Source organism: Lepidochelys kempii, chromosome 1 (genome assembly GCF_965140265.1).
Source record: "Lepidochelys kempii isolate rLepKem1 chromosome 1, rLepKem1.hap2, whole genome shotgun sequence".
Lineage (NCBI taxonomy): Eukaryota > Metazoa > Chordata > Testudines > Cheloniidae > Lepidochelys > Lepidochelys kempii.
The window spans coordinates 191834395-192122752 of NC_133256.1; the positions used below are offsets into that span (position 1 = coordinate 191834395).

The 288358-nt window shown below is 41.8% G+C and overlaps 5 protein-coding genes across 13 annotated transcripts; 3 read left to right on the forward strand and 2 right to left on the reverse strand.

Moving 5' to 3' along the window:
* Nucleotides 1-5155: 5155 nt before the first annotated feature.
* C1H3orf85 (chromosome 1 C3orf85 homolog) lies at nucleotides 5156-20940 on the reverse strand. Its single transcript, XM_073328817.1, has 4 exons — nucleotides 20825-20940; nucleotides 10449-10585; nucleotides 9263-9348; nucleotides 5156-6273 (listed from the first exon to the last, which is right to left on the reverse strand). The coding sequence occupies exons 1-4, from the start codon at nucleotides 20892-20894 to the stop codon at nucleotides 6231-6233; spliced, it is 336 nt and encodes a 111-aa protein (XP_073184918.1). The 5' UTR covers nucleotides 20895-20940; the 3' UTR covers nucleotides 5156-6230.
* An 11155-nt stretch (nucleotides 20941-32095) lies between these two features.
* On the forward strand, nucleotides 32096-129047 carry MORC1 (MORC family CW-type zinc finger 1). Its single transcript, XM_073306177.1, has 28 exons — nucleotides 32096-32177; nucleotides 35435-35488; nucleotides 40797-40831; nucleotides 43376-43444; nucleotides 46695-46785; nucleotides 47875-47983; nucleotides 51011-51170; nucleotides 52111-52216; nucleotides 55130-55255; nucleotides 66050-66129; nucleotides 67454-67527; nucleotides 68750-68823; nucleotides 72064-72207; nucleotides 72835-72989; nucleotides 77634-77762; nucleotides 80324-80429; nucleotides 81502-81640; nucleotides 88577-88645; nucleotides 89004-89249; nucleotides 91458-91544; nucleotides 102511-102583; nucleotides 102953-103064; nucleotides 105365-105508; nucleotides 111662-111752; nucleotides 116986-117036; nucleotides 125029-125214; nucleotides 126768-126833; nucleotides 128550-129047. Exons 1-28 carry the CDS (start codon nucleotides 32107-32109, stop codon nucleotides 128718-128720), a joined length of 3018 nt encoding a protein of 1005 aa, XP_073162278.1. The 5' UTR covers nucleotides 32096-32106; the 3' UTR covers nucleotides 128721-129047.
* Nucleotides 129048-132061: 3014 nt separating this feature from the next.
* GUCA1C (guanylate cyclase activator 1C) lies at nucleotides 132062-177739 on the forward strand. The gene is made up of 4 exons (XM_073306162.1): nucleotides 132062-132253; nucleotides 168718-168867; nucleotides 172103-172190; nucleotides 177453-177739. Exons 1-4 carry the CDS (start codon nucleotides 132062-132064, stop codon nucleotides 177581-177583), a joined length of 561 nt encoding a protein of 186 aa, XP_073162263.1. The 3' UTR covers nucleotides 177584-177739.
* Nucleotides 177740-206447: 28708 nt separating this feature from the next.
* Nucleotides 206448-247686, forward strand: HJURP (Holliday junction recognition protein). 9 transcript variants are annotated; one of them, XM_073306197.1, is made up of 13 exons: nucleotides 206448-206554; nucleotides 207717-207783; nucleotides 209191-209255; nucleotides 210513-210540; nucleotides 220107-220162; nucleotides 223213-223270; nucleotides 226189-226250; nucleotides 229644-229754; nucleotides 231010-231091; nucleotides 232714-234209; nucleotides 234723-234800; nucleotides 243513-243600; nucleotides 245864-247686. In XM_073306197.1, exons 1-13 carry the CDS (start codon nucleotides 206480-206482, stop codon nucleotides 245989-245991), a joined length of 2394 nt encoding a protein of 797 aa, XP_073162298.1. In that variant the 5' UTR covers nucleotides 206448-206479; the 3' UTR covers nucleotides 245992-247686. The 9 variants fall into 9 exon arrangements, with proteins under 9 accessions (XP_073162298.1, XP_073162288.1, XP_073162345.1 ...); XM_073306187.1 differs by having other exon boundaries at nucleotides 232711-234209; nucleotides 245864-247685; XM_073306244.1 differs by having other exon boundaries at nucleotides 232711-234209; nucleotides 234737-234800; nucleotides 245864-245950.
* Nucleotides 247687-259623: 11937 nt separating this feature from the next.
* On the reverse strand, nucleotides 259624-275374 carry TRAT1 (T cell receptor associated transmembrane adaptor 1). Its single transcript, XM_073328831.1, has 6 exons — nucleotides 275258-275374; nucleotides 267042-267155; nucleotides 265340-265376; nucleotides 263931-263989; nucleotides 261843-261901; nucleotides 259624-260483 (listed from the first exon to the last, which is right to left on the reverse strand). Exons 2-6 carry the CDS (start codon nucleotides 267151-267153, stop codon nucleotides 260232-260234), a joined length of 519 nt encoding a protein of 172 aa, XP_073184932.1. The 5' UTR covers nucleotides 267154-267155; nucleotides 275258-275374; the 3' UTR covers nucleotides 259624-260231.
* Nucleotides 275375-288358: the final 12984 nt, after the last annotated feature.

Consider the following 288358-nt stretch of genomic DNA (forward strand, 5'->3'; position numbering starts at 1 on the left):
TTTTCAACACTGGTACAAAACAGACAACACAATTTGATAGTCATATCCCACTCCATCACAACCTGCATGATATTTGTGACCACCTCTGTTTCAGGACTGGTGTATAAATGTAAATAAAATATGCAGATTCCATGTCCCTAACTTCTCCTCCAACATGAAGTCAACCTGCAAGGCCTTAACTGCTACCACCCAGCATAGGGACAACAATGACTTCCATTTTCATGCACTTGTATTATCCAGGAAGTCAACAATTTTTGTTAAAGATTTTGGTCTAGTGGATAATTCCAAGAGAGTCCCAAGCCCTTCTGTGATAAATCATAATCTTCTCTGATATGCTGAAGAGAGAGCTGGGTTATCTCCTTTCATTAATCCTACTTATGGTACACAGCACACTGACTAATTCTGTTATCATTACTAGTGTAATAGGTAAGTACACTGCTGTGTGATTAAATTGCTCAGCTTTCCCATTACAAGCCTTGAGTCAAAGAGCATAGATTAATGCTATCACAACAGACAGAAGAAAGGCAGACCTTTACAGCATTACTATCCAAACCAATTTACTGGAAAACAGTGCTCTGTGTATGAGAGCTTTACACTGTTGTATGAAGGGAGAGTGATAACAGCCCTGCTTTGGAGGAGTTCAGCTGTGCAAGACTGCAGCCTGGCTGGACTTGAAGCAAACTCTGAGCTTTGCTTTAGCCTAGAAAGGTGGTGTGTATGTAAGCACCATAGGCCAAGCTTGTACATTCTATTAATGTATAATAAGAGGAGGGAAATTATTAAATTATTATTATTATTATTAATTAAATTAGTCAAAAAGGCAAACCTTGTTGAACAGAGACTTTTCCTGATGTTGTAACTTGGTCATTTTTTCCATACGTAGTATTTTCTCTTCCTATTTTTGTAGCTAAATATTGACATTAATCAATGTCATTAATGAACTACATAGCATAATGAAGATCAGTCATGGAGGCTGGATTTTTGCTTTGCAAGCCACATAGGCCATTGGTGTTCCAAAATCAAAAATGGGATTGGCTTGGATCTGGTTTCCATTTCACCCAAACCACAAATGTTTGGGTTGTCAAGGAATGGGGTGGGGGGAGTTCTTGTTTTAGCTCATCTCTAATATGTGCCCTATAATAAGAGGATATGCAATCGGGCAAGTTAATACAGTGGGGGGGGGAACTCTTAGCCTTGAGAATTCCCCGATACTTTCCTTGAGTGGTGTTGGTTGTTGGTAGTGTCTATCGCAGTGCTATCCCAGATGTGTCAGATATTCTACAAACATAGGAAGTCAGTCTATGCACTGAATGGCTTACATTTTAATATCTGTATCTTACCATTGCACAGTATGGTTTTTGTTTTGTTTTTATTGTGTCTTGATGATTAATACAAATCAGTTCTCATGCAGGTGAACACCGACACATATGGCAGCAAGCAGGTGTGTAAATGTGAACCTGTCCTAAATGCTAAGACTGAAAGGCGTGTAAGTCATGAATAACTTTTCCTGTTATACCTGACACTCAGTCGTTCCAGCTTTTGTCATCTGATGTGGCACATGCACTATCGGATTATTCTGTCTGGAAAGCAATGGCAGGCCTATTCATCCTCTAGATGATTTATAACAATCTAGGGGTACCATTTTGGTGCAGTCCAAAGGTAGTCTTTGCCTGGATGTTTCCAGTGGTTCGCCTATGTAACTAGTTGTTGTTAATTATTTGTATTATACTAGTCTGTAGAGGCCCCAATTGAAATTGAGGCCCCATCATGGTAGCTGCCATATTTATACATAGGAAGAAATTGTAACAACTGAATTGTAACAATATTTTCTCAAGACTTTCCTTGGGAAATTGTGTTTTTATCATAGAAATCTCAGTTATGTTAACAGCCAATCCAGTCATCATTGAGGACTTTCTGGAATATATTAATTACTGGATTAGGTTAAACCTACAGTCTAACAACCACTGAGGGACCCTCTCTCCAGGAGGCTGGCTTGTTGTGTGATGTACTAATGGAAGGAAATGGAAACAGATCAAAGCATACATACAATAGCTGCCTTCAAGGTTTTTTTTATATAAATAGTTGTGCTGACACAAGCTAATAACAATACTGTCACAAGATAATGTGACAGTAACATGCAGAATCCATTATTTTCATTGGACACATAATGACTTGTAGTGCTGCTAGACACTGAATGATCTCACACTGGCAAGATGATTAATTCATGTCTGTGCTACTCTGGCACTGCAAGGCTTTCTGTATTTAGACATAAGCATGCCTGTGCATGGTTTGGCCTGCTGCAGCCAGGGTGTCCAATTCTCAGGAATGATAGAACCAGCTCTTTAAAAGCCAATAAAGTCCTGATGCTGCAGGACTTGCAGTTGGTGGGCTCATAGGCCTGAGGAAGCCAGAACACTACACACTTCGCCCTGGGCCTCTGAATGTTTCAAAATCCATGTGGATTTTAAAACATTTGCTTTGTACATTTAATCTAATGGCCACTGTGAAGGAGGGAAGGGAGCTGCCACCTTGGTAAAGGTAGGAAACTGACCTTTACCCCTTTAAAAAGTTTCCCCCTTATTTCAACCTCTGTATATTTCCTCAGTCTAGTAACCAAGCAAAATAACCTTAGTCCCAACATCATACTCCACCACTACACTCCCCGAAACTGCAAGTCCTTTTTTTCCCCTTTTTACAATCTTGACAGGTATTCCTCTGCTTAAAGCACTATAAATGTTGCAAAACTGTAACATTTCAGAACATTGTGCAAAATAAAATGTAAGGGTAAAATTTCCTTTTGTGTGTCAGTTCCCCTGCATTAAATGTTTGTGAAAGAAAACTAGATGTTTATTGGTGGTCCTATCTAAAAACAAAACAAAGGGTTCATTGGTATTATGCAGTTATCTGCCTTCTGATGTGCAGCAAAGCAAAAAGTGGATCAGATAATATCCATGACAAAACACAGGAGTAGTATTCTGGCACATACACTCACTGACTCTTTAAGTCAACTCTCTTCTGGGCTGCACTAACTAGGAAATGTAACACACTTCAAAGACCAGATCAAAGACATTCATGGCATTAGTATTTAAAAGCAGCACAATGCATGCCTGAAACACAATGCATGCCTCAACTATGGCACAACCGTATTTCTATGGAAGGCTCATTCAAATCCTAATCCACCCAATTTCTAAATTGTAGAGATGGGACTAATTCATTATACATTTTTGTTCTAGACCAGCAAGTGGCAATTTCATTAATTTATATGACAATGGTTACCCATAGAAACCAGCGAATAGACTACCACTGTGCACCATCTCCTTTTTCCGATCACTGTTCAATCTCATCCTGTTCTCTCGGATTGTGTATCACACACATGTTTGGGTAATGTTTTATAAATTATATTCTAAGCTGTGTGACTCTTGCACTGTACAAAGCATTGCAACAGATCAGGCTTTGGTTGTTACTGTAATATTGACAGCAATAGCAAGCACAATTGTAGCCTTCCTTGTGCTAGATCCCACTAATTGGCTGTCCACAAAGTCAGTCATGACTTGGAGAGATCAGATCTCTGGTTTGAGAGGAAAGCTCACATGCTCACTCAACCCTTGCTGAGACTGTCGGAGTAGGGACTATTGGCAACTGGAGTGAGGTCGTCAATGAAATCTTGTCTGCAAGCCGGAAGTAAGTGGCTGAATAGGAAGTGTGACTCCAGGATGGGTTTCTTGTAGTTCATGTTAGGGAAGGAATCATTGATGTCCTTGGTTCTATAATGCTGGAATAAGGAGCACATTCAGACTCCTCCTCCAGCTAATTGCTTGACATAAAACCTAATCTTTGTGTGGATCTGTAAAGGAAATAGATTCAAAGCGAAAGTTCGAGTTAAGTAAATATTTTGCTATTATCTGAAAAATGGCTCGTCTAGCAGCACAGGGTCCTTCTAACACCATGGTGGGACATGGATTTAGCCTTGACCCAAAGGGAGAGTGACATCTATTGCATCCCCACACCACACCCCATTTTGCACCAGCCAGTTCTTCATGAGAGATCTCCCTATCCAAGCTACTCTCTATTTCACTGTATGTTGAAATAGAGATGTCTTCAATAATCTGAGGGAAGTAATTGCTGTAATTTGTTTTTCAAGATTCTAATTGTACATGAAAAATGCCAGTTTCTCTTCATGATGGATGACCATATTTCAAATGTAGATTACATCTTTTTATTTGAGCTACCAGCCTAGACACTTCCAATTTGTGATGAGATTGCTAAACTTATTTTTGTCTCTAATTTGAATGGTTCTGGCAATACCCTGACTGGTATATTTAACCAGCCACTACTAAATTGCTTTGAATACAGTTCACTCTTGCTGTCACTGTCATTGCAGTTAATAGCATGAGATATATTCTTTAGATGAGTATCTTGTCACAGACATTTTGGATCAAGATAGGGACACTAAATGGTATATGTAAAATAAATGCATCAAAATGAACCCTGCTATATGTAGTTCATGACCAGGTAGAAGCAAAAAGTCACGTTCAGCTATCAATTCCATTTGTGATTAAATTGAATTTATGCATGTCTGCCTTAGCATGGCATGGGAGAGACTTTTTTTTCAACATATACTCATAGTTGTGGCCACATAACACCTTCCAACCCTAGGTGACTATCGGAGCCTTAAATGCGAACTTCAGTTGTTGTTTTAATGGCTACCTTTGTTACTGAAGAAAGAATGGATGGTAGTGGGCTGAAATAGTTACCTCTACTGGCCCATCAAGTCAACAGTTCTAGGGGCTACTGCCTAGATCGGTGGCCAAGAGGAGGAGGCAAGAGAGAAAGCATACAATAACCAGATCACCTATGAGAGACTAATGAATGTAATCGTTCTTTGGTTTTTCTCTACTGGTGTTTATTTCTTGGCCTTTTCTTTAGAATGAATGAAATGTTGTACTGATGATTAATAGTGTGAATGAAGTCATGGTATTGTAAGTGATAAAAGAATCAGATGTGTGTTTTCAGTCCCAGTCTAATAAAAATCTGTCTAACTGAGAAGATCAAGAACTTCCAGTGGGAACCCAGTTGCAGTTTATAATTATTTTACATTAAAAAAAAATTACTCAGACAGTAATGCAATAGAAAACACAGAAATGTTAAAACGGTCTTTCAGCTTTAAAAGATTTACTATTTCCTTTAGAGTTTGCAGTCACTTCACTGTAGCTCTGGGTCCTTGTACCTATAAGAAAATCCCCAATACATATAATCTGCTTTATTAATCCAAGGAGGAAAACTAAATCATCACAGTAAAACCACCCTCCTTCACGTATGCTATTCTTCTTTTGGCCAAAAAGCCTGAGACAATACATGTCCTGATGGTCAAGTAGTTTTGGCTGATGGACTGAAGAGAGAATTTGAGACCTGTGACGGAAAATGCCTTGTCACTAGTCACATCCATGTTAAACAGGGTGCTGCAAATAAGTGTCTTCACTGATGACAATTGGTGTCCTGTAAGTAGAGAGCAGCTCGCTCAGGTTATCCGGACTTCAACCATTTTGCACTTTAGAGCTCAAGACCAATACTTTCAATGCTGAAAGCAGAGTTTTGGAGGTAGTGAAGTGGAAGCTGTATTCTAAATCACCTAATGTATTGGTCACAATATTAAACGTTCTTGCTTCCTATGGTGAAAACTAGAGCTGACATGATTTTCACTATCCTCAAACACACACCCAAAGGGGGGGGGGGAGTATTTCTTTTTAAAAATTTCCTTTGAAATTTGGGTTTAGCAAAAAAAATGGAACACCAAAATTTCAGTTTTCAGTAACTAAAATGTCAAAGTCTTTAGTTAAAGAAGTGAAAAACATCCAGTTTTCAGTTGCCAGAATGACAACATTTATTTAAATGGACTATTTTGTAGGAGTGGGAAGAGGGGGAATCCATTTAGTCAAAAAAGAAAAGAAAAAACAATTTTTAACCTGTCCTACTAAAACACTATGGATGGCTTGTCATCTTCACCATTTACGTTCAATTTAGCATGATTTAACATATTTTTTACTTGATGAATACAAACTATTGACTTTGTGGGGCTACTGTGTGTGTTTCAGCTTTAGATGTCCTAATAAGGTACAGAACAAAGTAAATGTGGCTGTGGCAAATAGCTAAAAGTGCAACTCCTGGATAAAGATCCTCCCATACAGTACATTGGCAGATACGTGAAACTGCTTAGGTTTAGTTGTGTTTTCTTATCTGCTGCTGGAGGTGAGCCCCAGATTCCTAATGTGGTCCCTAAAAAAGAAGAAATAAGTGATATTAGGAAGGCTCTGCTGAATTAATTCAAAGCTGTCTTTTCTTTAATATGGAACTGTGGGGAACACATTGATATTCTCGAGTTTCAAAATTTCAATATCTGTTCTCTCATGTGCATGCCTAAAAGCATCGGAGGTTAATTTGTGTAGCATTTGCAGTGTACTGGGCAATTAAACAGAGATGAAGGTAAATTCCTGCCCTACAGAGATCACAATTTAAAAGTAACATCCATTGAAGTCATTAGAAAGAGTTCAGTGAGAACATGCTTAAAAGAGTTTACAATCGAAAATATGGGTTCTGCCTGCGCATAACGTAGAACCATCAATGTATTGGTCTGTGCGTATAGAGTGGGTCTTTTGAGGTTCATAGGAATTGCCATGCCACTGGACTCATGTGGCATACCTAGTCCTGTAACTTGCTGAACATCAGCCAGTATCATAAGCTTCAAAGGCATGTGCAAGTAGTAGACACTTATGATTAGGGCCCTACCAAATTCATGGCCACGAAAAACTCATCACGGACCCTGAAATTTGGTCTTTCCCCAATTAAATCCGTGGGGTTTTTTTTGTGTGCTTTTACTCTATACTATACAGATTTCACAGGGCAGACCAACGTTTCTCAAATTGGGGGTCCTGACCCAATAGGGAGTTGCAGGGGCATCACAGAGTTATTTTATGAGGCATCATGGTATTGCCACCCTTACTTCTGCGCTGCCTTCAGAGCTGGGTGGCCACAGGGCGGTGTCTGTTCGCTGAGCTCCCAGTTCTGAAGGCAGAGCCCCGTCACCAGCTGCGCAGTTTAAGGGGGGGCAATACCATTCCATGCCACCCTTACTTCTGCGCTGCTGCCTTCAGAGCTGGGCAGCCAGAGAGTGGTGGCTGCTGACTAAGGGCCCAGCTCTGCAGGCAGCAGCGCAGAACTAAGGGTAGCAAGACCATACCGTGCCATCCTTTCCTCTGTGCTGCTGCTGGTGACAGCTCTGCCTTCAGAGCTCGGCTCCCGGTCAGGAGCCACCGTTCTCCAGCTGGCCAGCTGTGAAGGCAGCGTCACCGCCAGCAGCAGTGCAGAAGTAAGGGTAGTAGTACCGCAAACCCTACCTACAATAATGTTGCAACCCTCCTCCCCGCCCCCACACACGCTTCTTTTTGGGGTCAGGACCCCTACAATTATAACACCCTGAAATTTCAGATTTAAGTAGCTGAAATCATGAAATTTATGAATTTTAAAATCCTGTGACAGTGAAATTGACCAAAATGGACCCTGAATTTGGTAGGGCCCCACTTATGATTGGAACTAGTCGGGAACTTTCCATCTGAATGGTTTGCCAGCAGAAAAGGTCCTTTTCACACATTCAGTTTTCCAGGGGAAAACAGATTTTTCTTCCACATCAGGAAAATTGAAATGACTCTGCCCCACTTGTTCCTCTGGAAGACTCTGGTCAATTTTTCTTTCTGCCTGCAGGAAGGAAGTGAAATTGACAACAGCCTTTCTGCCAAGCAGCTGGGAAGCTTCAAAAATTCTGTTTTGTTTCTCCCTAAACAGAACTTTCTGGAAATCCCTTCTTGTGAAATGTTTTTTGACTTTTTGTTCCAATTTGTTCCAAAATAAATAAATTGTAAAAAAGGAAGGAATTTCCATTTTTCAGCCAGCTCTAGTTATGATTAGCCTGGCCCCAGAGTAGATTTCTTCCTAGTGATTTGAGCCCTGATATTGGAGGGTTTAAGCTTTTTATTAAAAATCAAAGTGTTTTTGTTTCTTGTAGCGCTTGTCCCTATTCAGGGTTTGGGGTCCAGTTGTGCTAGGCATGTTACAAACACACATGAAGATACATCAAAATAGTGGCAGAACTGGAAATAGAGCAATTGAATTCCCACCCACCCTCCATTTTTGATTTCCCACCACTATAACACACCTGCCCATGTAGTCTTTTATATTAAAAAGTCTAGAAGATAGGCCATACGACTAAATTGGAGACATGGATTCTATTCCCTCCTGTATCAGTGACCTTGAGCAAATCACTTCACTTCTCAGCCTCCACTTTCCTAAATGGGATTAATATTACCTCCTTTGTAAAGGTCTGTGACATCTACCCTTGAAAAGCAATCTGTACAGGTAAAGCATTTATTATTCTTGTAGTACTATACATGTCAAATGTCATTGTTATTTAGAGACTGTTCCTTACATTTACTGTAATCACTAAAAAACTGAAGTGTTCACCTTAACATTCTCCTCAAAATTTTCACATGACAATTTGAGACATGGACTTATTGCATGAAATTATCAATCTGTAAATACTTCCATGTCTATCTTTTTCTCCATTTCAATCAATCATGTTTTTATTCTACACTGAATACAACTGCACTACTTGCACCCGATGAAGTGAGCTGTAGCTCACGAAAGCTCATGCTCAAATAAATTTGTTAGTCTCTAAGGTACCACAAATACTCCTTTTCTTTTTGCGGATACAGACTAACATGGCTGTGAATATGAAATCGCACTACTGAAATTTATACAGGAAGAAACTGTTCCTTCCTCCCTCCTTTCATTTTCTACAATGGGCTGCTTTCTATCAGTATTGTCTGAATGGTGTGTGTCGGATCCAAAGTCAAAGGTCACTTCTGCGTGCTTTGTTTATTTTATTTCTCAAAATGTAAACAAAGCCCATAGAAAAAGCTCTATGCCTTTTAAAACTCTATTAGACTAACAATATCATTATAACTACCCAGCAGCATTGATTCATCATAGTTAAATTCAAAACAGCCAGTAAAATTAGTAAAGCCCCTTTCACTCCAATTTTCAAAAAAAGAGTTATTTTCTAATCACATCTCTTGCAATTAAAACACAGGGAAACTCAGCACAGGATAATATTATACCATTAGGATCCTTTTGTGAGTGCTATTATCTCCTCCATCAATTATTTATACACATCCTTTTGTTAAGGTAGGTACTATCTTTAGACAAAACTCACCGGGCAGTGGCAGGACCAAAAGCAAAAGATCCCAAGTCCATGTAGTATTGATTTGTGGTTCTCAAAGCCGTCCATAATTCACTAACCTGAAGTAGAACAAAATGGCTGGTGTTACTGAATTTGATACAACCTCAATAGACTACAGGTCTTTTGGTAGAACCATACCTAACCTGAGATGCGAGTCATGTTCAAATAGCTTTTGTAGCATGGCATAAGTTGCTCAGATAATTATATAGGAGGACTCAGATGGATCCTAGTTCTGAAATTTTAAATCATGCATTAAAAGTGTAATGAGCCACAGCCACGGGAAAGCTGTGTAACCAGAAGTGGATCCGATTATATAACTGTAGCATAGCTTGCTGTTTCAAGTTCACACACAATAAATCACATGCAATCCTGAAGCAAACTTCCTAGTTTCATACTAAATTAAGTTTTGCCTCCACCCTACCATAAATAAGAGTCCCCTGTAGGACCCCTGTATATACAGTCCCCTGGGAGGGCGGGGGGAAAGGGAAGATTGCGGTCAGTACTCAAGGCATGAGACGAGTAAGGCCTGGGTGATCACCTAGAAGTCAGGATGGAGAGGAAAGTCATAGATTTTAGCAATGTTGGCTCAGTGCTGATGAGATTTGATAACAGCTTGGCTCCTGGAGCAGAAGGAAAGAAAGTTTGAAGATCAACTGTATTACAAGCCTGGGTGATGGAGTACAGGAGAATTGTCAACAGAGATTGGAAGCCAGATCGAAAGGAAGGTGTGGATGGTGAATGTAAGCTTGCAGTAGCATTGTCTGTGCCATAGCTGTGGCTAGAAGCCATCTGTTTTCAAGGCTTTGAATCCAGCAAAGTTTACCAGAACAAGATTAGTGTGTAGTGAGGTGGCAGTGGTGGTGGGAAGTTTCACTTTACAAACCCTTTATTGCAAGACCAATTGTGCAAGATTATACTGGCCAGATCATTATCTAGCAACTTTACAATTCTTAGAGGCATGAATAAGGAAGCTATTGACTATAGTATAAGAGATTGTAACCATGAACTATTCAGCCTAGTACTTTTCCAGGAATGAGTTCAGTAACAATGGAATTTTGGTGTCCCTTTAAAAGCCAGTACCATATCTGCAAACAGGCAATCAGATGGCAACATATATACTTCCAGTCTCTTACATAGTGCAAAGTTATCAAACAAATACCTGTTCAGCCAGAGTGTAACCCCATGCATTCTGGCTGCTGCTTGGATCCCAATAATTCTGAGAATATCGTGTTTGTCTTTTAAGTTGTATAAACTCATTTGCTGCTTCTTCAGATACAAACGGCGCTCCCAATACACCTGAAATGGAAGTGTTGCAATGTCATAATGTTTGTCAGTTATTTTAGAACTTACACTTCACAGAGATTTGTAATCATGTGTCATTCCTTCACAGAACAATGTTAAACCTAAACCAAAGTATTAGAGCTCGTTCAAAAGGAATATTTGAATCCAAATTAAGCCACAAGTTTAGGATTTTGTAAAAACAAGATTTTACAAACCTACATCCTGTAGAAGGGTTTCTGCAAGTTTTCATTGAAATCCAAATAGGAGAAGTTATTTAAAAATGAATCACTCCACTTTATTGTGCGTGTAACACAAACAGTCCACCAGGGAAAATGAGAAAGGGGAATTGCTTAAACTGATCATTATCAATTCTGAGAGAAATACAAAACATAAAACATAGCTAGCAAAAAGTAATCTAGACTTTACTAACCCTTTTCTTTTCGGGGTGTGTGTGTGTGTGTGATTTTTGTGTTGATTTTCATAAAAAAATAGACAATAATAGTACAAAACCAGAAATGATTTAAAGTTTGTTTGTTTCCAAATACCACACATTTCACAGGCTAGCTAATAAATTACACAGTGTCACAACATGTCCAAGTTGCAAGACCAGATAATACAAAATACTCTTCTTCTCCCTCCATGCCCCTCCTTCCTTCCCTCTTCTGCCTTTTCATGTGTCTTCTACTATCCTTTCTCTTATTACTCTAATTATTAGTACTATAGCAAATACATGTGTTCTCTACTCTTGCCATCTAGGATGGGCAGGGGTCAGTCACAGGGGATGGCCCTGATCTCCATCGATGGTTCCATGGAAGCTACTTGGTGAATGGGCCTAGTTCATAGACAGAGAGGTGGTGTGTTTCTGGTCTTGCTCTCAGCTTGTTCTGGGGCGACTTTTCAGTCCCTCCTTGATGCAGGCCATCTTCTCTGTGAAATGAGAATGCCTCTCAACAAGAGGGGTTCTCAATTTGTCTCACTATTTCCACCTTAGGTCTGGTCTACACCTAAAAATTAGCTCAAGCTACCTTTTGCTCTGGGCTGTGAAAAAATTTTTACCCTGTGCAATGGAGTTAGGTCATCCTAACTGAAAGGTGATGGAGTCATCTGTGAACTAGAACCTGCTTAAACCCCATGTGTTGATGAATCATTCTTGTGGTAGGCTCCAACCAATCCACAAGCCAGGTGCCAGTCTAGTGTCTCTCAGGGCGGGTATATAAGCCTCACAGGAGAAAGAGCAGCTCAGTCTGGTCAGTGTCACTTCAAGGCTTCAAACTCTCCCCTGCCTGATAGTAGTAACAGACTCCACATGCTTTAGCCTGTTCCACCCTTGTTCTTACTCTGGTCTTGTTCCAGCCCCACTCTGTACTTCTGATTCTGGCTCTAAACCCTGGTTCCAACCATAGACCCAGCTGCCATGGCTCTGACCATCCCCATCAGTTTCTGACACTAACCCCCACTGTAGATGCAGAGAGGTCAATGAAAGAATTCTTCCACTGAACTAGCTCCCACCTATTGAAGAGATGTATTAACTACATAGACGGGAAAACCCTTTCCGTCGATGTGGGACGTGTCTATACTACAGTGGTATAGCTGCAGGGTTGTAGCTGTGCTGCTGTCGTGTAGACATACCCTTAGGTTTTCTCTTTCCCTCTGCCAGCTTAACTTCAGATCTTATGGCCTGTGTATACAAAAAAGTTGAGTTTAACTGAATGTGTTATTTTAAACCACTGTACTTAAACTGCTGCAAACTTGTCTGAACACTCTTGGTTTAAAAACTGAAATAAAAAAAAATCACTCAAACTGAAATAAGTGTGTCCATACACAGGATTGCCCCCATTTAGCTAAAGGGGTTTAAAATAACACCTTATATTAAACTGGTGCTGTTGGATCATATTAAAGAAGTTCTGTATTAAAATCACAAATGAGTTTGATTCCCCAGAGTTTAAATTCCAGGGTATTACTAATTAAGAGGTCTCTTGGTTTTTGGTACTGTTTCTCTCCCTCTCTGTGTGAAACTTGCAAGCTGCTAATTGTGTTAGTACATTCTAAGACAGAGTCTGTTCTCAAAGCAATTCACACAGAGAGAGACTCAAAGCAATACTCTAACAACAGAAACAGCACCCAGAGACTCCCCGCCCTTTTGTTGTATTAACAATTGTGATTAAAATAGAGATAGAGGATGTATGTGGATGGATGCTTGGTGTGGATAATAACTGAATGATCAGGGAGGTGCCAGCCTAAGAATCCAGTGTCCATCGGCTGAAGAAGGCATCAAGTGGAAATAACCAGAGGACCCCCTGGAGGGCAGGCTGGAATCCACCCAACAGCCTCAAGAATGGGAGAACCAAAGAACAAGATAACATCTTGGAGCCGTCAGGAATGTGCTATCTGCTGATTGATTCAGCAACAGCATGATGAAGCAATTCCCATAGACTGGCATAGGAAGAAATTCCTATAAAAATAGACTCTAAAAAGTGAGAACTTTGGGGTCTGATTCTGCAAACCAACTTCCAGGAGCATCAGATGAGCATCTGACAAGGCCCTGCTCCCTCCTCATGTCCACGCCACCTGGCCAGTGGCTTGGCATGAGCAACTCTAAGGCTGGTAACTATGATAACAACCTTGCAGAACGTGTGTGTGTGGGTGTGTATGTGTGTGTGTGTGTGTTTGTATGAATGAATGTGTGAATAAATATGAGATTGAATGGAATGTTGTAGCTATAACTAACTGCTTACTATGATTCTTTCTGTATTCACAATAAATGTGGTATTTTGCCTTTTTCCCTTTAATAAGATCCTGCTGGTTTTTATTTTATTGGTACAACAGTGCAACTTCTGCATGTACACAAGACTGTAGATTCAAGCAGAGTTCTGTACTCTTTGCACATTGCATCCAGTAATAGGAGTTCCGCAGGCCAAACTATGGAATCACTGACATCTATCCACCCCCATGGCTTCCACTGAGTTTGTACAGGGAGACTGATTTGAACTTAGTAAACCCATATGTTGATTATGCACAATAATGGATAGAATCCAGCTCACTCCTTCTCAGAAGTGTCAGTTCTGCTGGGTTAACCAGAGTGAAAACCTTCATTTGTCACTATCAAGACCTTGTACAGGGAACAGATTTGTGGAGTAAAACGGCTGCTTATATTTACAATGCTGCTGCTTTTCAGAGCCAAAAAGTACTTGAAAACTAGATCGGAAAATTGAAGAGAAAATGTCATTGTTCATACAGAGGCTAGCAAAATGGGGCCCAATCTGGCTGTGATCTTCAGCTATTGGAATATACATGTAAAATAGTAATAATACTAGAGCAAACAATTTTGCTTTGCCAGAAAGATGGACTAGATATCCTAACAGGTCTTCTCGCCAACGTTTGATATGCTTCTTATGCTTTGCTTGCTCAAACACTAGAAACAGGAAGCAGAAATTCAGTCATCTTCAAATAAAATTACTCTTCAGTTGACCCAACTGTGCAGATGAACTAATGCATAATTGTCTTCGTTTTAAGCATAAAATGCTGTTTCTTAGGTGACTACGAAATAGCTAATTATTCCTGGGTTTCTGAAAGCAAGAAAAATTCCACAGAGAAATATGTTCTGCCTCTGTGCATGCAAGTAACACTTGGCTGTTCCAGAGTTCAAGAAATTCAAACAAGGCTATTTTACCAAGAGTGTAATATTTCTTAGTCAGCTTACTATGAGCTTCTACCGAGGCATATATTTTCATTTTTATTTTTTTTTTATATTGAACATATTTTGCAAACGTCATTACTATTCTGTGGTGAGACGCTTGAACTTTGGTCAAAAATAAATGCCATAATGTCCATTGCCGCTAGCATAAGACTTAACCTTTTTCATTGAAAAAATATAGTTAGTTGGGATCACCGATGTTGCTTAAGTTTTGTTGCCGAAGAGTACTTTGGCCTTGTGACTGCTTGGTGAGTTACCCTAAAAAGCATAAACAGAGTAGCTGTAATTTTTTTCTTCAAAGAATGAGCACTAGTAGCTACTTTGTGGGGCAGCGAGGTTCTAGCTTGGCTCCGCTGGTGGCAAGTGCTATGTTTTAAAGGTATAAGCTTAATTTTTTAATGGATACATATTCTTCCTAGACTGCACCCTTGGCCAATGGGAAATGCCATTCCATGAGAAATGTATTCTTATTTCCTCATGCAGAATTAACCTGTGCAAGAATGAATGGGGCACTTCACTGAGAAATTATATACACAAAAGGAATTTTTTGACTGTCTGTAAACAGGCAACTGCACACAGTGCTGTTAGAGCAAAGAGAAAAGATGGTCTTTTGGCTCAGACACAGAACTGGGAGTCAGAAGATCTGGTTTCCGTACACATTCTGCCTCCTAACACCCTGTATGATCTTAAGACATGTTCCCTAACCTATGCCTCAATTTGTGCTTCTGTAAAATGGGTGTAATTCCTCTCTTCTTGTTGAACAGCTTGATTTAATGTTTATAAAAGAATTTAAGATCTTCAAATAATTTTTTATAGATGCACGGCTTACCTAAGAACTTTCTGCTGTATGCAATTCCGCATCTAGCAGCACCCTTGCACCAAAATTAGAAGAGCAGAATGTCGGAGCATCCAGCTGCAAGACTGGACATAGTTAGCCAGAGCAAGTGTGATGGATACGAGTCAATGAAATTGTTCACAAAGCATAATAGTATCCTTAGGGACACTGAATATTGAAAGTTCCAGTGAAACAAAGATAAGTCAGTGGTAAGAAGGTCAAACAATGTTAGATATGTACGTTTTTACTCTGTTACTGTTTCTTTTTTCCCTCTGGATGAAAATATTATGTAAGAATAATATAGAGTCATGGCCAGAAGGGGAAGATAAAAGGAACATCTTTGAGGAGTGAGCTGCTGTGAGGATTACAGCAGCTGTTAGTTACCAGGTGGAGTGTTTGATTCCCTGAATATATCGCTCACATTTTTGGAAGACTTCAGTAAATATTCTTACACCTAAAATGAATCTTTTTAAAGTCACCAAGTCATGCTTGGTGGCTTAGTTTTTATAATCACGGTCTGAGGCAGAGAGTTTCGTCTTCCCTGGAGATATAAACAATAGTTATCACTATTGTCCCAGTGTCTTCAGAGCATCTCATTGTGGATTAGTGAAAGCTGGCACAAGATTAAATTTGACCGTGAAGAAATGTGACATTCCCCAGGATACAATCTGGACTGCCGAAGAGCTGTGTCCCCTCAGTTCTCCAACATGGGGTGCCTTTTACATTGCTTCGCTGTGAGAGCTGCCACTCCTGGCCTTTGTCACACACAGCCTCTAACATGGAAATTACTCCCAGCTGAGTTACTTGAGTGCTTCTAGCCAGCCACTCCTGAATTGTATTCCAAAGTGATACCAACAAATTTCCAGTCTCAGACTTGTCTCCAGAAATATAAGTCCTTGTACAGCTCTTTCCTTCTGGACAACACAAGCTCATAGAAAGTCCATTAATAAAAAATGATATGCACAAATCCTGTTATCTCAAGAGGAGGTTCCCAAACACTTCACTCCAAACACACACAGGTTTAGATAAACCAAGTTTATCTAACAATAGAAAGATGGATTTTAAGTGATTACAAATAATGAGCCATAAAAATTAGAATTGGTTACAAAGAAATAAAAGGTAGAACACAAACTAATATCTAACTTAACAAGCTAAGTGAATTTAAAGCTAAAAGGTTTCTTTCACCACATATTTACAGCAGTCTCGCTGGATCTGTCAGCCAGGACCCCACCCCCAGTTCAGTGATGCTCCTTTTGTCTCTCAAATGTTGTTGATGCCATGAGTAGAGATGAGGGGAGAGAGAGGATTTGTGTCCTCTGTTCCTCATTTTTATTTCTTTTCCTCCACTTTGAGAATCATCTCCAGCTGGGGTTCAGGGATAGCCAATCTGTTCACACAGGAACCCCCAGCTATTCCTTTGCCAAGATATAAATGTCTGGTTAATACCATTCTTCCTGCCAAACAATGGCTCCTTACCTACGTGATAATCCATTTGATTCTGTTGACACCTTGCTAAGGCATCACTTTTCCTTTTGTCTCTGAGGAATTGGTTTGGGCTGCTTCCCCAGATTTGGAATATGCCTTAGTAACATCATAAAGTAGAATCGTATACTGTTACATACAATGTTGTCACACATATTTTACCAGGACAATATCGATCATGAATTATGAGTTTTCAAATGATACCTCACAAGGCATACTTTGTACAAAATGTATCATAGCATTGTAAAAGTGGTAAACACAATAGTACAGTCTGTCACAAGAGAATCTGATTGACTCTTGTCATCTCTGTTCAATCAGTGAATGTGTACTCAATCCAGCCTGGAAAGTCAAAATCTTGGCTGTGGAAAGGAAAATTAATTGGATTCAACTACTAGGATGCAATCAACTGGTACAGTGAGGCAGGTCAAATATGCAAAGAGGGTAAAATTAACTTGAGTGTAGCTCTTAGTTTAACTTGTGTTTAAACCCTTAACACAAGTCATGAGTGGGACTTTAAATCTGCTGCACAAGAATAGATTTCAGATAATGACTGCCAGTTAAGCACAAATCCCAGGAGTGCACACAGGAGAGTTCCTTTTGTTCAGCTGGTGGATCTCCAGGCTACCAGGATCCCAGTACAACTATAGTAATATAAGGAAAGACTTAAGAATAGGTGCTTAAAGTTCAACTCCTGAGCCTTGTTAACACCTATATAGATGGTGTGGTTTTTCTGAAGTGCCGAGCAATAGGAGCTGCTGTGTGCTTAACACTCATGGAAAAATCACCATCTATGTCTAATTATAGACCTGGGATCCAAACATTACCCACTCTTGAAAATCTTGACTATACAGGATGCAGCTCCCCAGATCTTAAGTCAGCACTAGTATTTCACTACTAATGGGAAAGCTTTGACAATTGGGACTACATCTATCCCTTGTGGAACTCCATTGAAGTGAAGGATTTATTTTGACCATTGATATTTACCCCATATGTTTTAATCTTTAAAACAATGTGGCGATGAGTACCAATGTTTCAGTAATTGGTTTCCATGCACATTAGCAAATAAAGCTACTTTTTCTTCCCTTATTTTCTGATTTTGCTCTTGTTTTTGCATGTCTGCCATTATTTCAAAACCCATCAGTAGTCATGTCCAGCAGTTGCTGTGGAGCCAATCCTTCTCTTTTTGTGTAGTATTTCTTTTAACCCTCAGCTCTGAATGTGCCTGGTCAGAATGTCAGATTCAAAAAGCAGACTTGTCTGTGATATCAGATATTCCAGCTAGCACTGCCTGGATTACAACAGCTGAACTCTCAACCTCTGACCCTTTGGTCCTGTTAACGTTGCTGATGCTGACGTGTTGAGTACTTTGAAAAGGTAAACTGAATGTTTAGGGATGTTCCCTAAAGTTAGAATTGAGACAAAACCATATCAGAATCTCAGCTTCAAATATTGCCACACACACAAAATGTACTGAAGATTCAAGAACGTGGACCAGAATTTTGCAACTTCAAACCCATTGTGATTTGAAATCGTTTCAGTTGTCCTAATCAGAATAATTAATTTCATACTATGTGCTAGATACATTCATGACAAACATGAGATGGGGTTTGATAATGCTCCCCAGAGTCAAGAGAAATCTGGATTTGATTCTTATCTGTAGTCATTGTCAATTCCTCTGAGAGTTTCTGAGGGCTTGGAGCAGTATCCTGAGCCCTTTGGAGAAATATAGAAATTGCTGCTTTGGTAAGAGTTTGTCTCAGCTACATACATTAACTATGAGCGATCATGTGAAACTTCATGGAGATCAAAACTTGCTGATTGGACATGACCCTTTTCAGGTACAGGAAGGCGGTTGCTAGAGGATGCATTTTAGGATTCCACAGACTGCCTGTGAGTTGCATATTACGCACCCTATGTTATACGTTGTGATTTGAGATCATTGATCAAGTGTCAAGATATACAACTAAGTTTTGATCTGACTTATTGTAAAATTGGTAACTTGTAAACATTTGCAATATATACCTCACAAAATATAAACATAGGCCAAAATGTTAGTCACTTATACCAATATTGAAGAATCCAAAATAACCAAAATAATTCACTTGGAGCTGTGGATACTCGACAGCTCTGAAATACTGGCCTTTCTTCTTAGGTGCCTAAACATGGGTAGAGGCACTCAAATTTTAGATGTTTGGCCCTACTTGTTTGCCATAGTTCTAACTATGACAGCCTCATTTACTTTTGTCCTATTCTTGATTTTTCCAGCATCAGGTCACACAATAACTCTGTGGTCGAACCAAGCCTAGACCCAAGGCTTCAATCACTATATAACACACTTCCCAAAAATGGGGGGCGGGGGGGTGCTGCTGGAAATCGTTTGAAAGGATGGTGAAGTGTAAGGTTCTAATCAGCAAACCCTGTGGGTCATGTTTTAATCCCCACTGCCTTGATTTTTACTGAAAGACCCTTCATAGCTAATGAATGGCTGAACTGAACATAACCAGTGATCAAAAGAGGCTGTAAGAGCCTACTAAAATTAGTTGTAAGGAAAGCCTGAAAAGAGCACAAATAAGGGGGTTGTGAAAGATGGAAAGGAAAATGAGAAAGGGAGAAACAGCATTTCTCAAAAATTAATATCACAATGCTTTATTGCTCAATAATCTTGAGCTAAACTGAAAGTAGGTTTTGTGGTGGGCTTTAATGTGTAGGTAAGTGTAGTGCAGGTAGAAGGAATAGCACCCATGAAAGGTCTAAAGCCCCCTACTTAACCAACATCTGTTGTAAAGTTTGATTAAGAGGAGTACTAAGTGCAGAGCAGACCAGATCAGTGGAATGGGTGAGGTCCTATCAAATCTTGGAAAGCAAGAACTCTAGGTGCCTCTCCCCACACCTCACATGCAGAGAGAGGCGCAACATTGCCAACATATCCAGTAGGGATGGGGCACATGCAGGATATTCCTCCTATTCCCCTCCCTATGGAGCACTGCTGCAGTAAGTCCATGCATCCAAGGGACTTTGTAGGAGGGACAAGGAGCTTGGCCAAAACAGCAGTGGGAGGACTTAAGAAATAGTCTCACTCTGTGACAGGTTTCCCCTTCACCACAGAATCAAATATTGTTTTAAATTATTGCTCCCCCTCTGTCAGGTGTTCAGCATGTCTCTCTAGGCCTTTCAAGAAGAAAATTTGGTCTCAGCACAGGTCTTGAACCCAGACCTGAGTTCTGATTAGAATCTGAGTTCTAATCTCAGCTCTGACACAGATTCCTGTGTGACCTTGGGGGGATGTCACATCTGCTTCTGTTTTCACCATCTGTGTAAGGTTATTTAGTTCATGAGTCATGAGATGGTTAATTAGTTCATGTTTCCTAAGTGTTACATTTTGGTTAAGCTGAGACAAGTCCCAGTGGCACAGTTTCTTTATTGTCATTAGATACAGTTGGTTACATTGGGCTCCTGGATCAACAACTTTCGAAAATACTTGGGTTGGCAGTTAATACATTCACATGCAGGGGAACATCTCTTTATGTAAGGGATTATCATAAATCTCTACTGTTATATCTGGTTACTGACTGTGGAACACACCAGTCTTAAAGCATGTATGATATTTATGGTACTAGCCTGGGTTTAGCTGAAAAGTGCATCATCTTAGCCATAGTGACACTTGACTGCAACTACAGTTCAACTTCTGACATTTTAAAAAATGATTAGCGACTTTAGGTGCCCAGTTTCAGATACCTTTCAAGGGTCTAACATTCAGAAAGTGGTGAATATCAGCCCTCTGAAAACTAGGCGCCCTAAGTTGTTTCAAAAATCGCAAGCTACTTATGTCAATTTGGACCAGGTATGCATATGAGCTATTTGTTTTCTCAATAACTAGTAAAAAAAAATAAGGTAAGAATAAAGTTTACAGAATTATTTTAAAAAATAATAAGCATTTAGCATTTCACAAACCACCCATTCATCCTCAGAAAACCTCCTCCAGCTATGTAAGCAGTATTATCCCTGTTTTAAAGATGGAAAAGCGGAGAGAGGCTAAATGATTTGCCTAAAGCCATAGACAGAGAGCACAGTCAGGATTCTGTCTCAGAGTTCCTGTTACCTACTCTTGTGCTCAACACCAGCCCATGCTCTTTCTGCTGTACCCTCCGGTCTTTTAGAACATAATGCCTGCAGTGCAACTTCTCCTTGCTAACTACTTCGTCTGAAATAAGACCATGACAGGATAACAGTACCAAGTGCTTACCTGTAAGCAGCAGAATGGACACAGCAACTTGCACCATTTTAAGACACATCAAGTGCAGTCTGGAAAGCATTCTTCTTGATTATGTATGATATTCATGCAGCTTTGTACTTTGCTATCTTTAGGTTTATAAATCATTCACCAGCTACGTGTAAGCAGTCGGTGCAGACAGAGGGCAGGGTACAGTGCTTAGATTTGTCTTACGTGCGTCTCTTCGTACCCTTTGGACTTTGTGAGCTGGGCTTCTAATATGTCCCAATAGTTATTTTTTACATGTACACATAAATGTAATTTGGTAACATGAAATAGCACATCAGGCTTTCTGTAAATGTAGAACATGGCAGGGGGCTGTGCTTCAGTCTCATATTTTCATAGATTTCAAGGCCAGAAGGAACCATTGTGACCATCCTGTCTGACTTCCTATATAACAGAGACCATAGAACTTCCCCAAAAGAAGTAAAGATCTTTTAGAAAAACATCCAGTCTTGATTAATTACCATCATAGTTTAAAATGTATGCTTTATTTCCAGTCTGAATTTGTTTAGCTTCAGCTTCCAACCATGGGATGGAGGTATACCTTTCTCTGCTAGACTGAAGAGCCCACGATTAAATATTTGGTCCCCAGGTAGGTACTTACAGACAGTAATCAAGTCACCCCTTAACATTCTCCTTGTTAAGCCAAAGAGATTAAGTTCCTTGAGTCCATCACAAGGTAGGTTTTCTAATCCTTTAATCACTCTCATTGCTCTTCTCTGAACCCTCTTCCCAATTATCAACATCCTTTATGAACTGTGGACATCGGAACTGGACACAGTATTCCAGCAGTAGCTGAACCAGTGCCAAAAACAGGTGAAATAACTCTGTTCCCCTCTTTATGAGTCCAAGGATAGCACTAACCCTTTTAGCCACAGTGGCACACTGAGCGCTCATGTTCAGCTGATTATCCACCACAACCCCCAAATCTTTTTCAGAGTCACTGCAGTCCAGGATACAGTCCTCCATCCTGTAAGTATAGCCTCCATTCTTTGTTCCTAGATGTAAACATTTTGCCATATTAAAATGCATATTGTTCGCTTACACGCAATTTAGCAAGCAGTCCAGATCTATATAGGTGTCAGTGAGCTGTCCTTTTCATTAGTTACTACTCCTGCAGTTTTTGTGTCATCTGCAAACTTTAATTAAGATGAGCTGTTATCAGCAGGAAAATAAAACTTTTGCAGTGATAAAATACTCACTGTTAATTAGCCTCTTTCAGTTGGTATGGCAACTTCCACCTTTTCATGTTCTCTGTATGAGTATATATATATTCTTACTATACGTTCCATTCTATGCATCCGATGAAGTGGGCTGGAGCCCACGAAAGTTTATGCTCAAATAAATTGGTTAGTCTCTTAGGTGCCACAAGTACTCCTGTTCTTTTTGTGGACACAGACTAACACAGCTGCTACTCTGAAACTTCTCTTTTCTAGGTCATTGATAAAAATGTTAATTAGCATTGGCTCACTTGGATAGGAACAGGTGGGGCTTGTATAAAACCAGGTAGCTGAGGGCAGAGAGGGCTGCAGTGAGGCAGTCTGCAGTCCCTCTCTCTGAGGCTAGGGAAAGAGAAGGGAGCTTGGCCCAGAAGGAAGGGCATGCCCAAAAGAGTATGGCAAAGGAGTCTGACAGAGGCAATGTAGGAACCAGACCAGCAAAAGAGCAGCAAGGTGTGGGACAGGAGTGGTAGATACGCTGGAGGGGAGGAATAGGATACAGAAGGACCTAGACAAATTGGAGGATTGGGCCAAAAGAAGTCTGATGAGGTTCAATAAGGATAAGTGCAGGGTCCTGCACTTAGGATGGAAGAATCCAATGCACCGCTACAGACTAGGGACCGAATGGCTAGGCAGCAGTTCTGCGGAAAAGGACCTAGGGGTGACAGTGGACGAGAAGCTGGCTATGAGTCAGCAGTGTGCCCTTGTTGCCAAGAAGGCCAATGGCATTTTGGGATGTATAAGTAGGGGCATAGCGAGCAGATCGAGGGATGTGATCGTTCCCCTCTATTCGACATTGGTGAGGCCTCATCTGGAGTACTGTGTCCAGTTTTGGGCCCCACACTACAAGAAGGATGTGGATAAATTGGAGAGAGTCCAGCGAAGGGCAACAAAAATGATTAGGGGTCTAGAACACATGGCTTATGAGGAGAGGCTGAGGGAGCTGGGATTGTTTAGTCTACAGAAGAGAAGAATGAGGGGGGATTTGATAGCTGCTTTCAACTACCTGAAAGGGGGTTCCAAAGAGGATGGCTCTAGACTGTTCTCAATGGTAGCAGATGACAGAATGAGGAGTAATGGTCTCAAGTTGCAGTGGGGGAGGTTTAGATTGGATATTAGGAAAAACTTTTTCACTAAGAGGGTGGTGAAACACTGGAATGCGTTACCTAGGGAGGTGGTGGAATCTCCTTCCTTAGAGGTTTTTAAGGTCAGGCTTGACAAAGCCCTGGCTGGGATGATTTAACTGGGAATTGGTCCTGCTTCGAGCAGGGGGTTGGACTAGATGATCTTCAGGGGTCCCTTCCAACCCTGATATTCCATGATTCTATGATTCTATGACAGTGCAAACCTTAGCCATTGGTTTAAGGGTCTGTGGGCTGGAGCCCAAAGAAGTGAACAGGCCTTGGTTCCCTGACCAGCCACTGGGGTGGCCTTCCTGGTTTTCCTTGTTAGTTACTCTCTGTGGAGCCTCTTTGGTCAGTGCTAAGAGGTCAATATCATCTGTGAAACTATGGTTAGTCACTGCCCTCCCACATAGCATGACTCCTTCCATTTGGATTGGTAACTGGTTAAAAGATACAAAACAAAGTGTAGATATAAATGGTCAGTTTTCAGAGTGGAGAGAGGTAAATAGTGGTGTCCCCCAGGGGTCTGTTCTAGGACCAGTCCTATTCAACATATTCATAAATGATTTGGAAAAAGGGATAAACAGTGAGGTGGCAAAATTTGCAAATGATACAAAATAACTAAAGATAGTTAAGACCCAGGCAGACTGTGAAGAGTTACAAAAGGATCTCTCAAAACTGGGTGACTGGGCAACAAAATGGCAGATGAAATTCAGTGTTGACAAATGCAAAGTAATGCACATTAGAAAGCATAATCCCAACTATACATATAAAATGATGGGGTCTAAATTAGCTGTTACCACTCAAGAAAGAGATCTTGGAGTCATTATTGATAGTTTTCTGAAAACATCCACTCAATGTGCAGCGGCAGTCAAAAAAGCGAACAGAATACTGGGAATAATTAAGAAAGGGATAGATAATAGGACAGAAAATATCATGTTGCCTCTATATAAATCCATGGTATGCCCACATCTTGAATACTGTGTGCAGATGTGGTCACCCCATCTCAAAAAAGATATATTAGAATTGGAAAAGATTCACAAAAGGGCAACAAAATTATTAGAGGTATGGAACGGCTTCTATATGAGGAGAGATTAATAAGACTGGGACTTTTCAGCTTGGAAAAGAGACGGCTAAGGGGAGATATGATTGAGATCTATAAAATCATGACTGGTATAGAGAAAGTAGATAAGGAAGTGTTGTTTACTACTTCTCATAACACAAGAACTAGGAGTCACCAAATGGAATTAATAGGTAGCAGGTTTAAAACAAATAAAAGGAAGTATTTCTTCACACAATGCACAGTCAACCTGTGGAACTCCTTGCCAAAGGATGTTGTGAAGGCTAAGACCATAATAGGGTTCAAAAAAGAACTAGATAAATACTGAGCTAGATGGATCCCTGGTCTGACCCAGTAGGGCCATTCTTATATTCTTATGTTCATTTCATCTCTCAGTGCTTTAGCCATTACTACTTCCAGTACAAAGTTGAGCAAATCTGGTGCTAGCATGCATCCTTGTCTCACTCCTACAGTCATCATCCTTTCGTCAACTTCCTGTATACTCTAACCACACTCATTGGCATACTGTATATGTTTTCTATTAGTTTAATCAGTTTCTTGAGGATGCCATACAATCTCAAAAGTTGCCACAACCTTTCTGCCCAATGCAACCAAAAAGTTGTTTGAAGTCTATAAAGTTGTTTTAGCAAGCTTGATTGTAGTCTGTGTACTTCTCCAAGATCGGTCTTATCACAAATAGCTGATCTATTGTATTTCGTCCTAGTCTAAATCTGGCCTGTTCTTCTGCAGCCACTGCTTCCAAATCCCTCTTCCTTCTCCTCTGCAATGTCTTGATGAATGCTCTTCGCAGCACATGCCATAAGGTGATTCCAGTGTAGTTCTTACACTTGCTCTTGTCTTCATTTCCCCCTCTCCCCTAAGATTAGTGCTATTATTGCTTTCCCCCATTTGCTAAGCCCTTGCTCTTGTTTGTAAATGTTGTTGAATAGCTCATGCATCACCTTTACCATGTGTTCCTCACTTGCTTGCAGCAGCTTTGTGGTTATGTTCTCACTTCCCAGCGCCTTTTTTCTTTTTCAAACTGTCTATAGAGATTCTTACTACTTCTAAGAATTCTGGCTCTCCCTTGTTTGTTCTGAAAAACTTCTCCAGGTTCTTTTCATCTACTTGTGTTCTGCATGTTGTACAGCTCTTCGAAACATTCATTCCATTGCTTATTCAGCCACTCTCATAATCCCATTTTTTACATGATTTCATATCTCTTCTATGTCCATGTCTTCTTTCATCAAAGAAGTGATGTTTTTCTTTGTGGCCTCTTTCTATTCTTTCCTACTACTTGGCTCTTTCAATTTGTCCATGTCATAGATCTTAGTTCCTGGCACTTTTTTCGGCTGTTCTCAGTTTCATCCTCATTGACTCCAGCAGTAATTTGTGACCCTATCCAATATCATCTGCAAATGATCTGCATGACAACGTACTTGATTTCCATCTGTGATTCACAAATATGAAGCCTATCGTAGTTTTAGTTTGCCCACCTCCCCCACACATTTCCTTGTACAGATTGGTTCAACACGAGGAATGACCAGCTTCTTTTGTCATATCCCCCACCCCTAACCATAACAGCCATGGCAAAACTGAACAAGCAGCTGAGCGTCAGCCTGACCCAAGCTAGCACACACTGGCTAGAAGTGCCCCCCCCTTCTAGTTGCCATCTTACTGAACAAATGCAATAGCAGAGCTAGAACAAATGCTACGAGACAGAGAACCATGTGCAAGATGGGCTCCAACCATCGAAGTCAGGTATTGATACTGTGTGGAGAACTTCCAGTTTTAAGGCAGGGGAAAAATAGAACAAATACCCTCAAATTGGGAATTTTGGGAAGGTGTTGGGAGTCTTCCAGAACTCAAGTTGACTGTAGCTTACTAACTCAGCAGCACTTGAGCTTCAACAGCCCCCTGATGGGCCATCTAGTATGAGCTTAAAGCACCACTTAACCCAAGCTAGAGATTCTTATGTGTGGGCAGGAGTCAGGCTGGGGCCAATACTCAAGTTCTATCTTGATCTAACACTGCAATGAAGACAAGCCCTTAGAAGCAACCCTCAGTGTGTCTAGAATGTTTAAATGCATACTGATGGCTTATCTGCTTTCAAAGATCTCCTATAGCACGTAACATGGGAGCTCATTATTCCTTATTTTTCTCAGGCGACAGTATAAATGGATGAGCATGTATGCTATGCCTAGGATCAAATTAAGAGCTACGATGATCGTTTATTGTGAATGATAGCTAACAGGACTAGCATTGGCTCCTGCTTGAAAAGCATGACACTTTTAAAGTGCATCACAGAAAGAAGCTATTTTCATACCATTAAGTGTTTATCATGGTGAGGTTGAACCATTTATGTGCATGGTTTCATTTTATAGCTTCTAGAACTGAGAATAGTGTCACATTTTAGGTTAGCCCACTTACTTTGAGTAGTCATAGTTTTTGATTTGCCCAGTCAGAACAGCATTTTCACCCCAACTTCTGGGCCTAAATGGAAAACTTAAAGAATTAAGATTAGAAAATGTATACTGTATCATAAGCAAAAACCACTCATAGTTGTAATGAGTGTAATGAGAGGGTGGAACCCAAATCAAGTAATTGTCTTGCTAAGGTTCTATAAACAACACTAACTGTAGAGTTGTCTCATCCTTTTTCTGCTATCTTCCTGGGAGAAATGGCAGTCTTAAAGGTGACCTGCAAAAGAAACTATTTTTGCCCTGTACTGAATTCTTATGATATATAACTATGGCTCAAAATTGTTGATCTCTTCCAAAAAAAAAATCTGCTTGTTTTTTCCCATTGGAAATATCAGACCTATTTCTGCATTACTTTGCAGTCACTTTCACCAATGCCAAGTGAATATAAATACTGCTTTGCTGGTTTAGTAGCTTTTTATAGTCACTCTGCCCTCATTTTTCTCCGGTATACATAATGACACACGGTGGCTTGCAATAGAGAATCAGACCACTCGCGTCTTGGCTTCATTATCTTTTGCTGGAAGACTGGAGCAGAGACATATGTTATAGGCTGCCACTGGATCCATAACTTTCCCAGCCTTCAGCTGAGGGACAAGAAAAGGACCGGTTGAATCTGTCTGTTTTTAAGTCATCTGCATGTTTAACCCAACTCTAACGTTTAAAACAATATCAAAATAAACTGTTTCATTCCCCCTCTAAGCCTGAAATTACAGATCAGCTCTGCTGCCCTCACAGGGCTTGCTAGATAGCCCAGCTCCTGCTTTCAATGCTTGAGTATACTCTGTGCCTGTGGGTGGGTGGGGAGGTGGGAGACAGCTACCAAAATCTGACCAACCCTATGTCCTTTCAACTTGGATATAATGTCCCTGTAGCAGGTTTTCTGCCACGCAGGAAAGGGAAATGTGGCATAGGCAGATCTTCACTTCTCCCACCATGTTCTAAGTTGCTCTGGTCAGGATCCATGAGTGCAACCCTCTGTGTTGGGGAAGAGATGGGCATATGGGCACACTATGTTCATAACTGAGGAGTTTCAGAGTAACAGCCGTGTTAGTCTGTATTGGCAAAAAGAAAAGGAGTACTTGTGGCACCTTAGAGACTAACCAATTTATTTGAGCATAAGCTTTCGTGAGCTACAGCTCACTTCATCGGATGCATAGTGTGGAAAGTGTAGAAGATCTTATTATATACACACAAAAAGCATGAAAAAATACCTCCTCCCACCCCACCCTCCTGCTGGTAATAGCTTATCTAAAGTGATCACTCTCCTTACAATGTGTATGATAATCAAGGTGGGCCATTTCCAGCACAAATCCAGGTTTTCTCACCACCGCCCCCTCTTCCCCACACACACACAAACTCACTCTCCTGCTGGTAATAGTTTATCCAAAGTGACCACTCTCATTAACATCATGATTATCATTGTGTATGATAATCAAGGTGGGCCATTTCCAGCACAAATCCAGGGTTTAACAAGAACATCTGGGGGGGGGGGTAGGAAAAAACAAGGGGAAATAGGCTACCTTGCATAATGACTAAGCCACTTCCAGTCTCTATTCAAGCCTAAGTTAATTGTATCCAGTTTGCAAATTAATTCCAATTCAGCAGTTTGGAGTCTGGATTTGAAGTTTTTTTGTTGTAAAATAGCGACTTTCATGTCTGTAATCACGTGACTAGAGAGATTGAAGTGTTCTCTGACTGGTTTATGAATGTTTGGGGGGGGGGGGTGAGAAAACCTGGATTTGTGCTGGAAATGGCCCACCTTGATTATCATACACATTGTAAGGAGAGCGATCACTTTAGATAAGCTATTACCAGCAGGAGAGTGGGGTGGGAGGAGGTATTTTTTCATGCTTTTTGTGTGTATATAATAAGATCTACACTTTCCACAGTATGCATCCGATAAAGTGAGCTGTAGCTCACGAAAGCTTATGCTCAAATAAATTGGTTAGTCTCTAAGGTGCCACAAGTACTCCTTTTCTTATAACTGAGGAGCTTAGTCTTCCTTCGGCAGTTAAGGGCTCTAGAGACATGCACTGAGGAGACAGCTGTTCTTTTAAGATCAGCTTAATTTTACACTCTGTCCATCTTCTACACTACAGCAGCCCACATTCATTGTTGAAAGGAGGGGACGCAGCACAAAGACTGCTGCAGTGTGGAAACCAGAGAGGCACATCAAGTTCAGTTCTTATTAGCATTTAAAACCAACTATAATTATTATAAATTAAACTAAAATGTAAAAAGAACAAACAGTGCTCATGAGGATGAACTACTAATTAAAGGGCACTACTCACTCATTTGTGGAACCAGGAAACACCAAGAAAATAGCGGGGGTAAAAATGCACCATGTAATGTTGTGTTGATTTGTTAGAGTAGCAACCAGAGGCCCCAATCTGGATGTGGGGGGCAGCACTGTGCAAATACAAATAAGTCACTCCCTACCCATCGGTGCTTACCATCAGGAAAATAAGCAATATATGGATGGTGCATAAAAGGAATAAATCAAATAACTATTTTATGTGAGTGCATTGGAAGGGTTGTTAAAGCTTGAATCTTTAAAGGGCCTGCTTGGGGTGGGCACTCCACACCCTAAATTTTAGCACTTTTAAGATGTTCCCATTTGGGCACTGAATATTTGAAACACCCCAAGTCGCTGAGCATGTTTGGAAAACATGACCCATAAGAATGAAAATGAATGTTTGATGCTAATCCATCTTCCAAATGAAAATTGATTTTATCTTTTGTTTTCATGTTCAGATTCTGCTGCTGTGAATTGAAGAGTTGGAGCGCCTCAACAGGAAAATCAATAGTCATTTGGCTCAGTCAGACTGTCCAGTTTGTACTGTAAACAGCCAGGTATATGCAATTCCAATAAATGCCCCACACTTATGACCTGTTTTTTTTATTTTCCCCTTTTTCAACAAACCCACATTTCCAATCACTGTTTAAGCATTCAAATAAATAGGATCCAATATCAAATTGTACAAGAAGAGAATAAAATAAAAATCCACATTGTGGGGCTCGCAGCATACTACAGCAATGTTAGAGTTACCCACCCTTTTTTAAAATTAGTTTTGAGAGCTTGATCTTGTGACGTGTTGTGTGCCCTCCTGCACAATTGAAGTGGGGTGCTGCTTTGCCACTGACTTAAAAGGGGCATGTTGACACCAATTGGGGATTCAGTGCCAACAGAGCACCCAGCACATTGCAGAATCTTGCCCTGAACTTGGAGATACCTGTAGATTCCACTTGGAATCTTCAAATTCCACTTTGAATCCCTTGTCTACACCAGGGAAACCTGTGAAAAAAATTTCCAACATTACTAACAATGGATTGATTGAAATGGTGTTAACTTTGAGAGCCTTAGCACTGGATGTGTTGTTGGGTGCTGGCAGAATTTTTTTCACATCTTGTCAAGTAGACTTGCTTCAGGCTGGACTAGAAATAGAATTTCAAGTGAGACAGGTTCTTGACATTAAGTACATTAATAATCCTTGGGGTTTTATATATATTATAGTAGCAATTTTCATCTTCAAAGCAATTTAAAAAACACTGAAGTCATTGGCAGCAGGAGCTTTGTGTTTTTTGCCAACAGTGCTCCACCCACTAAACCGCAGCTCAAAGTTCTTGCTATCCTGAGATGCTTATATCACCTCCATGCTTTGAGCTTCCTCTTCTGTGCCCACAGCGCTTTCCATTTTTATGAATCCTCTTCAAATGAGGTGAAGGGGTGGGGGTGTAACAGTCAGCTGCCCTTTATGTGTCTCTGTTTACTTCTGATCACAAGATTGTAAGATCCTTGGGGCAGCAACCTTAGATCCCAGGGATCGGCAACCTTTGGCATGCAGCCTGCCAGGGTAAGACCCTGGCAGGCTGGGCCAGTTTGTTTACCTGCTGCATCCGCAGGTTCAGCTAATCTTAGCTCCCACTGGCCGCGGTTTGCTACTCCAGGGCAATGGGGGCTGCGGGAAGCGGCATGGGCTGAGGGATATGCTGGCCGCCCTTCCCGCAGCCCCCATTGGCCTGGAGTGGTGAACCGCGGCCAATGGGAGCCACAGTCCGCTGAACCTGCGGATGCAGCAGGTAAACAAACCAGCCTGGCGTGCCAGGGGGCTTACCCTGGTGGGCCGTGTGCCGAAGATTGCCGATCTCTGTTATATCCTGTGCTCTGTGTATAGCTAAGCAGTGGGAGAGACTGGTGGTGGGCTGGAGAGCGAGGCCAGCCTGCACTTATCCCACAGCCGTGGCTCCTATCCCATGAAGCTGGGCCCATCTCCCCACTCTGGGCGTTGCAACCTGGTGCATGGGGTCACAGCACTTTTCAGGTGTGGTGTGGCTGCCCTTCCCTGGGCCAGATTTGAGTGAGTGGCATTGCAACATGGCATATGGGGTCACAGTGCCATATGACCCCTTGTGCCATGACAAAATGTGCAAAGTGGGGAGCTGGGCCCAGCCCCACAGGACAGGAGCTTCCCCTGTGGAGTAAGTGAAGGACAGGCTTGCTCTTCAGCCCTATGTGAAAATTTGTGCAATATGTCTCCTTTTGTCAATGCCATAATATACTTGAACAGCATTGCCAATTGCCATGATCAATGTTCCCTCTAATTTTTGACAGGCCGTGTGTGCAAAAAATTTCTTCTGTGCAAATTGTGCTTCTGTGCAAATTTTTGTGTGCACGGTGTTTTGCCGTGTGTGTGGGGTTTAGGATCTGTGTATGCACGCACATTTGCACAGCTTAGAGAGAACAGTGGCCAAAATAAGTCCCCATGGCACAAACAAATCACTTAGCCCATGTGGTCAATTCGGTGATTTGTTTTCAGTTGGTCACCATCATCACTTGGTACAAAGACACCCCACCTCCATGCTACTTTCTAGGTTTTATGCATGACTCCACTGCTATTGAAGTCACTGACTTCAACAGGAGTAGTCCCTTCATATGGGACGTATGGGACAGGTGGGACGTGCAGGGTTCTGGGTGGTTAGGGGGATGCAAGGGGCTGAGGCAGTGGGTCCTGTGGGGGTTCTGTAGGTGCCCATGGGAGGGAGTTTGCCTGGGTCACCCCCTGCCCCTTATTAGCTCCCCCGCTCTCCCTGAGCGTGTGAGTGGAGTTCAGCTCCGCCCTCTCTCTTTAGCAGGGGATTTCCCCTTTCCTATTGCAATTGGCCGGTCTCTGGCTTGCAGAACGCGGCTCGGCCCGGGCTCCTGCCCCAGGGGAGCAGAGCGCTCCGCTCCCTTCGCCCCCGCGCAGGCGCTGCCGCCGCCAGGGGCCGCCTCCCGCGCACCAAAGGCACCGCCCCGAGCGCCCGCTCCCAGCCCCGTGCGGCCGCTGGGGGGCGGCCTGTCCCACCCGCGCGGGCTCGGTCGGCGATGGCCGCGGGCGGGCGCTACGGGGCTCTGCGCAGGGCGGAGCTGAGGCTGGACTATCTCCACGCTAACTCGTGAGTGGCTCTTCGCGGCGAGTGTGCGGCTCCCGCTGTGCCTGCTGCCCGCCCCCGCCCTGGTCACCGCAGCGTGGGGCACGGCGGGTGGGAAGACCGCGGCGCTGGGGGCAGCAGCAGTGGCAGACGGCGCGAGCAGCTGGGTAGCGGGGTGGGTGCATGTGCCCTGGGCTTCCAGGCTCAGGCAGCGGAAAGGGGCCGTATCCCCGCCACCCCTCGGTGTGTGCTTGGGCTGCTGAGCCATACACACGCTTCCTTCCCAAATAAAGGGTCTATTCTCCTTAGCAGGATAATACTCAACCCGCCCCACTCCCCCTCCGGCCCAAGCCCCTTACCCGGTCCACCTCGCTTTCCAAGGGGACCTTTCCATCTGTTGTTGAAAAAAACAGTTCCTACCCAAGCGCTGGCAATTCCCTTTCAACAACATAGGGAAGGTCTTTTAAAATAGACCTCTACTGGCTCCACCAAGGTCTGTTAAGGACTGCTTTTAAAGCGCTAGCATCTGTTGATCTCAAAGAGCTTTAAAAGGGTAGGTATGTCATTTCTCAGGTAGGGAAACCGAGGCACGAGGGTTAAAGCGTATATTTTCAAAAGCATTTGCTACTTCTGGGTACTTAATTCTCTGCCCCGGGGTGCAGGTTTGTTCTTTTCCTGAAGCTTCCAGCATCAGTAGCTGAAGGCAAGGGGAGTTGCCAGCATCTAAGCAACCGCAAATAGCAAGCATTTAAGGTAATTTGGATTGAATGACTTGTCCAAGGGGCATACATCAATTTCATAGTTAAATTAGTAACAGAACTATACCCCTCTGACTCCCAGGGCTATGCTCAGTCCATTTGGCTGTAGCTTTCAGAGTTCAATAAAAGTTGGTTGTGAGGAGGAAAAGTTAGCTGGTCTTTCTGTACAAAAAGCTGAAGAAATCTGGAAAATGTTAAGAAGCCTGTGATGTGTTCCTGTCTGAGGTGCTTTCTTTTCCTGCGTATTTTGTCTCCCAGGACTGCACCACCACTGCAGCTCTAGTGGCAGTTGCAGCCATCGCCGCTGCCTGCAGGAGACGGAATCAGCACAGGTCACGAACTAGTGTAGACTGGCTGCTGTTGTCTTAACTATTGTCTTCTAATCTTGCTGAGACATAGGCAACAGTGTTACACACTGGCAGCTAGTCTTTTCTAGTACACTCTTGAATGGGTTAAGTAAGAGTGGCCTATTGGTGTCCCAGGCTGCATCTTCACTAGAAAATGCTACACACATTTTTCCCGCCTTTGTGCCAACAATGACATAAGCACTGTTGTACATAGTGCTCAGGTGGCTTAAAAAACTCTCTTTCTAAAAGGGCTTGGGCTCTGTCTAGTTGAGCACTTACGTTACTGCTTGCACTGGTGTGGCTGCACAGTTGCTGGAATATGTGTGCAAAGTAAAAGTAGTTTAGTTAGAACAAGAAGTAATTATTTTTATTACCACTTAAATAACCTTTTGGGTGGGAATTGAAGGGTGTTGTTCCTTACATGAAAGAGCAGAGTTTAAACCCTCTGTCAAGAGTTTCTGGTGTTGCTGTCATGTTTCATTTTTGTAGCTCAGAAGTTTGAGATGTACAAATAAACAATACTTGAATTTCAGATGCTCTTTTAAAGTTAGAATAATGCTCTGCCAAAAGTTCTTCATTGGGAGTATAGAATTTTGAGGACAAGCTTTAACCTAAAATGTCTCTCTTATACATATATTTCCCTATAATAAAACTTGAAAATACAGTGTTAAAATGAAAAGTCTGACAAGTTCCGTTACTAGAGCACCATGAACAGCACCATTAGTATTCTTGTAGGCAGCAGTGGGCATTATCAGCTGTTGGTGTGATTTACAGCACAGTTGTAATTGACACAGTTGAGCTAAATCCCTAATTCTGTGGAGAATGCCACCTGCCTTTGAGTCAGTTAATCAAAGGCGGTGGCATTCTGTTAATCTGGCTCCCATCCTCCAGCTTCTGTAGCTTAAATCACCTGCTGTTGCTGAATATGGGATGAATTGATCCTTATGTGCACGTTTTTATCCCCGGATGCACAATTGGCCAGATGTTTTGTTGGGGCAGGAGGGGTGGCAGACACACAGATTGGCCACAGCTGGAGATAGGACCATGAATGGGTCTAGTGCTCCTGAGCTGGTACAAGGAATCCTGTGTATTCGATGTCTGGGTGGTGGATCTTGATCACATGATCAGGGTCTGACTGATTGCTATCTATGGGTCACATTGGTAAGGACCTTGGAGGTTTTCACCTTCCTCTGCAGCAAGGGGAATAGATTGCTGTTGGGATCATCTAGACATATCTTATCTAATCAGTTCCTTGTCATTGTAGGGGTCTCTGGCGTAGGTAGCGCCCCAGTCTCTCCTGTTCTCTACTTATGGCACAGAACAGTTCAGATGCTTGAGGACTAAAGTGCTTAGTTTAACTAAAGTTATTGGGCTCAGTGTGGGATATATGGTGTAATTTAATGGTCTGTGATATACAGGAAGTCAGCCTAAATCAGTGTTTTCATCCTTTTTTTCATTGGTGGGTCCCTAAAAAATTTTGAATGGAGGTGCGGACTCCTTTGGGAATCTTAGATATAGTCTACACCCCACTCCCAGGGGTCTGCAGACCATAGGTTGAAATCCATTGGCCTAGATGATCTAGTGGTCTGTGCTGACCTTGAACTCTCTGAAAATATGAAATTGAATCCTAAGTCCTGGAGGAGATAGAATAGAAAATGGAGAGACACTGTTGTGAGACCAGAACTAGGCTCAAGAATATTGATGTCTATATAGTTTTAATAGGTCATAGCATCCCAGGGAGCTTGTATCGCTACTTGCCAGTGCCACAAAATTAAATTAGCTTTTTCTACCAACTTTAAAAAAAATCAATAGTGTACTTTTTTTTTTTTTCTGCTTATATCCTAACAGAAAACAAGCTCTTTTAACTGCTTCACCACTAGGGTAGTGAAAATGTTGTGATGTAACACACATAATTAGAGAATGCAATATACATAACAGGTTAAAGTGCAGAGTGACCAACACATTCTGCCTGCATATTCAGTTTTTAGAAATCTTTACCACTAACCTTCACAATAGTATGTGTGTATTTGAATCTCAACTTAAAATCTGCTTTCATACAATTTCATGTGTTTCAGGAACTGAACGTATTCCTTATGTAGATTCCATAATACACAGATGCTTGATTTGGTATTACCAGTTGCTTGTAGGTTTTAACCAACTTTTACCTTTATTTTAGCACCACTCATGACTTTCTCTTTGGAGCGATTGCTGAACTGATTGACAACGCCCGGTAAATATTATGCTTGTAGGACCCAAGTTCTATTATTTATGGGTTTAAATGTTTAGCAAGGCTGACTCTGCCAGTGAGAGGTGGGAAAATGTTTCCACATGTGGAAGTGATAAAGTCATTTTCAGGATTGCCTGACACCTTGTCTATGCTACAAATATTTTTCCAGTATGTCTATCTCAGAATAGCCTCCTAGTGTCAGTGCTGTATCGTAGACATGGCCTAAATTACATACAAGTGTACCATGGAACATGATCCCAGTGAAACAGTACTTGTCCTACTTCAGTTTTAATTGTTCTTCATTAATTGAAGTTGTGAAGCATTTTAAAGCACTGATCCTGAGAGGCCGGGTGCCCTCACTGGAATTTGAGGTCACTGAGCATTTTGTAAGGCTGGTCCCTCAAATATCAGGCCTACAGTATGTCTCACTAGCAAATCGTGGTAACTTTAATAATTGCATGTAATCATAAAAGGCCTGATTCTGAAAACTAAGTGTGATGCTTACTCTTCAGAGTAGCAAACGCTATGCTCAATGTTTGACAGCTTGGGTGCAAAGACTGCATATAAGGTGACAAAAACAAGTAAGTTCAGACTTAGGTGTGTTAAAGAGGATTTGACCGCAGGCCTGTTGTGTAGGCCTCACTGCATACATGTTCTCTCTCAAGTGGGTTAATGCTGGGGTGGTGTTACATATGCTGAGGCCAGGTCTATACTCAAAAGTTAAATTGACAGCTGTATCGCTCAGGGGTGTGACAAACCCACACCCCTGAATGATGTAGTTAAGCGGCTTACCCCCTTGAGTTGACCGTGCAAGGCTTGATGGAAGAAGCCTCCTGTTGACCTAGCTACCGCCCCTTTGGGGTGGTGGATTAACTAGACCGATGGGCGAGTCCCTTCCGTCACTGCAGTTAATGTCTACACCGAAGCATGACAGCACCACAATTGGAGCATGTCTAGTGTGGACAGCGGCACAGATGCGGCATTTCAGGCATTTCTGTACCCATTCATCTGCTTTCTTTGTACCGCTTCCCCTTTTTCTTTACTTCGTGCTCCCCCTTCTCATAATATAGAGTGTTTCCAATATGCCCTATCTCCTGGGGCACATCTGCCAGTTAATGTTGACTGACCTCAGGTCTTGGGAGTGGCTGTCCAACACACTCTGAGGAGATACTTGTGATTGGCTGTAGTTTTGCTCGCTGTAGGGACCCCAAAGTGTCAGCTGACTAAAACATTTTTATTGTGCACACATGCAGCTTCATTTTAAGAGTTTAGTTGTTTTAAATATGTCTAACTCTTTCAAAATACCCAAAATGATTATTCACACTGTGCATGACTCACTAACTGGGAAAGTATTTCATAATGCAAAGCTGGTTTTTGTAGTTTGTGCCAAAATACTCAAACATGGGGAAATTGAATTTTTAAACTTTTCTTTAATTTAGTAACTTTGATTTTAGCTGAAAATAAAATAGCTCCCAGGATAATGCTAGGTCTTCAGTGTGCTACTGGTTCAGTTCTGTTTAACTACTACCAGTTTTCAATGCACAGTTTTCCTATTATCTCCACGTGGCAAGAACTAGAATGTCAGACCCTGTTTCTGTTATGAATCATTTTTAAAATAGAAAAGATAGCTGCTTGGTTATACTCATTAGGCTAAATCAAGTAAGAATAACTCTTGAAGTACAAAGAAAAATCTTGGCTGGCAGAAAAATCTTGACATGTCCTTTCAAACTGTGCAATAGAATTTTGCTAGTTAAAATGAAAGTTTGGGAGATATATTTCTGATGAATGAATTTTGCCAGCTAGTCATTAGGTAAAGGCACATGACAAGCAAGGAATGACGCATCACAAAATATGCTTGGTTGATTGACATGACTAGTGCAGGTAAGTTTTAGTTCTTTATGATTCTCCATAGCATTTAATAAATGTTTCTAGTATTTTTAGTAATATGAAGCCTTAGGAACTCTATTAAATCCTTCCTAGTAAATAGAGTTGACCATTTTATTTTGCATGCGAGTTGAAGGATTAATCAAGTTCTCCTGTACTTGTAGAAAAACTAACTTTCCATGGATATTTTGCATTGCATCTAGTCTCTTGAAGATTATATGTGGGACAATTGCTAAGAACAGTGAAGTAATTAAAGCGGGATTGCACCTGAATATTGGGAAGAGTACAGAAAAGTTATTGGCCAATATTTGTCTGTTCCCTTTGCTGCTGCAGACTTCTGATCCCTGTAAAGTTGGTTTCTTACTGGCATAATTCTCCTATGTGACCCGGCAGTGAAATTTGAATCTTATCTCTGCCATCAGTGAGATGCTATCGAAAGATTTGTGACAAATTCAACTGTATCACTTCATTAGAGGATCAGATAAGAGGAGATAACTTTGACAGGAAATGGGTGTTTGATGCCAAACTGAAAAGGAGTACTTGTGGCACCTTAGAGACTAACCAATTTATTTGAGCATAAGCTTTCGTGAGCTACAGCTCACTTCATCGGATGCATACTGTGGAAACTGCAGAAGACATTATATACACAGAGACCATGAAACAATACCTCCTCTCACCCCATTCTCCTGCCACAAGTACTCCCTTTTCTTTTTGCGAATACAGACTAACATGGCTGTTACTCTGATGCCAAACTAACTCTCTCTAAAAATCCATTATTAGCCATTTTGGTCTGAAATGTGGAATTTCTTCCAGATCAGTACCTCTGAGGTGTTAATAGAAATAGGTGAGTAACTGACAAACTATCAACATTTAAGGCACTTAATCTTCAGATCATGCCTTCTTTTCTATGCTAGACGTTATGTCACCAAGAATCCCATTAGCTGGTGCTCTGAGTCTCTGACCTACCTTCATTGGAGTGTTTGGGTTTGAAACAAATCACGGATAGTAATATGAGAATCATGATTGTTGTATGTAAATATCAGGAACATTTAATTGCTTTTTCTTAACTGTCCCTGACTTGTTTAAGCTTCCTGACCTTCCCCATGCCTCACTAGCACTCTTGGCTTCCTTTCTTCTTGAAGAGCTTCCAGTCTATAACTTGCTGCTACTTAATCCTCTTATTGTCTCTTTTGGTATCAACCTCAGCTGCTGACGTGACAGCTTTCTCCAATATGTATGTGAACTAAATGGCTTGGGTAAAGGCCAAGGAACATCGTGTCTCCTGGAGGGTTGTAGTAAACAATACAAATATTGCATTAAGGCCTTGCTTCAGGCTTTTTTTTACTTTGAAAGACAACTGAATTCTATAAAGCTTGAGAAGGACATGTGAGCGTCGTTGCTCTTGGCCATTTTCATCTGCTGTGGGCCCTTCAGTATCCGTGTCACTTGCTACAAATGGATACAAATGGCTTTGAAATTAAAATTACATCTCTTTGTGGAATGATTTTGTCCCAGTCCTGTTGATGACTTATTCACAGTGAAATCCAAAACTTTTTGCTTAGGCTTGAGTTCAGGGATCTTTGTTTTCCTTGGAAGAGTCAGTAGCATTGCAGTCTTGCATGGTAACCTGGGACAGGGGAGACAGCTATCTCTCTTTATAGGAGAAATCTAACAACCTGCTCCTGGAACTTTGCAGGCAAGTAAGGGCATAATTCTGGATTCCTTATACTACTTCAGCTCTCATTGGGGGCAAAAGATGTATTGTTTCTTGACTTTAGCAAAGCTTTTGACACGGTCTCCCACAGTATTCTTGTCAGCAAGTTAAGGAAGTATGGGCTGGATGAATGCACTATAAGGTGGGTAGAAAGCTGGCTAGATTGTCGGGCTCAACGGGTAGTGATCAATGGCTCCATGTCTAGTTGGCAGCTGGTGTCAAGTGGAGTGCCCCAGGGGTCGGTCCTGGGGCCGGTTTTGTTCAATATCTTCATAAATGATCTGGAGGATGGTGTAGATTGCACTCTCAGCAAATTTGCGGATGATACTAAACTGGGAGGAGTGGTAGATATGCTGGAGGGGAGGGATAGGATACAGAAGGATCTAGACAAATTGGAGGATTGGGCCAAAAGAAATCTGATGAGGTTCAATAAGGATAAGTGCAGGGTCCTGCACTTAGGACGGAAGAACCCAATGCACAGCTACAGACTAGGGACCGAATGGCTAGGCAGCAGTTCTGCGGAAAAGGACCTAGGGGTGACAGTGGACGAGAAGCTGGCTATGAGTCAGCAGTGTGCCCTTGTTGCCAAGAAGGCCAATGGCATTTTGGGATGTATAAGTAGGGGCATAGCGAGCAGATCGAGGGATGTGATCGTTCCCCTCTATTCGACATTGGTGAGGCCTCATCTGGAGTACTGTGTCCAGTTTTGGGCCCCACACTACAAGAAGGATGTGGATAAATTGGAGAGAGTCCAGCGAAGGGCAACAAAAATGATTAGGGGTCTAGAACACATGACTTATGAGGAGAGGCTGAGGGAGCTGGGATTGTTTAGCCTGCAGAAGAGAAGAATGAGGGGGGATTTGATAGCTGCTTTCAACTATCTGAAAGGGGGTTCCAAAGAGGATGGCTCTAGCTTGTTCTCAATGGTAGCAGATGACAGAACGAGGAGTAATGGTCTCAAGTTGCAGTCGGGGAGGTTTAGATTGGATATTAGGAAAAACTTTTTCACTAAGAGGGTGGTGAAACACTGGAATGCGTTACCTAGGGAGGTGGTAGAATCTCCTTCCTTAGAGGTTTTTAAGGTCAGGCTTGACAAAGCCCTGGCTGGGATGATTTAACTGGGAATTGGTCCTGCTTTGAGCAGGGGGTTGGACTAGATGACCTTCTGGGGTCCCTTCCAACCCTGATATTCTATGATTCGGGTAGGCAAAGAATGCAGTATTGGGCTCTAAAGGGGGGAGTGACTTTTCTCCACTTTGAATCTAACTTTTATTTGCAGTTTCAAATGGATATAATTTTCTTGACTACCAGTTAATAATTTTAAGTCTACAAACACTGGCAGTAACAGTAACTCTACTAAGTTACCACACTGTATAGTATGAGATAAATATTGCTTTAAGTGTAATGGATTACTGTAACGTCTCAGATACTTCAGCAGTAACTGTTAGCAGAGGGTTTGTTACTGTCTTTCCAATGACTCGACGTATGGTGTTGGTACAGCCAAAGGGTGCTGCTATACACATGTAGAAAAGAGACCATCTTTCCCTGTAAGAACTTACAATCTAAAGACAAAATAGAAGAAGACTAGGGGATGGGGAAACATACAAGCATATGAGCCTGGTGAAGAATTGGTCCAGCTTTATTAGTCAAACGTATTCTCCTTTTTTTCCCCTCTGTGGTCAGAGGAAGGTAATTTTGTACTCTTGTTTTCAGAGATGCAGGAGCCACCAGACTGGACATATTTACTGGTAAGTGCCATAAACAAATTGTTAAAGGGGGTGATGCCAGTTGTCAGCAAGAGGCATATCAAGAGGGCATTGGTCTGCATCTGATTCCTTAGTTGCAGGTGTCTGTCTGCACGCTATCATGGTAGTTGAAAATTTGGCTTTGGAAATATCAGGTGATGGGGGTTTCCATTTTCCTTGGGCAATCATCCCACAAATAAATGGATGTTGCCTTTTAGGAGGCTTGTTTAACTGTCTTTAACTATTGCTTTCAATGGCTGGGGTACAGAATGTATAATGCTTCTGCATGCATAAGAGTATTGTTGCCGGCATCAATGAACAAAGGAATGCAAAAGTATTTCATCTTTCTTGTAAAATCAGGTTTTAGTATTTTCAGCAGGGCTGTTCAATGGAGATATAGAAGTAGCTAAAAAAAATTCACTGTTTCTCCTCTCTTTTTTTTCTCATTTTATTCTGGTGAAATGTCTATTTTGCAAAGCTGAACTCTCACTGACATTTATATTGTTTGGCCAGCTAATCCCACTGAAAACTGGAGTAGAGCTGGCCTAATCCCTTTGCCCCAAAGAGCTTCACGCTAGCCAGATTCCCACCATATAGCTTCCCGTATGGGATGCTGAGATGTCTCATGCTGGTTTCTACCTGTTTTTCAAGTTGCATCATTCTCTTTACATGCCTCTGAGACCTCCAGCTGAGATATTGAACAGACATCAAGACTTGCACAGGTCTCTTTCTTTAGTTAAGTCAGGTTGGAAAGTGGTGTCTTGACAAGTTGCTTTTTTGCAGAACTTAGAACACAAAGAATAAAATATATTAATACTTACCAACCACTGGGTTTAAATTACAGAAAATTAGAAGTATAGTAAAACAACAGTTTGTCATTTTATCATTTCTCTTCTTTACTGAAAAATGACTTGCGAGCTTTGGGTATCAGTTACGGGGATCGACGGGCAATCCAGACCAGTGAGGGGTTGTGTTACCACTTGTCCTGCAACCCTGTGCCTTACAATGCTTTGCTACTATAGCTCCTAGCTGAGATACTCACAACCAGCCTCCAAGTCTGCAGGTCACACCCTGAGTGTCCGTGTCATAGGCAGCCCTAATTCAGCAGTTTTGACGTCAGCAGTACCTCATGCTGGCTTCCACCAGCCTTGGTCACAGCCAGCAAGGTGACCCCAGCATACTCCCAGTCCTGATTTTTCCTGAAACCATGTACTCTATAATGTCCAGCCCTTTTCTGGATAGTTCAAAGAAATAAGGTTTTTTTGTTCCTCTAAAACACAAAAGCACATCACAGTTTATAAACTTAACTGCGATAAACACACCCTTCCATTTAAACACAGCACTGAGTTAGTTTATAGTAAAAATAAAACAAATTTCTTAACAGTAGGGCATGAGTTAAGTGATGCCAAGTAAAAGGAATAAAGTTAGAGGGTACGCGCAAATAAAAGTGAAAACATGCATTTAAATCTTAATCTAGCAAGGTACAACCTTTCTTCCAAGATGGCTTCTCACCTATATTCAGTTTCCAGAGACTTCAAGCTCCCCGCCCCCCTCTTTGGTGGAAGGACCCATCTTTCTCAGCTTGTAAGCACTCTATTCCCTTGTCTGTGCAGTGATGAATGCCAAAGATGGCTTCTGTCCTTGCTTAAGTTGAGTTAGTGTTTCAAGAGGCAGGAGCACCTCACACTGTGTTTTCCTTCCTGTGGGCTTCATTCCCTGTATGGAAGTGGGGCATCCATTATTTTGATCCCACAATACTTAATTTACATAGGATACAGGTAATAGCTGCCTTCTTTTCTGTCTGGGAGGGAACCTGCTTCTCCCTGTTTGGCCACAGACTTTAAAGCATAATATTATGAAGTGTCCATATTTCCCCATATAATAATACATTTCACCATGATATTACTTACTAGGGTGTCATTAGCTTTCAGAAAAGACCTCCCTTTATACATTTTTATAATACAATAATATTGTATACAGTCAGTTGATTCAATCGCTTATCAGTTTAGATTCAGACCCTTATGTCTTTATACACCAGTGAACATTTGAAATTATTTTTTCTGAGGGTTACCCCTCAAAAGTTTATTCAAGTTGTGAGGAAGGCAACATGGAGTCTGGTGGTGAAGGAAGCGCCATGCTCTTTCTTCCCCCACTTGTTATCTTAATAGATTTTTGTTTACCTAAACATAAAAATGGACCTTTGTCATCTTTGCCTGACAATCAGGCTAGTCAGAGAATAAAATATATATTCCTTTGCCTGGGGCAGATCTGATTACCAGTTCCCCCTGACATGCCATAAATGCACATTAGTCATAATTACAGCATATATCCATAACTCTTAATACACACCGCATGCATACAGCACACAAGAATATTAATGATCAGTCAGTTATTAGTTTTCATATGATACCTCACAAGACGTATATTGTACAAAGATTATTACAGTCGTGTGAAGGATGTGACTAGAGGGGTTGTTAGGTCACAATCCCCCTAACCAGCAAATTAGTTTCTACATTTATTACTAACAGGTTTTTCTCTTTTTTTCAGTGGATAATGACAAGCTGCCAGGGGGATTTATGTTGTGCTTTTTGGATGACGGATGCGGCATGACCCCTAGTAAGTTAATTGTAAAGATGCTTAACTGGTTGTTCAAGGGAATATTCTGCAAATAAATAAATTACTAAGTATATAGAGACATTATTTAAAATTTTATACGTGTGTGTGTGTGTATACATATATATATATACACAAACTTAGTTTACAAGTTTACTTACTTTTTTTAGTATTTTTGCTAGCAGAGTAAATTAGTCCTGGAGTTGTTGTTTTTTTTTAAGCTGTGCATAAAATGACTGTAAGTTTTCTTGGAGAAGAAAATAAAATATATTTTAAAAGTATCCATATATTTAAGTAAAATATATGGATTATTACAGAAATATAATTGCCCTGCTTTTAAAGCATAGCACCAACCACATATCAGAAAATGGTCAGAGATCCAGGCACAGTATTACCAGTTAATTCACTGATTGCAAACAAACAACCAAAGTGAAGCATTCATTTGTTGTTAGGATCTCTCCCATAAAAGTATGGAGTTTAACACTGATGTCCTAGCCAAATTTAAAACCATGTTATAATTACTTGTTGCCTCCCTGAACTTCCTCTCCAGCTTGCATTGGACGTAGTATTTTTCCCATTGTGCCCTAAACTGTTAAGTGTTGCTATTTTTTGTCAGACTGCTGTATTTACATGTTCGATGATGCATTCCTTGCTTATTACAGGAGTTCCTACATCTTTTTTTTTTTTTAATAAAAATAATAAAACAACCCTCTGGGATTGTTCAGAATAAAGGGTACAATGAAAATGTAACATCAGAATCATTCCCACATATCACCATATTTCCAGCCAACAAGTAGTGTACTTTGCTGTTCCCTAGGATGGTCACTTAATGAAGCCAGTTTCAAGGGGTTCACGAGCCCCCGCCCGGTTCCTCCTCCACTCCGGCTGGGCTGAAGCCCAGTGCACAGCCTGGTTGGGCCCTGCAGTTTTTTATAGCAAGTTGGTCTCAGAAGGGAAAAGGTTGAGAATCCCTGACTTAAGGCACACTTCAGTGTACATCACAGGCAGCAATCAAAATAAAAATAGGACTTGTTGCTCTGAACTTGTAAATAACGTTGTTCCCTTGGTGCAGTCAGTTGTCAAGTGCGAATATCACAGCTGGAAGAACAGAAATAATAAAGGAAGCAGCAGAGATGAGTGTGTACATGATTTATTTTACCTAATTATAAATCTTTATCTGAGTGGTGCCATTTTGCTTATAAGAAGAGGATCAGTAGATGTTCACCTCAGTATACAATGGATTTTTTTGTGTGTGGTCCCAAATAGACAATTTCCCTAGAACTCTAACAAAGGATCTTTATGATAGGCCTTACCTGGGTTTAAGGAGCGCTGGGTGTAATTCTGTATGTTTTGCCATCATATTTTTGCAAAAGTCATGGGGGCATTGTAATGCGATAGTACTATGCAACACTGTGCTGCTACCAGCTCAAGACTTTTCAGATAAAATAACACGGTACCATTGTAAAATAACATTATTCCAACATTGCCATTGGTGGAGTCCTTAGTAGTTTAAAACCTGGTTTCTAGTGTGTTGCTCCTGCTTCTTTTAAGAGTGAATTTATTTTCCTTTAAGTATCCAAACAGCCTTCTATTGACCAAGCTATTTTAGATCATTGATATTATGGCAGTTTCATGCTGCTCCCAAGTAGATAATGGAAAGTCTTGATCTTGCAGCTTAGGTTGATACATGCTGTAAAGAAAGTGTTCCCAGAATGACTATGTCCGATGTTCTTGGAAGTCATCCTTGTTAGTTAATTCTTTGAAAGGCATTTGGCATGCCAACTTTCACTGCAAATGGAGAGAGCTATTCAATATCTACTGCAGCTATCAACTGGTGGATTTCCTTCTTATGCAGAAAAAAACTATGCAGAAAGCATCTGCAAATGGGGAGGTAATATTTTGTGGCACAGGAATGTGGATCACAACCTAGCTACTCTTTCAGTAACTTGGCCAGAGATCTTATCATTTTGGGCAAGTCACATAACTTCTGGTGGTTCAGTTTCCTTATTAAAATGAGCACAGTGCTTACCTCACATGCTGAGGATCAACTCATGCTTGGTTTTTAAAATGCTTAGCTCATCCAATCAAATGAGCTACAAATACAAAATAATATTTAAGATTGTGATGGGGCAAGGCCAGATGGCTATAGAAAAGTAGTGGGAGACAGATATATTAGCTCCAGGCTAAACAAATCCCCGGTACCAGGATAAGTGAAATGGCAGCTGCTCCACATCAATTAAGACACCTGGTGCCAATTAAGAACTTTCCAGAAGGCAGGGAGAATGCTAGGTTGATTGGGACACCTGAAGCCAATCAGGGGCTGGCTGAAACTAGTTAAAAGCCTCCCAGTTAGTCAGGTGGGTGTGCCTGTCAGGAGCTGTGGGAGGAAGTTGCGCTGTTGGAGAGGCTGAATAGTACACACCATATCAGGCACAAGGAAGGAGGCCCTGAGGTAAGAGTGAAGTGGAGCTTGAGGAAGTGAGGGCTGCTGTGGGGGAAGTAGCCCAGGGAATTGCACATGTCATGTTTCTAAAAGGTCAGCTACCATAGCTGATACTATTAGGGTCCCTGGGCTGGAGCCTGGAGTAGAGGGTGGACCTGGGTTCCCCTCCACCACCACCACTTTTACCCCCTGATTAATCACTGAGACTGGGAGACAACAGAGACTGTGCAAGGAAGGATAACTTCTCCTCACCTCCCTCCCTGGCTTATGATGGAAATGGCTCAGTAGACTGTGATCCTTGTCTCTAGAGAGAGAAGGGTTACGTGGAGGGTCACGGTGAGTCTCTGAGGCTAGCGAAATCTGCCAGGAAACATGGGACCCATGGAGGCAATGACAGAGCTTTGTCACAATATTTATTATTTAATTGTGGCATGTACAATTCCAAGACCTACTGTCATTCTTGAGTTAAGAAGGGAAGGAGTATTAAGATTTGCTATACATGATCAGACCATTGGTCCACTGAATCTGGTATGCTACTTTTTTGTCAGCGGTGATATCCAATTACAGCATTTGTTTGGCTACCTCTGTACTGAGTCAGACAAGCATGGAAACAACTTGTGTCTGATTTATATCTTGCTCCACAGCTAATAACCCACATCATAAGGTCTCAACAAATCTTGTGCTTTAGCACAAAACAAGTGAATTCTCATTTTAAAATCTATGCAGGTTTTTTAAGTTTTCAAGTTCTGATGTTTTCTAATGAGTGTCCTATTTGCATATTTTAACAATAACAATAAAATTCTATTGTAGAGGAAGCTACTGATCTGATTTATTTTGGAAGGTCTTCTAAGCGGACATCTCTCTCAAGAATGATTGGACACTATGGCAATGGACTTAAATCGTAAGGGTATTTTCTAAATCCTAGTGTCTTGATTGTCTCTGCCTCAGTATTTTTTTTTAAGTATGATCCTTAACTCAAAAACTAAATGGAACAATGGACTATAATCCTAAACAAATCAACGTTCTATTTGGTCATCTAACACATCTCAATATTTAATTCAGTATTGTTCCTAGTAGTGCATACTGAAGCTCCTGATTGTTCTAGTTGTCCAGTTATTTCTAATGTATATTTCAAATGTGAATATATTCACCATATTTCCCTCTGCTTTCTCTTTTTCTATGAAGGGAGGGAGAGTTTTAGGAGGAATTCCAGCCATTTTTAGGCCAGATTCTTGCTAGTGCAAGGAGGCAAAAGTGGTACCTCCTGGTGCTAGCCTGGTCTTGCGTGTCCTAGGGAGGAATCCGTCTTCTGACGGAGGGCAGATGATAGACTGCCACCTCTTCGTTCCATTGGGCAAAGGCAGCAGTAGTTGTTGCTGAAGGATCCCCACCAAAATAAACTACCTGGGGGATATTCTGGATAAGCACTTCCACCTGCTACTCTGGCACTGAAGCCCAGTTTTGGTGTAGCTGGCTGACAGAAAGACGTTAGCAGAAAGCAGCTGGTGGAGACCTGCCACCACATCTAGGATTGCTTAAACCTTGGTATGAATTTTTCTCTCTCGGTACAGCTGCTTTGATGGAACATTAAGCAGTGCTGTGGATCCTTTAAAATATGTTGTTCGCTGGTCCATGGCTCTTCATAGCTGTGTGACTCTATGTATGTGTTTTGCAACCAACAGCCTAAAACCACAGTTTTCTGTTAGTTTTGTGCACACTTTCAACATGACATGTGGTTACCTCATTTTGGCTGAGGAGGGTTTGATGAGGAAAGGAGTCCCTTAAGGTTTAGGCTCTCCCTCTTCCCAAGAGCTGCTTTTTCCTTTGTTCCAAACTCCCTTTGCCAGGAGTAGAAATTTAATTTGAACATGCTAGAACAGGGCCATCAGGCCAATTAATGAAATGTTCTGTCTGTATTACTTAAAGTAAATTAACATCCTGACAACAAGCTATCTGAGAGTAATTGACATCTTCTGTATCTTTACTATAGTGGATCTATGCGAATAGGGAAAGACTTCATACTATTCACAAAGAAAGAAGATACAATGACATGTGTTATCTTCTCTCAAACATTCTGTGAGGCAGAAGGCCTTAATGAGGTGTGTATGTGTGTGTATATATATATTTTATTTTTTTTTTGCTTTGTTTGTAAATAGTTTCAAATAGACCCTAGGCAAGACTTTGAAGTGCTTAGGTCCCATTGAAATTCAATGGAATTGAGCCTCCTAAAGTGGGTGGTACTTTCTAAAGCATCTTCTGCAGTTGCTGCAAATGTTATATATTGTGCTGTAAAGCATTGCTTATTAAAAATAAATTTAACTTCTCATTTTTCATAAGAAATATTGTTTATGAAATACAGAGATGGCTGTTAATGTAGGGAAAAAGTTGTCCAAGTCTGCTTCGTTTTGGGTTTTTGTTTTAGTGTGGGTTTTTTTTTTGTTTTTTGGTTTGTTTTTTTTTTATAGAAAAGGTGAAGCAGAGCTTTATGCTCTGCTGACATCTGAAGGATAAGTATAGATCAAAACTGGTACAGTACTTCAATCTGTTGGTTTCACCTTAATCACAGTCAACAAATTATATTCTTTGGACCCTTCTGTGAGATCTTGTCAGATGGTGACCTGGTAGGGCCTAGGAGAATCTTCTCTCTTTAGCAACTCCTTTCTGTCTCTCAAAATGGACTAGGTGGGATTTGGAAGGATCCATGTGTAGCCTTCCTTCCTGGAGTGTGAGTGACCAACTGCTTGTACAGCAAAGCGACTTTAAAGGAAAAACTACTTATTAGAGTGACTAAGAAGGAGGTATGATGTTGCAGCCCAATCGTTCAGTCTTGGTTGGTTTGTGGGGCAAGGAACAAGGTGAAGCTCAGGAACATGAAGAGCCAGGGGTAGGACTGAAATGAGAATAAGAAAAAGGAGGGATCAGTCAAAGAAAAGAACGAGAAATGGAAAATGCAGCAAGAACTATCTACATGGTATCATAGTAGGACATCTGCTTGTAAAACAGCACCTGGAGACCATAAAGGCTACAGCTATGCTACAAGCTATGGGTGTGATTTCCCTGATAGCTTGTGCGTGTGTGCACGCATGCTAGCTTTGTGAGTATTCATGGCAGTGAAGCCATAATAGCATGGGTAGTGGCAGCCGGGGCATGGCTGAGTACAAACCTGCCCGAAACAGGGGAGTATGTACTCATCACGGCCTAGCTCTGGTGCTGCCACCCGTGCTGCCGCAGCTACACTGCTATTTATACTCACGCTAACTCTCCTCAACCTAGCACGAGTGTGTGTACGCGAACAGGGGAATCAGACCCCTGGCTTGTAGTGTAGACAAAGCCTAATGCCATGTATACACTTGGGGCACTTACTGGTGGTGTATACTATACCAGCAAAACACCACTCATGGGGACAAAGCTGTGTTTTCTACTGGTATAGTGAAACCATCACCATCTCATGAGAGAAACAGCCGTTGTTGGTAAAAGCGCAGCTTTGCCAGTATAAGTGCATCTATACTATGGGCTTCTTTTGGCATAATCATGACTCTCGGGAAGCACATCTCTTTGCACCCTCAATAACAAAGCTATGCTGGCAGAGGAGTGTAGTGTACACATGGCCCAAGAACTCATCTGAATGACCAAATACAGAACTGGGCACTTTCACTTGAACACTCAGTTTTAGAATTGAATAGAGATGGATGTGACACCAGAAAAAAGTGAGACACAGATGACAGAATTTATTGGCAAGGCAGTCATCCTAATAGTTTCTGCTCTGTTTTAAAAATGTAACCCATCTTCTCTTGACTTTCGTCATGACTGACAAATTACCCTTCTTGCCCTTAAGTTGGACTTCACCACAGAGCTTATGAGAATGGGGAAATAATAAATGGGCCACTCTTTTCCTGTCCTCACCCCCCCCCAAAAAAAACAAAATGGAAAAAACAGGTTTATACTTTATTAGAACTCTGCTCTCTTGCGCCCCAGGGAATTTTTGTGTCCCTAGCTAGCTGAGAATGGTTCCCTTTGTGTTTAAAATGAAACGTTCAACTGAAAATGTTTGAAGTTCAAAAATCTGCAAAAGGAGATTTTTAATATCCCCATGGGTCTGGCACAACTATCATGTAAACCCTCAACGGTCCCACTCTATATTGACACACACTCTGTACTGTATAGGAAGATGAAGAGCTACTGTAAATATGACCGTGGATAGCAGTGACAGGGATCCCTAGTGAGGTGGCTCTATATGTGTAATTTTGCCTTATTAGTATTTGTAATAGCAACTAGCTGCTAAGGTGATGAACACTAAACAAAACTTGAGGTAAAAGATATGTGAATGTTTGAGATTGTGGTGTATGCTAATCTTTGTACTTCAAGTATGGTATAGTTTCTAAATGGGCTATTCTTGACTAGAGGGAAATAATTGGATTTTCCACTGACTGTTTATTTAGTCAACTTTTTTTTTGGCCTTATAAGGCAACTTCATTGTTGCATGTGTTCTAGATCTATCTTTAGATATTTGGTAATGGAGCCTGAGTACGGTAATGGGGTACTGAGTCTGAGTACTCCACAGTCATTAACGTTCTTGTCCATTCCACACCCTGCAAGGTAGGGTACTATAATAGCTGCATCTGATGCACAGAGACTTGGTTTACTGCCCAAGGTCACACATGAAGTCTGTGGAAGAGAAGAGAATTGAACCCAGTTTTCCAGAATCTATGCTGTCCTTCATCTCCAGGTTCTATGACTGATTTCTATAAATTGTTTGCCTAGGCATTGATGTTTGCCTCTAAAATAATCCCTATTGCCAGGGCCTGCAAATATTTACTCTGCAGAAATTGTTGGCATATGATACATTGTGGGATTGTAAATCCCAGGTCTGGGAAATGAAGAATCAAGCCTAAATTTTCATCAGATTTCCTCTGTGGTTTTGTTTTTTTGTAGCAAAGATTGATTTAAATTAGTAGCTTTCTGTAGCTTAGCTGTGTAAACCTGTTTATCTTAAAAATAACTTTAGGATTATAATTTCTCCACAAAATAATTAAAAATAAAAGGACAGCAACAAATAAAAATTTCACCTTGGTCTTTGAATATTTAATATGTGATTTTTTGTTTGTTTTGTTTTGTTTTTTTAACAGATGATAGTCCCAATAACTTCATGGTCAAGAAGTACTAGAAAACCTGTCATGGGTGATCTTGAGAAATTCACTATACAGACGTCTATCATCTTTAAATACTCCCCTTTTAAGAGTGAAACTGAATTGCTGCAGCAGTTTGATGCGATCTATGGAAGAAGTGGTGAGCTTTACCAAACAATGCAATTTTAATGTAACCAATTATTTAAAATACAGTGGTACTGAAGTATCATTAGAGAAGCAATGTGTTTTTAACTCTTATGGAGAAGGTCAATTACTGAAATTCTTATTTGGTCAGACCTTTTTAATAAGAAGAAAATAAAAGGATTGGAGTATTTACCTTACACCCTGGCTGCTATTATAAAGAGAATAAAATGTCTGTTCTACGTGAATATCAAAATTGAAATGTTTATATGGGGGGAAAAAAAATCTAGTAAGCATTCTGAAATTCTCCATGCACTTTGGTCCAGACTACTTAGATTTCCTCTCCGCTAGTTCTTCTTATTTTACTGGCCTCTTCTCTGTCTTTTCACACAGTGTAATGCTTAAAGCAAGAGCCTTGTCCTCTGTATCACCTTCCATCTGGAAGAGCCTCTCTCTCCATTTCCTTTCATAGTTCCTAAGAACGTCTGTTTTCTCCTTCAGTCTTATCTCTGAATTCTCCCTCTCTCTTATATCACTCTGGCTGTATGACTCTTCAGGCCTTGTCTAGATGGAGAGTTAGTGTGTAGCTGGGGTGAAAGTCTATGGTGCACTGAAGGGTCATGTGGAGCCTGCCAGTATGCCTTAAAATTTCCTAGTGCGCTTTGACCTTCTGCAGTTTGAAACTTTTATATCCCAGCTTGCTGTGCGCTAACTGTATCTAGACAAGCCCTCAGTGTCCATAAACTCAGTTTGTATCAGGCACTATACAATAAGTTGTACATACATATTTCCATATTTGTTTTGAACAGGCCACAAAAATTGCAGCCCTAGTTTGGATACGGTATATATTATTTAGACAGGCTGGACTGACAAGATTAAAAAGTACAGAGGCACCTGAAAAGGATCTTTTAAAATATTCAAATAGTTGCCTTTAAAAATGTATATTTTTCTGTCCCCAGGCACTTTCATTGTTGTTTACAACTTAAAGCTTATGCTCAGTGGAGAGCCAGAGCTAGATATTAGAACTGACAGTGTGGATATTCTGATTGCTGGTCTTCTTGATAAGTGAGTGGCATAATTACATTACTGGAGCAAAGGTTTGGATGAATATCTGTAATCAATAGTACATGGTTACATACACCAGTAAAAGTATTTTATTGGGGAACTGTCAATTGATTAGGAACTGAAAAACAGCATGGATATGTTGTCATTCAGAAATGAGAGCAGGGTGTCAAGGAAAAGTAATGCAGAAATGCCTTTCTTTGACTGGCGGATGCAGGGGTTGGGGGGAGGTAACATAGGATCAAAAGGCAAATATGGCATAGTTGCCCAGTTGTGCAAATAAGCTTTTTCACTCTCTAATAAAACTGAGTAAACAATGCAGATGTGAATGTTTATATGTTGTACAATTTCTCTGCTCCCTGTGCTGTCTGTAACAAATGAACTGTATGTTCTGCTACCTCAGATGTCCCATTGTGATCAGTATTGAGGGATTGCCAGCCAATATTAGGGGCAAGTAAGAAAATGGGTGCAATTCTTTAAATGAGAGCTATAATGTACCCATTGGACTTAGATGACACTTGATTTAGTACATCATCTTTCCAAAGCATCCTGGGTAGTGGGCCCTCAGATAGGTGGCCACAGTTTATTTCTGAAGGGGACTCACTAACACAACAGGACTCTGTTACTCCTCACATCCCTTGTCATTTTAAGAAAGGGATGATAAAACTTTCTGGTTCCTCTCTTTCTTCCCTTCCCCATGCTCCCCCACCCCCTTCACTTTCCACCTGGCCTATGGCAATCCCTCCAAAGAGATTCTTAGAAAATACCAGTGTAAAAACTTCATAGGAATGGGATTCTGTTGTAAAGAAGCCTAAGCAAGTTAAAAGCCCACCTCTCATTGAATTTTCATTGGGTCCTGTGTGCCTAATTCCCTCTTGCTTCTTTGAAAATCCAAGGCTATAAGACTTGGGTTTCTGAATAACAGCTGTCCACAGATCTCAAAGCGAAGATTATGCAAACCACTGTAATAATTTCTAATACACTAGAGACAAAATTGATAATTCAGATAACTGTAACTTAGATATTTGATCTTAAAATGCAGCTAGTTAAATTCTGTCTACTTATGACACAATTTTCATCTTCTCTGAGGCTGCTTGCTGCAGCACATTTTAAATTAATTTAAAATTATTAATGCAATAATTCCAAGACTTGAGGTTTATTTTTTAATTTAGAGATCTAAGAAGAGTTCACAGAACTAAATCTTGACTATAAGGTAGTTATTCACAATTGAAATTAGACCTTTTCTGTACTTGTGTCTCAAGTACAATGGAAATTGTTCTGGGAGACATCCTATGTATTGTATACATGGGGAAGTAGTAGTAAAGATAATTGAGTGCACATTTTAATTAAAATGACCAATTTAATGTAATATGTATTTTTTAGAAGGGACAGTAAAGAGAAGGGACAATAGCAAGAAAATTAGATAAGAGAGGGAGAAATAGTAGGCTGAGGAAGAGAGAAAGGGGATCTGGAGGGAAAGGAAATATGTGGAAAACTAAACGGGTTAGGAACAGAGGTTGTGAAAAAAGAGTCTCAAGGAAAATGTTTGAGTTGGGGCCATTATCTGAGCACTTTCATAATGCTACTGTGGATAACCCTGAGTTCTGTACCAGTAACAAAATAGATGAATGATGGCTGCCTAAGCATGTTTGCTCAAGCACCCTATGCTGTGTGAAGGAAGCAGACAGAACTTGGTTGCAAGCAGTAGAGAGCATAGGGTGACCAGATGTCCTGATTTTGTAGGGACAGTCCCGATTTTTGGGTCTTTTTCTCACATAGGCACCTATTACCCCCCACCTCCTGTCCCGATTTTTGACACTTGCTATCTGGTCAACCTAAGAGAGCACAAAGTGCAGGGCTGATGAACCAACAGGATCTATGGCCTAGAGTAGAACTTTCTGTAAGTGGGGAAGGATAACCAAAAATATCAGTGGTACTTGTCACTGTTGAGAGGTGGAGGCTGTCTGGTCTGTGCAGGGCATGCTTATGGTCTTATCTTCTTTTGGCTGAAATATGGCATTGCCTCAATCACATTAGTACTTTAAACAAATAATATGTTTTGCTCTACTAGAGAAATCACCAGAACAAGTCATCCTTCCCTAGTCCCTGGGTTGCTTCACTAATGATGTCTTCCCCACCCCACACCCACTTGGGCCTTGCAACTTCCCCTCCTCTTTGGTAAGACAGGGAGCTTGTCTTCTGACTGGCCTCTTCCCAGAGCCTCCTGGATATAGAGCTCAAAGATATTGGCTGGAAAGTCTCTTGTTCATTCTATAGTTTAGGGTGGCTGGGGGCCTAGAGAGCCCACTAGGGTGAGAGTGCTCCAGAGTCTTCAGCCAGGAAAGGAAGGAGAGCTAAAGAGGCAATCAGGGTTGGAACGACAGGGCTATCCAGCAAGGCTCTCTGCTATCCAGCCCAGCTCATCAGATTGAACTCCAGTCTCTCACTTTCATATCTCTTCCTCATCTGTAAAGCACCATAGATGTTTGTGGCATAATACTGTGGGAAAACTAGATTCCCAGGGTTGAGTAAGTTAACTTCTTGCATGGTAATGTCTGCAGCCTGAAGCTGTGCGGCATTAAATCCCACTGTTAGTGAGATTTTCATACTATAGGTCAACAGCATCCCATTATAAAACTAATTTCTAGCCAAATCAAGAACTGTACTGTAGTTTTTAGTGCCATCAGCTGAAGCCCAGTGCACAAATTGCAGTTCATTTGCAAGGTTCTTACAAACTTACTCTGGAGAAAACCTTCCAAAATCTTTTAATACCTACAGAGAGCACTGCAGAAATCCAGCGCATTTTAGTTTAATGAGTCTGGGGGTGGGCATGTTGTCTTAGGTTATTACGCATCTAATTTTTCCGTGTAGTAGAGTTCACGCTTTGTGGTCTTGCTTACATATTGGATGTTTCAGCCTTCCAGAGCGATGGTCACTCAGAGCCTATACAGCTGTATTGTATTTTGACCCGCATATGAGGATATTCATTCAAGCTGAGAAAGTAGAAACTAAGTGCCTGCCTTACTGCTTTTACAGACCCAGGTGAGTAAGCTTTCATTGCTGTTACACTCTTAAATATTTTAATTTTCAAACCAGTGCACTTGAAAGCCTAAGTAGCCTTTTTGTCATGGTGGGAAATTGATTTTGATGGCAATGTGACTTATAATTTAAGCAAAGTTCAAATTGCATTGGCAGGCAGGTCTGCTAAAGTGTAACCATCTGTGACAAATGCTTGGCAGTTACCATGACCCAGGGCAAAGAACCTGCTACATAAGATAATCAACTAAAGAGGGATTTTTGTTTTCACTTGGATGCATCTAAGGTGCTTCTGTTCTTGTACGAAAGATGCAGTATAAGAGTATAGGTCACTTATGTGGCTTATTTTTAATGACCCCCTAATCCTGTTAGTTTATCGTTTGTATGGGGTTGCTCCTAAAGTAAATCTTACTGAGCCCAGGTAGTGCACTGATCATATTCCCATTGTAGTTAGGGACCCAACTCCTCCTGGAAGGGGAAAAATGGCTTTCATTGTGGGTATAGCTGTGTGGTTGGTTAGCTGGTGTGTAGTGTGCAACAGAGATACTAATATAAAAAACTAGCAGAAGCATAACAGTGTAGTTGGGGGCTTAGATATTGGAGTCCTGTTTAAAACAAGCTTGTATTTTAATATCTAACATGAGATTTTTTTTTTGTACCAGGTGCATAGGGTTTCCAAGCACTTTAAAGATTAGGATACACAAATCTTGGGGTTCTCTAGTATCCCGCGGTGTGATTTCTAAAGTGCCCTAATGTGTTGCACATTAATTGGTCCCTGGGGACTCTGTTGGTGATCTCTAAAGTAGTACTGTTTGAAACAGTACTGTATTAAAGGCTCATGAGGGAGCCTTTGGTGTGTACCCGCAGGGTCTATGTGGACCAATTAATGTGCAACATGTTAGTGTGCTTTAGAAATCCTACCCCCTAGAGTGTATTCCTCTACCGAAGCACTTCGACTTCATCCTGCAACTACCATGGTGGGCTGAGACGAGGAAAACCTATAGCTGAAAGCACAGCCCGATAGTTTCACCGAATTTAAACTAAGAGGCAAATGTTGTGAACAGGAAGACAGATTAGAGGCATATTTTAGAACTTGGAACTAAAATATGTAGGTTAATACTTGGTGCCCAATAGAATTTTTACAAAAGAGCTCAGTGTTGATCTAACTTTGTTCCTATTGAAGTATGAAATTTTCTTAAAAGAGAACAGAGTTTGGCCAACATGGAGTGATTTTTTTTTTTTTTAAATCCCACTCTACATATTGTTGTCAACTACCCTAGGATAATCAATTTATTTACTAATAAATTGATCACTTCAGTGGGAGTCGTCATGTATTCTATTTTGCATCACACACCTGGATTTTATGAAAGTTGCATCTGTTTTCAAACTTGCATATCACTTTTGGAACATATTGTATATCATGCTATGTAAATACATACATGTAACTTACATATAGCAATCCAAACTCGAGAGCACCACGTATCTCCTGGATAAGTTAAATGGACTTCTGACCACTGATCAAAAGGAAAATGCCAAATCAGTGACACTAGCTTCTACAATTTATACTTCTCAAATTACAGATCATAAACTCTTGGCCTTTCTCCATTGACTATAGCTGACTTAAAGATTCCTTAATGCCCTAGCTCTTCCTCAGTCGAAGATCACTCTAGCTTTACCCATCTCTGTTTTATCACCATGTTGGGCCTGCCATAGGGCTTTTCTGGAGCAGCTGACCTTTCTTAACCTTGTTGAGGGACTTGGATTTATGGCAATTGTTCTCGGTTCCAAAGCCACTAGCTCTTATCCAAATACTGAGAACAGCTCCTTCTAATTGTGAACTTTATTTTTTGCTTAATAGCTTAACAATAGAGGAGAGATGGAGCCTGCACTGCAGAGAGTGCAAGTCTAGGGTAGAAACAGTTCAGTCACACAATACAATCAAATGAATTACATCTCCAAATAGCTGGGAATGTGTTTGTAAAAAAAAAAAAATTAAACTGGGTTAGATACTGTATATGTTGGTGGATCACACAGTTTCATGGAAAAGCAGCAAATGGAAGGATTTGAATGAGGCACAATTGAAAGGGGAGAGTGCAATGGGCATCTTGTAAAAGTATTTGGTAAGTTAGAGAAGGATACCAAAGGGGTGCGAAGATGAGTCGCTTGGGATGAATGTAGACCAAAGTATTAATAGGGAATAGTAAGAAACAAGCTGGCATATAACGCAGTGGAATCATTCACTTTCTATCCTAAACAGTTATGTAGTGTTGCTGTGTGGTCTTTCATAATTGCCACATTACGTCTGAGAGGTGGCTGCCTGTTAAGTGGCGTGTCAAATAATCCTTTTGTGTAGTTTATCAGGTTAAATTGGAAAATACTCTGGGTTAAAAGTGAATATAGCATTGTAAAGTCACTAATCCATGGGCCTGGATGTAACTTGTAGCAGCAGATACCCCAGTGTAGATAAGCAAACTATTGTCCTATAACTTGCCCCCTCTCCCCCCTCACCCCCCAACATTAGTGCTCAAGGGGGAGAGACTGCTTGTCAGAATCCTGCTGGCATATCTCAGTGTATGCCACTTTCTGGCTGAAGCTTAGCATAACTTCAGTGTTCATGTTCTTGCAGTAGTGTAATAGCCCTCATTTCAAGCTAAGTGTTAAAATCAATTTTGCAGCACCAAAAATATCATTCCTTCTGAAAATAACTGCTGTGAATATCCCAATAATTGTAGAAGTGTGCTCTCTAGGTGAAATATTCACTCTTTCAATCACTTTTAGTGTCTGTTCTATTTTAATGTCCTATGTATTTTGCTCGTTCAATTTGCGTGACCCTCTTTGTCTGATCACTTTTGAATATTGAGCCTGTTATCCTGGTTCTCAGTTATTTTTAATGGAGTGTTTTGAGACTTTGTTCTATATTAAGTACAAAGTGTCAGTTTCCTTTAACATATTGTATCTGGTTTTGCTCACTTTTCCAGTGAAATGAGAATCCTATCATATTTTAACAATTTGTTCCAAACTGAGAACTTGATGCTAGAATGTAATGAGTTCTTCGGGATTCCTTATTATAAAGCCATCTTTCAACAAGGAGCCCCTCCCCAAAACTACAAAATTAGTCTCTGCCACCAGCTTCCCCTCTCCCTTCCCAAAATCATTTTTGCTTCCTCAGTTTATGACTGGTTTTAAGTAGAAGTCAAGGAAAGCTGCTTGGGTAATTCCAGAAAATGCTGGCTCTGTAGTCCATATATTGGTCCTATATCCTTTCTCAATAGTGGAGATGGAGAGGGAGCAAGCATATCACTCACATTGGCCAGCTTGGAGTGGTACAAATGGAGCCTTAGTCCAGTCTGGAAGCTATGGAGGCCTTGCCTTAGTCCTCTGCTGCTAATTCCTTGTTGCTTTATACTGAGTGCTCAACTTAGAGAGAACAAAAATAAAGTGCTACAGAAGTGCTATGGGTGGGAGAGACCAGAATGTAAGTGGTCCAGAAGTTTGGGCTCACCCCTCTCCTGAGGTAGACATCACTTCTTTTCAGGCTGCCTCATTGCCAGTCGGCTTTCCCCAAATGTGGACACCCAATGTGTGACTTTCCATTCTGATGAGGTTCCTTGGAAGGAGCTGTTGCTCCACTGTAGCTCAGAACTATGTTCTGACACCTTCTTGTGCTCTCCAGCATGACTCATTTCTTTCTACGGCATTTCATCTATCAACCAACAATCTGGGAGGACAGGCTTTGGTAAGGCCAGCTCTGTGACCTCACAAACTTGTGTGGGGAATAGCTGTGGCCACTTTTCATCTTTGTGTTTTCTGTATAAGGGTTTTTGTTTTCTGCCAATGAGAAGTGACTTCTGTAATTTTCTCGCTTTTGGGTGCGTTGTATGGGATCATACCCTATATAGTTCATTTTCCCCTCATGCATTTCTGCCTGGTAACTTCTGCTTCCTGCCAGTCATTATTAAAACCCACCCACACTTCCTGTGTTTTAAATTCCCTGATTCTTAGGGCTTTCATGGAGAGAATTGCTGGTGTTCTACAGTACAGTAATGAATCCTGTAGCTGGTGGGACACATGCATTTTTATGTCACGGGCTGACAGTTTACACATCTGATCCCTTGCTTTCATTTGATCCACAGAACTCTTGAAGGAAAGCCAGGTCAGACAAGGGCACAGGTTCGTCTGACAGTTAATCATTGGCTCATATTTTGTCTCCTTGACTTCCATGAGCTTATGAAAACTTCCACTTCAGTAACCATATTCCCTCCACACCCCCAGCCATGTAACCTCTTGGTTTGCTGATACTCCTGGCTATGCATTTATTTTTTCTGTACAAGATTGTTTCCATTTACCTCTCAGATATTCCTACAGTTTTCAGTGAACTTCATATTAACTAACCTTTCTTCTTCAGCCTGTGTCATGAAATCACAGATGACAATAAGGGGGTGCAAATTGTCAGTTTGCATCAAGACCTTTGAAACTGCTCCATCAAAACCACAACAGCTAAAATATCATGCTGAATTGAACACTGTGCATTCAAAACTTGGCTTTCAGAGCAACTAACAGTCTCTGTTAGAGGTCATACTGCCAGAAACATATCTGTATTCATTTATAACTTTGCCATGTGGGCACCCACAGGTTACTACATTAATACGGTAAGTTCACCACCCCTATTAATACTGGTTGGTACATTTGAGAGTAGTTCAGGATGTTCCTGTGTAGGAGAGTGAGAACTGACAAAACCAATTATGTAACAATATTTTCTGTTGCTCGTTCCTCAGTCCATTCAGATTTTCTGCTAATTTTTTTCATTAGGAAATAAGTTATGGGGACTAGTTATGTCCCTTGTGATTTTTTGCTTCCTCCTTGTGTCAGTAGATGGAGCTATACCATCTAATTTTCCCTTGTACAAGAGCTAAGAGGAAGAAGTATAACAGACATAAAGAAGAGCTCTGTGTAGCTCAAAAGCTTGTCTCTCTCACCAACAGAAGTTGGTCCAATAAAAGATATTACCTCGCCCACCTTGGCTCTTTAAATACAATACTTAATAATTTTCTCCCTTGGAACTGGAGGTTTAAGATGTTAGTAAGCTAAAATATAGGATGGACCATAAAGTTAATATTAATGTTAATGCATATATTTATACTGCAAGCTACTGGAAGCTGACTGTGCCTCTATTAGTTTTAAATGTCTTCAGTATGTAATATATCATTATGGTTTCTCATGATCATACCTGTGAAAGGATAGTTAACAGACTTTCTGGCTGGGCTGGCCATGGGCCTCTTCAAACAATAGTAAAAGGGCTACGTGTATTATTTTGAGGACGCTTCACCACAGATTGTGTACAAATGATGAGAAACATTGAACAATATATTATGTTAAGCTTACTAGTGCAACATTAAGTACCAAGTAACTTACAACATAATTTGCTTTTTTCCAGTCTGGAAACTTCTCATTGTTTTTCCAAGGCATTTCCGTAGAAATCTCAAGTCCTTTGGTCAGTCTATTAATTGGAAAAAACAATTGGTTTCTTTCTGTTTCTAACTTCGAAAACCTAGATACTGTGTTATTAGATGACTTCTCTCCCGAACACACTAGACTAGGTACCCTCTTGGTGTATCTCTCTCTGATACCACACTAAATACAAGATAAATGTTTGCAAGACTGTTTTATATTATTATTCTTAAATAGTACTTTTCATCCACAGATCTCAGATCCGTTCCAAATCACATGAATACTTAACTTCAAACTTGATATTAGGAAGAAGTGTTCAAATGAAACAACATTCAGTTTACTAATTTTCATTGTGTAGCTAGATTTTCATTTAAATGCTTACAGTTTAGATCAGGTTCTTCAAGGTAATTAGGAATTCATGAAATCCACCCTCCAGTTATTTTTTGTACTTCAATATAACAAATCCATTGGCAGTTACTGGTTTCCATATTCATAGGTAGCTTTACTTTGTTTTTTAAATAGCATAAATTGACAGACTAGAGAGTGCTGTTACATAAATATACTCTTCTGGTTATTTTCACAGAATCATTAGTTAAAGACAACCACGGGCTTGTCTACACTATGGGCACTCCAGTGGCATGGCTACAGTGGAGTGGCACCATAATGTAGACATTTTCTACAGTAACACAAAGGATTTTTCCATTGCTGTAATTTGTCCACCGCCCCGAACAACGATAGTTAGGTTGACAGAAGCATTCTTCCATTGACCTAGCTGTGCCTACACTGAGGGAGAGCGGTAGGTCAGCATAGCTACAACGTGGATTGTCACACCTCAAACCCCCCTAGCTATTCAACCTAAATTTTAAGTGTACACCAGACCTTAGTAATGAGACTAATTCTCTTTTCAGATGTTGGCAGCGTTGTTTGAGTGTATCCCAGCATGTTAAATCGTTTTTAATGTCTAAGAACCCTTTTCCATTTCAGTTTTATCTAGAAAAAAATGCTTCCTGTATTAGCAATTAGTAGTCTATCCAAATTTCAAACTAATGCTTGAGATCACAATACTGTATTGCTGCATTTTTTAAAAAAAATACAAAACAACTCTAGTTCCATCTCTTATATGCAAAGTTGTCACAATGACATCTCTTTTCACCTTAGTTCCCTCCATTGAGCAGTTTGGCTGCAATAAAAAGGACTGCAAGGCACTAAAATATTAATCTGCATCGTAAACATTTACAAACTTGTTTGTACACTTCTGGTTAAAGGCCATTCTTTAATTGAAATTAGAGTCATTAGAGTGATTTTCCTGAGGATAGTAAAAACACACATGTAAATAGGTGACAGTATAAAAAGTAATTGACTTTAAATATGCTGTTATAAAAGTTGTCCCCTGACTCTTTAAAATCTGATACTTTATATATACACAGTTGCATGTGGAATACTTTTCACTTGAAGTACAAATTCCTTTTATGGATGATGATAAGCAGATAATGTCAAATCCTGCTGGTTGGTTAGTACAGTTAACTTGAGTGATGCTATGTGCATGAGTAAGGTGAGCAGTTAATTGCTCCAGTGGCTTGAAATAGTTGTGTTGGTATGTGTTAAACTATGACATTTTGGAATTCACCCAGGCCAGTACAGGGTTGGGTCACCATCTGTTTTGTAACCCTAGGTATCTTGTGGTTACGCAGTGTTGGTCCAGAGCTCTCACACCAACAGGCTGGTAGCAGCCCACAAGCCTCGCCCTACTGCTGGGACCGGTGCCTTTCCCTGGACTCCCATAGAGAAAGTGTTAAGTTTGCTGCCTCTGAGAGACCATGAAACACTCCAGCCTGTCAGTTTTCTAGAAGCACACACTTTACTGACCTTATACAGCTCTGATTGTTTTTAGTGAAAGCAAAATGAGTTTATTAACAAAAGAACATGGATTAAGTGATACCAAGTAAAAGGGATAAAGGTAGCAAATAAAAGTGAAAGCACACATCTTAAAAACTAAACAATCTAGAAAGATACAGTCTCTGTTCCAGATGATTCCTCTCATCCACAGTCTCCATTCCAGATTTTGCTGGCCAGGAGCCATCACAGAGATCAAATTGCTTGCTTCCTTAGTCTCTTTCTGTTCCTTTTATCCGTGTAGCAGACCGCAGACTCACTGGTGTGTTGCCTCGGGAATTAGCTCAATTCCAGCTCTCGGAGCACTCTCTGCCGGCCTCCATCTCTCCTGCCTCAGGCCCCGTGTCCCTCCTGGACCCCAGTTCCATTTACCTGGGGTTCTGCCCTGCAGCAGTACCCCCACACTCTGTCTCTCCCCTCCCAGGAGACCCCCCTCACCCTATGCCTACCTTGCCTCAGTGGCTACTGCCAGTCATCATCTAGCCCCCTCTCATGGGGCAAACTGCAGTCTGTAATGGCCACTCATCATTGGCAAGGGGGATGGACCTGCAGCCTTTCCCAGCAGCCCCAGTACCTCCCCTGGCCTTTATAAGGCCTCAGTCTGGGGAGTTGTCAGGCTGGAGCTCCCCAGCTCCTCTTGCCCTTCCCTAGCACTGCTCTGCCCAAGGTACCCTGTGCTCCCAGGCAGCTAGGTCCTTCTCTCTCCAAAGCGAGAGAGAGACTGTTTGCCTTCTGGCCCGGCAGCTCTTTTATAGGGCCCAGCCTGGCCCTGATTGGCTGCCTCCCAGCCTTTTCTTATTGTCTCTCAGCCCCAGTCCTCTCCAAGGGCTGGCTTTTAACCCTTTCAGGGCCAGAGCAGGGTGACTGCCCCGCTGCAATCCCCAAAGGGATTTTCTTTGTCTTATAAGTTGGGAAGGACTCCTCTGGATTCAGTCTCCACTGTTTCACTGGGATGCAGGAGCCACATTAATTCTCTGTGTCTAGAGTTCAGGATCAGGACAACCCCTGCTGATGCAGCTTTAAATCTTTGTTTACTGCTAATATGTAAATTGAAGTAAACCCACATTCCTTTGTCTAGAACAAACCTTTAAAGGTTTATCACCTTTACAGAGGCTTAGCTGTCTGGTCTTAAATATGTTCTAGTAACATCATACAGTGGCAATTCATAACTTTACATATAATGTTATCATTGTAAAATGCATGTGTGTGTTATTAATAACTAGTGTGTTATTAGTTTTCATATAATACCTTACACATTACCTTTTGGATAAATACCATGTCAACAGAGTGTTGGGTGTGGTGAGTTATTTGGATCTGATGAGAGACAATGTATCCAAAGCCACTGTGCTTTAAGGGCTCTTAGGGTCAGAGGTGGCAGGTTTGTAGACATTTTGGTGGTGCCCAGAACCCGCCCCCCAAACTCCCTCCCAGAGCCTTAGGCAGGTGGGGGGTGGAGTTTGGGGGGTGGGAGGAGGTCTGGGGTGCCGGCCCTGAGCTGGGGCAGGGGATTGGGGGGCAGGAAGGGGGCAGGGTGCAGGCTCTGGGAGGGAGTTTGGGTGCAGAAGGGCTGAGAGGTTGGGCTCTGGGATGGAGTTGGGGTGCAGGAGGGGGCTCCGTGCTGGGGCAGCAGGTGGGAGAGCAGGTGCAGGCTCTGGGATGGAGTTTGAGTGCAGGCTGTGGGCTGGGGCAAGGGGTGGGGGGTGCAGGCTCTGGGAGGGAGTTTGTGGGCAGGAGAGAGTGTGTGGGAAGGGGTGGGGGGCAGGCTCTGGGACAGAGTTTGGGGGTGGGAAGGGGTGCGGAGGGAGGGGGTGCAGGGGTGGGGCCTGGGGATGAGGGGTGTGGGGTGGGGCTGGGACTGGGGATGAGAGGTTAATGATGCAGGAGGGGGCTCAGGGCTGGGGCAGAGGGTTAGGCTGCGGGGGATGAGGGCTCTGGGGCTGGGAATGAGGGGTTTGGGGTGTGGGAGGGGCTCAGGGCTAGGGCAGAGGGTTGCGGTGCGGGGGTGTGAGGGCTCTGACTGGGGGTGCGGGCTCTGGGGTGGGATGGGGCAGGGCTGGGGGTGAGTTTGGGGTGCAATCAGGCTTCCCCAGGGCTGGGGCCAGAGAGGAGGACTCCCCTCAGCCCTCTCCCTCCCAGCAGCAGTGAGCTCTTGGGGAGGGCCTCTCCCCCCCCCGTCCCCCAGCAGCACGCTCACCCCGCATCACAGTCACTGCATGTGCTCCTAGGGCCCCTCTCAGGCCCGGGAAGCCCCGTCACCTCCCCTGTGGTGGGTGCCGGGGGTGGGCTGCCATCACGTGTGTGCTTCCTCCCCTGCTGCTACTCCTCACTGTAGCCTCACTGGGGGTGAGGGATGGGGCTGCCCCTTGCCTAGCATGGGGCAGGAGAGGTGACTGCAGGTGAGGGGGCCCTGTGCTGGTGGAGGGTCCCACCGGAAAAGGGAAGGGTCTGAGGCAGAAGGGCAGGGTCAGGGTTAGCCTGCCCTGCCACTCGGGGATGGGGGGCACTAGGACCATGCAGCAGCAGTTGATGCCCAGAGCCAGCAGAGTGGAAGCACCCAGCGTGGAGCTGCAGGGGAGAGGCAGGGATGCTGGGGGGAGCCTGGGGAAGGTGCGCAGGGGCAGCAAATGGGGGCCGGGAGACCCTCTGGGGAGGTGTGGGGGGCAGCTGGTGGGGTCGGGGGAGAGACTGGACCCCAAACATTGGTGGAGCCGGGCCCCAGGGCCCTGAATATTGCTGGAGCCCGGGCACCATGCGGCCCATATAACTTGCCGCCCCTGCTTAGGGTATGTCTACGTTGCAATTAAAACCCTCAGCTGGCTCGTGCCAGCTGACTCAGGCTCAAGGAGCTGGAACTGCAGGGCTGTTTACTTGTGGTGCAGACTTCCAGGCTCAGTCTGCAGCCTGACCTGTGAGAAACTTCCACCTCACAGGGTCCCAGACCCCAGGCTCAGGCCTGAGCCCAGAAATCTACACTGCAATTAAACAGCCCCGCAGCCCAAGCCCTGCGAGCCCAAGTCAGCTGGCACAGGCCAGCCCCAGGTGTCTAACTGCAGTGTAGACACATCCCCTACAGTCACATAAAGACATCATAGGTATTCTGGATACAAACATTGTGATGCATGTATTCTGGATGCAAACATTTCCCTTTAGTGCCATGAATTTCAAAAGTACATCAATCAATCTTTGTTTCAAAAATAATATTACGGAGGTGAGATGAAGTTAAAGGTTCTAAATTGCTTCTGGGAGGTAGTCTATCTACAACTTCTTTAGCACTTATTAGCATATACAAAGTGGCAGTTTTGTGGCAGACCTTGTTGGCATTGGCCTCTGAGAAGGTAAATTAATCCGAAGGTAATGTGCGTTATAACATGTACTGCATAACATTTGTTTGCTCCTGTGACTGCTCTGGTGTGTGTTGAAAATGCAGGTCATAATGATTTTACCATTCTGTCGTAACAGAATGTACCCGTACATCACATCATCGTTTAAAGGCACTGCAATGGAAGAAATAAAGAAGGCAGAAGTGGATGTGAAGATTGGTTTGTAATATCCTGAACTAACCATTTTTAGTACTATAACTTTGCTTTTTATTTCAAAATTGTGGCTTAATTATGCTAGTAGTAAAACTCTTGTGAATAGAAATCAATAACACTTTTGTAGCACTTCATATTTTTATATGCTCACAAATATTAGCTAAACTCCCACAACTGCTCTGTTGTGGTTTAAAATATAAAATACAGAAAAAAGCATAGTCACAAATTTCTTTGCAAGGTAGGATGGGGAGTTTTAATGAAAGAAAGCAAGGAATCTAAAGAAAAGTAGTGATCCTCCTCCTAAATCCAAGGTCATACTGACATGGTGGGGGGACTCTATCTTGGGAAGCAGTGACTTTGAAAATGATTTTGGGAGTCATGAGGGATAATCAGCTGAATATGAGCTCCCAGTGCAACACTATGGCCAGAAGTGTTAATGAAGGCCTTGAACTCATAAAGAGGGGAATCTCAAGGGGGAGTACAGAGGTTATTTTACCTCTGTGTTTGGCACTGGTGTCACTGCTGTTGGAATACTGTGTCCAGTTCTGATGCCCACAATTCAAGAAGGATGTTGATAAATTGGAGAGGGTTCAGAGTGCAGCCATGAGAATGATTAAAGGATTAAATAATCTACGTTATAGTGATAAACTCAAGGAGCTCAATCTATTTTAGCGTAACAAAGAGAAGGTTAAAAAGTGAATGGATTACAGTCTATAAGTACCTAAAAGGGGAGCAAATATTTAATAATGGGCTCTTCTGTCTAGCAGGGAAAGATATAACACAAGCTGACAGCTGGAAATTGAAACTAGACAAATTCAGACTGGAAATAAGGCATACATTTTGATCAGTGAGTGTAATTAACCATCGGAACAGTTTACCAAAGGTCATGGTGAATTCTCCATCGCTGAGAATTTTTAAATCAAGACTGGATGATTTTTCTAGAAGATATGCTTTAGAAATTATTTTGGTGAGGTTCTCTGGTCTGTGTTCTTCAGGAGGTCAGTCTAGATGATCAGACTGGTCCCTTCTGGCCTTGGAATCTATGAATTGTCTGTAAATCTAATTTAGTGACTAAGTATGTTAGTACCTCAGGAGGTGCTCACGTGGTGCAGTCTCCGTCATTCACTAAGTGCCCTTTATTCCCAGAGATTTCAGTAAGGCAGAGGATGCTCAGCACCTCACAAATTCATAATCTGAGATTTAAAACATTTAACAGTACCAAGTTGTCATGGTGTTTACCCAGTAAACGTTTTCTTTTCCTGTAGAGCCAGTATTTTATGTCTCTAAGCTATACTTTAAGTAATTGCTTTGTTTTGCTTATGTTTTCTAGCTGAACAAGCTGTAGAAGAAGCTAAGTGCCAGTTAAAGCATTTAGAAGGATCTCTTCTGCATGAAGTCAGTAAGGTACTATAGCAATGATAGTATTTCTTATGCATATTCAGAAATATTGCTTGTTATCGCTCTGCAGTAGCCCATGTTTACTGGCCACAGGTGTCAGTGTGGAAAATGAACAGTAGTAGCTTTTTTGGAAAGGTACCTAATTTCTTCGGAATGTAATTTTTCAAAAAGATAGGCTAGAAACAACTGTAATGAAAGGCTTTTGAAATTTAGCTTACAAGTAATATTAAACACCAGGGAGGATACCCAGAACTACTTTTCTGTCAATTACGTATGTCCTATTATTGAGGAGTTTTACAATGATAAAGTGCCTAGTTGCACTGGTCTTGGATTCAGTTACATTTCCAAGTAAATATTTTAAGAAACTTCCGCCTATTGGTTGCTTTTAAATGTGATAATTATAATGTTTATGTATGGAGATATTGTATTCATAGAACTAATTCTATGTAATAATATTGCTCCCCCTCCACCCCCCCCTTCATTGGTCCTCCAGCCTTCTGTCCCCATGCATGCATGTAGACTTGAATTTTTCATGATTTGCCAGTGAAATGCTGAAGACAAGGCTTGGTGTCAGCAGAAGGGCATATGTCACTTGCAAAACGTGAAATTGTGGGAGATGGAAGGAGGAGCAAGTGTGGTGATTAATTCTCAAAATCTATTTTAAGGGTCCATCACCTATAGCGTAACTTCATCTTTCCATTCCAAAATATTGTAATGATTGTTTCTTTCTCTTATAGAGTGTCATTGAAATTGGTGTTTGTTCTTTTTTGACTGGCCAGAATCACCGATAGTTTTTCTCTTGTGTGTTACCCTGCCGTTGTAGATAATTGACTGCTCTAACTTACACTCCATGCCACTGGTGTTTGGGTGCAAAGTCAAACAGACCAGAAACATTGAAGTTTCATTCTGTGGCCTCAGATGTATATAAATGGAGGAATAGAGTTAATTAAAACCTACTGCCTTCTGCTCCACTCCTTGGGGTATTGTGCTGTGAGCAGCAGAGTGAATATTTAACACTGATTCTAATATATCCTGATTTAATCTCCAGTACACTAACTGTGTCTGGAAGCATCAGGGTTGTTAGCAGACTGTAGTGACAAGCTTTGAAGTAGGGTGGGCTCTAGAACATTCACTTTCTCAGAATGGGAAGCAGCTTGAAAAAAAAACATAGGGTATTAATCGATGCTAAAATAACTTGTTTTACTGCTCTTTCCCCTAAATGGAAAAGTCTGCTCAGCTTGCATTACAGGATGCTCTAGAAAACGCAAAAAGAAAGCGTGAGAAGCTGCGGGAGAAACAAAGGCAAGATGTGAGACTATTTAATCAGTGTTTCAGAAAAAGTGGTTGTGTACTGTATGTTGTAAATGGTGATTTGATCCAGAGTCTGATACTTAAATAGTGCTTTCTCAAGTTGCAACTGTTCATCATTTCAAGGTGCTTTTCAATTATTTTGGATGCTCCAATCCTTTCCCCTTTTCTGGAAATTTTTTTAATCCTTGTAATTTTTTGGTTAAAATCTTTTAGAATGAAATTCCTTTTATCTATTTAGACACTTGGGTTATGTTTTCTCCCATACATCAGATGAAACAAATATTGTTTAATATTTATAATATGGCTACAAAAATTTGGAAGAAGCTCAAATGTTGGCTCTCTCACGTTGAGACGTTGGAGAATAGGAATAGGAGCATGCTAGAGACCTATGGCCATTGATCCTGCATAAAAACAAGTATTTTTAGGAGTCTGCTTCTGTCAAACCCTGACAGTATTTTAGGGTGTGCTTGAGCCTATAACACCTATCTGTTGCCTAGATTAGAGTCAACTGCTTCCTTTTCTAGTTAATATCCACAAACAGCAGTTCAGATCAAATATCCGCTCTTCAGGGAAAAAGTGAGATTTGTAGTCCCTCGGTGTGGGTCCTTTTGGGCAGCCAGAGGGAAGCCCAGAGGCTAGATTATATTTTGTTTACCAGATCATCTTCACCATGGGTCCAAAGGGTGCCCAAAATTTTTCCATGAGGAAATTATTATTTTGTATCCTACAGGTTGACATTTTCAGTCTCCTCCTCAACAAGGCTACAGCATAGAATCTTCTTTAGAGCATGCAGTAGCTCTTGTCTCTATTTTTATGACTTGCAGATTGCAATTGAACAGAATGTAGGACATTTCCTCCACATACAGGCAAATTTGTCAGACCAGGAGTACAACAGAAGGAAACAGAGATTTACTTCAGTGTCCAAAGAAGCTGGAAATTATAGGCCTGTATTACCCAGGTTGAAAGATATAAAGTAATGTCCATCTTCAGGCTGATATTCATAAGGTCAGACATTCAAACAGTCAACTGAAGGCATTCCCCTCTTTACCGGATCTGAGAAACACATACTTGCACTTAACTGGGGTTTTGTCTGGTCTTGGAGTCACTTACATAAGCATGTTGCTGCATTATAACGCTAATTAACACAATGGATTGATATTAGGTGAAGTGGATATCTCACCCATTTCCCCATACCCTGACTGCTAGAAAGGAGGAAGTTTTCCTTCTTCATTGTCTTCCCTCCTGGCTTTTGGGAAATTATTTGCCCTCTCTATTCTTACCCAGCTACTATCAAAGATGCAGATCTTCCCCTTTTTACTCCTGCTTGAAGAGTATGATGTGATTACACCTACCTGTCTTTTGTTTTTTCCTTATTAGACTCTGTGCTTATTACCTAGCACGGGCAGAACAAATGAAGTGCTAATCAGATGCCCGGATTTTGCAAGAGCAACTTGTGGGCTGAGACTAATGAATATGAGATGGTAAAATCTTCTTGGGTGTGGCAATCCATACCAACTATCTAATGACCCATGGATATGTCCATATATAATCTATAAAGTGGTGAAATTGGGTTCAAACCTTGCTCAGAAGAGTAATCTCTGGCAGATGGATTGTCTGGTGTGTAGGGACAATAACAAACAGTGGGTAGATTCCTATTTCACTGGGTTTTCATCTTTGCTCCCCACAAAACCTTTCACAGTATAACTAGACAGTTTCACTCTGTGCACTCTGTCAACAGAAACTTTTAATGGAGTTTCAGGGGAGAGCAGCTATTGCAAAGAACACACTACTTCATTCAATGCAGCAGAAAATGTCTTTGGTTACTTTGCTTTTTTCCTGCAGGACAAGTAATTCTATCACATTTGCCTCTTTGCTTCATGGCTTTAAACCTCAGTTTGGTAATACCGCCTCTGAACACTGCATCACAATGATGTGATGCGCAGGGTTATTTTAAGACTTCCTGGGAATGACCCAAGAATTTTGGAATGGATAGCAGCTCTGAAACAAAACGTTTATAGGTTTGTAGGTTCCAAGACCACAAAGGACCATTGTGATCATCTAGTCTGACCTCTTCTATGACAGGCCATAGAACTTCTGCAAAATCATTTCCGTTTGAACTAGCGCATATCTTTCAGAAAAAACATCCAATCTTTAGCTATTGGGGAGTCCTGTGTAGAGTTGCCTCTTTAGATAATAGTGAACACATTCTTGCTTCTGTGATGCCTCACTTCAAGGAAGGCCACAACTGTCATTTACCGAAAGTAAAATCCTCACTTCCTGGAATCTGAAGGTCACCTGTAGTACATGGCCTTTGTGTAGTTCTTTAACTGGATAATGTTACATTTTCTAATGTTACTGGCAGATGCAGCATACAAGTAGTGATTACATGGTGGTGCTTACCTTGGAGTTCTCATACCAATTTTAATACTTTCCATTCCTCAGGCCTACCCCCACAGAATGTGGTTTATGTTAGTTGAAGCTCCTTGTTCATGATTAGTTTCTTTGACTGTGGTAGCTCCTTGCAGAAAGTTCTACAAAGCCAAAGGGCACTTTAACCCTCCATTCTCCAGTAATTGAATAGGAGGAAACATGAAGTGTATGGAATGATACAAGTCAACTCTGAGAACAAAACTGGCTAATTTTCTGTTGCTTACTAATGGATGATGGTTACAGTATGCCTAGTTTAAAAAAAAATCCATAAACCAGAAACTTTTTGAAATGAAAACAAGTGCCAATTTAGTAAGGCATTTTTCCCTCTACAAATGCAATGAAAGAATGTCTTTAGCTGTTCTCATGGTGATAAACATGAACATCTTCATAGCAATGGCTTTCAGTCTTAATTTGGAGGCTAACAGCTAACACTGTCTTCATTAATGTCAAGCTGCCAAAGTGCTACTTGGTTTGTGTTTGATTTTAAGCAGGAATTTTCTGTTTTCAAAAATGGGTGAATGTGATCTGCCTCTCATCCATTTCCAGTATACAGACGTCTGTCCCATCAGTTTGAAAAACCAAGAAGCATGTTAGCCTTTCAAAGTTTGGATGTTTTTGTGGTTGATATTACATTTTTATCAATTATATTTCTGGTGAAAGTGAACTGTCCAATCTCTGTATCTCCTAAACCAGATTAACAGTGGCTATTAAACTGGTAACAGTAAGTAAAATTAAATTAAATTAAAAACTTTAAAAGGAAATTTATAAAAGAAAACTGCTTGTTGATTTTACACTGCTCAGAGAATTGAGGAGGCCAAAGAAGCTCTATTTAATGTTTGGAATAAACATCGAGAACAGAAGTCATGATGGAATGTTCATCTATAACAATGGTCGCTTGGTCAGAATGTATGAGAAAGTGGGACCACATCTTAAACAGGGGTCTCGGTAAGCTTTGTTTGTTTGTTTGTTTGTTGATCAGGTTTAAAATTTTGTTTTAAAATGCAGGTATTTTGAATACTAGCAGGAGTCTAAAATCCATGATCCCACCTGAAAGAAGTTATTTCCTTTTCAAGCATATGCACAACATAGATTATTTATATATTTTTGAGAGTTATGTACATGTGTTAAGGGAAGAATAATGTAAAGAATAGAGCAGTTCTCAAAGTAATTTTTAGAGTAACTCACTATTGTTGAATTTCTTATTGCAACTTGGGAGTTCTTGAGTTCTCAGTTTCTCTGAGCTTTTACCTGCATGTAAGTATTTCTCTTTTTATATTCTTCAAATCCTGGTGTCTGTTCCTTTCCCTGTCCTGCCACTTCTGACATGTTCTCACATTTTAGAAAGTAATATTTTTGAGGTTTATTTCCTGTACTCATTTGAAATGAAGTAACTTAAATATAATTCTGCACATGACTTTGATCAGACAGGATACTAGTCTCAGTTTTCTATTAGAAAAATATTCCTTAATTTGAAATACCTGTTTCTAAAGTGAGTCAAGGGCAGCGCAAACTAAACAGATGAACTTGTTCTTTGAACTTGGACCAAAATGCTTTGAAGTGATGTTATTTCAGTTTCAGCGGTGGTGCAGTTGGAATGGTGGATATGCCCTTAGAAGCCCTGGAGCCAACACACAATAAACAGGCCTTTGTCAATGTTAAAGAATATAACCACTTGCTGACATCCATGGAGCATTATCTGATCCAGTACTGGAAGGACATTGGAATAAGTAAATCTTTATTGTTTAGCCTGGCTTATTTTATATAGCTATTAAAAAAAAATCTGTGTCAAACTGTTAATTCATCAAATGCATCAGATAAATCAGAAGTTGGATCTGATTGTAGCTTTTAAGAACAGCCACCTGAGGGAGTCAGTGTGTACCAGACACTGTACCAGTTGCAATTCCTAGAGGCATGCTGTGCGCAGAAAATAGAGGCAAAGAGATTACTCACTATTCAACTGTTGCTGCCTCTGGGAGCACACACAGGAGCAGAGGTTGCACGTAAAGTACTTAGATATGGAGTTGAGATGAAGGTGCTATAACCATGCATGCTGCCTTTTCAAATGCTAATCCTGGGATCTGGTGGTGAGCCTATGTTGGTCAACCAGTTGAGTTCAATTTGTGTAGAGCCAGGATGACAAAGTGTGGACCCAAATGGGTGTCCAGCTGTAAGAATCAAAAGTACAGCTGGAGGAATCCTAAAATGCAACCTGAATTTGCTCTTTCCCAGTAGCCACAGGATGAAGACAAAGGAAACCAGGTGCAAATTTTATTAGTAGTGAAATCAGGCAAGCATTTTGGTTCATCTAGTAAGGAATTGGAAGTACAACCAAATGTTACATCTATTCATTTTTTAGATAAATTGATTCTACATGTATTTACAAATTTGATGTGACCCTTGCTGTGTCCCAGTTCAAGCAATGTTGTTTTAACGAATGCTGTAATCTGCTTTTTGTATAATTTATTCATTAATTTCAGTGTGCACTAGAAAACTTCTATAGTGTGAAAAATGCACAGAGCTCCTGCATCACATCTTGGTTTTGAAAATAAACAGATAATTTTGGGTAGCTTTCTTGTCTTATAAATAAAAGATGCAATATCACTATTTGTTTAATTCAGATCCATAGTAGTACTTGGAATAATCGTGCTCTAGTTTGAATGAAATTATGGTCTTTTACAAAAATCTAAGCGTGATTTCGTCCCTTCACAAATAATGTGCATTTCTGTCTAATGCAGAGAAGTTTGGTAGCTCAAGATGTCCAGTTTCACCTGGCTACACTTATTTCCAAGCCCAGTTCCCCACCCCACACTGTCCCCATATGCAAAATTTAGGCTGTCACTGTGGGGTTTGTGCTTTTTTGTTTCTTTGTTGTAATATAAAAATTTAAAACAGAACAGTTGATGTGGACATGTTCTGTAAAATACTTCCTCCTGAAGTATTCAAGTACTTTTTGGCCAGTGTACGTATCTGTAAAAGCCCCTGCCTGTTGCAAGTATGTCAGTTAACCAATAGATGTGTACCGGTAGCATTGGGTCCCCAAATATCTGGTTCCTTTGGGACAAGTGTAGCCTCAGTGCAGCCTTGGACAAGTGTCCTTCTTTTATACATGATCGATCTGCCAGTATTGCTCTGTATGAAAGAAAGCACAAGAAACACTTAAATCTACACAGGCAGTTAATAGAGGGTCTTTTCTCTCTTCCTAGAAAAAAAGTGATGGAGTGCTTTTAAACTCTGGTGTATGAGCAACTGCTCCTGAAACCTTAAAAGGGATATTTATGTAGTTCCTTACTTACTTTTGAAGATGGCTAGTGAGAAGGAGAAGTTAGTTGAAGTGAACAATTATACACTTTCATGGATGGGAGCAGGGTTTCCTGTAGTGCTGCATATCCTTATGCACCATAAGCTATATTGATGCTCTGCTTCCAATTGGCTTTAATGTAGGAGCAGTTGTTTAGAAGTTAGTAAACTACCCGTTTTAACTTTAGAGCAACTTTGGCTTTTCAGACCCTGGCTCCAAATACGTGTCTCTGACGTATTCAACCAATCCACCTCAGGATGTCTGTGCATAGAGTCCTTTCTTTGAGTGCAGGTCTGAAAATCAGCCATCCAATTGGTCAGGATCACTATTATTTAATATTGGTGGATAGCACAGGGGTGCATGGCACTTGATGGAGAATACAGGCATATAAAAAGACATGTTATGGCAGCAGGATAAATGACATGGATCAGAGAAGGAGAAAAATCTTACAGAGAACAAGATAGAGGTGGCTTGTTTTGCAAACCACTAACGTGTTTTGGGGTTTTTTTAGTAAGCTGATATTAGAAAGTTAGCATTGGGACACATTTGGTGAATGCATATGGAGGGGATGGAAGTGATGGAATAGTGTTTGTTTCTATCAGTTGGGCTCTGTCAAATATAAGACAAAAGAGTCCCAGCCTCTGAAGGAATTTGAAGGAGGAGAGAGAGAGTGCAAAGCTCTCAGTACGAGATTTCTGAAGCTGCCCATGGAGATGTTTGAGGGAAAAGGAAACTAAGGGAGGCATGAATTGAAGCAGAATTGGAAGATCAGAAGGCCCAAGTGGGGCCTTATTTATAGCAGACTGACTTAAGGCAGAGGGGTGCAATCCATGACCTTTCCTTCATACTTTCTCCCACAACTTTCGCCAGCACTCAGCTGCACATGTTTTTATTGACTTTAACCATTCTTCCCGCTCCAAGCACTCTGCCTATGGAACCCAAGTGAAGTTTTGGCTTTGTCAACTTCCTAGAGCTAGAAATGTTTTGAAAGAAATACCAAGTAATTATTGCCCTGCTCTTGGATGCTGCCTTTACCATGAGAGACTGAAACTGATTAACTCTGTTGACTGTATTTATGTGCTTAAATGAGCAGGTGGCTTTGATCCAATATTTTTTGCTGTTTATAAGATAGATTCTTAAAGTTTAATCCTTTAGAGCCTAATTTTCAATTACACTCTTAGTTTTATTGAAATAAATGTGGGAATAAGGGGCACAACGTATGAACCTCAATGTAATAAGCAAGGTCCACAAAGAATAATGTATCTGACAGAATAAGTTTACCAAAATAACTGATCAAAATAAAAAAATTACAGCAATTCACACAGCTTTTCTGCCAGGTGTTTATGAGCAAAATAATTGTTCTTTCCAGTGAGTCTGTACGTAGAGTCATAGAGTTTAGGCCGGGACTACAATATCATCTAGTCTGATCTCCTGTGTGATATTCCTAGATAATCCTGTCAAGTGACCCCCACCCACATGCTGCAGAGGAAGGCAAAACCCTCCCATGGTTACTGCAAATCTGACCTGGGGGGAAATTCCTTCCCCCTCATATGGCGATCAGTTAGACCCTGAGCATGTGAGCAAGAACCAATTAGCCAAGTACCTGAAAGAGCCCTCTCAGAGCCTTGGCTCTCCCGATCCAATGTCCCATCTCCAGCCATGCCCATCTCTGACACCTCAGAGGAAGGAGAGAAAAAAACAAAAGAGAATACACTGCAGGGGGTACATCCCTTCCTGACTGCTGCCAGTGGCTGGCTGAAGCCCTGGAGTTTAAGCTTTTAGGAATATAAGACATAAAGCAGAAGTGAGCCCCACAGCTGCTGAACCCTGCCCTGCCCCCTACTATCACATCATGCTTGCATTAGTTCCCTCTTTTGATGATTATGATGGTGTGCCCCTAGTATATACTGTTGCCTTTCTGGGCTTGTGGTCTAGGTCTTGAATGAGAAAACAGTGATTGAACACTTCTGGATTCTGTTTCTAGTCTGCTACTGACTTCATGTGATCTGAAGTAAGTCACTGAAACTTGGGACAAAATTTTCCTTAAATTAATTTTCCTTAAATTAAGCTCCTAAATCTGTCTTTAGGCCTTCAAAGTAGAATTTACAGAAGTACCTAAGTGACTTATAAGCATAAATACCATTAACTTTAAATGGTGACACTGCCTGAAATTCATTTAAGCACTCTTCAATTGTACATGGAAGGCTTAAATACAGATTTAGGAGTCTAATAGTTTAGGCACCCATGTTTTAAAAAATCTTTGGCCTCTGTGCCTTCATTGTCCTATCTAAGTTGAGGATCGGAATATGTTCTGCCTCGGAGGTCTTGCAATAGTTTAACTAAAATATATTAGAAAATACTTCCCATGTGACTGGGAGCTTTTAGTGAAAGGGGAGTGCTTCACAAATATATGTTAATGTTGATTCTTTTTTGTCTTCAGGGGTTTTTTTTCTTTCTTTTTTTTTTTTTTTCAGCTTAAAAATGTGTGAGGACAGAGCTTCCTTTGTGGAGCAGATCACTGTTAAAAAGTTGAAGATTGAAAAGTACTGCTTATCATTGCAATGTATTGGATAACTACAAACATACCTAGCCTTTTTCTCAAATGTTTGTGAATTGGAATTTCACAGTAGTCTTTAGCTGATACTGGATTTGAGCTGATAGAATGTTATTTAAAGGTGACCCAGCGGTCTCTCTGTATTACTACCTCATTCTGTATAGGAACTGTAATATTTACATAGTGGCATGTATCTTCAAAGTACTTCACAAACATGGACTAATCGTCCCCACCCCTCATATAATGTAAGTAAATATTTGACTGATAGGGACACAGAAGGGGATGTGGCTTATTCCAAGGCCATGGGAGTGTCCATTTCCAAACCCACATGAACGCTTAGGATCCCATCTCTCAGTCCTGTTTCCAGGCCACATCTTGTACTACCTTCATACCTGCTTGCAACTTCTCTTAAAAGCTACTGGTCCCCCAGTATTAGCAAAGCACATTCTTTAACTAATTTTGTAGTTTACATTTAAACTCATTCTTCTGCCACTGAAAATTATATAAAAACTTCTTTAGGTCAGAAAGGAGTAACTTCATTCTGGAATGAGTTTGGATATCTAAGTGACAAATGGTTGGAGAAACCCTCAGATGCAATTCAGTATAAGAGAAGACGTGCAGTGGAAATTCCTGCCCTGGTTCAGTGTGGTAAGTTTTATATAATTGAATACATAAAAGGAGAAATAAGGAGAGGATTTAATAGGATAATAAAAAGGCCTTTAAATTGAAACACCTTAATCCCAGCTTTCCCCGGCATTTGACACTATACTGCTATGCTTTCATGTGCTTCTTTCTTCAGAAGATCCCCTTATAGCCCCTGTTTTTCATTTTCCATCTCTCCCTTAACAAAATTCATTCACATCTTTTTTTTATAACTGTGCATGTTCCACTTTCTGTATGTTTCATCGCATCCTATTTAAAGGCTGCCAGCAAACTACTGAATGGTTTGATATGCTGCAGAGTGAAAAGATTATTGGTAAAGGACTGCAGAAGTGGAGCACAGCTTTGGCTTTTAATTGATTAGTTAACCATTGTTTAAAATTAATTTGCCAAACTCCTTTTACAAATTGTCTTTACATAACATGTTTTTGTGTGAAGCTGTTTCAGTGTTTCCCAGCAATGCACCTGTCTCCAATGCAAGGTTGGGTTCTTTATTGCTCTGCATCAGGACAAGATCAAACCTCAACCTTGGCAGTTTTAATTTGATGTTTTTTCAGTTTGTTAATTTGTTCCTTGCTTTTTACCAACATTATCTTTGTAGAGAGACCTTGCTTTTTTAACTTTTGAATTATATTCTGAGCTTCCCACTTCCTATGGCAAAATTTGAGTTTACAGATGGCTTTCTATGCCTGTAGTATCCTAGTATGAAATTGATCTCACGTTTCAATTGATCACAGTATAATTAAATATTACAGTGCTTTGTTATCCTACTAAGTAGCTTTGAGCCCCTGTTCCTGCAGTCAGAAGTTTAATAAAAGGCCTTTTCATGAAAAAGCCCAGTAAGTAAATTCTCCCACATCAGTGTCACAGAAATAAAGTGTTCCCTACATTAAGTTGTCTGCTCCCAGAAAGGAAACTGCTAGTCATAACACTGTGAGCACAGAATATGACATTTAAATTGGCTCTTGAATTTATAGCGTATGAGAAAAATTTAAAATTTATTTCAGAAACACCAGTTAAAACTTTAATGTCAAGTAAAAAACATGGATGGAAAACATTGTTTTTAAATTACCCATTAGGGTACTTCTGTACATTTAAGATTCTGAAGCTATTCTAGTGTAACAAAAACTTGAACCAGTATGAAGTCCAGGATTTGCTGTTTAGTCCTGGCTCAGTGACAAAAAATCCCGCCCCCCCCACACAGAAGAACTTGTGATATACTTTGAATCATCAGGACTCACTAACACTTGCCATTGATCACTGGACAGCTGGAAAGTTCAACTTTCCAGTACTATGTACAGTATTCATTTCCAGCCGTGTCAGTGCATGCTGCTTGTTGGAAATCATATCAATCTTGTCTTCCTGTCCCATTTCAATACGGTTGTAATCCACCGTTTTGGGAGAAGCCCACTGCATTTCAAAGCAGTCTGGAGTTTATTACTTAGACACACAAAGCATTTAGCAAATTTGTCAGATCTGCTTGCTAAATTCATGTCAGAATAGAAGAGAGAGGCAAGGTAAGAGCGGGGATGGGGCGAGCAAGACAGCAGTAACTTATTTAACATATAATATTTCATGACTTGTCATTGTTAGATATAGTGTGACATCTTGAAAGCATTTGTACTGGTTAACTGATCCGTAAATATTTCAAAATGCTGATCCTGGTCTAGAAATCAGTGAAACTTTAGTTGCTCTAATATAGTTGGCACAATAACTACCACTATTCAGAAAATATACTCCTCACCTTTTCTTAGTACTTACTCCTAATAATAAGGCTTTCAAACCCAAATTAGATTAGGTCTTCTCCAACAGGTATTGCAGCACTTCATATTTTCCAAATGCCTACTGCAGTATGATGAGCTACCTTTTGGAAAGTGTTCAAAAACAAGTGTTCCCGGGGTAGAAATAACACCAAAATAAATGACAGTTTTGGACAGTGTTCACTAATGATCTAAAGTTACAGTAGTAAGCAGAGTATCTGCCAAACTGTATGTAAAATGTGAAATTATACATGGTGATTCCTTTGCTAACACGAGTCCAACTAACTGGGTTGCCCTCAGAGGGAGAGGAATTATAACTAATGCATCTTAGAAGCCTTTGAAAGTTATTTCAAGGCCTGTATCTTCTGTTTTAGTGGGGTTAGAAACATTGTGCCATAGAATGTGAGCTTGGTTCCCGACTTTCTAATAGAGGTTCGGGTTGGTAGATTCACCCATTTCTATCTTTGATGGGTCATGATGTTCAGAACTGTACACTGCCTGTCCTGAAACTTGGGGCAGCTGAACTTTGGAGGAATAGGGAAAGGCAACATTTGTGTTACATGTTGCCTTTTTTTTTTTTTTTTTTTGTGGCTGCCATTTGCTGGAATTTCTCTTAATCTGTCAAAATTCTGACAGCTTCAGAGAGCCTTTAGTAGACAGAGGGAAAATGAGACTGTCAAAGCTGCATGTTGACTCCCATTAATCACATTAGCACAATAAATGGGGGAGGGGGGAGGGTTTTTTTATACTTGCTGTGATGTAGTAATGTTCTTCTAACTACTTAATTAGATATCTGCCTTAAATGGCGGGTTCTGTCATCATCCACTGATATTGAAAACAAAGACCACCGTGGAATCTGGACCTGTGAAATGATCCCAGGCCCTCTGGAAAACAAGTAAGCTTTTGATTAGCAATACTATATCACTGATCAGCATATTAATAATGAATTACCATTTATTAGGCATCTCCCTTGAAGCCAGAGTAATAAAACAAATGCAAAAAGTAAAGCATACATGCTATAGAAATATTTGCAAAAGCAAATACCATGTGAAACTTTGTCATCAGTGTGGGGCACTGTGCGACGACCCCTGAAAGCCAGTGACAGTCAATGTAAGTAATGCAGTGTCTACACTGATGCTGCATCAGTCTAATTACATGCGGCACTTACATGGGTGGGAGCCAGATTTAAGTGAAGACGCATCTACAGCTGGTTTGATGCAAGGCAGCTTACGTCGACTTAACTGTGTAGTTCAGAGCAGGGGTTCTCAACCCTTTCCTTTGAGAACCCGCCCAACATGCTATAAAAACTCCATGACCCACCAGTGCCACAACACTGTTTTTCTGCACATAAAAGCCAGGGCCAGCATAAACGCAGATCAATTTCCCGGGGCCCCACGCCACAGGGTCCCCAAAAAACTAAGTTGCTCAGGCTTCGACTTCAGCCCTAGGTGGCAGGGCTTAGAACCCTGGGGCTTCAGCCCCACACAGCGGGGCTTCAGCTTTCTGCCATGGGCCCCAGCAAGTCTAAAACTGGCCCTGTTTGGCAGCCCCCCTGAATTCTGCCCCCAGGAGGCTCCGGACTCCTACTTGAGAACCACGGGTGTAGAGCAGGCCTTGGTGGCCCCTGTGCAATTAGCACATTGCACAGGCATATCTGACTGAGTCATAAGTAATTCTGGTGCACAAGAAGGAATAGAAACCAGTTTCTTCCTTTAATCGGTGTTTGCACCCCAGAACTAACGAGAGTCAAAAGGAGTAAAGCTAATCTTTTCACTGAAATTGACAGAAATGATGTGGCATATATTCAGAGAACAATTCTATTCTGTAAGATGATGCCTCTTTTAGTCACTTTGGAGGGCAGTACTGTATTTTGAACCACTGAAGAGAATTCAAGACAATACAAGATGACAGAGCACGTATTCCTTTTCACTCATTTTTCTCTTATATCGATTGAAACCATATTGTAGGTGTAATAGACCAGAACGTTTACCCTCCATACCTTTGGGCACTTTGAACAGACTATCACTGTCACCAAATGACAAAGAAAAACTCCTCATAGATTCAATTCAGCGACATCAAAGGAAGCTGGAAAACTTGCAGTCCCAGGTGAGCTGTTACCTGAAGCTTATACTGTTTTCCTCTGAACTGTCTGGGGTTTGTCTTAGGGAAAGTTCCATCTAACTCAATATGAATCTAAAAATTAAACATTCTTGGTGTGTTATGTTTTTTGTTTTTTGAAAGAATGAGGAGAAAAGCAGAATGTGTAAAAACTCTGATTCAGATAGAACATGTTCCATGGCAGTATTTTTCAGTGATAGTTGGAATTATTAATTAAGTGAAAACCATTTTGATTAACTTTGGTTTAGTAACTATCAAATTGTGAGTTGAATTTTGTTTTTTCTGAAATACATCACATGAAGTGAAATTAAATTCTATTAGTCGGTAAGCAAAGTGATATATAATCAGAGGTGAGAATTGCATAATTTGTTTTGCTTTATCATTTATTTTCTAATAGACATTAGGATGCTGCTGCAATCTTCATTACCAAGTTCTGTCTGGGAATTTAAATATCCACAGTCCGTAAACTCCAGAAATACTGGTACCTTTTGGTAGACTTAATATTTACTGGGTACTAAAAGGATAAATAGCTTGATTTCCAGATTAAAAAATAAGCCTCTCAAATTGGAGTGTATATAAACATTGTTGTCCTTTTTAGGGTGCTAGTAAATATTGGGGACTTGTTTGTTTCCTATAGGAGGCGAAATCAGTGGAGTATGGTCAAAATATTTTCATAGTGTGACTAGCTTGTTTTACACTACCTACATCAGTTGTTGAACAGAGCTGGTCACAATCAGCATGCAGACAAATCCTTCATTTGGGAATACAGCCAAACACCAATGCCTGGCTCCAAGGGAACAACTCATTTTGAGTTGGGTGTTTCTGAAGGCAGAAAGCAAACTCTTGATGTTAGCAATAACTTTTCCAAAACATAACCCTATTCAGACAACTAACAGCCATTTCTCAGCTTGCTCACCATATTTTTGAGCACCGAGTCTTATATCTTAGTCCTATACTCTAGAAATGAATCCTAAATGCCTCTGAAATTCATTTATTATCATCGCTGTAGTTTTTGTCCCTAGTTACTCATTCATAAGTTTGCCTAATTCTGCTGAAGTGATTCCATGCAGTGAGAACATACTCCACAATTAGATTTCAGAAATCTTCCACGATTACTTTTGATAACTTAGAACACCTGTAGTTAGGTCAGCCCAGTTTCCTTTTTCCCTGCTGTCTTCTACTCCAAAACTGAATTTTTCCACACCTTCTTCAAGAAAGATCCTATGTAAGATTACCTGTAATGATCAAAGATGAAGTAAAACTGTCTCATATATAGGCAATGTTGTTGCTTGCTTTGTAGTAGCAAAGGGACAGAACACCATTTAACACCTTGCTTGCCTCTGAAACCACTGCTGTATGCTAAGAGATTTCAATAATTTTTCCACAATAATTAGCTTTGATTGGTTACAATTTGCTCTTATTTTTAGTATCTTCTGCAAACCTAGAGAACTTGTTTCCAGGACAATTATCCAGTTAATTGATGGTATGCACAGGCTGCCATAGAAATGCTGAGGTTTAGCATTGGAATGTAACTAGTGTTGTTGCAGTAATACAAGTATTCGCTATACTATGGTAACGTTAATTACAGTAAAATGCTAAATGTCAGTGCTCTTACGGTGAACTACTGGTCTCTTGTATGTGGACAGACTTTCATCAGTTCTTAGAACTGACCCTGCAGAGGCTGGTGAGTAAAGGGGAGCTTGACTTGTGTCTTGCCAAATTGAAAAGCTTCCAGCTATGTGTTTTTTCTCCTCTTCTTCAGACAGCGTTTTTGATCCAGCACTGTATTGTACCTCCTGTTTTTCTTTCCTTATCTTTGATTGCTATCCCTTGTCAAATGCCTTTTGAAAATCTAAGTGTAAGTACATCCACTGAATTTGCCTTTATCTTGGTGGTAATACCTTCAAAGAACTCCAGCAGGTCAGTAAAACATTCTCTTCCCTACCTGAATGCATATTGGCTATCGCTCTAGCTGTGCATACATCCTGCACGTTTTACAAAAAGGTGCGTACATTTTATTGTGACAACTTAATGCTATCATTTTTCTTGAAAAAATTGTAAGTGCTGGTAAGGATCAGCATAAATATTGAGTCCCGTGGTTTTTTTTTCCTTTCTCTGAGCTGTTACGGGGGAGTAGCATCTTTGGGGACTCTCAGCAGGCAGACAGGAGCCAGCATTCATTGTGCATGTGCTGAACTTAAGGACCTTTCCAAACAAAATAAAGCATTTAGTCTTACACTTAGGTTTCAGGAAGGTGGACAAGAGAACTTGGCAAACCTTTAATGTTTCCAGAGTGTCATGGTAACTTTTGTACTGAAGGAAACAGAACGTTTTAACGACAAAATAGCTAATCTTTGCATGCTGTAGTGTTGTTGTCTTATGTGATACTAAATTTGTTTAGCATTGGAAATCAATTTTGAATCATTTTTAAAACTGTTGTTGCTTAACTAAACACACATGAATTTCAGGCCATACTCCTCCAGGTGACAAGTTTATGTAAGAAGGCATATCTACAGTCTATCAAGAAAGTTACAAAATATTTTGGTCAAAGTACATTTTGTGAAAATCACTGCTTTATAACCAATTAAAATGCCTCGCGGCTACAGTCATTATTTTTCAGTATTCTTAAGTTCCATGGGTTGGATATTATTGTTTAGCTACAGCAATGAGAATCCAGGATCAGTCCATTGATTTTAATGGAGTTGCTCCAGTTTTATGCCAGTGGTACTGAGGACAGAAATGTGGCCCTAGATACTTAAATGCAGAATATTAAATGAGATGTATAGCTGCCCCAAATTGCCCCGTATTGAAAGAAGAGGAAGGATTTGTCTATTCAGACTGCTGTTACGTTACATCTGTAATTGAAGCGTGTGCTGGTGAACCATTTGTATGCCAACATGTACTCTTTGTGCAATATTGCTGTCACAGTTTCAGAGTAACTGCACCTGTATTTTTCCTCTGTGGTCCCTTGCGGGCATAAGATTTATGGCTCCCAGCCAGCACTTCTCTTGGGTGGCGACTCACATCTCCCTTCCTGCTGACAAGGGATTTTAAGGCTGTACAGCCCCCTGCCATGCATTGTGATGTCCCCAGCAAGGAAGTCTGCCTCAAGGCCAGCATCTGTGTGTTGTTTTCTCTCCAAGCACAATGTTTTTACCTTTGACCCCACAGCTCTTCTAATAAAACTCATTTATTATGAGAGCAAAAAGCACCATACGCGCGCGCACACACACACAAAATTGGTTAAAGAAAGTTCCTACATATTTAGTTAACATACCAAAAATCACCCATCTTCACATGGGGTGTCTGGTAGGAAACATCCCTTCCAAACCTTCAGCAAGGGTGGGAGTACCCTTAGAACCAAAGGTCCTGTTCATCTACTGAGTCAAAAAGAAGGCCCTGAGTCAGGTTAGGCTCAGCCTTTTATACCCAAAGCCCTTTCTTTGTCTTTTGGTCTTTGGAAAATCCAGTTTGAATGAGTACATGCAACACACCCCAGGGAGTGGAACTTCTCGGGAGTTGTCTTCAGTCCCAGGATGAGTAACCCCCTGCCCTCTACACACATACTCACACTCATACTCTCTCCCTCCTGCTCCTCTTCCTTCTCCCTGGAGAAGCTGTGGTAACCATCCCCTAGGGAGTAGAACTGTCATACATGAAACCATTCATAAATTTCAAACAGTGATTCCCCAAAGACATTGCAGGGGATTGAAATATTTGTCACCAGTGCTTTACTAAATTTCTCAAGGTTGCATAGCATATTGTACAGTAATATATGTACTTAACTGTCTACTAGCTCTCAAAGAGGCACAAGATAACTTACTACCAAACTGTGGCTGCTGAATTCACCCCAGCTGCCAAACAGTGCTACATAATCTAAGCTTACATTCAAATATATTTCTGTGTTCAGTGGGGGCACAAAAGGACTTAAATATTAACCGAGTGGAAATCAGTCGTGCTCTGAGTGTGCAGTCAATCTGAAACAATTGCTCTGAGAGGTGTGAAATGCCTCTTTCATCTAAGTCAGGGGTTCCCAAACTTAGTTCGTGGCTTGTTCTGGGTAAGCCACTGGCAGGCCGCGAGATGCTTTGTTTGTGTGAGCATCTGCAGGTACAGTCACCCGCAGCTCCCAGTGGCCGTGGTTAGCTGTTCCCGGCCAATGGGAGCTGTGGGAAGCAGTAGCCCGGCCTGCGCCGCTTTCCGCAGCTCCCATTGGCCAGGAACGGCTAACCATGGCCACTGGGAGCTGCGAGTGGCCATACCTGCAGATGCTCAGGCAAACAAAGTATCTCGTGGCCCGCCAGGGGCTTACCCAGAACAATCCGCAAACCAAGTTTGTGAACCCCTGATCTAAGTGGTATGTACTAGGTCTAATTTGAGAATGGCAATATAAATGCCCCTTTCATCCACTAACTCTAATTTGAGGATGGCAATATAAACCTCCACATTCTTAACTAGCTACCTGCTGGTAACTTAAACAAAATAACTAAGGCAGTCAAATGATTAAAAAATTTAATCGTGCGATTCAAAAAAAATAATCGCAATTAATCGCACTGTTAATAATAGAATACCATTTATTTAAATATTTTGGGTGTTTTCTACATTTTCAAATATATTGATTTCAATTACAACACAGAATACAAAGTATACAGTTCTCACTTTATATTTATTTTTGTTTACAAGTATTTGCACTGTAAAAAAACAAAAGAAATAGTATTTTTCAATTCACCTAGTACAAGTACTGTAGTGCAGTCTCTTTATCATGAAAGTTGAACTTACAAATGTAGAATTATGTACAAAAAAACCTGCACTCAAAAATAAAACAATGTAAAATTTTAGAGCTTGCAAGTCCGTTCTGTTCTACTTCTTGTTCAGCCAATCGCTCAGGCAAACAAGTTTGTTTACATTTGCAGGAGATAATGCTGCCCGCTTCTTGTTTACAGTGTCACCTGAAAGTGAGAACAGGTGTTCTCATGGCACTGTTGTAGCCGGTGTCACAAGATATTTATATGCCACATGTGCTGAAGATTCATCTGTCCCTTCATGCTTCAACCACCATTCCTGACATGTGTCCATGCTGATGACAGGTTCTGCTCAATAACGATCCAAAGCAACGATAATGATCCAAAGTGCAGACCGACACATGTTCATTTTCATTATCTGAGTCTGATGACACCAGAAGAACGTTGATTTTCTTTTTTGGTGGTTCAGATTCTGTAGTTTCTGCATTGGAGTGTTGCTCTTTTAAGACTTCTGAAAGCATGCTCCACACCTTGTCCCTCTCAGATTTTGGAAGGTACTTCAGATTCTTAAACCTTGGGTCGAGTGCTGTAGCTATCTTTAGAAATCTCACATTGGTACCTTCTTTGCGTTTTGTCAAATCTGCAGTAAAAGTGTTCTTAAAATGAACAATGTGCTGGGTCATCATCCAAGGCTGCTATAACATGAAATATATGGCAGAATGCGGGTAAAACAGAGCAGGGGACATACAATTCTCCCCCAAGGAGTTCAGCCACAAATTAAATTAATGCATTATTTTTTTAATGAGCGTCATCAGCATGGAAACATGTCCTCTGGAATGGTGGCCGAAGCATGAAGGGGCATATGAATGTTTAGCATATCTGGCATGTCAATACCTTATATTGTTTTGTTTTTGAGTGAAGTTATGTAACAAAAAAAAAAATCTATATTTGTAAGTTGCGCTTTCACAACAAAGAGATTGCATTACAGTACTTGTTTGAGGTGAATTGAAAAATACCATTTCTTTTGTTTATCATTTTTATAGTGCAAATATTTGTAATAAAAATAATATACACTTTGATTTCAATTACAACACAGAATACAATATACAGGAAAATGTAGAAAAACATCAAAAATATTTAATAAGTTTTAGTTGGTATTCTGTCTAACAGTGCGATTAAAACTGTCGTTAATCACAATTAATTTTTGTAACCACAATTAATTTTTTGAGTTAATCACGTGATTTAACTGCGATTAATTGACTGCCATAAAAATAACAACCACCGGCAAATAGACTTATTGCACAATTCCCTGCTGCCTCACTCCTCATTTTTTTTATTTATCTGAATCTGCTGTGATGCTTATAGAATTTCCGCCAGAGTACGGTTAGTGAAGCGCCTGGCCACTGAAGTCAAGTCAGGCTTACTGTGGAGTACATAGCATTCTGAGCCTGTTTCTTGGTATTCTGTTGTATCTGATTAGAGAGGAAATTCACTGCATAACTGATCAGCCTGTGAAGAACAGGGGCTGCTTGGGGAACGGCTCTCCATTTTGCTCAAGAAACTTGAGGAGTCTACTTGGGTAGCCCCTGAAAATAGAAGTTATATTCTTTTTTGGTCCATTTGGCTAGCTAGCACAGAGGTGTTGGGGGTCTTTGAATTAGAATTCTGACCACTAGGTTCTGTGGTGGGAATTTCTAACCAATAAACCAGACCTTTATAAAGACTTGCTTTATTTCAGTGTGCTGTGGTGACTTGGTGTTGGGGAATGGAATTGGGAGTTAACCATGCTTAATCCCCCTCCCTTTTTTTCTAAATAAACACACCTCTTCAAAAGCCTCTGCTACCTTCCTGAAACATAACAGATAGCAGATTTCTATAAAACTCCTTAGCTAAAGATGCCCCAGAAGTCTTCATTCTACATAGAGCAGATGCCAGAAGGTGAGTTGACTTTCATAAGGTTGGGAGAGGAAGAAGTATTTAAAGAGGTTATTTATGACTTATTTCTGTGGTGAATGCTTCCCGCTACTACAGTAGTGGGAGTATTAAAGATATTAAACTCAAGCGTTCACAGTGAACATGTAAGCTGGTAAGAACAGTCCATTAGTGAGTCTTTACTGATTTTGTGACAGGCATAAGTTACTGTAAACGTCTGAATTTCATGTGTTTACATTTATTTTTATAGAAATCTCGTTTAATCCAACCACACACAGTTGCTCAGTGTGGAGACAGCAGTGGAACACTCTTAATAGATGTGAGTAACTAAACTCTTTGGATAACTGTTTTCCATTGTGAGCTAGCAGAGGCAGGAAAGGAATTAAAGATAGTCCACGCACACTAATTTACTTCAGACCAGTACATGTCAGAATTTTGTCCTTCAAATGAAGTGGTGTTTCATCTTGCAGAAGAAGTCTGCTAACACATGAAGAGTCTGATCCAAAGCCCATTTGAAGTTAATGGGAATTTTTCCATTGGCTTCTGTGGTTTCTGGATCAGGCTTTTAGTAAGGTCAAACTTTGTGGAAATTCAAGAGTTATGAGGTAAAATAGTTTGAGCGTTCTTGTTAAATGACCCAACCAAAAGAGAAGTGGTTACTTTGACATAACTGACAGTTTCCTTTCTTTAAGAAAAATGAAAATGTTCAGAAAACAGTGAGTCAAAGAAATGCTTTCCATAGAGAGCCAGCTCCGTCATCTTCATGTTTGGATAACTGTAGCAGAAAACAAGACGTGCAAAAAAGAGGTCCTAAAAGACGGGATATTTCAGAGCACAGGGCTACTTCCCAGAAGAAAGCAAGACCTCAAGAACGACACATACCTCCTGTTTCCCTATTGGAGAAGCATCACCAAGTTTCACTGGTTTAGTACCACTTTATTTCTTTGTTTCTGATCTCCTTCCTAAAGTAGTTTGCTTATTAGTTTGATTTATACTGCATATTTATCAACTTGGAAGGTGCAGTTCCAATAAGAAAAAATTTAAGAAAGGGCGAATACTATTTAAAAAAACATTCATGAACTTTCATTAAAATCTTTGCAGTTGCTTTGAGGATTGCAGCCCTTGTTAACTGGCTTTCCGTGATCAGTGAGGCGTAAGTTTAGTTTGCAAGAACGCATGGAAAGGAATGGTGGAATGACCACATGAAAGTACATTTGCCTATGTGTTTATAGACGACCTTAAAAGTTCTACGTACTGTTATTAAGCATTATTGCCAATTGTGTTGAGTGCCTAGGGAACCAACCCAGGATAGGGCCCCATTGTATTGGACATTGTACAAACACAAAAGTAGACAGTTCCTGCCCCAAAGATCTTACTTTGTAAACAATTAAGGATTAAGTAGAGAGACTGTCAAAGAGCAGGTATAATAACATCTAGCACTAGGGAATGTGAAATGGAACCCCAAAAAGTACTAAACCGTGCTTGCTTTAAATATGAGTTACAATAGAAACTCTTGAGGGCAGGGACTGTGCCTAATATGTTGAAGGAGAGCGTACATAAAATACTTAGATTTAGCAGAAGGATATCGTATGCTGTAACATGTAAGCATTTCTTGTCATCTCTCCGTTCATAGATGATGATGAAGTACGAGTATTTTGTATTTATTCATTGTACTAACATGTAAGTGATCTGAGCCTGGCAGTGAACTCAGGAATCTTGTTTCTTGGGTCTGGTTATAGCCTCTTACCTTGATGATATTATAAGTCTTGCCTTTGAGGAGAGATTACTAATTACCTTGTTCCCATAAAGTTCTATTAGTTGTTGTTTTTCTCGTTCTCAGTTGGGGCTGCCTCTATACCAAATTTCAGCTTGCTATCCCTTAGCACTTTTACACTTGATTTTTTTCAAAAATCACAAGAATTGTTTAAAATGGGACAGTCTTTTCTATTATTTTTGCTCAGACTAGAACTCCCCACAGACACACACACACACACAACCCCCTCCACCCCCCTTTGCACAGAGACTGACCCTGTAAAATCTCATTCCAAAAGGTGAATATTTGGGACAATTAAGTGACTGAAAATGAGGGATTAGAATGGAAAGGTTTATGCAGCTTTGAAAATAGTATAGTGGTAACACCTGTTACAGTTCAACTTGCCTGGTATTTCTTTGTAGCAACTGGAAGAAATAAAACATCTAAAAGCAGTAAGTAAGACTAATAATAACATCAGCAGTTAAACTGGATAGAATAAAAATGCACTTGTGCGATCAGCCCTCATACTTCAGGGCATAAACTGAACACTTGCAAAGGTCAGGAAAAAGTCACTTTCCCCACGTCCCCTCCCTCTATTCCAATCACACCGAATAGGGTAGTATTGCTCATTTGACCATTAGGGCCCAGTATTGTTTGCCTTCCTCTGGCAGAAATGACTGTTGAGGCTGGCATACACTTTTAGGTGGATTATTGGTTTAATGTGGTATGATCATTCTTGGTGCTAAATGTCTCCTGGTCATAAACGGAGTGTGAAAAGACAGCTGGCTCGTGTATACTGATTTGAATATTGTACACTGTAATTTTAATGCCAGGATTAAATTCAGGGGCAAATATTCAGAAGACTGATGACTGGCATACTTTTTGACAGGTGCAAATAGCACACAATGAATGGCAGGTGCAAATGTGTATTTCAACTTGCAGCTGGGTAGGTAAGGGTGCAAGTATCCAGATTTGCACACACAATTCAGTCACAAGTACAAATTTTACAAGTGGAAATGGCACCTGCAAAATGGACACTGCCCTCTTGAAAATTTGCCCCTAGAAACAGAACCAGATTTGAACTGTGGATAGTTCAGCCCCCTTGGTGCATCTCACGGAAATGTAGAAATAAAAAAAAATGCATGTTCTAGGTATTTTTACCTAAAAAGCAGAAGGCAAAAGCAGTAATGCCCAGTTATTAAATAATGCTAAGATTTCGGAAATGTGCAGGTTGCCATACTGTTAGAATAGATGTAACATCCTGGAGCATTATTTTACTCTTAATCCTGAGTGATGTGGTGTGCTTCAACATCTCTGCTATTGGCATGCTAAAACTAATTCTAAACTTGTTGATTCCAATTCTAATACCTTATTGCAGGTGCCTCATGAGAGCCAACAAATGTTTCTGGAGAAATCTGAAATTGCCAAAATTAAAAAAGAAGACAGTGACCTAGAAATCATCTGTGTAAGAAGCCTTTTTTACCTTTGTTTTTAACCCATAAGTACTGTGTAAAATAAGCTGTAGTCAATCCAGAGTGAAGTCTGAGTGCATTTATACCTCTATTTTTCCTATTAGAAAACCATTTTTAGAAATAGCTGCTAGCACCATTGTGCCAGCACTGAGGATGTGGAATAATTTTGTCTAATCAGATTTTAAAAGACTATCTTAACAAAACGTTTTACTGTCCACATTGCCTGATTAAAAAAAAAATGGATTTTTACGTGGCAGAAAGATGTAGCATGATAGAAGCCTAAATGACTTAAAGCCAGTAATACTCTCAGTTGATTGGCTTTGAGCTTTCTAAACCCCTGAGTAGAAATGCTACTTGCCTTAATTACTTGTGGATCATCTGCTCTAAAATGCTGCTTTGTCATGAAGCTTGAAAAGGTAAAAAGAAAAGGAGGACTTGTGGCACCTTAGAGACTAACCAATTTATTTGAGCATGAGCTTTCGTGAGCTACAGCTCACTTCATCGGATGCATACCGTGGAAACTGCAGCAGACTTTATATTCACGCAGAGAATATGAAACAATACCTCCTTGCTCAAATAAATTGGTTAGTCTCTAAGGTGCCACAAGTACTCCTTTTCTTTTTGCGAATACAGACTAACACGGCTGTTACTCTGAAACTTGAAAAGGTAGTGTTTCTAATGCAGTGAAAATCAGTCCATGAAACTGTAAACCTACTATGTCCATGCAATTAGCACATACTTAGTTAATTTTAGGAGCATAATTTATTCAGAATAGCACAGAAACTCTGCAAATAGCAGCCTTCATCAAGTCAAGGTGTTTTGTCCATAACAAAAAGACCATCAACAAGCTAGATAAAACTAGCATAGTTGTTAGATATTAATTTTAACAATAACTCTGGGAGTCTGGTGATAGCAAGATGCACATAGAGCAAAACTGCAAAGATAAAGTAAGGGAAAATCACTTCCTGAAAGCAGCACAAGTAACTATCTTAGAATCAAGGCAGTGAAACGTAAGAGGGAGCTAGGCCATAGAAAGGTATAGAGGGTAGTATCAAGTTACTAAATCAATCTGTGGCCGTGCTGTGGTCGAGTGAAGCCCCTTTAATATATGAGGAGTGTGACACAAGAAATTGACACTGGACTTAACGACACATGAAATGGATAAAGGGGAAAACCTGAAAATAAAGCAGAAGTTGTTGTGATGCAGCATGGACTAATTGCAGGCATACATTAAAACGTAGCTGTTGATATAAGAAAAATGTCCGGCTGAACTCCTGAAGTGAAAGCAAAATAATTTCCTTGAAGTCAAAAGAAACATCAGTGAAGGTTTGAGTACCAATAGCTCATAACTCCCTTCCAGATGGGGATGTTAACCCAGGAAATTGTTATAGATAACAATCCATTGTTGTGTGTGGCAATAGATAACAATCAAGCATCTGCTGGAAAAGTAATATTGAAAAAAAACACCAAATTTCCCATAAGAGTGCATCGGGAACAGCTTTTGTTTCAGAATGTGGAGGAAGTAACCAGGGGACAGCCATTTCAAACTTGATTCTGACCAACAGGGAAAAGTTGGTAGTGAGACTGAAGGTGGAAGGCAATTTGGGTCAAAGTGATCATGAAATGATAGATTTTATGATTCTAGGGAAAGGAAGGAGTGAGAGCAGCAGAATAAGGACAAAGGACTTCAGAAGACTTAGATAACTGGTAGGTAAGATCCCATGGGAAGAAAATCTAAGGCAAAAAGGAGTTCAGGAGAGCTGGCAGTTTCTCAAGGAGATCATATTAAAGGTGCACCTGCGAACTTGGTCCTGGCTCAGTGCAGGGGGCTGGATTTGATGACTTTGTGAGGTCCCTTCCAGCCCTACATTTCTGTGATCAAGTGTGATGACCAAGATTAATTATAATAGTTGTAAGTCCTAGGTACAGTGTGTATTTCCTTTATAGAAATGTCTAGCAACATGCAAATAGTGGTCTAATAGAGATGAGAAGTAGGAGTTGGGACACCTGGTTTGTGTTCCTACATGTGCCACTGACTCACTGATGCACACACTGTAAGTGACTTACCTGACATCAGTTTTCCCATCTCTAAAACAGGACCTATGCTACTGCCATACGAACAATAAAAATAAAAGTTGTGACTTGGGCAGAACTTGTTGAAGCCACTCTCATCAGGAGAATAGGCTTTCTCATTGTCCGGTACTTACTCTTTCAGAGTTGGTCATAAATGATATGTGAATCACATTGCTTGTGGTATTCTGGCACTTTTACTTACAGTATCGCCAAAAACTGAAAGTATGAACCTGGGGAAAAAACTACTCAAATGGACTGGGATTGTTTGGAGTGCAAGTATGGAATAGTTCTTTATCGCTCGCTCTACTAGATACTTTTCAAACCATTTCAGATCTTGTTGTTTCTAAAGTAACTCAAGTTTCACTTGCAAGTGAAGTACTGGCAGATCAGATGTCACCTGGACCACATAGCTGCTTATATCAAGTGTAACTATTTGGCTTCTGTTTTACTAATCTGCATTCTACCTTCCAAGCAGTTATTATAACATCATCAAACCAGGGCTTAGGTTGGGCCAGCTATCACTTCATTTCCTGCTCCAGCCCACCTACACATACTCATACTGTCAATGAGATAGCTAGAACAGGGAAAGTGTAAAGTATGATTGAGTAAGTAGTAGTACAGAATATAGATTGCCTTAAGATAAGGATGGAACTGCACTTGGAATCAAACAGTAAAGTGGGACATGACTGCTGAAATGACATAGTACACAGGTTAGGAACAAGGGCCCCGCACCAGCTGCTTTTACCATCCACAGATTGAGACAGATTTTATCACTACATTTCTAGCCCAAACTGGGGCAGTGTGGAGTTATGGGGGCTCTGAGATGCTATCCCATCCAGAAGTTAGTCTATGTCTGAGCTTCTGGGCATACAGCAGAGAGTGTGTATATGGCCATTCCTCTTCTCAGTTTTGAGGAGAGATGAACCAGTGAGTGCTAAGAGAGAATAGTTCCAGTATTTCCTCAATTGGAAGAACTATTACTGTGTCCAACCTTTGTGCAGGAAACAGAGAAAGTGGCAGTATGCCTTGTACTCCACAGTGGCACAAGTGTCATGTATAATCTAACCTACATCTGTTTTCAAACAGTGCTTAAATACTGTATTATGAGTTACCATAAAAATGCCTATAACATTCTTGACAAATGATACTGCTTTTTCCCTGCCAAGTGGCAGTGTGACTCTCCACTTCAAACAGTGCTTCACACTTAAGGTTTGCATCTCCCTTGGCATGGAGCACCCCCTTTACTCAGTCATTCTGCCGGTTCTTGGAAGGTTTTCCTTAGCTCACATATACCAGTTTTTATTTGTTTTAAGGAAACATCATGTTTGTCATTTATTACTTGCTCCAAGTATATTTGTGTGATCACACCTGGCAATCTAATCTCAGGCTGTTGGTGGTTAATTAAGTTAGACAAATACCTACTATCTGTAGATATATCATTGCTTTTCCGTTATGCTGTAGCTGCAAGAATTAAATTAGGAATTAATTGCCTTTTACTGCCTTGGCAGCTTTTGTTATATTAAACCAGACAGTTATTGGCCTGCTTTAGTTCATCTTAACCCCTCCCCTGCTTGCCATAAAATGGCTGTATGCAGATACTTGTGTCTTGCCATATAGACCCAGGTTGCCCTGGCAAAGCATATTCTCACTAAATATCTTGGCTCAGACTCTTAGCTAGTGTAACTGGGATAGTTCCTTGTAAGTCAATGAAGCTATGCCAGTTCACACTGACTGCGGATCTGGTCCTTGATTTGTCAAATGAAGTACATCAAAATGGCTCTGATATATGAATGTAGATGACTCTTACAAAGTACAGGTAAACATGTTCGTATCAGTGTCCTGGGTGACGTGGAATATCTGATGATCATGCTTCATACTATCTTCTATACCAAATGGGTATAGAACGGGTAGGTGTGATGGGCTGTACAGCCCCCACACTGAAGTGGAAGGGGTTAAGGAGCTACTCTGGGTCCAGGCAGCTCCGCCTTGCTAAACCTGCAGTGCATACACAGGCTGGAGGAGGAGCTGAAAAGGGGAGTGGCATAGCTTGCTTGCAGGCAGTCAGTGGAGGTGAGCAGACCAACACTCTGAAACTCTCCAAAAAGAGCCCTGCTGGGGCCCCTGACTGATGGCCTGTCCGACCTGCTGAGGGAAAAGGACTCTGGACCTCTGCAAGGCTGGAGACTTCTTTGACTTATTTTGTTTACAAGCTTTTGCGTTTCCCTCTTGAATGGGGAGGCCAGTAGGAAGTGATCTAGGAGGCCTGGCACTTCAGGCTATTGGGTTCAGCTGCCTGCCTTTGGGCCCTGGATTGGAACCTAGTGGAGAGGGGTGGGCCCAGCTTCCCTTACCCACGTCCTGATGGGGCTGGAGACTCAGGACTGGGAAAACTCCATATCTCAGAGTGTCCCAACTCCATATCTCAGAGAGTCCCAACTTCAGGCTTCACCTTTGGCCAGGTGAAGCCTGAAGCCCCTTGCTGGGCAGAAGAACTAGCTCTTTGTTGGAATCTTGACATACTTTGGAACAGATGGACACAACTTGTGGCCCAGCCAGAGGCCTAAGCCATAGCAGAGGACAGATCACCACAGGCTATCAACAGGGGGTGCCAAGACAGAAGAGCACCTGTCACACCCTCGCTGACCACTAGGCGGCACCTGTGGAGGGTAGATCCCTTCACAGTAGCCCGTTATCTTCACCACTTTTTTTCATGCCTGAGGCAATATCCCACTTCTAAGATATGGAGTATATTCTCCTGTAATAACTATCTTTGTAGATCACTTGTTTTGTAGACAAAAATGGTGCTGTCACCTTTGCTTGTGTCTTCATTTATCTGTTTGCCCTGGGCTAATTAGTCATTATTATGTATAACTCACCTAACAGAGGCGGTATAGTAAATGCTTCTCTAATACTGAATTTACAGTATAGTAAATGCTTCTCTAAACTTCTAATTATATTCATAAGATGTAATTCCTTGGCATTTTGCCATATTGCACATAACATCCTAGATACATGAGCCAGGACAGCAGTATTGATTTATGGTGAGGCAACTTTTTGTTCTTGCTACTTTCTTTTTAACATTCCTATATATTATTGACTTGCTTTAAGCATGCCTCAATGCTTTAGATTGGTGAGATATTAATTCTTGTCCAATAGACTACTTGGCTTCCCATCACTTGTATCTGCATCTAATGTCTCAATCTTGGTTTAATTTTTTTGACAACCTGATTTATTTGTAGCTGATGATCAATTTGCCTTTACTGCAGACTCTATTAATGTACTGTACACAGGCCCTTCAAAAAGTCAGCCTTGCTAGCTTCTGTGCAGATAAACCTAATGGTGCACCTGGATGGAGAAGAATCAGCCCTGGTCTACACTAGGACTTTAGGTCAAATTTAGCAGCGTTAAATCGATGTAAACCTGCACCTGTCCACACAGTGAAGCCCTTTATTTCGACTTAAAGGGCTCTTAAAATCGATTTCCTTACTCCACCCCGACAAGTGGATTAGCGCTTAAATCGGCCTTGCTGGGTCGAATTTGGGGTACTGTGGACACAATTTGACAGTATTGGCCTCCGGGAGCTATCCCAGAGTGCTCCATTGTGACTGCTCTGGACAGCACTCTCAACTCAGATGCACGATTGTTTACCGTCGCTCTGACGCAGGGAGGGCCGACTGATGACACGGCTTACAGGGTTGGCTTACAGGGAGCTAAAATCAACGAAGGGGGTGGCTTTACATCAAGGAGTATTTCAGGCAGGACTTCACGGAGGGTTCCAATAAGAAATGGTGCACCTAAGTTATTGTTCTTATTGGAACAAGGAGGTTAGTCTGGCCTCTGATTGATACATGGCTAGATTTACCTCGCTGCACCTTCTCTGTGAGTGACTGCAGTGTGACCTAGAGGAATGAGTCCCCTAGACGGGGGGAGAGGGGTTTGCAAATGAGTACAAAACAAATGTAGTCTATTTCTTGTTTTGATACACTCCATCTATCTTTTACATCTTTTGCTGGCAGCAGACGGTACAATAGGACTGCTAGCCATCCTCATCTCTTGCCTGCCCAGCAGAAGATGATGCAATAGGACTGCTAGCAATCTGTATCGCCTGCCTGCTCACCATAAGATGGTTCAATAGGACTGACTGCAGGACACCTATTAACTGGGCTCTGAGTCAGCAGAGGAGATTTTATGTTTGATTCTTTGCCGCTGATTTGACCGCATTACCTCAGGCAAGTCACTTAGCTGTCTTACAGATAGGGAAACAGAGACTCGAAAAGATTACTGCTTACCCAACTTGATCAAGTTGCTCCAAATTTAGTCCCTGCGCCCATGTCTGCCCAGGCGCTCCTGATCGACCTCACACAAGCGACCAGGAGCACCTCGGACATGACAATGACGGCTACCAGTCCTATTGCACCGTCTGCTGCCACAAGGCAATGGGTTGCTGCTGCTGTGTAGCAATGCAGTACCGCGTCTGCCAGCACCCAGGAGACATACGGTGACAGTGAGCTGAGCGGGCTTCATGCTTGCCGTGATATGGCGTCTGCACAGGTAACTCAGGAAAAAAGGCGCGAAACGATTGTCTGCCCTTGCTTTCACGGAGGGAGGGAGGGAACGGGGGCCTGACGATATGTACCCAGAACCACCCACGACAATGTTTTAGCCCCATCAGGCATTGGGATCTCAACCCAGAATTCCAATGGGCAGTGGAGACTGCGGGAACTGTGGGATAGCTACCCACAGTGCAACGTTCCGAAAGTCGACGCTTGCCTCGGTACTGTGGAAGCACTCCGCCGAGTTAATGCACTTAATGCACTTAGAGCATTTTCTGTGGGGACACACACACTCGAATATATAAAATCGACTTCTATAAATTCGACCTTATTCCGTAGTGTAGACATACCCTCAGTGTCTGTGTAAAAGCAGTTGTTATTCTGTATTTCAGACTCTACTGTTGTCAAAACAGTGCTCACTACTCTCACTATAAATGAAGCCCTGCCATCTGTTCCATTATAAATCTCTGTTTTTTAGCATTTGTAATGGCTGTAAAACCTCGCTCCAGGCTAAAACTTGGTTTATGACACTTAATGTCTAGGAATGATGTGAAATTATCCAGATGCTTTTTAATAGGTAATAAAACTTGGCAGCTCCAGCAGTAGTATGCTGTATATGACATATATTCTATTGAAAAAATGGCAGGACAGAATAAAGAACATCGTACGTTTATCCTAAGCAAGAAGTGGATCAAATGGAACCAACAGAAGTGAGGTGGAGATCTTGTATCTGGAATAGTTCCTGAGTAGGCCATTCAGGAGGGTTAGGTGAAATTGAAACAGGTGATTGAAAATTGTGATGGATTTGGAGAGGACTGATTTGGAGGTGCAAATATCAACAAAATGAAACCAGTTAGATACCTGGGAGGGGTGGCTTCTGATAAGAGTGTGAAAGGTTTCACACACTATGAGGAATGTAGGCAGTTTATATACTGTTTGTTAGAGATGTTAAAATTTGGAGCATCCCACTTTAAGTAATGGGGTATCTACGTGATGAAGTAGGGAATCTCTCCCCAGTGCTCTGGGCAGTTCTTCTTAGGATTGTCCTTAGGTTTTAGATGGCTCAGACTTGCTGCTCTGGGAAGCTTGCTCCCAAATGTGGGGATCAGCAGAAGTAATTGCTGAGGGACAATCTATTAGGATTGTCATTAGCTTTAACTGGTTAGTTCTGTCTTGGCTGAATATCTTTTTCATTATTGCCGGCTCTGAAAACATAGTAATATGCCAACTCGTTATTTATGGGATCTTTTTTTAGTATTCTTTCTCCCTTCAAACAGTGAACAAACTCTTGAACAAAAGAAACTATATCACAGATGTGGCAGCAGCCAAGGCACCTATTAACTGGGCTCTGAGTCAGCAGAGGAGATTTTATGTTTGATTCTTTGCCGCTGATTTGACCGCATTACCTCAGGCAAGTCACTTAGCTGTCTTACAGATAGGGAAACAGAGACTCGGAAAGATTACTGCTTACCCAGCTTCATGAAGTACTGTGACATCTCTGGATTCTAAATGCTATTGAAGTGCTAAGCAATATTGCCTAATTTTCATGTGGAAAGTGTGAGTTATACAGTGATGGTCTTCCTCACTCACTTTCCCACTAGGAAAGCTGAAATCCAAGTTAAACATAGGGCTTGTCTCCATGAACAGGGGTTAATCCAGTTAGTTGATGAGTGTTAGTTAACATGCTGTACACAAGCTGCAGTTAATAGTGGGCACGTGCTTTCTTTCAGTTCTCATTGTATGCACAGGGCAGGGGCTTGCTGCGTGTTAAGTGTGTGGCATTCTCAAAGGGTATTCCATGGTCCTTAGCTTTGCTTCTGAGCAGTGGGCGTCCTGGGATTTCTCTCGCTGTACATTGTGGGATGAGTAGAGGAAGCCAATGGAATTCTGGAACTTGGAGTCAAAGTTTTTTTTAAAAAAAATCCCATGATTCCACTCTCTCTGTCCAATGCTTCCTCTCCTTCTGGGTGGGCTAGCACCATTTTGAAATTGCTGTCAGCCAGCACGGACCCAACTGTCTTCCATGCTGCTGTGTGGACAACCGCGAACACACACAGCAATTTCTAGGCTGTATTTCAGGCATCTTTGCGTTTTGGACTGTGCCTGCCTCACCGCCAAGCACATAATGTGGCAGCAGCAGGGGAGGAAGGAAGACCAAGACGAGGTTGATCCCAAGCAACTGCTACGACAGGAGCTGCTCTTGGAGCAACTTCACACATTCCAGTGCTGTTCCTGGACTTAGAAAACCAGTGTGGATTGGCGGGAAAGGATCACTAGGCAGACCTGGGATGACCAGCAGTGGTGAGAGAATTTCAGGATGGTGAAGGTGGCTTTTTCTGAGATCTGTGCTGAGCTAGCAGCAGCATACCAACCTGCAGTGTCCCACACGCATGGACAAGCAGGTCGCAATTCCCACTGGGAAAGCGGGCCACTCTGCAATGCTACCTGTCCATAGTAAACCAGTTCCGTGTCAGGAGATCCACTGTTGGGGCCATTGTAATGCAGATGTGTGCTGCCATGCATGAGGCACGGTTCCACAGGCTTATAAAGCTCAGGAATATATTCTGAAAGAGTATTACACAATTCACGGTAAACGAGGGGTTACTGCACTCTAATGAATTCTGTCTTGTGTGCTCAGGCGTTTTCCCTCCAAACTAGTTTGAGTAACTTCAGTTAAACCCCCCAATATAGACAAACCCTTAATTAGCTGCTAATGCTTCTGTTTCTGGACACTAAGGCCTACAGTAATCTGTGAGGGATGTACTGTGCCTTGTCTTAGAGGATACTGGAGGTAGCTTAGTGCTGTTGCTAGGTGACTATGGGAAGAGATTGTGCCCCTTATTAACTAATTGTATTAATCACATTAATGCACTGTCCTAGAGACCCATTGTGTTAGGGACTGCACATGTACATACGCAGCCCCTGCCCTGAAGTGTTTACGGTCTAACTGGACAAGGCAGACGAAGGGTAGAAGAAGGAAATGTTATTCCTTTTTTCCATATGAGGAACTGAGGCACAAGTTAAATGACCAGGCAAAGATGCGTTAGATCAGGGTTCAATTCCCATCTCTGCCAGACATCCTGAATCCCGGCTGAGTACATTAACTACAGTCTTCCTTTTGCTTCCTCCTGCTAGAAGTTCTGCCTACAATGGCAAAATGAGTTGGCAGCTAATTTCCCTCCCTCTTTATTTTTAGCCTTTTATTTCTCTTTTCCAGGCAGCAGTGAGCTCTTCCTGTGCATCTCTACCACTACCTCTTCTCTAGGAGCCATTGGTGCACTAAGGCTTTTGTCCTCTGTTTTAAAATGGCAGTGCCTCCCTGTTGTCCCCACCCTGCCCTCTCATGGCAAAGCATCCTAGGGGACACCAGGCAGAAAACAAATACTGCTTTGTTTGTGAGACAGATTTCTCACAGCATTGAAGGGGAACTGTGCCAGATCTGTTCTCAGACAGTGGCCACTCATTTTCTACCAAGGTTAGAGTCCCAAGGGCTTAGTTTGCACATTCAAAGCAAATGGGGCATTGGATGAAACTGCGTAGTACTGAAAAGATCCCTCCTATCCCTGCAAGACATTTGGATTGGGAATGTCATGCTGAACAAAAATCTGAACAACAGATTACATGAAAGGCCACTAACCAGAAAATTATCACTTTATGGTGGGCTTCAAACTGGCAATCAGAATACTTTAGACTTTTCTCTCTTGTTTATAACATGAGAAAGCTAATCAGATCATATGATAGCATGCTGAAAATGAGTTATCTTTAGGCCACTACCGAGTTCCTTTCATAGTTGCTGCTATGAAACTTTCTTAAACCCGTGCCTAACAAAGCACAGAGATAGACCCCCCCTGTATTTAGTGGGACTGTTCATGAGTTTACTTTCCTGAATAAGGGCCAGAATAAGGCCATATTTAGAACATTTTTAAAATATCAAACTGCTTGCTAAGCAGCATAATCTTTTTCACCAGGTCTACAAAACACATGTTGTTTGTCCATATTTTCCCACTTTTTATTTACATCTGGTTAAAAACAATGGAGAGTTGATCTGTAAAACTGAACAAGTACAACATTAAGCTGAAAAGACAAATATCGAAGAAACATGTAAGGCCTAATTCTGCCAGTATGATTCTATTGACTTGGTGGGGTCACTTCTGACTTATGCCTGTGGAAGCAAGATCAAAATCAAACCCAAATTGAATTTAACCTGGAGTTAACCTACAATTAACATGTATTATATTGTGATTTAACTTTGCTATGTAGATCCATGGCTTTTTAGGAGAAGACCGTTCCTTAAGCTATAGAAAGATAATAAACTAAACTTTATGCATTTTAGGTAATGGATGAGGATGAGACTGAAGATTTGTCTAAGTGTGGGGAAAGTAAAGAAGTTCTTTGGTTGAACAAAGGTAAAATCAAAAAGTGCTTGTACTTTCAATCTAGACTATGTTTAGAGAGTTGCTGTGAGTATTTAAAACAACAATGTACATAGGACGGACTTGCAACTGACACTAGTCTCACTATCATATGACTATTGGGAAATTAGTTAATTGGAAGCAAAATCTTTGTATGCTTAGGCCAGGGAATTGAATATTCACTTGGAGGACAGATTTCCGTTTCAAGGGACGATTGTAAATGACTATCTTTAAAATGATAGCTTTCTTTTTCAACATAAGCTAGTGTTAAAGCATTCTTTAAAGAAATTACTTCAAAGTGGTTTCTAAAGTCAACACTTTTTTTTTTTCCCCTTCATCTAATGTGTTTTGCTAAATGTTTAGGTTCATTTGGAGGAAGACAGAAACAGTGCGACTTACAAAGGTATATTTGTTTTGATCGGAAGGATGCTACAAAAATAAAGGGAAATAATTTGCCTTCTTCAAAATGGGAAAGGTGAGAAAAGTCATATTACCAAAATGCCAAGTGTCTATTCCAAAATATTTTGTAATGGTGCTGTAGCTAATGATACCAAATGTATTGCAAACACTGAATATGCTCGAAACAGTGAGTTAGGAATACAGTAATGATCTTACTGGTTATAGTGGTAACTATCAGCTTCAATGTGCAGTTAAGAACGTTTTAGCGTTTTATGTCTTCCATTTATACTACGTTTGTAGTGGCTTTTGCAGTGTATATATATATAAAAAACATTTTTACTGATCTTACTTGTATCGTGGCTAAAAAGTGTTAATTTCAAAAGACTAACTTTCAGACTTAAGACCTAGTCCAGTCATCAGTGTAAATTGGCACAAACTTCATTGCAGTCAGTGCAGTTATGTAAATGTAAAATTAGACTGAAAATAAGGATTGCTCCTTAATACTGACTGTTCTTTAGCTCTTATTTAAAGTAAAGTGGTAATTCTGTTTAATTTTGAAAAGTTGCTAATGCATAATTGTATTTTACCTGCTCTTAACATTTTTGTTCTAAGTCTGAAATAAACCATATCCACATTATGCTGCTTCAAAATTCCCTTCATTTCCTAATAACTTGATTGATGATAATTCTAGTAATAAAAACTCTGGGCCAAATCCGGCACTCTTGTTGCACACACAGCTCCCATTCCTTTCAAGAGAAAGGCAGCGGCTTAAAAACACAGCACACTACAACCAAGTGGAAGGGGCTAATAAAATAACCTGCTGTGAGGTGTTCACTCTCTATATAAAAGCCAAGTTCTCTTCCAAGACTTCAGATTCCCTAATCAAGTTACATTATCTTCAGCAACCAGTGTCTTTTGTGTGAAATGAAACCCAATAATACCTTATGCAGCTATAGTAAGATACATAACTGTGATGCTACACGTAACTAGATTTTCACTCAAATATGCATACGTATAAAGGCATGACTCTGCAAGGAGTTGAGCACCTCCTATGAGGTGATCAGCAGTCTCTGCTCTCATTGACTTCCCCACTTGGCAAGAAGGGGCCCATAGTCAGGATGACCAAATGCAGAGGAGCTTTTGCCACAATCCTTAACTTCACTGGGTGAGTGGATGAAAGAGCTACAAAGTTTTTCTGTTCAAAACGTAAGTAACCTAACACAATTATGTAAGCTCATTGCAAAGTAGACAGAAATAAATCTGAGTAGCCTAAATACCGACTTTACCATCTCAACCTGCTATAGCATTATTTTAAACAGATAAATATTTTTCTACAATAACAAACTCAACCCTTTATTGCCTACATTGTATCTTTTACTGCTGGGTTAATTTCTATGCTTGATGCCATGTAGCAGAGTTGTGGGAATTTCCTGGTATATTTGTCCTAAAAATCTCAACTAGAAGAAGCACTCTGGGTGGCATATAAAGCGGACTCCGTTTTTAATGTCTTTTCTCAAATACAAGTAAAATATATGATGTTGATATAATCTACTCAGCCTATATTGTACTGAAAGCAATAAAATATCTTGATACATACAAATAAAGAAAAAAGGCCAAAATATGTTGTGTGTTAATTATTTAGCAAATTATTTAATCTGTTGCCCACTCTGCTGCTGCTGCGACACAAATTAAGCTATTCAGCTATTTTGTTGATACTTTTGAATCTGCAATGCCAGTTTAATAGTACTAGGGGCTAGTTAAATCCAGCTCTGTGCTTAATACTTGCTCTTTAGTGTAAAATTATGAGTTACCTTATTGATGCCCACATAGATATAAAAGGATCATCAATGCAGCACAACTTGATATTACTGAATTCTGGCTTGCAAAATTTCCTGTTCATTGAAGTTTTCTGTGTTAAATTGTGCATATCAGGTCCTCAGTGCTTTGCTGCAAGTATATTAAGGAGGCCCAATTAGCCAGTCATCCTTTTACTCCTGCTCCTACAACCTGTAGTGCAAGCTTTTTTCTGTTAAGCAGACACCTCCCCCCTGGATGAATGGCCTGGAGCAAGCCGTCCATCATTCCCTAAAATCAGAGGAATCAGTCGCGATTTGTAAGAGTCTGCACTTTAGGATTAGAGTAGTGTAGAATGCACATCATTTTCAAGCCTGCTGGGGCAGTTTCCTCAACATATTTTATGTTCTTCCTTAATCCTTTGGAAAATCAGGATTCCATGCTATCTCTTTTATTTGTAGCTTACTTCCTTGCTCCCTCTAGGAACTCAGTGGGGGTTGATAAATAAGATGATAGAAAGTATGTTTCTGACTTCTTTTGGTGTAATACTTTAAAATGATCTTTTGTCTACTTTATATCTAGTGCATTGGCTGAAGATCCAAAAGGATGTGCTGAAGGAAAAGTCCAAGTTCCAATGCAGGAGATGGGTGCTGTGGCACACATAGAAGAGTCTTCCCAGTGTATGTCTGCAAAGAAAACCATAGAAACATTAACCTCTCTTTTAAGGTGAGTGTTTCGCTGGCTGATGCCTTAACTTGAACAGTTTGAATACTTTCACTGCGTCAGAGCAATTGCAGCTATTGATCTGGCCTTCTCTGAGCAGTGCCATAATTTAAGTCTCTATTTCAAAGGCTCAGAAGGAAATCCAAATAGAATCTGAATGCTATGTAGACTGCCCAAAATATTACAAAAATTGGATCAGATCTTCAAAAGTGTATGCAATGCACTTCAGTGTGCCCATCTTACATAGATATTTGTTCTCAGATGCACGTACAGTATGGAAATCTGGGTGTACATAATAAGACTTTTGGATAAGTTAGGCTCAGTTTTGAATATCTGGTCCATTAACTTTATTTCACAATGCAGTTGGTAGAAAATTTAGAAAAATTAAGTTCAGTAAATGCTATGTACCATGCACTAGCAAAGCTTTTAACAAGAACATGAATTTACTCAGAATGAAATATATTCCTCTTTTAACCAGTTGAGTTCCTGGCTTTTGGTTCTTGTGTAACTATAATCCTAGTTTCCAGGATGTTAGCTCTTCCTGTCACACAGCCTCAGTGTAATGCCAGATTTAACAGAGTGAAATGAGGGTTGCACTTATCTGCCTTTGAAACAAGGCGTGAGAGGTAATCATTGTTGGCCATAGTCCCGTTGGCTGACTATGGACTATTTCACAAGCCACCAGGAAGTGAAAGACTGATTGTGTACCTTCTTGTGGATAGTGGGTTGGATCATATGTGAAGGTGTCAAGTGGGACCAGATAAGATGCCTGCTGCTGAAGAAATGGATCTTAGTGACTGGGGACGTTATTATGCCAATTGTCTACATAACACTTAGCAAAATGATAAAGTAGTGTATGTGAAAAAACTTCAGAGATTTGGATTAGCAAAACTATGAAATTATTTCTTTTTGCATCTATTCAATAACAGTTGCCAGCTGTATCTTTAAGGTTGTGAGTACACGTATTATATAACCCACTTTGAGAAAGTGAGGAATCTTTCCCAGCTAAGCAGAACAAACATTCAAAAACAGTTGAATGTGCTTTAACCATCTTCAGAGGAAAGATTGCTAATTGTTACTACTTTTGTTATTTGTGGAAGAAATATTTTGTAAAAGAAGAGAGGGGGTGTAAGCACACAGCTAAATCCCTTAAAATGTATTCCACCTAAATAAGAACAATGTTAAGTATGCATAAGCCAGTGGCTCTCAACCTTTCCAGATTACTGCGCCCCTTTCAGGAGTCTGATTTGTCTTGTGTAACCCAGGTTTCACCTCACTTCAAAACTATTTGCTTACAAAATCAGACATAAAAATACACCAGTGTCTCAGCACACTATTAGTGAGAAATTGCTTACTTTCTCAGTTTCTCTGTGTGAAACGTTAGTTTGTACTAACTTCGCTAGTACTTTTTATGTAGCCTGTTGTAAAACTAGGTAAATATCAAGATGAGTTGATGTACCCCCTGGAAGACCTCTCCGTACCCCCAGAGATACAAATGCCAGTAGTTCTCAACCAAGGGCACAAGGCAAACAGAAACATGACAAATTAAAGTTAGAATTTAGTGGACAAATAGTTGCTGCAGTAGAACTAGGTGAGATTTTAGCTTCGTACATTAAACCATCTAGTAAAGTTGTAGATCAGAAAAAAGAACAGAAGTACTTGTGGCACCTTAGAGACTAACAAATTTATTAGAGCATAAGCTTTCGTGGGCCACAGCCCACTTCATCGGATGCATAAAATCGAACATATAGTAGGAAGATAGATATACACACACACATACAGAGAAGGTTGAAATTGCCAAACAGTTAATTAAGAGGCTAATTAATTAAGATGAGCTATTATCAGCAAGAGAAAAAAACTTTTATAGTGATAATCAAGATGGCCCATTTAGACGGTTGACAAGAAGGTGTGAGGATACTTAACTTGGGGAAATAGATTCAAAAACAGATTGGCAGAGCCAGAAAAGTATCCGGGAAGTCACCTACTACAGGACAGGCCCAACAAAGAAAATAACAGAACGCCACTAGCTGTCACATTCAGCCCCCAACTAAAACCTGTCCAGCGCATCATCAAGGATCTACAACCTATCCTGAAAAATGATCTCTCACTCTCACAGATCTTGGGAGACAGACCAGTCCTCGCTTACAGACAGCCCCCCAACCTGAAGCAAATACTCTCCAGCAGCCACACACCACACAACAAAAACACTAACCCAGGAACCTATCCTTGCAACAAAGCCTGATGCCAACTCTGTCCACATATTTATTCAAGTGACACCATCATAGGACTTAATCACATTAGCCACGCCATCAGGGGCTTGTTCACCTGCACGTCTACCAATATGATATATGCCATCATGTGCCAGCAATGCCCCTCTGCCATGTGCATTCGCCAAACCGGACAGTCTCTATGCAAAAGAATAAATGGACACAAATCTGACATCGGGAATCATAACATTCAAAAACCGGTAGAAGAACACTTCAACCTCCCTGGCCACTCAGTAAAAGACTTAAGGTGGCAATTTTGCAACAGAAAAGCTTCAAAAACAGACTCCAACGAGAAACTGTTGAGTTTGAATTAATATGCAAACTAGATACCATTAACTTGGGTTTGAATAGAGACTGGGAGTGGCTGGGTCATTACACACATTGAATCTATTTCCCTAAGTTAAGTATCCTCACACCTTCTTGTCAACTGTCTAAATGGGCCACCTTGATTATCACAACAAAAGTTTTTTTTTGCTCCTGCTGATAATAGGTTTCAGAGTAACAGCCGTGTTAGTCTGTATTCGCAAAAAGAAAAGGAGGACTTGTGGCACCTTAGAGACTAACCAATTTATTAGAGCATAAGCTTTCGTGAGCTACAGCTCACTTCTTCAGATGCATATCGTGGAAACTGCAGCAGGCTTTATATATACACAGAGAATATGAAACAATACCTATTCCCACCCCACTGTCCTGCTGGTAATAGCTTATCTAAAGTGATTTCCAGCACAAATCCAGGTTTTCTCACCCTCCACCCCCCCACACAAATTCACTCTCCTGCTGGTGATAGCCCATCCAAAGTGCTCCAACCCCTCAGACAGAGACAAACACCTACAAGATCTCTGTCAAGCTTTCTTACAACTACAATACCCACCTGCAGAAGTAAAGAAACAGATTGATAGAGCCAGAAGAGTTCCCAGAAGTTACCTACTACAGGACAGGCCTAACAAAGAAAATAACAGAACGCCACTAGCCGTCACCTTCAGCCCCCAACTAAAACCCCTCCAACGCATTATTAAGGATCTACAACCTATCCTAAAGGATGACCCAACACTCTCACAAATCTTGGGAGACAGGCCAGTCCTTGCCTACAGACAGCCCCGCAACCTGAAGCAAATACTCACCAACAACCACATACCACACAACAGAACCACTAACCCAGGAACTTATCCTTGCAACAAAGCCCGTTGCCAATTGTGCCCACATATCTATTCAGGGGACACCATCACAGGGCCTAATAACATCAGCCACACTATCAGAGGCTCGTTCACCTGCACATCCACCAATGTGATATATGCCATCATGTGCCAGCAATGCCCCTCTGCCATGTACATTGGTCAAACTGGACAGTCTCTACGTAAAAGAATAAATGGACACAAATCAGATGTCAAGAATTATAACATTCATAAACCAGTCGGAGAACACTTCAATCTCTCTGGTCACGCGATCACAGACATGAAGGTCGCTATCTTAAAACAAAAAAACTTCAAATCCAGACTCCAGCGAGAAACTGCTGAATTGGAATTCATTTGCAAATTGGATACTATTAATTTAGGCTTAAATAGAGACTGGGAGTGGCTAAGTCATTATGCAAGGTAGCCTGTTTCCTCTTGTTTTTTCCTACCCCCCCCCCCCCAGATGTTCTGGTTTAACTTGGATTTTAACTTGAAGAGTGGTCAGTTTGGATGAGCTATTACCAGCAGGAGAGTGAGTTTGTGTGTGTATGGGGGTGGGGGGGATGTGAGAACCTGGATTTATGCAGGAAATAGCCCAGCTTAATTGTCATGCACATTGTGTAAAGAGTTATCACTTTGGATGGGCTATCACCAGCAGGAGAGTGAATTTGTGTGGGGGGGTGGAGGGTGAGAAAACCTGGATTTGTGCTGGAAATCACTTTAGATAAGCTATTACCAGCAGGACAGTGGGGTGGGAATAGGTATTGTTTCATATTCTCCGTGTATATATAAAGCCTGCTGCAGTTTCCACGATATGCATCTGAAGAAGTGAGCTGTAGCTCACGAAAGCTTATGCTCTAATAAATTGGTTAGTCTCTAAGGTGCCACAAGTCCTCCTTTTCTTTTTGCTGATAATAGCTCATCTTAATTAATTAGCCTCTTACAGTTTGTATGGCAACTTCCACCTTCTCTGTGTGTGTGTGTGTATGTATGTATGTAATATCTATATCTTCTTAGCGTATGTTCCATTCTATGCATCCGATGAAGTGGGCTTGAGCCCACGAAAGCTTATGCTCTAATAAATTTGTTAGTCTCTAAGGTGCCACAAGTACTCCTGTTCTTTTTGCGGATACAGGCTAACGCAGCTGCTACTCTGAAACTTGTAGATCAGAAGTAAATCAAAAGGATAAAACAGCCTTATAATTATCATATGGCTGAAATTGACCAGAAGTCCACTAAAATCACCCAGAGTACTAATTATTTCTTCAGGTGACAGCTCTGCCAATCATAAAAAATGCAATAAAGCCATCCTTTCAGCATAGTTCTGTAGGAAAGTGGTTGACTTAATGTGTTTGTATCAAAAGTAATTGTCTGGGTAGACTTCTGAAATGCTGTCAACATCAGATTTTATGGCCAGGTATTCTGCAGATAAAATGAAACTTGTAGGAAACCCATTTCCCTTCCTCATTTGTTGCATAGTAATTGACTGAGTAAAATGGGATCTTACAAGAGCTCACAATGGAGCTGGCATGAATGCTGGACTTCTGTCTTTGATCATGCATATAATTCAGTTGCTGGCGCTAACAGTAGAGAATTTAAAATGTAGGAAACAAATACTGCATAGGAAATATTGAACTATTCAAGAATCAAATGCTCCAAAACAAAGATTACTGGGCTTGTGGTTAAGCCATGTAAATAACACAGTTATCAAGTAACACTTTCACCCCCATCCATTCTCCCTGTTTCAGCTACCTCCTTTACCCCCATGTCTGTAAAGGGCAACCACTATCCATTCAGTCAGTGGACTGAATTGACTTTGGAGCCAAGTCACAAGTTCCACAAAGGTTACTGCTTAGTTTGGGCAAGTCACACTATCCCAAGGGCATAGAACACAGCTTCGCCACTTCCTTGGGATGAGTGAATTGGCTGGGAGGGATTTTATTCTGTGGCTTTCTAGATCAGGGCCTGGAGTCAGAACCTTAGTGCTGTTCTTGTCCTCTCCCACTTATTCACTGTGATTATTAAAGACACTTAACCTCTCTCTACCTCAGTCTGCCTCTCTGAAAAATAGGGATGACACCTCTTTAAAATCTTTGGGTATCCTTGGTTAAAAGGGTATCTCTTAGTGTAAAATACTATTCCAGCCCTTTGTCGACATAGTATGGAAGACCTGAATTGAGAACTGCACCAGAATTTCCAAAAATTATATCCAGGCCTCAGGTCCAGTTCCTTAATTTTAGAAACAGTGGATTCCACAATGGATTCTCTGTGGCTGCCAGAGAAATTAATATTGTTTATTATTGTATATAGCTAGTTGAAAAACAGGATATTATTTTTCCCAGCTCGGTGGTGGTCATAAAAACTGTATTTTAAATCAAAATTGCCAACTTTGCAAAATTTCCACTAGCCTTAATATACTGTGTTACACTTTCAAGCAGTCTTTGGATGTATAGTTTTAATCTTTCTCCACAAATAATATCTTTTGTACTGAGTGCGAAGCATTATAGTGCTATAAGCTTTGTGCTGGCATATCTAAAGCACAGTCTGGTTTGTTCCATACTGTCCAATCCAGGGTATCTGAGTAAGAGGGGCAAGTTTCTGTTAGGTGTCTTAATAAGAAGCATTCTAACTGGGTCCCCTAGTCTCCACAGTACAAGACTTGAGGTTAAAGAAATCTTGGATACTGACACATAGTACATTTTGTTGAAATTTTTTAGAGAAGTCCTGCTGTATTTTTTGCCAGACTGCAAATTGTCAAGAGAACAGCTTAATTGCATGTCTTCTGAGGATCTTGTATCTATGTTTAAGGTATGTGAACTTGTAGTTTAAGTCTGAGTGTGTTCTAATGGGTAATAGGGTGGTTACAGTTTAAAAAGTTCACACTTGTGTTCCACACCACAGTAGCTAAGAACACAGCCTTTCTGAATCCCAGGATGGGGAACATACCTGATTTCTTAAATACTACTTCATGGTAACAGGTTTCAGAGTAACAGCTGTGCTAGTCTGTCTTCGCAAAAAGAAAAGGAGTACTTGTGGCACCTTAGAGACTAACAAATTTATTTGAGCATGAGCTTTCGTGAGCTACAGTTCACTTCATCGGATGCATACCGTGGAAACTGCAGAAGACATTATATACACACAGAGACCATGAAACAATACCTCCTCCCACCCCACTGTCCTGCTGGTAATAGTTTATCTAAAGTGATCATCAAGTTGGGCCATTTCCAGCACAAATCCAGGTTTTCTCACCCTCCGCCCCCCCAATCTCACTCTCCTGCTGGTAATAGCCCATCCAAAGTGACCACTCTCTTCACAATGTGTATGATAATCAAGGTGGGCCATTTCCAGCATAAATCCAGGTTCTCTCACTCCCTCACCCCCCTCCAAAAACAACACACACAAACTTACTCTCCTGCTGGTAATAGCTTATCCAAAGTGACCACTCTCCCTACAATGTGCATGATGATCAAGGTGGACCATTTCCAGCACAATGTGCATGGTGATCAAGGTGGGCCATTTTCAGCACAAATCCAGGCTTTCTCACCCTCCCCCCCCCCCCGAAACACACACACACACACACACTCACTCACTCACTCTCCTGCTGGCAATAGTTCATCCAAACTGACATCCATAATCAAAAAGGCTGACAAAGGAGGTGCTGTTGTCATCATGAATAGGTCGGAATATGAACAAGAGGCTGCTCGGCAGCTCTCCAACACCACTTTCTACAAGCCATTACCCTTTCATCCCACTGAGAGTTACCAAAAGCAACTACAGCATTTGCTCAAGAAACTTCCTGAAAAAGCACAAGATCAAATCCGCACAGACACACCCCGGAACCCCGACCTGCGATATTCTATCTACTACCCAAGATCCATAAACCTGGAAATCCTGGGCGCCCCATCATCTCAGGCATTGGCACCCTGACAGCAGGATTGTCTGGCTATGTAGACTCCCTCCTCAGGCCCTCCGCTACCAGCACTCCCAGCTACCTTCGAGACACCACTGACTTCCTGAGGAAACTTCAATCCATCGGCGATCTTCCTGATAACACCATCCTGGCCACTATGGATGTAGAAGCCCGCTACACCAACATTCCACACAAAGATGGATTACAAGCCGTCAAGAACACTATCCCCGATAATGTCACGGCTAACCTAGTGGCTGAACTTTGTGACTTTGTCCTTACCCATAACTATTTTACATTTGGGGACAATGTATACCTTCAGATCAGCAGCACTGCTATGGGTACCCGCATGGTCCCACAGTATGCCAACATTTTTATGGTTGATTTAGAACGCTTCCTCAGCTCTCGTCCCCTAAAGCCCCTACTCTATTTGTGCTATATTGATGACATCTTCATCATCTGGACCCATGGAAAAAAAGCCCTTGAGGAATTCCACCATGATTTCAACAATTTCCATCCCACCATCAACCTCAGCCTGGTCCAGTCCACACAAGAGATCCACTTCCTGGACACTACAGTGCTAATAAACAATGGTCACATAAACACCACCCTATACCGGAAACCTACTGACCGCTATTCCTACCTACATGCCTCCAGCTTTCACCCTGACCACACCACACGATCCATCGTCTACAGCCAAGCTCTGCGATACAACCGCATTTGCTCCAACACCTCAGACAGAGACAAACACCTACAAGATCTCTGTCAAGCTTTCTTACAACTACAATACCCACCTGCGGAAGTGAAGAAACAGATGGATAGAGCTAGAAGAGTTCCCAGAAGTCACCTACTACAGGACAGGCCTAACAAAGAAAATAACAGAACGCCACTAGCCGTCACCTTCAGCCCCCAACTAAAACCCCTCCAACGCATTATTAAGGATCAACAACCTATCCTGAAGGATGACCCAACACTCTCACAAATCTTGGGAGACAGGCCAGTCCTTGCCTACAGACAGCCTCGCAACCTGAAGCAAATACTCACCAACAACCACATACCACTAACCCAGGAACCTACCCTTGCAACAAAGCCCGTTGCCAACTGTGCCCACATATCTATTCAGGGGACACCATCACAGGGCCTAATAACATCAGCCACACTATCAGAGGCTCGTTCACCTGCACATCCACCAATGTGATATATGCCATCATGTGCCAGCAATTCCCCTCTGCCATGTACATTGCTCAAACTGGACAGTCTCTACGTAAAAGAATAAATGGATACAAATCAGGTGTCAAGAATTATAACATTCATAAACCAGTCGGAGAACACTTCAATCTCTCTGGTCACGCAATCACAGACATGAAGGTCGCTATCTTACAACAAAAAAACTTCAAATCCAGACTCCAGCGAGAAACTGCTGAATTGGAATTCATTTGCAAATTGGATACTATTAATTTAGGCTTAAATAGAGACTGGGAGTGGCTAAGTCATTATGCAAGGTAGCCTATTTCCCCTTGTTTTTTCCTACCCCCCCCCAGACGTTCTGGTTAAACTTGGATTTAAACTTGGAGAGTGGTCGCTTTGGATGAGCTATTACTAGCAGGAGAGTGAGTTTGTGTGTGTATGGGAGTGGGGGGGGGTGAGAGAGCCTGGATTTGTGCTGGAAATGGCCCACCTTGATTACCATGCACATTGTAGGGAGAGTGGTCGCTTTGGATGAGCTATTACCAGCAGGAGAGTGAGTTTGTGTGTGTGGTTTTTGGAGGAGGGTGAGGGGGTGAGAGAACCTGGATCTGTGCTGGAAATGGCCCACCTTGATTATCATACATATTGTGAAGAGAGTGGTCACTTTGGATGGGCTATTACCAGCAGGAGAGTGAGTTTGTGGGGGGAGGGGCGGAGGGTGAGAGAACCTGGATTTGTGCTGGAAATGGCCCAACTTGATCACTTTAGATAAACTATTACCAGCAGGACAGTGGGATGGGAGGAGGTATTGTTTCATGGTCTCTGTGTGTATATAATGTCTTCTGCAGTTTCCACGGTATGCATCCGATGAAGTGAACTGTAGCTCACGAAAGCTCATGCTCAAATAAATTGGTTAGTCTCTAAGGTGCCACAAGTACTCCTTTTCTTTTTACTTCATGATAAATGTTTGTAAATTTTCATAGTGACCACTGTGTGGAGCCTTTCTTTTCTAAGGTCACTAGTTTGAATCTGCCAGATAGATAATAATTGCAAATAACCTGACAGCTGTTGTATGGAATCATGTGAAATTAGGTGTTCTTCAGTGAACAGATGTCCACATCATAAAATCACTCCTCCTGTTGTTGCTCATATAATATTTAAAAACTGGGGACCAGGGAAGAAGACTCTTCTTAAATACACTGATTTTAATGCATCCAGGTATTTTGTTTAACTGTGTGGTTAAGAATTGGGACAGAATTGTAGGGGTTAGCAAAGTCTTACAAGCTTAGTGTGATGTATTTTAGGTATTTTTTTTCCTATACAGCAATTTTGAATATAAATTTTAGTTTCCAGAGAAAAAATATTGCAGTTTGAAGTAATATGTAATAATGGTTTGCACAATCTCTTAAATATGAAGGGTTTGTTTTATACAATGTTGTTTTAGCCATGTTCTTCGCAGGATGTTAGAGAGACAAGATGGATGAGGTAATATCTTTATTGGACCAACTTCTGTTGGTGACAGAGACAAGCTTTCGAGCTTACACAGAGCTCTCCTTCAGGTCAGGATTTGTTTTTTTCTGTGAATCAGTGCCTAAGCCAGTTGCCACCACATACTGCTAGGAGCCAGGTCCTGCATCCACTGAAGTCAGCAGAAAACTCCCATTGACTTCAGTGGGCTCTGGGGCAGACCTGTTGAGGACTAAATAAAATTGACTTAATAGTGCATATTGACCTGATCCCACAAACTAGGTCTGTAAAAGACACCATTGGTCTCTCCTATTTTTAGGAAGAGAAAATATACCTTTACTCCCACCCTTAGTTCCTTTGAAAACAAAGGGAGATTAAGGTGTGGAGTAAAATACATGCACGGGGAGTAACTGTTAGGTAGAATCAGACCCTAAGCTTGCAATGTTTCTGTCCAGACTGGTTTCCATAAGATGACTTCTTGCTCTCCTCCCATAGTCAGTTTCTCATCTATGTGTTTCTGAAGTTACTTTGCATGGCAATAGGAAATTTATCAGAGAGAACAGGTACCATTCAGAGAAGTGGTAGTTCAACCTCATGCTGTCCCATGTAATTAAAGATTACCCCTGACTTCTAAAAATAGGTAATTAGGTTTGGAGTGGAATGACTTCTTCCACAGTTGGGTTGCTTACCTGCAGCTTTAAAATGGCAATCAAGGATCAAATACCGCTTGCTTTCAGTGTTTGGATCGCTTGCCCCTGACAACTAATTGAGCTTTAAAAATAAATACAAAAAGTTTCTGAGAAAATGCCTTCTGCATATTGGTAAAGTTCTTTGGCATTGCCAGCTAGATGTGCCTACTACTAGGGACAGCATATTGGGAGAAAAGTCAGCAGTTGGTTATGTTAAGTCCATTTACGTATAGGTAGAATTTTCTAACATTTGACACAAAGGAACTCTGCAATACAACGGGTGATGGTGCTCTCCGGCAATTAGACTATAGAGAAGATAAGAAGACCTATTATTATAGCTGGCTAGAGGAGTTCTCCTTTGATCAAGTGATAAAGACCTATCTTCTTAGTACTAGAGGATGGAACGTTCATCAGGTGTGTGTGACTCATCCCATCACTGTTTTTTGCACCTTTATAGAGTTTTTACACCTCAGCATTACCTTAAAGATGTAGGTGAATAACTCAATTGTGAGAAAAGTTTCACTATCCTCCAGTGGGCACTAAAGATTTGCTTTGCCTCTTCGGAGCTCTTGCAACAACTCTCGGAAACCTGCATTTCTCTTCTCCCAGGTCCTCCTGAGCTGGCTGGCTGTCTTACTCTGATCCTTGTCCTCCTTTTTCCTAGTTTCTGTATCTGTTTGTATTTAGCTGCTTATTATTACACAAAAATATTTCTTCACTCCTGCTAAGCTCATGCATAAGCTTAATATCCTCACTATAAATATTAATTCTGCTTTATTTATAAAAATAGCCAGAGGGGACTTCAGAACAACTGAAGAAGCCAGCATTGTGCTGCAGCCAGGTAAAACTATTTTATGTAATTCATTTGTATTCTAAACTGATGTTGCATCAGATAGAGTAATCTTCTTTGTGTGTCAGTTTCCAAGGAAAAGAGCATTCTTTCAAATATGGTCTTGAATTAATTACCATTTGAGGAGAATGTCTCTCTTGGGTATTATGTACTGCTGGTATACAGTGCATAGAAAAGGTTAAATTTAGGTTAGTAAAATGGGGTTTACATTTTGCCTTCAATTATGCCCTTGCAGTACTTTTGAAGTTATTGCAGTCAGAGGTGCTTATTGGCATGAATAGGCTTAGAATTTAGCCCACTTCTTCTTCTTTGAGTGGATGCAGACCTGTATTCCACTCAGGTGTGTGCAGGCCCAGCTCACCAAAACTAGAGAGATTCATTTAGCAGTACCCATTGGGGCAGTGCTCACACCCTGCCAGGACTACTTGAGGCCTGCACTGCTCCAACTCTCCTCAGTACTTTCTCACTGCCCACAGTTTGAGTTGGAGTGTTCTGTGTGGTATCTTAGCTCACACTTCAGTTGTTCACTCAGAGAGTTTACTCTCAATAGTTTGTATATAGTTAGTAGTAGTACCCTTACTACTACTGTTAGATTACTTAGTGTAATAGTTGGATTTTACCTGGTGCAAAGCCTTTGCTAGGTTTCAAGCACTGTCCCTCATGTAGAGTAGCTATCCTCAAGAGTAATTTCCATGCTCAGTGGTTATTGTGCCTAAGAGGAAAGTGCTCCATTTGCAGATCCTTCAAAAAGAGGATACTGGTGTCTAGAGACTTATGCCTGGCTTAGCACCCTGTGGAGCAAGCCATGAGGCCTACTTTGGTGTTGGGATCCTCCTCAGATTGCCCGACCCCTCAACAGGCTTTGATGCCACCGCAAGACTCTGATTCTTCTCCAAAGGGAAGAAGAGATTGTTCTCCTTCCTGTACACCCGAGAAAGAAGGCTCAGAAAACTGACCGTAGTCACTCCAAGGCTCAGGGAGATTCTTCCTCCTCTTCTAAGAGGAGTGTTGGCAAACATCAGGATTCTTCTAGTACTCAGAATAGAGCTGGGCTGTCTTCCCACTCTCCAGTACCAAGACGATATCATTCTAGCACTGTACCATAGACTCCAGTACAGTCCATGGGGTGGCTGTTGAGTCCGGTACTGACAACATCAGTCTCAGCACCGACCCTATCAACCCCACAGGCTTATCAAGCAGCCTCATATTTACTTTGTCTCTCTATGCTAGACTCACCTGTGATACAGGAGTCCTCAGCTGTGTGGTGTCTTCTGCAGTCCTGGGACTATCAGATTTGATTGCATCAGAATACGGGTTGTTGCTATGATCATCTCCGATGCTGTTTAAAAATCAGACTGCAAAGACAAGATCAGCGTCCATAACAACACTGAGAGATCCATTGTCAGTATCAGTTCCATTATTGGCTCTGGAGACCATTTCAGCTTGTACAGGCAGGAGCTACAGATTCGGTACTGGCCTGTACTTCAATACTGATATCCTTTCCAGTACTGAGTGTTCGTGTTGCCTCAGTGACACCGCCAGTTCTCCAGGGTCTGGCTTCTGTGCCTTCATCAGAACCAATGTGGCCCAGGGCTTGAGACAAGTCCGGGCATGTGATGGCTCCACCAGGGGTGGCTCCTCCGTTCCCTTCAGACTACTTGGAAGATTCCTCGCATTTGAGTTCAGAGTCATCTTCTGCTTCTGTTTTTCTGTCCAGGCACCAAGCTCAAAAGTTTTGAGAGCACCAGGGAGTCCCCATCAGCACTGAGATCAGTACCGTTCTCGCAGTAGAGACGGCAGTTTTTGGCCTGGTTCCTGCTAGCCACCTGGCTGTGAAAAAAGCAAATGCGGTCTTGCGATGCATCAGGCAAGGTAGTTTGAGTAGAGATAAGGAGGTTTTAGTACACTTATACAAGGCACTGGTGAGACCTCATCTGGAATACTGTGTGTAATTCTGGTCTCCCATGTTTAAGAAGGATGAATTCAAACTGGAACAGGTACAGAGAAGGGCTACTAGGATGATCCGAGGAATGGAAAACCTGTCTTTTGAAAGGAGACTCAAGGAGCTTGGCTTGTTTAGCTAACCAAAAGACGGTTGAGGGGAGATATGATTGCTCTCTATAAATATATCAGAGGGATAAATACCAGAGAGGGAGAGGAATTATTTAAGCTTAGTGGACACAAGAACAAATGGATATAAACTGGTCATCGGGAAGTTTAGACTTGAAATTAGACAAAGGTTTCTAACCATCAGAGGAGTGAAGTTCTGGAATAGCCTTCCAAGGGAAGCAGTGGGGGCAAAAGACCTATCTGGCTTTAAGATTAAACTCGATAAGTTTATGGAGGAGTTGGTATGATGGGATAACATGATTTTGACAATGAATTGATCTTTAACTATTCATGGTAAATAGGCCCAATGATATCTATAAGTCTATGAGTCTATATCACTTCCCTCAGTGGCCTTTATGGAACTTTTGGGATGTCCCTCAATCTTCAGGGTTCGATCCTCTTCTGATTCCAGAGAATGTTGCCAAACCCTCCTGCTGTCTCACTTCCTGACGCAACTAGGCTGGAGACTCATACTGAGGTTGCTCCTTCTGAGCTGGTACAGCCTAAGCCTTTATTGCAGGAGCAAACGGGGTCACTTTGGGCCTACTTCCTTCTTCATCTTCCTCACCAGGCAATTGCACTATACCAGATTCATCTTCTGTGCCTAAAGACTTTGCCTTATCAAGATCTCCTTAGGGGAATGCCTACAGCCTTGGCATTCAGGCCGAGTTCATTCAGGAGAATACCCATAAGTTGGTGCACATTCTCCAGTCATCAGTTCCAGGGAGGGTAGCTCTACCTATAAATGAAGCACTTTTGGAAAATGGTATTATGTCCCTATGCAGAGTTTTGAGTGCTTCTATTCATACCCAGCCTCTAACTTACTTGCTTGTAACAGCTGCAAATGAGAGAGTGAAACATGAGGGGATTTAAGTCAAAGCCTAAAGATAGAGTCTAAAAGATTGGATGTAATGGGACGAAAAATGCATTCAACCTTGTCTTTACAAATGTGCGCTGCTAATCTGCAGGCACTGTTATCAAAATATAAACTTCTAAATTAGAAAGCTATGTCCAAATTTAGACAAATTGCCAGAGTCCTCCAGGGAAGAGTTTTTTAAGGCTTTCATTGTGGAAGGTTGTCTAGTGTCAAAGACGTTGCTGCAGTGAGCACTGCATGTAGCAGACACCTCCTCCAAGATTATGTCCTCTGCTGTAACAATGAGAAGAGCCTTGTTACAGAACTCTGACACAGCTCCGGAGGTCCAGCAGGGCATAGAGGACCTACCTTTTGATGGTCAGTTTCTGTTTTCTGAAAAGACTGATGAGATGCTACCTTCTTTTAAGAACTGTTGAGCTACTTTCATTGGGGGTTTATAACCCAGTGATTGAGAGGCCTCATTATGGAGGTCAGCAGCAGCGATACTGTCAGTATTCCCAGATGTATTTCAGGAGTTGGCTTATCTTGCGAGACAGCATGATTTCTCCAGAAAGAGAGACAGTTTGCACAGGCGAAGGCTTTCCAGTTCCAACTAGAACCAACCAGCTCATCCTCTATCAGTCATTTTAACTCTACTACCAAGGGCAGCTTACCAGTTATCAACTTCCAGACCAATTCCCCGCCATTTGGGGACAGACTGCCCTGCTTCTACAGTGCTTATGAAGAAACAACCCCAGGCAAATGGTCCCTGAGTTCTGTGAGATCAGGTTATGCCACACAGTTCCCCCTTCTCACTCCCATGGCCCATCCCTTTTCGGGGACTTGTCTCGTGAGTCACTGCTCCTTCCAGCAGTAGTGATCGCCTATCAGGAGAATCGGAATTCAAGTCTTCCCTTGCCTGGATGATTTGGTTACTGAAGGGGAAGTCCAAAGCACAAGTCTGATGCACATGTCCTCCATCACATCCAGTTCATACTATGTCTCGTTGATCAACTGGGGCTGATTTTGAGCTAAGAAAAATCAGTATTAATTCTGATACAAAGAATCAAGTTCATTGTGCCCCTACTAGACTCTACAAGTTCCAGGGCTTTCTGCCCGATGAACAATTTCAAATAATGCTTCATCTTTGTCTGTCCTTCCAGTTTCACCCTTCAAATATGGCATGCTTATGCCTGAAGTTACTAAGTTATGTGGCTGCATGCACCTACACAGTCCAGCATGCAAGTTTGTGCCTTCGTCCTCTTAAATCATGGTTGAAGTTGATCTATCACCCATCTTCAGCCATTGGACAGGCTTGTCCAAGTGCCACTGGTGATCCTGAGTACCTAGAATGTTAGGCATATCGGAGCAATGTGTGCAAAGGTGTTCCCTTTGCCCATCCTCCACCGACCCGGACTATAGTTACCGAAGCCTCCACAATAGGTAGGGGGATGTGTCTAGGGACATTGAAAGTTCAGGGTTTGTTGGTAGGACAAGAAGCTTCCCTTCATGTCAATGTCCTGGAACTTCAAGAGGTTTACAATACATACCAGGCCTTTCGGGCTCAGATCAAAGGCACAGCAGTTCATGTGCTTACCAACAATACCACTGTATTATATTATGTGGGCAATCAAGGAGGAGCCCACTCTAACCAGCTCTGTCAGGGAGCAAAACAGTTTTGGCATTTTTTTCTAGCAAGGAAGACTCATTCCCATAGCTGCACACTTGTCGGGTGTTCAGAATCAGTTAGCTGGTCACCTCAGAAGGAATTTCTCCCAAATCATAAATGGTCCATGAAGAGCACTCTGCTGCAGTCTATTTTCAAAGAATGGGGCTTTCAGACAATGGACTTCTTTGTAATAAAAGACAAGAACTTCAGTCAGTTTTGCTCTGGAGCTGGACTTGATCCAGGCTCATTAATTGATGACTTCCAGTTGAATTGGAGATCAGCACTGATGTGTGCTTTCTCCCCAGCCCCGCTTATCCCTCAGGTTATACAAAACTGAAGGCAGATCATGCCAAACTGATACTCATTGTGTCAGCTTAGCCAAGAAAAAGTAGTTCTCCAAACTTCATGGTCTATCTGTGTGACTTCCCAGAACTCTTCTCCTCATTCCCTGCTGACACGACACCACAGTCAGATATGGCATCCGGTGTTGAGCAGTCTGCACCTAACGGCCTGGATACTCCATGCTTAGGTGAAGAGGAAGAATGATGTTCAGAAGCAGTACAGCGAGTCCTACCTTCTACTAAGTTTACCTATTTGGCTGAGTGGAAAAGTTTTTCAGTTTGGTCATTGGCTCGGGGAATATGGCCAGTGCTTGCACATATTAGATTAGATTGGATATTAGGAAAAACTTTTTCACTAAGAGGGTGGTGAAACACTGGAATGCGTTACCTAGGGAGGTGGTAGAATCTCCTTCCTTAGAGGTTTTTAAGGTCAGGCTTGACAAAGCCCTGGCTGGGATGATTTAACTGGGAATTGGTCCCGCTTCGAGCAGGGGGTTGGACTAGATGACCTTCTGGGGTCCCTTCCAACCCTGGTATTCTATGATTCTATGATATACAGGACATTTTGGATTACCTGGTATATCTTAAGTCCCCAGGTCTGTTACTCAGCTGATTGAGGGTCCACTTAGTGGCAATTTTAGCATTTCATCTTCCAATCCAAGGGAAGTTGGTATTATCCAGTTCCATGGTAGTTAGATTTCTAAAATATGTTGTCCACCTCTTTTTGCCTATAAAAGAAATTATTCCCTTTGGGGACTTCAGTCTGGCTCCCCTAATACTGGCTCCCCTAATAAGTCCTCTGTTTGAGCCCCTAGCAATCTTTCCCATCTTTCCTTTGCCAAAAGACAGCTTTTTTTATTCCCAGAACTTCCATTAGTTAGTGAGCTGCAGACCCTAATGGCGAAGCCTCCAGTTACAGTTTTTCAAAGGCAAGGTGGTCTTGAGGCCACACCCTATGTTTTTGTCTAACAGAGTTTTCATATTTTCACCTTAACCAAACAATATACTTGCTGGAATTTTTTCCTAAGACTCACTCAAATGTGGACAAGAGGAGCACTTTCTGTCCTTGGATGTGAGACAGTCCTTGGCGTTCTGTGTAGAAAGGACTAGACTGTTCCATGCATCACCTCAACTTTTTATCTCATGTGTAAATCGGATGAAGGGTCAGGTGATTTCCGGATGGATTACTTCCTGCACTACAAGAGGATATGGGGTAGCTCAAGTCACACTTCCAAAGAGGTGATTGGCTCATTCAATGAGGGCCCAAAAGACTTCAGTTTTGTTTCTCAGTGACATTTCTATATTGTAAATTTGCAGGGGCGCTTCCTGATCTTTCGTACAGATTTTTACCAAGCATTATGCTATTTCAGCTGTATCTAGATCAGAGGCAAACTTCGGAAAGCTGATTGCAGTCATTGTTTCAATAGATTCTGAGCCCCCTCTCCTACGAGTACTGCTTATGGGTCACCTGAACGGAATACATGACTGCAACCACTCGAAGAAAAAACGGTTACCTGCCTGTACTCTAACGGTTGTTGTTCAAGATGTGGGTGCAGATGTGTATTCCATGCCCCACCCTCCGTCCTCTCTGCATCAGTCTCTTCAGCCTTGGATTCCAATGCAAAGGACCTAAGGGAGTGTCAGGGCAGCACTGCCTTCAAGAGCCCTGGGAAGGACTGCCAGGGGCCCGAGGGCGTGAGCTCGATAGGTACTGCTAAGCAAAGTCCTCTGGCTTCAGCGTGCTGGGTGTGCGCATGCCTTAGTGGAATACACATCTGCACTCACATCTCGGAGAACAACAGTTACAGTACAGGTAGGTAACGTTTTTTTTTTCTCCTGGCAAACTTATTCTAGATTGCCTCTTTTCAAAGAAGTAAATTTTTAAAATACAGTAAGCACTGTGACTGCCAGTGCCCTAACTGTAAAATAAGGGATGCCAATCTTTTTGGAACCAGACATTTACTCAGAGAACTATTCCATGAATTATGTTTAATGTGTCTAATAAGAATTGTTTTGCAGAAGCACAGCTGTAAGGATCAATCCATTTTTTACAAACTAGAGCAGTTAAATGATATAAGAACTATAATAAAGGCAGAATTAGTGCATTAAAGTTAAATTGTATAGGCTCATGCTGATCATTCTTATTGACAAGGGTAGTTCATTAATTTCAGTGGGGATTATTTACAGGAACAAGGGCTAGTCATGTAAGTAAGGGAATGCAGTTTCATATCCTTAGTGCGTTATACAATCCTAATATGTCCATTATCTGTTGTCATTAATGAGAGCTGAGGATTGTAAATGTAATCTTCATGCTGGTTTCAGCTGTAAATAGACACTAACCGTGAGATCTGCAAGGGATTAAACTAATTTCTTAATATCCTCCTATGTCCCCAGGCCCTTTTCTCTTTCCCAAGCTATCAATTCAAGTATCAGTTCTAAGTGAATAAAAATGGGGCTAGAGAGGGTTGGTTGGTTGGGAAGGGGTTTTTTTAGTTCTTAAAAAGCCATTTAGTGAGTCTGGAGGATATACTGAGGATTCCCTTCTCCCAACACAGTAGTAAAATAGCTGAGTGGAACCTGGCTGATTTCGCATACTGCACACTCAACATCTGTTTCTTATGCTAGATAGCTATGTTCTGTGAGATTAAACCTCCCAGAATCCTTCTAGAGCCAAATCATTATTTTCTCCTATTTCTCTTCAAATCACTATTGGCAAATGGACTCTAATTTAAGAGATGCAGCTAGATAAACATTAAATTTTCCCTGACTAGTGACTTTAAATATTACAATAAATTGAATCTAAATCCTTCCTGCACCATCAGCTGTCTCTTAAAGTTCCACCATTCCTGCCTGTATGGGCATCTTGTTTCATATCCTCCATGTTGGTCAGTTTGATGAATTAGTAGTGAATCATTTCTCCCTTCTAAAAGCAATTATAAATGTATATTTATTGTATTTCTTAATACAAATATATCTGAATTGGTTTTGCTGTGCACCTGTATCACCAGGTCATGAAAGACTATTTTGTTCAGCATGAGAGTAAAATACTAAGAAAAATTCAGTCCCTAACTAACCATTCCTGTGAAGTAGCATATGTTAGTGAACTGCAACAGAGACGCTGTGAGATGCAAATAAAAGCTACTCAAGAAAAACTAAAGACCCTTCGGGAGAAGATATCAGAGCGAATTCACCCAGTGAGTGGTATTTAATTCAAATATTTATTATTAATGAGCTTTTGGTATTTTTCATAAGGAAAAAAATACAACTTGTCCTGGATTATCTGTTTCAGACTACAGTGTCTCTCTGTCAGAATAAGTGTCTGTGCACATAGATTTTTAAAATGAATGGTGTTGCACAGACTGGAAACAATCTAGCATTATTCAGATCCCAAGTTCAGTTGGCAATAGGGCAGTTTAAAATAATACCCTTTTACTTGTAAACTGAGCAGTTTTTGTTCTAGAATCATTAACATACAATCTGAAAAACTACTCTAATATGGCTTACAGCAGAGCACAGACACACTCCTACAACTGAGGTGGGTTGGCAGACTGTTTATTGACATACCTATTTCTATTATACCAAACAAATGATTGTATGTTAAACATAAGATTTTCTTTGAAGTGTAGTGCTGCTGAACACTCAGTTCATGTTATTTAACTTTAATTTGTGTAATGTCAAGTGTATTTAATTTTCTGTAACATTAACCAAAAGGCTATAAGGAAGTAATTTAGTAATTTCTTAATATTCTCATTTGTGAAGTATCATTTCTTTTACCCCTATTTTTTAGGTGAAGTGATGTTTTGTCTGTAATGTTTGAGCCAATCCCATAATGAAGGCAACAGTGTCACCCAAATGCTTATATATAGGGTTTTACTAGAACTAAAATAGCACCTAAATAATCCATCTGACAAATTGGAAAATAGCATACCACTTACTCAAGTCCTTGGTGTGAATTGTCATAGCTTCATCGAAACCATTGGAGCTGTGACAGTTACAGCAGCTGAAGATGCTGGAATATTTCTAAATGCAAATATAAATATTGAAGTGCGACAGATCATTTAAATGGCCTTCTGGTTAGACACTTTCTAATTAATATTACAGTGATGAAGATTATAATTAACTCAGAACACTACTCCATCTTCTGTGTATATACTGTTGGTCATATCCTCATCTGATGTAAATCAGCTTAGCTCTGTTGAAATCAGTGGTAGTCCTACAATTGACTTAAATGGAACCAGAATTTGGCCCTCAATGCATCATGTATTAATTGGCGGGTAGGTTCTTGTGCACTGGTGTGAATTGTGCTCTTGGAGAGAAGAAATAGTAACTTGCTCATGTGCTGTATACTAAATTACAGACTTATAGCTTGCCAATAAGGCCTACATGTCTTCATGTGTAAAGAAATTATAAGGCTTCAAAGAATGATAGCAGATTCTAACAGATGAATTTAACATGGGAAGTAGCCAGATCTGGAAGCGCTAAAAGGATATGTGAGAAAACAAAGCTAAGGTACAAATAAGAAATCTAAAAAGTAAAGTTTGCAAGGCACTCATGGTGATTGGAAATAAACTGAATTTGCTCTGGGCTCTCTCCAGGCATCAGCCTGAAACATGGTCATCTTCAGGAACAGTTGAGGTCTTTTTAGTCCAAAGTGTTGCTACTTCTACCTTGGAGAAACCAGAAACAGTATAGGATAAAGAAAAAGCAAAGCAAATTTTCTTCTGATCAATCTTACTTTACTTTACAGGAGTTGTTGATAGAACTCAGGAAGCATTGCCAGTCAGTAAAAAAAAAACATGACCTTTCTCTTGAGGTAGGTGACCTGGTCATTTTCCTGGCTACAGTTAAGATTGTCTCTTGGTCACTGAGTAAATGAGCCAGCTAAACATTCTAGGTGGTATATATGCCCATAAATTCACAGCCTCACGTTCCCTTCCATTGCAGAGGCTAATGTTGCTTTATGTTTTTAAAACATCGGAAAGATTGGTGTGAAAAAGCTGGGATTACGGTCCTTGGTCCCTTGGATACTCCATGATAAATATTTAACCAGTCTTTCCATGCCTACAGTCTTCTAGTTCTGAAGCTCTCCATTATGCTTACCTGGGTGTTACACAATGTCATGAAAGGAGGTTTTGAAACCTTATAAAGGCTCTTAATGTTGTTATGAATTGTGTCCATTTTCTCTGCCACGTGAGTTCACCTAGGGTTACTTCCAAAGGAAGGGCCTGACATCATCAGTGCTTGAGTCGAGTTGCCATCTGGTATGCACCTCTCAGGCGCCATGAGAGGTGACTTTTTTCCAGGTTCAATGGAAACCAGCTACAGCTCAGTCATCTTGTGAAATCACTAACCAGACTGCAATATTTAGCTCAAACTTTTATGTAGGAAGGTTTTTGCTAGTGGTGTGGAGCTCATTGGAAATACATTTTGCCTCTATTGTTGCACCAGAGCACTCTTCCTTTTTTTCCTTTATCTGTTTCAAGCAAAAATGCTTCATCCTGACTCTTACAATCACTGTGTCTCTTGAAATTAAAGAACATCAAAATATTGAGGACTGCAAAAATCTGGACCCAATAGTAAATTTTTTTACATCAGGACTGGAGATGTTTAGGTTGGAGCAGTCAGTTGCTTTATCTTATGAAAAAGAGGGGAAAAAAAAAAAGGCTAATGGACATTATTTTTTTCAGTCCTGGCTCCCTCTCTAAATCCTGTGTCCGGAACTGACAGACACTCAGCACTTTGCAAGATAAGACTGTAAATGAGCAACTGGTTCTCATAAATCGTTTATGTATTTTTTATTTTAGGAATTTAGTGAGACTGTAATTAATTAAATTCTGAGCTAATGCTTAAGTTTTGCTATTAAATAGGTTTTCAGTGGAAAAATTGCCTAGATTCCTTTAACACTGGTTTTAAGACTGTTAATGTAAATGCCCTTATGGTATAACACACCGCTGTAAAAATACTCCTATCTTCCCCTCACTGCCTTTCATCTCTCCCTCTCCAGTCCGTCCAAACACCATTGCTAACGCCCATCCATCTTCTTCAGTGGCCATGCTATCCCCTTTGATTCCCTTCAGTGGTCTTGTCTTTTATTGCATCAGATGCAAGCTTCTCGTTCTCTTCTACAGAGTTCTATATAATCACACCCCTACCCCTCTGTCTGTATCTCTGCTTTCTTTTCTCTCTGCTCCATGCTTTGTCATGCTTTGCCACCAGTTTTGTTCCTTTTATTACATTGCCTATAAATCTAGAACAGACTAATTACTTTACAAGGCTGTCTTTTCTCCCAGATCCTTGCTTACCTGCTTCTACAAGCAATCCCTCCTCCCTTCCAGTCACTAATTGCCACGCACACTCCGTCTCCTCAGCTGTGGTTTTTTTTGTTTGTTTTTTTTCAGTTTGCGTTATCTATTTTAGATTGTGTGCTCTTAGGGCTGGGTAAACATAGCTATATTTGTTTGCAATACTTTAAAATAATATTTACAAGGATACTAAGTGCTTATAGATCCATGCATGTTTGTTTTTTTAGGGTGACCATGTAGATGACTTAAAACAAATTGATGGCTATCTCGAAGAGCTCCTTAAACAAGACATGTGCCAATCTGGCATTGTAAGTTTACCCATTGTAAATACAAACACAGCAGAGTTAGGAGAACCTGTCGTGCCATGTGAAGAAATTGTGGATGTTTTCAAGAACTGAGGTGGCTTGGTCTCCACTGCTCATACATTTATACTATCACAACTTTTAGAAATACATTGGAAAATTAATCTTAACATAATATGAATGTAAACTGTTAACAAAGAAAATTATCATGGCTTATGCTTTTGAGAAATTGACCCGGTCAGCTTCTCCTTTGAATTTTTGTGCATTATGCTCTTGAGAAGATGTTTTGTTTTACCTTTGAGCTATAAACACTACTTTCATTTGTTTGATGTAGTAACTTCATAGATACAGACCGACCTGTGTATCATATGTTAGTACTTCATAGTAATAGATATTATTGAAGATTTCCGTTTAGTCAATGAAGATAAAAGACTTTAAAAATGTTATTTTACAGTATCTTTGTTACATGTTTCCGATTATTGGATGTGACAAATACAGTTGTTCTAGAGAGCTTGCAAACCTTTGGCTAATTTATTTATATTTACGAAGGGAATGTTTCTGGCTGTTCAGTATTTAGTCTACTTTTTTCAGGCATTACACAGAGAAACTCCTTAGTACAGAAGTCAATGGGAGCTTGCTTGAGTTGCAAACTCCAGCCTCAACCCTGCATCTGATAGCATATTGGTAGACTGCTGAACCCATATAGAGTCCCATTGAAGGAATGGAGCCCAAGAAAAGAGTTCAGCATTTGATCTATTGGGATTATTTGAAAAATGTTTTTAATGAAAGCTAGTTTGTAATGGAACTTGTTTTTGAAGTCCTGTCTGTACATCTTACACAAACCAGACTAGCACATACTTTCAAGAAACATTTGGCTACTGAGATACGCTTGGACTTCTGGTTTTTACTTAGTTATAATGCTCCAGCACTTTATTTGTCTTATGGAACTTAAATGAAAAGCTCAGAGTGTTACAAAACCAAGCATAGAGTCCACAGAGTTAAATAATAACAATGTCTCATATCTTAATACTCAGCATTAATTTTGGACACTATGGCAAACGTACTACTGAGGAAGAATTTTCCAGTCTACACTGGCACGTCCTTGTTCTTCAAAAAAATATTAACTACAATTAGTCCAGTTTGCTTTAAATTGTACGCCTACCCACTTGTCCCTCCTCACTTCTGCAGAGATTAAGTATGTTCTCCTTTTAATCTGTTTTATAAACTTAAGGTCAGATATGGTCACATCACCTATACAGTAGAGTGCAATTCCTTTGCAGGCTTGAGGCCAAATTTTTGAAAGAGCAACCTTGTTTCGTATGGGTACATCATGTGCTAGAAAATATAGCCATCTGCGAAAGGAGGCTGGGCCTGAGCCCTCTTGAAAATTAGGCCTGTATAGTTTGTGCAGTTGTACAGGACTTTGAAGGACCTCTGCATTTGTGTTCAGCCCTGCAGAATGAGATGGATACACCACATTTTTCTCTTGCACTACTCTGTTCCCTCCATTTTGACACACTTTTTGAATTACCTTTGAGAGTTACTGTATAGGTCATGCCTAAATAGCTAAACTATATTAATCAGTTTTGGCTGCTGTGACGTTAAACCATTAACTACTACCACATAACAAGTACTACAAACGTAAATGACCATTTAGGTCTTTGTGCGTAGCGTACAATTGCTGTTTGTTCTTTGTCAGAGTTTGTCTTAAAAGTCATCTCGTATAACAGGTTTAGTCTATAACTGCTCACCAAAATTATGTAAAGAGCCGCATGGGTAAGAGAGATTTAAAAAGAAAGAAAGCAGTGAACAATTATATGCGTTGGAGGTAGTTGTCCAAAGTGTTTTCAGATATCCAAGAGTGGGTACAATAAGTGGGTTCAGATGCTTCAATGGAAGTTGCTATTTAAGTGCAAACTATTCATTTCACTCTTGTAGTATATATATTTAAAAGCCTGGTACTTGCTGTTACAGTCCAAGTCCCATGCAGGGAGATCCAGAGGAGCAGCTCTTGATGCTTCAACATGTTCAGTGATAGGTCTTTTCCTGTGTGGCCTTGTCTCTGTGTAGCGCATAGTGGGAAGTGAAAGGGGATACAGCTCAGCACTAACATAAGGGGCAATAGTATGCTGCAGTGTTGGATAGTTATCTGAAAACATCCACTCAATGTGCAGTCAAAACATCTAACAGAATCTTGGGAATCATTAGGAAAGGGATAAATAATATGACAGAAAATATCATATTGCCTCTGTATAAATCCATGGTACGTCCACATCTTGAATACTGTGTGCACATATGGTCTCCCTATCTCAAAAAAGATATATTGGAATTGGAAAAGGTAGAGAAAAGGGCAAGGAAAATTATTAGGGGTATGGAACAGGAGAGATTAATAAGAGTGGGACTTTTCAGCTTGGAAAAGAGACAACAAAGGGTGGGATATGATAGAAGTCTATAAAATCAAGACTGGTATGGAGAAAGTAAATAAGGAAGTGTTATTTACTCCTCATAACCCAAGAACTAGGGGGTCACCAAATGAAATTAATAGGAAGCAGATTTAAAACAAATGAAAGGAAGTATTTCTTCACACAACCCACAGTCAAACTGTGGAACTCTTTGCCAGAGGATGTTATGAAGGCCAAGACCATAACAGGGTGAGAACCAGATAAGTTCATGGAGGATAGGTCCATCAATGACTATTAGCCAGGATGGGCAGGGATGGTATCCCTAGCCTCTGTTTGCCAGAACAACAGGGGATGGATCACTTGATGATTGCCTGTTCTGTTTATTCCCTCTGGGGCATCTGGCATTGGCCACTGTCAGAAGACAGGATACTGGGCTAGGTAGACTATTGGTCTGACCTAGTATGGCCAGTCTTATGTTCTTATGGTCAACAAGATGGTATAAGCTGACAGTAAATGGTAAGTGAACCAACTTAGGCCATTTCCTCAATGCAAAGCCCCTGTGTATGCAACAGGACAGCTGGGCCCCAGAGTTTAGTGAGAAACTATGCCTGACACACCCCTATTCCTGTGAAATATTGAAACAACTGTTCTACAACTTTTTCAAAATGCCTGAATCTCACCTCATACACACCCTTTTTACATTGGTTTAACTCCATAAACCTTGATGTGAAATCAAAATCTGGCCAGTCTCTCCTCATTGTACAGTATGTCCCAGCACCATGAGCACTGAGTGGGAGGAAAGAGTATCATCGACTGATAAAACCCTTCTGCATTTAAGCTGGGCACTGAAGGTAATCTCACTAGGATGCTATATTTACTTAACTTATATCTGTGGAGACCTGTAAGAGGTTTACAGTAGCTCCTAGATGCTGAGTTAGTGTCTAAATGATCATTGTCGGCAAGCCACAAGAGCTAAGCAGCATAAGCATTTGGATGAATAAGTACTGAAAAAGGGTACTTGGAATGTTTGACACGATGGGAGCCAGTGCATCAGCGGATGATATTAACGCCATGGAAATCCATCACTGGTACACAAAATTTATGAAGGAGTGCCCATCTGGACAGCTTTGTCTTCATGAATTTAAACATGTTCTAGGTCTGCAAGGTCTTACTCAAGATGCAAACAAGTACGTTGAACAAGTATTTCACACTTTTGACATGAATAAGGTAAGGCTTTCCACTTAACTACCTAGCTTGGTTAAAGCCGTGTAACTTGCTGCATCGAATGGTATAGCTCAATGTTCTGGTCACACTGGTTATTTAGACCTGTGGTTCAGAGATAGCAAGAAACTCCATGTGGGTATATTTAAGTAGCCAGAAGCTAACCCTGAACTTTCATGAGAGTTTGCCTTTTTGAAAAATGTCTGTGTACAATCCTTATAGTACTTTCTGAATCAAATCTAGTCACTGAAGACTGAATTTCTAAGTGTGTTTTTTAGAGTGTGTTAGACAGTGGAGATTTTTTCCCCATAAATCTACTTGAAAAAGAGTAATTGTTTGTCTCCGTGCACATATGTCAGAGCTTATGAAGAACTATTAAATATGCTGTTCATTGAATGAAACATTTCTTCATGATGCTGAGTGTGTTGTAAGTTTTAGTTTGAAATGAATCAAATGGGCCTCCAGAGATGGCTCCAGCTGCCCTTAAGGACTTTTATTTTTTCCCCCAACTCCTCAATGTTTGATATTGCAGTGTGGTTGTACAGCAGATGTTACCTGCATCACTGCCTGCTGCTCTTGTTAATTCTGTGCTTCATACAGGTTCCCTCTTATCATAGGATCCACATCCAAAAGAGCTCACCTTCTTAATTTTCTCCTGGGTCTAGGAAGCACCTTGAAATATTGCCTAACCCTACTCCCACTGAAGTCACTCGGGTTTTGGCCGTTGACTGAAATGAGAGCAGGCTTGGGCTCCAACTAGCAACTTCACATAATGAATTCAAAGGCACTCTTCACCAGAAAGATTCAGTGGGCTCGTCCATGCTCACACACCCCTGGAAAAAGCATTCGGACATTCTCTTTCTGTCCCAGTGAACCCAGTGAGGTTGTAATGACTACTTTACTAGTAAAGCAAAATGCATTAGTGCTTCGTATCAGGGATTCCAGCAGGGATTACATTTGGTGATCCAAGGTCCAGACAAGGAGCATTAATCCCATCTTGGTTTAAACTTTAGAAAATCCCTTTCTCTGACATACTTCATTATGAATATAAGTTAAATTTAGTGTAAGAGCATTTTTAAAATAATAGAGATTTGGGGTGTTTGTGCATGTGATGTGTGTGATGTTACATTGCGCCTAATGGCCCAGGGATTACTAGAGAGCTAATGCTAAATTTTAGCTAGTCATGTGATAAAATCGTATACTGGTAACATTAATATTAATTTGCTTTAACAGTTGTTTAGGTTTTTTTAATATTGAGAAATTACTGTGCTTTAATCTATGTTTATGTATTCTGAGTACTGCTGGTTGCTATAACACAAGACTCTGGGGTATATAATAGAATATTTTGCTTTGTCACAAATGAACTAAGTAGTGTGGACATTTGCTATTTATATTACGTTCATTTGTCATTGGAGGTCACTAGACAACTACATGGAGGGACTGACTGGTAATTGGTTAATCAGAATCAACTAATTCAAGGAGTGTAGCAGTACGGTTGGCCAGCTAGCAAACTCTGAATCCATTAAAATGAAATCTGATTTGAAGGAAAGATACCAATTTTTTTCTCTCTTAATCACTTACAAATAATGTGCTAATGGTTACACTTCAAATATAGCTTTAACAACATTTTAGAAACTCTTTTTAGCTGCTACAGAATTTCTTGGCCATATGTTAGTTTTCTCCAAGAACTTCTCTCAACTTCCCTATATGTAATCTATGGTTCACAGAGCCAGATATCTAAGTGCTATTAATTTTAATTCAGAAATTTTATTTTAGACCAATATTTTGATAACGGTCTAGTATTTTATGGGTGCCTCAGCAAATCAGGGCCTCATAAAACATCTGAGGTTAGATTTCCAGAAACCAAGGATGGGACCTAATACTTCCTGGGAATCAGAGTCTTTAAGGTGTCAAGTTAAGCACCCACAAATGGAAGCACCCAGAATTGCTCGTCACTTGCCAAAACGTTGGCCTAGATATTTGAAAATGTCTGCTGTTTTGATACAGACTTATACATTATGATATCTGCAAGATTATTTTCTGATGTCTAATGCACTGACTTCTCTGATTTCTATTGGGATTTATCCCTTATATTTATCAGGTTGAACATAGCATAAAATTCTTCCACCTCATGCATACATTTAAAATGTTATCTATTAAACTATGGTCCTGCATTACTGAAATTTCTAGTTTTGGCAGCCAACTAAAAAAGGTGGCTCAAAGTTTTGGAAATATGCATCCTCCAGAAATTAATGAAGTTTTTTAAAAATATTTCTACAAAGATCTGTATACTTACTAAGATCAATAAATAATCTAGAAAAGGAAAACTGTTATCAAAATAGTATCTAACCTTATCTTTATGAGTTAAATTCTACATTAGAGAAAAAAAACATGCTTCTCATTTCATCTGGTTAGGGAACCTTCCCCATTTCAGAGAAGTTAGACAACTCGTCTGTTTTAAGATTTCATAAAATCCACCATAAAGCTACTTGTCCCAGACTTTTAACTTAATGTTAAATTATGGATTTGAACTGATGCTGCTTTCCCATTCTGCAAGATATTGGGATGTTGTATAATGCTCATCTGTAGGCTTTTGTAATCTAAGCCCTGGTCTACACTAGGACTTTAGGTCGAATTTAGCAACGTTAAATCGATTTAAACCTGCACCCGTCCACACAGTGAAGCCCTTTATTTCGACTTAAAGGGCTCTTAAAATCGATTTCCTTACTCCACCCCTGACAAGTGGATTAGCGCTTAAATCGACGTTCCCAGCTCAAATTTGGGGTACTGTGGACACAATTCCATGGTATTGGCCTCCGGGAGCTATCCCAGAGTGCTCCATTCTGACCGCTCTGGACAGCACTCTCAACTCAGATGCACTGGCCAGGTAGACAGGAAAAGAACCGCGAACTTTTGAATCTCATTTCCTGTTTGGCCAGCGTGGCAAGCTGCAGGTGACCATGCAGAGCTCATCAGCACAGGTGACCATGATGGAGTCCCAGAATCGCAAAAGAGCTCCAGCATGGACCGAACGGGAGGTACGGGATCTGATCGCTGTTTGGGGAGAGGAATCCGTGCTATCAGAACTCCGTTCCAGTTTTCGAAATGCCAAAACCTTTGTGAAAATCTCCCAGGGCATGAAGGACAGAGGCCATAACAGGGACCCGAAGCAGTGCCGCGTGAAACTGAAGGAGCTGAGGCAAGCCTACCAGAAAACCAGAGAGGCGAACAGCCGCTCTGGGTCAGAGCCCCAAACATGCCGCTTCTATGATGAGCTGCATGCCATTTTAGGGGGTTCAGCCACCACTACCCCAGCCGTGTTGTTTGACTCCTTCAATGGAGATGGAGGCAATACGGAAGCAGGTTTTGGGGACGAAGAAGATGAGGAGGAGGAGGAGGTTGTAGATAGCTCACAGCAAGCAAGCGGAGAAACCGGTTTTCCCGACAGCCAGGAACTGTTTCTCACCCTAGACCTGGAGCCAGTACCCCCCAAACCCACCCAAGGCTGCCTCCTGGACCCAGCAGGCGGAGAAGGGACCTCTGGTGAGTGTACCTTTTAAAATGCTATACATGGTTTAAAAGCAAGCATGTGAAAGGATTACTTTGCCCTGGCATTTGCGGTTCTCCTAGATGTAGTCCTAAAGCCTTTGCAAAAGGTTTCTGGGGAGGGCAGCCTTATTTCGTCCTTCATGGTAGGACACTTTATCACTCCAGGCCAGTAACACATACTCGGGAATCACTGTAGAACAAAGCATTGCAGTGTATGTTTGCTGGCATTCAACCAAAATCCGTTCTTTCTCTCTCTGTGTTATCCTCAGGAGAGTGAGATATAATTCATGGTCACCTGGTTGAAATAGGGTGCTTTTCTTCAGGGACACTCAGTATAGCCCATTCCTGCTGGGCTGTTTGCCTGTGGCTGAACAGAAATGTTCCCCGCTGTTAGCCACAGGGAGGGGGGAAGGTTGAGGGGGTAGTCACGCGGTGGGAGGAGGCAAAATGCGACCTTGTAACGAAAGCACATGTGCTATGTATGTAATGTTAACAGCAAGGTTTACCCTGAAAGAGTGTAGCGACTGTTTTATAAAATGTGTCTTTTTAAATACCGCTGTCCTTTTTTTTTTCTCCACCAGCTGCATGTGTTTCAATGATCACAGGATCTTCTCCTTCCCAGAGGCTAGTGAAGCTTAGAAAGAAAAAAAAACGCACTCGCGATGAAATGTTCTCCGAGCTCATGCTGTCCTCCCACACTGACAGAGCACAGACGAATGCGTGGAGGCAAATAATGTCAGAGTGCAGGAAAGCACAAAATGACCGGGAGGAGAGGTGGCGGGCTGAAGAGAGTAAGTGGCGGGCTGAAGAGAGTAAGTGGCGGGCTGAAGACAGGGCTGAAGCTCAAATGTGGCGGCAGCGTGATGAGAGGAGGCAGGATTCAATGCTGAGGCTGCTGCAGGACCAAACCAGAATGCTCCAGTGTATGGTTGAGCTGCAGCAAAGGCAGCTGGAGCACAGACTGCCACTGCTGCCCCTCTGTAACCAACCGCCCTCGTCCCCAAGTTCCATAGCCTCCACACCCAGACGCCCAAGAACGCGGTGGGGGGGCCTCCGGCCAACCAGCCACTCCACAACAGAGGATTGCCCAAAAAAAAGAAGGCTGGCATTCAATAAATTTTAAAGTTGTAAACTTTTGAAGTGCTCTGCTCAAAGTGCTGTGTGGCATTTTCCTTCCCTCCTCCACCACCCCTCCTGGGATACCTTGGTAGTCATCTCCCTATTTGTGTGATGAATGAATAAAGAATGCATGACTGTGAAGCAGCAATGACTTTATTGCCTCTGCAAGCGGTGATTAAAGGGAGGAGGGGAGGGTGGTTAGCTTACAGGGAAGTAGAGTGAACCAAGGGGCGGGGGGTTTCATCAAGGAGAAACAAACAGAACTTTCACACTGTAGCCTGGCCAGTCATGAAACTGGTTTTCAAAGCTTCTCTGATGCGTACCGCACCCTGCTGAGCTCTTCTAACTGCCCTGGTGTCTGGCTGCGCGTAACCAGCAGCTAGGCGATTTGCCTCAACCTCCCACCCCGCCATAAACGTCTCCCCCTTACTCTCACAGATATTGTGGAGCACACAGCAAGCAGTAATAACAGTGGGAATATTGGTTTCGCTGAGGTCTAAGCGAGTCAGTAAACTGCGCCAGCGCGCCTTTAAACGTCCAAATGCACATTCTACCACCATTCTGCACTTGCTCAGCCTGTAGTTGAACAGCTCCTGACCACTGTCCAGGCTGCCTGTGTACGGCTTCATGAGCCATGGCATTAAGGGGTAGGCTGGGTCCCCAAGGATACATATAGGCATTTCAACATCCCCAACAGTTATTTTCTGGTCTGGGAAGAAAGTCCCTTCCTGCAGCTTTTGAAACAGACCAGAGTTCCTGAAGATGCGAGCGTCATGCACCTTTCCCGGCCATCCCACGTTGATGTTGGTGAAACGTCCCTTGTGATCCACCAGAGCTTGCAGCACTATCGAAAAGTACCCCTTGCGGTTTATGTACTCGCCGGCTTGGTGCTCTGGTGCCAAGATAGGGATATGGGTTCCGTCTATAGCCCCACCACAGTTAGGGAATCCCATTGCAGCAAAGCCATCCACTATGACCTGCACATTTCCCAGGGTTACTACCCTTGATATCAGCAGATCTTTGATTGCGTGAGCTACTTGCATCACAGCAGCCCCCACAGTAGATTTGCCCACTCCAAATTGATTCCCAACTGACCGGTAGCTGTCTGGCATTGCAAGCTTCCACAGGGCTATCGCCACTCGCTTCTCAACTGTGAGGGCTGCTCTCATCCTGGTATTCATGCGCTTCAGGGCAGGGGAAAGCAAGTCACAAAGTTCCATGAAAGTGCCCTTACGCATGCGAAAGTTTCGCAGCCACTGGGAATCGTCCCAGACCTGCAACACTATGCGGTCCCACCAGTCTGTGCTTGTTTCCCGAGCCCAGAATCGGCGTTCCACAGCATGAACCTGCCCCATTTGCACCATGATGCATGCATTGGCAGGGCCCATGCTTTCAGAGAAATCTGTGTCCATGTCCTGATCGCTCACGGGACCGCGCTGACGTCGCCTCCTCGCCCGGTATCGCGTTGCCATGTTCTGGTGCTGCATATACTGCTGGATAATGCGTGTGGTGGTTGATGTGCTCCTAATTGCCAAAATGAGCTCAGCGGCCTCCATGCTTGCCTTGGTATGGCGTCCGCACAGAAAAAAGGCGCGGAACGATTGTCTGCCGTTGCTCTGACGGAGGGAGGGGCGACTGACGACACAGCTTACAGGGTTGGCTTCAGGGAGCTAAAATCAACAAAGGGTGTGCCTGTACATCAAGGAGTATTTCAGGCAGGACTGCATGGAGGGTTCCAATAAGAAATGGTGCACCAAAGTTATCGTTGTTATTGGAACAAGGAGGTTAGCCTGGCCTCTGATTGATACATGGCTAGATTAACCTCGCTGCGCCTTCTCTGTGACTGACTGCAGTGTGATCTAGACAGGGGAGGAGGAAAATGAGTACAAAACAAATCTGGTCTATTTCTTGTTCTGACCCACTCCATCTATCCTTTACATCTTTGGCTGGCAGCAGACAAAAAAGGCGCGAAATGATTGTCTGCCCTTGCTTTCACAGGGGGAGGGAGGGTGGGAATGGGGTCCTGACGATATGTACCCAGAACCACCCGCGACAATGTTTTAGCCCCATCAGGCATTGGGATATCAACCCAGAATTCCAATGGGCAGCGGAGACTGCGGGAACTGTGGGATAGCTACCCACAGTGCAACGCTCCAGAAGTCGACGCTTGCCTCGGTACTGTGGAAGCGCTCCGCCGAGTTAATGCACTTAATGCACTTAGAGCATTTTCTGTGGGGACACACACACTCGAATATATAAAACCGATTTAAAAAAAAACGACTTCTATAAATTCGACCTAATTTCGTAGTGTAGACATACCCTAAAAGACGAGAGTCTTTCTCCTAGGAGGGTTGTCACAGCAGCAGATGTGGGAAAAGTTATTGAAAGGGCAAGAAACTGGTTAGCACCTGTAATATTTTTCTCTTAAAATCAGGGGTATGCTTAAGACTTACATTCTATACCTTTTACAGCCAATACATATAAATAGGGTGGCATCTACCTTAAGATAAAAGACTTTTATCCTTTCCCTTTGCTTGCTCTTTTTGTAGAATTTTTGGCTGAAAAAAACTGAACATCTGTTACAATCGAGTGAATGAACTGGTGTGTTTTACTCAAAGCAGGATGGAATAGAGATATTCTACAGAAGATAAAATGTAGTCTATCTCTTTAAATAAATACATATATTTAGGGTTACAGAATCTAGGTATATTACCTGATCTCTGAACAAGGAGTTAACTACAGCTCAGTTTCCCTCCCTTTTAGTTCAGGGGAGGGATTGAGAGTTGACTGCTTCGAATATGGAGAGAGGGTCTGTGGCAACTCAGGGCCCCATGCTTGGGGGTCATGGAAGTTCTCAACTTGAGGTTCAACCCATTTCTGTTTTGCTCTGATGTGAACTATATAACTTTCTTGTGGTAAAATATGTTATCTGCTGAGCCAGGCTTGCAGTCTGGTATCAGGAGATAAACTTAATTTAGACAAAACAAATTATGTGTTAGCAGTTGAGCCATTCTACAGTGAGATGTGTTGGGTTTTTATGGCCTGGTTCAGATTTTCTCAGTAGCTCTATAATCACTGTGTACTTGATCATCCAGAATGTATTGGCAACTTGTGACAAAAGTAATAACTTAGCAATGCAGTAATTCATGAGAGAAGCAGACAACTGCAGCTGCCAAAGAGAGAGAGAGGGAGATAGTACAGTAAGTGCCTTCTGCCTGTGAAGAGTATATCAAAGTAAAGCCTGTGAAAGTGAAAATACTTGAAGTGAAAATAAGCTCATAGCAAAAATTCTCTCACTAAGGGCAAATTCAGTCAGATAAGTCTCGGGAAAATACACCCTCAAAGAAAAGGAGTGCTTTTACCCTGAAATATTTACAACCAGGTGAAGGTGCTTAAACTTCACCTTGTACTAAAAACCTTTTCATGTGGTGCAAAGGCAAGAAGACTTCAACCTTGATATTTAACCTTCATAGCTGAAGAGAATATCCATTTTTTATCTCCAGTGGCACAAATATGCCTCTCTCTTAGCAAGTGAAGGCCACATCCTCAGCGATGTGAATAAATATAACTCCATTTATTTCAAAAGAGCTAAGCCAATTTATACCTGCTCAGGATTTGGCCCAAAATGTTGAAAGGAGAATTTATAACTCCGTTTGTAGACAGCAGGGGTTGTCTTGTATGTATTGTCACTGATACATAAGCGCTAGAATAGTGTCTTTGATCAAGAAGCGATGTGTTGTAAACTTTCTTAAAGTTCTAAGTAGCAAAATGGTATAGTATAAAAATACTGCCATACACAATGTTTTGTGTTTGGAATTTCTTCAAAGCATAGAGGAAAAAGTCAAAGAAGTTCCACTTACAGTTTTTATAGTTTAAGGGTAATATCTGTCTACTGCACTAACTCTTTTCAGTCTTCTGTGGGTCATATTTGAGCAGTTTATATAGAATATTAAAGAACTACGTTTGCTTTATCTAAAGGTAAGGATATTTTAAAGACACAACTTCACTGTCACACAGGTTTTGAAGATATATGATGAGATGATTAAGCAGACTGTTTGAATTTATATTCTCAAGTTACAGTAATGCATATAATTCCATTGTAAGGATTTTTTAGCCATTTTTGACATTAACTAAAACCAGTATATGACCGATTTTTTTTCAGATTATTGAAGAAGTTTAAAAATCTATAAGGCTTTATTTTGAGATTTTTATATATTTCTTTTCAGAGAGGGTATAATAAAGCAGAGTTTCTTCAATTTTATTGGTGTAGTCCATATCTTAATAGTGTGATTGTGATCCAAAAACTCAAATAACTTCATGGAAGTGGAAATCTGCAATATTTCATTTTGGAAACACCAAAACATTGGTGTGAAAGTTTTTTGGTATTTCTGAAACCCTGCCCACCCTGTACCGGCAAGTGCCTCCTTCCCCCTCCCCAGGGTAACAGCGGCAGCCAGGGCCTCTGGCAGCGGTTTAAGGGCCCTGAGTGGTAACAGCGGCCGGAGCCCTGGGCCCTTTAAATCGTCCCTGGAGCCCCGCAGCCACTTCCCCAGGACTCTGGCAGCAGGGTTCCGGGGACGGGGCTCCAGCTGCCACTACCGCCCGGGCCCTTTAAATCGTCCCCGGAGCCTGCCGGAGCCCTGGGGAAGTGGCAGTGGGGCTCCGGGGATGATTTAAAGGGCCCAGGGCTCAGCCGCCGCTACCGCCCCAGGCCCTTTAAATCGCTGTCCCGGCCCCACCGCTACCCCAGGGCTCCGGCAGTGGGGCTCTGGCAGCAAATTAAAGGGCCGGGGGCTCCAGCCACTGATGGGAGCCGCAGGCCCTTTAAATTGCGCCTGGGGAAGCCGATCCACTCCAGTACGGCGCACCGGCTCTTACTGGTATGCCATACCGGGGCGTACCGGCTTACTTTCACATCTGACTGTATGGTAGAGCATCTTCTTGCTATCCAGAGATGAGAAATTAAGCCTAGTTTTTCACCAACTAGCCCCCTTTTATCCCAAGTCCTGAAATCCAGGGACAGTCTGAATCTAGTGACTTCAAACAGGGAAGAAATTCTTAAATGTATAAGGGTTATGTGAGTTATGTACCTTTCCAAATACTTTCTAAAGCCAAGTCCACACACCATACAATCACAATGTGTTTGCTTTCTGGAGTTTTGTTTGACTAACAAAAAATGAACCAAGTTCAACTCAAGTCTTTTCCCGGTGATTAGCTGATCCAAAGGATCCTACTTCATCACTGTTCAGCGCACGCTCCAGGTCCTCTTTATATCTCCCTTCTGTCGAGATGGATTAACAAGCCTCCTACCTGCCTTGGTTGGCAGAAACCTCTTAATTCTTTCTCAGCAGAATAAACACCTGCTCTCAGGGGGATATTCTAAGGAGAAAGCTGCCAGCCGTCTATAGGTCATTTGTGAACGCTCTTAAAGAAACATCTTGAGGCTTCGTAGCTCTCTGAATAGTTTCATAGGTCTTCAAGAGTATCTAGATTCATTGCTGTTCAGGTTACTTTTCTCACAAGCTGCACAGCAGTTAAATTTCCAATTCAATCACAGGTTAAAAGTTGCAGGTCCACAGTTCTAGACAATGCCCATAATTCATTAACTTGCATTATTAAAATGTTGGCATTTAATGCACTTCTGGACAGCGTGACTGACTTTCACTGACGAAATAGCTTGCGGCCCTGTAGATTTAAGGGCACTCAGCGCCTTGTGGAAGTTGGTCAGCCCCTTGCAACATCGGAGCCTTAACTCTCAGCATTGTACAGCTCACGCTCTTCTTTTTTTTTCCCCTTCTTAATCTAAAGCATATACAAAAGATTGCAGTGCCCTTAAAGGTCTGCAGTGATGGAAAAAGAAAAGGAGTACTTGTGGCACCTTAGAGACTAACCAATTTATTAGAGCATAAGCTTTCGTGAGCTACAGCTCACTTCCTCAGATGCATATCGTGGAAACTGCAGCAGGCTTTATATATACACAGAGAATATGAAACAATACCTCCTCCCACCCCACTGTCCTGCTGGTAATAGCTTATCTAAAGTGATCATCAGGTGGGCCATTTCCAGCACAAATCCAGGTTTTCTCACCCTCCACCCCCCCCACACAAATTCACTCTCCTGCTGGTGATAGCCCATCCAAAGTGACAACTCTTTACACAATGTGCATGACAATCAAGTTGGGCTATTTCCTGCACAAATCCAGGTTTTCTCACATCCCCCCCACCCCCATACACACACAAACTCACTCTCCTGCTGGTAATAGCTCATCCAAACTGACCACTCTTCAAGTTTAAATCCAAGTTAAACCAGAACATCTGGGGGGCGGGGGGTAGGAAAAAACAAGAGGAAACAGGCTACCTTGCATAATGACTTAGCCACTCCCAGTCTCTATTTAAGCCTAAATTAATAGTATCCAATTTGCAAATGAATTCCAATTCAGCAGTTTCTCGCTGGAGTCTGGATTTGAAGTTTTTTTGTTTTAAGATAGCGACCTTCATGTCTGTGATTGCGTGACCAGAGAGATTGAAGTGTTCTCCGACTGGTTTATGAATGTTATAATTCTTGACACCTGATTTGTGTCCATTTATTCTTTTACGTAGAGACTGTCCAGTTTGACCAATGTATATGGCAGAGGGGCATTGCTGGCACATGATGGCATATATCACATTGGTGGATGTGCAGGTGAACGAGCCTCTGATAGTGTGGCTGATGTTATTAGGCCCTGTGATGGTGTCCCCTGAATAGATATGTGGGCACAATTGGCAACGGGCTTTGTTGCAAGGATAAGTTCCTGGGTTAGTGGTTCTGTTGTGTGGTATGTAGTTGTTGGTGAGTATTTGCTTCAGGTTGCGGGGCTGTCTGTAGGCAAGGACTGGCCTGTCTCCTGTGTATATATAAAGCCTGCTGCAGTTTCCACGATATGCATCTGAGGAAGGGAGCTGTAGCTCACGAAAGCTTATGCTCTAATAAATTGGTTAGTCTCTAAGGTGCCACAAGTACTCCTTTTCTTTTTGCGAATACAGACTAACACGGCTGTTACTCTGAAACCTGCAGTGATGGAGATGCCCAGAGTCTGCAGCTCAGGAAATTGGTGTTTACCATCTTATCGCTTACTGTTCAGCAGAATGAGAAGAAAAAAAAGCAATCGGCAGAAAGTGCATCTTCTTGTGCTCTCATTCTCGGTCTATTACTGCAGCCAGGAAAGAAACTCTACTCTTGGGCTATAGAGTATTTTCGGAGGAGACCTAAAACTGATACCCTAATGACTTGAGATTATTAAAGATCCCCAGGCCTGTACTTATAAGTGGTATTCTGGCTCAATTTTAAGGTCAGGTGATGAATTCTGCCTCCTGAACAACTCCCCTAGTTTTCTACCTGAAGAGTTGTTATACACTGTTACTGTGCCCTGTTACAAAGCTGCCATATTTTACAATAGAGGTGGCTACATCTCCGTAGTGGATGACGTGATCTGTGTACAGTTTGCATTTGGGGTGCAGATTGCTTCGGCATTTTTTCAGGAAGATAAGTACCACAGCCTTCTAAGTATTACATTGGTTCTAGTATTGAACATTAGCCTGCCATTGTTAAACCTGTCTTTCTTTAATTGGTTTCTTTTCTAGGAAAAGCTACATTTGTAAACCAAGGAAAGGGTCTTTGGGAGAACAATTATGTGATTGTTCACAAGCTTGTCCCTCCCAGTGTGTTTTGTTAAGCACACTAACATTACAGCTCTGCGGAAAGTATCTGACCTTTGTGTTATGAATTTGGAGAGTTTCCTATTTTAGGGTGAGAATCTAGAGAACAGGTCCAGTTATAAGTCTACATTATCTGAAGAAAGAGCTTCAGGCTACTGGAGTAGAGCTAATTGGCCCGTCACAAGGGCTGACCCTAGTGATTGGCGATCCGGATGGCTGCCCTGACACCAATATTTGGAGTCACCAAATTGTTGCATTCTGAGGTGTCAAATCCGTGGAGGGTAGGGTGGAGGATTGGGGATTTTTTTGTATGTTTTGCAATTCCAAGACCTAGTAAGAAGGGTTGCTATGCACTATAAACTCCCCAACATTTTGCAGAGCATTGAGTCTAGCAAGGTGCCACTCCCCATTAATGAAGTCATCTTAAAACTTGCCAAGGTGGTCTGGCATACCCCAGCCTCATGCACCCCCCACTCCAAAGAGGACAGGAAAGAAATAGTTTGTGCCAGTGTAGGGAACAGAATTTTTATTCACACTTCTCGCCAAACACTTTTTTGTCCAAGCAGTCACTGAAAGAAGCAGGCAACATCAGCTCAGATCCACCCCTTCCAATCAGAAGTATAGCTGGCAAAATCATAGCTGGAGACCAGATCAGTTCACCTGTATGTTAGTTTTGCTCCAAATAGGCATTAGCCTTATAAAAATGTATTTAGTGTTTAGACTCTATGAAATGCTTCTAAGTTGCCGCATGCATCAATCTCACTTGCAATGCCAGTATTCCATGCTATAAGAAAATGCCTCAGTTTTGCTTTATAACTTTGAAAATGTTTGCTCTAAACTTGTGAACCCTGGCATGGGAATTTTCCCCCCACTCATCCAGAAGAATGATCAAAATCAGAAGGAACTTTGCAATACAAATACTTGATTAACAGATCTTGAGTAGGAGTAGAGAAGTTTTAGCACTGTTGGAACAATGTGTCCAGTTCTGGTGCCCACAATTTAAGAAGGATGTTGATAAATGGCAGAGGGTTCAGAGAAAAGAGACATGAGAATAGTTAAAGGATTAGAAAACCTGCCTCATAGCGATAGACTTAAGGTGCTCAATATGTTTAGTTTAACAAAGCAATGGTTACGGGGTGACTTGATTACAGTTTATAAGTATCTCTGTGAGGAACAAATATTTGATAATGAGCTCTTCAGTCTAGCAGGGAAAGGTGCAACATGATCCAATAGCTGGAAGTGGAAGCTAGACAAATTCAGACTGGAAACAAGATGTAATTTTTTAACTGAGAGTAATTAGCGATTGGAACAATTTACTGAGGGTCAGGGTCGATTCCCATTTTTAAATCAAGATTGGATTATTTTTTAAAGATTTTGTTCTGTGAATTTGGGGAAGTTTAATGGTCTGTGTTACACAGGAGGTCAGACTAGATGAGCACAATGGTCCATTGTGGCCTTGGAATCTGTGAATCTATTAATCTTTAGCTGTCACCACTGATCCAGCAATTTCTAATGCTCGTTTTAGGGCCACATCAGCCTCTGGTGATGGCAGTTTTTGGATTGCTTCATTTTGTTTATCATAGAATCATAGAATATTGGGGTTGGAAGGGACCTCAGGAGGTCATCTAGTCCAACCCCCTGCTCAAAAGCAGGACCCATCCCCAATTAAATCATCCCAGCCAGGGCTTTGTCAAGCCTGACCTTAAAAACCTCTAAGGAAGGAGATTCCACCACCTCCCTAGGTAACGCATTCCAGTGTTTCACCACCCTCCTAGTGAAAAAGTTTTTCCTAATATCCAACCTAAACCTCCCCCACTGCAACTTGAGACCATTACTCCTCGTTCTGTCATCTGCTACCATTGAGAACAGTCTAGAGCCATGGTCTTTGGAACCCCCTCTCAGGTAGTTGAAAGCAGCTATCAAATCCCTCCTCATTCTTCTCTTCCGCAGACTAAACAATCCCAGCTCCCTCAGCCTCTCCTCATAACTCATGTGTTCCAGTCCCCTAATCATTTTTGTTGCCCTTCACTGGACTCTTTCCAATTTATCCACATCCTTCTTGTACACAACCTGATTTCAACCTGATCATTATTTAAACTTTCTCAAAACTGGCAGTGTTCTCTTATACTTCCTTAATCCAGCCACACAGTCAGGAGTTAATTTTTTTAATTATTTTGTATTTTTTTCCTGTGTATAAAAGCAGTAATGTGCTATCACCAGTGGCGTTGGGGATAAGTGATTTTTGTAGAATTGCTTCAGTCTCAGTGAATGCTTTATGGGTTTAATAGAAGCTGTTAAACTACAGAAAATTATAAATTTTAGCCCCCATTGCATTCCATAAAACCACGACCTTTTCCCATCAGTTATACTATCAGCTATTGTATACTGTTGCAGTCTCTCCATAGGGGTGGGACAGTCCTTTATTGAACTACAAAATCCATTTTCCCCATATATTTTAGCTGCTGTTTCCAGGCTTTTTAGCTATTGCTAAGTAAATGAAATACCATTCCAGTACAATTTAATATATGTTTCGGGATCCCTTTAAACGATGTAGCACTTTTTGTGTATGTCCTATACAAAGCTGTATATGCAAGTTGTGATGGAGGTAACATATAAGCACCACTGTATGTCTGAGACCTGGAATAAAACCAGGGCAGAGCGTTGGATTTATTTAAATCCATCAGTGTTAGAAGACTAAAAGTCAAAGAAATTGGGTTCTGAGCACTATTCAGGAAGCACATCAGGAGGGAGTCCAACAGAACTTTGGTTTAGAAAAGGCTCCACTCACCCACAGCTTTGATGTCTGAGCTCTTCCTCACATCACACGTGCCCATTAATTCCTGACGTTTTCCTTCTTAGTTACAATATGCACTGTAACCATTAGTTACAACCATTTAGGGATTAGACTTTTGTGTGTCATTAATAGTTACCATACAGTTTAAAGACAACCAGTTTGAGGATATGCTAACATATTTTTGCGAGTAGTTGCCTTAGCTATCAGTGGAAAAAACCTACTGGATAGAATCACATCCTTGGGAGTTTGAAGAAACAATCTTTTAAGTATCCCTATTAGCTTTGACTTAAACATGTTACAAAACCTTTCTGGTTTAAAACTCTGTATTGAAGGTAATCTCACTTAAGTTATATTTTTAACTGGCTTGTATTATCTCTGTTTCATAAGATGTTTACATTAGCTCTTTAGGGGCAAGGCTTGTGTTTGAATTCTAGTTGGGTGCAAGCCACTGAAGTTGAGAAACGTGTATGAAGTTTCTGATATTAAAAATTTGACTTTTTTTTTTGTTTCATGAAAAAAACAGATCTTGCTCTCCCATAGCCGTGTTGTTTGCATGGTAAAGCAGTAATAAAAGCTTTTGTATCAATAAATTAAGCAGATTTTATACAAAAAATCTAGAGGGAGAAGAGAAATATATAGGAGCAACACTGACCATCATCTTTCTTACTGCAGCTGGCAATAACACCACCATTCACTCTCATATTTAAAATAGAGAGGGACAAAGTGTATGTCTGTGTATCTATATACACACAATCTCTGCTAGGCTGAGACACAAACCAACAAAAATCATTCCTCCCCCACCTTCCACTCCCCCCCTCGAATCAGTTTATTGTGCCCAAGTGATGCTACATAAACTTATCTTGTATGTAAAGTAACTCACATCTTTGGTCTGCAACACTTGCTTATTACAAGGCAGCTTATTAGTAAATTATGAATTGTCAGTTTTGAAGGGACTGGTTACATTGTTTCAGCCCCATATTCAAAGGATCCTTAACATTTAGTTCATCTTTATAGAAAATCCTGTGGAATGCAATAGAAATTAAACCAGTCTATGTTCTACAAATATTTAATTGGATTCTATAGTAACTACTCTAATAACCTATAAACTCTATTAAAGATTTCCATAGATTTCAACTTCCTAAAGAATTGTATAATCAGATTTTTCTATTACACTCTTCAGGATGGTTTAAAAAAAACTATCTCAATCTGTAACAGACTTCCCCATAACAGCAGGTACAGACCTAAGCTTTAGAAGATTTCTTTGTAATCGTATTGTATAATGGTTTGGCTAAGCACACTCTGGCTGGTTATATCATTGTACTGTCAGCTAGGTCCCCAGGCTCCAGAGGCAAATATGCTTTCTGGTGAACTTTAGCTATTTTCTTGTTAAGGTGAGAAAAATAACCTAGAATTCATCTTATAACACACACACACACAACCTTCCTGGCATATTCTAGATATCTTTTTTTAAAATGTGGTAAACATCTTGTGCATCTGTTGTGACTTTGTTCAGTGTTTGGAGATGTCTGTTACCTGTCTCAAAAACAAGTTGTGTTACCCTTTGATTATGCAAAAAGAAAAGGAGGACTTGTGGCACCTTAGAGACTAATCAATTTATTTGAGCATAAGCTTTCATGAGCTGCAGCTCACTTCATCAGATGCTGTAGCTCACGAAAGCTTATGCTCAAATAAATTGGTTAGTCTCTAAGGTGCCACAAGTACTCCTTTTCTTTTTGCCAATACAGACTAACATGGCTGCTACTCTGAAACTTTTGATTATTGTAAGTCTACTAGAAATTTTGCTGGTGACTTTTCACATTGCAGCAATGTTGCTCTGTTGAGAAGAGCGAAGTATTGATGTTCTCTTAAATAAATTGCTTTTTGATCAAGTCCCTCAGTGTATGTACTTCTAATCTGTTCATTTCTAGGTGTATCTAGGGCTGCATGTCTGCTGAAAGTTATGAATATTATCATAAAAGTCCAGGAACTGAGATTTAACATTGTCACATATGAAACTGTGGAATCTTCCAGCGTCACTACTTCTGAGAAGTTGTGGGAACAGTCCATTATGAATGATCATGTGGCTGTGTTCCCAACATCAGTGAGGACTCCCAAGGGCATGGGTTCTTTCCACTGAGCTTCTCTCTATCTCAGGAAGTCTCTTCACTTGCTTCCTCTTTCATCTGTGGCCAGAATGATTTCTCTGACTTTCTGCTGTAATCATTTGAAGGCACTTTGCATTTATCCTTTCCACACCTGACTTCTTGTTCCTGTGGTTTTTCAATACTAGTGCTCCCAAAGTCATAAGCAGCTCTTTTATACTATTAAAATGCAGGTGAGAAGGGTTAACTTCTCCATCCATTAATTGTAGCTTGTATTATTGCTTGAAACATGTCATCTTTGGTTATTTCTCCTTCCATTTCATACCGTATTCCTGATGATCTAACACATGATGTTTTTTCCATAGTCTCACATTATTAGAGTGTGTGCCAGATAATCTGGTAGCATGTGCCCTGGAGATACCATTGCCCACTTTGCCCCCGACTTTTGAGCACCTTAACTTGGCACAATGAAGGGGTGGCATAATGGTGGAACCCCTTCCCTGTTTGCATGATGAGGGGTGACTAGGCCAAATATGAATGCCGTTGCGACCCTGTGCCCAGGTTGTAGCACCATTCTCTCAGAATTGGCCAGGTTGCTCCTTCCTGGTGCACGGGGTTGCAACACCACTCAAATTTGGCCTGTCGGGGTTGCTTCTGCCCCCCCCCCACCATATTATCCTCCCCATACATACTTCTTGCAATCCTTCTGGTGCCAATGCCTGGTTGTGTCATCAAACAAAGCATGCACTCTTGACAGCACATCTGTTGTTAATGGGTGATGTCCTGGCTGGGACCAGGGTGCATGTTCAGCACTGAAAATCAGGCCCTTTTCAAATGTCAAATTGGGCACCTACAAATGGATTACTCTGTTTGTTAATCTGAGCCTGAATTTCCTTTATCTTCAAGTGTCTGTATGTTCAAAATCATCTGACTCGTAAAATAGTGAAATGTATTCCCTGTGTGACCAATTTCTCTCAATTTCTTTCAATTATTAGAAATCGACTCTTGGATTTATTCAGGTTAAGGTTGCTGCTTCTTGCAATTTCCAGTACTTTCTGCAGTTAATATTCAAGAGCAGTGCTCTTCTACATCCAGTTATCAATATACACTTTCACTCCCAAGATCCAGTGCTCAATGTATTCTAAAAGGCAATGTCAAGAAGGCAGTAACTGTCAAAATGCATTGAAAAAACAAATCTTGCTGCTTTGTGTCCCAGAAAAAGTTGTTTTGTCAAGACATCCAGTTTCTGGAAGGAAAGAAAAAAACAGCTCCTGTCTTCTCCATAAGTTGTTTGTTTTTTGTGGAAAAAGTGGAAATCTTCCTTTTTTAATCCCTGTTTTCGTGTTCAGCTCCTGAAACTCAACACAAAGTTTGTTTCCATCTTCGTAGCAATAAAGGGAGTGATCAGATTCAGATTGTGGGCTGTTCTAATCTATTATTAATTATTTGTAAATTTATATAACAATATTTCCTAGAAGGCTCAACCAAGATTGGACCCCATTTATTTAGGCACTGTAAAAATGAAAGCTGGTCCAATTTTATTTATATATATAATGTGTGTGTGTGAGAGAGAGATTTTTGGTATTGAGAGATGTGGTTTTGACGACAAGCATTTTGCGGGGAAAAATTTCTAATGTTTCCATTTTTAATTTCAAAACAAAAAGTTTTACCAATTCAAAGTTGGTTGAAAATTATCATTTTGAAAATGTGCAAACATCCCAGTTTTTTTAACTTTTCCCAATTTTTTTCACTGGGAAACAGGTTTTTTAAAAAGTGAAAGGAAATAAGTGGGGAAAGTGTGTGTGTTTTTACTTTACCCCTTACCTTATTCCAGGAAAACCCTTTTTTATCATGCTTTTCACTACCAAAATGAAATGGGACAATGTCAAATGTAATGAAAAATCTTTCATTTTTTTGTAATTTTTTCCAATATAGTCTTTGTGTATTGTCACTGGCACTGTTGGAGCTCCCTAAGGCAGGCATTTTTGCCCAAGGTTCACTTCATGGCAATGTGTAAGTACTAAAAATTTGCCTGACTGACTGCACCATCATTCTAAAAATAAATTCTGAGCACCACAACACAGTTGCTCTTTTTTCTCCCATCTGGGGAACAAAATCATATTTGTTAGAATTGTCAAGCTTTAAATCTACTCCCACTCAAAACTCTAGAGTATGATTCCCACTCATCCCTAGAGAACCACCCTGCCTTTGTCAAGCATGCTTCACTCCTTCCAGTCTAAGTGAGAGTGGTTCAGTGCTTTCTTTTGACTATGGTGGCTCAGTGTAACTCAGGGACTCCCTTGGTGCAACTGGCAGAGGACATGGGGTGCACAGGGTTTTATAGGGACCTGGGGTTGGATATCTGCATAATAGTTCATGGAAGGGTGGCATGTGAGGGTCACTACAGAGAGCCAGTTGCTCCCTGGTTGCCACAATAATTGTGAAATGTATGTATGGGTAGTATTTAAGAAGCTATGTATCTATACTGAAATCTATATATTTTTAAGGTCCAGGAGTTAAGGCAAGTCACTGAGAGGTGACATACCTCAGACATGTTTCTTTCAGGCAAGAGATAACAGACACCTATCTCCCTGTCAGGCCTCTTGTGTATTGGGTATTTTATTCCGCACACTATTTGCCTACTTAGCCAAAGACTAAATAAGAGATTGTGAAATTGATAAAAGAGGAAATCTACAGAATGGGGAAAAAAAAAAAGCAGGGAGCGGAGTCCCCTGTTTATGAATAAAGACCAAGGGTGGTTCTATTTTATCTTGATGTGCAAAGGAACACACTAGTATCTTCACCTAGGAGGCAAGCTGACAGCATGCTTTTTCATGAAAGGGGGATCACAGGCAACCCTGGCTATAAAGTGGTGTAAGGATTTTGGGTGAGCATTATGATACAAGACAGATGAGTATCTTGTTAATTAAGTCGAAGCTCTAGAATGAGTGTTATGCTTTTATTTTATATATAATCATGAGTTTCCAATACTTGCTATTACTTAAATCTCTAGGCTTTGTTAAATAAACTTGTGTTTATAGTGAGATCAAATATATCTAAGTGCTGTGTATTGAGCATAGCAGTGATCGGAGGTGTAACTGGTAAGCTGGGGTGTATTGCTTCTTTGGGAACAGCAAATCTGTGAATACTGTGAGTGTCCAGTGGCTGGACACTTCAAGGAGATGCTTGGAGGACTCAAGGGAGCCTGTTACCTGTAGAGTAACAGCAGGGCTTGCAAGGCCTAGGAAGGGACTGCTTGTGTTGCCTGTAGCCAGTGGAGTTGAGGAGCTGACCCACAGTGGGCACAGACAAGGTTTCCTTGCACTAGGGGCAGGCAGTAGTGATGTGTCTCACAACCCTGGGTACCTCTGCAGGGTATCACAGGCAGACTGGTAGCCCCTGTGAATGCTTGAAACACATCAGAAAAGCTTTTGCCATCTCTGTTGGATTTTTAGAAGAGCTGGAATGCCACTAAATATAGCTTGCTACTACACAGTCCTTAATTCTCCAATTACTGATTATAGATCATTTATTATATAACAGTATTACAAACTTGCTGGCGGCCCAGTTGGATGGGTGTCTCTTACCATATTTATGAATTGTAATAACTTTGGCATTTCTCTATTCATTCAGATGTTCTTTCTATTACAGGCAACTTGCTTCATGACCCCCAGATTAGCTGTAAACCTCAGACAGTTAGTCTAAGTTATCAGAATCTGATACTTGGCCAGAGCAAATATTTAACCTCTTCCTTCTATTTTATGAGGTTTCTTAATAAGTGGTTAAAAGGCACGGGGGTGGGGTGTGTTAGTAGTCTAAGCCTTGGATATGAAATCCCTAGACCCTCTAGATTTACAAGTTTATCATCCTAGTAGAGTCAACTCAACCCTTCTGATGTAGCTAAATAGAGTTCTGTGCAGTTTACTGTATAGGAATCCTTCAGATTCAAACTTAAAACCAAGATCCTGTTTGTTCTGCATAGCCCCTGAACGAGCCCATGGTACTCTTGCTAAGAGTGAGGGTTCACCGTTAGTGTTCCTTGCCAAAATTTCCCCTCCCCGCATTGCTAAGCAGTGGCAGAGTGCAACTGGGGTCAAGGGGAAAGTAAGGGGTCATTGGTAGTGCTTGCCTATCCAATGGGTGTACTCCACTGCCATAACCTCCCAGGGGGAGGGGAGAGAAGGGAGAGTAAGGGAGAAGCAAACGTGCCCCACGTTCACCCCACGGGGTGGCTCCTGTCCCATGGCACTGGCCCCAGCTCCCAATTCTGTGTGTTGTGACCTAACCCGTAGGGTTATAGCACCCTTCAGGTTTGGCCCGGCTGCCCCTGTATCATGACACAGGGGCAGCCAGACCAAAGTGAGTGCTGTTGTGACATAGTGCATGAGGTCACAGCACTGTGCATGAGGTCACAGCACCGTGCCTGCGGTGGGCCCCATTGCCCTGCCCAGAGTGGGAGGTGGGGCCCAGCCCCGTGGGGCAGGCTTGCTCACCAGTCTGTTTGAAAATTCATATCCTGGCTGCATGGGGTTACCAAATCGAAACTGAAAAAACAGGACAGGGGGTGGAGGGTAATAGGCGCTTGTATAAGAAAAAGTCCCCAAAAACTGGACTGTCCCTTTAAAAACAGGACACCTGGTCACACTAGGCTGCCCCTCCTGTCAATTGCGTAATAGGTTTGAAGAGGCCCCACACCGGGGTGAAAGTGAGCCGGTAGGGGCCGGTACTGCCTACCGGTAAGAACCCGCACCAGCCCACATGGAAGCGTTGCCGCGGCCTGCCCTGTCGGTGCCCGTGCTGGTGGGGTCCGTACCGGCCGGGCCACCGCCCGGGGGAGGGGGAGCAGCGACGTTAAAGCGCTGCCGCGGCAAAGGACCCTGCAGCCCTTTAACGTTCCTGCCCCTTTAGGCCCCCCCGGCGGGCGGGAGGGAGGGGAGGTAAAAAGAGAGCAGCTGCCCTGGGGCCGGCGATTTAAAAGGGCCTGGGGCTCCGGACGCCGCTGCCGCTACAGCAGCAATGGCATCATAGAATCATAGAATATCAGGGTTGGAAGGGACCCCAGAAGGTCATCTAGTCCAACCCCCTGCTCAAAGCAGGACCAATTCCCAGTTAAATCATCCCAGCCAGGGCTTTGTCAAGCCTGACCTTAAAAACCTCTAAGGAAGTAGATTCTACCACCTCCCTAGGTAACGCATTCCAGTGTTTCACCACCCTCTTAGTGAAAAAGTTTTTCCTAATATCCAATCTAAACCTCCCCCACTGCAACTTGAGACCATTACTCCTCGTTCTGTCATCTGCTACCATTGAGAACAGTCTAGAGCCATCCTCTTTGGAACCCCCTTTCAGGTAGTTGAAAGCAGCTATCAAATCCCCCCTCATTCTTCTCTTCTGCAGGCTAAACAATCCCAGCTCCCTCAGCCTCTCCTCATAACTCATGTGTTCCAGTCCCCTAATCATTTTTGTTGCCCTTCGCTGGACTCTCTCCAATTTATCCACATCCTTCTTGAAGTGTGGGGCCCAAAACTGGACACAGTACTCCAGATGAGGCCTCACCAATGTCGAATAGAGGGGAACGATCACGTCCCTCGATCTGCTCGCTATGCCCCTACTTATACATCCCAAAATGCCATTGGCCTTCTTGGCAACAAGGGCACACTGCTGACTCGTATCCAGCTTCTCGTCCACTGTCACCCCTAGGTCCTTTTCCGCAGAACTGCTGCCTAGCCATTCGGTCCCTAGTCTGTAGCTGTGCATTGGGTTCTTCCGTCCTAAGTGCAGGACCCTGCACTTATCCTTATTGAACCTCATCAGATTTCTTTTGGCCCAATCCTCCAATTTGTCTAGGTCTTTCTGTATCCTATCCCTCCCCTCCAGCGTATCTACCACTCCTCCCAGTTTAGTATCCTCCGCAAATTTGCTGAGAGTGCAATCTACACCATCCTCCAGATCATTTATGAAGATATTGAACAAAACTGGCCCCAGGACCGACCCTTGGGGTACTCCACTTGATACCGGCTGCCAACTAGATATGGAGCCATTGATCACTACCCGTTGAGCCTGACAATCTAGCCAGCTTTCTACCCACCTTGTAGTGCATTCATCCAGCCCATACTTCCTTAACTTGCTGACAAGAATACTGTGGGAGACTGTGTCAAAAGCTTTGCTAAAGTCAAGAAACAATACATCCACTGCTTTCCCTTCATCCACAGAACCAGTAATCTCATCATAAAAGGCGATTAGATTAGTCAGGCATGACCTTCTCTTGGTGAATCCATGCTGGCTGTTCCTGATCACTTTCCTCTCATGCAAGTGCTTCAGGATTGATTCTTTGAGGACCTGCTCCATGATTTTTCCAGGGACTGAAGTGAGGCTGACTGGCCTGTAGTTCCCAGGATCCTCCTTCTTCCCTTTTTTAAAGATTGGCACTACATTAGCCTTTTTCCAGTCATCCGGGACTTCCCCGGTTCGCCACGAGTTTTCAAAGATAATGGCCAATGGCTCTGCAATCACAGCCGCCAATTCCTTCAGCACTCTCGGATGCAACTCGTCCGGCCCCATGGACTTGTGCACGTCCAGCTTTTCTAAATAGTCCCTAACCACCTCTATCTCCACAGAGGGCTGGCCATCTCTTCCCCATTTTGTGATGCCCTGCGCAGCAGTCTGGGAGCTGACCTTGTTAGTGAAAACAGAGGCAAAAAAAGCATTGAGTACATTAGCTTTTTCCACATCCTCTGTCACTAGGTTGCCTCCCTCATTCAGTAAGGGGCCCACACATTCCTTGGCTTTCTTCTTGTTGCCAACATACCTGAAGAAACCCTTCTTGTTACTCTTGACATCTCTGGCTAGCTGCAGCTCCAGGTGCGATTTGGCCCTCCTGATAACATTCCTACATGCCCGAGCAATATTTTTATACTCTTCCCTGGTCATATGTCCAACCTTCCACTTCTTGTAAGCTTCTTGTAAGCATCCGGAGCCCCGGGCCCTTTAAATCAACACAAGAGCCCCGAATGGCGTGGGCCAGCCAGACTGTAGCTGGGGGATGCTGACACCCCCCCAGCCCCGCCCCTTCCACCCAGGGCCCCGCCCCTTCCAGGGGCCAGAGCCGCCCCGCCCCGTACCGGTAAGTGGCCTCGGTTACTTTCACCCGTGCACCACACCTACACCTAACCACACCAGGCCTGGAAGGCAGTGGGACAGTCGCCGTCCCTGTTAGTTCTGCCACTGCTATTAAGCAGTGTGCTTTGTGCTAATTGGTTGGCCCACCCCCTCCCTCAGTTGTCTGCATTTCAGTGGCACTGCTTTTACGTGGTTAATAAACTGCTTTGGGATAGAAGGCACTATTCTAATTCTCAAATTATTACTAATGTACACAGCTTTGATAGTACTGGTCGCATAGAAACATCAGCCCTCACATCTAACCTGCTTTATGTTCATTCCGATTCAGTGCAAACCTGAGTCTCAGCCCTGTTAAAATCAGTTGTGCATTCGCAACATCGGAATGACTGTTTAAAGTACTTGCAAATAAATAAATTAGGAAGAATTATTTGAATGGCCATTGGGAGGGCAACGTTTAGAGCTTTTAAACTAATTCTGAGGATTCTCAACACTATTCTAGATACAAAAGGATAATGTTCTTGTTAAACTCCTGGTGCTAGAATATTACCTAATTATCGTTTCATAATGTCATAATTCCTTTAGTGCCCCATTTTTTTTGTCCAGGCCACCGAGCTCTGGTGAGTGACTAACGAGAACAGCCGCCAGCAACTGCACACAGCTGACATTCTAAAGCAATATCCTGTCATAAAAGGATGAAAATAAATTGCCCCGTTCCTTATGAGATGCAACTACTACTGAACAAACCCCATTTAAATACCTCATCAGCCTTGCCAGCTGCACACTAATGTCTTCTCATTACATCCAGAGCAAGAGCTTTCCCTTTTGCATTTAGTGTGATTAATCTGTCAAATTATGTGCATAGAAATGCCTCACATAATCTGGTTTTGATACAGATGCCACACAAAATCCTGAAAGATTGTGTATCATTCCCTTCAGCAGAACCACCATATAATTCAACTAAGATAATTAACTGGAAGTAAATAGTGCTCCTATTTAGCCTTTCAGTATTAACCTTTGTTTAGTAACTAATTATTTAATTTCCTTCTCTCCACCCAATTTTTTTTTTTTGTGGTTTCCAACCCAAAACATGCCGAATTTGGTCACTTCAATTTAATTTTGCTGGGAGTTTTTAAAGATATTTGAAAGCCAACTCAAAACATAACTCCCCTGTCTCCAGTTTTAATGTCTGCTTTCTTCAATGCTGTTTAGAGCTGAACAGTTCTCGGGGGAGCAGGGGAAAATGTCCACCACTAATGCCACACACATTGAGGAGTCTCCACTGACTCACTTGAGGAACTCCCTCAACACATGATCTGTTGACCGTCTCTGTGGGGCTTTTAACCCTGTTATTATAGTGAGTAAAGGACTGGGCCTGGGAATGAAAGCTCCTTCTCTAGCATGGCAGCACAACGCATGTTGAAACCTGCTCTAAGAGGCAAAGGTTGCTTAAAGGAGGTGATGTACGTGGAGCAGTGGAACAGAACTCTGCTCAGTATAGGGATATTTAATAAAAATCAGGAAGTTGCCTAATAAGGGTAACCGCTTAGACCAGTTTCACTGGACTAGTTACAGTGCTAGCAAGTCCACATTTTTTTTAAGTTTTATTCAAATGCAAGCTTCTGGTGTTATTGTAGGGTCTATGTTGTGACAGTGCATTGAGAAAAATTGCATAGGAACTGAACAGTAAAAACTGGACCCAAGAAATAAGTTTTTGGTATGTGAAGTTGCTCATCTGTACTAGAACTAGATGTTGCTGTTTTTGTTTTGTTTTGTCTGTTTTATTGGTTAGTTTTTTTGTGGGTGGGGAAGGGAGAAGCTGGGTGTTTTAGGTCAGGGATCCATTTTATCTGAATTCCCATGTTTATTTTGTGCAACTGTCTTAAATAAAGGGGTTTGGTCTTCATTATCTCTAGAGTTCAGCATTCATGAAAGTAGCTATGCTGACGTTCCGGTTTAGCACAGTAGAGCTGCATCTTTGTCACCTTAAAGGAGTGTCATGCTCTCTGTGGGTTGCCACCTCCTGCCTTTAGCATGATGAAGTCTTCTCTGTGCCTGTCATGGATCAGCTCCCTGAAACCGCCAGTTCTCTCTGTATTGGTAATGATAGGCACACACCAACCCTGCAGTGTCCAGCCCCTTATCCACAGAACACTTACAGAATTAAGTGACCTGCAATTCCCAAGGGAACAGTACGCACCAGCTTGTAAGATTCAACTCAGGACCATCACTGTGCTTAACACCACAGCACCTAGACATATTTGTCTTGAAAACAAGAATAAGTTCATAATCAAAGAACAAAGACCCAAGTGCTAGTGAGTAAGAATTTTGGAAACAAATGGTTACATGTAAAACAAAATCATAACACACTTTCTAGAGACTAAACTTAACTAACAGGTTAACCTCCCACTTGAAGCTTATCTCACCCAAAGTTCATGCCATCTTTTCAACCAAGCCTAGCTGAGATCCCTATTTCCATCAAGCAAACTCACTGTCCTTTTACTTCCTAAGTGAAGGGAGCCTTGGTACCTTTTTTGCCCCAAAATATAGTAGAGTAAACCTTTGATCTGCACCCCCAGATAGGGATCCCCCTCTCCTGCTGTTTCTCTCTTCATGTTAGTGTCTTTCTGAAGTTCCCATCAGCTCTTCAGTAGCATTTAACAGAAAATGCTAATAGTTGCCCATTCTGAAAGAGACAATACTCAGTGTACATGTAAACAGACGGCTGAACACCTCTTGTCTGACAGAAACCCTGTTTTTCGTCTTTGCTGGTGACCAGTCCTGAGAAACAAGCTATAAGAAAGATCATATTTTCAGGATATCTATTTAATTCCTTACACAACATTCATAAATGCGTTCTGCGATGGTATTGACGACCAGTGTGACACCAGCTTTTGAGATCTCACATGGCACACATTGGGGAACTAGACTGTAGATGCAGACCCAAGAGATCTTTGTAACTCCTCTGAACTCCCTTGCCAGTTGGCATTAAGAGGTTCTTGGGTTACAGAGAGGCTGGTGCACAGCTCCTATGAATTTTTTTTCTTCTCTCCACTACTTCTCTGCAATTATACAGGCCTGGGCCCATGGCCTCCCAAGAAGTTAACTGGAAACAAATTATAGTCATTGTAGGATTTTTGCCTAATTTTCTAGTGCTCTTTCCTAAAGTTGTACCCATGCTTACAGCTGTGACCAGAGTAGTCAAAAAAAAAAAAAAAAAAAGTCCCAGTGGTTAGTGAGTGATAATGGGCTCCCTGTTGTCCATGTCCTAAATAGAAAAAACAGCTTAACTCTCCCATGGAGCCTCAGAGTTAGCACAGCAAGTTAATTTTATATAAGCACTGAATCCCCACTCCTGTTTGGAGTCTCGTCAGAACAGTTCTATTTTTTGTTAATCAAGCTCTGATACTTTAAAAAACCTCAAACAAAAACAAAATACCCCAAGCCTGCAATATAGTAAATATACAGAAAACGCTCACACTGCCTCTCAGTCACCAGACCAGACTGGTAGAGACAAAATCTATCTTTTGAGAGACTGTTAGGTTCGGTGATCTGTGTAAAATGTATTCTCAGCCCAGGTCCTAGTGGGCAGATCCCCACATTGCCAAAGTCCTGTCAAGGAACCCACTAAATACAGACAGGGTTTAGGACTTGGGGGGAAATTTTGTATTGCTACTTTCTTCCTTGTATCTGTTCCAGAGATCAATACTCCAGCTGTTTTCAATATACAAAAAAGCAATTCTGTATATGCTTTGTTAAAATGACCTTTTATTGTGCATTAGTAGATGCTTGCTCTGAGACCTCTGTGTGTGTGTGTGTGTGTGTGTGTGTGTGTGTGTGTCTGTCCACTGTAACATAGTATCTGAAGTAGGGAGGGGGCCTTCGCTCTATTTAAATATACCATCCATCTCCCAGGCTATCAAGCAGGCAACTTTCACCAACACTGAGTTCACTTAGCAAACTGTTAAGAATCAGAATTTAGGAATAACTTCAGGGTTTTTTTTCTTTTAAATGCACCAGAAGTGCATTACTAGGAGCATTAGTGAATCACAATTGGCTCTAATTCACTTAATATATAAACCCTTTACCACCTACTGTGTGCTGGGCCACAGATATTCACAGAGTGCCTACTGTACCATGTGAAAGTTGCATAGACTTTGAAGAGGTACATCACGCAAGCATTTGGGCAGTAACTTGAACAGCTCTAGGGCAGCAAAGGAGTTGATTATCACAGCTATATTTAAAAAACACACACACATAACGCAGTGTGCATGCAATACCCACAGAACTGTCTGATTCAGCATATGTCACCACTGCATATCTGGTGTTACCATTCCTTAATGTACAACTGCCAGGCGGTCGGATATTGTGGTGTTGAGCATGGTATACGAACCTATTAGGAGTAGAATAAAATAGAAAGTACCCTTTAATGGGGGAAGCTGTGTATATTTAAAGTGATCGCTGAAGATTGTGGCTGCTGAACTGTAGTGAGGTGGTGTACCCTCTCTCAGAGACTAACGGGGAGGAACCACTCTTCACCCCCTGGTGGGCGGAGCCAGGCAAACCATGCCCCTGCACCAGAATCAGAGGGGCAGGACAGGAAGTTTAAATGGTGGGCCTACAGCTCAGTTGTGAGCGAGCCAGAAGAGGGAGCAGATGTCCCTCACCTGCTGTCGAGCTCTCTGCTGGAGGCCGAGCTCTACAGCATCAAGGACTCAGAGAAGGTGCCGGGACTACTGGCTGACCAGTACCTAGAGGAGCTACTGGGACTGCTGCTCGCCATGGACCCCAGGGAGACAGAGGAACCCCAAAACACACATGTACACTTTGAAGGGATAGTAGGAAGTAGTCCAGGGACACCAGACGGTCCAGTTGTGTTGCCAGAGTCTAGGTCAGCGTGTTTTGGAGGGATTCTCGCTGACCCAGTGGCAGAACCCTCCGCCGCTGTCAGGGCCCTGGTCTGGGTCACCTGATGGAGTAAAGCAGGCCTGCATCCTCCTACCTCTCTTCCACGCCCCCTCTTTTGGGGGCTGGCAGCCTACTCACCCAAGGCCCACAGTCCTACTCACAGAGCCCTTAGACTGCTTATTACTTTGCCCTGCCCAAGGGGCCAGAGCCTTTAGACTGTTAATTCCCCTGTTGAGCATTGCACTTACAGGCACAACGTAGTGAGGTGGCATGTCCTCTCTCTGAAACTGATGGGGAGGAATGTCCACGGACCTCTACACTTGAGCGAGAACATGAATAGCTCCCCGACCCCTGAAGTAAGGGGTTTTGCTGTGCTACCAACCCACGATGAGCTCAAAATGACACAATGGAGGTAGACAACCTGATTAAGTGGTGGACAGAGAGGCAGCAGCAGGCAGCCCAGCTAGAGTACTGCGTCTGGTTTTGGGACCCTCACGACAGAAAGGATGTGGAAAAATTGGAGAGAGTCCAGTGGAGGGCAAATAAAATGATCGGGGGGGGGGGGAGGCACATGACTTAGGAGGACAAGCTGAGGGAACTGGACTTCTTTAGTCTGCAGAATAGAAGAGTGAGGGGGGATTTGATTGCAACCTTCAACTACCTGAAGGGGGGTTCCAAAGAGGAAAGAGCTAGGCTGTTCTCAGTGGTGGCAGATGATAGAACAAGGAGCAATGGTCCCAAGTTGCAGTTGGGGAGGTCTAAGTTAGATATTAGGAAAAACTATTTCACTAGGAGGGTGGTGAAACACTGGAATGGGTTACCTAGGGAGGTGATGGAATCTCCATCCTTAGAGGTTTTTAAGGCCCGGCTTGACAAAAGCCCTGGCTGGGATGATTTAGTTGGGGTTTGTCCTGCTTTGAGCAGAGGGTTGGACTAGATGTCCTCCTGAGGTCTCCTCCAACCCTAATCTTCTATGATTCCAACAAAGCAGCAGCTAGTGCAGCAATTGGGAGCAAGCAGCAGCTGGTGGCCGAGGGGCTGGGGGGCCCAACAGCAAGAACAGCAGCTACAGTGCTTCCAGAACCTTGCAGCCCTGCTGCCCAATCCCACCGGCTCCCCTCCTGGAGAAGTAACAACCCCGGATGCCCCAGCGATGCCTGTGCTGCTCACGAAGATGAGGCCCGAGGATTACCCAGAAGCCTTCTTGGTGATTTTAGAATAGGTTGCCTCAGCACCCAGGTGGAACCCAGACCAGGGGGCCACCCTCTTAGCTCCCTACCAGTGAGGGACAGCCCAGGCAGCCTATCATGGGCTACCAAATGACAAGGCCTGAAACTATGGGTGAGTAAAGGTGGCCATACTCGATACCTTGGACATTACCACAGAGACCTTTTGGGATGTGTGGAAGGCTTCTCTGGTCCCCCTACCAGTGGTCAGGATCCCCTTTGAGAGGGTTGCAGTGGACCTGGTCCAGGTTCTGCTATATTCTAGTGATTATGGATTACGTCACCCGCTTCCCCAAGCCCATCCCACTAAGGAACGCCACCACTCAAACTATCGTGGTGGAAGTTTTGAAGGTCTTCATCTGGGTGGGCTTGCCCCGAGAGATGCTTACTGACCAGGGAGCAAATTTTTCATCCCAGCAACTCCACCAGGTCTGCAGGCTCCTGGGATCAAGAAGCTGCAGACTTCGGTCTATCACCCCCAAACTGATGGGCTGGTCGAGCAGTTCAACAGAATGCTGAAGGACATGCTCTGCAAGTTTCTACCCAGGGGCCTGCACCAGTGGGACCAATTAATCCCACCTTTGCAGCTCACCATGAGGGAGGTGCCATAATCCTCCACAAAGTTCTCACCCTTCAAACTGCTGTATGGTTGCTAGCCCCTGGATCTGCTCAACCTAATGCGGGAAACCTCGGAACAGACACTGTTGCAGGGCTAGGGCCTTCTACAATATATGCTACAGTTACAGGATGCCTGGCTCGTGCCAGAGACCTGGCAAGGGAGAGCTTCCAGGCTGCCCAGGGGGACACAGGTGAGAACATACAACAAGGGAGCCTGGACACAGGCCTTTGAACCCAGTGATTGGGTTCTCCTTTTACTTCCCTTGGAGGTGTCAAAACTCCTAGCCCAATAGCAGGGGCCATATGAGGTAATTCGCCAGATGGGATCCGTCACCTATGAAATCCGGCAACCTGATCGACGGACGAAGTGATAGCTATAACATGTCAATCTCCTGAAGCTGTGGCGCGAATGGGAAAGGCTACTGATTGCTCCATACCTCCCAAACTGGACCTGGGTCCCCAGGTCCCTGGGACCGCTGATTCCAAAAAGCCCCTACTCAGAGACACCCTCACATAGGAGCAGCAAAAGCAGGCCCTATGCCTGTTGAAGGCATTTCCCAGGACCTTCACGGCTTTACCAGGCCAAACCACCCTCGTCGGGCACACCATCCTGACAAAACCAGGAGAGGTAATCCATGAGGTGATGTGACCCCTCCCGCGTTGAATGTGGGAGGTGCTAGAGAGGGAGGTCCAGGTGATTGTGGACCTAAGGGTTATTGAATGGTCACAGAGCAAGTAGCACAACCCCCTAGTGCTCATCCCAAAGCTGGAAAGGACCCTTTGCTTCTGCATCAATTTTCAGAAGGTCAATGCCTTCTTCAAATTCGATGCCTACCCAATGCCCCAGATTGACAAGCTGCTCAATTGACTGGGAGAGGCCCAGTACACCCTCGATCTCATCAAGAGTTATTGGCAAATCCTGCTTGATCCAGGATCAAGGGAAAAAAGAGCCTTTGTCACCTCAAGCAGACTCTATCAATTCATCTTGATGCCCTTTGGCCTTCATGGCACCCCTGAAACCTTCCAGCGACTAATGGGTCGCCTACTCCAGCCCCACGCTGAGTACGCCACCGCTTATCTCGACAACGTTGTGGTATAAAGTCATCACTGGGAGGACTGTCTAAAGCACGTAGCAACTGTTCTGAGGGCTCTCCCCAAGGAGACGGATAAATACTAAATACTAAAAATAGGGGTGGGGTGAGGTGAGAGGTAATAGGCGCTGATATAAATACTACCATGGGATGATGCTTAAGGGATAGATACTCAAGAAATGCTCATTTACTTAAGGCTATCCCTGACAAAAGCATCTCTATCCCTCCCTTCCTCTAGTACACTTGCTGCTCAGGCTAAGATGTGGCTGAAGGTCTTTGCAGGTCTTTTAGTTTTTGCTGGTGAGGCATGATTAGCTACGTTGGTTTCAGTCTCACGGTTAGCCAACCTTTTCATCTTGGCCTGACAGCCCATCATTACTTAGGGAGTGGGTGGATGTGCACATGACAAATCAGCACATTCTATATCAGCATCCTCTAGCCCAGCATGCTAACAGATTAGCTAATAAACTTTCTCAACTGATGACACTTCAAAAAAAAGTCAGAGAAACACCCATGGAACCAGAGTACAGGAAAGACACAGATGTGATACCATTCTCTCTCTCTCTCTCTATTTTATTTTGGTTTTTGGAGAGAGGGAAGAAAGTAGATCCTGGTAATAACTGCTGAGTAAGCCTAAAGTTTATCTGTTGTTCTATGAGAAATAAGCAGCATGAACTTCTCAAAAAACAACAGTGCCAGACACATCGGATCACTTTCTTAACAGAATTATACAATTAGAGGAAAAAGGTCATGCACTCAGTATAATAAATCTGGGTTTCAGTAAAGCATTTTATAAATTGTTTCATGAAATCACACTTGAAAAATCAAAATTCAAACTGGTGTGAACAGGATACTGCCATGGAGACTGGTCATTGTCCAAAGAATCTTATACAAGAGGTTTTGCTATATGACATATCAAATTCTGGAGAGGTGTCCAATGTCATATTGTTAGGTTTGGTATCAGGCTTGGTCTTAACACCTTCATGCAATGGCTGGCAAATTTCACTGACAATCTGTTTATCCCCTAACAATGAATGAAGAATCTATCTTTATATGATTATTGGAAGGGTGTAAGTGCTAAGCACCATATTCTTATCTATATTACACCAGTAAAAATAATTCCACTGAGTTAATAGAAAAGCCCCTACCACTACAAGACACAGATCCAGGTAGCTCAGTCGCACCTTTTGGGCTTGCCTCTTCCTGGACCAGAAAAGAATTCACACCATATTGGAGTAAGGGTCTGGCTTAGCCAGTCAGGACAGATCTAACCTTGCAACCCTTGGCTGTGGCCAGCTTGGCAAGGTTAAAAAAAATTTCTGAGCACCTTGATCTCATTAATAGTTAGCTGTGATTCCCAGATGTCTTAATTGACTCATGTGTTATCTGCCTTCAAGCAGCTGAATTACAGACCAGAGACAGAAGGTACATTTTCACAACTCTTGGTGTGCTTGCCTCTCACATTTTATATATTTGTTTCTTTTTGGAGAAGGAACAGGAAAGGATTTTAATAGACCATAAGAACTGAGAGCCACCACCTACAAGAACAATTTCTATCATTTAAAACTTTCAAGCAAGGATTGTTCTCTTTAAACACTTGAACATTGTCCTCTATTTTCTCCCTTTGTACAGTCTTTTTAAAGAGTTATTATTCATGAACATTATTGTTTCATGTGAGCACCAAATAAGGGTTTTAGCATCTATTAATTGCAAAGTCCTCAACAGTCCAAATGCCTCTTAATGTTCTGGCAATAACTATAAGGTACAGATGATAACCTCTTAAATACCCAGGCAGTCCTTACAATACTGTCTCTCTTTTATTATTAACATGAATATCGGCCAGACCCTTCAAAGGGATATAATTCAGACCCTAGAGGAAGGTCACAAGAAAATTACCCAACTGTGAATTTTTGATATGTGATTGAGATATGACTGGAGTAAATTCTCCTTCAAATTCTGCTTCACTTTCTCCATCTTCAGCACTACTCCATATTATAGAAACTACCAAACTGGCTCAGATCTGTTGACCATCTAATCTTGTGTCCCATCTCTGAAAGTGGCCAACATTCCATGCTGCAGAGGAGGAGCAAAAACTGGTGCAGTAGGTGTGCCATACTGTCTGGAGTGAGCAAGAATACCAACCTCAGGGCAGATCATTACAAAGCAGGGCACAAATCCCACACCGATTGTGAGTTCTATCATTTGATTTCACAACCAAGTAACAAGTGTAAACTCCTCAGGCACTATACAGTCTTAACTTAGAGCCACAGACAGTCCCCTTGAGCATTCTGATCTATCTTGCCACCCAGGCAAGCTTAACTCTGTGATAGATTGTCTCTTTTACACAAAAGATCACAAAATATTCAGGTTACTCCAAGTCCCAAAGGACCAGTCACTTACCCCAGGTCAATTTGCACCCTAGATCTCACACCAAAGACATGGCTTGTAGCCAATCCTGTAACAAGCTAACTAAAGGTTTGTTAACTAGGAAAAAGAAGTGAGAGTTATTTACAAGGTTAAAGCAGGTAAGCATACGCACGCAAATGAGACACAATCTTAAATTCAAAAGTTAACAGAAGCTTCTATAATAAACAAGCTTTTATGTCGTTTGGGGCTAACCCAAGCCAAGCAGCTTGGGGATCTCTTGCTAATGTTTACAAATCTTTGTCCCTCAGAGTCCAGACAGCATAAAGAGACCCTAATGTCTTCTGGTCACCTCAGGGATTTATTATCTCCACCTCCATAGAGCCCAAGCTGATAGGACAAGCACTTCAGCACATGGGTGGGTGGTGGGGGAGAATCAACAAAGTCTTTGTTCCACAGTGGGCCATTGTGGAACAATGGTCCTTCCTGATAGCCAGGAGATAGTACCTCCTCTGGAAAACCAGCGTTTTGCATTAGGTGAAGTTTTTTTTCTATTTGGTTAGTTAACATAGTTTCAGAACAAACATTTTACAGTTACGGAGCAAAGACTGAAGTATTACCTTGTATAGCATGGGCTACAGATATAGTAAGTAGGATTAATACATGCAGCATCCTACAAGCATTTCATAAAGTCTAAACACTTCACACATTCTTTTTACACTAATATCTATTTGAACTATACTAACCCACAGGTAAGCCAGACTGGTTTCCAGCTATGCACTTGTTAGTGTTCAGTGAGGCCTGGGCCATTGGCATCGTCTGTCAGCGTCACAAGGCGGATGTTGGCTATTGTCTCCCAGGAAGGTTTCCTCCTAATCCCTAATAAGAAGAGACTGGTTTAAATTCTGAAGCATGAGGTTTTTATAGCCGTTCCAAAATTTGTTAGCTGGAGTCAAAGAGAGATTGGAAATTTTTATATGGATAAACAATATCCAGCATTATAGTTAAGCTAAAGTCTTGGCCCCAATGTCCTGTAACAATGACCTCCCACCAAGAGATCAAGTCCCTGCCCTTTTTCCCCGCCCCCAAAGTGAAATTGCCTCTCAATCTCCCACTTGTGTCCCCAGAGCTCCAAAATCTTGCAATTGCTAGCCTACTTGGCAGTGGTGGTGTTTATGCACTCTGGCAGGCTCTGGTCCTGTCATTCGCTGCTGGGGCAATGCTCAAAGCCTTCTGTGTTGTGTCATGACTACTGTTCCTTTATAAGTAGGCAGCAATCAGAAAACGAACGGGTTCTGGATCTCTGGGGGACTTGAGTGGTGCCACAGCAGGTAAACAGCAGGATGGTGGGACAAAGTTTTATTTACTTATGTTCTTTTTAAGAATTCATTGAGGGGGAGAAGGGAAGATACCTGCCCCAACGCTGTTTTGCTGGTGGACTTTACTACACGAACACCACAGGGAGCAGGTCTGCTGGGTATGAAGATGTCATTTTTCAGTCACTTTTTCAAAGCAGATACACATTTTAATGAGTGCCATTTTGGATCATTAGTACCAGACATGCTGCTGGAATCCCTCTTTGGGGCATGGAAGTATACTGAGAAGCCATTTTCTGTATTCCATTCCAGACAATGTCAATATCAGCTGCTTAGCACAGAGCTTCCCCATGGCTCACATGAGAGGTTATGATATGTGCTAAGGCTCTTTTCCATATTGCTTTAGACAGAGCTCATGTATTATCCTTTTTAAATGCCATGGAAGATTTTCACAGCAAGGTGCTTTATAAATGAGCTTATATTATATTGTATTAGATGACCTGCTTATGCCAGATTGCTGCCAGAATGAAAGCAGACTTTACTTGTTAAACACTATTTTTTTTAAATCTTCTTTAGGATGGATTTATAGACTTTTTGGAGTTTATAGCTGCAATAAATTTGGTTATACGAGGGAAAATCGACCAAAAACTGAAATGGTATTTTAAGCTGTATGATGCTGATGGCAACGGAACCATTGACAAAAAAGAACTCCTAAGCATATTCATGGTAAGCAAGTTATATACAGTAGCAAGTTCATTTAACATAGCAAATTGCCTTTGGTGGAGTGATTTGCCCTGTAGCATAAATGATTCAACTACCGTTTACCAAATGTTTCTGGTTGGAAATGTTCTCGCCATTGTTTATACTTGTTGAGGTACATGTATCTGAGTATTATATTTCAAGCCTCATCGTACAGGTGTATCGCTTGAGTCAAAGAGAAATACTATAAATCAGTTACTTACTGTGGAGAGATTATTTTGGTAAACTACACTATACAGAAGAACAGACCTGTACCAGCATAATGAATAGAGCTCATCAACATTTTCATAGAACAATGGCCTCTTCTCAAACTAAACTTTTTACACACAAAAAATGATGCTATCGCAATTTCCCAATTTTTGTTAAATTTTCCACAATATCAACTTTTATTGAAATAATATTCAAAACCGTTACATTGGTTTAAAAACCCAATTATCGGTAAGCAAATGCAGTTTTGGTAAATTTAATGACATTTTGTGGAAGAATCTCAAAACTATTGTGATATCATTTTTGTAAAAATTCAGAAAATTTCATGGAACCAAACAATTTCAAAATTATTTGCAAAATCATTTCCCCATTCAACCAACTCTGATTCACAATAATTTGCATTTAAATAGTTCCTTTCAATTAAAATGCCTGAAGGTGCTTTGAAAACTTATGGAACTGTCTTAAAAACAAATCAAAAGTATAGGAGCACTCTTTACAAACAGGTAGGACAAGTTTCTTTCTCCAAAGAGCATACAATATAAATGAAGACTCAACATGAGTCTTCTCCTGATTCATTGGTGCTGCCACTTAGTGGCTGGTATCTTTCAGAAGAGCTGAGACTCTTTTAAGGGCTACTACCAGAAAGGGGAGATGTGGTAGCTTGGTTAGCCATATGTTGGCAAGATGAAACTTGCTGGAGCTCATACTTCTGAGCTGCTCTGAAGAGAGGGAGAGGAGAGGCTGGCAGGCCCAGATTACTCACTGGTTCCATGTTGAACCTTACGCTTCTCTAATAGAGGTGTTACACCTCTTGTGTGCTGGGGAAACTAAGGTGCAGACTCTGTGAGTTGGCCTTTATCTAACCAGGGAAATTGCAATGGTTTAAATTAAACTCATTTTTAAACTGAGAGTTAAAGACAGCGCAGCCCCAGGTGTGGACATTCTTATTTCAGTTTGAATGTCTTACTTTAGCTTAACAATCCAGTTGCCAATTGATGTAACATAAACCAAAATAAATCACTTATGCCAAATAAGATTGATGCAAACCAGTATGTGGACAGCTTAACTATACCACTCACTTTGTGCAACAATAACCAAAGTCTTCGTTACACAGGAAAGCCGAACCAGTGTAAACCTAAGATGTGAATGTAAACTGATAAAGTCCTGCTCCCTTGCTGTAACCACTAAACCACACTTAACTGTGATAGGGTGTACTACTTTCTACCCAAAGCTTCAGTAGGTTCATGTAGAATGCTAAAAATGGATGTAATTTGGAGTAAGATCAGATGAACGCAGACTAACTCATGTAGCTATTCTTAAAGACTGGCTATTAATTAAAGTATTGCCCATAAAATAGCTCAGGGCAAGGACAGTCATGGTCAGATTCCCACAGCAGATGCTGGATACGATACACTTTAAATTTTACATATTAAGATAAAAGTAATAATAAACTCCTGATTTTTCTGTACCATTAGGAGTGTAGCAATATATATATCCATAGCTGGTTATATCACACAGCTAATTTGTTGAGCATATATATTTAATGAGTCTGTTGGCATCCTTTACTATGAAAGATAGGCTTCCTGATCCATACTTGGTGGCTTTAGCCCCTTGATACAGAGGCCCACCTTTTTGATTGATAGCATTTTACTTAGCCTGAGGTGTTGACTTGTCATCTCTGTGGCTGGATTGAATCTTGGGTGGCAGTGATTAGAGAGGAACACTAATCTTTCTACTTCATGATCAGCAAATATTTGTGCAATTACTTTTTTTTTGTTTGCAAAAATATTCATAGAAAACAAGTCTCACACATACTCCTGTGACTGCATGCAAATTTATGGGCATTTTGAAATGCCTGAGTCCTCTTTGCCTCTTCATAAGTGCCATCCAGTCAGTGAAGAAATGTACATGACCAATCACAAACAAATGATAATAGCTAATTGTTACAAATAACCCATACACTGAAATATGTTCAGATACAATGCTTGGGATTTTTAGATTTTATTATTATTTATAAATTTGCAGGAGTCAGTTGGGTTAAAATGTTCAACAAAATCTCTTTGGAGATGATTTAGGATGACCAGAAGTCCCAGTTGTATAGGGACAGCCCCAATATTTGGGGCTTTGTCTTATATCAGCGCCTATTACCTCTCACCTCACCCCACCCCTATTTTTCATATGTGCCAGCTGGTTACCCTATTTAGGAACAGAAAAAAACGGCTAAAATCATAGCCTCAGTTCTCTTCTACCAGTGGATCAACAGCAACAGTAGTAACTTTAAGGCCTGATTCAGCAGATCCCTTATGCATTTGCTAAGTGCATTGTGGAACTGGAGTCTTAGGCATTATTAGTCAGCAATACTTCTACATCACGTCACAACTGGCACTAAATGACAATCTTAGCAGAGAAGACTGTGACCGAATGGGACACCAATTTGCATTTTCACTCCTAGAAGTAAGTCCCTCCACCAACAAGAAAGTGGTAGAGACGCGTCTGTTTAACTCAGCCAGAGGATAAGTAAAGGCCTTCAATATCCAGTCTGACATTTATTTGTGATTACTGAAAAAAATACATTTTTTTCAACAGAAAAGTTACATACATTTTCTCACCATGTTCATTGCACTGTGTAAAAAATAGTTGTTTTTAAAATTGCACGGAACAGTATGCATCGTCCAAACCCATAGAATTCTCTAGGGCAGGATACATGTGCTGCTGTAGAATCTAAAGTGTGTTTCAGAACTGAGGTGTCACATGGTTTGAGAAGACCTTTTTAATGGTATGTAAATTAAGTCTATAATCCTTCAGGCTCTGTTATGATAATTAAATTTCCAATCCTCATGACTGAAGATTTACTTGAATTCATAGCTGTTTCTTTTAGTGGCTCAAGTGGATTGGTGTGCTGATATGTCACAGCCAAGTGCCTTAGTTGCTGCCACGCAGTTTCTTAGTTTGAGGGAGCAAACCCTGAAAACGCTTCCTTTATTTGTGTTTTCAGGCTATCCAGGCTATTAATGGCAACCAGAGTATGACTCCTGAAGAGTTCACAAACATGGTATTTCAGAAGATAGATGTAAACAATGATGGTAAGAGTCTGTACCTCTTCACTTGACTTTGTCATTGTTTTTTCTGGGAGAAATATGGGGAATATTGAATATATATTGTGACAGAGTCGGGCCAGATAGCTACAGGAGAGTAATAGAAGGCAGATATATTAGCCCCAGGTTAAGTAGGTCCCTTTTCCCTGGGTAAGGTAACAGGGAAGGTTCCAGAACAATCAGGAACCTTCTGGAGACAATTAAGACAGGCTGATTAGAACACCTGCAGCCAATCAAGAAGCTGTTAGAATAAATTAAGGCAGGCTAATCAGGGCACCTGGGTTTAAAAAGGAGCTCACTTCAGTTTGTGGTGCGTGTGAGGAGCTGGGAGTAAGAGGCACTAGGAGCTGAGAGTGAGAACACGGACTGTTGGAGGACTGAGGAGTACAAGCATTATCAGACACCAGGAGGTAGGTCCTATGGTGAGAATAAAGACGGTGTTGGGAGGAAGCCATGGGGAAGTAGCCCAGGGAGTTGTAGCTGTCGCACAGCTGTTCCAGGCGGCACTCTAGACAGCTGCATTCCACAGGGCCCTGGGCTGGAACCTGGAGTAGAGGGCAGGCCTGGGTTCCCCCCAAACCTCCCAACTCCTGGTCAGACACAGGAGTCGTCGACCTGGACTATGAGTTCAGAAAAACGGCCAAGCTGAGGGCTGCCGTGAAGCTCCAAGGCGAGCAAATCCGCCAATAAGCGCAAGACCCACCAAGGTAGAGGAGGAACTTTGTCACAATATGTACAAAAATATTGAAGTGATGAGTAGTAGTAGGCCTGATTCTTCTCTCATTTACATGCATGATTTAAACTGTTGTATCAACTAGAGTATCATCAGGCCCATTGACTTTCATGGAAGTAATGGCTGTAGGGTCCCCATATTATTTTTTTCTAAAATGCTATGCATCACAGGACAACATGGAATTAAAAATGCATTTGGAAACTAAAATCTTGATCCACCATTTGGAGTTGGGGCAAATGTTTATAATATGAAGTTGTCAAACCTCTTCGTTATCTGGGCCACATCTTAATAGTGTCTTGTAGTCACATCTCCTGCCAGTGGTGATCATGAAGACCACATCTCCCTCCCATTCGCAATCACATAACATCTGTGTGACTATTACCACAATTGCTTACAAATCAGCAATATTAGGAAAATACTGTATAGCAAAGTCATGCCTTATCAGGTTTTTATTGTATAGCTATTGGTACCTAACGTTTACTTTCTAAAATAACCTGTGTGCAGTATATACGATCATAAATAGTATCCCCTTGGATGCACTTTTCCTGTCACTTGGCTCATCTTTTGTTAGAACTCAGATTCCAGGCTCCAAATGTCAATGTTCTGGACTCTACAATCAATCATATTGTTATGCTTAATTTTGTTTCTGTTTTGAATGTCTATTCATTACAAAAAATATGTATTTGAGCTAGACCTGCAACTAAAAATATAATATCACTAGCCTGTTTCTATCAGTCAGGTGGCATGATGTGAATTCGAATGTGCTCTCGGGCAACCGCTCCTCATGATGCCCCCATGTTCCCTCCAAGGTTAGTCCCTTCTCAGACAGTGACAATGAATAAGCTGTAAGGGAACAGGGTTCCCCCAGCTTGAGAAGAGGAGCCATCTCTTTCCCGCCCCTCCCACCCCCCGATTTTAGCCAAGAAGGGAAGCTGTGCTCTCCCTGCATTTAATCCCTGTAGGACACAGAGAAATGTTGAATGATGCCTTTCCTCATATTAAAATAGGAATAATCCATGGTTGTGGGTTGATAATGAAAGCAGTTCTTATGCAGGCAAAACTCCTATTGAGTTGAGTGAGAGTTAAGCGTATGATTGCCTGGACTGACTGGCCCTCTGGAGTCCCAACCAGTGGGGATCTCTTGATGTAACCCCCTATTCCCTCCCTCCCTCCTACTTATAATTAAAATATTCTCACCTTCAAATAGTTGAGTGTTCATACAACTGTTATAAACTTGGACAGGTTGCCTGGCGGTGGGGAGGAGGTAGTTCAGGGCAAACTGGTTGGGGGCAGAGAGAGGATTGATTTGAGCAGGCCAGTATGAAGGATGGGAAGTGCAGAAAGAGGGGAAAAGATGTAGCAGGTAGTGTGAAAAGGCAACAGCCAAAGGGTCCCACCTTGTAGAATACCCAAGCCAAGGGCAGGCTACAGGCAAGGGGATGAGAGGTAGCAGAAGTGTCTGGGACTGAAAAGGGGATCAACCCAGAGGAAGTGGGGCAGCATGAAAGAAGCCCAGGATACTGGCTCAGCTCCCATTTCACACATTGAATATATAATGATGTTGTGATGTACGGAGGAGGAGTGAAGACCATGCACAGGACTCCAACCCTCTGCCTCCCTGAAAGGCCCCCTTCTAGTGTGAGGCCCCCTGAATGGCAGTTTCTGCAGCCTGCCAGACCATGTTCTGCCAATGGGGGCCTTTTCACTTGATCATCAGCTTATTCATGAGGCTACCCAATAATACAATGTAGACTATTCATGTAAGACAAGGGTGGAAATGCTCTTTGCAGACTGTAGTATACTGAATATTTACCTTTATATACGGTTCTAGAGCAGACACTGACTAACTAAACTGCATCAACACACCTGAGACTGGCCTTTGACTTTGTTGCGGAAGGCTATGAGGGGAAATTTGATGTTTCTCCTGTTCCTGGTAGAAGGTGTACATTGGTTTTCAAAGATGTGTTTTAACTTCCAAGGCTTTATAGGATTATGGGGTCCCCCAAACAGCAGAGCTCCAAGTGACCACTTCTGTTGCTTATAAGGATTTTCCTGATGAGATCACTAAGCACCACTGGGTTCTTTTACTGCACATGATAATGCAGTGGGTTCACTGTAGTGTGGCTATCTGAATACACAGTAAGAGTTATAACACAATGGACAGCATAATTCAGGATTCTGTTGCTTTAAAATCTAATGCCAACTGGTCAATTTTCAACAGTAGGGCTAGGGAGAGTAAATGAAGTGTAATCACGGAATTTTCAAAAAAGCCTAAGTGTTAGGAGCACGGGTCCCATTGAAAGTCAGTGAAACTTGTGGTCCCAAATCACTGGGAAAATCCTACACTGAATTCTTAAAATTCATTCCTATATTTCTGTTGTTAATGAAACTAATTTATGTACCAATTGGACTGTAATCAGTAACCCATAGCAAAAAGAATCTGTAAATAACATTGAAACCATACCAGGATTCGAGCCTAGTATTTTGGAGGAGGTGCTCCAGTGTTTCTGCTGATAGACAATCAGACTAAAAGTAAACTGTTTCTTCTGAGTTCTGATAGTTGCATCTCAACACTGTCTTTAAGTAATTCTGGTGTTCAGCACAGACTCTGGAAATCTGGAGCACTTCACATGAGTCTGTCATTATCTAATCAGCATTTGTGCTCTGAGTATCCAGTTACAACACAGGCTTCAAATACATCAGGACTAATTACTACAGCTGAAAATAGACGTCGCTGTGCAGCCGGCTAACTGTAAACACCATAGTTTGGAGGAGCTTGCCTGCATAAGTGTTATTATTTCCTTTATAGGGCTATGTGGTTAAGTTTCGCCTTTATGCAGCTTTCGCTAGTGGCCTTTTTCCACCCAGGAAATGCAGAGCATTCACAGCTGCCGTTGACTTCAGTGAGAGTTGTGGTTGATTAGCTCCTCTGTTAACAGACAAAAACTACCTATGATCTGATTTTCAGAGTTTGAAATAAAACAGGCAGGGTAGGCAATGCCAGTTCCATACTCCCAGTGATCTTTGTTCAGATCTTGAGTGAGACAGAACCGGAAAATAACAAGGGACCCAACTCACAGAAAATAGCCATCCCTTGGGTGTTAATTTAGATGGACTCTATGGATCCAAAGAGTCAAAGGAGTTAACATATCCCAGTCACTGCCCAACATTAAACCATGTTAAACAAGATTCGGGGTTTGGTATACAGGCACCTCAGCTTGCCTAGTGCCATGGTAAACACATAATTAACAATCGTTTAACATTTATTAAAGATACAGGAAAAAAAGGAAAAACAGTCCAAGCCTTTGAAGTGTGAGATATTAAGTAAGGCTTTCATTTCAACAACATCCCTTGTTCCCTTTCCCTTTAGCTATAGAAAGCTTTTAAAAGAAAACCCTTTGTTTGACAGTCTTTTAGATAGTATTAAAGATGGTAACAACTGCCCTTTTTGGGGAAAAGAGAAGTTAGTTGAAATCGACTGGAGTTGCCGTTGTGAAGTTGGATCCCATTTCCTGATAGACAAACATGCTAGAGGGGAGAGAAAAGAACAGCAAAGATAGAAAATGCAGCTTTTATCTCTGGTGTTGACTTTCACTTGCAACCTCACTTCTGGAAAAACACAGGCATGGCACATGGTCTGTTGAGCCACTCCAAGACCTGGCAAACCAGTACCTGTATCAGGATGCTAGGGCATTGCTTTTAGCTGCCTTTCTGGTCACAGGTTTACAGCGGTATTGCAAAATGGCCAGCTAAGCCAGACTCTTATTAGAGAGAAGGAAAAAGGAGAAGGATAGGAAAGAGAAGAAATAAGGTGTCGCAGGAAAAGGATAAACAAGGGGGCTGGGGAGGAGGGAAAGTGACAGTCTTTCACAGTCCAGGTGTTTGGGATTTGACCAGAGTCAGTGGAGGTGGTGATGTCATCTTATTTTCTCTGAAGGCCCGGTCTGGTCGAGACATTTCTCTGGATCAGGTTGACAAATGCCCAATAGTATTACAGTAGATCCCGGGGTCCCTGGAGATGGTGGGAGTGTTAGCCATGGTGGGTAAGCTCACTGCAGAGGTTGTCAGTAGACAGCTTCTTTTCTGCTTCTCTCCTAATTTACCTCCAAAAGTCTTTTCTTTTAAGGCTCCCAAAAGGGATTGATGGACAGAATAGCTCATCCTCTCGTTATTTTGTCCACCAATTAGGCCTAATTTCTGACGCATCGGTTTTGATTCACTGATTTCCAGTCCCACATTTCTCTTGTTTACCAGACATGATCTTGACACATTCCTTGAGTTATATCAGTAGGCCTTTTTGTTTGGACTAATTCCATCTTTCTGTTTCCCTTTTGCACCTTTTCCCATCAACATTTATTGTTATAGGTTATTGTGACATTTTATAAACTTTAATCCATTTTTCCACAGTGATGCTCACAAGTGGGGTAAATTTGTAAGCCCAATTATTACAACAGGGCTAAGAGGGATCTAATAACCTCTGGCCTCCAGTTTCTAAACTGTATTTTATTTCATTTTAGGGGAACTGACGTTAGAAGAGTTTATCAATGGTGTGGAAAGCGACGCGAGCCTCTTGGAACTGATTTCAAAAAGTTTTGACCTTTCCAATGTACTTAAGGTCATACAAAGTGGGAGGCGGCATAGCATCTGAGGTTTTCTGACCCTGAGTGGGGTATGTGATACCATGGATATTGCAGGGAAGATAATATTTAGTACTTTCACAGAGCTTTAAATCTTCCAAGCTTTGCATAGACAGTCATCGACGTCAAACTCCAGAAATAATTGTCACTTCAGAGATTTCACCCTTGACTCCATACCTTCCTTTCTTTCTTTCTTTCTTTCTTTCTTTCTTTCTTTCTTTCTTTCTTTCTTTCTTTCTTTCTTTCTTTCTTTCTTTCTTTCTTTCTTTCTTTCTTTCTTTCTTTCTTTCTTTCTTTCTTTCTTTCTTGTCAATGGATGTAGCAGCCACTGAACATGAAACTTTATCCACACACAATAGTAAATCTATTTGTTGCAGTACTACCAGCCTCTCTGATCACTATCAACACCATTCTGAATAATGGATCAGCACTGACAACAGTACAAAAATTAACCTTTGCAGAAGACCTTGAGCTAATGTATTGCTTCTTTTAAGTACAAGTTGTTTAACCTGCAATTTACAATGTGGTGATAAACCATTAGATAGGATTGGCTTTTATCTGGATCAATCAAGAATGAAGCATGGTTTGTACTAACTTAACATTTGCACTAATCAGTGCTTAAAATAGGAGTGGATTATCCGCAAAACACCTCAATCAGCTTACTGTGCCAGAGATAAACATCCATTTGGAAAAGCTGTTCTCGGTTTTATTACATCTGTAAATTAAAATGACTTAATGCTTTGATTTTCAATGGGGGGCTTATTAAACCTAGTTTTCTTCTCACCTTAATCTTAATGCAACCATTAATCAATTCATTAGCCTTTGGAACTGTTGAGTTACACGGCTCTTTATGGAGTAATTATTAAAAAGTCCAGAAGACAGTTTAAAAAAACCCACAATTTTACTTTATAAATAATAAGATTAGTTGCCTGAGCTGAAAAGAAACTTCATGAGCAGACTGCAGAGGGAGAATTATAGTTCTCTCTGGCTCCATTGAGGATTGAGTCTCTCTCAAATCTGCAACAGGTTATCAAATTACAAGCATTATATTATAAGAATAAATTCTCATTGGCTGATCATACCATAGGGTATGATCACACTGGTGCTAGATGCTTTTGAAAGCACCAGCTTCATGCACATTAATGCTTGCATGGGCTATTGCACCACATAGATGAACAAAAATTATTAAGACTTGAAAATGAAAGTGTTTTTCTCCCAAATTCACTTCAAATCTGTGTCCAATTGCACATGATATGTGCCACATCATCTGTAATTATTATACCAGTTGCTGGTTTGATCAATAAAGCAGACAACCAGCAACACTTGACATTATAAACAGTCCTGACATTATAGCTTTGACATTTAAATCTTTTATTTCCCTTCCAAAAAATGGAATGATAAATGAGACTGCTGGTGGGTTAGAACTTTAAAATCTTCTATTTATTCATTATTGACACATTACTATGTCAACATCAGTATCATTTTTTTTCAACTTAAGGACTAAGAGTGAGCTTGAAAAAAATGATAAGGAATACTTCTGTTTTAGACTCTTTTGTGGGCATTTATAATTCAAAATGGGCTTTGATTTAACACACAAAGTTCAGTGTTAATAGTGTTATTTAGTCAATTTGAGTACAATGAAATTGTTAGGTTTTAGCCTATTAAACAAGTGAACTAATTATTTTTTAAAACTGATTACTACACATCTATTATGACTTTTTTCATAAGGGGTTTTTACTATGCAGAGATGTTTTTTTTAATTGCCTAACTATTGTATCTAACTGTAATGACATGATAGAAATGACCAGGTCACAAGGAGTGTTATGGTCTATGAAAGGAATAATGAACATGAGAAATCTTTGTTGACTCTTTGTTAAACTATGGGCAGATCTACTCTTAGGCCATGTCTACACTTTCAAGCTTACAGTGGCACAGCTGTACTGATTTTTCACACCCCTGAGTGAACAAAGTTTTGCCGACATAAGTGCTAGTGTAGACATGGCCTTAGACGCTGCAGCTATGCCACTGTAGCACTTCAGTGGAGTTGCTACTTATATTGATGGGAGGCCTTCTCCTGTTGGTGTCAGTACTCTACTTCCCCGTGAGGCAGTATCTGTGTTGAAAGGAAAAGTCCTCCCCTTGCCATAACACTGTCCACACTAGGAGGTTGGTGGGTTTAATTGCATTGCTCAAGGGTATGGATTTTTTACACGCTTGGGTGAAGTAGTTATACCAATCTAATTTCCCTGTCTAAACCAGGCCTAATACTTAAAGGAGGAACTGAAATGCCAAAATATCATACATTAAGATTATTACTATTTTTATATTTGTATTACTGTAACATCTCGGAGCCTGAGCCAGAACCCCATTGTATTAGGTGCTGTATAAATACTAAAGGACTGTTTAGCAGAAACCCAGGTCATTAAGAAACAATTAGTCTCTTTCTGCTGTGCCTCAATATTGCAGCACATTTGCCATCTCAAAATTTTGCTCATCATTGGTCTCTGCATTAGTTCTTCATATGTTTGGTCATGTACAAGGGTTTTTATGTATATACATATATATAAATTTTTCTTAGTTGCTTAAGATATATTTCCTTTAGCTATCTGAGGAGACAATTTGATGTACAGGTGCACTATGAAACAAATGCATTATGGCTACAGGTTTACCATTGATTCCACCCCTTTGAATTCGTCACCTGCTCATCTAGCATTTGCAATGAAATTGGGTGACATCTGGAAAGTGTGTCAATTTTGACAGCCTAAAGGTTTGCTCAGAGCCAAATTACAACAACAGGTCAAGACCCTCGGACCCACCTGTAATGGATGTGGAGCTGTACTGTAATAATCTATGAATCGCGTATGTTGACCTGGTTATTGGAATGTTTACAGTATGGATATAATGGTTTCATCAAAGGAGCAATGCAAGGAAAAACTAGCAGGAAGCCAATGTATAGCTCAAGGTAAGCCACCTCTCAGCAAACGCTTGAGAGTTGTTACAGGACCATGTCAGAGGCATTTGGCTCGATCTCCTGCTGAGCCTACCAGACTGATTTTGTCCCAACTCCTCACTACACAGAAGCACAAAAGGATTATAGCAGTTTATAAAGGAATACCCTCTTCAAGAGAGGGGGAAATTTTGGGGGGGAACCAGGCAAAGACTGACACCTGCAGGGGACATCTGAAAAAATGAGGCCTATCTATGTAACCATCAGAGTATGGTAGGGACTTGGGTAAGATAGATGTGTGTATAGACTATTTGTAGTTTTTAAATCCTTTTGCTCTTTTTGAGTTTTCCTATTGTTAAAATAAACAATACTTTGGTTTAAGACAGCTGTCTGGTAACTATTCATCACTGGCCATATACTCCTGCAGGGAAGAATTGCATGTGCCAAACCCAGTCGTACCTGTTGGTAAACACAGTTGCTACACAAGGCGATGAAGCCCAGGACGCTGTCTGAGACTATGTCTACACTACCTATGTTAGGTCAACTTACAGCCACTGCATTAATTACTGTGGTAGCTGATGTCCACGCTCCCCTCTTTCTGTCGGTGGTGTGCTTCCACTGACTGAAAAGAGGCATTGTGGGGGGCTGAGAACCAGGACTCTAAGCTCCATGCAGCTCCACGCCGGGAGCCCAGCTGCCCCCTGGGGCTTTTCACCTTCCTGCTCCAGCCTGGGGCAGCCACCTAGGGCTTCTCACAGCCAGCATGGAGATCCATACCTGGAGTCTGGTCACCTACTGTGCTGCCAATGGTAAACCGGGATCGCATGGGGCAGCGGGGCTCCCGACGGGGAGTGGGGAGCCCAGACAGCAGCCCACACTGGGAGCCTGGGTGGCAGCCAAGCGCCAGAGCCATGAAATTGACAAGCATGACAGTCAACAGCGGATGTAAGGAACACAGTGTCTACACAGACACTGCGTTGCCCTAACTACATCGACATAAGAGCTGCGCCTCTCCTTGAGGTAGTTTTATTATGTCGGCATAGCAGGGGAGTTACATCAGCAGGAGGAGCATTTCAGTGTGTGCAGTTCCACTGTTTTGTCAACAAAAGCTGATTTTTGTCGATAAAACTGTGTAGCACTTAGAGTGGGACAATTGCACAGTTTCTCTCTGAAATAGGTAGATATGAGACCTGAGAGGGAACAGAGGTACAACCAGCCGTGTAACCATGTGTCACCAGCTTGTATGCCCAACTCAGAGGTGAGGGTTCCATGTGCATGAAGCAATTGCATGACTAAGCCCTAAATATATTTTCTAGGGATTGGCAAACTCCACCTATGCTTCTAAGCCTTCACTGAGCAGACAGTATAACTGTGGCTTTTTGGGTAGCTTTGCTCTCTGCAAATGAGCTTTTTTAGTGTTAAAATGCTTTCATGTGTATATGCTCTTCTTATTCCATTTGGGGAACAACCAAAGTAATCAGTGTTACAATCCCCCTTTCTTAACTAATTTATAAATCCTGTCAATTACTATCTTTTAAAATGTTCTTCTCACAATAACTAAATTTAGTGAGAACCTAACAGCTAATTTTGCCTCTGCGAGTCTAGGAAGCAAGGCTACAATGAAATTGCCTTTTTCTAGAGTTAAGCATTTGCATGTTCATTAAAGTGGCATTCCTACACCTGATGGTAAATCCACACATCCCCAAAGAGGTAGGAAGGAAGTTTGATGTTATGTGCAAGAGATGTAACTGCTCCATTTCATTTTTGACCTGATGCATGATGGGTTCTATCATACAGGTCAACCAGTAGCTAAATGTTAAAAACTTTTTGTGTGGGTGACTGCATGCACCCACACAAAACCAGTGGAAATTTGTTGATACGCTTAAGGAAGCAGAAGCTCATAGAATTGGCCCTGGACTGACCAAGTGGAAAGGTTTAAAAGACAATTGAATTATCAGAAAAAGAGAGCCAGAAAGTAACTTCTTATGCACTATAGGATGTGAGTAGTTTGCACAGTATAAATTGTCAGCTTTGAAGTATATTTCAGAAGAGTTGAACCAAGCATGCCAGATCTTGTTTTTACAAATGCTCTATTGACTTTCTCTTATACAAAAAACAAACACACACAGGGATGATTCAGATTTGAATTCTATTCTATCCAGGCTATCAAAGGTCAAGAGTGATAGGGGATGGTGGTGTCAGGTAAATATTTGCTTCTTTTCGATCTATATTTTTGAGTGCTTGCAATTTAAGGAACATGAGCTAAGGAATACACGGTAAATTTTTAAACTAACTGGATTATCTAGAAATATCCCATGACGGGGAACAGAAGCTCTGCTTGCTTTCCAGAAAGCTGGGAATTAATGTCATGCTTAAACTTTGCATACGTGTACCAGTTTGTGGCATTGAAAGCCTAATCTGGTTCTGAGGAACTAAAGGAACCTCTACAATAACTGCTACTTGCCAGAAAGAGGAAGGGTCTCTGAGGATATGTTTACACTTAAAATGCTCCAGCTGTACCAGTGTTGTGCTTCAGCATAGACACTATATCAACAGGGTGTTTTCCTATCACTGTAGTTAATCCACCTCCCCGAGAGGTGGTAGCTAGGTGGACTGAAGAATTCTTCTGTCGACTTAGCACCATCTACTCTGGGAGGTAGGTCAGCATAGCTATGTTCTCAGGGGTGTGAGACCAGACCTGAGCCTGCAGAACTGACTGTGTAACAGGGCTGAATTAAAACCCAAGACAGGATTTCTCAGTATGCCGTTCAGCTGTGTAAAACATTGGTTTTGTTTTTCAAGCTATAATCAATGCACTCCACAAACCTCAAAAACATAACCTGAAGGAAGAAATTTGCTGAATGACTTTTTTTTAAACTAAGCCAGCTGATCCACTTCATCAACTTGCAGATCCATCTTAATTAAAAATAAAAAGTTTGTTCTTGCATGCCCTCATTCAGAGAAACAAACCAGAATCATGCTCTCTAACACCATCTACAGAAGCATTTGAAAATCAAACATCACTCAAACGTATCTCGTGCTGAGCGTGGCTACCTAATGTAGATGGGACCTAACTGTGATGCTGGTAAACCAAATGCCAGCTCTGGCCAAGGCTGTAGGCATTAGCTAAGAGCTGACAAACTCATAGTTCAAAATAGGTATTAGTCTTATAAGAATATAGTTAGTGTTTAGATCTATTAAATGTTTGTAAGTTGCAGCATGCATTAATTTCACTTGTAATGTCTGTATTCCGTGCTATAAGGAAATATGTAAGTTTTGCTTTATAACTTTGAAAATGTTTGTTCTGAGCTCGTGAACCCAGGTTGAAAACCACTGATCTAGGGTACCAATTGATCTGGGGGAAGTGACTGGTCTCTTGAGACTTGAAGAAACCTGAATATTGTGTAATTTTTGGTACAAGTGACCATTTATCACTCAGTCCAGTTTGTCTGGGTGGCAAGATAGTCTGGAGGCTCTAACGGTGACTGTCTGTGACTCTATGGTAAAACTGTCATAGTGATTCAGGAGTTCACGTTTGTTACTGGCTTGGTGACCTGTAAGCATAGAACACACTACCAATTTGGGGTATGTGTCCAGTTTGGACAGTCTGCTCTGAGGTAGGCACTCATGGACCTGAGCCACTCCATATAGCGTGACACTAATCATGTCAAGATAGTGTTCAAAAACTGTTTTAGCAGGAGAGCACCAGCTAGGAAGACTCAAGGCTACAACATAGATTGGACACTGTTCTAATAATGCTTGTCCTAGCTCACTATGTCTGGTAAAACTGTATTAGAAATAAAGCTGGTCACAAAATTTAAAAATAAATATATTTGCAATAATTTTGAAGTTATTCATTTTAAAGTGTTTGAAATGGAACTATTTTAAAATGTAAAATGTCTTAAATTTTTACCAGAATGGTTAATGAAATCCAGGTTTTGGTCACCTAAAATTTTCTAAAACCATTGCAGCAATATTTTTGATGAAAAAAGCTTTCCAAAAATAAAAACAGTACGTTTTTCCATGAAAAACAAACAAAATCATTTTCAGAAAAGGCCACTGATCATCTCTCATTGGAAAACAGTCCTAGCATGAATATGGCTTTAAAAGTCTACATTGATAAGCCTAGTAGAGGTGAGATTCTGAGCTGGCCCTATGCAAACTAACAAATGGGAGGGCCTATCTCCCCTTGGGACTAGGCACTTCTCTCCATGGCCTAGCCAAGCCATGTCATCTTTGCCAGACTTTCAAGGTCTGGCAGCTTCTGGTGACCTAGGAAGCCAAGAAAGGTGCCACAAATGGTGTCTGGGGAAATGGACAGTTAGGGAATTCTTTCTGTTGTTGGGACCACTGAGTGGGGAATCAAAACTCTGGCTTATGAATGAAGGGTGTGTTTGGTTGTGCAAGGCCCCTGGAAGAGTGGGGCCATATGCTTTAGGACTAAGGCATGCTTAGGCTGACAGCCACTCCTTGTGCAAATGAAAGGGTGTGTTTCTGGTGTGACATCATGGCAGTTGGTACCTCTTATCAGTCCTAGTCCTCCAGATCACACAGAGCTAGGAGGGTGATACGGGTATTTGTACAAAAACATTTACGCTTTAACATCTGTTTCTCTTCCAAATATGTGCCTGGGGTTGATAATGGCATAGCAGATGCATTGTCTTATTTTCAGATGGACAGATTTTGGGCACTGGTGACAAGAGCCAACAAGGAAGCCGAATAGATGCCGCTAGCAGTGTGGAACTTGGCGTAAGATGGCTGTCAGTTTGGCACAGAGATTGGTGGCTCTATGAGAGAAGTTTTAGTGATTTTGTTCAATTTTAGAAGCTGGAGGGCCTGTCACGGATATTGCGGTTACAGAGGACTGGGTGCTGCAGTACATGGTATCATTAGCAACCTGGCAACGGGTGTCATCAATCGTCTCCACTCACCTATTGGACCTTATGTTTGTCAGTAGGCTGAATGGTGACCCAGATCCTTGTAGCAGGTTTTCAGTTCATAGGTTTCTAGCAAAGTGGTCTTGAAGCACCAACCCTAGGCAGGATACATGGCATCCCGTTGCTGTCAATATGCTTAGGGATCTGGTGTGAAGCCTAGAGTCCATATGTTCTTGTGGAAAACAAAGGGGCCTTATTCAGGGTAGCTTTTCTGGTCATGATTTTTGGACCTTTTAGGATCAGTGAGCTAGTACCTGGGTCCTATCGGGATTCTTCCAGAAGGGCTTCGGAATTGAGGGATGTACGTTGGGAGGGGTGATCGATGATATTAACCTTGAGGACGTCAAAGATGGATCAAGCAGTCTGAGGTAAATCCATTATTTTACAGGAGGGTGGAAAGCCCAGATCTGCCCTGTGGAGGCTGTGAGGGCAAACATGGCAATAAGACCACGGAGGTATGAGCCCCTCTTTATTCACAGTGACAGGAATCCCCTCACAACATACCAGTTTGTTACAATTTTAAGATGGGGACTAATTAGTTTGGAGCTTCCAGCACGTGAATTTAGTTTCCACTCATTCAGGATCAGGGAGGAAACAGCACTGGCCCAGCTGGGTCTAAGGGCCAGGGAAATTCAGGCGCTGGCATTCTGAAGCATACAAAACATATGTGACACCCCAGGAAGGGAATCGGTGTTAATTTTTCTTTGTGCTTGCATCCGGATGCTTGCATACGGGAGGTGTGGATCTGCTGGCTCAGTGTTGTTCACTGGGCGTATAGGCAGGCTTCCAAGTTGTTTGGAGGTTCACAGCTGGGCCTTGGTGGTGAAGCAGTCCTGAGCTGGCATGGAGGAGGGGCATGTTATGGGACTAGCTGATACCCCTTCTGTACACTGTGGTGGCCTGTAATCAGGCACCAGATATGATTGTGGTTCACCTTGAGGAAAATGGCTTGGGACTGTGTAACAGTGTGGATTTAATGATCAAAACTAAGAGGGACTTGGGGCAGATCCTGGAACTTTTCCCAGGAATAAAAATTATTTGATCGGACATGTTGCAATGCAGAGTGTGACGGGGAGCTGTTAACCTCCCATGCATTGACAAGGCTAGGAGGTACATGAACACTGAGGTGGCCAAATCAGAGGAGGCATGGGGGGTGGTAATTTCTCATCTTGGCATAGCATATGGGGCACCAGAATTATTTAGGGAGGATGGGGTCCACCTGTCAGACTTGGGAGCTGATACGTTTTTAGCCTATATTTAAAAAAGCATCAGAAGACATCTGGGAACCTGACTGGGTATGAGGGGGAGCCAGCCAAGCTAATTGCTGTTGCCTCCTTGCGGCAGATGTCCAGTGCAGGTGCTTCATAGGGAATGAAGGCGATCAGAAAAAAATGGATTGGGAAAGGATTTAAACGAGGTGTTCTTTAAAGGAGCTTGTGATGGGGCTTCACCCCACACTGGCATGTATGGGGTTAACAGAGCCCTGAGGTGGCTGTGTGGGGAAGTGGCCAATAGGAGAGAGGCTGTAAGCAGCAGCCAGTTGGGGCCCAGCAGACACATTTAAGAAGGGCCGCAGGGCAGAGCAGAGTCAGTAGCTGCCTGGAGGTTGAGGAGAGAACACTGTATTCCTAGTAGGCTGCAACCCTATAGCACCTTGGAGAGATCAGTGCAGGTGGGGAGCCCAGGAATAGAGAAGGAGCTGCTGGAACTGAGTAGGGTGCTGTGGCTGCAGGGAAGTGGCCTAGAGAAATGCAGCGGTAGTCGAGGTAAAGGAACACAGTAAGTGACTGTGGTTCAGAAGTTCACTGGGTTGGGACCCAGACCCCCAACTCGCCACTGGGGAAGTGGCTGGACAGCTGGATGAAAGTACTAAACCCTAGAAGGGGGAAGCACACTTGCGGGGACAGCCGGAGGGCCGTGTCATGAAGAGGGCACTGCGGTCCCTGGAATGATGCAGGTCAGAGAGCAGACATGATGGTGGGTAAGGCACCATCGGGAGAGGGCATACCAACCTGAGGAGCTAATCCCCAAAACAGCCAGCAGGAGGTGCCAGTGTGGTGAGCAGAGCCCTGTCACAGAACTGAAATAGGGAAGGTTTGGGGCTCCTATTACTGGTATGGTAGGGAGTCAACTCCCCCTCCTTTTTAGCTCCCACCCCCCATTTGAACAGCAGGGTCTGGGGGAAAGGTGAGGTCATAGCAGTGGGTTGGTTGTGGACCAGGATGAGTAAGAAGGAGGGCTGCCAGCAACCCCCTGGGTATAAATAAATGATTATGGAATTACCTGCACTGTTCAATTTTATCTGCCAAGTACTCCCACACATTTAGAAATAAAGTTGCCAACTAATTAAACCACGTCCTGTATCTCCTGACCTTCTTCCGGCATAGCCAGACAAAGAACTGATTTCTCATGAGCATTGCTAAACTGGCAGTGCTGGAGATTAAAGTCCTCTATCGATTGACAGATCAGGGTACAACAGCAGCAAAACAAACTTCCCCTCCAATGTCCCACGTAGCTCAGTCTCAGCACACAGTGAAGACTCTGCCTCTTAGGCTGCTAAGAGCGTGCTAGTTCTAATTGTGGCAGGGATTTTAGTGATGAGGAGAACTCTCCACTTGGGAACTGAACAGACACCACTAAATGCATTTTACATTGGCCACCAGTCTATCTAGACTGGATTGGGGCAATTGATCTAAGGCGGAAATATGTGGCATTGATTTCCCAATCCCCCAGAGCCATCTAACCTTCCAGCTCTTCTTTGAATATACAAACTGATTACAGTTTTTTTTTAAATTATTTTCTTGGAAATCATGATGTAAACTTAGAATGATAAATATTTCTGTATATAGGAATCCCTTCCTGAGCCTACTTAAATTAGTGGGAGTTCTGCCTTTGATTTCAAGGGGGAACAGGATCTCTCCATGCTAACATCTGAAGTATATGTCAAGCCCCTGATTTATTCAGCATCTTATTAACCTTTTATGCAGCGTTGCATTTCTGCAGGCTCAGGTGGAAGGAAAAATGCAGAAAGAAAAGTTTTCAGAACACTAAAATGATGGCAGCAATGACACATTCCTTTTAAAAGCAATGACATTCATGACCAGCATTGGCATGGTTTTGAGTGTTCAGAAAAACTAAATTCCTTTCAGATTTTAGGCATTAGGGTTTCATTTTCTGCATCCATTCCCACATTTCTTCTATCTCCATCCCACACCCCCCAGCAATAGAAGTGATAGTCTTTTGCCTTGGAGGCATTTCCTCTGGCATGCAGCTTTAGAGGTTCCAGTTAGTCAGGGCCATCCCTAGGGAGGTGCGGGACCCGGGGCAGAAGCGATGAATCCATCGCTTCCGGGGCTGGCCAAGTGCACCGGCCGAGTGATGCTTTCATCCTACCACCCTCACAGAGTACTACTCCACAGGCAGTAAGTTCTTCCCTTATGGGCCTCGTGCAACAGCAGGTCAAACCCACCTTCCCTGCCCGGCAGGGCATAGAACTGACTGTGAGCTAGCTCTATACATTTAAAAAAAAAATGTAAGCGGCTTTCTGTCAAGCTTCTGTGGGGGACAAAAGGGGATCTGAAATGGGACTAGTTTACCAATGACCTGTTAATTTAAAATAAAAAGTGCACTTAAAAATCCTACATTGTATTTTCTGTGGGAGGAGGATTAATTGTGGTCCCTTGCCATTCAGTTTTAGAATGTGACTGCTCTACACGCCCAGTATACGCTCTTCAGAAATATGACTAGGGCAGATGCTGCTTGAGCACGATATGGGCACCAAATGGGAGAAGAGAGCAAGAAGCCTTTTTCTGGGATAAACACAGTTCTTCATGTATGCACAGAAACTGCACCTTCCTACCTTAACACAGGCCAAAGTGTGGAGGGGAGGAGGTGAAAGCAAAGCCCATTCTCTCTACCATATTGCAGAGCTGGATGTCTGCAGAAAGGTGAATTAGCTCCTCCATCATTTAGGATGGTGCCTGAGGTGCTCACACACATACTGGAAAGCACTGTGAAGTGAAACCCCTCCTACAGCTTCCTCAGAGGCAATGTTGTACTTTGCCTCCCCCTCATAGCAGAGCTGTGTTTATCAAGCTAAATGGACCACTTAATATGTAATGATTTCCTTTAAAATGTTGTCACAGATGGTGCTGGTATTTGTGGCTAAGGATCCTTCCCCCTACCTCTCTGAGCTCTCATTGCCTGAATTAGCTGCATGTGGCACATGTTACTAAACTGATTACCTTGGTCCTTTATTTAGAATCTATTTCATTGCAAGCCATTTAGCTGTATAAGTACTAAACAGAGCACATTTAAATCCACCTCTAATTCCCACCCACCCCCGCCCCCAGGCTAAACCTAAATCTATAAGTAAATGAAGCCTGATCTTTATGGGTCATAGAGTTCCTCATATAAGACACTACAAGAGGTTCCCCAAAAAATAAGTGAGGGATTTGGTCCCTAAAAGAAGCAGTTCCCTCAGTCTTTTTCTCAGAACATACATAAGAATGGCCATAGTGAGTCAGACCAATGGCCCATCTAGCCCAGTATCCTGTCTTCCAACAGTGGCCAATTCCAGGTGCTTCAGAAGCAATGAACAGACCAAGGCAGTTATCAAGTGATATACCCCTGTCAAGGCCAGCTTCTGGCAGTTGGAAGCTTAGCGATATCCAGGCCATGGGGCTGTGTCTGTGGTGGCTAACAGCCATTGATGGACCTATTCTCCATGAACTTATCAAATTCTTTTCTGAACTCAGTTATAATTTTGGCCTTCACAATATCCTCTGGAAATGAGTTCCACAGGTTGACTGCATTGTGTAAAGTACTTCCTTCTGTTTGTTTTAAACCTGCTGCCTATTAATTTCATTGGGTGACTCCTGGTTCTTGTGTTGTGTGAAGGGGTAAATAACACTTATCCTCTACACCTTTCATGATTTTATAGACCTCCATCACATCCCCTCTTTTCTAAGCTGAACAGTCCCCGTCTTTTTAATCTCTCCTCATATGGAAGCTGTTCCAAATCCCTAATTATTTTTGTTGCCCTCCTCTGTACTTTTTCTAGTGCTAATATATCTATGTTGGGATTGGGGCAAAATTGAATTTCATCTGCCATTTGGTTGCCCAGTCACCCAGTTTTGTGTGATCCCTTTGTAAATCTTCACAGTCAGCTTTGGACCTAACTATTTTGAGTAATTTTGTATTGTCTGCAAACTTTGTCACCTCACTATTTACCCCTTTTTCCAGATCATTTATGAATACATTGAACTGCACAGGTCCCAGGATAGATCCTTGGGGGACCCCGCTATTTACATCTCTACACTGTGAAAATTGTCCATTTATTCCTACCCTTTATTTCCTATCTTTTAACCAGTTACTGATCCATGAGAAGACCTTCCCTGGTGTCCCATGACTGCCTACTATCCTTAAGAGCCTTTCATGGGGGACCTTGTCAGAGGCTTTCTGAAAGTCCAAGCACACTATATCCCCTGGGTTAGCCTTGTCCACATGTTTGTGAATACCTTCAAAGAATTCTGACAGATTGGTAAGGCATGATTTCCTATTACAAAAGCCATGTTGACTCTTCCCCAACATATTGTGTTCATCTATGTGTCTGGTAATTCTGTTCTTTACTATAGTTTCAACTAATTTGCCAGGTACTGTAATTGCCAGGATCTTTTTTGAAAAATTGGCATTACATTAGCTATCCACCAGTCATCTGGTACAGAGGCCAATTTAAAGGATTGGTTACATACCACACAGTTAGTAGTTCTGCAATTTCATATTTGAATTCCTTCAGAACTTTGGGTGAATACCATTTGGTCCTGGTGACTTATTACAGTTTAATGTATCAGTCTATTCCTAAACCTCCTCTAGTGACACCTCAGTCTGGACAGTTCCTCAGATTTGTCACCTGAAAAGAATGGCACAGGTGTGGGAATCTCCTTCACACACTCTGCAGTGAAGAGTGATGCAACTAATCATTTTGGGGGTGAAAGGTCTTTTTACTATTTTGCTGTTTTTTTTAATTTGGAGTATGCATAAATTTCAAGCCTTTATTACAGTGTTTTTAAAAAGTTTCCATGCAGCTTGCAGGTATTTCACTCTTGTGACTGCTCCTTTTAATTTCTAAGTAGCCTCCTCATTTTTGTGTAGTTCCCTTTTTGGAAGTTAAATGCTACTGTGGTGGGTTTCTTTGGTATTTTCTCCCCTACAAGGGGAGAAATTTAATTATTTATATTTATATTATATTTAATTACATTACGGTTGCTATTACCAAAAGTGTTTTAACTATATTCCCCTATAGGACCAGATCAAGTGTGCCACTGAGGACTAAATCAAGAATTGCCTCTCCCCTTGTGGGTTCCAGGACTAGCTGTTGCAAGAAGCAGTCATTAATGGTGTCTAGAAATATTATCTCTGCATCCTGTCCGGAGGTGACATGTACCAAGTCAATATGGGGATAGTTAAAATCCCCCATCATTACTGCATTTTCTGTTTTTGTAGCCTCTCTAGCCTCATTGAGCCTGGTCAGATGTTTGGTAGTATATTCCTACTGCTGAACTCTTTACTATTCAAGCATTCTGCGGTACTGTTTTATTCATTTAAGACTTTCTTTCACATATACTGCCACTTCTCCAGCAGTGCACTGTCATTCCTATATATTTTGTGCCCTCGTATTACCATCATTCCAAGTTGTTGTGATGCTAGTATGTCAGTATCCTCATTAAATAGCAGGCTCTCATGTTCACCCATTTTAGTGTTTAGACTTCTTTCATTTGTATGCAAGCATTTATAAAATTTGTCAATATTTATATGTCTGCCTTCATATGATGTAATTAATGTAATTTGACTGTTTCTCTCCTCACTGTGACCTTCTTCTAGCCCCAGGACAGCATGGAATCCTGTCCCCTGCTAGATAATGTCTCAGAAACTCTTAAAGAGCAAGGAAATCTCTAAGTGAATGTTACCTCATGCAGTATGAACAGAGTCAGAAATTTATACCGTAGTTGCCAACATTAAAAATAAAAGTACTTGGAATAAGTGTGCAAAGAAGCTAGACCCCTGTGTGAGCATCCTAGGGAGTTTAGGTGATTTCTAATTGAAAATCTGAAGTCTTAGGGCCTTATGACGCTTGAGGGGGTTCAGCTAAGCCACAGAGGCTCTATTATATATCAAAAAACAACTTCTCTCCCTCCATCCGTAACAAGCAGGCCCCAGTGTGCAGTTGTCTTCCTGATGAGAGGCTCTGGAGCCTCACTCCTTTGCCAGTACCTTCAGGGAGAAGTAGCAGGCCCATTCCACCCTGTGGGGTCTTCAGGGGAATTTTCCTACATTCATTCTTGACTGCGATTGTGTGGTGTGTCTTCTCCTCTCTTAAAGGGAGGTTTCCAGGTATCTCCTATTTGTCTCTCTGGTAGGAGTTGGGGAGATTTTCAAGTTTCCTCCATTCCTTATGGCACCCCCTTTGTGCTTCCCAGCCCTTCGCCCATGTGTTCCACATCCAAGAAAAATCAATTCTTCCCCCAGAATAACTCTTCACTTTCCAAAACATCAACCCCATTACTGCCATGCCTCCAAAACAAAATCTGTCTTCTCACTTTGTCTGCCCAACCCTCCCTCCTAGTTCCTGCAAGCCTCCGCTAACTCTACTGTTTCCCTGTGTTACAGGCATCCTCTGGCTTCCCTAAAGAGATAATACTGCTGCTGCACAGAAAGCACACATCACCTTCTCTAATATCCCCATGCTGGCCAGGACGGGCCTATACGGAGAGGGAACAGAAATCAATGTCTCAGGACTCTGCCAACTCATTTGTCTTTCCACTGAGTGACATTAACCATTGGGAGGCCTCCCCCCAGGCTTAGGAAGCACAGGTTTACTTATTTAGTTTAAATCCTGGCATCAGCAACAAGCCAAACAACAGGCTGGAGCTCCTTGCTGTGCACAGTAGCATCTAGTGGTCAGAGGCCGGCAGTGCAGCAAACTCTACCCCACGGGCCAGGACTCTAACCAGGTTTGTAAAATTTGACTATTCCAGCATATTGAGAGAGTTGGTTGCTATGATTTAACATGAGCTTGGTGGTGGGAGGGGAGAAGGAGTCCAGTAATCAGATAGCATCCTCCCCCTCCCCAGTGTTGGAGATAGTGGCGCTCCAATGGAGGGTCTGCCATAGGAATGGGAGAAAGAAGGAATGATGCCACAGATATAGCACTCCTTTCTTTCTGCCTCCTGCAGCAATGATCCCTTGGGTTTTCATCTTCCCACTTGTGGGGCTGATCTTAATAACTGTCCCCAGCTGATCTATTTCCTGTCTTCTCTTGGTCAGCATTAACTATTTCCCTGCTCTCCAGCTGCATAGTGCTTCTACATCTCATCATGCCTAGAGTATTCATGCTAGAAGTGCTCCTGTGGCCATTTTGCAAATTTCCTTTCATTATTTATACAACAGATTACTCAAACATGAAAGCAAATGTTCATAAGTAACTTGCTAACAGGGAGCTGGACACATTGTTTTAATAAAAGTCACATGATCCAATTAGGGAATGGGAACAATGTCATGTGGTCTAAGTGATTGGTCATATGGCAATATGAATAGCAATGTTTATAGTGACCAGTTCAAGAATAACTCCGAGGCTAAAACTGGTTTGTCCCATTATTTGTTAAACAATTGCAAATAAGGAACAAATTCATAAAAATCATAACCTGTTCACAGATAATTTGTGCACAAGAAGAGCTACATTGCTCAGATGAATCATTTGCAATGAATAATTTTACCATTCTATACGGATGCAGAGCTTCTGAATTTACAGAACATTATGGAAATGTATCTTCAGTCCTCATGAGACACAAAAATGTTAATTTCTGGCACTGAAGGAAGGCCTGAATGAGAATGTGATTAAACATTTATAACTACTTGCTGTTTTCTTGGCTCAACCAATATTCTTTTCAACAAACACTTGGACTGTTTTAGAAACACCACCAATATTTGCTGTTCAATGAGTATTCTTCATTCTGGTTGATCTTAGCAATGGGTAACACTGATTACATTGGGCACTGGGTTCAGCTTTTTTAAACAATTTGATCTCCTTGTTCAGGAGCAAGGCTAGGGATCCATGCTGATTTTATTAGATCTTTCAGCAGCCTTTGATACAGCCAATCAGGGCCGGCCCACAACACTTTGGCACCTGAGGCGGAGAGCTCAAATGATGCCCCCATGCCTCTTCGCTTGGGCCAAAACTTTGAAAGGTTTCAGTTCTGCCTTCTTCCTGTTCTACTCCTCTCATGGTACTGCTCTGCTACCTACCCCAATAAAGGAGAACTTAAAATGCCTTGTTCAAAAATTTTAAGTAACACTTAACTTTCAAATGCCTGAATAGCAAATGTAACTTTTCTTGTCTGCATAGTAAACACTGGCATTTTTAATCTGTTTGAATGATCAAAGTGTTGCTTTCCGTGCCTTCTTGGTTGCAAAGATTTGAACTGCTTCCTGAAGGTCCACAGTCTGGGCCAGCTCATGCTCTATTGAGATGATTGCAAGGCCGACCAGCCTCTCCTGTGTCATTGTGGAGCATAGATGTGTTTTTATTAACTTCAGCTTGGAGAAGCTGTGTTCTCCACTGGCAACTGTTATAGGAAGTGTTAGAAGTATGTGCAGAGCAACAAAAGCATTTGGAAAGAAGGTGGTCATCTTATTTGTGAACATATATTCCAGAACAGCCTTTGGAGTTGATCCTGCTGAAATGTATCTTGAAAGGGCTTTCAGTTCATCACCTAAACCACTCGCATCAATATCATGCATGTCATCATGTGTCAACACTGTCTCTAGTGCCCTGCATTGCTGGTGTAGGTCTTCTTCAGGTATAGTGAGGAGTTTTGGAATATCATACAACATCCCAACTATACTGCTGTGTTCCTCGAGCTGCATGAAACGTTCTTCAACTGACTGTATTGCACAATCTAGCACCTGGTTAAAGTATTCAACTTTGAATTGTTGTTTGGGGTCTCTTATTGGATTATCCCATGCCTCGTAATTAAAATGTCTTCTTCTTCGGTGACTCTTGTATTCTTGAATGGGTGGGAAAATAGCTTCAGTGTGAAGTTCCTCTGCCAACTTCAGTGCACTCTTCAGAACATTTTGAAATCCCTCATCTGACTGGTAAGACTGTAGGTATGACTTCGCTTTGTCCAGTTGTTCCATTGCTCCAGATATATCAAGGTCAACACCTTGGAGTCTCTTGCTTACAACATTTATTTCAAACAGTATGTCATGCCACAACACTAAGCCACACAGAAATTTGAAGTTATGTATGTTTCTGGTGATTCCATTTCCCTCTGCCACTGTTCTCCCATGAACAGTTCCTGTCATAGCATTATCCTCCATAATGGCAACATCTCTCTTCCCAATTTGGTGTTTGAGAGGCTTTATCGCCTCCACTCGACTTTCCCATTGCGTGGCACTCAGTGGTTTCAGGGTCAGAGAGGATGTTCCCAGATGTTGCTTCAAAATTTGCCATCGATGAGTTGATGCAGAGAAAAATACATAGATGCTTTGAATTACATTAAAAAATTCAGCAGCCTCACTAGAAGCTGATGCTGCATCGCTGACCACCGAGTTCAATGAATGAGAACTGCATGGGACAAAAAGAGCTCAAAGGTTTAACTCTCGGATCCGTGTTTGCACTCCTCTGTTCTTTCCTCTCATGTTGGCACCATTATCGTAGCCCTGACCTCTCAGGTCAGCTATTGCAATTCCTGTATCTTCCAGCTTTTTAAGAAGCACATTTGTCATACCAGCTCCTGTTGTATCATCAATGTCAATACATTCTAGAAAATGCTTTCTGACAGTCACCATTGCAGGGACATTTTCACAAGGTTCTGTTGTTGTTACAAAACGCACCATTAAAGTCATTTGTTCCCTATAGCTGATGTCAGGTGTGCAGTCCAGAATAACAGAGTAATATCTTGCTGACTTCAGATCTGCCACACTCTTCTGTTTAACTTTTGTTGCCAGTAACTGTATGATCTCATTTTGAATTGTTTTTCCAAGGTAGTGGTGTGTGTACATTTCTTGGGTGGTGATTCTTCTGAGATGCTCCTGGAGTACAGCATCAAACTCAGCCATCAGCTCCACAATTTTAAGGAAGTTTCCACTGTTCAGCACATACAGCTGATCTGAAGTGCCATGCAGTGCTAGGTTTTGGTAGCAAGCATTCTCACAATGGCAATGAGGCTTTTCAGAACATTTTGCCAGTAAAGAGACTCTGATGCAGTCTTCTCTTGATGCTGATCATCTAGGCTGGCCTTTAACCTTAGTCTCATCTCAAGCTCTTTCCACCTATGGAATGCTCTCTGGTGATTTGCTGCCTTCTCATGGCATGCTAGATTTCCAGCCATATTTTTCCAGTCCTTTGTTCCTGTAGAACCCAGTGTGGCTGGAACATTAGACTGGAAGAGTTTGCAACAAAAACAGTATGCAGCATTCTGGGTTTTTGGGTACATAAGCCATGGCCTCTCTACTTTGTCACCATTGGGGATTTCATGCCAGTCATGTATTGGATGGAAACTTATATTTTCATTGTCTTTGGAGAACATGACGTTTTTCACTTGCTGTGGCTTGTGCAGTACAAGGAAGTCCCTCAGGCTACTGCTCAAGTAGGTCCACAGTCTTGGATCATCTAGACTTAAGGAACTAAACTCAGCAGCAGCTGTTTCTTGCGCTTCCACCACACTCTTCTCTGATCTACACTTTTCTTCAGGAATGTGCATGGTTACATCCATTTGAGATAGAGATATGGCTGCTGCAATAGCTGCCAGGTCACCGGCACTCTGACTAACTGGAAGGTCAAGCATCTCCTCACCACTCACATTCTCACTGTGGCCGGAAGGCTCACTGTCAACATTCCTGCTTAGATAGAAAAGCTTCCTTTGCTTTCTTTCTTTTTCTGAATGCTGCCCCAGAGGGGCGTTTTCTTCTTTCACTCAGGACTGCTGTTCAGTGCCAACTATAGTGGCTCTCAACACTCAATTGAAGGGGACAAATAAGCAGGCTGGTAGCAGGGCCTGAGTGAGGGAAGATATCAGCGTCTTAAGGGCCTAACTGGCTCCTACTACTTCAGTTGACCGCTTGTTCTCCTCAAGTGGGTTCAGGGAAGCGGCAGGAAACAGGAAGCTCCCTGAGAAGCTGGTGTTAATCAGTCCTTTGGGTGCTAGAGAGGTATATAAGAGCCTCCTCCTCCTCTCTCTCCCTGCAGGTCCTGCTGCTTTCTGTTATTCCCTCTCACCTTTTCTCCTGCCCGCCTCTTATGTCTCTTGTGCCCTCCTTCCTCTAGCACAGCACTCCACCATCTCTGTGCATCTAGAGCAGAGAGAATACATATGCACCAGCAGCAGACACAATTTTCTACACTCTGGGTCATAGTGGCACCCCACCTCAGTTCGCCTCATGGTAAGGCCAGCCCGGCAGTCAATATGCTTTGTTACAGGCTTTGATACAGCTGATCATGATCATTCATCTGTGCAACCTGGCAGGAATGTCTGGGATGACTTTAGAATGGTTCTTTTTGTTCCTTGCAGATAATTACTCATTCTTCACCAGGGCTACCATATGGAGGGGGGACCTGTAGACGTCCATCCTATCACCCACTCCAGTGTAAATTAAATCACGAAGGAATAGCAATAAAGAATTTGGGTTTCCTATCTATCAGTCAGGGATAATGATACTTGCCCTCCTTAGTGAAGCAATTGGAGATCTATGGATGAGAAGTGCCATGCAACTGCTAAGTATTATTAATACTATTAATATGCTGATGATATGCAGTAGCGCATCCCTCCAATAAATCCAGGTTCTATAGTATCCTTGTTTTCCAAGTGGCTGTCTGAATTTAGGGATTAGATGAAAGTCAATCCAGACAAGTCTGAGCTGATCCTGGTGGATTGGGGAAAGTACATTGTGGCATTGAAAGGGGCTGTAATTGATCCATTGAGAGGGTATTCCTTCTCTTTGTCCTGATGGCTTGCAATAGTAGGGTTTTATTGGATCTGCTCCTGCTCTCGAATTCCAAGATGAGAAAAGTGGCCCAAAGTGCTTTTTATGATTTCAGTCTGCCACTTCAAGATGTAAGGGAAGGTATTGTGTCTCTGAGCAATAAGTCTCTGAATAATGGGCACCTGGCTTTCCTAGTAATTGCCTCTCCATCTATGCCCTGTCATGGCAATTGTGATCAGCTAGAATACTTCTGCTGTCTGTCCTCAGGACTGAACTCACAGCGGTTTAGTGACTGGAATTCAGCAAAGCCCAAGATTGGGGGGTTCTAAGGAACAGTGCAAGACATTGTTCACCCTGACTTTTTACTTAATTTGGGCCTGTAACCAAAAGGCTTTTAATCTCATGTGTGAATAGGGCTGAGAAAGGCTTGGATGGGTTTAGTTTGTGATAATGTTAGTAACCAGACTTATGTTTCAATATATGCAAAGATATTAAGATGTTCATTCTACAGGAATTGTGACTGTAGGTAAGGTACAGTGCAGTATAGCTTCCACACTGTGCCTCAGAGAGGCAGTACTGGGGCTCTGTGGCTGTCATGGTTCCTCTCTTGCATTGTGGAAAATAATTTACTACACCTTTTTCAGTATACTCCCATAGCCAGCAAATACTGCTCTGTGGCTACATCCACTCCCTACCCAGATGCTCACAAAAGGTACAGCCAGGTAAAGTTCTCTGTGTCCTGCCCAAGTACTCAGGGGTGTAATATACATAGACTTAAACCAAGGTGGGCCATGCGAAGGCTTGTGGAAAAGCAGGGTGACCAAACTCGCCGTGTGGCCAAACAAAGAGAACTATCTCGTCCTAAAGTGTAGATATGAGTTTGCATCACAGTATGGCAGCTTAAACTGACAGTAAAAAGAAAAGGAGTACTTGTGGCACCTTAGAGACTAACAAATTTATTTGAGCATAAGCTTTCGTGAGCTACAGATCACTTCATCCGATGCATGCAGTGGAAAATACAGTGGGGAGATTTTCTATACACAGAGAACATGAAACAATGTGTGTTACCATACACACTGTAACAAGAGTGATCAGGTAAGTTGAGCTATTGCTAGCAGGAGAGAAAAAAAACCTTTTGTAGTGATAATCAAGGTGGGCCATTTCCAGCAGTTGACAAGATCGTGTGAGGAACAGTGGGGGGGGGGGTGGAATAAACATGGAGAAATAGTTTTACTTTGTGTAATGACACATCCACTCCCAGTCTTTATTCAAGCCTAATGTAATGGTGTCCAGTTTGCATATTAATTCCAATTCAGCAGTCTCTCGTTGGAGTCTGTTTTTGAAGTTTTTTTGTTGAAGAATTGCCACTTTTAGGTTTGTAATCAAGTGATAAGAGAGAGTGAAGTGTTCTCCGACTTGTTTTTGAATGTTACAATTCTTGATGTCTGATTTGTGTCCATTTATTCTTTTATGTGAGACTATCCAGTTTGTCCAATGTACATGGCCGAGGGGCATTGCTGGCACATGATGGCATATTTCACATTGGTAGATGTGCAGGTGAACGAGCCTCTGATAGTGTGGCTGATGTGATTAGGCCCTATGATGGTGTCCCCTGAATAGATATGTAGACACAGTTGGCAACGGGCTTTGTTGCAAGGATAGGTTCCTGGGTTAGTGTTTTTGTTGTGTGGTTGCTGGTGAGTATTTGCTTCAGGTTAGGGGGCTGTCTGTAAGCAAGGACTGGCCTGTCTCCCAAGATCTGTGAGAGTGATGGGTCATCCTTCAGGATAGGTTGTAGGTCCTTGATGATGCGCTGGAGAGGTTTTAGTTGGGGGCTGAAGGGGTGATGGCTAGTGGCGTTCTGTTATTTTCTTTGTTGGGCCTGTCCTGTAGTAGGTAACTTCTGGGTACTCTTCTGGCTCTGTCAATCTGTTTCTTCAGTTCAGCAGGTGGGTAGTGTAGTTGTAAGAACGCTTGATAGAGATCTTGTAGGTGTTTGTCTCTGTCTGAGGGGTTGGAGCAAATGTGGTTGTATCATAGAGCTTGGCTGTAGACAATGGATCGTGTGGTGTGGTCTGGATGAAAGCTGGAGGCATGTAGATAAGTATAGCGGTCAGTAGGTTTCTGGTATAGTGTGGTGTTTATGTGACAAAAGAAAAAGGACACTAAACTATCTACAATACTACATGCCACAAGGAGCCACAACAGTGGTTCCCTAACCCACCCAACAATATTGTTAATCTATCCAGCTATACTCTTAGTCCAGCAGAAGAATCTGTCCTATCTCGGGGCCTCTCCTTCTGCCCCGCCACTCCCACGGACATGATACAGTTCTGTGGTGACCTAGAATCCTATTTTCAATGTCTCCAACTCAAGGAATATTTCCAACACACCTCTGAACAGCATACTAACCCACAGAGACCTTCCTACCAATACTACAAAAGGAAGGATTCTGGGTGGACTCCTCCTGAGGGCCGAAACAACAGACTGGACTTCTACATAGAGTGCTTCTGCCAACGTGCACAGGCTGAAATTGTGGAAAAGCAGCATCACTTGCCCCATAACCTCAGCCGTGCAGAACACAATGCCATCCACAGCTTCAGAAACAACTCTGACATCATAATCAAAAAGGCTGACAATGGAGGTGCTGTCGTCACCATGAATAGGTTGGAATATGAACAAGAGGCTGCTAGGCAGCTCTCCAACACCACATTCTACGAGCCATTACTCTCTGATCCCACTGAGGGTTACCGAAAGAAACGACACCATCTGCTCAAGAGACTCCCTGTAAAAGCACAAGAACAAATCCGCACAGACACACCCCTAGTGCCCCGACCAGGGGTATTCTACCTGCTACCCAAGATCCATAAACCTGGAAATCCTGGATGCCCCATCATCTCAGGCATTGGCACCCTGACTTTCCACTTGGAAAACAAGGCTATGTAGACTCCCTCCTCAGGCCCTACGTTACCAGCACTCCTAGCTATCTTAGAGACACCACTGACTTCCTGAGGAAACTACAATCCATCGGTGATCTTTCTGAAAACACCACCCTAGCCACTATGGATGTAGAAGCCCTCTACATCAGCATTCCACATAAAGATGGAAAGCTTATGCTCAAATAAATTTGTTAATCTCTAAGGTGCCACAAGTACTCCTTTTCTTTTTGCAACTACAGACTAACACGGCTGCTACTCTGTAACCTGACAGTGTGATTTGGGCTGCATATGGAGAGAGAGAGAGAGAGAGGTTTAGAGAGTACACATGTGAAAATCCCTTTTTATGTGTCTCTGCAGAAGCTGCTCCTAAATTATTTACAGTTATGAACACCTAAATGACAACATAAGAATGGCCATACTCAGTCAGACCAGTGGTCCATCTAGCCCAGTATCCTGTCTTCTAACAGTGGCCAGTGACAAATGCTTCAGAGGGAATGAACATAACAGAGCAATTAGAGAGTGATACAGTGCTGTTGTCCAGTCCTAGTTTCTAGTAGTCAGATGTTTACAGACACCCAGAGTATGGGGTTGCTTCCCTAACCATCTTGACTTTGAGTCATTGATGGACCTATCTATCCTCCAGGAACTTATAAAATTATTTTTTTAAATTCAGTTATAATTTTGGCCTTCACAATATCCCCCTGGCAATGAGTTCTACAGGTTGACTGTGCATTGTGTGAAGAAGTACTTCTTTCTGTTTGTTTTAAACCTGCTGCCTATTAATTTCATTGGGTGACCCCTGTTTTTGTGGTATATGAAGGGGTAAATAACACTTTCTGATTCCATTTCTCCACACCATTCATGATTTTATAGACCTCTAATATCGCCCCTTAGTTGTCTCTTTTGGAAGCTGAACAGTCCCAGTCTTTTTTAATCTCCCCTTTATGGAAGTTGCTGCATACTCCTTATCAATTTTGTTGCCATTCTTTGTACCTGTTCCAATTCTAATATCTCTTTTTTGGGGATGAGACAACCAGAATGACATGCAGTATTCAAGCTGAGAGCATACCATGGATTTATATAGTGGCATTAGTATATTTTCTGTCTTCTTATCTATCCCTTTCCTAATGGTTACATGTTAGGTTTTTTTACTGTTACTGCACAATGAACAAATGTTTTTAAAGAACTATCCACAATGACTCCAAGATCTCTTTTTTGAGTGGTAACAGCTAATGTAGACCACATCATTTGTATGTATATTTGGGATTATGTTTTCCAATATGCATTACTTTGTACTTATTAACATTGAATTTCACCTGGCATTGTGTTGCCCAGTCGCCCAGTTTTGAGAGATTCCTTTGTAACTCTTCACAGTCAACTTTGGACTTAACTCTCTTGTAGCATATGCAAACTTTGCCATCTCATTGTTTACCCCTTTTTACAGATATGAATATGCTGAACATCACAGGTCCCAGTACAGACCCTGCTATTTACCTCTCTCCACTGTGAAAACTGACCATTTATTCCTACCCTTTCCTAGCATTTAACCAGTTACTGCTCCATGACAGGACCTTCCCTCTTATTCCATGACTGCTTACTTTGCTTAAAAGCCTTTGGTGTGGGACCTTGTCAAAGGTTTTCTGAAAGTCCAAGTATACTATATAAGCAGGATCACCCTTGTCCACGTTTGTTGTTGTTCTCAAAGAATTCTAATAGATTGGTGAGGCATGATTTCCCTTTACAAAAGCCGTGTTGACTCTACTCCAACATATCTTGTTCATCAATGTGTAAATAGTAAAAGATATTGATCAATTGGAGGAAGTTCAGAGAAGAGTCGCAAAAATGATTAGTGGGCTCAGAAGGACTGATGTATAAGGAAAGATTAAAAGAAAAATATATGGTATGAGGCTTGGCTAACTGATGATTTAGGGAGACCACAATAATTTCTACAAGTATATGAAGGAAGTAAATACTAGGAAGAAAGAGAAATTACAGACAGGGACAAAATTAGGAGTAATGAGACATAAGTACACTTGGCAGAATTTGATTTGCATGTTTTTATATAATTTTGACAGGTAATAGCAATGTTTATTTTTAAACTTTTTTTCAATTTTTATCAATTTAGATTGTCACAGTTGCACAACATTATAAGCTTTAACCATTCTTATTGATTTACATATGTTTAAATTTAGATTTTCACAGTTGCAGGAAATTATGGGGCTAGGGTGATCAGTTATTTAGTGGCAGACATTGAGATTCATAAAGTTAAAACTTTATAACAGTTAAAACACACAATATCAACCTCATATGTCAAAACACACAAATATCCTTAAATCAAATTCCAATAAGTTCTCAAGCAACATTTTACTTCCTTTTCCTTGCCTCGCCTCTCTGTAAATTTTGATTATTACTAATGGAAATATTTTTTCATCATTTTGTGTGAGTATGGTGAAATCAGTATTTACCAACAAAAATTTAATCTTTCCAAGCCTAGACATAAGGCCTGATCCCATAAGCTATGCTGCATGCAGAACACTACTGAAATCAAATTAATTAAGGGAAAGTTTAGGTTGAATATTGGGAGAAACTTTTCTGCCCAGATCTGTTAAATAGACTTCCAAGAGAAACAGTGGCAATCCCATGCTATAAGAATTTTAAAACCTTGATTGGACAGAAAAGGTTCTAAAGCAATCCAGTACTAGGACCAAATAGGTTTTGTCCTTTGGAATGTCTATGCTTCATATTAAATAACATTTTATTTATATCTGAAGGCACTAAATGGTTAATGACATTCCATATAGGATTAAGAGGATATTGGCTATTTTCATTCCATAGGAAATATCTCTCTGACATAAGTAACGTTTTTCTCAGCCTGTGGCTGAGCACCAGAAGGGGGATATTAAGCTCTGTGAGTATATCATCCCAGAATTCTACAGAACTGCTTTATCCAACCTCATCATACTGCTTGCATTTTCTTTGGAAATAGAAAAATTATACAAAAATTAAAGGTTTCTTTCCTTTTTCTCATTTGTTTCCCACAACAGCACTACCTTACTTTGCAGTCTCCACAGGCACATTCTCTGGGCACAAGACAGAGAACATGCATTACCTGATGTTTGCTGACTTCATGAATCCTAAGGTCACTGAGGTTGGAAGTTTTGGTTACGTATAATTAAACAGGTGACTTCTGGCATACAACAGCTCTGTGTGTTACTGCACAATGCAGCCCTCATTCTTTCACACGGTTTGTAGAATAATTCCTTTGAAATTGAGTGCTCCTGTCATTCCTGTGAAATATACCATGAATTCAAAACAGCCAAAATTAACCACCAGCTACACTGCGCTGGATGGCTGATCTTCTATTGACGATACTAGAATGACAAGAGCATACTCTATTTTTCTAGGTTAGTGCTCACTCCGAATACAAAATTATTTAAAAAAAAAAGTCAAACAAATATTAATGTTGCAAAGTCAAGCACTTAAAAGTTCAGAAATTCCACAAATAAGACTGCCTATGCAGCCTTAATTCAGCCTCCTTGTGCTTATGCTGTATGATAGTCTTTAGTCACATGATCCCATGCTATTTTTTTCCATAAGACCCTGCCTCATTCAGAAACTTGATTAGTTATTCAATATTCCTCCTTTTCTCTTCTCATTCAGTGTGTGTCCTGAGATGTTGTTTAAAACACATCATCCAAAGCCTGCTCTAAATATAAAACTATTAATTTCCTCTTGGGTATCTGAAGGCTTCACAAACGTTAATTAATCTTCACAACACTCCAGTGAGCATAAGTGGTATTACTATTCCCATTTTACTTATGGGAAACTGAAGGTCAGAGAGACTAAGGCCACAACTGTCAGGTATCTACTAATTTTAGAAGCCCAGCTTAAGATATGTAGATCTTGATTTTTTTTTTCAGAGTTCTTGGCATTTTTATACTTGATATAAGAACGGCTATACTGAGTCAGACCAAAAGTCCATCTAGCCCAGTATCCTGTCTTCCGACAGTGGCCAATGCCAGGTGCTTCAGAGGAAATGAACAGAACAGGTAATCATCAAGTGATCCATCCTATTGTCCATTCCCAGCTTCTGGCAAACAGAGGCTAGGGACACTATCCCTGCCTATCCTGGCTAATAGCCACTGATAGACCTATCCTCCATGAATTTATCTAGCTCTTTTTTGAACACTGTTATCGTCTTGGCCTTCACAACATCCTCTGGCAAAGAGTTCCACAGACTGACTGTGCCTTGTGTGAAAAAATAGCCCAACCCCCAGCCCCCTCCTGGAGCCAGCACCCTGAACCCACTCCTGCACCTCAAGCCCCAGCCCGACCTCCCTCCCTGAGCCAGCACCCCATACCCCCTCCTGCACCCCAGTGCCCTGACCCAACCCTGATCCCACTCCCAGAGCCAGCATCCTGTACCCCCTCCTGCACCCCAACACTCTGCCCCAGCCCGGACCCCCTCCTGCCCTAAAACTTCCTCCCAGAGCTTGGACCCATAGGCACCAACTTCTCCTGGTGCCGGTGGGTGCTCAACCCCCACACCTCTGACTCTTTGGGGAAGGGGCGGGATATATCCTGGGTTGCCCTTAAATTCAAAAAGTGATTTTGGGCATGAAGAGGCTGGAGCAGACCCTCCCTGGCGCAGGCAGAGGAACTACCCCTCCCCTTCTCTCCAGCATTTTCTCTTCCTGGGTCCAGGAAGCCCTAGACTTTAAAAAAAAAAATAATAATAATTCAGGGTCGCAGTGACCAATCGGAGGCCACCCGAATGCTGCCTCCAATAGGGGCTAACGATGGGCCGGTGTTGCTAGGTAGAATGGAGACCTTTTTCCCAATCCTCAGCCTTTCCGAGCCCAGCGTCCAATTAGAAAACTCTGAAAAGGAGATGGGCGGGACAAAATAGAAAAAGGGCAGGCATTCCGAACACGATAGCCAATCGAAAGGAACTGGGAACACTGATTGGCTGTTCCGAATAAAGTGACACGGCCCAGCTCCAATCGGGTTGTCCGGGGCTGCGGAAGGCGGCGCGAAGTTTGAATCGGCGAGAGGGGGCGACGAACACACACCGGGGGAGCGGGGCGGGGGCGTCTTGTCATGGAGGAGCTGGAAGAGAGGCTGCGCCGCAGCAACGCGCGCTTCGTGGACTCCCTGCAGCGGATCATCGAGAAGGTGAGGCTGGGGGCGGGGCTTCGTCACCGTACCCCCCCCCCGGTCGTTATGCCGGGGTGACCCCGCCCCCCGGCTCCGGTAACGGCCCGGCCGGGAGTCGCGCGGCCCAGGCCCCCGGGGGCGGCGCTACACGCAGCTCGCGCGGGGGCGGCAGGGCTCCGACGCGCTGCCCGTGGCTGCTCAGGGCGGCCCGGCCGCTGACGCGGCTCCCCGCGCGGGCACAGTCCGGAGGCCCCGCTGCCCTCCCTGCAACCGCAACCAGCAGCCCGGGCTGGCGGCGTTTGGCGGGCCGGGCGCTCACTCGCCTCAGACCTTTCAGGCGCCGCTTTCCCGCGCGGAGGGTGCGCAACGTGAGCTGTCCCCCAGCTGTCGCCCGGGACTGGGGTCACTTTGCAAAGGCGCTGCGGCGCCCCTGCCCGGGGACACCGGGGGCCTTTTACTCCGGGCTCGGAGTGCTGGGAAGATTGTGGCTCCGTGCCGGGGGCGTTGTGTGCGGCAGCGACGTCGCCGGTCACAAGCCAGTTACTGCCGCGCCCACGCTGCTGCCGCCCGGGAAGGGGGTGGCTCCAGCGCCCGGGAGACGGAAGTTCCCCAAGTATTTTTGTTTGGTCTCCATATTTATCTATAAACTTTAAAAAGACGTATGCGGTGTACTTTTTTTTTTTTTAAGTACCCTTGATTTTCTTGGTGATCGCGTTTAGACAGTGATGGTGGTAAATGCCTCTTTCTCATCCTGCCAGTCCCCTCTAGACTGTATTGCCTTACGGGATCAGACCAGCCGTCCCTCTAATCAGATTCCCAGTCTATCAGTGGCCAAAACCAGTTACATCAGAGGAAAGTGGAAGAAGCCCTGTAAGGGACAGTTACGGGATATCTTGTCCATGGTGGACATTTACCTCTAAACACCTTTCAGTTAGTGTTCGGTTTATGCCTTGGGACAGCAGTATTTCTATCCTTTAAAAACGTATTTCATCTCATGTAAAAGAGGGTATTGTCAGATTGCAGACTTTAAAATATTTGAAAGTAAAAGTCTGTGTGTGTGTGTTTTTCAGTCTAAACCAAGCTTATGAAAATCGTTGAACTTTATGTAAAACCTCTGCTGTTAAAAATTTAACCAATCATTTCTAACTGTTAAGATGGTCTTTTTTTTTTTTTTAAATAGTACAATTATCCTTTTGAAGATGACATACTTGTCTCTATGGAATCATTGACTTATGATACACCCATTGGTAAGAATTCCTTAAAATAACGGTGTTTTCATTTTTTTTTCAGACCTACTACAGTGTACAGATTTACACAAATAGGACTGGATAATGTCTGGCAAAAATAATTCACTCTGTGGCCCAGATCCTAAAAAAAACTTCAGTATCTGCTGTAGTTTACCCATGGGAGTAGTCCCAGCAAAACCATATGTAAAATGCAACGCATGGATAATTTTTACAGGCTCTGGGTCTATGTCCATATGTAGCAATGGGAGAAGGGTAAAAGCAAGTTACAATTTTAGTCATTATTTAGACAAAAAAAGGTATTGGGGCTCTACTATAGTGAGTTGTAAGGAACAAACATTAGGGTAGAAGAGGAGTTTAAAGGAAAGAAAAGAGAATGAAGGGGAGAACTCAGAAGCTGTTATGTAAAAGCTGTTGTGATGTGAATGTTTTGCAGCATCTCATTGGATGGAATAGATTATTATCTTAAGAAGACTTTTTCTTCACTGTGAGAGCACATGGTTAATTTTGTTACTGTACTGAGATTGGGGGAAGTCATGTTTTTCCAAAGTTTCATAAAAGTTGTCATCCATCAGAAGGGTTGTATGTATATGAGGAGATTCGAACACAAAAGGCTGAGATCTGTCTAAAATAGGCAATGTGGTCTAATGGTTTGAATATGTTACTTGGAGTCAAGAACTGCTCTGCTATAGCTTCCTACCTGTCAAATGAGGATGGATACCTAAGTGCCTTACCAGGGTTAACTTAACTATTGTAGGCATATGTAAAATGCTACAAAAATACCAACTATTCAGTAGTCCTAGGTTCAGAATTTAGGCTGTGTTTTTAAAGGCTTTTACAATCTTAATATAATTAAATATATTTTCAGGAGTTAAGGATTAGGGTCGGATTTTTTTGTGTGTTTGCATTTTTGCTGCTTGGAATGTGTGAATTTGCAATGGCTGTGTCTGGTGTAATGTGTCTGCTTTTTCTAACATCTGTTTACACCTTATATGAAATAGTACGTATAGGTCCCATTACTGCAAAGACTTACACATGTGAACTGCTGTACACTCCACATAGGCTTGGTGCATTTAATGGGACTACTCACATACAAAGTTAGCTGCTTGCTTAGGTCTTTGTAGGTTCAGGGCCATAACATGCAATGGAGCTGAGTTATGTCATTAAGGAAACTAACTTTGAATTTATGGACTTTATTCAGTTTCATCTCAAACATAGAACTGCATTAAAGAAGTCATTTTCATATAAATTGCTGGCCAACACACAACGTAAATGCCCTGCAGGTGTAGTTTGGTTTTGATGACATTTTCACTGCCTAACACACCGTAAATACAGAGAGGTTATTCAACATAAACATATACTATAATGCATGCAAAATGTTTGTTGTAACTTCTGTTTTGTTATATCTAGGACCACAGCTATGGGGTGATATGTCAGAAAAAAACATTAATGAATGGAAGAAAAAACTACATAAGGTATTTAATAACTCTCTTGCATGGTATGATTTCCTTAATTTAACCTTGCTGTTCCAAAGAATATTTGTGGGATACAATCAAAGAAATAATTCTCCATTTCATAGCGCTAATAAGCTCAGCGGCCAAAAAAAATATTGCTGAGAGAATACAGCTTGAAGGTCTTTTAACAATACTCTTGTACCTCTTCAGCATATCACTGTTGACTTTAAAATATACTTGAGGTAAAATGACAGCAGTTGGCTAAGTTCTGCCCTGGGGCCTCCAATGGTCCCACCTCTACTATGATTTACATGCGTTGTTTTGTAGAGATTGAACTAAAGTAATGACAATGTTTTAGCAATCTGAATGGTCTCTAAGGCCATGTCTATACTACCACTTACGTCTGCAAAGCTTATGTCCTTCAGGGGTGTGAAAAAACACCTGGAGTGACATAAATTTCGCTGGCATAAGTGGTAGCGTGCACAGCACTATGTTGGTGGGAGAACTTCTCCTGCTGATATAGCTACTGCCGCTCATTGGACATGGTTTAATTATGCCGACGAGAGAACTCTCTCCCACCGGCCTAGAGCAGCTACACGAAATCTTACAGCGGCGCAGCTACATCAGTATAGCTCTGCTGCTGTAAGATGTCTCACGTAGACATAGCGTAAGTGTGCGCATGCCAAGCTCAATTCTCCTCCTCCCTTATTGTTGTGGAAATTATATTTTATGTGTTTCCTTTTTCCCTCTCTTCCTGCGTCACTCCAAAAAACAAATATTGGCCTCCTCAGCAAATGTATATTACAAACATTTGTAAGAAACCAAACCTTCAGTCTTCTCCCAAATGCCTGTTCTAAAAGGTGGGCTGTGTGGAGTGTCTTGAAGGTCAACAAATCTGGATTTTTTTGAACTGGGCAGATTAAAGGAAAGAAGAGTGAATTTTTAGTCTCGGGGGGACCCAAAGGAGAATGCTCTCTCCTTAGCTCTCTCATATTCCAAGGTATCTGCAGTTTGTGTGTCTTTGATTTTAACAGTAGCAATATGGTGTGAGAAAGCAAGGTGGTGCTTCAGGTAAGATGATCCTAGGGATATTCAGTGCTTTGTAGGTCAATAACCTCTTAGACTGCAACCAAAAGCTGTTGGGAATTGAGGTTGAATAGTACTTTACAGAATCAGGGCTCTTATAAATAAATAAGCAAAGTAAATAAGTGTCTTGCAAAATAACTTACACTGTTCTGAGATTGTTCTGACTCTTCTCTTTTTTGTTTTTAATTGCAGAGGGCCACACAATGTCAAAAAATCACAGGTAAAGGAAAAGTTTTACATATTTCAGCATGTACTATATTTAATCTCTTCAAAAGCAAAATAAAAATGCCATATCACTGTATGTGTTGTTTTAGAAATATACATTTGCTTTTAATGTGCTAGGCAGTATAAGACTAAAGACCTCAGATATCTTCAACCCCAGAAAATATTTTTACAGTGGCACTACTGGACATGTTAGTATGCCTTTATAAAAAGCGTGATTTTTTTTTTTAAGATTATCATTAGGACTGTCAAGCGATTAAAAAAATTAATCTCAATTAATTGCGCTGTTAATAATAGAACACCATTTATTTAAATATTTTTGGATTTTTTTGCTACATTTTCAAATACACTGATTTCAATTACAACACTACAAAGTGTACAGTGCTCACTGTATATTTTTCATTACAAGTATTTACACTGTAAAAATAAGAAATAGTATTTTTCAATTCACGTAATACAAGTACTGTAGTGCAATCTCTTAATCATGAAAGTTGAATCTACAAATATAGAATTATGTATAAAAAAGCTGCATTCAAAAATAAAACAGTGTAAAATTTTAGAGCCTGCAAGTCCACTCATTCCTACTTCTTGTTCAGCCAATCGCTCAGACAAATGAGTTTGTTTACATTTGCAGAAGATAATGCTGCCCACTTCTTGTTTACAATGTCACCTAAAAGTGAGAACAGGCATTCTCATGGCTCTGTTGTAGCTGGCAACATTTACATGCCAGATACGCTAAAGATTCATCTGTCCCTTCATGCTTCAACCACCATTCCAGGGGTCATGCGTCCATGCTGATGACAGGTTCTGCTTGATAACAATACAAAGCAGAGCAGACCGATGCATGTTCATTTTCATTATCTGAGTCAGATGCCACCAGAGGAAGGTTGATTTTCTTTTTCGATAGTTCGGATTTTGTAGTTTCCACTTTGAAATGTTGCTCTCTGAAAGCATGCTCCACACATCGTCCTGCTCAGGTTTTGGAAAGCACTTCAGATTCTTAAACCTTGGGTCGAGTGTGAGATTTCTAAAGGTAGCTGCAGCACTGGTACCTTCTTTGCGTTTTGTCATATCTGCAGAGAAAGTGTTCTTAAAATGATCAGCATGTGCTGGGTCATCATATGAGACTCCTATAACATGAAATATATGGCAGAATATGGGTAAAACAGAGCAGGGTACATACAATTCTCCCACAAGGAGTTCAGTCACAAATTAAATTAATGCGTTATTTTTTTTTTAACGAGCATCATCAGCATGGAAGCATGTCCTCTGGAATGGTGGCCGAAGCATGAAGGGGTATACGAATGTTTAGCATATCTGGCACGTAAATACCTTGCAATGCCAGCTAGAAAAGTGCCATGCAAATGCCTTTTCTCACGTTCTGGGTGACCTTGTAAATAAGAAGAGGGCCCCATTATCTCCTGTAAATGTAAACAGACTTCTTTGTCTTAGCGATTGGTTGAACAAGTAGTAGACTGGGTGGGACTTGTAGGCTCTAAGGTTTTGCATTGTTTTGCTTTTGCGTGCAGTTACGGAACAACAAAAAAATCTACATTTATAAGTTGTGCTTTCACAGAGATTGCACTATGGTACTTCTATGAGATGAATTGAAAAATACTATTTCTTTTGTTTATCATTTTCACAGTGCAAATATTTATAATAAAAATAATATACACTTCGATTTCAGTTACAACACAGAATACAATATATATGAAAATGTAGTAAAACATCCAGAATATTTAATAAATTTCAATTGGTATTCTATTGTTTAACAATGCGATTAAAACTGCGATTAATTTTTTTGAGTTAATCGTGTGAGTTAACTGCGATTAATCTACAGCCCTAATTATCATATACATTTTTACTATGGGATATTTTTTTAAAAGTCCTGTTTTTAAATCTGAACTCTTCAAAGTGCAAATTGTTAGTGAAGGGAGGTCAGATGAATGCTCCAAAAGGTTCTGAAATGTGGATTTAAAAAAAGCTTGAGATGAGTGCTTACCCAGTAGGTGTGGTTGGTATCATTGCTTATTAAGATTGCCCAACACTTCCTATTATAAGACCCTGTTTTCAGTTACTTCTAGCAACCAAATCTTTCAAGCTGAAATTTTCCATGCTGGACGTTTGCCTCAGGCTGAGTTTTGGAAAATTTCAGCCGAATTATTCTCAAAAATGGCTGAACCAGTCTAGGTTAAAATAAGGGTTTTTTACCCCATTATATTCTGGTGACCTGTTCTTTGAAAAGCTCTAGCGCCTTCAGGCTTTGGAGCAGGGACTTTGAAATTGGGCTGGAGAGGATGGGGTTTTTTGCTAGGGTTGTGGATTTGCCATCCTTGTGAAAATGTAACTACATTTGGTCAAGTTATAAGCCTTTGGGAAAATAGCAACTCTCACATGCTCAGTAGTTTGATATTAGCAGCTAAAATCCCAGAAGATTCCATCCTCACTGAGCATGTTTGAGCCTCTCTCAGCTCCTAGCGCAGGTACCGGTCCCCACAGAGTGACTAAACATTCTCCATCTCCTCAAGACTACTGTAGGTGACAGGAATGTGCATTTGTCATCCTTGAAGGCCCTACCAAATTCATGGTCCATTTTGGTCAATTTCATGGTCATAGGATTTTAAAAATCGTAAATTTCATGATTTCAGCTATTTAATTCTGAAATTTCACGGTGTTGTATTTGTAGGGATCCTGACCCAAAAAGGAGTTGGGGGTGGGGGGGGAGTTGTGATACAGCTACCCTTACTTCTGCACTGCTGTGGCGGTGGCACTGCTGTCAGAACTGGGCGGACGGAGAGCGGTGGCTGCTGGCCGGGAGCCCAGTGCTGAAGGTAGAGCCACCAGCAGCAGCACAGAAGTAAGGAAGGCACGGTATGGTCTTGCCACCCTAACTTCTGTGCTGCTGCTGGCAGGGTGCTGCCTTCAGAGCTGGGCACCTGGCCACCAGTCACCGCTCTCTGGCCGCTCAGCAATGAAGACAGTGCAGAAGTAAGGGTGGCAATACTGCGACACCCCTACCCCACCCCGCAACTCATTTTTGGGTCAGGACCCCCAGTAGAGAAACGCTGGTCTCCCTGTGAATCTGTACCGTACAGGGTAAAAGCACACAAAAGACCAGATTTCATGGGGGAGACCCGATTTCACAGTCCGTGAAGTGTTTTTCATGGCCATGACTTTGGTTGGGCCCTAGTCATCCTTACAGAGTGACTGAGCACGTTCCAGCCCAGGGCTATGCAGGCTAAGCAGGGTACTCCCTCTAATGGCTGCTCTGGGCCTAGGTGCTGCTGGACACTGAAAATCAGAGCAGGAAGCTTGTCTCTCCTGTGCTCATAGGGACCCGTCCCCCCAGTTAGCACCCAGACAGCATGGAGGAGGAAGCAGTCTGATTTGAATGCAGAGAGAACAAAAGCTGTACGGGGGGAAGGTAAGGAGTAAATTGGGACAAATTGTTTGGTAAAACTGGGACTGGAAGGAGTGAGGGAGAGAAGCTGGGATTGAGGATAGCGGGGGTAATGGAGACTGGGACTGATTGGGCATGGAGATTAAGACTGGGAGGTGGTGGGGGATGGGCTTCTGGGAACTGGTTGGTGGTGCGGATGGGGTCACTGAGATTGGATGAGAAGCTGAAGGGGAGTGGGGACACTGGGACAGGTTGGTCTAGGAGACAGTCACTAAGAAACAGTGGGGGAAGAGCATAGGGGTGTGGTGGGAAGAGAGATTTAGATTGTATGAGGAGCCTGAGGAGGGTGACTAGGACGGTGATTGGGCAAGAAGAGTGGGACTAGGATGTGAATCCTGAGGGGTGGAGACTTGGACTGGATAGGCAAGGAGAAAGGGCCTGGAACAAGGAGCCACAGGTGGGGAAGAGACAGGGCTGGAATAGCCAGTCTGGAGGGGATAAGGCAGAAGGGGTCAAACTTGGTGGGGGAGAGGGGAAATGTGTTGTGTTCTGTGTTGAAATTAATATATTTGAAAATGTAGAAAACATCCAAAAATCTTTAAATAAATGGTATTCTGTTGTTATTTAACAGTGCGATTAGTCATGCAATTGCTTTTTTTAATCGTACAATTAATCACAATTAATTTTTTTAATCACTTGACAGGCCTAAATACAAATACATAAACAAAAAGAAAAACTGGAAAATTTATTTTTTTGCCTCAGAACAAAAGCAGAGAAACATCCATGCTGTCCATCCATTTTTGGTAACAAGTGTAAAGTATTTCTTGCTTAGGAGGACTTAAGACTAGCATAACTAAGTTCAAAAAGGGGGGGGAAAACAGAAGGTGTGAAGTGTTTTTTCTTCTACATGGCCTTGCATACAATAAAGATGATGAGATTTAAAAGTAGTTCAAATCAAGTCTTTAGAACTAAAAAACAAAACAAACCCCCCCTTCCCCTCCCCCCCCAACCGAACAAATACATTTCTTTGGCATTAATCTCAATGCCATTAGCACATAGCAGGGCTAGGGTCAAATCCGGAGCTTAATGCAAAGACTTCCCAGTGCAGAGACATCCAACGCTGTCTTTTGAAGTCTCCATTGCAAGCTGTTCCACTGTCTCAATTTCATTCCACTACCTAAGAATATGTTTTAATTACCATTCTCCCCCCACCCCTGTCAGCATATACACATACTATTATAAAATTAGAAAGTTAAGAGGTGTGATCATATGACTTCAGTAGCCTTTGGAGAAAGCCTACAGTTAACATATACTAGAAACCTTTTTTCGGGGAGAATTTCTATTACACCATTTGATTTATGAATACTGCTCTTGTGCTCACACCTGACCCATATAAACAATACACTTTTTTAACTCTCTTCCCCCATCATTTGAATGTAATTACATCAGCTGAACCCCCTAAAGGATAGTTGACCCTAACATCCTTTTGTTGTGCTATCTACATTCATTCCCTATCCAAGAGTCCACCTTTAACCCAGTCTAACAATATATTAACAAAGATAAACCAAACCAAAACCACCCCTATGTTCAAAGAACATTCAGGTTGCAAAGACAAGCATCAGTAGTTGGAAAAAAATAATCGTAATTAATCGCACTGTTAAACAATAATAGAATGCCATTTACTTAAATATTTTTGGATGTTTTTACATTTTCAAATATATTAATTTCAATTTTAACAGAGAATACAAAGTGTACAGTGCGGGTAGGAGGACCAAGGAAGAAATGTGTTAAACTCCTGGCAGAATGATATTTCTGTGGTGTTTAACATACAGGCCAAATTTTTCCTTACCTAAATAAAGGGGATGTTTGTTCCAGTTTCAAACAAACAAAAAATCCCTCTGTGATGTTTAATAGATTTTGCTCTCTAGGGACAAAAGCAGAAATTTGGTTGATATGACTACCCTTATTGCTTCTCAGTAGCACAGTTAAGTTGGGAGTAATGTAACCCTGAATCAGCATTTTAAAAATAAAATATATTGCTAAAAGATAATTTCAATGCACTGTAGATGTACGTCGTGTTCACAAAGTGAGCAAGACGGATCCCTGTGATCCTAAGAGTTACAAGCTAAGGCCCTGATCTTGCAAACAGCATAAACTCAGGTGCTTAACTTTATGCATGCGAGTAATCCCATCATAGTCTTGTTTGGTCCTTCTCCCCTTATAATTCCATATGCATTTCTCGAAGGCTTCATCCTGCAAACTGCTAGGCATGAAATTTGTCCCATTGACTTCAGTGCGAATACTTGTATCTGTAAAATTGAGCACAATGAACAAATATTTGCAGGATCCCCATATGCCTAATTTAAGAAGCCAAAAGGTTTTTCCCTATCATAATAAAAGTAAATAACACTTTGATCTTTGACTAACGTCAGTTTATCTAGGAACAGACTTGAAGCAGTTAAGCAGGGGTGGGCAAACTTTTAGGCCTGAGGGCCTATTGGGGTTCCGAAACTGTATGGAGGGCCAAGTAGGGAAGGCTGTGCCTCCCCAAACAGCCTGGCCCTGGCTGCCTATCTGCCCCCTCCCATTTCCCGCCCCCTGACTGCCTCCCTCAGAACCCCTGACCCATCCAACCCCGCCTGCTCCTTGTCCCCGGACACCACGCCCTATTCAACCCTCCCCGTCCCCTGACTGCCCTGACCCCTGTCCACACCCCAGCCCCCTGATAGCCCCCCCACACCCCCGGGACACTCACGCCTATCCAGCCCTCCTGCTCCCTGCCCCATTGCCATGCTACTCAGAGCACCAGGACTGGCAGCCATGCCTCCCGGCTGGAGCCAACCACACCACCTCACAGTCTAGAGCACCGGGGCAGGCCAGTGGCTCTCACAGTCGCACTGCCCAGCAGGAGCTCGCAGCCCTGCCACCCAGAGCACTGGCGGCATGGTGAGCTGAGTCTGTGCAGGAGTGGGGGGACAGCAGGGGAGAGGCTGGGGGCTAGCATCCCTGGCCGGGAGCTCAAGGGCCAGGCAGGACGGTCTGGCCCGTGGGCCATAGTTTGCCCACCTCTGAGTTAAAGCAAAAGCAACAAATTTTGCCTTCAGCAGGAACTTTTTTTTTCCACGTCCGACATGGATGGGTAGCTTTAGACTATTTGGTTATACATATATTTTTATTATACATAATGTTTCCATGTTTTGCAGACCAATTGCATCACATGCGCTCTGTCATGAGAAGACATAAGCACTACAGTTTTAGTACCAGCAGATAGGAAGATTTAGGTACAGAACTTTTATTAGGTATCCTTCGTTCTAGAGAGGAGAATCAAATTCTTGCTAATAATGTAATAATATCAGACTGAGTTAATTACTCTTTTTCCCCTGCCTCTGGTGCACATCAAAAGCATGTCCCATGTATGGATATTAGAGGCTGTACTACTATTGAGAAACTAGATCCTGTTTTCCAATATAACAAGGAGTTATCCTTGTTTAAGATACCTATTTAGTTCTGTTTCCAGAGCCAAAGGCTTTTTCTTCATATTTTCAGGTTTCTTCTCAACTACTTCAAATCAGTTTTCCATCTGAGACATTTTATTAAGGACAGTATCTAGTTTAGCATCAAGAATCAAATTACCCTTCAAGAGTATTCGCAGCTGTAAATACAAATTAAATAAAGTTGGCATCAGATGTAATCACTGGTTTTAAGGAAATTTGATTGCTTTTTTTAATCAGTCAGGCTGAGTGCTTCTGGTGCACTAATAAGCTAAGGGAGAAGATGGTGGGGACTGAAGCACAAAGTAGACTCTTTCACTGGATTCTTAAAGGAGAAAAAAGCATGGAACATGTTTTAGACTCTTTTTATAACAACAGATGCTGTTATGGTCTTTACATTTGTCTTGCTTCTTGTGGGGAAAAAAAAAAAATTAAAATATAGGGATGGAGACAAGATCCCCCTTAAGCCAAGGAGGGGAAGCACAATTTGTAATGGAAGAAACTGTTCTAAGATGGGCTGCCCAAAATATACCAGAAAGATATGAAGCACATAAAGCAGCTCCTGAAGTAGCAGGTGGAAAAAACTCAAACCTCCCTGATATCCTTTCAAAATACACAGAAAACTGCCTCCCCTCTTTCTCTTCTCTCGTGACTCTCAAAGACAGTACCAGGAAATGTAGGCAGAGGAATATCCACTTTCTGGTGTCACTTCAGGGAGCAAGCGGGAAAGGTATAGCACAGAGGTGGGCAAACTATGGCCCACGAGCCACATCTGGCCCGCGGGACCGTCCTGCCTGGCCCCTGAGCTCCTGGCCAGGGAGGCTAGCCCCAGTCCCTCCCCTGCTGTTCTCCTTCCCCCACAGCCTCGCCAGCAGTGGGGCTGCAAGCTCCTGCCGCTCTGAGCGGCATGTAAGGGGGCGGTGGTGGCAGTGCATGGCGGCGGCGGGTGGGTTGGGTAGCAGGTCCCTGGGGGCAGACAGGGAGCAGGGGGTGGTTAGGGGCGGGGCGTCCCAGAGGCAGATGTTCTGGAGCTGTCAGGGAACGGGGGGGTTGGATAGGGTGTGGGAGTCCCGGGGGGCCTGTCGGGGGGTGGGGGTGTGGATAGGTCGGGGCAGTGAGGGTACAAGGAGCAGGAGGGGTTGGATCGGGGGTTGGGATCCTGGCTGGTGCGGTTTGGGGTGGGGGGGTCCCGGAAGGGGGCAGTCAGGGGACAGGAAGTGGGACAGGGTGAATAGGGGGTGGGGGCTAGGCTATTTGGGGGGCACGGCCTTCCCTACCTGGTCCTCCATACAGTTTCACACCCCGATGTGGCCCTCGGACCAAAAAGTTTGCCCACCCCTGGTATAGCAGCTCAAACTGATGTGTGCACATGGAGGTGTCGCTCCCTGGTTCAGTCATGGCACATCTGACAGTTGCAAGATGGTATTGGTGAAGTAGTGCAGGAAGGCTCAGATCTGGGAACACCAGCAGAATTATTTTGTGTAAATAGTGTTCATTTAATGCAGTGCTGTGTTTGAGGCCGGTATCTGGAGCAGGCAAAATAAAAAGGGTACTTGAAACTAGACAAATGTATATTTATGATACTCTATTTTTCCTTATATATTGGTAAAAAAAATTAGCTCTAAATCGTCTCCTTCCTTGCTTTCTAGCACATTTTTAGGCACTATGTAAATAATCACACAAAGAACACAGAAGAAGGCGTGCTGTATCTCATTAGAACATTATAAATGGTTTTAATAGTATTTGCAACTCATAATCAGTAATTATTAGTTATAAGTAGTATAAATATTTATCTACCTAAAAGAGTAAATTAATGACTGTAGTGTAAACCTTGTAAATCTTTTTGTTTAAAAGAGAAAGTCTTGTGCTTTGAATGTAATTTCCAGTATCTACAACCTGATTTTTTTTCATGTGTACAACTTTAAAAAGTTGAGTAAAAATATCCAGGAACCAGTGCTTATGGAAAAGCTTCATAGCTAGAAGGGAATATGCAAAAGTCCAGAAGTAGAGGGATGACTTCTAGAGGTACAAAAGGAAGTTTGGCACCCAACTATACTTGTTCCCCTGAAAATCTCTCCCCCATAACATTTGAGAATGTTAATAATTGGTTTTGGGCAACTTGTATATTTTAAAGGTGAATATTACCTGTACTGTAGAGAAATAGGCTCTGATCCTGCAAACACTTAAGTGTGTGTGTGTGTGTGTGTATAACTTGACTTACGTGTAGTCCCAATAAGGTTAGTAGAACTTACCCACATAAAGAAAGTTAGACAGTTGCTTAAGTATTGTAATATTGGGTCCCTAGAGATTAGCGGTGTTTTACAAATAGTTTGTGGTTGTCTACTAGGGAGGCTTTTGAGTATCTGTCTAAAAGCATTGGGTGAGATCTGTGGCTGATCTAATGAACATAGCTTCATTGACTTCTGTGATACTATGCCAATTTATGTTGGGTGAAAATCTGACTGTGTCTGTCTTCCTTTCTTTCATTTCTTTGTCTGTGTTCTGAATTTGTTAAACCTTTCCGGAGTTTACTTATTTAGAAAATACTTTAATCATAAATATTTATGTCTAAATGAGAAATTAGTTAAATCAGTTTTTGGATGAAAATGTAACACTTGTTTGCAATATGTCGCATTCTAACATAGATTTCTTTTTTCAAATTTTCTAATTAAGAATCACGAAAGCAATGGATCTCTGATTTTGAAGATGAAGATTTAAAAGTACATCAGGTATGGACACCATAAGGTTTTCTGGCAAATGTGAATGCGTTAGATATGAATGTATGACTCTGTAAATATAATTACTATGTTTTTCTTCATGCAGGATTCTGTATGATTTTTATGATAGCCTAATTTAAAATAAGTGTGTGAATTATTGAATTAAGTTACCATGCTGTCTAATACAGATACAATCTTTTTGAAAAAATGAGGAATTTTTCTTCCTTGTTTACTACGGTATTGCAGCAGTGCATCTCCTTCAAGAATTGCCCATATAGTTCCCCAGCTGTTGAATGCACATGCCTCCTTTATGGCCAGTTGCATCCTTTTAGAAGAGCTATTACTGTTAGTATGTGCATGGTTTGAAACAAAATTTATTCTCATAGTTACTGAGATCATCTAATTTACATTTTCTATCTTTAAAGCAATGGAGCAACTGGAGGTGGCCTGCAGTTATGGGTTTTGTACCTCACCATACCCTTATCAGCTGTATCCCCCATCTACAAGATGAGTTTGAGGCCTCATTTTATGTGCGCTGAGGCACAATGGTTTCTAATTGTATTACTTGGTGCAACAGAGTTCAGACCATGTCAAACCTGGATCTAATATGCCCTTGGATTTGGTGCACCCCACATCATACAGAAGTTCAACTAAACTGTACTGCTTAGTTGTCTAACCCTGATGTAATTGGACCTCAAGTTTTTTAGTACATTTTCACAGCTTAACAGAAAGATTGCAGGAGGCTCCCTGCACAGCTGCAGGGCCAATGACACGACAGGCACAAGTTGCAGGGAAGGCTGTGGTCTTGGTGGGGATTGCACAGAGATCCCCAAGACCACGAGAAGGAGAGCTAGCTCCTGGCTGAAAGGAGGCCAACCTGCTGCTGAACAGCTTCTCCCCAGGAATGGCCCCCACACTCCCAACTGGTGAATGAGTGAGTGGGACTGTAACAGAGACCTTCCTGCAAGGCTGGGATACTGGACCCTGTGCACATAAGGTGTGGGGGAGACTTCATTTGCTAACTGCAATGGATGGATATGTTGTTCATCCATTTCTGTGTGTCAGGTGGCATCAGTTTACACTAATGACTGCTGATTTAAAATGAATCCTGCTAAGCTTAAGTCATCTGGGTCTAGAGGCTTTTATGGGTTGGGTGAAGCTGGAAAGCCAGTGAGCAGTATGGTCCATAGAGCAATTATTGTTTTTTTTTCTCTGGTTATAGCTCTCAACAATATTGGAAAATTATATTTGGACCCTGGTATTAGTCACCATTGTTCTAAAGTTGCGGGGGAGGTTTTTAAGCATGTTCTTACTGTTTTTAAAGTGTACTACAATATTCTTTCCTCTTGTATTGCACACATAGTTGTATTTTTTATTTCACTTTTTATCAAGGAATGCATGTTGTTTATATGAAGGCCATATAGAAATAGTCTTTTGTATTATGTTTTCTATAACTCTTTGCCCCTCGTGTGATTATCTCCTCCCTCCTGTGCTGTGAATATATGAACATTCGCTGAATCCCAGCCTCTGTTTTAAATTAATCTGAAGTGAAAGAGCTATTTCTTGTGGGCTTTAACACCTACCAGATGGGGTTTTGTTTTGTTTTTCAATTGAAGATAGGTTTGGTTTTGGTTTTTTTAACCTTACTGATGTTTAATGTGTCAATTGTAAACTCTACAGGCTCTTTAAGGGTTAGCTGCTTTTGGGACTTGCTCCTTCTCAGGATCAAATGTGAAACAGTACCTGAAATTCAGTATGGCAGGCTTCTTGGGTTTGTTGCGCCATTTAAGTAATGACATTGTTTTTCTAGTTATCTGTCTCAAGTTCATGAAAGTTTTTTCTGTCTGTCTGCATTTTGCTGTTGTCTTCAGTCCAAAGTGCATTTTTGGATTAGATAGAAAAATACTGTTTAGATTTGTTTTGCAACGAGGTTCTTCAAGAACTCTGGTAAGATGTCAATTGAAAACATGTAAAAAATGCTATTTGTCTGTATGAGTATCCTTTGCATTGGAATGTAAAACGTTCCTAAAAATATTGACTCTGAAATTTTCTCTACTGAAACCTTTTAAGTAAACTGTTAAGAGCCTAATCTGCATACATTGTGACTTTTTTTTTTCCCTGTTGACTCCAGTTATTTCTTTGGGTGCAGGATCAAACCCCCATATTCTGAGGAATATTAATATAGTTTTAAGAAAACCAGTTGCAAATAACCAGTCTCTTTTTTTGATGAAGTAGAGAACTTCATTTGACTCTCTCTATAATGTAATGGTATCTACAGTAAAGTAAGTCAATCGCTCTTGCAAATTTCTGTTCTCCTGTGGCAAGCAACTGTAATTGACAGGCAAATAAGATCTCTGTTCTTTTCAGTATCCATCTCATAATAGAGGATGAGAGAGTAAACTTTTTTTTCTCAGCTGGTAAAGTTCCATGACCATTTTGCAAGGCAGCCTTCATATAGCAGTTAAGTAACCTCAAGTGTGGTACTACTTTGAAACTAGGTGGTTCTGCTCTTGATTCTACTCCAAGAATAGCATTGTGGTGTTGAAGATTTAGTGGCTCTGCATGACACCAGATGAAATGTACTCAGTTTATAAGTATGCTATTTTCCCCTAATTGCCAGGTCTACAAACTCAACATGGATTCTGAAGTGCAAACTGGATTCTTTTTGGCTCATAGATTACCGACAGTAAAGATACAGCAATTAAAATTCTTTTAGCTGTTAAACCAATCTATCTGAGCCCCATCACTATATCATTGTTGAGCTGTTATATTATAATGTGTAACCGAGTACGCACTAGCTTCCTCTCACTTTTATGTTGGTTCTCTGGGAATAAATGGAGGAAAAAGTGGTAAAAAATTGAGTATTCAGCTGAGAGTCAAGAATAGGCTTTAGGAGCAGTTTTGTTTTAGATGCCTTTTTGACATAGTCATTTTCACAAGAGAATTGGGCTTTCAGCAATGACAATGGAACTAATGGCGAAGGGAATTCGAGTAGTCCAGATTATTAGAGCTAAACTGCTACTAGTTCTTGTGACTTTGTTCATGTGTATTTTTATTTCAAGGAACCTGCTAGGAAATCCTTTATAGACTCCTATGAAGAGATTCAAGTTGCTGACACAGGTAAGATTTCAAAAAAGTTATTAATCTTGCCATAGTATTTATTAATTTAAAATGCATGAAAGTCCTGCTTGTTGTGATTTTTCCAAAATAATTAAAATGGTGGGTTAATCTGTGTCTGCTTTTTACACTCCTAATATGTTGTAGCTGAAGTATTGAGTAGGGACTGTATGAGACCATATTGTTGACCAGTGCAACATTCGTGTCCTTGATTAGACCCCAGCACAGAAGTGACTGGTATGGCATCCAAGAAGAGTCTGTGTAAACTCAAAAGCTTGTCTGTCTCTCTCTCTCTCTCTCTCTCTTACCAACAGAAGTTGGTCCAATAAAAGATATTACCTCCCCCACCTTGTCTCTCTAAGTATGAAATAGGTTCCTTTGCATCTGTCTGCCATTTCATAAATCAAAAGGGGGAGAGAGAATGAAAACTCATACTGCAAAATAGAAATGAGTGGTTTATTATTATTTTTTTGGTTTGGTTGGTTTGTGTGTATCACCATAGTGCCTAAGAGGTTTGTACCAGAAAGGCATGGGGAGTAATTTTAATGGACATGCAAGTGAGTCATTGAACTGAGCCATCATGATGTGTCTGCAAGAGAGACCAGGACTCCTGCAATGATTGTCAGTCTCCATTTCAAACTTTTGAAAATGTTTTGTGTTCCTGACTGACTTATTAGTTGGTCATGACACTTGTATTAATACTGTTGTCTTCAAATAGCTGTGTTCTGAATGACATCACACAACATGTGTATTTCAGATGAGACTTTTTCTATCTGTAAGAGCAAGATTTGTGCTTTTGAGTAGGGTAATGGTTGGTAATGTTCTACTTATAACTCATATCACAGTTGAGCAGTCTAATTAATTGGTACATAATCTCTTTGGTATAATTATTGAAAATGAAACTTCTCCATAAGTAGGGTCCGACCAAATTCATGGTCCTTTTATTTTCAGTTTCATGGTCAGAGGTTTTTAAAAATCATACATTTAATGGTTTCAGTTATTCAAATCTGAAATTTCACAGTGTTGTAATTTTAGGGTCCTGACCCAAAAAGTAGTTGTGTGTGGTGAGGGGGTTGCAAGGTTATTGTAGGGAGAGTTGTGGTACTGCTACCCTTATTTCTGCATTGCTGCTGGTGGTGGTGCTGCCTTCAGAGCTGCACAGCTGCTACGGCCTACAGAGCTGGGCCCTCAGTCAGTAGCTGCTACTCTCGGGCCACCCAGCTCTGAAGGCAGCAGCGCAGAAGTAAGGGTGGCTTGGTATGGTATTACCATCCTTACTTCTGTGCTGCTGCTGCTGGCGGGGCACCACCTTCAGAACTGGGCGCCTGGCCACCAGCTGCCGCTCTCCAGCCACCCAGTTCTGACAGCAGCACAGAAGTAAAGGTGGCAAAACCGCGCCACCCTTCCCTTGTAAAATAACCTTGCAATCCCCGCTGCACAACCTTTTGAGTCAGGACCCCCAATTTGAGAAACGTGAACTCCCCTGTGAAATCTATATAGTATAGGGTAAAAGCACACATAAGACCAGAATTCACGGTCCACGATGCTTTTTTTCATGTCTGTGAATTTGGTAGGGCCCTATCCATAAGCATGTCATAGTATATCTCTTAAAATGCCCCTCTGCATTTATCTATCAATGGAAAACAACCATTTCAAGATGTGACATTTCTGACAATTAAAAGGACAGTCGCATTAGCTTTTTAAATGTCTTTATCTATCTCCTCAGCATATTCGTACTCATGGGATTTTATGGCTGCTGTAGCCCAGATGGTGGCAACTTCTTATAGCAACTTCCTATATCTGTTAAAGCATGCATGCCGCCTCCTACTTGTCTGCATTCTCTAATGGTCTGAGAGCAAGGCTTTAAAAGGGGGCATGGCACCCTCTGCAGACTCAGTTCCTTCCAACTGCAGGATCAGATAGATGTAAACCTCCATTAATCTAGATCCTTCACTTAGATTATTATAGTGCTTTAGCTTAGTGTGGTTTCCTGCTTTATAGTTGGTGTTAGTCTTGGCTAAGTTTGTGATTTAAGGAAAGTTTTGTTCTTAGTGAACTTCATAGAGACTTTGGTTCCGCAACTGGTGATAACCTTGTCACCAGTACTTTCAGCTCCTTCTGTCATGGTTTTAGATGAAGTGCATCACACAAGTTCACAGTCAGATCATTTACCAGATCTGCAAGATACATTGCCTATAAGGGAAGTGGGGGGGAAAAAACTCTTACGCTTCTTACAACTCTCCACCTGAGAAAGCAAGGTTAGAAGACTCGTTTGGTGTTCTCTGAACACTGAATAGGGTATTGAGTGCCCATGAGTGGGAATATGCAGAGGACATTTGAAGGAAGAAAAACAGAGTTTACTTACCTCTGACCAGAGTTGTTTGAGATGGACTCTGCATATTCACACTCCTTGCCAACCTTCCTGTCCTCTTCAGAGTCCTAATGAAATACTGACTGAGAAAACCGTGGAAGGAATTAAGGTTGCAGAGGGCACCATGCTCCCTTTAATAGCCTTGCCCTTGGAACACTTGGGAATGGACGGTGGGGTAGAGGGGCATGTGAGCTCTCTAACAGTCACTCCTGTGAGACATTTCAACCATTTGAGTTACACTGTCCAGCGCATTCCATGAGTGTGAATATACATAGTCTATCTCAAAGAGCTCTGGTTATGCCATTTTTCAAAAGTGACTTAGGCGCTGCGGATCCCAAGTTCCACTGACTTTCAATGAGATTGAAGTTAAGAAATATGTTCCTGTACTATATTTTTAAGGATTTTGTAAAAATGTATTTTTTTCAAGATGTAATTTTTTGGCGAGTTTGGTCTTCACAGTGTCAGTTTAAAATCATTCCCAGAAATACAAATATATTGCATTGGTTTTGGATGAATTGGAATTTACTTAGTGTTTAACTTCAAATTGTAGATACCGAAAGCGAAGCTGATTTGGTTTCGATTAGAAGAAAATTTGAAAATGTTAACCTCAAGGTAAAAACAATTCTGCTTTATACCTTTTGCATATGCTTTAAGGGGTTGGATTTTTTAATTTAAAATATTTTCATGGGGATTTTGTGTAGGTGACAAGTTCTGGACTGACAGCCACAAACTTAATTCCTGTTCATCCACGGGTCAATTACAGCGTGGCCAACAGCAAGCACTATACTAATACAACTTTCTTCTCCTTTTCTCCATTACGTTGCCTATATGCTGCTTTGGTGCTAGTGACCAACTGTAGATGTGGGAGGGAGATTCATTTTCCATCCTTGTTCAGACCTGAGATTGCTTACAATACAAGGTTATTGATTAATATTATTAAACGCTTTCAGTGCATTTGTGATCTGGACTGACACAAACAAAGCCATTTCATATAAGCTGTTTGGAGTTTCTAGACCCAGAGAAGACAGCGAAGAATTTCAGAGACCCCTAAACAAGCAATATGATGGCAAATTAAGTTCAATGTTGATAAATGTAAAGTAACATACATTGGATTGGGGAAAAAATTGAACTATTGAAAACATTTTACAGGTTTCTGAAGTTAATGTTGACTCAGGAAAGGGACAGGAGTTTTTGACAGCTCAGTGAAGACCTCAGGTCAATGCACAGAGCAGTCAAAATTGCAAATGATGTTAAGATACATAGGGAGTGTGATGGAGAATATAAATAAATGGTGTGTCCTCATCTGAGATTAAACAGATGGGGATTGTTCATGTTAGAAAGGAGTTAAATAAGAGGAGGTGGGTGTGATAAAAATATATAAAATAATGAATTGTAAAGAAGCAATAGATCATGAAATAGTTTTCCTTGTCTCTTAACACAAGAACAAAGGGCCATTTCATGATATTTGGTGGCAAATTCAAAATCAATACAATGTGTAATTAGACTGAAACACCTTGCCTCACAGGGTTGAGGCCAAGAATTTAGCAAAATCAAAAAGAGAGTTTTGATATCCATATGCAATCTGGAGTTGTTTTAAAAATCAGAGTTTGAAGGCATGTTAAAATATATGCCTCAATGCATAAGCCAATCTTTAACTGTTAGAAACCACAATAAGACATTCCAGACAGGAGACATTCCAGAAGACTGGAAAGATGGGAAAGGGAAATAAGGACAACCCAGGGAATTACAGACCAGTCAGCTTAACTTCTGTACCTGGAAAGATAATGGAGCAAATAATTAAGCAATCAATTTGCAAACACCTAGAAGATAAATAACTGTCAGCATGGGTTTGTCAAGAACAAATTGTGTCAAACCAACCTGATAGCTTTCTTTGACAGGGTAACAAGCCTTGTGGATGTGGGGGAAGCGGTAGATGTGGTATATCTTGACCTTAGTAAGGCTTTTGTTTCTGTCTTGCATGACCTTCTCATAAACAAACTAGGGAAATAAAACCCAGATGGAGCTACTATAAGAGAGTAGCTATCAGTGGTTCACAGTCATGCTGGAAGGACATAACGAGTGGCGTCCTTCAGGGATCAGTTCTGGGTCTGGTTCTGTTCAATATCTTCAACAATGATTTAGATAATGGCATAGAGAATACACTTATAAAGATTGTGGATGACACCATGCTGAGAGGGGTTGCAAGTGCTTTGGAGGATAGGATTTAAATTCAAAATGATCTGAAGTAAATAGGATGAAATTCAAGAAGGATAAATGCGAAATACTTAGGAAGGAACAATCAGTTGCACACATACAAAATGGGAAATGACTGCCTAGGAAGGAGTACTGCGGAAAGGTATCTGGGGGTCATAGTGGATCACAAGTTAAATATGAATCAACAGTGTAACGCTGTTGCAAAAAAATCAAACATCATTCTGGGATGTATCAGCAGGAGTATTGTAAGCAAGACATGAGAAGTAATTCTTCCGCTCTACTCTGTGCTGATCAGACCTCAACTGGAGTATTGTGTCCAGTTCTGGGTGCCACATTTCAGGAAAGATGTGGACAAACTGGAGAAAATCCAGAGAAGAGCGACAAAAATGATTAAAGGTCTAGAAAACATGACCTATGAGAGAAGATTGAAAAAACTGGGTTTGTTTAGTCTGCAGAGGAGAAGACAGAGAGGGGACATAACTGTTTTTACAAGTACATAAAAGGTTGTTACAAGGAGGAGGGAGAAAATTGTTGTCCTTAAACTCTGAGGATAGGACAAGAAGCAACGGGCTTAAATTGCAGCAAGGGCAGTTTAGGTTGGATGTTAGGAAAAACTTCCTAACTGTCAAAGTGATTAAGCACTGGATAAATTGCCTAGGGAGGTTGTGGAATCTCCATCACTGGGGATTTTTAAGAGCAGGTTGGACAAATGCCTGTCACAGATAGTCTAGATAATACTTAGTCCTGCCTTGAGTGCAGGGGACTGAACTAGATGACCTCTCGAGGTCCCTTCCAGTTCAGTGATTCTAAGACTTAATGCAGGGGTCCAGATTGCTCTACTTTGCTCTGCATGCCAACTGTGGGGTTCTGACACTTTCCTGTGATACATCTAGTGTTGGTAACTGTCAAAGACAGGAAACTGGACTAGGTGGATCTCATGTCTGATCCAGTATGGCAATTCCTATGTTTTTGGTAAAGGCCCGTATTAACACTGAGAAGGCCAGAGAATCTAGAGTTAAGTAGAGGTTAAGAATGGAGACAAATCTCCCTTTTATGTAGGAGTATGGATTATAATTTGTATCTCATTTATTAGTATACAATATTTAGCATTTTTGTTATTTGCATCCAAGGATCTCAGTACTTTACAAAATTTTGTCTCAGAATATTTTGAAGTATTATTAACCTTTTTTACAGATGGGCACTCTGAGGCACAGAGGTTGACTTGCCTAGGATCACCCAACTTGTCAGTGATGTATAGCTATGAGAAGACAGTATCTTTCCATAAATCATTATCAAACTTTTCCTATTTAAAATAAATAAATTAAAGGTGAAGAAAGTCTGCTGGAATACTTCAGATGGAAAGTAGTTGGAGTGGTATTGGCTTCTAGTTAGGCTATTCACATCTCACAAGTACACGTGGTTCCAAAGGACTTAGGAGGTGACTGAATTTCTTGTTTCATATTGCTATTTATACATGCATCTAATGTAAACACTATTTCATATTTTTTCTTAAACCAGAGAATATATATAATTGAAAAGTTAGATTACAGTTACTGAACATTTTATACTACTCTCTCTGACTTCCAATATAAACAGCATTTACTTGAAATGCAGTGACCTGAGTGGGCTTGTCTTTATTGGTCAATATTTATACTGTTTTGTTGTTGTTTTTTCAAGTTTGAAATCCCTATGATTTGAATATGTTTTATGAAGTTTTCTATTACTAACTTGTTACTAACATTTTTTGTTCGGATGTTGCATTTGACATGTTTTTGTTTCTGTGAATAAAAGGAGGACATTCGACTTCTAAACCCTTCTGAGCTGGAAATGAGAGAGAAAGTCAGAGTTCGTGTGGATGTGATAGTACAAGATGATGAAAGAAACATCCCTAAATGGATTATGGTAATGCATCTGCTTGGTTTGGTAGAATTAATTCACTACTTAAAACTGGAGTCTTTAAACTGCTAGCCAAACTATTGCTTGGTGTGCCTTGGCTAGGGGCAATCCAAATCTGTGAGAACTTCTTTGTGAAAAATAGGCTGAGTTTCTTGAAGATGGAACATCTTATTCACTTATAAAAATTTGAATCAATATACAGTTCGTCAGTTTAAAGCAAACTTGTGAGTCCGTATACCAGTATGAGTTTGTCAGTGTCGTCATATTCCAATTTGTTTCTTTCTTATTGGGTTGGAGACCAGTGATATGTCCCTAGAATTGGCTATCTCGGTTTATTAAGCCCTATTTTTGGCTGCTGAACAAAGGCACAGTCTCAGTATATGCCAGGTACATTCATCACTGAACTAGCTCATTTGTGTAACATTCCTTCAAACTCTCAAATATTGTCTTCAGTATCCCTGATTTCTTTTTCTTTCAACATAGGTTACAGTCACCAATATGCAATAATAGTGGGCTTTTTATTAGAATTGCATCACAAAGACCACCAAAATACTTTCCTTTGCTGCCTCTCACTTGAATTTTTATTGCTTTTTCTGGTGGGGTAGGGAGTGCTGGCTTTTGCCCATTATGGAAAGTATTGCTCTGATAGCTTTGAAACATTGTGGGATGATTCAAAGAAACTGAACAAACATAATTTAACTCTTTCCCATTATACATTATTTACCTGTCATTACTTACAAATCTTAATAGACTTTCTGAAGAAGCAAATATTTTTGGGCTTGATGTTCACGGAAAATAAGAAATTGGAGGAAGTGGGGAGCTGTATGGTCATGTAGTAATGTTTTATGTAATGGGGCTGCTGTTTTTTTAATTTATTGTATTTGTCAGAGGTGCCTAAAGTGTTCAGATATGTGTTCCTTGTTTTATAAATGGAAGTAAATTTAAATATTTAGGAAAAATGCAAACTTTATGCTTAATTTAGAAATTATAAATGTCATGTAAGATTTTGAATATTTTGCCAAATATCCTTTTTCTCAAGTTCTTATCTGTTGCTTTGTCAAATAAATCATACTGCAACTGTAACTGAAGCAAAAGCAAATCTTAAATAGAACTTTTTCCTCCCTGTTTTACTGAGCTCTTCAGGGTATGGTTCATGTCTTTTGTACAGTGCCTAGCACAATGGGACCACAATCCTGAATGGGGCATGATTGTTGCTGTAATATAAACATAAATTACTAAATAAGTTCTGTGGGTTTTTCAGGTTGCACCTGAAGAAAAATCAAAGCGTCTCCACGTAACATCTCCATGGCGAGACTTGATGGGTATGACTAAATCTCCAGTTGGTGAGTATGACACTGAACTGTAGTTATTTAACATATTTGTTGAAAATGCAGAAAAGTGTGGTCACCTGAACATAAAGATACAACAGTTTGAATTCTTGAGGATGTATATAGGCCCATTGTTAATGTTTTACCAGAGGCATATTTTAAACATTTTTTGAAAAGGAGTTATCTCTTATAAATGAACTCAGCTCTTCTAAAATAGTCAGAGAAAAAGAGACATTTAAAAACCCACCGTAATAAAGAATTTAAACATGCTCAAGTTATTACATGTTTTTGTGCATGCTTTGTTTAGCTGGTAGCACAACACAGTCTCATGGGAGTCTTGTATTTGCAAGTAACTGCTTGTGCAGGAGCAGCGTGAAGATAATGGGCCTGATTTTTGCAGTCTTTAGGTAGGGAAAAACTTGCGTTGAAGTCTGGTGCCCTTTTGCAGAAGGGTTTACTTCTTCCATGTTATTTTCACATCCTAACAGTTGCTATCAGACACCCAACCAAGCATACTGGTCCCTAGCATTTAAGACATAGCGGTTAGTGGGCACCTAATTGCCTTTTGTGCCTTTTGAAAACATTTCCTTTCAGTACATAGTACCCTGGGATTACAGAAAGTCCTCTTGATCCTTCTACATTTTTGGACTTAATGGGCTTCAGTTACTAAAGGTGGGACAATAAAAGTCTTGGGTAAAAACTTGGCTTTTAGGGAGAATCATTGTATTACTTTGACCAAAACTCTACATAAGGCTATGCGCTATGTTTCATTATTCAATTGAACCTTGTTAATTTACACATTTGCTTATATGCAGATGATAATTTACCCCAAAATCAGTAGTCTCTTCCTGTTTCACAATGACTTAGGAGTGAAGTGCTGCCATTTATGAATCTTTGTTACTTTTACAGTAAATACTTTAGAGCACTTTGTAACTTAGTAAGTTACTCATTATAACTTTAAGACAACATTACAATCGTCAAATGAACATAGTGAATTTTATGACACTTTTGTCTTTGCTTGCTAAGAAATTCTCATTTGCTTCCCAGTCATTATTGCAGATTTGATAAGAGGAGAGGCTCTCTTTGTCTTGGCAGTGAAAGTATTTTGCACTAAAATGCATTCACCACTGAGTGTTGTACATACTCTTGTTGCAAGAAGTCCTTTTAGGACAACTCCCACTTATGCCCCAGAAGAACTTTAAAATAGTTTGTACTCCAAAATACTTGGTATCCATTTTCTGCAGTCTGTTAATATAGCCTTGTACAAACTTTGATGAAAATTTACTAAAACATATTTGTCCAGCAACAATCCTGTAACCTGATGGGAATCGTGATGAAAAACACTAGAGATTTCACTCATGAAAAAAGAAAACAATCTAGAATTTTACAAGGCTTTATTAACAGCACATGAAGATCAACACTGCAAGAATATTTGTACACCTTCTAATATTTAAAATTAGATTTATGCTATGTAATTAATACATTTTTGAAAGGTTCTAATCACTGTTGTATATAACTTTATTTGGCCTAATACACAACCAAGCTAATGGTTTTAGAAGGAGAGCAGCGTCTAGAAATGCACCTCCTGCATCCAGGTCTCTCATACTATGTGTTTCTGTGTTTTCTTATTTCAGCAGATAAGATAACTGTACCCAGACATATACCTTTTCTGGAAAAAAATGAAACGGGCTATGATAGCTTCATGGAAGAGTACCAGTCTGCAAATGAAGAATGTTCCTGGAACAACGTCACACTTGCAGATTTGTATCCAGGAATGGTGGAGACACTTAGCAAGTTGATGAACAAACACTCTCAGAAAAAAGCAGCTGATTCCATAATCAGACACTACAAATACAGAGGATGGCCTCCTAGAAAATCAAAGCTTAATGTCACCATAGAAAGAATAAGAAGGTTCAGGACATCTAAATTGAAGCCTATGCTGCCTAACACAAATAGTAATGATCATAAATTGCCTGTTCGAAATAATTTAAATGAAAGTAACCAGCTTCTTCAGGATGGCAAATGTCCGACACAGTGTGTGACTAATGGTGAATCTGGTGTGGTATCTTACCCACATGTTAATACGACTGAAATGGAAATAGATTGGCCTCAAAATTTAGAAGATAATTCATACATTCAAAGAATAGACCAAAACATCTCAGAGTCTGTTTTTCCAAATGTTACTGCTAGAACAGAAGAAACATTTTTAACTGAGGGTCCATCTCAGACCACCATGACATTACATGACTCAAAAAGCAGCCCAAATGGGAAGCTGCCTGAAGTACTTTCTCTGGGATGCTCTTCTGTAACTTGCACAACATCTCCTTGTCTCGTGAAAGAGAGCAAGAATGGCAAAATTGACAATACAGCTTTCGATAGTACATCAGGGTTCCACTTGTCCACTTGCAACTTGAATGGTGATGCTAATACCTTTCCACCACTTAACAGCTATTCTCTAGTAAGAACATCAAATGCATTAATCAGAAATCCTGAAATAAAAACTTTCAGGGGAGGTGTTTCACTGCAGCGCAGTCATTCTTTTTCCTCACTTCCTGTGAATCAAAGTCCAGTCAAGACTCGCCAGAAATGTGAAGAAGAATTTGAAAAACTTTACCAGAAGCTGTGCCCCAAAGAACTTCAGAAACCTCTTAAGATTAGAAAGCCTCCTTCAAACCCTAAAGAAAAAGAGAGACTAATCAAGTCCTACTTCTGTAGTTCTGTAAAGTCTCATAAAAAATATGATAGTGCATTTGACGAGGTTTATCAGAGATTGTGTTCCGAAGGGTTTCCAAAACTGCCCACGTTTCTCAGAGCTTCGAACTTACGGAAATATGAAGGCATACAGATGTCAGAAACTGTAAATGCTTTAATTAACTCACCCATACGAACTTTACCTGCAGTTACCAGAATTAAAAGAGTAGCAGATTTCCACAATGAAGATCTTTTGTCTTCACCTGTAAAGAGACTGAAAAATATACCTGAAGATTTTTTTCCTAGAGCCAGTAATCAGTCTCCTCATAGAAAAAATATTAATCCTCAGACAACTGGCCTGGATTTCTCAAGTGTGATGGATGGGATTGCTCCTGGCATATTTGATGGCCCTAATTGTCAAAGTCAGTCATCTGAAAACTTTGTAAGGAGACTTTTACTCTACTATTTTGGTTGATAATGTGCAGAAGGCTAAAAAATTGTAACTTTTACTACAGTCATTTTGAAAAAGATTGACTTAAAGCTTCTCTTGGACTAAGTCAATCTAAAATTTCTGCTTCAGTTTTTTGACCAGTATGGTTGAAATGCTTAAAGTATTGTTAAGCTCATGGGCCCCCTAATCCCATTTCCCCATTTTAGGGAATATGGCCCCTAAAAATATTCAACAAAATTATTAGTTTAATCTTAGTTCATTGCAATTGAGTTTAAAAGGAATAAAATCTCAAACTATGAGCATTGTTAAATCATCTTCACAGCCCTGTGTGAGAGAGGCAGGCAGGGAAATTGAGCCGGACAAGCTAATGGCCTGGAACCATTAGAGTCCTATTAACTTCAGTGGGTTTTAAATCAGACCCTTAGTGCAGGATTCCCATTTCCTTGTTCTGACCCAGGCTGTTAACTGTAACACACTTGTGTTTACTTTGATTTAATTTCTCAGTGCTTCATTTTCAGGATTCTGGGTTTCATACGTCTTCAAATCACACTTTTCCGGTTAGTCCAAGTATTTTTGTGCAAGGTAAGTTTCAAAAAGCATTTTGAATTACTTTATCAATTAGGAGGGCTTCTCTTAAGGGGAAGCCAGTAGATCTCCAACTCTTAAATTCTGCAGACCTCTTCCTAAGTGACACCCATTTTCTCCCAACAATCCTTGGCTATGTCTCAAAATGTGTCTTTCCAGAGATCACCAAGAAGGGCTTTCTGGACCACAGCTTGAGAGTTTTTGGAGTGTTTTACTTTTTTTCTTTGGATAAGATCTGAATTTTCTTCTTAAAGTTTCATTTAATAAATACTGGTGTTTCTTCAAGTGCTTGCTCAGATCAATTCCAATTAGATGTGCGCATGCCGCATGCACAGCCATCGGAGAATTTTTACCCTAGTAACACCCGGTGGGTCGGCTGTGGAACCCCCTAGAGTGGCGCCTTCATGGCGCTGGATATATACCCCTGGCAACCCAGTGCCCCCTCAGTTCCTTCTTACCGCCCGTGACGGTCGTTGGATCTGTGGAGCTTGGCTTTGCTACTCTCCACTCTCCCTAGCGTTCACCCTACAGTTTGTTCATAGTTTGTTGTTATAGTATTGTTATAGATTAACAGCTGTAGTTCTAGGTTTCAGAGTAGCAGCCGTATTAGTCTGCATTCGCAAAAGGAAAAGGAGTACTTGTGGCACCTTAGAGACTAACAAATGTATTTGAGCATAAGCTTTCGTGAGCTACAGCTCACTTCATTGGATGCATTCATTTGTAGTTCTAGTTATAGTATAGTAGTTTGTATTAGTGGGGGAGAAGGGGTTTTCCCCTCCTTCCCGTACTTGATTGGGCTCATGCCCAAAGCTCCGGGCTTTAAGCCCTGCAGATCCTGCTCCTGCAGATTCCAAGCCCATGCCAACGGGCGACTCCCACGACTCTTGTCTGAAGTGCCTGAGGGAATCTCATCAGGCGGAGAGGTGCAGGATTTGCAAGAGCTTTCGTCCCCGGACTAAGAAGGAGCGGGACTTTCGTTTGAGACAGCTCTTTATGGAGGAGGCTCTTAGTACTCAGCCTCCAGCAGCGTGACAAGACCCGGTGCCGAGCACTTCAGTACGCAGCGCCCCGGCTTCAGTTACAGGAACGGTACCGCAGTCAGACGCTGATAGAGAGCCACAGCACCGAAGTTCCCCGGCACCGCAACCAACGTCTTTAGTCCGACACCGCTCTCACTCGCCTGGCCAGAACCTCGTTCCACAGCAGAGCGCCCAGGGACATAAGTGACGGCCTCGGCACTGTTGACTCCGGCACCGAAAACGAAGCAGTTGAGTCCAGTGTGACTGGACTCCCCGACTCGCAGCATGGTTGAGGTCCAGTTGCCATCTACACCAGATACCTTTGTGGCGGCAACGGATCTGATTGCCTTGACTGTGTCAACATCCCTTCAACTGGCCAAGGCACCGCCACCTGTCCGCGTGGCACCATCTAGGGGCAAACAGACTCTTATTCACCTGCCAGCACCATCGGTTGAGCCTCGGTACTGTTTCCACTCTTGGCGCCGTTCCTGCTCCCAGCGCTGTTCACAGTCCCGGCACCACTCTCCATCGCGGCGTTGGTTGTACTCGCTGCACTGCTCCGACTCCTGGCACCGGTCTCGACACAGGAGTAGATACCGTTCCTGATGGCTGTCATCATCGTCGAGACCCAGGTCCAGATCCAGGCGCCGGTCCAGGTCCTGATACTGATCTAGGTCCAGACGCCGCTCCCCAGTGTCGTGGCACCGATTGGTACAGCGAAGCTGGAGATCAGTTTAGTCTCGTCAACATGATTCAGCACAGACCCACTCGGCACCACCATGACCATTTTGTTCCACCTCTCACTCATCAGGGTCTGAGGCAGGGTCACGCTTCTCAGACTGCCACCACTTGGATCACAGCCGCCTGGGCTCGGGCAGATCAGTGGCAGGCGCAAGAACAGGGCCCCACTCAAGGGTCCACCCAGTAGCCCTTTTGGACACCCTGGGTGTACCACCAGGCCCAGGGTGCTCCCTCTGAGGCTTCTCACTCGGCCCTGTCTGAGCTGTGAGTGCCTGAGGCCTCTGCCAGCTGTCCTGCTCCCAGAGGCATGGAGACGGTGGCATTGCCCTTACAGGCACCAGTTCCTCGTATTCCAACTCCAGCTCCCGGCCTGAACACTGAGTTTGCGGGTCCGGAGCAGTGGGGCACAGCTCAGCAAGAGGCTCTGGATGATCCTGTCCCTTCTGTGGCATCCTCCTCATCTTCACCCGATGAGGCTGTGGCGAGGACTGCTATAACGGAGTCATTGCCCCCATCCTTCCCCGATAGACCTCCGCGCCCACCAGGAACTCTTGCACAGGGTGGCGCGGAACATCAACCTGCAAGCACAGGAGGTGGTTGAGGTGGAGGACCCTGTGGTTGACATTTTGTCCGCAGAGGCTCATCCAAGGGCACAGCAAAGAGCAGGTGCAGGCTCACCTTCAATTTGTCACAGACACGTTGCAACAGTTAGGCCTTCTGCTTAATGTGGCGAAGTCAACACTAGAACTGACCCAGAGGATAGAATTTATCAGGGCGGTCCTCGACTCCATGCGGGCTTGAGCCCTCCTTCCAGATGCTCGCTTCCAAGCCTTGTCAGGCCTCATCAGGAGCCTTCAGATCTTCCCAACCTCGATGCCCTCTTCAAGCCTGGATGGCATCAGTCTACCGCCCAGGTCGAGACAGCCTGAACCTGGTGGTCACCATTCCGGAGGGGGTCCTGGCCTCCTTCCAGTAGTGGCTAGACCCAAGGGCAGTCGGCGGAGGAGGCCCCTTCGACACTCAGCCTTCCTTGTCCCTCATCACGGATGCGTCAGTCCTGGGATGGGGCGCCCGCCTTGGGGACCTCCAGACGCAAGGTCTATGGGCCCCGTCCGATCTCTCTCTTCATATCAACGTACGGGAGCTGATGGCGGTGTGTCTTGCGTGCCAAGCCTTTTGGGAGCGGTTGCATGGTTGTTGCATGGCGTTCGTCACAGACAACACCATGGCCATATTCTACATCAACAAGTTGGGCGGGGGAGCCTCATTTCTTCCCCCTCTGTCAAGGGGCCATTCGACTGTGGAAATTCTGCATAGCCCACTCCATTCACCTGATGGCGTCGTTTCTCCCAGGGGTCCAGAACATGTTGGCGGACCACCTCAGCAGGTCCTTCCAATCCCACGACTGGTCACTCCGCCCCAATGTCATCCACTCCATCTTCCTAAAGTGGGGGTTTCCCCAGGCTGACCTGTTTGCCTCATGCAGCAACCAGAAATGCCTGGCATTTTGCTCCCTTCACGGCCGCTCCCTGGGCTCTCTCACAGATGCCTTCCTACTCCTGTAGACTAGCAGGTTGTTTTACGCCTTCCCGCTGTTTCCCCTTGTACACAAGGTCTTGCTCAAGGTGTGCAGGGACAGATCATGACTGATTCTGGTTGCCCGGGCGTGGCCCAGGCAGCATTGGTACACCACACTGTTGGAGATTTCGGTGGACGCCTCAGTTCTGCTGTCTTTTTTTCCGGACCTGATCACTCAGGATCACGGCTGCCTCTGTCACCCCAACTAACAATCCCTCCATCTTACGGCATGGATGCTGCATGGCTGAGCTACTCTGCTCTCATTTAGTACAGCAGGATGGGTAGCAGGAAACCTTCCACTCGGGCCTCATATATGGCTAAATGGAAATGATTCTCATGCTGGTGCACTCACCACAGCACACCCCCCTCCTCCCCTCCCCAGGCGTCCATGCCTCTCATTTTGGACTGTCTCCTGAGCCTGAAACAGCAGGGCCTGGCGATATCATCCATTAGTGTCCACCTGGCGGCCATTTCAGCTTTCCACCCGGGAGCGAATGGCCGATCTGTCTTTGCCAGTTCCACGGTCAGTATGTGCCTTGAGGGCCTGGACCGTCTCTACTCACAGGTATGACAGCTAGTCCCCGGGACCTGAATCTGGTCTTCTCCAGGCTCATGGGGACCCGGTTCGAGCCATTGGCCACCTGTTCCCTCCTATACCTCTCTTAGAAAATGGCTTTCCTCATCGCTATCACATCGGCAAGGCGTGTATCTGAGCTCAGGGCTCTTACCTCAGAACCACCATACACGATCTTCCGTAAGGACAAGGTGCAGCTATGATCTCACCTGGCCTTTCTTCCCAAGGTGGTATCCACCTTTCATATCAACAAGGACATTTTTCCTCCCAGTTTTTTACCCAAAATGCACGCTTCTCTTCAGGAACAATGGCTACATCCCCTAGATGTTCGTAGGGCCCTGGCCTTCTACACTGAGTGTACAAAGCCATTCAGGAAAACGACCCAGCTCTTCGTCGCAGTGGTGGAATGGATGAAGGGCCTCCCGGTCTCCTCCCAGCGGATCTCCTCTTGGATCACTTCCTGTGTCCGTGCTTGCTACGATCTGGCTGGTGTTTTGACCCTGCCACTCACCGCTCACTCTACAAGGGCTCAGGCCTCGGCGGCAACTTTCCTGGCCCAGGTCCCAATCCAGGAGATCTGCAGAGCTGTTACTTGGTCTTCGGTATATACTTTTACCACTCACTATGCCATCGTCCGAAAAGCCAGAGACGATGCGACGTTTGGTAGAGCAGTCCTACAATCCACAGTACTTCATTCCGACCCCACCGCCTAGGTAAGGCTTGGGAGTCACCTAATTGGAATCAATATGAGCAAGCACTCGAAAAGAAGACGGTTACTCATTTTTTTTTAACTGTTGTTCTTCGAGATGTGTTGCCCATATCTATTCCAAACCCGCCCTCCTTCCCCTCCATCGGAGTAGCCGGCAAGAAGGAGCTGAGGGGGCGTTGGATCGGCTGGGGTATATATCTAGTGCCATGAAGGCGCCACTCTAGGGGGCTCCACGGCTGACCTGCCAGGAGGTGCTAGGGTAAAAATTCTCTGGCCGTGCACACGGCGCGCACACACCTAATTGGAATGAATGAGCAACACCTCTCGAAGAACAACAATTACAAAGGTGAGTAACCGTCTTTTTTCCTGCTCCCCTTCTCTGCTGTATTGCTAATACCATACATAGCTAATATCCGTTAATGTGTAGTAGAGAAGTTGCTGATTAGTTAATCATGTTTTCAAGAACTAAAAGTTTTTACCACCACTCTTGGGGAGTTCCTGCTTCCAGCTCTACAAAACTTGTGGTTACACAGTAACAAGATTACAAATATGTCCTAGGTCAGGTCTACAGTACAGACTTATATCAGTATAACTATATCTCTCAGGGATGTGAAAATCCACAGTCCTGGACGACGTAGTTATATCAACCTAACCTTCAGTGTAGACAGCGCTATGTCAGCAGAGAGCCTGTCCTATTGACATAGACACTGTCTCTCACAGAGGTGTATTTATAATGGGGATGAGAGAAGCTCTCCCAACAGCATAGGAGCATCTTTCCTTAAGCGGTGCAGTTGCATCGGTGCAACTGCACTGTTGCAGCATTGTAAGTGTAGATCTTCCTTAGGAGGACTTAAGCTAAATTCAAGTGCTGCCACTGAGTCAGCAAGAGGATTTGCTCAAGTTCTGAATTTGAAAAATTAAACTGGTTTGAGATTAGATAGGCACAAACTCCCAGGGCCTATAAAATTCCTAATCTTTGTAGTTACCATCATAAAGAGTTACAGAGAATTGTAAATCTGAAGCTTGATATTTAAAATAAGCTACTTCAGATACAGCAGCACCTGCTCAGGAGTTCTCATAGTTAAAGTTGTCAGTGTTTCCAATTTAATACATTATTTTCAGGTCCATCTAAATTGGCCATAAAATCTCCATGCTGAAGCTTATGGGGACACAGTAAATTTGAAAAATCTCATTACTCTTTGGAGGTGTTATACATCCACTTGTGGCAAGAAGTACATAAGAGAAGCTGAAAGTGATTCAAGATTTTTTTTTCTGTTTCCTCAGCTTTTTTTATTTTGTGCATTTTGACAGCACTGTGTTTATTCACTTTCTTGGTTCTGTTCGTGGTGAGTTGTCATTAGCATGTCATCACTTTTGCATTGCTCTTGTGGGGAACATGTATGCCTCTCCTTAGTGCCTGTAAGGGGGCATTTACTTTTTACCAGAAACACAAGAGAAGAGCTTCTGCTGTTTCTAAGTTTGGTGCCAGGAGAGTATACCCGTTCCCTGGGAGCCCTGTGTAGGCAAGAGGCAAAAAGGGATAGCCAGGGGGACCTCCTCCTTCCCTCCGCAGACCATTTTGTATGTGGCTGGGGGTGCAGACAGGAAAGTTGTTCTTCCTTTCCCAATCTATGGTATAGAGAAGGGAGCAGTGGGAGCTAGGAGAGGGATTTTTTTACTCTTTGGGACTTCTTTAGAGTTCAGAGGTTGGGAGGTCTTGCTTCAGTGCTGCTGAAGCTGGCATGCTGTCAGTAGTGTAAACAAAAGCAAGAGACAGGTGGGAAATGGGCAGACCCAAACACATTTAATGGGGGTGCTGGCCTTCTCCTTTGATGAAGACCTTTATAAACATCAGCAGGGGTTGGGGAAAGCCCTTAAGACTTTTAAAGAAGCCATTGTAAGGGGAAAGAATTTTCTGGTCAGTCTTTCTTGCTCAAATTTAGTCAAGCAAAATTTTTCAGGTTATCCATAATGTATTAACTATATTGGCAAAAGCTCAGTTTTGCCAGTATAAACTGAATCTGTACTAGGCATGCTTTGCCACTAGGTACACTGATATCAACAAAGCTCTCCTAGGTTTAGAGTAAGCTAAATCTGTACAACTGCTCACCTAGATTGGTATGATCAACATAATTAGAATAATAAAATTTCACACTTTTGGGGAACACATCTTTTTCCAGAGCTTACCCTTTGGCAAAAAGCTTGACGGAGATCCAGCCTCTGGTCTCAAAGGACGTGTCATTTACCTCTGCTATCACTTCTCTCGTCATCCTTGCGTTACATCCCTGGAATCTCCTAGAGATAACTTTTTGGTTACTCAGATCTACCTTCTGTGATTTCTGAACTACGTGTTTACATAAATATCCTCTCCAAGCAGGATCCATTCTGGGGTTCCCAAAAAATGATGCACTTGATATATAGGGATGAATAATTTCAATCATATAAGAGGAAAAGTGGAAAATAATATGTAAACAGACTTGACTTTCTTTTCTTTAAAGTTGTCACCCTGATCTGCTTGTTAAAAGTGACAGTATCAGATAAGTTTACAGAAAGTAGAGATGAAACTTTCCTGTGAGGTTATCTAGCCTATCTCCATGCCACTGCAGAGTTTTATTTCCTGTTATGTACTTCTGTTGTTTAGCATAGTTAGTCCTTGCATCTCCCAGGTGATGGAGCTTCCATCACCTCTGTGGGTCAGGATTCTTCAATCTAAATAGCTTTTGTTGTCAGGAAGGTTGTTTCCCTCTGATATTCAACCAAAATGTTGACATTTTTATTATATACTGTCTTTGTTATAGATACTCCCCTGTATCTGTGGTATGTTTATACTATTTAAATATTTAGTCGCTCACTACTATGTTCCAGTCCATACCTAATTAAAGAGTCACTGCCAAACTATAAGTATTGAACTGTCTTAATCATTCTTTATAAATCAATCACAGTCGCCCCCCAGTCGTTTCTTGTTGCTATTCCTTAAGTTCTGTCCAGTTAGTATAGGTCTAGTAATGAGTAGAGCCCTTCAAATCTGCAGATATCCGCTTAATATCCATATACGTGGACCATTTTTACAGATCACAGATAGATGCGAATCCAAATTTTGCATTTGCACAGTGCTCTAATTAATGAGACCCAGAATCAAGTGCAGTATTCCACGTCTGATGACATACAAGCGATATGGAAGAGGGACTGTTAACTTTCTACTCTGATATGATGTTTCTATGTAAGGAAATTGCACTAGCTTTTTTTCCGACAAGGTAGCATTGCAAACGTGTATCTAATTTATCTACTGTCATCAGTTTCAGTGTTTCTGTTTGATAAGTTTCTCACTCTCACTGAACATTTGTGTTCTGAATTATTTCCCCCGGATATATGAATGGACACTGTCAAATTTAACTTCATTTTAAAAAGTTAGTTTTTCTGTTACACTAGGATCTTTTCAGCAAGGGAAGAACTAACTCAATATGCAGGGGAAATGGTGACAGACTACATAAAACAATCTCAAATGCACATAGTTAACAGACTGGAAAAAATACACTTTTTTGTTAATGCCTTACAGTTTTAATAATCTCTGTTTCTGGTAAGTATAGTAGATACAGATTCTTCAGAAATAAGGCTTTTTTCATGTTCACTATTTCTTTTAGGTCTCATTTTTCCAAGATGAGTCTCATTTTATTGTTTGCTCTGAGTTGTTAACCTCTTATATCCCTCTGTATTATTTCTCTTAACTGATATTCACAGCTCCCTACAATGCCTTTCTGTGATCCTAAATCTAATTGCAAGATATTTCCCTCCTTTTCTAATGCTGATAAATTATAAGGTCTTCAAAGGAAATTAGTTATACACTTAAGTAAGTTCACTGTTATAAAGTACAAATTGTATTTGAAATTAAATTTGGCCAGAGGCTTTCACGTAAAGAACGTTCATTATACTTCACAGATGGAAGTAAGTTGTTGCTTTCTTTTAATACTTAGAACTGCTGCTCTGAGCTTGCTCCTAAGGTCAGAATAGTCCAATATTTTAACATACAGTACTGGATAGAGTGCTCACTGTGGTACTTAACCTTATGACCCCATTAATTTTATCACCAGAATCCAGGATTGCAAATATCTATGCAAGTATCCCTAGGACATTGCAAAATAATGGCTCATCCAGAAGTGCACAAAAATATTAACAAAGGCAAGTGACTTTTCAGTAGTTACAAAAATAGCAGCAAAATAAGTTGTTGTTTTTCCTTTTTCCCTTTTTTTTTTTTTTTTTTTTTTTTAAGAAAAGGTTTACAAATGTGCTGTACTCCTTATTTTTAATTTTCTTCATGTGGTGTTTTGGGGGACTGTGGGTGCCTTCATATAGGTTATGGACTTACAACAAAAAATGACTGCAGTTAATCACTGAATTGATAACACTACATTACTCTTCGTAAAAACCTATATTTTTAGGATCCATGTGTCGCAGACTTTTTGTAATATATCATATCATGGGACTTTTTTACATTAAGATTTTAAAGGCTGTAGTTAGTCTGTATACATGATAGAGGAATACATTATTTAAATATATGTGCACATGTATAGAATATGTAATAAAGTATGAAACATAACAGACCATCTCTTCTGCCTTATCCATATATAGAAAGAGCACTAACGTTACAATCTACAGATTGACTTGACATCCACAAGTATTTTTAAACATACCACAAAATTTGCTTCTCTTCTCATCACATGTCCTTCCCTAAATCCTATCCTCCCTCCCAAAAAAATTACTTTTCTGAGACCCAGGATTAATAACTTTAGTACATTGACAGGTTCAGGTTTGGATATCTTGTGGCGCACTAAGGCTAGAAACAGGTATGATGTTATCTACCATTGGAAATGGGAGACTTCCAGCTTTCCAGTGGACAAATATTTTTAATTTGTGATTTTTGTTTAGAAAGAAAATATTAAGCTACCAGATTTCTGAAACTTCAGCTCCCTCAGAGTCTTGTTCTTGTAGACTCATAACTAATCCAGCTTTATAGGCAACAGAATAGATAATACAATAAATTTGTTTGTCTCTAAGGTGCCACAAGTACTCCTTTTCTTTTTGCGGATACAGACTAACATGGCTGCTACTCTGAAAACAATACAGTAGTATAATTTTTCAAAAAAATTATACAGTAGTATAATTTCAGAAACAATTTCTCTAACACATGATGTGTACAGAAAATGTAGTAGGCTGGTCATGTGTGTGTGTGTGTGTTTCTGCAGTTTCATCTCCACTCCTGCTTAAGTTGTTTGCTCTTTTCATTTTCTTTTTTAATTAAAGTATGGAATCTCTCTCTGGTTAAGGCCTTTCATTTCTATATGAGATTAAAAAATAGTTGATTTAGTGGATGATCTTGAGTAAGCTAATGGGTAGGTGAACTTTCTGTGAGCTTTGCTTGAGCTTGCTCCTGTAAATATTTTTTATTACATCTTTACTCAGTTTCTTAATTCATGCTTTTTTCTTCCCTCTGCTATAAATGGAAACCTCTCCCTATGATATGGGCAAGTTGTTTCCAGCCAGAAACTTTTTTTTCTTCGTGCATACAGGTAACAGGCTTCATGTGAAAAGCATTAGTGAGTGTTGGATTGCTAACTTATCTGGAATAGAAAATGTGTTCCTTAATTGCAAATCAGTGATTATGCATTTGTGTAACCTGAATTAAGACTCAGCTGGAGAGTTTGCTCAGTCTAGCACTATGATAGCTTTAGAGGTCCAAGAGATGACTGCAGTATACATCCTGAAAATGGAACTTGTGCTGAGTGGTTTTGAAGTCTTCAGAAATCTTAGTCAAGTAGATAGTGAAGCTGCTATATGTTCTAATGAACAGCTGGGAAAGAACCAGCTAAGTCCTCTTGTGTCTGTAACGACTTTGGATTTGGCAACTTCTAGCAAGAAGCTAATTATAAAAGATCAATTTCAGAGAAGGAAAGGTCAAAAACAGATTTATTATAGATCTGTTATGAATTGTTGCCTCACACTGTATTGGGATGGACCACTTGAGGGTGTGATCACAGAGCAGATTAGTTTACAACAAATCTAAATAACAAACTGCCAATCCTTCAGTTCCTGAGGGGGAAAATGAAAAGTAGAGCAGTAGATGAATTCTGTATAGATGTATTTGCTTCAGTGGAGCAAAACTTTACATTTATGTTTGTACACATGCAGTAGATTAGGTTAAAATAGATTTCATTTAATTTATTCATATTATTTAGGCATTAATATAATGAAAAAATAAAGGATTTTCGACAGTTGGGTGGATGTGGGAATTCCTGTATTAGGCCTATTGCATTTTGCCATTAATATTTTAAGGTGACTAGATTCTCTGCTTTGGCATTCAACTTCTGTTCTGTTCTGTTGGAGATTCAGCTAGCATGGATGCTTTTTAATTACCAGTAACTTATGATCTAAAATCCTTTTCCAGGGTATCCAGAAAACTCAGCTACAATAATGGGAGAGAGAAAAGCTCAGGCGTTCTTTTGGGAAGACTTCATCGCTAAAGATACGCAAGGAGCATTTCTGGAAGGCTACAGAGAGAATATTATTTTATAAATTTGTAAAGACATCAAAGACATTTTAATTAACCATTGCAATCTGAAAATTGCATTTATTGATAGGGAGGGAGCTGAGGAATAGTGCTCTAGTATATAGTTAGTCCTGCTATGTACTTTCCCTCTCATCCAAAATAATTCCTTGGAGACCAGCTTTGCCTTCAGCCAAGGTGGGCAGGGCACCTTTCCTTAATGAGGAGTCATTCATTTGGCCCCAGAAGTCCACTGGAGGGAATCAAGATTCCTTCTTTGGTCTGAGTTATTTGTTTAACTTTTATATTTAGTAGTGTTCGTCGTAATAGATGCTTGTGATTTGCATTTTTTTCTGTTTCCTTATAGACATGGATTTTAATATGCTAATAATAATGTACCTTGGCTTTGTATTCGACCAGAATTCCTAGCCTCTCCTGTCCACCCCTGCTTTATATATGCACGTTATTAGGCTCCTAGAAACACTGGTCTGGAAGGTTCAAATGCAGTATAATGTATTATGACTTTGTAATGTGGCTGTAATATCAGATTTGAGGTTTTAATGTTTAATTTTCAATGTACTTCATCATAAATCTTAATTGCTTAATAAATTTTTTATACATTATTGGATTTGGCAGTTTTTTATAAAATTTAATAGATAAATGTTTTACTAATTTTTGGGCTGTCAAGCGATTAAAAAACTTAATCACGATTAATCACTTGATTGAAAAAATCAATTGCACTGTTAATAATAGAATACCATTTATTTAAATATTTTTGGATGTTTTCTACATTTTTAAATATGTTGATTTCAATTACAACACAGTGTACAAAGTGTACACTGCTCGATAACCATCTAAAGCAGAGCAGACTGACACATGTTCATTTTCATCATCTGAGTCAGATGCCACCAGCAAAAGGTTAATTTTTCTTTTTTGGTGGTTCAGCTCTGTCGTTTCTGCATTGGAGTGTTGCTCTTTTAAGACTTCTGAAAGCATGCTGCACACCTCGTCCCTCTCAGATTTTGGAAGGCACTTCAGATTCTTAAACCTTGGGTCGAATGCTCTAGCTATCTTTAGAAATCTCACATTGGTACCTTCTTTATGTCTTGTGAAATCTGCAGTGAAAGTGTTCTTAAAATGAACAACATGTGCTGGGTCATCATCCGAGACTGCTATAACAAAATATATGGCAGAATGCGGGTAACACACAGCAGGAGACATACAATTCTCCCCCTGAGGAGTTCATTCACAAATTTAATTAGCACATTATTTTTTTAATGAGCGTCATCAGCATGGAATCATGTCCTCTGGAACGGTGGCCGAAGCATCAAGGGGCATATGAATGGTTAGCGTATCTGGCATGTAAATACCTTCCAATGCCAGCTACAAAAGTGCCATGCGAATGGCTGTTCTCACTTTCAGGTGACATTGTAAATAAGAAGTAGGCAGCATTATCTCCCATAAATGTAAACAAACTTGTTTGTCTTAGCAATTGGCTGAACAAGAAATAGGGCTGAGTGGACTTGTAGGCTCTGAAGTTTTGCACTGTTTTGTTTTTGAATGCAGTTATGTAATCAAAATTTACCTTTATAAGTTGTGTTTTCATAATAAAGAGATTGTACTACAGGACTTGTCTGAAGTGAACTGAAAAATTTCTTTTATGATTTTTACAGTGCACATATTTGTAATAAAAATCAAGTGAGCAGTGTACACTTTGTATTCTGTGTCATAATTGAAATCAATAGATTTGAAAATATAGAAAAACATTCCAAAAAATGTAATAAATTTCAATTGGCATTCTATTGTTTAACAGTGCTATTAAACTGCAATTAATCATTAATTTTTTTAATCGCGATTAACTTTTTTGAGTTAATCGTGTGAGTTAACTGTGATTAATCGACAGCACTACTAAATATAAACTTGGTGTAGCAATTTCATCGTTCCCAGTCTTACCAATGACAATTTCATCATGATAATGTAATGTAATAAGGGTCCACATACTCTAAAGCACAAAAAAACAACATGCCAGTTAGGCCAGTGTATATGCAATAACCTATCAGAAGCACCAGAATGAATTCAGGCTGTTGTTCTTGGGGAAGATAGAATATATTTTCCAGCTGTTCAACCCTTGTTACAGGAGTGTATATGACAAATTTGTCTGCCTACTGCATGTTTGGTACTTCAAGGGCAAATGCTCTACCAGATTTACAGAGCGCATCACTTCAGCTGGTTCACGTTCTGGCCTAACTCCCATTCCTGGGTAATCTGCAAACATTTCAGGTGATCATTGTGCTGTGGGTTCTGTTTGTTTTGTTTTTCATGGCCCCACCTCCTGTTCTTTCTTGACAGGGAGATTGTTCTAATGTAACTGCTAGTATAACTGCTGCAAGCACAGAGCCGCTTTATTACAGACTTCTTTCAGGTCACAGTGTTGGATCATATTAAAGAAGTTCTGTATTAAAATCACAAATGAGTTTGATTCCCCAGAGTTTAAATTCCAGGGTATTACTAATTAAGAGGTCTCTTGGTTTTTGGTACCGTTTCTCTCCCTCTGTGTGAAACTTGCAAGCTGCTAATTGTGTTAGTACATTCTAAGACAGAGTCTGTTCTCAAAGCAATTCACAGAGAGAGAGACTCAAAGCAATACTCTAACAACAGAAACAGCACCCAGAGACTCCCCCGCCCTTTTGTTGTATTAACCATTGTGATTAAAATAGAGATAGAGGATGTATGTGGATGGATGCTTGGTGTGGATAATAACTGAATGATCAGGGAGGTGCCAGCCTAAGAATCCAGTGTCCATCGGCTGAAGAAGGCGTCAAGTGGAAATAACCAGAGGGACCCCCCCCCCCCGGAGGGCAGACTGGAATCCACCCAACAGCCTCAAGGATGGGAGAATCAAAGAACAAGATAACATCTTGGAGCCGTCAGGAATGTGCTATCTGCTGATTGATTCAGCAACAGCATGATGAAGCAATTCCCATAGACTGGCATAGGAAGAAATTCCTATAAAAATAGACTCTAAAAAGTGAGAACTTTGGGGTCTGATTCTGCAAACCAACTTCCAGGAGCATCAGATGAGCATCTGACAAGGCCCTGCTCCCCAGGCCACTTGGCCAGTGGCTTGGCATGAGCAACTCTAAGGCTGGTAACTATGATAACAACCTTGCAGAACCTGTGGGTGTGTATGTGTGTGTGTGTTTGTATGAATGAATGTGTGAATAAAGATGAGATTGAATGGAATGTTATAGCTATAACTAACTGCTTACTATGATTCTTTCTGTATTCACAATAAATGTGGTATTTTGCCTTTTTCCCTTTAATAAGATCCTGCTGGTTTTTATTTTATTGGTACAACAACATGAGCATGCTTCCATTGCCTAACAAGTCCTGGGAGGTTTGATGCTGCTTCCTAAAAGTTAGAGGAATCTTTTTACGATGCCCATTAGGGCACATGCATTCTGTGTCCACAATGACCCTAACTGGCCCGTTACACTCCTTAGGAAGGGAAACCAGTGATCCCTATGTATGTGACTTTGTACCGAGGCAGTCATCTGGTTGGTTGGTTGGTTGCATGTATGTATTACTGTAGTTCTTAGGAGCCCCAGTACAAAAAGATGGTCCTAAACCAAAAGAGCTTTCAATCTCAGGGTAAGATGAGAGACTTCTCATCTGTTCTTTGAGAAACCAGAAAACTCTTGTCTAAGGGCAACAACTATCCCCAGCTAATAGTTCAGATGCCCAATTCAAATTGACTTAAAAGATAACTTTATTGGGAAAATAATCGAGTGAAAGGTAGGCAAAACCTCTCCTGAATATTACAGAAAGCATTGCTAGGTTGTCACTAATCTTAGTAGTAGAAAAGGCTCTTGTGCACATAGTTTTAGAAGTCCTTCATCACAACCTCAAGCGCTCTCTTTTTGTTTGTGCCATATCACCTATCCTGGTGGGTGTAGCAAAGAAACGTAAATCAGTTATAAGATTCCTTTCACTGCGTGGTTTTTTTGACTTTCTGAACACTGGATTCTTCCTTGGGATGATGTCTGCCTTGTAACAATAAACACAAACAATTCTTTCTTATATATTGTTTTTGTTGGCTTCTGTTTCTTCCCGTTTCAAACACACATGAATAGTAGGTGATGTGCTCTGGAAATGCCATTTCCAATGGATCTTTTGAAATAAAATTCTTCCCCACTCAATGATCTCCCAAATCTTCTCCATCCTTCAAATATTGCACGCATAATTTATCTTCTTTTGTTTTAACTGTTCCAGAACATCTTTAAAGTATATTTGAATATGTTCCTTGGACAGGCCTTGGCTGTTCTAGGGGTAATATTCCCAATACTGGTGATAGAAGGTGAGGTTCATTCCTGCCTAGAAGTATTGTACGATTCTTACTCAGTTAAGATATAATAGAAATTATTTAGAGATTGAGATTAAGTACACAATTCCAATCTACTTGTCCCAACAGACTAGAAGAATTCTAGAGAAGTGGTCCAGGAAAAACCTCAAGAGGCATTTGAGTTTGATCCTGTATCTGATATTAATTTCTGTAAGTGAGAGATGCTAACAGTTCTCGATTGAGAAATGCTGAGAGTAGCGCATAAGAGAGAATTCCACAATTTTTGTTGTCATTTGTTTTTCAATATTTAGTTCTATCCACTATCTAAGCCCTGGTCTACACTAGGACTTTAGGTCGAATTTAGCAGCGTTAAATCGATGTAAACCTGCACCCATCCACATGATGAAGCCCTTTATTTCAATTTAAAGGTCTCTTAAAATAGATTTCCATACTCCACCCCTGACAAGTGGATTAGCGCTTAAATCGGCCTTGCCGGCTCGAATTTGGGGTACTGTGGACACAATTCGATGGTATTGGCCTCCGGGAGCTATCCCAGAGTGCTCCATTGTGACCGCTCTGGACAGCACTCTCAACTCAGATGCACTGGCCAGGTAGACAGGAAAAGAACCGCGAACTTTTGAATCTCATTTCCTGTTTGGCCAGCGTGGCAAGCTGCAGGTGACCATGCAGAGCTCATCAGCAGAGGTAACCATGATGGAGTCCCAGAATCGCAAAAGAGCTCCAGCATGGACCGAACGGGAGGTACGGGATTTGATTGCTGTATGGGGAGAGGAATCCGTGCTATCAGAACTCCGTTCCAGTTTTCGAAATGCCAAAACCTTTGTCAAAATCTCCCAGGGCATGAAGGACAGAGACCATAACAGGGATCTGTAGCAGTGTTGCGTGAAACTTAAGGAGCTGAGGCAAGCCTACCAGAAAACCAGAGGGGCGAACGGCCGCTCCGGGTCAGAGCCCCAAACATGCCGCTTCTATGATGAGCTGCATGCCATTTTAGGGGGTTCAGCCACCACTACCCCAGCCGTATTGTTTGACTCCTTCAGTGGAGATGGAGGCAACACGGAAGCAGGTTTTGGGGACGAAGAAGAGGAGGAGGTTGTAAATAGCTCACAGCAAGCAAGTGGAGAAACCGGTTTTCCCGACAGCCAGGAACTGTTTCTCACCCTGGACCTGGAGCCAGTACCCCCCGAACCCACCCAAGGCTGCCTCCTGGACCCAGCAGGTGCAGAAGGGACCTCCGGTGAGTGTACCTTTTAAAATACTATACATGGTTTAAAAGCAAGCATGTGAAAAGATTAATTTGCCCTGGCATTCGCGGCTCTCCTCAATGTACTCCCAAAGCCTTTGCAAAAGGTTTCTGGGGAGGGCAGCCTTATTGCGTCCTTCATGGTAGGACACTTTACCACTCCAGGCCAGTAACATGTACTCGGGAATCATTGTACAACAAAGCATTGCAGTGTATGTTTGCTGGCGTTCAAACAACATCCGTTCTTTATCTCTCTGTGTTATCCTCAGGAGAGTGATGTATCATTCATGGTCTCCTGGTTGAAATAGGGTGCTTTTCTTCAGGGGACAGTCAGAGGAGCCCGTTCCTGCTGAGCTGTTTGCCTGTGGCTGAACAGAAATGTTCCCCGCTGTTAGCCACGGGGAGGGTTGAGGGGGTAGCCATGCGGTGAGGGGAGGCAAAATGCGACCTTGTAACAAAAGCACATGTGCTATGTATGTAATGTTAACAGCAAGGTTTACCCTGAAAGAGTGTAGCTACTGTTTTATAAAATGTGTCTTTTTAAATACCGCTGTCCCTTTTTTTTTTCTCCACCAGCTGCATGTGTTTCAATGATCACAGGATCTTCTCCTTCCCAGAGGCTAGTGAAGATTAGAAAGAAAGAAAAAACGCACTCAAGATGAAACATTCTCCGAGCTCATGCTGTCCTCCCGCACTGACAGAGCACAGACGAATGCATGGAGGCAAATAATGTCAGAGTGCAGGAAAGCACAAAATGACCGGGAGGAGAGGTGGTGGGCTGAAGAGAGTAAGTGGTGGGCTGAAGACAGGGCTGAAGCTCAAATGTGGCGGCAGCGTGATGAGAGGAGGCAGGATTCAATGCTGAGGCTGCTGGAGGACCAAACCAGTATGCTCCAGTGTATGGTTGAGCTGCAGCAAAGGCAGCTGGAGCACAGACTGCCACTACAGCCCCTGTGTAATCAACCGCCCTCCTCCCCAATTTCCATAGCCTCCACACCCAGACGCCCAAGAACGCGGTGGGGGGGCCACCAGCCAACCAGCCACTCCGCCACAGAGGATTGCCCAAAAAAAAGAAGGCTGTCATTCAATAAATTTTAAAGTTGTAAACTTTTAAAGTGCTGTGCTTAAAGTGCTGTGTGGCATTTTCCTTCCCTCCTCCACCACCCCTCCTGGGATACCTTGGTAGTCATCCCCCTATTTGTGTGGTGAATGAATAAAGAATGCATGAATGTGAAGCAACAATGACTTTATTGCCTCTGCAAGCGGTGATTGAAGGGAGGAGGGGCAGGTGGTTAGCTTACAGGGAAGTAGAGTGAACCAAGGGGCAGGGGGTTTCATTAAGGAGAAACAAACAGAACTTTCACACCGTAGCCTGGCCAGTCATGAAACTGGTTTTCAAAGCTTCTCTGATGCGTACCATTTCTCCTGTGCTCTTCTAACCGCCCTGGTGTTTGGCTGCGCGTAACCAGCAGCCAGGCGATTTGCCTCAACCTCCCACCCCGCCATAAACGTCTCCCACTTACTCTCACAGATATTGTGGAGCACACAGCAAGCAGTAATAACAGTGGGAATATTGGTTTCACCGAGGTCTAAGAGAGTAAGTAAACTGCGCCAGCGCGCCTTTAAACATCCAAATGCACATTCTACCACCATTCTGCACTTGCTCAGCCTGTAGTTGAACAGCTCCTGACTAATGTCCAGGCTGCCTGTGTACAGCTTCATGAGCCAGGGCATTAAGGGGTAGGCTAGGTCCCCAAGGATACATATAGGCATTTCAATGTCCCCAACAGTTATATTCTTGTCTGGGAATAAAGTCCCTTCCTGCAGCTTTTGAAACAGACCAGAGTTCCTGAAGATGCGAGCATCATGTACCTTTCCCGGCCATCCCACGTTGATGTTGGTGAAACGTCCCTTGTGATCCACCAGAGCTTGCAGCACTATTGAAAAGTACTCCTTGCAGTTTACGTACTCGCCAGCTTGGTGCTCCGGTGCCAAGATAGGGATATGGGTTCTGTCTATGGCCCCACCACAGTTAGGGAATCCCATTGCAGCAAAGCCATCCACTATGACCTGCACATTTCCCAGGGTCACTACCCTTGATATCAGCAGATCTTTGATTGCGTGGGCTATGTGTATCACAGCAGCCCCAACAGATTTGCCCACTCCAAATTGATTCCCAACTGACCGGTAGCTGTCTGGCGTTGCAAGATTCCACAGGGCTATTGCCACTCGCTTCTCAACTGTGAGGGCTGCTCTCATCTTGGTATTCATGCGCTTCAGGGCAGGGGAAAGCAAGTCACAAAGTTCCATGAAAGTGCCCTTACGCATGCAAAAGTTTCGCAGCCACTGGGAATCGTCCCAGACCTGCAACACTATGCGGTCCCACCAGTCTGTGCTTGTTTCCCGAGCCCAGAATCAGCGTTCCACAGCATGAACCTGCCCCATTAGCACCATGATGCATGCATTGGCAGGGCCCATGCTTTCAGAGAAATCTGTGTCCAGGTCCTGATCACTCATGTGACCGTGCTGATGTCGCCTCCTCGCCCGGTATCGCTCTGCCAGGTTCTGGTGCTGCATATACTACTGAATAATGCGTGTGGTGTTTAATGTGCTCCTAATTGCCAAAGTGAGTTGAGCGGCCTCCATGCTTGCTTTGGTATGGCGTCCGCACAGAAAAAAGGCGCGGAACGATTGTCTGCCGTTGCTCTGACGGAGGGAGGGGCGACTGACAACAGGGCTTACAGGGTTGGCTTCAGGGAGCTAAAATCAACAAAGGGGGTGGCTTTACATCAAGGAGTATTTCAGGCAGGACTTCACGGAGGGTTCTAGTAAGAAATGGTGCACCTAAGTTATTGTTCTTATTGGAACAAGGAGGTTAGTCTGGCCTCTGATTGATACATGGCTAGATTTACCTCGCTGCACCTTGTCTGTGAGTGACTGCAGTGTGACCTAGAGGAATGAGTCCCCTAGACAGGGGAGGGGGGGAAGCAAATGAGTACAAAACAAATCTGGTCTATTTCTTGTTTTGATCCACTCTATCTATCTTTTACATCTTTGGTTGGCAGCAGACGGTGCAGAAGGACTGCAAGCCATCCACATCTCATGGCTGCTCAGCAGAAGATGGTGCAATATGACTGCTAGCCATCCTCATCTCTTGCCTGTCCGGCAGAAGATGGTACAGTACGACTGCTAGCAATCCGTATCGCCTGCCTGTTCACCATAAGACGGTTCAATAGGACTGACTGCAGGACTAAAGAGAATGACTTGATCAAGTCACTCCAAATTTAGTCCCTGAGCCCATGTCTGTCCAGGCGCTCCTGATCGACCTCACACAGGCGACCAGGAGCACCTCGGACATGACAATGATGGCTACCAGTCCTATTGCACCGTCTGCTGCCACAAGGCAATGGGTTGCTGCTGCTGTGTAGCAATGCAGTACCGCGTCTGCCAGCACCCAGGAGACATACGGTGACAGTGAGCTGAGCAGGCTCCATGCTTGCCGTGATATGGCGTCTGCACAGGTAACTCAGGAAAAAAGGCGTGAAACGATTGTCTGCCCTTGCTTTCACGGAGGGAGCGAGGGAACGGGGGCCTGACGATATGTACCCAGAACCACCCGCGACAATGTTTTAGCCCCATCAGGCATTGGGATCTCAACCCAGAATTCCAATGGGCAGCAGAGACTGCGAGAACTGTGGGATAGCTACCCACAGTGCAACGCTCTGGAAGTCGATGCTTGCCTCGGTACTGTGGAAGCACTCCGCCGAGTTAATACACTTAATGCACTTAGAGCATTTTCTGTGGGGACACACACACTCGAATATATAAAACCGATTTCTAAAAAACCGACTTCTATAAATTCGACCTTATTCCGTAGTGTAGACATACCCTAAGAAATGGTGATGTATCCAGGGAACTCAATTGATGTGCCAGCTGACACTGTTGAAAAACGTATAGACTGATGTGATGTGTATGACATCATCTTGGTTCTACATGTTACCTTTTCTGTCTGGTCTACCAGGTCTTGTCTGAGGGTCTGGCTACACTTGCAGCTGTAGAGCGCTTTGAGTTAAACCAGCAGTAGGGAAAGCGCCGCAGTCTGTCCATACTGACAATTTTAAGCGCACTGGCGTGGCCACGTTTGCAGCACTTGCAGCAGCATTAGGAGCGGTGCATTATGGGCAGCTATCCCAGCATGCAATTGACTGCAACGTGCTTTTCAAATGCAGGGGTGGGGTGGAGTGTGACAGGAAGTGTGTTGTGTGTATGTGGGGGGAGAGAGTGGGTTTTGGGGGGGCTGAGAGCATGTCAGCGTGTTGTCTTGTAAGTTCAGACAGCAACAGACCCCCTCTTCCCCCCCCCCCCGCCCCTCTCTCTCACACAGCATTCCACAGTAACAGCTTGCTTTGTCTTGGAGCGGCTGTAAGAAACAGAGCTTTCAAAGGGCATATCCGCATTCCTGGGCAAGTTCAAAACAAAGAGAAGAGTGGCCACTTGACTCAAGGGGATTATGGGACGTTTCCGGAGGCTGATCAGAGCGCAGTAATGCAACACCTCGTTCACGCTGATGCTCGGGCGTTTCAGCCACTACGCAACAAGCGTTAGTCTTCTCGCCGAGGTGGAGTACCAGCTGTGCTCTAGCCGTGAAGTCAGAGCGCTCTATGTGCCTTGCCAGTGTGGACGGGTGGTGAGCTGGGGTGCCCGATGCTGCTTTAATGCGCTCTGACTTGCAAGCGTAGCCAAGCCCTTAGTCATCTTTCCCCTGTTCACTATGGCTTTGTTCTTTTTCCTCTTTGTTTCTTTTTCTTTTGACTTTATTCTAATGTAAAGTAGTGAATAAATATCAAAAATGCTTTTGATATGATGAAGGTGGTTTCAGACTGTACTGTATCATTTTAAAAAAAATTGTCATTAACATAGTAAAATATTTAAATAATGCAGATGTTTATTCTTAACGTCATCCTAATAAATTCACTTTATGTCATTGTACTTATATAACATTTAATCAATAACACCAAAAGTTACATCAGGTCCACTAGGTGATATGTTGCCTAAAGAGCAGGGAAGAATGTTCGCTGTCAGACAACTTGTTTTTAAGAGACATTTAGCAACCCCCTAAAAGCCATTATGGCAAAAAAAAAATAAATAAATAAAGGCTATTGCTAGGACAGGTTATGGCTTTCCGGGATGTAGTGCCTCAATGCAACAGGCTTAGTCCAGGTTAAAAAGTGAACCTGAGACCAAAGAGCCAGAGAATTGCTTCATTATATAGATATCTGCAGTCTGGGGAGGAAAAAACCTCTATCTCACAGAGCAACAGTAGAAGTGTCTCAATATATAACTGACATGAACATTATGGTTATTTATCCTAAAATGGAAGCTGTGGTGACAGCGGTAGATAATGTAACTAAAATGGGCCACTAAAATGATTAGGGGTTTGGAATGGGTCCCATATGAGGAAAGATTAAAGAGGCTAGGACTTTTCAGCTTGGAAAAGAGGAGTCTAAGGGGGGATATGAGAGAGGTATATAAAATTATGAGTGATGTGGAGAAAGTGAATAGGGAAAAGTTATTTACTTGTTCCCACAATATAAGAACTAGGGTCCACCAAATGAAATTAATGGGTAGCAGGTTTAAAACAGATAAAAGGAAGTTCTTCACTCAGCACACAGTCAACCTGTGGAATTCCTTGTCTGTGAAGTCTAGGACTATAACAGGGTTTAAAAGAGAACTGGATAAATTCATGGAGGTTATGTCCATTAATGGCTATTAGCCAGGATGGGTAAGGAATGGTGTCCCTAGCCTCTGTTTGTCAGAGGGTGGAGATGGATGGCAGGAGAGAGATCACTTGATCCTTACCTATTAGGTTCACTCCCTCTGGGGCACCTGGCATTGGCCACCATTGGTAGACAGGATACTGGTTTGGATGGACCTTTGGTCTGACCCAGTGTGGCCATTCTTATGTTCTTAACCATTGCAGTGATCAGCCAGGGAGGGAAAGCTGAGTGTGGGAGAGAATTGCTGATAACTTCCATCTTCACTTCTCCCAACAAACCACCAAGGGACAAGTATAAGGAATATTGTACGCCCTATGTTGGTGTAAATTGTCATAGCTTGACTGAAATCAGTGAAGACTGACAATGCCACAGAGGGAACCAAGCGTACTGACTTGGGCACCAACTCAGTAAATGACTTTAAGTACATGCCCTTAAGTGAAGCAAGTGCTTAAATCCCACTGACTTGAATGGGCCTTAAGCATAAGTGCTTTGTGGAATTGGGGCTTTGGTAAAGTTCTCTGAACCTTGATTATCAGAGACGTGGGATTTTCAAGTGTGAGGCAGGGAAGCCAAAGATACAGACCATGCACAGAGTACAAACAGTGTATTACAATGTCACTGGCCCCTTTGAGAGGGAGTGTGAGGTCCAGTGCACCTGGACTGATTACCTGCTGCCTAGTTGTGCTTCAGAGAAGGCACCTGGGCCTTACAAAGGGCTAGACAGCTGCAGGTTGTTAGCAGTTACTCACAGGTGCTGTAAGGCATAAGAAGGCCCTGGCTGGGCCCTGAATCAGGAGGAGGAAGGTAGTAATGGAAAAGGCTATACCTCAGGCCTCCAGGAAGGAAAGAAGGAAGGCTGGCTGTGCTCAGTTTAGAACTGGAGGTGAACAGTACTGGAAGTCTGTAGGGAAGACAGAGCCTCAGGGAGGAGGGACTGGTCCTAGAGGAAACTGGGATGAAGAGATTGTAAGTCTGAGTTTTCTTTTGAAAGACTTTCTGCAGGTCTTAATAAACTGGACCCCAGGAGGGGGGAATGTTCTGAATATCTGGCCTGTGTGGACTTTTTAAGGGAGACTGAGTTAAAGGGAAACTAAGGCAGGCCTCAGCAGAGCTATCTAGCCAGCAAGTGGGTACTGTGGAGTAGGAGTGCCCTTTGAAAAAGTGAGAGACATATAGGGAGTAATGGACCTTAGCCAATCTTTATTTAGATAAAAGTCTTCATAAATTGTATTAACTGAGAATACTATATTCCTTATTTTGATTCTCTGTATAACACAAACATGTGACAACATGAATGCTTGTCCTGGGGGCTGTTTGCTTGCCTAATTAGTTAGATAAGCCTTATTTTTAATCACCTTGAAGGGGCTTGGTACTAGATCTGTTTGGTGTGTCAGCTTAGTTGAAATACTTATTTTACATCTCACCATTAACAGAGATGCTGTTCAAAACTTTTTTGGCTCATGGAGCCAAGAGCTTGTTGATATGCAGCTAAGTCTTTTTACTTTGTTTCAATCTCACTCAACTATGGTAATTAGGGCAACCAGATTAAGATAGCATTTCTTGTTCTGATGTCCTTGTGTTTAGCTTCAGGTTTAGGGGGCAGGGAGGTATTAGTCTGGGGAATTGTTTTTTTTATAATGCCTCATGTATTTTCTGTTGATTCCCTACTAGCATTATTTCTGCCTCTGCAACACTAGTTGTCTACATCTCACTTAGAATGAAATAGTTTCTAGGAGAGGAAGTCAATTTGTGTGTTGCTTTTAAATAGGACCTTGAGCAATCAAGTTCTTTCTGTTTTTCTTTATGCTTTTCATATGGGAAAAATCTACCCCTTTGCCCTGGCACCCAGATGCGGCAGCATTATAGCAGTGGTGTGTTGGTGTTTGCTACTATTCCTATTCACGTAACACCCAAAATGTGCCATACATAAAATTAGTCTTTGCCCCCAAAGCGCTTTCAAGATAAAATTGTGCTGTACATTTTTAAGTATGACCTATGCATACAGTTACTGAATTGTTTGGGGAGTAAAAAGACTTTTCCTATCTTCCTAAAATAGTTTTTAAAGTCATTTTGTCCTCCTCAGGAGCCTTATTTTCACAGATCATTTGCCACTTTCTTTTACAGATTGTTGAATAGACCGAGAAAATGTTACTGGTACAGAAGTAGAGATTTGAGATTCTGGTACTGTTTGCCATAGGAAGCTAAGAGTATATTCGAATAGCATTACGTTTGCTGGGTATGCAAAGCACTAATTAAATGAACTGAAGCAGTTATATTATTTTCTAATTAACCTTAAATATTACTGCAGGTCACAGTAGGACAGTATTAAATATTGAATAGCGGGACAAGTTTTAACTATTAAATATGCCAGTCTTAAAGTGCCTTTGAATTCCCAAACTACTCTTGAAACAACATAGGATAACAGGCAAAATATGCTAGCTTTCTACAGAGGATCATGTGGCCCATTTTTAGATCCCTTGAGGTGGGATCCATGGGCAACTGAAATGAAGTAAATCCTGCTATAAAGCATACAGGATAATTGCTAATTTGGGGCCAAATTCTGAGAGGTACTTGGCTCCTGTAACTGCTTTACAAAATAGATAACTATGAAGGTGGCCAGCTCTTCTTTGGGTTGCTTTAAAAATTAGCATTCTGTGTCTAAAATCCTGCTACCTGCTGACCTAAATTAGTTGGCAGTTATGCCCAGCAGACAATTTGAATGAATCACTTACCCATTTATACCATTGGTTTCATTTACCAAGCTATTCTTCCAAATTCAGGATACTAGTTATTCAGTCTTTTTCCCGCAACATAAACAAGTGAAAGATCTACTTCATCTTGTGTGATCTGTCAGTTGAGTCAGGGGTCCTCTGTAGATGTTTTGTCCTATGTTGCATGAATCAAGCCAAACAGCCTGATAGGGTCGTCATGAATGGCTTCCTCTGTTGGTTTAGTTTCAGCTGCCAGCTGGTCACTGTTGAGATAAATGCTAGTTTGGGAAGCCAGGGTGCTGTTTTTAGATGGCATCTCTTCTTCATTCACTTCTAATGGAGGAGCTTTCTTTTTCCTAGGCTTCCTGTTTTTTTCCTTGATGCTGTGATCGAGGGAGGCATAGCACACCTGAGTTTCAACCTCCACCTGAGAGGAAAATCATTTTTGTTCAGTTTAATCCTTTCCTTAATCAGTACACCTTTTAAGACTTTCAGCTTCTTAAGACAACCCACCAGTCTGGAACCTTCAGCATAGTGTTCTTGTGAGACATTTCGGTTTTGAAGGGTGAGGGATGTACTGTATAAGTCTGGTTCTCAAGGGGTCCTTTCTGCCAAGGACCCCTTTGGCATCTGACTATGTCCTGGACTCCTTTCGTTTCTGGTACTATTGGAACATATCTGCCAATTTGACCTCTCACTCACAGCATACGCAAGGTCCTGCTGTGCAGAGGATGCCATTTTGTTCTCCGTCAGGACCAGCTCTAGGCACCAGCAAAGCAAGCACGTGCGTGGGGCGGCACAATTCCAGGGGCAGCATTCCGGACCCCCTTTTTTTTTGCTTGGGCAGTTGCACTCTCGGAGCTTGGGGCAGCAAATGTTTTGTTTGGGGTGGCAAAAAACCTAGAGCCAGCCCTGTTCTCTGTGCGGCAAAAGTGGCAGAATGCTCAAGGGACAGACCCCTGCATAACTGAGGGGTGTGGGAACCCCACTTTGGGAGCTACTGGTATAAGGCAACCCCAAATTTTTGGGCTCAGAGGCATCACTAGATGGTTTCCCAACCCCATTTCTTCTTCTCCTATCCTGGTATTTAGTAAAGAGTTAACTCAGATGCCAGGTTTTTTGTAGGGTGTGTGAAAACCTACACTGGTTTTGCCTCAGGGGGTAGGGAGGATATGTGGTCTTGGCCACAGGGTGTGGTATTGACTCTGGGCCTTACGTTTTTTGGGTACTTACCTTGTACTGGGCATGTTGGAGATAATCAAATATAGAACTATATCCCTAATGAATTCATGATTACTAGGTTTTTCAGCTTGCAACTTCTTATTAGCAATTGATAGCAACATTTTTAATTTCAGGCCATTGCTTAATTTACAATAGTGGATAATATCTCTTCCACTTAACCAAAAATTCTGGTTTTCTAGTTTTTCTTGTAGTATACCAATACTACAGGGCTGAACACATTATAAAACATTGGTAATCAAAATAGTAAAATGCCTTCAACATGTAATCTTTCATCTGACTAATGGCTGAATTGACAAGTTTGACACAATTGACACATCTGGCTGGTACTTAGCTGCTTGCAATCCTCAGACTTCCTCAATTAAGGCCCTGATGGAGCAAAACACCTACATACATGCTTAAGTGCTCTGCTGAATTGGTATGTCCATTTTTGTAAGAAGACTGAATTCTTGGGGTATATTCTGCCATTGGATACATGTGAGGAGCTTTGAGGCAAAGTGCCTGCCTTAATGCAGAAGGCTAAGAGCAAGAATATAAATAAGGATACCTTTACTTCATTAGCGCGTCTCCGAGGCTGGGCCTTCATTTGTTCATAGCAACATTCATCTAGATTATTGGAAATGAAAATATTTAATAGTGGTTAGAAGATTCTGCCTGTGATTAAAGAGTGAACAGACACCCTGTTATAGAACTCAATTCTCCATACCTACATTAGTGGAAGTTCAGGTTCTAAACTATATTCCCTCCCTCACTCTTCAAGCTGCTAGGAAATAAACTCTACCCAGGGATTTCCTAGCTTTTTATTTTCACAGTATCATATTATTGGACAGTGTATTAGGTTGTCCAGCAAAAGTCTTACAATTATGGGGCAACTTAAAACATTGACAGACTTGATAGTGTCAGTCGCCATGTGATTTGACAGGTCTTACAAGCTAAATATAGCTGAGAAGGGACAGTATATGGGTAAGAGAAATACCCGGAGTCAGGGTTAGAGTAATGGCGGGGCGGGGCAAAATGATAAGGTTCTATTCCTTGCTTTGCCACTAACTTTCTATGAACTTGTTGGATCATACTAAAGAACTTCTGTATTAAAATCACAAATGAGTTTGATTCCCCATAGTTTAAATTCCAGGGTATTACTAATTAAGAGGTCTCTTGGATTTTGGTACCGTTTCTCTCCCTCTGTGTGAAACTTGCAAGCTGCTAATTGTGTTAGTATATTCTATGACAGAGTCTGTTCTCAAAGCAATTCTTTGTAACAACAACTACTCACATAGAGAGACTCAAAGCAATACTCTGTAACAGAAACAGCACCCAGAGACTCTCCACCCTTTTCCTGTATTCATCTCACTTTGTTAACAATTGTGATTAAAATCAAGATGGAGAATGTGTGTGGATAATAACTGAACGATCAGGGAGGTGCCAGCCTAAGAATCCAGTGTCCATCGGCTGAAGAAGGCGTCAAGTGGAAATAACCAGAGGACCCCCCCCCCCCCGGAGGGCAGACTGGAATCCACCCAACAGCCTCAAGAATGGGAGAACCAAAGAACAAGATAACATCTGGCAGCACGGAGCTGTCAGGAATGTGCTGTCTGCTGATTGATTCAGCAACAGCATGATGAAGCAATTCCCATAGACTGGCATAGGAAGAAATTCCTATAAAAATGGACTCTAGAAAGTGAGAACTTTGGGTTCTGATTCTGCAAACCAACTTCCAGGAGCATCAGATGAGCATCTGACAAGGTCCTGCTCCCTCCTCATGTCCAGGCCACCTGGCCAGTGGCTTGGCATGAGCAACTCTAAGGCTGGTAACTATGATAACGTTGCAGAACCTGTGTGTGTGAATAAATATGAAATTGAATGGAATGTTATAGCTATAATTGCTTACTATGATTCTTTCTGTATTCACAATAAATGTGGCATTTTGCCTTTTTCCCCTTTAATAAGATCCTGCTGGTTTTTATTTTATTGGTACAACAAACTTGGGCCAAGTTACCTTTTCTCTTCATGCCTCCATTTTATGCCCTGGTAAAATGGACATCTCCTTCCCTCATAGAGGAGTTTTGAGGGGGAGGGTGTGAACACAAATTTGCACTGGTTCTAGTTAGACTGGTGCAAACTCCCTTGTGAACACTGTCATCTTTTGAGTTTAGTTTAAACCTGTTGCTAATCTCTCTGAGGCAAACCAAAATAGGCCTAGTTGAACCTGAAATAATTGACCACGCAGCCTTTTGTACTGGTTTAACATTGCGCCTTTAGTTAAATTGGTGCAATTCTGCATGTAGATTAGCCCTTATGTGCTTTTGAGAACTTTTAAAAAGCCCTCTTCATTCACATATCTTAATGTCTGGAGAGTAAAATATCAAACTCAGTTTGTGCTAGTCAATCCACTGTCACAGCACTATCCCAAGATCTAAGTTAATATTATGGGAATTAACACATTTTGGTTTTAAAATGAGCAACTGGAGGTTCGCTGCTTCTTTCCCCTGTAACTGGAACAAGTGCTTATCCATTTTATCAACAGATAGTGCTTCAGAAATTCATGTTTTAGGAGACCTTTCATAAAGGATGTTAAGCATTCTGTGTCTATTATTGTATGTTCATTTTAATAAGTTCTTAGGATAAGATATCTTACCTAAAATCTCCTGATTGAGGTTGCCATAAACTGGGCATTCTTCAGTATAATCATCATCGCTATAATGGGGAATCAGAAATAATTGTAATTCACTCTGTAATTGTGCATTGAAATATCTTCTGCTGCACAGAGCAAACCTGATCCTTTTTTATGTAAATAGCAGGGGTGCCCAGAGGCCCCTAATCAAGGTTAGGAGCCCATTGCGCTGAGCACTTTTCATATAGACCTACGTATAGATAATTAACAACAAAAATCAGTATGAGCCTTAGAAGAGATTACAGTCCAAATAGACAAGACTGGTGAAGAGTGGGAGACAGCAAGTATTGTTTTACAGCTGGGGAACTGGGGCAAGGAGTCTGTGGAACAGCCAGGAGTTGAACCCAGATGTTTTGAGTCCAAGTCCAGGATCTTAATCGTAAGATCATCCTTGTGGTCCACTTGAAGAATTTAATATGCTTGTAATCAGTTTTGTAAAAACCACACTTAGCCCAAATATTTTCTGACCTTCAAAGCTCTACAAACTGAAGGTGGTGATAGTGTAGAGGAGAAAAGCAGATCTGAAGAAGGAAAAAGAAATCATTGGCAAGTGCAATCCCCAGCTGGCATTATAGAACATCCAGAATCCTCCTGGTCTTGGTGAGCATCCTATCCTCAATGAATGGTATAACTTAAAGGCTAAATGTTTTAAAATGGTGTGTGCCCAAAACATGGAAATTGTGCATGCAGGCTTCTGCATGCTGAAAGATGTTTTGTATGACACATTCCTAGCTGTGCAGCTTATTCTTTGCCTGGTCAGTGGTGTATAGTTTTTCAAAGGGTATTTTTCATTGTATGGCTGTCTACATGCTAACTTCAGACAAATCAATGGTAGGGTATTGTTGGGGTACAGCATTTTTGTATTAAGGTTTTTTGTTTGTTTTTGGGGTGGAGAAGAGCTTTGTAAATGTCTGTTTTCTGAAAAACATGAGTTGGATCATCCAGAGCCAGTTTTTTTTAAAAGAAAAAAACCCTATTCTGTAAAATATAAATACAAATACTGAGAGATTATGGAGCAGTAATTAATCTGAGCACTTAGCAGTGAGTTTGGAGGGCCCATTTTCATTCTCTCTGAGGCCAAGCAATAATAAATACCCATTTAGCTTGCTATCCTAAACTGATTAACTCTATCATGCTTCTCCTATTACTAAATGAACTCCCTCCACCTGCTTAATGAAGTGAGTGCAGTATGTCCCATTACAAGTTGCATTCTTTCCTTCATTCCTTAAGTACCCCTTTTAGCTGTAAAAACGTTTCCATGTAGATCAAACAAGACCTTCCATATGTCCTCTGGCCCATTCCTTCAAATCCAGCCATTGTAACTTAATTTGAGTATTATGTCTGATTTTAAAAGGTTAAAATCTTCAACATACCTTGGACTATATTCTTGATAGTCTCTGTACGTGTAACCTGGAAAATATTTTAAAACACAAGTAGTTTAAGCAGAAAGGAAAATATGAATTGTGTAACTGTTGAGCAATACAATACAAGAAACTGCCTGGCAAAAATATTTTAAAAACCAAAGGCTAATTCCTTTCTGTTTTAAAAGAGACGGGACATGAGGCTGGTGGGGGGCTCACTCCAATGCAGCCATCCCTTCACTGGCTCCATCAGGAATTGAAACGGCAGTCATTAAATGGCCCGTAAGGAAGATGATATCAGAAGTGTCAAAACACTTTTTAAAAATGAGAACCTCTGGCCCTGCTGCTTCCTTCTCTGGGTGGGAGCGACACTGCAACAGACATGTCTTTACCAATTAACAAATATTGTATTTAACAAGAATAAAACTCATCACAGTAGCTCAGCCCCAATCACAAGAGAGCTCATCTTGACTCAGACACAGAAAGCCAGAGTGTCACTGCAGTAAAAGGTCAGAATTCATCAGTGTACATGTAAGACACCATCAGCCAGTTCCCCCAATTAACTTGATGGCCTGGCTCGGAGCTATTACTCTTCAAATAGAAGGCTTCTCAGCAGGTACCAAAACAATTTCCCTTCCCAGTTAGCAGCTGGTCCTAGCCTGAGGTAGGGACCCCTGAGTTAGTGATTACTGGAACCCATATTCAGGTTCACAACTTCATCCCTTTACAAATTCACTTGAGAGGATGGTGTGAGGAAGTATATGATTCTGATTGCATAGGAGACCTACATTCATAAACCATTACAGGGCACCTTTTCAGACAAACATGCAGGTAAACTTGTGCACCTTATTATTTACTAGTATCTAATACTCTGCCCCAAGGAGCTCAAATCTCTCTGAGGTGGGTGGGTATCTATCCATCTATTTCAGTCTACCCCCTGACTCTTTGCTTGATTTTTATCAGCCCAGAAGCACTGGCAGCAGAATTTATATATGTGTAAGGGGCCAACCCCTACTAAAACTCAGTGGTGGTTTTCGTTTGGCTAGCTCCCAGTACCAAAAGAAAGGGGAAAGGTTGTTGGGAAATCAGGACCCTGAGACTGACAGTCCCCAGGAACAATGGGGAGAGGCCAATGCTCCAGGTCAGCCTGATTGATAATGTGGGCAGGTTAATCAGGGAGTCAGGAGGCCAGGGAAAAAATAGAATTTGGATGAAATCTGAAATTCAAATAAGCATTCCTAAATTCAGGGGGGAGAAAATATTGCCACCTAGATTCATAGCTTGTATTAATGTGTACTTAAAGTGCTGTTGTGTCTGAAATTCAGGTAGCTAAAACTTACAGATGAGGGAAATTGTCTACATGAAAAATGTTGAAAACATTATCTGAATTAAATTCTGTCCCTTGCTCATGTCTGGCTGGCTCATTTGGGGAGAGTAGGTTGGGGGATTGTTTTTAGATTTTTTTTTTTAAATTGAGTCATACTGATGTTTTGAAAGCTTTTGTTTTTAGTTGACATACCATGTGACATCAGGTATCCATGCCTTGCAAGTTAAAAATGCATTAGTATTAGAATAAACTTTTAGGAAAAAGTTCATTATAAAACATTCGGTCTGCTTGCCAGAAAATTCCCGGTGGTGATGAATTTGTTTGTAGTCTCTCTCAAATACTCAAACACAATCTTTTGCATGCGCATGCACGCACGTCATTTCTTACCTTTTTGCTTGTTTGCTATGCAGTATGAAATATTTATGACCAGCGAAACAATCAGAGCCATAGTCATAAAGGCTAGAAGTCCCCAGATTGAAAAGTGGCATGCAAACTCCATTTCTGTAACAGAAAGCAAATCCCTGCATATTACATCGGTTGGTGAGCCAAATTCTGAAGTTATAGACAAGCTTTTATATGAAAATAATTCTACAATAAGTGTGTCCACACATGGAGTTAATGAGGAATAGTTAATCTTCATTCAATTCACACTGTACTTTATTCCAGATTGAGTGCCTTATTCCAAACTAGTTTAAACTAATTCTAGAATATGAGCATTCACGCACGGAGTTAATTAGAAATAGGTGTTCTAAAATAACGCCCTTGGTAGGCAAGGCCTTATTCTCTATTCAGGCAAAACTATTGGCTTCAGTGAGAGTTTGCCTCCTTAAAGACTAAGGACTTCATTATTTGGCTGTATATTAGGACTTTTTTCCAAAGGAACCTCAAAGGTTGGTCTATTCTTGCATCTTCATATTTTCTGCTCCTTTTCCACATCTCCTTTTCTGTGAAAAATCTGTTGACCCTGTTTCTCCCTCTTCCCCTACCAAAAACTCCCATTTTCTCCTCCTGACCAGCTGGGCTACTGGAGGGAAGTCTTTCTACCCCAGCAACAAGATAGGGGAGAGAAATTGAGGACCCAGCGCTGTAAGAATATAAGCAGCTGGGAGTCCATGGACCTCCAAAGGGTTTCAGAGGCAGATCTTAGCAAGAGCAATAGCTTCAGAGGAACCCTAAAGTAATAGTCAGCCAGTGTTAATTGTGCATATAGTGGGGGGATTTGGGGGCAGCTTGGGGTCCCTCCATCCCATGTCATCCTCTCCTTGTTGCCCAAGGCAGGAACCCACCTCACTAAATGCCTTCCTCATTTTTCACAGTGGTTCCTCTTGTGATGCTAACTTAGCTCATCCAAATTCTCCACCATCAAGCCTGGGTGAGTAGACCATAGTGTGTTTGCAACCTCCTGCTCTGATGTAGCCAAAAACTGGGCAGAGTGTCATGCGTCTGATTACTCTTATCTGCCAAGTAATGGGGGAACTATTCCCAGAGAGAAATACTCAACTGTATGAGTAGGGACAACCTGAATCTACATCTGCTTCTCTGTAGGTTCTTGTGTCTCCCATCATGGCAGTATCAGAGAACTTGAAATGGATCCCGTGGGGGTGGGGGTGTTAAAGCACTTGAACTCCAGTAATCTGCAGGAAAGGACTGAGCTGGAACAGGGGCCAATAGGGGCTGCTGGGGAGGGGGGTGGCAATTGGAGTGAATGTTAAGGGTCAGATCAGGCGTGCTGATCGTCATTTTCATGTGACGTCCTTGAACTTCCTTTGCCTTTTTATATATATAATATATATATATAAATAAAAGGTCTAAAGGGGGAAAATTGTTTTCCTTGCAGGAAGGGCCAGGGCTTTCACTCCTGTTGAGAAGACACAGCTCAGCTCATTAGTTGCTGCTTGTTAGCTGCTGCTCAGCTCATTAGCTGCTGCTCACCTGGAGCATTGCTCCCTCTGGTTGCAGCACTTTTTATTCCCTAATGAGGTACATACTGCAAGAGCTGCTTTTTCAAAAAAAAAGTCCAAGCAGCAGTTGCTTCTGTGTAAAATGTCCTTTTCATAAGGTCCAATCCATTGGTCATTAAAGTCAATGGAAAAATCCCAAATGACTTGTAAGGGCATTGGATCATGCTCTTCGAATTCAATTTTGCTACCATTGAGGCCAATGACAAAGCTTCCATTGATTTCAGCGGGAGCAATGTAAGGCTCACAATTATTGCCCTGTGTCTGTACAGGACAACTGCTCAGCAGCCGGAGCTAGAAATGCACTAGAAGAGCCAGGAGATGGGACTTTGTAGTAAAATTGCTCCCATCACGAATTGCACAGGTCTCTGGTCTCTGATTCCTTCCCCCACAAATCCCTCTTCTTTGTAGAATTGCTTTAACCATAATTTTCTCTCTGAAAGAATGTTGTTGGTTGTTACACACTATCCACCCACAGCCACTTTTTGAAGCATTTTTAACTAAGTCATCAAATTTCCATTCCCTTGCCCTTTTTTTAATAGCCTTTTCAGCTTCACCCCCTTGGTATTCGTTTGTATAGTAGTATGATGATTTTATCTGTAGACCACCAACAATGTGTTTCTCATTGAGTCCTGTTGACCTCAGTCACTGCAGCTCGGTTCTTGCCTCTGGTTTTTAGGGTGATTTGGCCGGACGCAACAAGGAGGTCCAACAACTTGTCAGAATACAGTGGCACAGTGAGTGTATGGCATAGCCTCTCTTAGAACTCCCTGCTTCCCAGCTCTTTGCTGAAACCACTAGCTGACATGGCTGCTTCTTCACTGACAGCCATCTGACTTGTAATCAACTTGATACCCAGGCTGCAAGTAGTTCTCTCATTTAAGGGTTAAGGCCCTGATACTGCAAAGAGAATGGCATACCGGGACTTCTGTGTCTTTCCTGAGTCCCAGGGAAGTCAATGGGGCTTCACAGGTACAGAGATCTGCCAGCAACAGGAGCTAAGTGGGGTTACTTAGTCATAGAATCATAGAAGATTAGGGTTGGAAGAGTCCTCGGGAGGTCATCTAGTCCAACCCCCTGCTCAAAGCAGGACCAATCCCCAACTAAATCACAATCCTTAAAAACCTCTTAAGGATGGAGATTCCCTCACCTCCCTAGGTAACTCATTCCAGTGCTTCACCACCCTCCTAGTGAAATAGTGTTTCTTAATATCCAACCTAGACCTCCCCCACTGCAACTTGAGACCATTGCTCCTTGTTCTGTCATCTGCCACCACTGAGAACAGCCTAGCTCCATCCTCTTTGGAACCCCCCTTCAGGTAGTTGAAGGATGCTGTCAAATCCCCCCTCACTCTACTCTTCTGCAGACTAAACGAGTCCAGTTCCCGTAGCCTCTCCTCGTAAGTCATGTGCCTCAGCCCCTGATCATTTTCATTGCCCTCCACTGGACTCTCTCCAATTTGTCCACACTTTCTGTAGTGGGAGGCCCAAAACTGGACGCAATACTCCAGGTGTGGCCTCACCAGTGCCGAATAGAGGGGAACAATCACTTCCCTCAATCTGCTGGCAATGCTCCTACTAATGCAGCCCAATATGCCATTAGCCTCCTTGGTAACAAGGGCACACTGCTGACTCTCTTGTCCAGCTCCTCATCCACTGTAATCCCCGGGTCCTTTATTGCAGAGCTGCTGCCGAGCCAGTTGGTCCCCAGCCTGTAGTGGTGCATGGAATCCTTCTATCCTAAGTCCAGGACTCTGCACTTGTCCTTGTTGAACCTCATCAGATTTCTTTTGGCTCAATCCTCCAAATTGTCTAGGTCACTCTGGACCCTATCCCTACCCTCCAGCTTATCTACTTCTCCACACACTTGGTTCGCAGATGACACTTGCTGAGAGTGAAATCCATCCCATCATCCAGATCCTTAACGAAGATGTTGAACAAAACCAGCCCCAGGACCTACCCCTCCACTTGATACCGGCTGCCAACTAGACATCAAGCTGTTGCTCACTACCCATTGAGCCCGACGATCTAGCCAGCTTTCTATTCACTTTATAGTCCATTCATCCAATCCATACTTTTTTAACTTGCTGGCAAAAATACTGTGGGAGACCATATCAAAAGCTTTGCTAAAGTCAAGATATATCACATCCACTGCTTTCCCCATATCCACAGAGCCAGTTATCTCTCATAGAAGACAATCGGGTTGGTCAGGCATGACTTGCCCTTGGTGAATCCATGTTGACTGTTCCTGATCGCCTCCAAGTGCTTCCAAAATGGATTCCTTGAGGACCTGCTCCATGATTTTTTTTTCAGGGACTGAGGTGAGGCTGTAGTTCCCCAGGTTCAATAATGTGTGGAATATTTTGAGCCCTATAACTACATTGCTTCGTATGATTCAATCAATCTCTCTCTAATGCTAGCATTCTCTCACATGGGTCATGAAACCTTCTTCGTGCATTTTCTTAAATATTAAGAAAAATATATTTTTTTTGGCAAGTGTCGTGCTGGTTTCAAGAAGCCCTAATTTTTTTCTCCTTCTCCCAGAAGACACGCTGCTGCAGTCCAATGACAGCTGTTGCCACCTGTGAGACTTCTCCCATTATTTTGCAATGGGTCTGAGACCTCCTTCAGGCCTCTGCTTTCTGAGACCAGTTCTGCCTGCCTAAGGTATTTCTAGGCTCTCCTTCGCTATGCTGTCTGAGCACCAGTAACACCTTGTATGTTTAGAAGTGCCTGCTGTTTGAGGATCATGAATGCTTGTAACTGGCTTTAAGAACTTATATTTCATAGAGATATAAAGTCTGTATGCATTACTCCCCTTTCTTCCCTAGGAGGAAATGAGGAACAAAGGGATCTCCTCTTAGGGGAGATTTTCAGGAGATCCAAAGCCCTTTGCATTTCCTGGAAATCTCCCCCAAACTTGCCCAGAGTCACATAAGTCTTTTGGAAGAGCCAGGAATTGAACTCTGATCGCCTGAGTCACAGTCCAGGACCTTAATCCCAAAACCGTCGTTCCTTGTGTTGCTTTCTCACTCCTTCTGAAGATATTTATTACCCTTCTCCCCTCCCCAACCTCTTTTTGCTTTTCATTTTCTCCACTTTCATTTTATTGCCAGGCATGGGGGAGAGAAGGAAATGATGTGGCCTGAGAGGGAGGAAAGTATAAGGAGCTGTAATGGAAACTAGTAGCATAAAAATGTCACTTCTGCCTTCACTGGATTAGAAAGTTTTGTAGAAGAGAGAGTCTCCCAAAAAGTGAGTTTTTAAGGTGGTTTGCAAATAAAAAAATAATAAAACAGCTGAGATGGTGCCCCTTTCTGAAGTAGAGAAGGCCTGAAATTTAAAACAAAAATCCAGTTTGTCCTTTTACTTAAGGAATATTGTGAATTTTAATCCTCCCTGATTTTGCTGGAGCAGGAATAGCAGTCTGAGGTGTGAACTGAGAGCTCTCAGCCCCTAACTGAAGAGGCAGGGGTTACTGAACCTCTAAAATGAGCAGTTCTCCCAGCAGTTTTGGGGGCATTTGATTTAATTTGGCATTAATAACTAACCAATATTTCAGTCTAGATAAAACTTACTTCTCAGATAATCAGGTTTAACTTCCTTGGTATTTTAAGATGTCACAAGCCTCCTACGTCTTAGTATCTCCTAGTAAAACCAGAGATGCAAGATCTGAATTTCTAATGTAAAAAGACAACCTGACAATTAAAAACAAACCCCACAACTATACAAGTGCATGGGGTTTTTTTGTTTTTGTTTTTTTTAACTTCATTAAGAAATATTTAAAAGGGCTGCGAGGAGGCACACACCCAATTGAGCTTTCTCCTCAGAAGGTCACTTTACATTTAAATCTTAAAATTATTTTCCAAAGCCCTCATTCAAACATTTTTATTGGCTTTTATTTAAGTTGGAAATATAAATACACACACATCCCATTTCTGTTCTGAATCTTTAATCGTTCTTATATAAGTGAACACATATTTGATCTGCTTGTCAGCCAACATTTTTCTTATATTTCATGAACAATGAGTCTTAAAATATCCATAAAGCCCTAAGAATGCCTCTCCGTGTGGCCGACCCTTTTAAATGTAAATTTCAAGCTAATTTCACTATCTAAACAGAAAATGAGCAAAATCTTGTATTTCCATATTCCTAGCTTTATAGATATGTTCCCCTTCTCTTCTCCATCTGTTCCTTTATCACCTGCATGCTTGCAATAGACTCCTACCCATATTTACTATGCTAAATGAATTATTTCAATATCTACAACTTTTGCGGCAGTGGTGGGGAAACCCAATAGCTCTGCACAGAAAAGAATGTCCCTGCAGATAATTGAAGTGCGCGCTCTCTCTCTGTGCTAGCAGGTGTAACCTGCAAAAACTGACCTGCTGTGCAAAAGATGTCCAAAAAATAAAACTGAGGGGGACCAAAAAAAGTGAGAAAAATGGAAAGAAAAGTCAGAATATTTGCGCTCTCATCATCATTTGGATTGCTCTATGGATTAATTTCTCTAAGTTTAATTCTCATCCACATAATCTGCTGTTATATTGCAAAAACAATACATTTTGTGTAGGCGAGAGAGATTGTTTTTAAAGATCTTATCAGCACATTTGGTTGCATTCTCCATTTATATGTAAATAAGTGTGATCAAACTGACCCTCTTTTAAAAAACAAGATAAAAATTGAAACAATTGAGTTTGTTTTTTTTAAATAATGCTTCAGAACAAAGAAGATCTGTAGGAATAATAACTGTAGCTTGACTATAATAAATCTGCAATTTCATCAAGGGCTTCTAGGATCATTTTCAGACTCTGACAAAGAAACATAAAGGGCTAGATTCCAATAATTTACTTGCTCTCAAGAGCAGCTTGCTCCAGGTACAAATCTTATCAAAGTCAACCTGGCTGCTTTTCGAGCAACATGTTCCTCTCTGTGTGGAAGAGGGTCACAATTCGGCCCAAAGACCTTCATAAAACAACTCATGAGCACCAGGAATTCTAGTTTCAGTTTTTGTACCTTGTTGGGGGATATATTTAATACATTACATGGTTGTACATTAAAAACATTTTGCATTTGGGTTGCTTCTGAATTTATGCCGCCACTTGTGCTACTCTATTGTTTTCCCCCAGTCGAGGGATTACTGGTTTGCAAACAAAGGGTCAAATTGAGAGGTGAGACTAAATGAAACAAATACCTTCCTCTGGTCCCTTTAGCTTGTAAATTTCAACAACTGGAATGCCTGTGCCCTTTTTTGGAGGGGGAGGGGGCTGCTGATCTTCAGGGCAGAGTCTGCCCTTGGTTTTAGAATATTGTACCTTGCTTTGTACATTAATAGTAGTGCTAATAAAATGTTTGTAGCGTAAAAATAAAATTAGTGTAGTGCTAATAAAATGTTTAAGATTCTTTTAAAATATTTCCCTGGCAATGCAATTGCTTTTTACCCTTTTCTAATTCCCCTCTTCAGACATCTTGTAAATATCTTGTCCTGTTTGCAGAGGACTCTGGTAGAATTGCAATCAAAAATATATTGTCTGAACTCCTGCTCGTCAGCTCTGATATAATCTGAACGGTGCGGGGAGGGGAGACAGCAAGGCTTCTCTTACCAAATTAATTGGGTGCTGGTGAAAGGTGGTGAACTGACTGCTTTTGGGGGCAATCAATCATTTATTTGTCCTCTGAATAGCTTGGGCTGCTGCAGTGCCAAGCTCCCCTACATTGCTCCTGTACCTGACTTCGAGAAGCCATCACTAAGCAGGATCAGATAGTTCATTCTCTGTTCAGTTCTTTCAGCTGAAACTGCTACGAAGGCTTCTTTAAGTCAGGTACAGAAGCAATGTGGGGGAGCTTGTCATTGCAGCAGCCCAAGCTATAGCTATTCAGAGGACAATAAATGATTACCCCCAAAGCGGTCAGTTCACCACCTCCCAGTTAATCCTGATTTCTCAGGGAAACGGACATCTGTCCACTTAGAGGATGTGGCGAATCCAGTTCCAACACCTTGTATCACAGAGGGAAATGTACTGAATTACTTTTGGGCACTACCAATGTGATCCAGATTTTAAGGGGTGATTTGAAGGAAAAAAGGCAGTGGATTTTGTCGCTTCCATTGGCCCTTCTGTTTCTCCGTGCAGACTAAATTCTGACAGTCTATGGAAAGAAAATATTCTTTCCAATTAAACAGTAAGATAATGTTCTGTAGTAATGACCCTTATCCAAAAATCCATTAAGTGACTGAATGTTAAATTAACATTAATAAAGCTTCCTCAGCTGTGAACTTTAAAGACAGGATTGATTCCCTGGAAAGGAGTCCTTAACCTGCAGTTAATTAGAGCGTGGCTAATTGCGTTTTAAGATATAAACTTCATACTTGAGAAGGGAAAAAGCGCACAGTAAAATCAGATTCCCCCTGTGCAGGCAAAAATTTTAAGCCTAAAAATGATGCTCATGTTTCTTCTCTAACAAATCTTCATGCACTTTGGCCCACTCCGCTGGAGATTAACTAAGATTTATGATGATGACTCATTATTAATTATTAATATTCAGCCTTTGAGTCTCTAAGCAACGTACTCAGGAGATATGTAATCTATTTAAACACTTTTTCTGTACAATACACCCAGAAACAAGAGATTAGGAAGAAAAGTCATACCTGTTCATATATGGTTGTTTTGTAGAAAATCCTCCCCCTTTATCGCAAACAAAACTTGGTTTTAAAACGTTGGCAGACGTCGATGTGCTGTTCTGCTCTGGCGTTGCAATTTGAGTATGTACCTGAAGATTTCTATTCGATCTTAAGTCTTAACATCTGTTCCTTGTTCACTTATGAACAGGAAATGTGGTGGAGGCCGCTTTTACCTCATATCAAATTGGTGATCTCCTGCATTGTTTTCCTCAAAAAGAAGTGAAAACATACATGTGTGATCATTTGTATTTGGTATTATCTATCTGTCCTGCCACATACACAGCATGAGACTGTGAGACTTAAAATTCTCATGTGAGGAGCTGGATTCTGCAATCTGCTCATATTAAGCAGTACTTACATGAATAATTCCATTAAATTCAATGGTGCAGTTTGTATGCTTGAGTGACAAACCAGGCCGCTGCCCAAGTGTATTCAATCACCTCAATAGTATGATTGCAGCACAGTCTTGTATGCTGTGGAGTGACATCTTAATAAAATGGATCTATATCCTTTGGAAGCCAGATTCAAACTCTGTTCCGTTTTGTGGGGAAACTGGATATGTATGAATGATACCAGAGTAGTGTTGAATTCAGGCCTGCCCGTGGTTCCACACAGCAAATAAAGTACAACCATTTTAAGTCAGGGAAATTAACCACTGGAAAGTCTTATTTAGGATTGTGGTGGGTTCTTTGTCACTTGAAGGCTTTAAATCAAGTTTAGATGTCTTTTTAAAAGATACTCTAGCTCAACCAGAATTTACAGGCTTGTTGTAGAAATCACTAAGTGACATTCTATGGTCTGTGTTATGCAGGAGGTCAAACTAGAAGACTAGAGTATGACCCCCATCACACCTTAAAATCTATTATCTAGGTTCTTGCAATATGCAGATTTACAAGTATAACGAGCACAAGACCTGGAGCAGAGGCCAGGTCATAGTGTGCTGTATCTTTAAATTTTTGTGGAATCTGTCTGGTGGTCAGATACTGAAGCTATTTTGTTCTTAGAGCAGCTATAGCTTGCTGTCAAGGAGACGAACACACTGTGCGCGCTCATGGAGACAAGCCTTTTATTTTTGTTTTCCTCAGACTAAAATGCCTTATTTTAGGTTAAACCTAAGTATACTCTTTGTTTTTGCATTTAAAAAAAAAATCACTTTGACTAGATCTTCTTGTTTTCTGAGAATAAACCTAAGTAAAATGACCCTGCTGGTCTCTGCAGGCTAGAAGAGTTATAATTTCATGTATGCATTATATTTTTATGTGGAATTTTTTATGGAATTTTTTTATGGACTCATGCTGATTCCAGTTCCAGTGGAAAATATACTGTAGGAGGAAAATATCCTGCTCTTTTCCATGCCTCTCCTACTCAAACTATTACTTAAGGATAATTTTTATATATTAATTTCTTAGATCAATATTTAGAAAATGCATTTACGACACCCGTATCTTACCTAGGGATGAATGAGTAAACAACCTAGTTCTGATAACCTAAGACTATTCAGCTGTTTTGCCTCAAAGCCAAATGGAACCTGTGATTATCCAAGGTTGATAGACCTCTAGGTTTCCTAAATTGGGAACAATTAAGGGTAAAAATACTGAAAACAGTAAATGTTTTTTGTACTTCATTACACACATGAAATTAGGCTCCTTTGATAAATGTTCGTATGAAAAAGGCTCCATTTCTGAGTGAAAGGTAGCTTTGACCTTTACCAAGCTATTATATTTGAGATTTGAAATGTGTGATGTGAATTTTTATCCAAAAATAGCCATTATATCAAACTTTGCTGAACGTGAAAAGACAAAATGGGGCTCAGTCCCCCTACATGCTGCATACCCTTGCCCAGATTCACCAAAGCACTTCGACACATCCCGCAGGGAAGCAGTCCTATTGACTTCCGCGGAGCTATTCACATGCTTAACATTAATCATGTTGTGTTAGGAGGAGTTGACCTTTTAAAGGGGTTGGGACTCAGCTCCACCTTTGCAGGCTTAGCCCACTCACCAAGTGAAGGAATGAGTCCAGGGGTCACATGATGCAGTAGGGCTGCTGGGAGGTATAAAGGGCTTAAGTTCAGTGAGACTGCTGAGTTTGGGGAGAAGTTCAAAGGTACAGGAGGGCTTTGTGAGCTGCTCTATACAGAGGGGATGTCTACACTGCAGTTATAAACCTGCAGATGGCCCATGCCAGCGGATTTAGGGTCCTAGGGCTAAGGGTCTCTTCAATTGTGGTGTAGACAATTGGGCTCTAGGACCCTGCAAGGTGGGAGGGTCCCAGAGGTTGAGCTACAACCCGAGCACAAATGCCTACAATGCAGTTAACAGCCCCTAAGCTCAGGTCAGCAGGCATAGGCTGGCTGTGGGTGTCTAATGGCAGCATAGACATACCTAGAGACACTCTACTTGTTCCTCAGGCCCTCTGCCTGGGGGTTAAGAGATTCAGAATGAAATATCTATCAGCTGGGGGGAAAGGCCTGGCTGGAGCTACTGGCAGTGAGGGGCAGGAGGAAAATAAAATGGGGAGCCCAGGCATAATGAATTGGAGAGCCTGGAGAATAAGGCTATGGATTTCTAGGTTTCAGCTGTACTGTTAAACCAGACCCCATAAGGGGAGAATAATTACAAAGCACCAGTTGTAGTGAAAGGAGTGGAGAAATTGAGGCAGTGGCCATTGAATAAGATCCAGTTATGTGTGTCTCAGTATATTTCTGATTCTGAGCAGTGTATTTCACACCTTGCAGGAATGAGTTGTTGGCTGGGGCACCAAGCTGCCTGAAAAGATGACTATCTTCGAGCAAAACTTTTTGTCAAAAAGCCCATCCTTACCTTACTTGCTTTGCGTCGTTCTAATCCAAACCTCCACAACCTGCACAGTTTCACTGGACATCTCAGACAAAAACAGGTTCAAATTAAAAGGAATTTCAGGATTTGTAAAAAATGTGTCTAAATGCTTGCCCCCACCACGCTGCTATTTTCCCTCTTCTAATGGGAACTAATTTCTAATGCTGTCAAACAAATGAGATTTGTCACTCCCTTGAATAGTTTCCCTGCTAAAATGTTGTTGCTTTACATGGTCTGTTTTATAGTGCAAACACTGGATGGGAAGCCTCAGCAGTTTCTTTAAAAAAAAAAAATTGGTTTTCAAAAATTGGTGTAAAACAAATTAATCAACTAAAAAAACCACATACATAAATCAAAGGAATGACAGTCTAGACAGCTGATACAAGGCTCGGGTATACTTGATTAGAGTGGAGAGAACCATCTCTTTCAAGTAATAGGGTAACATAGCTTCATAAATTGTATTCCATATTTGCAAATTCGCAATTTGCACATATTGCTGCAGAGGTTTAAGACTGAGAGTCATTTTATCAGCCTCAATAAGCATTGGTAATATAACTTTCTGGAACTGGGCTAAATCATCAAGTGTGTTTATGCCCACATAACTCCTACAGAAATTAGTAGCATAACTGACAGCAGAGTTTGGCCCTTCATGTCTACTTTGTGTATGATCCAGCTTCCTAAAGGATAATGATTCCCTGAATCACAACCACTGAAAAACAGCCCTCCGCATAATAAGTAGCATCATGGCTAACAATGGAATGCACTGGTAAACAGAGAATGATTTTGTATACAGTGAAAGTCCTGAATAGTTTCAGTGCTACTGCAATGTGCAGATAGTAATTCTGCTTACAGTGTGCATCTTAGGGCAGTGGTTCTCAACCAGGGGTATGCGTACCCCTGAGGTACACAAAGGTCTTCCAGGGGTACGTCCACTCATCTAGATATTTGTCTAGTTTTACAACAGGCTACATAAAGAGCACTAGCAAAGTCAGTACAAACTACAATTTCATACAATGACTTGTTCATACTGCATTTACATAGTGCTAGATACTATACACTGAAATGTAAGTACAATATTTATATTCCTATTTTTTTATAATTTATATGGTAAAAATGAGACACAGCAATTGCTCAGTAATGTGCTTTATTTTTACGCCTGTATTTTTGTCTGATTTTGTAAGCAAGTAGTTTTGAAGTGAGGGGAAACTTGGGGTACACAAGACATCAGACTCCTGAAAGGGGTACAGTAGTCTGGAAAGGTTGAGAGCTTCTGTCTTAGGGCACACAGCAGCTGAGAAGGCACTTCCCCAGCGCACGTGGTCAGAAATGTGCTAGGTCTGCACCACTTAAGTCCCCCTCCAAAGGCTTGATTCTGTTTGTTTTTGTTTTTGTTTTTTTTTACAGCAATTTTACTCCAGTGTAATGTCAGTAGCATTACTCCTGGCTTACACCACCGTGTAATCAGAAACAGGCCCATAAGCAGGACTTGGGGCTCAGATGTGTTGAGTCGTCTCTGTGCATTCGGTGTCCAACTGCGGCCAGCGTGGATTCCACTTCTGCAGTGCCATGCACAGGCCCCCTCAAAAATGTGGGTGTATTTCAGCTATAGTTGTCTTTCCCCAGGGCTCCAGAACAGATTGACTTGAAAGGGTATGGCTTCACAGCAGCTGGCAGTGCGCGTGGACAGACCCGCACTAGCGCTGCTTCAGCTAGCATGCTTCAGCTGCAACTGGTGCTCTCATGGCCACTGGTTGCAGCTGGGTCTAGCCACCTGAGTGCAATCCTGCCTGACCCCCCGTGTATGTAGCTGGGCGACTAGCCTGATCACTGCCCATGCTGCCACAGCCATGCTGCTATTTTTAGCCCACTCACTTGAGCAGATGATGGCTTTTATTACAACCTGTATCACAGATTTCCTGTGGGGAAACCACGGCTTTTTTCCGATATCTGCACAACCTTATTCTCAAGGACTCTGACACTAAACTGAACCTGCAGAAAAACCTCTTATCTTTGTGGCAATCGGTGTCAAAATTTCCATTGAGAGAGAGAACCCACCTTACTCTCGCAATATTTTGGGATTACTTGCATGAGAAAGTTGAGTGGGTTTTGGACCCAAGTGGAATAGGCAGAGCCCATTGTCCAGAACCCATTGAAATCACTAGCGGTCTTTTCATTAACTTCAGTGAGCTTTAGTTCAGGCTCGGGAGAGCTGCTACAGGGGGAGGGGAAGAGAGAAGTCATCCCTCTCTACAGTGGCTATCAAAAGAGCCACTGGCAAAGAGGGACTTTTCCATTGGAGGAATGTTTTTATATATTCTACTTATGAGTAGATTTTTTGATAGTCATAATCTCCCTTGACACTTAACTTTTAGTTAAAAAACACACGTTGCTTAGTTTTCCCCTTTGTAAGTACAAGTCTGATCCTGCTGCAGCCTCTACTAACATGAGTTGCCCCACAGAACTCAAGGAGCCTGGTTCTCCTCTCTCTTGCTGGCTTTACCCCCTCCCAGCTCTGTGAACTTCTATTCTCTGATTTGCACCAAAGTGTGAGGTGAATTCCTAACACTATGGGTAATACTTTCAAACTGTGCATCAGTCCCATTTTTAAAAGTGACTGAGGAGCCTGTTAGCGAGACAAGGTGGGGGAGGTGAGAGAGACAAGCTTTCAAGCTACACAGAGGCCTGAAGAAGAGCTTGGAAGCTTGTCTCTCCCACCAATAGAAGTTGATCCACTAAAAGATATTCTCAGCCCCCTTGTGTCTTTAATATACTGGAATCAACACGGCTACAGCACTGAATACAATTAGGAGCCCGTTGACTATCAGTGAGATATAAGCTGCCGAGCAGCTGTCACTTTTGAAAATGGGACTTTAGAAAATTTTTACCCATTGAGTGTCTGAGACTCATGTATACACATGGTGGTGGTATTGTATAAACCCTTTGTTCTAATTCCCTTTGCATTTACATAGTGCTTTTCAATAGATCTCAAAGTATTATTGTCATTATTATGTTGTCAGCTTGTGTAACTTTGTTCCCTGCTTAGATCTTTGAGTGCTACCAGTGCCTTAGAAAGTAAAAGAAGTGGTGTACTGTATTGCAGTAGCTAATAGGCTGGATAACCAAGCTGTTTTTCAGCTCAGACATGTTTTGTGGCTGGCTATTTAAAGAAATATCTGATAGGTAAAAATAGTGATGTCTCGCCACATTCTCCACTATACCGCTTGAGCATTGTTCTTGTGCTGTTTCCTTTTCAACAGAACATGTGGGTTAAGAAAAACGTGCACCAACTTCTTTGTAATACAACAGTCAGTGTGTGCCTACACGTGCAGTGGGGAAGAGCTCTGTTGCTAGTCCAGAAGACTTGTGTAAATTAGTGAGACCCCTATTTGTGAGATCCAATTTTTTAATGCCTTTTGTAATGTTTCCTATCTCAGACAAACTCTCCTTACCTTCTACTTCCTAAAGCCCTATTTTCCAAATTTGTATTTGGAGGTTATTGGCGTACTTGGGTCTAAAGAATACCACTGTCATTCCTAAAAAGAAAAGGAGGACTTGTGGCACCGTAGAGACTAACCAATTTATTTGAGCATAAGCTTTTGTTGCCGGCACCCAGGGCCGAGAGGCTGAACAACAGCTTGAGTTGGTTCGTTACCCGGTGTGCTGCACCCAATAATCACAACGGGGTGGAGAAGCAGAAAAGTTTATTTGAAGCTTCAAAAAGGTACAGGGAGATTTGAATCTCAAATCCTGTACAACAAAGCAGGAAGTTACACAGGCTTTTATACATCCTTTTTCCCAGCATACTTATCCAATAGCAAGCTGCTCCAAGTATCCATATAGCCAGCCAATCCAGTTCCCAGCTAGTTCCCTGATTCTCTGTATCATTTGTTAAACTATACATAAAGCTGCTTTATTCAGCATTGTTCTTCCATATCTCCCCTGTTTGGCCTTGCTTAGTTTCAGGCAGTCTGACTCTGCAACATACTGTTGCAGATTCTCAGCATAACTGCTGTGTGTGCCTCCAGGCGGGGGGGGCCAAGGACACTTGGGCCTAGCACGCAGAGCTGCTGCGAGTGCCTCCAGGCAGGAGGGGGGGGGGGCAAGGACACCGGGGCCTAGTGCGAGGGGGCTTCATCGACACTTGTGGTCTTCCATCCCCTCGAGTTACCTAGTGGCCATGCCCCAGTGTTCCCAACACTTTCACGAGCTACAGCTCACTTCATCGGATGCATCACGAAAACTTATGCTCAAATAAATTGGTTAGTCTCTAAGGTGCCACAAGTACTCCTTTTCTTTTTGTGAATACCGACTAACACGGCTATTACTCTGAAAACTGTCATTCCTGTTGTTGTATGCTAAAATCCTGTCTTATAAAGAGGACAGTGATCAATTGTTCTCCATGTCCACTGAAGGTAGGACAAGAAGTAATGGGCTTAATCTGCAGCAAGTGGGATTTAGATTAAATATCAGGAAAAACTTTCCAATTATAAGAGCAGCCAAGCATTGGAATAAAGCTTCTGAAGGAGGCTCTGGAATCCCCATCATTGGAGGCTTTCAAAAACCAATTAGATGAGCAACTGTCAGGGTAGGTCTAGATTTACTTGGTCCTGGCTGAGCACAGGGGGCTGAAATAGATGACCTCTCAAGGTCCCTTCCAGCCCTACATTTCTAAGATTCTATGAAAAGGCAAATATGACAAGGAAATACTTTTTAAGTCTCTTGTGACTTTCTTTTCCCCACCATTGTAAGTGAATTTAGGGCTTCAAAAAAACTCAAGGCCATCAGAGTCAAGGCCGTATCATTAGTAGATGATGTGTGATCTGCACTGGGCCACTTTCAGTGATTTGTTATGTTTTTAATATTGGTCAGAGGGGGTCAGTTGTGGATTTCTTGTCTTTTCATAAAGATAAGCAAATCTATATAATGGCATTTAAAAAATAAAAGACATAGCTGTTGACATTAGCTGGCAGCTGCTGGGAGACTTCAATTCAGAGCCTGATTTGACTGACAACTTAAAATGCCTAAGTCTGTACACATTGCCGAACTGTAGTATGGCACACTGCTGTATGGCTGTCAATACAAGGCAGGCTGAGCATCTAATAATACTAAATAGACAGGCACTGCTGAGAGAAATGGAATTTCCGTCTTTCCCGATGAGTCATCCTTCACACTGTTTTAGGAAGGCTCCTGAAGAAGCCAACCATGAGGCTTGAAAAGTAACCGGAAGGGCACATTTCAAAATAACGAATTCAAAGGGAAGCTCTTTAGCCGGCAGTCAGAAGCTGCCAGTTCCTTAATGCAGGCTAGACAGTGAGAGCCCTAAGTGAAATGTTTGCTCTGATGTTAATTCACTTTCTCCAGTGACAAAGCAGAATATTAGTGTCAAGGTTCCTCCCCCACTCTGAACTCTAGGGTACAGATGTGGGGACCTGCATGAAAAACCTCCTAAGCTTATCTTTACCAGCTTAGGTCAAAACTTCCCCAAGGTACAAAATATTACCCCCGTTATCCTTGGACTGGCCGCTACCACCACCAAACTAATACTGGTTACTGGGGAAGAGCTGTTTGGACGCGTCCTTCCCCCCCAAAATACTTCCCAAAACCTTGCACCCCACTTCCTGGACAAGGTTTGGTAAAAAGCCTCACCAATTTGCCTAGGTGACTACAGACCCAGACCCTTGGATCTTAAGAACAATGAACAATCCTCCCAACACTTGCACCCCCCCTTTCCTGGGAAATGTTGGATAAAAAGCCTCACCAATTTGCATAGGTGACCACAGACCCAAACCCTTGGATCTGAGAACAATGAAAAAGCATTCAGTGTTTTACAAGAAGACTTTTAATAAAAAATAGAAGTAAATAGAAATAAAGAAATCCCCCCTGTAAAATCAGGATGGTAGATATCTTACAGGGTAATTAGATTAAAAAACATAGAGAACCCCTCTAGGCAAAACCTTAAGTTACAAAAAAGATACACAGACAGAAATAGTTATTCTATTCAGCACAATTCTTTTCTCAGCCATTTAAAGAAATCATAATCTAACACATACCTAGCTAGATTACTTACTAAAAGTTCTAAGACTCCATTCCTGTTCTGTCCCCGGCCAAGATGACTACAGACAGACACAGACCCTTTGTTTCTCTCCCTCCTCCCAGCTTTTGAAAGTATCTTGTCTCCTCATTGGTCATTTTGGTCAGGTGCCAGCGAGGTTACCTTTAGCTTCTTAACCCTTTACAGGTGAGAGGAGCTTTCCCCTGGCCAGGAGGGATTTCAAAGGGGTTTACCCTTCCCTTTATATTTATGACAATTAGTATTAATAATGTTACAGTAGATTTAGAAGACTGGACCCATGAGGCTACTTTCGATAGACACAACATGAAGGATGGGCCCTGCCCCATAGTGATTACAATTTAAATTAAAAGCAAGTGAGTTTAACATGCAATGGTCCCACTACTGGAGTCTGTATGGAGTCGTTTGCTGACTTCAAGGTACAGTTTAAAACACTCAGCTTTGCTTCCAGGTGAAACTATGATGGAAAACGCATTCATGTTCACCCTAGCCAAAGTGACTTTTTCATACATAAACCATTTAGTAAACCATGAAATGTTACTGTAAGAGTAGGGAAGAACCTGTGTGGAAACTTTGTTTGACACCTGTAGTTTTAAAAAATAAATGGAGAGATTATAAAACTGTGTAATAATCCTCAGAAGGTTAGTGCTCAGTACTCAAACAACACAGGTGTTACAGCCTTTGTGAAAAGCTATGTGGTCAAGGCTGACCATGTTGGTTTGTGGGTTTTTTCCCTTTTTTGCAAGCCCTTTTGTTCTTCCTTTTTAAATGTCTGTTCTGTGACTTTTACGGATGTTCTGGCAGGCGTCACCAGCTCCCTTTCTCAAGATACTCGCTGTAGAAAACGTAGCCAGACATTAATCATTTATAAGAAAATAAAGAATCAAAGTCTTTGAGGTTTAGTTCATAGTCAAGGACCCAACAGAGCAAAGTTGGGTCATCATTCTTGAGACTATGCAACTGATAACTTTTTTCACCATGTAATTCTGCATTGTTAATACTGGTAGACCCAGAAGCCCAGGTTCTGCCCTTCATTACATGAGTGAAACCTTCTTGGAGTCAGGTACTACAATGCATCAGAATTTAATGAGGATTAAATAGCTGTAAATGAACTGAATTTGGCCCAAAAATGAGGGTGAGAGGGACTTTTGGCCAATTCCCTGTATATACCTGGTGATGGGGCTGATAAATGTATACACAACTGTGCAATATTTCATTTGTAACTACAAGCCCAGGAATCCCTTTCTCTCTGCAGTTATAAATGATCATATCTAGGAAAGGATGCCACCTCCTTTTCTTTGCTTTTTTTCTTTTCTCTAAAGATCTTCCTTTAAAGAAGTTTCCTAATCTCTTATTTATGGCAAGAGAGAAGAACCATCTGACAGATTTGTAGCACAACAGATTCTATGTTTAATAACATTTTCTGTGGTGCTTATGTCTGTCAAGTATGTATACTTGGATGCAAGATTCATGTGTTAAAATAGTGAGTTGACAAGACAGGCACTATTTTAATATGCCATCTTCTGTCAGCGTGGGTGAAACTCATTCCTGCATGCCAGTGTGGATTAGATTTTGGGATTAAAGTCTGATTTGAAGATTCCTTATAAAGGACTTACATGGAAATCCTGTTTTGCATGTTTGAAACCTCTCAAATGTTTTACAAATTAAACTCAATAAATGATACATATTATTATTCACCAGGATCATTTCATTCAAGATTGAATTGCAGCCAGTTTTGATGTAAAACATAGCACCCATTCAGCAGTAACTCTACACAACTGTTTAAGGCAGGAATGGAAGAATGCTGCCTAATGAAAAATACAGGGAGAATTCTACCAAGCAGAATGTAATTAGGCAACTTGGAATTTGGCCAGGATGCTGGAGTTAATTTCCCTATTCTTCCACAGGAGGTGTGTCATAAATATAAAGGGAAGGGTAAACCCCTTTGAAATCCCTCCTGGCCAGGGGAAAGCTCCTCTCACCTGTAAAGGGTTAAGAAGCTAAAGGTAACCTCGCTGGCACCTGACCAAAATGACCAATGAGGAGACAAGATACTTTCAAAAGCTGGGAGGAGGGAGAGAAACAAAGGGTCTGTGTCTGTCTGTATGCTGGTTTCTGCCAGGGATAGACCAGGAATGGAGTCTTAGAACTTTTAGTAAGTAATCTAGCTAGGTATGTGTTAGATTATGATTTCTTTAAATGGCTGAGAAAAGAATTGTGCTGAATAGAATAACTATTTCTGTCTATGTATCTTTTTTGTAACTTAAGGTTTTGCCTAGAGGGGTTCTCTATGTTTTTGAATCTAATTACCCTGTAAAATATCTACCATCCTGATTTTACAGGGGGGGATTTCTTTATTTCTATTTACTTCTATTTTTTATTAAAAGTCTTCTTGTAAAACACTGAATGCTTTTTCATTGTTCTCAGATCCAAGGGTTTGGGTCTGTGGTCACCTATGCAAATTGGTGAGGCTTTTTATCCAACATTTCCCAGGAAAGGGGGGGTGCAAGTGTTGGGAGGATTGTTCATTGTTCTTAAGATCCAAGGGTCTGGGTCTGTAGTCACCTAGGCAAATTGGTGAGGCTTTTTACCAAACCTTGTCCAGGAAGTGGGGTGCAAGATTTTGGGAAGTATTTTGGGGGGAAGGACGCGTCCAAACAGCTCTTCCCCAGTAACCAGTATTAGTTTGGTGGTGGTAGCGGCCAGTCCAAGGATAACGGGTGTAATATTTTGTACCTTGGGGAAGTTTTGACCTAAGCTGGTAAAGATAAGCTTAAGAGGTTTTTCATGCAGGTCCCCACATCTGTACCCTAGAGTTCAGAGTGGGGGAGGAACCTTGACAAGGTGGTATGGGATCTTTAATTACTGTTCCAAAAGTGCCCCGAATCTTCTTTATATTTCATCTGAAAGAGCACACAGTCAGAAGCACAGTGCCCACTAGCAACCTACTTGGAATCTGGTTTACTACTAATTGAGGCCCTGATCATGCAAGCTCTTTTGCACATGCTTCATTTGAATATGAGTAGTCCAACTGTCATCAGTTGATCTGTTCACAGGGCTAAAGCTACGTGCACAAATATGGAGGAGATGGGCCTACTGCAGCATTTTCCATTTATCCACTTCCAGGGGTACAGATATATACCCTGTTGTTCTCCTTCATTTTCCTTCCTTTTTCCTTTTCTTTTTTTTTCAGTTAGCCTCTAGCAGTTGGGTCACTTTAGGAAGTATGTCTATGACCCTGAGTATCACAGATGCCGTAATGTTTCCCTGGGTTTTCAGAGAGCCTGACACAATAGCTCTGAAGTATGTATTGTCCTGTTCATTTCAGCGGGTGCTAACTGTGATGCCAATGACCATCTTGCAGTGTCCAGTTATGTCCGCTGGATGCTGCAAGCTTATATGAGTTCATCAATTTAACAAAGAAATTGATATGGATCAGGCTTGATATTCCAAGGGGAGTCTGACACACTTCAAACAAAAAACGCACTGCTTCAGGTAGAATAAACAAAATTTATTAACTACAAAAGACTGACTTATAATCACTTAAAATCTAAGCACAAGAAGTTGAATTTGGTCAAATGAAATAAAAGCAAAATGCATTCTAAGCTGATCTTAACACTTTCAGTGCCCTTACAAAACTTAGATGCTTCTCACTACAGGCTGGCTGGTTGCCCTTCAGCCAGGCTCTCCCCTTTCATCAGTGCTTCAGTCACTTGGTGGTGGTGTCTGTAGATGGGGGTGGAAGGGAGAGGAAGAGCATGGCAAAGGTCTCTCCCTTTTATCATGTTCTTTCTTCCCTCTTGGCTTTGCCTCCCCCCCCCCCCCTTCAGGGTCAGGTAAATATTACCTCATCATAGTTCCAACTGACCAAGGGAAGGGGGGTGATTCACTCAAGAGTCCAACCAATCCTTTGTTCCTGTGAGGCTGGGCTGAGTTTGTCCCATACATGCCCTGATGATGGGTAAACTGCCCCTCTGTTCCTGGAGAGAGTTTTGCCTGGGCTTGTTTTAAGCCATGAGGACACATTTTCAGCCTCATAACTCTATACATGAGGTTACAACCTATAACATTACTATAACAATGTAATCATATTATAAGGATAACATGGGGGTGCACGGTTTTCCCCTGAGATACAGAGCGTCCCAGTCTGTAATAACAAGC

Excerpts from the sequence above, each read along its gene's own strand:
- C1H3orf85 (XM_073328817.1), bottom strand. The coding sequence starts at position 20,894 with ATGCTTTCCAGACTGCACTTGATGTGTCTTAAAATGGTGCAAGTTGCT. Across the intron at positions 10,586-20,824 it reads GTCCATTCTGCTGCTTACAG|GTGTATTGGGAGCGCCGTTT; the intron begins GTAAGCACTTGG and ends CTTCCATTTCAG. Across the intron at positions 9,349-10,448 it reads GTTACACTCTGGCTGAACAG|GTTAGTGAATTATGGACGGC; the intron begins GTATTTGTTTGA and ends GTTCTACTTCAG.
- MORC1 (XM_073306177.1), top strand. The coding sequence starts at position 32,107 with ATGGCCGCGGGCGGGCGCTACGGGGCTCTGCGCAGGGCGGAGCTGAGG. Across the intron at positions 68,824-72,063 it reads AAGCTGCGGGAGAAACAAAG|AGAATTGAGGAGGCCAAAGA; the intron begins GCAAGATGTGAG and ends TACACTGCTCAG. Across the intron at positions 125,215-126,767 it reads TATCAGAGCGAATTCACCCA|GAGTTGTTGATAGAACTCAG; the intron begins GTGAGTGGTATT and ends TTTACTTTACAG.
- GUCA1C (XM_073306162.1), top strand. The coding sequence starts at position 132,062 with ATGGGAGCCAGTGCATCAGCGGATGATATTAACGCCATGGAAATCCAT. Across the intron at positions 132,254-168,717 it reads ACACTTTTGACATGAATAAG|GATGGATTTATAGACTTTTT; the intron begins GTAAGGCTTTCC and ends AATCTTCTTTAG. Across the intron at positions 168,868-172,102 it reads AACTCCTAAGCATATTCATG|GCTATCCAGGCTATTAATGG; the intron begins GTAAGCAAGTTA and ends TTGTGTTTTCAG.
- HJURP (XM_073306187.1), top strand. The coding sequence starts at position 206,480 with ATGGAGGAGCTGGAAGAGAGGCTGCGCCGCAGCAACGCGCGCTTCGTG. Across the intron at positions 229,755-231,009 it reads ACATCCCTAAATGGATTATG|GTTGCACCTGAAGAAAAATC; the intron begins GTAATGCATCTG and ends TGGGTTTTTCAG. Across the intron at positions 234,801-243,512 it reads TCCAAGTATTTTTGTGCAAG|AATCCAGGATTGCAAATATC; the intron begins GTAAGTTTCAAA and ends TTTTATCACCAG.
- TRAT1 (XM_073328831.1), bottom strand. The coding sequence starts at position 267,153 with ATGGAGTTTGCATGCCACTTTTCAATCTGGGGACTTCTAGCCTTTATG. Across the intron at positions 263,990-265,339 it reads TATCAAGAATATAGTCCAAG|CGATGATGATTATACTGAAG; the intron begins GTATGTTGAAGA and ends TCCCCATTATAG. Across the intron at positions 260,484-261,842 it reads GACGCGCTAATGAAGTAAAG|GTGGAGGTTGAAACTCAGGT; the intron begins GTATCCTTATTT and ends TTTTCCTCTCAG.